This window comes from Mirounga angustirostris, unplaced genomic scaffold (genome assembly GCF_029215605.1).
Source record: "Mirounga angustirostris isolate CCGP_5_RB_7025 unplaced genomic scaffold, mMirAng1.0.hap1 SCAF_2, whole genome shotgun sequence".
NCBI classification, from domain to species: Eukaryota; Metazoa; Chordata; class Mammalia; order Carnivora; family Phocidae; genus Mirounga; species Mirounga angustirostris.
The window spans coordinates 128944120-129182008 of NW_026991710.1; the positions used below are offsets into that span (position 1 = coordinate 128944120).

A 237889-nucleotide genomic window follows, 5' to 3' on the forward strand; every position below is an offset into this window, starting at 1 on the left:
GCGCCCCCAAAGTTTTATTTTTAATTGAAGTATAGGTGACATCTAATATTATATTAATAAATAAATACAAAATTAAAAAACAATGATTTACCATTTTTCCCTTATCAGATTAGCAAATATTTTAAAGTAACACTGTTGGTGAAGGTGCATATCTCAATTTCATACATTGCTAATGGGAATGTAAATTGGTATAACCTTTCAAGAAAGTAATTGTGCAATGTCTTACTCTCTTGAGAGCCCTAGAAATGTTAATACACCTTGACTTGATAATTCCACTTACAGGAGTCTATCTTGAAAATATAGAGATGTAGACAAAGATTTGTGTTTAGCAGTTTCATTGAAGTTTTACTTATAATAATTGGAAGTTTAGAAATAATCTAAATGTGAACACTCTGGAAACTGGTATAAATGATATATAAGTTAATGGCATATTCTTACTTGTTTAAAAATGTGTTTTCTAATAATTTTACTGATATAAAATGAATATCATAGATATTTTTTATCTTATTTTTTAATTTTTTAAAAAATATTTTATTTTTAAGTAATCACCACACCCAATGTTGGGGCTCAAAACTACAATCTCAAAATCAAGGGTCACATGCTCTACTGACTGAACCAGCCAGGCACCCTTGCAGGATATGTTTTTTATAAACAGGTTCCAGGGGCATGTGGGTGGCTCAGTTGTTTGGGCATCTGCCTTTAGCTCAGGTCGTGATCCTTGGGGTCTGGGATTGAGCCCTGCATGGGGCTCCTTGCTCAGCGGGGAGCCTGTTTCTCCTTCTTCCTCTGCCTGCCACTCCCCCTGTTTGTGCTTTCTCTCTCGCTGTCAAATAAATACATAAAATCTTAAAAAAAAAAAAAGGTTTCAAATTATATATATAGTAAAAATATGCACAAGAAAAAAAAAGACAATAGATGGTAATGTCATTTACTAATTCTATTCATATTCATATACATATTCAAATATGTACTAAGCATACTGTATGTCTTGCAATTTATTTATCTGTAGGTAATAGATCTATAGATAGATTTTTGTTTTATTCTTTTTTTTAAGATTTTATTTATTTATTTGAGAGAGAGCACGAGTAGGGGGGAGGGGTAGAAGGAGAGGGAGAAGCAGACTCCCCGCTGAGCAGGGAGCCTGTCAGGGGACTCGATCCCAGGACCCTGAGATCATGACCTGAGCCGAAGGCAGATGCTTAACTGATTGGGAGCCCCCCAGGCACCCCTGTTTTATTCTCCATACTTTTCTGGGTTTTCCAAAATTTCTAGAGCATTGCTTTTTATGTGAAATATGCATTTTAATAAATCCATTTCATCTCTTAGGGCCCAAGCCCACCCTTCCATAAAGTTCTGGTTACTGTAGTAGAAAAGTGATCCCTCACTTTTCTGTGACTTTCAAATCCCTTTTATCACATATGGTCTTGAATTAGAGCCATATGTACATGTGACTTTCTTTGCAACTAGTGTGAGAGCTCCTGGGAAACAGGGATCAGGCTTAGAGGTCCCAAGTTTGTAAGCAAAGCCTAGCTCTCCCTCCCCACCTTTTCCATAAAGCCTCTCCTGCTATTTGAAAAAGTGGGTGAGTTCTTCCCGTGAACCCTCAAAACAGTTTTATATGCCTCTTTAATTGTACTTTGGGTTATAGTTAATTATAATTGTTTTGCCCCCTCTACTCATCATCCAACTCCTTATTACAGGAAATGAACCTGTTCCTTTTTATGCCCAGAGAGGGGCCTTGCATTAAAGTGTGTGCTCAGTAAACATCGGTTGGATTTATGACTGAATGAACCCAGGCCCTTTCCAGCTATTTCAAACAGGTGCCTTTCAGTTAGCCTCGAGTCTGAAGAGTTTAAGGTTGCTGTACAGGTCCAGGGACAAGGGGTCGGGGGTGCGGGCGGGATAAGAGAGCCTACAAAAACTAAGCAGACCCAAAGCACTGAGCAGTGCCAGTCACGAAGCCTCATCCACCAGAAAAATCTGCCAGGAAATGGGTCCACCTTGACTCATGATGCCCCAAATAATAGTCTTTGCTCCTCTCTGGGTCCTGAGAACTTTCTCTGGGAAGCTTTACCTTTTTTCACCATTTCAAACTCCTAGAGATTAATTCCCAAAAGAATTCCATTCTTCCAGGCATAAATTGAACACCGTAGATTTGTCCTGCACCCAAATTTAGGCCCTAATCCTCCAAACATGCCATTAAGAGAAGAGTTTAAAACCAGATTTTATAAACGTTTTAGAATACAAAAATAAGGAAGTAAGTCTCAAGATTTGGTTCAATTTGACACGTTGTGCTCCAAGTTTTTGCAAAGCCTTGTCCTGGGCACTGTGGATGGTGTAAAGATTAAATAGGACATTGATCTCATTCATAAGATCCCACATGGTGATGGTGGTGTAACAGAGGGAAGGGAGGGGTGGAGTGGGAGAGGTCTGGAGAGAAGGAGAACATTGCACATGATTTCCAAGGTTCTGAGTCAGGACTGGATAGAGGTGGGAATAGTTGGGAGGCCTGCTGGTAGCTATAATTATGTTGGTGGTGGCCATTGATACTTTGGGTCTGTGCCCCGGAAATGTAAGATGTGGATGGGTGGGATTCAGATAGAATAAGAAAAGCTCTGGGGCTCCTGGAAGGCAGAGTCGGTTGAGCATCTGACTCTTGGTTTCAGCTCAGGTCATGATCTTAGAGTCATGAGATGGAGCCCCGCATCGTGCTCAGCTCTCAGTGTGGAGTCTGTTTGATATTCTCTCTCCCTCTCCCTCTGACCCTCTGCCCCCTCCATAAATAAATACATCTTTAAAAAACAAAAGAATAAGAAAAGCTCTAGGGGAAAAAAAAAACCAAATTCTAAGGCAATATTGGATAGAAAATGTGAAATGAGACATTGTTATAGAAAATAAAATAGTAAAGGATTGTATTTAATACAACTCAGTGCATCTGCCAGTGTTCTTAGCTACTGACAACAGAAACTACTCTAGTTAGTTTGACCATAAAATGAATTTATTAAAAAATATAAGGACACTACCAAGAAAGTGAAAGGACGACCTACAGAATAAGAGAAAATATTTTCAAATCATATATCTGAAAAGGGATTTGTATCCAGAATATAAAAGTTCAGTAATAAAAGGTAAATTTTAAAAGACAACTAAAAATGGGGAAAGAGGGGCGCCTGGGTGGCTCAGTTGGTTAAGCGTCTGCCTTCAGCTCAGGTCATGATCCCAGGGTCCTGGGATCGAGTCCCGCATCGGGCTCCCTGCTCAGCAGGGAAGTATGCTTCTCTCTCTCCCTCTGCCTGCCGCTCTGCCTACTTGTGCTCTCTCTGTCAAATAAATAAATAAAATATTTTTTTAAAAAATGGGGAAAGAATGATGGTTGCACAACATTGTGAATGTACTTCATGTCACTGAACTGCACACATAAAAATGGTTAAAATGGTAAATTCTGGGTTATGTATATTTAACTACAATTTTAAAAATTATTTTTTTTAAATGTGCAAAAGATTTCTGGGGCACCTGGGAGACTCAGTCAGTTGAGGATCCGACTCCTGATTTCAACTCAGGTCATGATCTCAGGGTCCTGCGATCAATCTCCGGTGTCGGGCTCCCTGCTCAAAGGGGAGTCTGCTTCTCTCTCTCTCCCTTCCTCCCTTTCTGCTCCTCCCCACTCATGCACACGCACATGCGCTCTCTCTCTCTAAAATAAATAAATCTTTTTTTTTTTTTAAGATTTTATTCATTTGAGACACAGATACTGAGAGAGAGCATGCGCAGGGGGAGAGGGAGAGGGAGAAGCAGACTCCCCGCTGAGCCAAGAACCCTACATAGGGCTTGATCCCAGGACCTGGAGATCATGACCTGACCCAAAGGTCTTATCGCTTAACCATCTGAGCCACTCTGGCACCCTTAAATAAATCTTTAAAATAAAATAGAATGTGCAAAAGATTTCAATGGACATTTCTTCAAAGAAGATACGCAAATGGCCGATAAGCACATGAAAAGATACTCAACATTAGTAGTCATGGGGGAAATGCCAATCTAAACCACAATCAATACCACTTCACACCCACTAGGAAATCGGAACCCTCATACATTGCTAGTGGTAATGTGAAATGATGTAACTGATTTGGAAAATAGTCTGGCAGTTCCTCAAAATTTTAAGCACAGAATTATCCTATGACCCAGCAACTCTACTCTTAGGTATATCCAAGAGAAATGAAAATACATGTGCGAACAAAAAATTGTACTCATATGTTCATAGCAGCCTTATTCACACTAGCTAAAGAGTGGAAACAATCCACATGTCCATCAACTGATGAATGGGTAAACAAAATGTGATCTACTCATACAATGGAATATTATTTGCCAATAAAAAGGAATGAAGTACTGGAACGTGTTGCAGTATGGATAATCCTTGGAGAAAATTTGCTAAGTGAAAGAAGCAAAACACAAGAGGCCACAAATTATAAGATTCCATGTATATAAAATATCCAGAATAAGCAAATCCTTAGAGATAGAAAGTGGATTAGTGGTCACCAGGGGCTGAGAGGATGAGGGAATGGGGAGTGACCACTATTGTGTATGAGATTTCTTTCTGGGATGATGATAATGTTCTGGAATTAGATAGTGGTGATGGTTGCACAGCTTTGTGAATATACTAAAAACCACTGAATTGTACACTTAAATAGATGAATTTTATAGTATGTGAATTTTATCTAAATAAAACTGTTCTATTCAAAAAGAAGTATATTGGGGCGCCTGGGTGGCTCAGTCGGTTAAGGGTCTGCATTTGGCTCAGGTCATGATCCCAGAGTCCTGGGATTGAGCCCCATGTCGGTTCCCTACTCAGTGGGAAGCCTGCTTCTCTTCCTCTGCTCATGCTGTCTCCTGCTATCTCTCTCTCTCAAATAAATAAATAAAAACTTTAAAAAAAATAAATGAAAAAGAAGAATATTAAGTGGCTCAGAGAATCTCCAAGAAATCTAGAGAATCAAGCTCGGAGGCTACTCAGCTGAGAGTAATGCCTAAATTATATACCAGATGGTTCCAGAATGAGCCCTAGTTCTGCTCCTCTGAACATGGCCACCACAGACCCTCTGTTGGATCTTCACCCCTGTTGCGCCCTTAGGGTCCATATCTCTCTGCCAGGTTCTACCATTAGACAGAAAATGGCTTCTCTGGGGTCTGTCTTCTCCTATTGCCTTCATCCCATCGGAAGTCTAATGTCTATCCATCCGACTGCCAGAGTTCACATCACAGTTTCAAGCCCTACCTCCAAGGGAGGATGAGAAAGCAGGTTGTGGTGTGGGAGGCGAGACTCAAACAAATGTCCGCTACCCCACACTTCTCTCAATGGGTTTGCCTGGACAATGGTTTTAAAGTCACAAAATGTTGGAATTAAGTGGGCCCTTTGAAGTTCATCTACTAGTCTGCCCATTTGGTCCAATGACTGCAACTATCCAAAGGCAATGGGCAAATTCTAGCTTTATCTTTCCTGGCTTTTTAAGCGTTTGGCAATGTTAATCACTCTTTTTAAAAACATGTGTCTTCCCTGTGTGTGGGTCACCCCTTATGTACCTTTCTAATCGGTTTTCTCTCAGTTTCCGTCCAGAGCTGCTCTCTTTGCCCACTTAAAGCTGATGTTTCTCCTCATCGACATGTTCAATCCTGCTCCGAATAACTCAGTCCAAATTGTGTGAATGTCGTGGGTTAAATTGTGTTCCCCTGAAATTCGTAGGTTGAAGTCCTAATCATCACTACCTCAGAACGTTACCTTATATGGAAACAAGGTAATTTCCAGATAGGAAATAAAAATAAGGACAGATGTAATTAGTTCAAATGAGATCACACTGGAGTAGGGTAGGCCCCTAATCCAATATGACTGGTGTCCTGACAGAAAGGGGAAATGTGGACACCCTCACTCAGGGAGAGTACCATGTGAAGATTGCAGTTATGATGCCACAAACCAAGAGACTACCAGAAGTGAGGAAGGAGTCCTGGAACAGATCCTTGCCTGGCACTGTCGGAGGGAGCATGGTCCTGCTGACACCCTGGTCTTGGATATCTGGCCTCCAGAAGCGTGAGGGAATATATTTCTTTTTTTTTTTTTTTTTTAAAGATTTTATTTATTTATTTGACACAGAGAGAGCGAGCACAAGTAGGCAGAGCAGCAGGCAGAGGGAGAGGGAGAAGCAGGCTCCCCACTGAGCAGGAAGCCTGATGCGGGGCTCTATCCCAGGACCCCGGGGATCACGACCTGAGCCGAAGGCAGACGTCCAACTGACTAAGCCACCAAGGTTCCCCGAGGGAGTACATTTCCGTTCTTGAAGTCACTCAGTTTGTGGCACTCTGTTATGGCAGCCTAGCAAACGAAGTGAATTATTTTCTGCTCCTGTATTTACCATGTATGTAAAGGTGGGCAAATCTCTAATTTGCATTGCTAGCCCATAACACCCAAACTGCCTTACAGACCCATGGGGCTGTCCTGCCTGCTGGGATATTTGCATTTGGATATCCTTCAAAAGCCATACACTCAACTTGTCTAAACGCAACTCACCCTTTCTCTGGTCCTACTTGCTCTCCCTTCATTTCTCTGTCTTGGCAGATAGTACTCTCCATCCACCCCAGTGTACATGTGTGTCAGAACCTGGGTGAAAGCTTCCAGCTCCACTCCCCTCCTTGTTCCCAGGCACGACATCCTACAGGTTTCGCCTCTCTCACATCTTCAGAGTCTTTCCCATCCGTCCCCACCCACCTCCACCCCCTTCCTAGGCTGTCTTCCTTCCATATGCCTTCTTCAGTGATCTGTCTGAAACACAAGGGTTCCCACAGCTTCCAAAAGCCCAATCCCAGAACTTAGCAGATGAGACCTTCGTGGTCTGACTCCATAACCACATCTCTCACCTCTGTTCCTCTCACCTGTTTTCTGCAGCTGTACAGAAGTTCAGATATTCCCCCCTGCCTCTCTCTCTCCATTCTGCCTGATGCCTGCTCAGTCTTCAAAACTCAAATGCAGGGCGCCTGGGTGGCTCAGTTGGTTAAGCGACTGCCTTCGGCTCAGGTCATGATCCTGGAGTCCCTGGATCGAGTCCCGCATCGGGCTCCCTGCTCCGCAGGGAGTCTGCTTCTCCCTCTCCCACTCCCCCTGCTTGTGTTCCCTCTCTCACTGTGTCTTTCTCTGTCAAATAAATAAATAAAATCTTTAAAAAAAAAACAAAACTCAAATGCAGCCTCCTGTGGGAAGCCTTCCTTGATTTCCAGCATGATTGAAAACCTGCTTCTATGTTCCCTTAACCCTCTGGGCATACACTCTATCATAGCAATTTCTCCAGGCGCTGAAATTGTTGGTCTCCTCCTCTCACCCCCCCTCCCCCATATAAGGCGCTTTGGAGTAGAGACTGCAGGCTTTTTCCAATTTTCTATTCTCAGCCTAGTGCCTGGCACATGGGAGGCACTCATAAATGTTTCTAAGGAAGCAAGGAAGTCAGGGGTGAGGAGTGGGGGAAGACTTCCTACCCCAACCTATTTTACAGAATAAACAATAAGTCCCCAAGAGGCAGTAATTTCTCATCATTTTCAGGGCTGATTGTGTCGTAGTTGACTCATTGTCAGAACTGACTGAAGTAAACACCGAGATTTTTTCCTGTCTCCCATTCAGGAATCATGATTGCTTTCAGTAGCATAAACTGTCCTGTAATGGACGCTGGCCCTTTTCAGTTCTCTCAGCCTCATCAAACTAAAGTCATTTCCCCCCGGAGGGTCAGAATTTGCATTTGTGTTCACAGGACCGGCAGGGAGGACGCGCTTGCCGGACTAGACCTACCAACCGAGCCCACCCCCCTTCTCGGCCCCCCTGGGCTGCGATTGGCCCTTCCCCGGAGGCTGGGCGCAAGAGCCTTTAGTCATCGCCCTGGGAAATCTTTCTGGAACTGGGCACCAACTTGCGTGTTGTTTTCCGGCTCTTTGTGCGGGGATTAGCGGCCGTGCGCGCTTTGGGAATGCTGCGAGGGCCGGGCAACACGTAATCCAGGATTTGCCTCTGCCTCGCGGCTTATGGAAAACAGATGTCTCTCCGCTCTGCGCCTCGGCACGGGATGGAAATGACCAACCAGAGAGCCTTTTGGAGCCGGGGACACCGAGCTAAGGGCCTCCAGAACCCAGCGGGGAGGCAGCCTTCCGCCCCCTCGTCCGTTTCTGCCACTTCAGCCCAGCTCTCGGACCACCGCAGGCGGTGAAGCCGCTCCAGCTCCAGACACGGCTCCGGGAGGAGCGGGCGCGGACGGGCGCGGACGGGCGCGCCTGCCGAGGTCGCCTGCCGCCGCCAGGGCCGCGCGCGCGCCCGCCCCGGCCCTCGGTGCGGGGGGGGCCGCCATCCGACCGGAGGCGGAGCCGCCGCCCGCCGCCTCCCGCCAGCGCGCCGGTTCGCCGAGCGAGTCGCCCGCGGGCAGTAAGTCAGCGCCGGGGCTGGGGCGGCGCGGCCCGGGGCACCTGGAGCCTTCCGCTCCGGGCCGGGTCCGGGCGGACTGCGGCGTGGGCAGCCTGCCGCGAATCCGCTTCCGGATCCTGCCAGCGGTGCCGCGATGCCAGGCTGGAGCCGGCGCCGGTGGCGACGCTGTCAGCCCGGGCTGCGGAAGTGCTAAGGCTTCTCGCGGCGTCGCACTCAGGCCCGGGCTGGCCGAGGTCCCCCCACCCCTCCTTCCGCGGGGGACCGGGCCCCTCTGCCCGGCCTGCAGTATATGTGCACAGCTTCGGAAGTAAAACGGTGAACGTCATTTTGCACCGAGGGCGGGGAGAATGGATATTCTGCGATCTTAAAAGCAGTTGCTTTGATGATTTTTAAAAAGATGGGTTTCCTCTCCCTCTCTCTCTTAAATTTCGGTCGTTTGGAAAAACGAACTACTCAAATAGATTTCCTTCCTGTTGGCTTCCACGCAGCTCAAGTTCATGCTACAGTTCTAGTTTATTAGAGGAGGGAGATGTGGATTTTTGAGGGTTTGCAGAGCTCTTTTTGATGGATATGATTTATTTTGAAAATGCATGCCCCGTGTTGAAAACCCCATGTTGCTGACAAATTGGGGTGGGGAGAAAGGTTTGTCGCATGAAACGCCTGTCAGATCCAAAGCATTCTAGGAACCCCAAATTTGTTCCCACCTGTAATCCAACCCCATAGAGCAACTGGTAGCATTTTTACCCCTCCACTTCCCCCAGGAAATCACCAGCCTTAAATTATGAAACAGAGACAGCTTTAGATTCAAATGCTTTTTACATAGCCTAAAGTCCTTAGAGTTCCAGACATCCAAAGATTAGGTTAGCCCTTAGGGAAAGAGGCGTTGTTGTTCTTGTGGCCTATGCAATGCTTTTTTCACTAGACAATTTTTGACCTATAAAAATGGAGATTAAATTTTTCATCAGTATTTTTAGAATGTGGTTATGGGACTGACCCACGATAACTTGAATTTCCAGGTTCCTTTACCAGGGGCGGGGAGGAAGGACTGTGCCCGGGTCACTACCTCCTGGACCTACTTGACCTCTAGTTTCAGATTTCCACTTGATTTCATCCTTGGCAGTTGTAGTACCTGCCCTTCAGCTGAAAGAGACAAAAGAGCAGGAAAGATTCAGAACACTTTGACTATCACAACCTCCACCAATGAGGCAAAGAATTTGAATTCTTTATGACGCACATTAGGTTTCCTTCCTCTGCAAATTCAGGTACATTTAGCAATCAAGGATCAATTTAAAACAACAAAAATTCTCTGCCTTCCTCCTCCCTTAAGGTAGATAGGGATTTGGCTGAGTTGGACAAGGCTACATACATTAATGAAATGTCTTCACGGTGAGATAATTCAGTCATATTCTGGACTAGGTAGAGGGTTAACGCCACACCTCCTCACTCACCCTCGTATGTGCACACTCTTTTCCCTGTGCTCTAGCTTGTCTTTCTACCCTTTTCTACACTATCCCTCTTAGGTACATACATGACTCTATTTTGGATCGTGGACTCTAGGATATCATTACCTTTCAGTGTCAAGGTTTGTTTAGATGACAGTGTTCCTTATCCGTATTCTCAGATTTCCCCAAATCCTGCCTTTATTTTCCTGGAAAATTCTATGTCTATTAAATCCTCCATTGGAAGTTCCACCATATCGTTCAAAAGTAAACATGGCATCTACATCTTGAATTGTTTTTCTTGCATTATCATTTTAATGCTGTCTTCCATGGTTTCCTCATTGCCTGGTCAGCTTGTTATTTCTGCTTCGTATTGGAACACAAGTGGAAGGAACTTCTCCTAAGACACAGAATATGAATGGGGTAGGGAGTCTTCCTGAGAATTAACAGCATAGACTCTGACCTTTTCTTTGGTCTGCCCTTGGGTTGAATTCTGTCCTTTGAATTTCTGTTCACCGACTACACTAGAAAGAGCTGGATATTTACCTCCGGGCTCAGGAGTGATCTGTTTATTTGGCCTTTTCAGAGCAGCTGTAATTCACTACTCTCCAAGTGCTGCTTGGTGAGAATCTGCCTGTTCAGGGGAAATAAACCAATCGGGTAATACAGTAATGCCCAAGGAATCTTTGAAAATGCTATCCTGAAATCCTGGGGTGATAACATTATCAGAATTTTCTCCTCTCGCCACTCCACTAAAAATGATACTGCTCGCTTCACCCCAAATCTATCTTGGGTTATAAATTCCCTGAAGACAATTTTTAGCTTAATTTGTTCAGTCCCTAAAAGTTTATGTCGGCAGGTACTGGCAAGATGCTTTTGATGCTGCAGCTAATGATGCGGGTAGGAACAATGACTGCTTTCTTTTGGGTTTCATGAGGTTATACTCCTGGATGTCTGTTTGAGAAGCCTCTCTGAGACTGTTACCTTAAAGGCCTTGAGTCAAGGGGCGCTGGGGTGGCTCAGTTGCTGAAGTGTCGGACTCTTGTTTCAGGTCAGGCCATGATCTCAGGGACCTAAGATCAAGCTCCGCTCTCAGCATGGATTCTGCTTGAGATTCTCTCTCTCCCTCTGCCTTCACTCATGCTCTCTCAAAATAAATAAATAAAATCTTAAAAAAAAAAAAAAAGCCTTGAGTCAAGGCTGAGGTACTATCATACTCTGTTATCAACATTATTTTTTGTGCCCTTGTATATTAGAACTTGAGACTGACCTGCTAGTTGGAAAGTCTAAATAAGCTCCTGCAAGTCTGTGAGTTTAGTTCATTATTTTCTCTGGAAGGGAATAGTAGGTCTTTGATATGGATATAATTTGGTCTTAGCGTTAGAAGAACTGGCAAGTGCAACCTCTGAGATAAGCAAGTAGAGGGGAAAGGAAGGGGAGGAAATCTCCCCTAGACTTCCCCCTCCTCAAACCTCTCAATCCAGAAACCTAAAGTACAAAGAGATTGATGCCTGAAGGCTAAAACCCACACAAAGCTGCCAAACTACCCACCAAAACAGCATGGACCACTGTGTGAGAGCCACTCACTTTTATGTGTTTTTTGAGAATTTAGTGGAAATTGAACCTCAGAAACTGAGCTTTTGTAGGCAAATATTTTGTCATACGAATGCTGGTTCTTTCCTGTGTAAAACTATCATTTTTGCATATCCTGCCTGTGAATCTCATCTTAATCCTTGAACAGAAATATCCCCTCCCTAGAATTTTCACTACATCCTTCTTTTTCTGAACATATTGGATGTCTGGATGCAATTTATGTAGGCAGAAGGGCTGGCCAGGAAGATTAGGATGCGTCCTTGAGGCAAACAAAAACACTGTGTCTGTCAGCATCTTTATTAACTTAGGACAGTTTAGAAGTGCTCAAATAGAAGCTGTGGATACAGGTTTGCTTCTGCCTTAACTGCAGGAAAACGAAGGAACCTAAGAAGTGCAGACTTCTGGAACCAGAGCAGTTTGTAGAAATATGCTGGAGGCAGTTGGAATTCTGAAAGGTGATTAGCCTTTTAAATCACTGTCTCCTTATTGTTAATGATTTCCAAGTTTCAGAATGGCTGCTGTTTGAGGGATGTCTTGTTTAGTTTAAATATAGTCACTGATTTAAACCAAAATATCAAGAGAGGCAAAGTCTTGCTGACTGGCTTATCTCCTGTTAGGGAAAGGACTAGCACTTTAGGCCTCTCATTACAGACCCTCAGGCATGATTTTGAAGACCAGGAAGTAAACCAACTGGAAAATCTTTTCGATTAAGACTCCTGAAAAGAGAGATCTGACATGAGACCAAAAATGTGAAGGACTAGACCCATTTTTGTTTCAGATTATTCTGTCCAATCAGGTAGAAGAAAGGAAAGATGTTTTCAAGCCCAGTCTGTCAGCTAACAGGATTATTGGACACATACTATGTTTCAAGTCTCCTGCTTTATGATCTGAAAGGTACAACCGAGTAAAAGGCGAACATCTGCCTTGGAAGCAATATCAAGCCTCGGTGGTAACTTCAGACATTAGTGTGCATCCTCCTCCCACTTGTGCACTGAGTTCCTCCCCTGGGAAAGCAGGTCCAAGCCTGTGGGAGGACCCTCTTCTATAGTTCAGCTACAACCACTTCCTGACGGAATCATCACGGCCATTGATGTGAGATTTGCTTCCGTTGGCAGAGAAAGTTGTGTTCTTGCCTCTTTCAACACAACCTATGTGAAGTGACACTTGCTACATAATCCCAAGAGCCCTATTCGATGCATGCCTCTGTTCCCAGAATGTTTCTTCCCTCTCCACCAAGCAGTTCAGCAGGGACCAGGCTAGCACCCAAATGACCCACGATGGGGGAATCCCTGGAGGGTAAATGATAGATATCCTTGAACCTCGCCTAAGAACATGAGATCAGGTCTCTTTAATCATGAAAATAACCTCTCAGACTAAACAAAGACAGAACTGTCTCTTTTGCTAACCACATGTGATTTATTTAAATTAGTGTTACACATTCAGTAATGGTGTCAGAGCTAGATTATAAAACTGCCTAAAAGAATGAGTTTTCGGGGCTCCTGGGTGGCTCAGTTGGTTAAGCGGCTGCCCTGGGCTCAGGTCATGATCCCAGGGTCCTGGGATCTAGCCCCGCATCGGGCGCCCTGCTCGGCGGAAAGCCTGCTTCTCCCTCTCCCTCTGTCTGCCTCTCTGCCTATTTATGCTCTCTCTATATCTCTGTTAAATAAATAAATAAAAATCTTTAAAAAAAAAAAAAAAGAATGAGTTTTCTGGGCCTTTGCATAGGGATAGAACAAGGCATTAGCCACATTGAATGGGATTTGCATCCTGTTAGCTTACCTGTGCGTCCTTGACTACCGGACACAATGGGGGTGTGCACGTCTATCTTTGTAGCCGGGCAGTCTGTCGTACAGCAGATGATTCTGCTGGGAATTAAAATAGTGAACTAGAAGCATGAGGAGTGGGGAGGAGGGGGAGAAAAGAGGTAGGAACTTGAGGATACTCAAAAGAAGAGGCGCTTGGGGTCAGTCTGATACCGCCCCCCCCACTTTTTTGCTGTACTTTTCATCTCCATAACTTAATTATTTTACAACTGGAAGTCTTTTTGTAATTCAAAATCAGTGGTACAGTTGGCCTAAGCCACAGCACAGACGACCTCGGTGCATAGTAATCTCTTTAGTGTTGGCGAGTGAATGGTCTCCGTGCAGCATTGGACCAGCCGGCTCCCCTTGATCGTTCAGCCTATGTTCACTTCACTTACTCCGTGCATTGGATCCTGTTAGGAAAGGCAAAATAATGGCCATTTTAGTCAAAGGAGGAGATTAGAAAAGTGAAGTTCTTATGAAATGTTAGCTTTTCTTGGCTACCCCCTTATTTAGCGTGGTCAATCAGAGGTCACCCCAAGGAAAGTGGATAAAAAGGTATTCAAATGGGCTGGATGTTTGTGTCTTGATTGCTGCAGAAAACAAATGCTGTTTTCTGCAGCAATCAAAATAGGGGCCTTTTGTTTCTAAATCTCAGCCAATAATGAAGCCGCTGATCAAAACTAAATTTAGTAGTATGTGGTCTCCAGATTCCTGGTACCTTTAAAAAGAATTCTTTACAAAGCTCTTTCCATTTTAGAGAAACAATGAATGCTTCATCAGTCTGATGGGCCACACACTCTACAACAAATGAGCCTTAAATAGGAAATCCTCTCTTTTGCCCCACCCAGGTCACACGGAAGCCACACAGTCATGTTGCATGATGGGGTGATGTGACAGCTGCCATTTGCTTAGAGGAAGGATGAGCAGAGGCTAATTGCACTCCTGTAGCTATTTTTCCCTATTTTTGGCTATTAAGTAGCAATTACCCTTGGAGTGTCCTTCATCCCTTTCCTCCTCAAACCTCTCAATCCAGAAACCTAAAGTACAAAGAGATTGATGCCTGAAGGCTAAAACCCACACAAAGCTGCCAAACTACCCACCAAAACAGCATGAAAAAATTTAGAAGCCTGGAAAGGGAAGAGGTGGGAGTGAAGGGTGTGGGGGCCCTGTGCAAAGTGCCCCTTTTCCTTGTGACATTTACTCCAATATCTTCACTTCAGCTACAGATCCCACAGAAGAACGTATGTTTTATTCATTTTTAACACAATTTCATTGAGAGAAAAAAAAAAACAGGTTTCTCAGGGATTTCCTCGACAAGGATTTTACTTGTGCTCCATGTACATTGTTTTGCTTCAACAAAGATCTGAATTTTTAATAAGCATCTATCACAGACCAAATTCATCCTACTTTCTAAAAAGCCTTTACATATCAGGAGCGGGAAATGTTTAAGAATTTGCTTTGAATAGTTAAAGCAGTTTCTGTCCTAGGAGGAAGGCAGATTTATTGAGTTACGAAATTCTTAATTCCATCTGCATGGGAGCTGGTTTTAATTTGTAATGCAGTACAAAATATTCTTGGCATGTTTGGGGCTTATTTCACACAGGATGCTCCATGCTAGAACTAAATCTAGATAGAACTACATTTCTTTTCCTAGCTTTTTTTTTTTCCTAAGCCATTTTCTCTTCACCAAGTCCCTTGGATAAATGCACTTACCAAAGTGCTGCCAGATCTGTCTATGACTAGGATGGTCTTCAATCTTCATTATTCAGCCATTCTGCCAGTATCTGTTGATGGGTGGTCAGGGGGCACAGGAGGAGTTCACCAGCAGACCAGAGGGAGGGAGTCATTCCAGGTGGAGACATTCAGACCTCCAGCTTGTGTCCTAGATCTATTTTCTTTTTTTAATATTTTATTTATTTATTTGAGAGAGTGAGAGAGAGAGAGAGAGAGCGAGCACATGAGGGGGGGTGGGGAGGGGGGAGGGGCAGAGGGAGAAGCAGACTCCCCGCTGAGCAAGGAGCCCAATGTCGGGATCCTGAGATCATGACCTGAGCCAAGGGCAGATGCCCAACTGACTGAGCCACACAGGGGCGCCAACCGCTCCCCCCCCCCCCCCCCCGCCTACTTTCCAGTTCCTAGAGATCCAGGGCTCAGCTTTCTGGATTTTACACATAATCTCTGCTGTAATACTTACGTTTTTACTATGCATGCTGTATTTGGTGTCTGCAACCTAAGAATGATCACTTGATTCACTTGAAATCATTGACCTGTGTATAAAGTTCGTAGGACAAATACCAAAGGTGAAGTAAAAGAAAAAGTTGCTGGAACCCCTTTAAAGTAGAAACATTTAAATTTTTTTTTAAAGATTATTTATTTATTTATTTGACAGAGAGAGAGACACAGTGAGAGAGGGAACACAAGCAGGGGGAGTGGGAGAGGGAGAAGCAGGCTTTCCGCGGGAACAGGGAGCCCGATGCGGGGCTGGATCCCAGGATCCTGGGATCATGACCTGAGCCAAAGGCAGATGCTTAACGACTGAGCTACCCAGGCACCCCGAAACATTTAAATTTAACAACAACAACAACAACAAGTCTAAATTCATATGGCTGGTTTTGTAAGGAAGGTTTGGGGGTTTTATTTTTATCTTTATTCTTCTGACAAGATTTTATTTAAATTCAAGATAGTTAACATATAGTGTAGTATTCGTTTCAGGAGTAGAATTTAGTGATTCATCACTTCCATTTCACACCGAGTACTCATCACAAGTGCCCTCCTTAATGTACATCACTCACTTAGCCCATCCTCCACCCACCTCCTCTCCAGCAACCCTCAGTTTGTTCTCTATAGTCTCTTATGATTTGCCTCCCTCTCTGTTTGTTGTTTGTTTGTTTATTATGTTCAGTTAGCCACTGTATAGTACATAATTAGTCCTTGATGCAGTGTTCAACCATTCATTAGTTATGTATACACCCAGTGCTAATCACAGCATGTGCCCTCCTCAATACCTATCACCCTGTTACCCCTCCCCTTACCCCCCTTCCCTTTGAAACCCCAGATTGTTTCTCGGGGTCCATAGTCTCTCATGGTTCATCTCCCTCTCTGATTTCTCCCCCTTTGGATTTCCCTCCCTTCACTATGGTCCTCCATGCTATTGCTTATGTTCCACATATGAGTGAAACCATATGATAATTGTCTTTCTCAGTTTGACTTACTTCACTTAGCATAATCCCCTCCAGTTCCATCCATGCCAATGCAAATGGTGGGTATTCATCGTTTCTGATGGCTGAATAATATTCCATCGTGTATATGTAGGTTTGGGGGTTTTAGGATGTGAATACTAACCAAATACTTGGAGTCTGTATGCTACTAAATCTCATCCTCATTGGAAATTGGAGTAACGGTTTGGCTCCTCCCTGTTTCAATATGCTCATGGAATGAACCATATTGGAATTCTAAATTGACAGAGATTGACTTGCTGTTTGTATTGCAGGCAGATGTAGCAATTCTTGGTTAACTTTCAGTCTTAAAACCGGTAGAATACAATGGCAAAAGCAAAACAAAACATTAAACTCTTGAATTAGGCATAATGTATTGTCTTGTGGATTTATTGCACCAGAGCTGATTATGACAGGGCCTGTCTTTTATTTCTCCCAAAAGTCTGGGACACTGCATGCCTTAGGTAAACTGAGGTGACTGTATGCTATCTATCTTTTATTTATGAAGATAACCCCGCTGACCCACCAGGATGTGCTCTGCAGCTTTCTCCATCCTTCTGCTCACTCTGTATTAGTCAGGAAAATTATTGGTCCCTGTAGCATGAATCTAGAAGAAGAACCAGCTCGCTTGGCTCACGTGCATGATTTCATCAGCATAGCAACTAACTAGCTGTGCTAAATTGGCACTGAGATGATAATAATGATTTAATCTCATATTTGAGCACATCTTTACCTTTTTAAAAGATTTTTTATTGTTATGTTAATCACCATACATTACATCATTAGTTTTTGACGTAGTGTTCCATGATTCATTGTTTGTGCATAACACCCAGTGCTCCATGCAGAACGTGCCCTCTTTAATACCCATCACCAGGCTAACCCATCCTCCCAACCCCCTCCCCTCTAGAACCCTCAGTTTGTTATTCAGAGTCCATTGTCTCTCATGGTTCGTCTCTCCCTCCGATTTCCCCATCATTCTTCCCATCCTGCTATCTTCTTCTTCTTTTTTTTTTTCTTAACATATATTGCATTATTTGTTTCAGAGGTACAGATCTGTGATTCAACAGTCTTGCACAATTCACAGCACTCACCATAGCACATACCCTCCCCAGTGTCTATCACCCAGTCACCCCATCCCTCCCACCCCACCCCCCACTCCAGCAACCCTCAGTTTGTTTCCTGAGATTAAGAATTCCTCATATCAGTGAGGTCATATGATAATTGTTTTTCTCTGATTGACTTATTTCGCTAAGCATAATACCCTCCAGTTCCTTCCATGTTGTTGCAAATGGAAAGATTTCATTCCTTTTGATGGCTGCATAATATTCCATTGTATATATATACCACATCTTCTTTATCCATTCATCTGTTGATGGACACCTTGGCTCTTTCCACAGTTTGGCGATTGTGGACATTGCTGCTATAAACATCAGGGTGCACGTACCCCTTCGGATACCTACATTTGTATCTTTGGGGTAAATACCCAGTAGTGCAATGGCTGGATCGTATGGTTGCTCTATTTTCAACTTTTTGAGGAACGTCCATACTGTTTTCCAGAGTGGTTGCACCAGCTTGCATTCCCACCAACAGTGTAGGAGGGTTCCCCTTTCTCCGTATCCCCGCCAACATCTGTCATTTCCGGACTTGTTAATTTTAGCTATTCTGACTGGTGTGAGGTGGTACCTCACTGAGGTTTTGATTTGGATTTCCCTGATGCCGAGTGATGTTGAGCACTTTTTCATGTGTCCGTTGGCCATTTGGATGTCTTCTTTGGAAAAATGTCTGTTCCTGTCTTCTGCCCATGTCTTCTGCCCATTTCTTGATTGGATTCTTTGTTCTTTGGGTGTTTAGTCTGATAAGTTCTTTATAGATTTTGGATACTAGCCCTTTATCTGATATGTCATTTGCAAATCTCTTCTCCCATTCTGTCGGTTGTCTTTTGGTTTTGTTGACTGTTTCCTTTGCTGTGCAAAAGCTTTTTATCTTGATGAAGTCCTAATAGTTCATTTTTGCCCTTGCTTCCCTTGCCTTTGGCGATGTTTCTAGGAAGAAGTTGCTGTGGCTGAGGTCGAAGAGGTTGCTGCCTGTGTTCTCCTCAAGGATTTTGATGGATTCCTGTCTCACATTGAGGTCATTCATCCATTTTGAGTCTATTTTTGTGTGTGGGTAAGGAAATAGTCCAGTTTCATTCTTCTGCATGTGGCTGTCCAATTTTCCCAACACCATTTGTTGAAGAGACTGTCTTTCTTCCATTGGACATTCTTTCCTGCTTTGTCAAAGATGAGTTGACCATAGAGTTGAGGGTCCATTTCTGGGCTCTCTATTCTGTTCCATTGATCTACGTGTCTGTTTTTGTACCATACTGTCTTGATGATGACAGCTTTGTAATTGAGCTTGAAGTCCGGAATTGTGATGCCACCAGCTTTGCTTTTCTTTTTCAACATTCCTCTGGCTATTCGGGGTCTTTTCTGGTTCCATACAAATTTTAGGATTATTTGTTCCATTTCTTTGAAAAAAGTGGATGGTATTTTGATGGGGGTTGCATTGAATGTGCAGATTGCTCTAGGTAGCATTGACATCTTCACAATATTTGTTCTTCCAATCCATGAGCATGGAACGTTTTTCCATTTCTTTGTGTCTTCCTCAATTTCTTTCATGAGTATCCTATAGTTTTCTGAGTACAGATTCTTTGCCTCTTTGGTTAGATTTATTCCTAGGTATCTTATGGTTTTGGGTGCAATTATAAATGGGATCGACTCCTCAATTTCTCTTTCTTCTGTCTTGTTGTTGGTGTATAGGAATGCCACTGATTTCTGTGCATTGATTTTATATCCTGCCACTTGACTGAATTCCTGTATGAGTTCTAGCAGTTTTGGGGTAGAGTCTTTTGGGTTTTCCACATAAAGTATCATATCATCTGCAAAGTGTGAGAGTTTGACTTCTTTGCCAATTTGGATGCCTTCTTTTTCTTTTTGTTGTCTGATTGCTGTGGCTAGGACTTCTAATACTATGTTGAATAGCAGTGGTGATAGTGGACATCCCTGCCGTGTTCCTGACCTTAGGGGGGAAGCTCTCAGTTTTTCCCCATTGAGAATGATATTCGCTGTAGGTTTTTCATAGATGGCTTTTATGATATTGAGGTATGTACCCTCTATCCCTATACTCTGAAGAGTTTTGATCAAGAAAGAATGCTGTACTTTGTCAAATGCTTTTTCTGCATCTATTGAGAGGATCATATGATTCTTGTTCTTTCTTTTGTTAATGTATTGTATCACGTTGATTGATTTGCGGATGTTGAACCAACCTTGCAGCCCAGGGATAAATCCCACTTGGTCGTGGTGAATAATCCTTTTAATGTACTGTTGGATCCTATTGGCTAGTATTTTGGTGAGAATTTTTGCATCCATGTTCATCAGGGATATTGGTCTGTAATTCTCCTTTTTGATGGGGTCTTTGTCTGGTTTTGGGATCAAGGTAATGGTGGCCTCATAAAATGACTTTGGAAGTTTTCCTTCCATTTTTATTTTTTGGAACAGTTTCAGAAGAATAGGTATTAATTCTTCTTGAAATGTTTGATAGAATTCCCCTGGGAAGCCATCTGGCCCTGGGCTTTTGTTTTTTGGGAGATTTTTGATGACTGCTTCCATTTCCTTAGTGGTTATAGGTCTATTCAGGTTTTCTATTTCTTCCTGGTTCAGTTTTGGTAGTTGATACATCTCTAGGAACGCATCCATTTCTGTCAGGTTATCTAATTTGCTGGCATAGAGTTGCTCATAATATGTTCTTATAATTGTTTGTATTTCTTTGGTGTTGTTTGTGATCTCTCCTCTTTTATTCATGATTTTGTTGGTTTGGGTCATTTCTCTTTTCTTTTTGATAAGTGTGGCCAGGGGTTTATCAATCTTTTTAATTCTTTCAAAGAACCATCTCCTAGTTTCTTTGATCTGTTCTTTTGGTTTCTATTTCATTGATTTCTGCTCTGATCTTTATTATTTCTCTTCTCCTGCTGCGTTTAGGTTTTATTTGCTGTTCTTTCTCCAGCTCCTTTAGGTGTAGGGTTAGGTTGTGTGCTTGAGACCTTTCCTGTTTCTTGAGAAAGGCTTGTATTGCTATATACTTTCCTCTTAGGACTGCCTTTGCTGCATCCCAAAGATTTTGAACAGTTGTGTTTTCATTTTCATTGGTTTCCATGAATTTTTTAAATTCTTCTTTAATTTCCTGGTTGACCCATTCACTCTTTAGTAGGATGCTCTTTAGCCTCCATGTATTTGAGTTCTTTCCAACTTTCCTCTTGTGATTGAGTTCTAGTTTCAAAGCATTGTGGTCTGAAAATAGGCAGGGAATGATCCCAATCTTTTGGTACCAGTTGAGACCTGATTTATGACCTAGGATGTGATCAATTCTGGAGAATGTTCCATGGGCACTAGAGAAGAATGTGTATTCTGTTGCTTTGGAATGGAATGTTCTGAATATGTCTGTGAAGTCCATTTGGTCCAGTGTGTCATTTAGAGTCTTTATTTCTTGTTGATATTTTGCTTAGATGATCTGTCCATTTCAGTGAGGGGGGTGTTAAAGTCCCCCATTATTATTGTATTGTTGTCAATGTTTTTCTTTGCTTTTGTTATTAATTGGCTTATATAACTGGCTTCTCCCATGTTAGGGGCATAGATATTTAGAATTGTTAGATCTTCTTGTTGGATAGACCCTTTAAGTAGGATATAGTGTCCTTCCTCATCTCTTATTACAGTCTTTGGTTTAAAATCTAATTTGTCTGATATAAGGATTGCCACCCCAGCTTTCTTTTGGTGTCCATTAGCATGGTAAATGGTTTTCCACCCCCTCACTTTCAATCTAGGGGTGTCTTTGGGTCTAAAATGAGTCTCTTGCAGACAACATATTGATGGGTCTTGTTTTTTAGTCCAATCTGATAGCCTGTTTTTTGATTGGGGCATTTAGCCCATTTACATTCAGGGTAACTATTGAAAGATATGAATTTAGTGCCGTTGTATTGCCTGTAAGGTGACTGTTACTGTATATTGTCTGTGTTCCTTTCTGGCCTATGTTACTTTTAGGCTCTCTCTTTGCTTAGAGGACCCCTTTCAATATTTCTTGTAGGGCTGGTTTCATGTTTGCAAATTCCTTTAGTTTTTGTTTGTCCTGGAAGCTTTTTATCTCTCCTTCTATTTTCAATGACAGCCTAGCTGGATATAGTATTCTTGGCTGCATATTTTTCTCATTTAGTGCTCTGAATATATCGTGCCAGTCCTTTCTGGCCTGCCAGGTCTCTGTGGATAGGTCTGTTGCCAGTCTAATGTTTCTACCATTGTAGGTTACAGATCTCTTGTCCTGAGCTGCTTTCAGGATTTTCTCTTTGTCTCTGAGACTCGTAAGTTTTACTATTAGATGTCGGGGTGGTGACCTATTTTTATTGATTTTGAGAGGGGTTCTCTGTGCTTCCTGGATTTTGATTCCTGTTTCCTTCCCCAAATTAGGGAAGTTCTCTACTATAATTTGCTCCAATATACCTTCTGCCCCTCTCTCTTTCTTCTTCTTCTGGAATCCCACTTATTCTAATGTTGTTTCGTCTTATGGTATCGCTAATCTCTCGAATTCTGCCCTTGTGATCCAGTAGTTGTTTATCTCTTTTTCTCAGCTTCTTTATTCTCCATCATTTGGTCTTCTATATCACTGATTCTCTCTTCTGCCTCATTTATCCTAGCAGTTAGCGCCCCCATTTTTTATTGCACCTCATTAATAGCCTTTTTGATTTCGACTTGGTTAGATTTTAGTTCTTTTATTTCTCCAGAAAGGGATTTTCTAGTATCTTCCATGCTTTTTTCAAGCCCAGCTAGTATCTTTAAAGTGATGATTCTGAACTCTAGATTCGACATCGTACTAATGTCTGTATTGAGTAGGTCCCTGGCAGTCAGTCCTACCTCTTGTTCTTTTTGTTGAGGTGATTTTTTTCCATTGTCATTCTGTCCAGAGGAGAATAGATTAATGAGAGAACAAAATGCTAACAGGGTAACAACGTCCTGAGAAAACTAAACAAATCAGAAAAGACCTGAAGCTGGGGGAAAAGAAAGGGAAAGAAAGAAAAAAGAAAAGAAAAGAAAAAAAAGAAAATGAAAAAGATAAAAACAAACAAAAACAGAACAAAACCAAAAAAACCAGATTATGATCAAATATGATCAGGCTGGTGCATAGATCAGTGCCACACACTAGATTTTGGGTGTATTTTGGTCTGTTAGAAGAAAGTGCCTCCCAAAATTTTAAAGAAAGAAAAACTTATATACATACAAAAATAAGGGTTGATATGATGAAGGGATGGAATATGACTGTAAAGATGAAAATTATAAAAAAATTTATAAAAGGAATTGATAAGAAGTTGTTTGAAAAAAGAAAGAAGAGGATTTAAAAAAAGAAAAAGGGAGAGAATGTGATCAGGCAGGAGAGTAGAACAAAACCATACACTAGAGATTTAAGGTTTATTTTGATCTGTTAGAAGAAACTATCTCAAAATTTTAAAGAGAGAACAACTTATATATATGTGCCAAAAATAAGGGTAACTACTATGAAGGGATAGAATATGACTCTAAAAATTAAAAATAAAAATGTTTTTTAAAAACGGGATTGATAAGATGTTGGTTGAAAAAGGGAAAAAGTGGGCATCACGTTGCCTGATTTCAAGCTATATTACAAAGCAGTGATCACCAAGACAGCATGGTACTGGCACAAAAACAGACATACAGACCAATGGAACAGAATAGAGAACCCAGATATGGACCCTCAACTCTATGGTCAAATAACCTTTGACAATGCAGGAAAAAACATGCAATGGAAAAAAGACAGTCTCTTCAATAAATGGTGCTGGGACAATTGGACAGCCACATGCAGAAGAATGAAACTCAACCATTCTCTAACACCATACACAAAGATAAACTCAAAGTGGATGAAAGACCTCAATGTGAGACAGGAATCCATCCAAATCCTAGAGGAGAACATAGGCAGTAACCTCTTTGACATCAACCACAGCAACTTCTTTCAGGATACATCTCCAAAAGCTAGCGAAACAAAAGCAAAAATGAACTTTTGGGACTTCATCAAGATAAAAAGCTTCTGCACAGCAAAGGAAACAGTCAACAAAACAAAGAGGCAACCAACAGAATGGGAGAAGATATTTGCAAATGACACTACAGATAAAGGGCTGGTATCCAAAATCTATAAAGAACTTCTCAAACTCAACACCCAAAAAACAAATAATCAAGTCAAAAAGTGGGCAGAAGAGATGAACAGACACTTCTCTGAAGAAGACATAGAAATGGCTAACAGACACATGAAAAAATGTCCATCATCATTAGCCATCAGGGAAATCCAAATCAAAACCACACTGAGATACCACCTTACACCAGTTAGAATGGCAAAAATGGACAGGGCAAGAAACAACAAATGTTGGAGAGGTTGTGGAGAAAGGGGAACCCTCTTACACTGTTGGTGGGAATGCAAGTTGGTAGAGCCACTTTGGAAAACAGTGTGGAGGTTCCTCAAAAATTTAAAAATAGAGCTACCCTATGACCCAGCAATTGCACTACTGGGTATTTACCCCAAAGACACAGATGTAGTGAAAAGAAGGGCCATATGCACCCCAACATTCATAGCAGCAATGTCCGCAATAGCCAAACTGTGGAAAGAGCCGAGATGCCCTTCAACAGATGAATGGATAAAGAAGATGTGGTCCATATATACAATGGAATATTACTCAGCCATCAGAAAAGATGAATACCCAACTTTTACATCAACATGGATGGGACTGGAGGAGATTATGCTAAGTGAAATAAGTCAAGCAGAGAAAGTCAATTATCATATGGTTTCACTTATTTGTGGAACATAAGGAATAACATGGAGGACATTAGGAGAAGGAAGGGAAAAATGGGCGGGGGGAATTGGAGGGAGAGATGAACCATGAGAGACTATGGACCTGAGAAACAAACAGGGTTTTAGAGGGGAGGGGGAAGGGGGGATTGGTTAGCCCGGTGATGGGTATTAAGGAGGGCACATACTGCATGGAGCACTGGGTGTTATACGAAAACAATGGATCGTGGATCACTACATCAAAAACTAATGATGTATGGTATGGTGACTAACATAACATAATAAAATTTTAAAAAAGAAAAGAAAAAGGGAAAAAGAAAAATTCCAAAAAAAAAAGTTAAAAAAAATTAATTTTGAAAGACTAAAGAATCATGGGGAAAAAGCCATGAATTCTATGTGCTGTATTCCCCTAGCGCTGGAGTTCTGCCGTTCTCACTGATCACTAAACTTGGTCTTGGCTGGTTGTTCTTGCTGACCTTCTGGGGGAGGGGCCTGTTGCCATGGTTCCCAAATGTCTTTGCCGGAGTTGGAATTGCCCCGCCCTTGCCTGCTCAGGGCTAAGTAATGTGCTCGGGTTTGCTCTCAGGAGCTTTTGTTCCCTGCAAGCTTTCCTATGGCTTTGGAGGCCGAGAGTGAAAATGGCGGCCTCCCAATCTCCGCCCCGGAGGAGCCGAGAACTCGGGCCCGCTCCTCAGTGAGCCCCCAGAGAAAAGCTGTCAGTCACTCCCGCCTCCCCGGTCTCCGGCCGCACTCCGTGCTCACCCGGCCTGCGACCGCGTGCCTCTATCTCTGGCACCCGACCCGGGTGGAGTCTCCAAACCCAGCAGATCCCTGCGGTGCGCTCCCGCGCGGCTCCTCCCACGGGAGGAAGGTGAGTCTCCCCGGATCTGCCGCTTGTTGGGTCCCTGCTGGAGGAGCAGGGGCCCGACTGTGCCGCGGATCACGGTTTATGGCCACCCCGAGCTGAGAGCCCACGCCTGGGCTCCGCCTCTGCAGCCGGCTTCCCTGCTCCGTTGCCTGGGAGCTCTGCCACACTCAGGCACCCCCGGTCTTTCTGTGACCCCGAGGGTCCTGAGACCACACTGTCCCGGAGGGTTCCACCCCCCGCTTAGCCGCCAGAGTGACGTCCCTGGGCGGAGCAGACTTTTAAAAGTTCCGATTTTGTGCTCCGCGGCTCTATCACTTGCCAGAAGTGGCCAATAGAGGCCCCTCCCCTGCTATCTATCCTCCTGAATATCGCCTCGGATTCACTTCTCCGCCCGTCCTACCTTCCAGAAAGCGGTCGCTTTTCTGATGAGAGAGTTGTTGCTATTCCTTTCTTCGATCTCCTGTTGAGTTTGTAGGTGTTCAGAATGGTTTGATCTCTGTCCAGCTGAACTCCTGAGAGGAGACGAAATCCAGGTCTCCTACTCCTCCGCCATCTTTCACATCTTTACCTTTTAACAATCACTGTCACATAAATTATTCCATCTTACCTTTACAACGACTCTGAGAGATAACATTTTAGAGATGAGGAAACCAAGACTCTAAGAAGTCCAGTGACTTTTCCAGTAAAGGAGGAGTTAGGACTCACATCTACGATGTCTGTCTCACTGAACCAAAATGTGCAGTAAAACTTGATTGGATGACATATGATAAAATGACACAAAAAGCTCTAGAGGAAAGGATGTTTTATCAAGGAAGCAAATCTAGGATGGTGTCTGGAAAAATGGTTTTCAGTAGAGAATAGCCACTTAAAATTTAACTCTAAACCTGAGAATACACAAGAAACCATTAGGGAGCTATGTAAACAAGACACAACCAAGTGTCAATTTATATGATATAGATGAGAAGCACAATGACGATTCAGAGAAGAGAGAGAAAAACATAGGCCGAGAAAGCAGGGATAGTATAACTGAGGAAGAGAGATGAAAGAGCTTAAAGAATGTCAAGATTGAGATGGAAGAGAGAAGCGGGTAGGGCATGCTAGGCTGGGAACATCCCAAGCAAGGGTAGAGAGCCATAGTCCAGGTGGAGATTAACAGGGAGACACCTTTGATTGGAGGAGGGACTGACCAGTAAGTCTAGGTAGGGAAGTCTTGGGAATTAAGGTTGAACAGAGGGGATGGGGCCACACCAAAGAGGATCTGTAGTGCCAGACAGTGAAATGTGAACTGATATTTGGGTGCCGTAGTGTGTGGGCGGGGTTGGTTCTTTCTGAGGGCTGTGAGGGAGAATCTGTTGTGCCTCTCTCCTGACTTCTGGTGGCCTCATCATTCCCTGGCTTGGAGGGGGTATTCTGCTTGTGTCTTCCTTGTATGTATGTCTCTGTGTCCAGTGCCCCCCTTTTACAAGGACACCAGTAATACTGCATTAGGACCCCCCCTAGTGACCTCATTTTAACTTGATTACCTTTGGGGAGACCCATTTCCAAATAAAATCACATTCTCAGATATGGAGGGCTTCAACATAAATTTTTCAGGGGGACAAATCCAGCCCATAACAGGAGCCTTTAAAGAGTATTGAGCTGCAGAGTAAGGGGGAGAAAGGTTGTTTCAGTAAAGATGCACTATCAACAGAATGCAGAACACGCTGCGGGGAAGGAAGGGAGCCCTGGGCTGGGAGTGGAGGATGGAGAGAAGGTAGGTAAAATCTGCAGACATTTTAAAGGAAGAGTTGAAAAGATTTAGGTAGTTGCAATGCTAATACATTATAAGTCAAGAACGCGACAGTTTCCAGAGCACTCTACCTCCTTTGGTCTTGATGACACAGAAGGCTGAGTGGTGTCTCTGGGGTTTCTGGTCTGGGAGAAGGGCTGGTAGGGAGGTCATCGGCACCGTTAAGGGTAGCTGGCAAAGGGAGGAGGTGAGTGGGGACAGAGCTGAGTGCAGATGTCCACGGGCGTCACTGGTGATCTGAACCATGGGTCCTCTCTCCGAGTCGTAGATCTGGGGAGTCGAACACGTTCCAGCGGTCCTTTGGGCCTTGGGAGTGGGGAGATCTCTGAGGGAGAGAATTTAGAGAAAGAGAAAGCAGTAGGCTTGGTATTGGGGCACATTCCCAGAGTTAGTGGATTACTAGTGAGCCAAAGCCGCATTTAAAGAGGCAGAGGAGAAACTGCCAAGGTCTCTACCTCCAAAGCTGAAAAGAAAGACCGTTTTGTGGGGAAGTTTCAGCGCTGGGAGCCACAGGAAGGTGGGAGGAGAACAGGAAGAGACCTGGCTGGGGACCAACTGTGGGGAAGTCTTTGGGTTTATCTACTATGGGCAGCGGAAGGAGAAAGTGTCAGGGAGAGGAAGGGAGGCAGAGGCCGGCCTTCCCAGGGTGGCAGGATCAAGGAAAGGGTCAGGGGGCTTTTATTTTGCAGCCGTGTTTCTGAGATGCAGTTTATGTAGAGTAGCATCACCCCTCCTAGTGTTCAATTCTGGGAGCTTTGACAATGCCCACTGCTGGGGAGCCAGCACCACTCTCAAGACAGAGAACAGTTACGTCACCCCCATCATTCCTTCAGGCCGAGGGGCTTTTCTAGAGGGTACTCGTGTGCGTTTGAAGCCAGAGGGGAGGGGAGCCCTGCTAAAGGAGAAAGCGATGGTGCTAAAGAGGGAAGAAAGGGTTAACTGGGGGAGTGAGGCCCCGGAGGTGGCCAGGAGCCAGATGGGCCACTCAGAAGGCGTTAATTCTAGCGAAAAGGAACATTTCCCCTCTTCCTGTGAAGTGGCAGGAAGGACGAATGTGTACATTCAGGGTCTATGATACATTTGGGGGGTGAATTCCTTGAGTCCTGCCAACAAAACCGTTTCCCACTGAGCAAGATGTTAAATGTCATATTCCATCACTTCTGCCTTGGCGGTATTATTTCCTATTGCAGTGACTGTCCGCAGGAATTAATCAAAATGAAGGGCAGGCCCATGGCTGCTTTTCTGTGGGCTGTGTGCCCAAATCCTGCTGCCGTGTAATACTGTAGCAATTGTCGGACCAACCCTTCAAAATTCTCCAAAGTTAAGGGCATCTGCAGCTTTTCCCGTTCCGTACAGTGGAAAACCCTGGCAGCCAAAATGGCTTCAATCCCCATAAATGCGTGTGCCAGCCATAAATGACTCACTGCTGAAGAGCTAGCTTCCAAGGACGTGTCCTCCGGGCATGATTTGTTGGAAGAGATTCACTTCTCATCTTGTTCTGCCTTTAACTTAAAAATCACCCTGCAGTGAATTTCCCTTCTAACATCTGTGATGTCACGTACATTGCCTCATCTCGGCTGTCCCACTGCCATCACCCGAGTCAGGGGTGGGAGTCTCCAACTGTGGGTTTCAAGGGTGCGTTGGGAATCATATTGTGGGCTGTAACCAGCCTACTTCAAAAGTGAAGTAGAACAAGAAACAGCAGAGGGCTCAGTGGGATCTCATGCAACTTATGTTTCAGGGAAGTATGTATATCTGTACCGAACGGCAACATAAAATATGTCCCTACTGTGGATCACAGGCGCAAACATTTGGCAAGTTAAGGTGTAGAAGTGTGTGGATCCTCTACCAATACTGTGGCCCTAGGCAGGTTACTGAACGTCCTTGTGGCTAACTAACTAGATCCATAGTCTGTAAAATGGGGATAATAACAGTATCTATCTCATATGGTTGTTGAAAGGATTAAAGAGAAAATGCATGAAAAGCATTATGGACTGCGCCTGGTTAGTGGTCAATGCTTATTATTTCGATCTCTTTTCCTGCCCAGATTTCCAGCTCAAATCTTTGTTTCCTACCTAGACCTTTCTTCTGAGCCTAGAATTGTGAACCTAGCAGCCTATTTGACGTCTCCACATGATGGTCCCACGGTCATTTCCAACTCAACATATCCAAACTTGAACACAACTCATCCCCACCTTCTCTCTCCAATCCTCACCACCCCCCTTCTCTGTCCTGCCTCCAAGCATGCAGACCCCTCTGCTGCTTCTCCTGAATTCACTTTTCTGTGTGTGTGTGTGGGGGTGTCACCATTCACCCCCCACCTAGGCTGCCTGAGCATCATCTTACTAATGCTTCTAGAAAGAGAATTCTAAGCCTGGGTCACCATCATCAGACACTAGATTCCTGTCTCACATTGAAAGAATGTCCAATGGAAAAAAGACAGTCTCTTCACTAGATTAATGAAATTCTGCCCCCAGTTTTCCTGTTCATCACACCTCAGCTGGAGTGTGTCTGTCCCTTCTAATCTGTCACGTCTCTAAGTCTTCAGGGGCTCTCATAGCTTTCAGGTCAAAGTTCATACCTTCAGCCTACAAAGCAAGGCCCATCGTGGCCTGGCCTCTGCCCACCTCTCCACCCTCATCTCTTGCCCCCAGCCTTGTAGTGCACACTCTCGTGATCCCAAACAGCCTGTGGTTGGTCTCCCCCCTGCCGACACACACACCATCAGGCTTCCTCTGCCTAGAATGCTTGTTCCACCTTTCCTTGTATGGCTAACTCTTAACTTGGCCTTTGCGGCTCAAGACTGATGTTCAAGTCAGAGAGACTTAGGTTTGAATCCCCTAATCAATAGTTAATAGCCATGTGATTCTGAGAAGTGAATTTCTAAAGCAGTTGAAGTCAGTGTGTGGGTCTGTGAAGTGGGAATCACAGTGCCTAGCTCATAGAGCTGTGAGACTTAAATGAACGATCATGTGTAAAGAACAGTGTCTGGCACATACTTCATAAGTACTTAATAAGTAAATGGTTGACTGTTATTTTCTTTATAATAATTATTTTTCATTTTCTAAAAAAAGGCTCAGCTCACTTCCTCCTGGGCCAGAGCTTCTGGCAGACCTGAATGCGTCAGGCTGCTCAAGAGCTGAATTGTTTCTCCTGACTGACTCTCCTTCCCACTCTTCTCCCCTTGACCAACACCTACCTGTCCCTCAAGATTCAACCCAAGGCTCACCTCCTTGGGGACTCTTCATAACCCCTGGGGCTCCCAGGGTTGTCTTACCCCGACCACAGCTCTTGGCTGCCTGAGCAGTGATACACCCTTTCCCCCTGGATTCCAAGTCTCCTGAGGGTCCCACGCCTTGTTCATTGCCGCATACCAAGCTCCCTCAGTGCATGCAGGGGCCTGACATACAGTACCTGTGAATAAATGTTTCATTGATGAATGAACGAGCAAACTCTTGTAATTGCTTCCTGCCTGGTGCCCCTGCTTTCTCTCTTTCAAGAAACTCATCCTGTTCATTGCGACCAAGGTTGTTCTCTGAAAGTAGAGTTCTGTTGCTCACCTGTGCTTCTCAAATTTTGCTCTGTCAGTGCACTCTACTAACATTGGCAGTTAGGGCCACCTACAAGATGGCTTCTATTTAGTGTTCCGGCCTCTTCTTCTATTTCCCCCGTATCTTGTATCTTACGCAAAACTAGGCTGTTTTCACTCCCTTTGTGCCTACCCACGCTGGCTCTTTCTGCGTGGAAACACCTTAACATCTTTTTTTTTTTTTAAGATTTTATTTACTTATTTGACAGAGTGAGACAGTGAGAGAGGGAACACAAGCAGAGGGAGTGGGAGAGGGAGAAGCAGGCCTCCCGCCGAGCAGGGAGCCCGATGCGGGGCTCGATCCCAGGACCCTGGGATCATGACCTGAGCCGAAGGCAGACGCTTAATGACTGAGCCACCCAGGTGCCCCGAAACACCTAACATCTTAACTGCCTACTGTTCACCCGCTCATCTTCACCTGTCACAGTCCCACGACCTTGGAAACCCTCTCAAATGCTGCCACACAACAATTCCAGAACCTTTGCTGATCCATTTTCTCTCTTTTTAAAAGATTTTATTTTTAAGTAATCTCTACACCCAACATGGGGCTCAAACTTACAACCCTGAGATCAAGAGTCGCGTGCTCTACCAACTGAGCCAGACGGCCCTTGATCAATTTGCTAAATAAAAAAAAGTAGGTTTCCTCAATCCTCCTTTGCACCCTATGCAGCCTGCCATGGAATTCCCTCCTAAAGATGGCCCTTTATCTACCAACTTATTTACATACTTATTACATACTTGTTTTTGTTTTTTTTTAAGATTTTATTTATTTATTTGACAGAGAGAGACACAGCGAGAGAGGGAACACAAGCAGGGGGAGTGGGAGAGGGAGAAGCAGGCTTCCCGCGGAGCAGGGAGCCCGATGCGGGGCTCAATCCCAGGACCCTGGGATCATGACCTGAGCCGAAGGCAGACGCTTAACGACTGAGCCACCCAGGCGCCCCTACATACTTGTTTTTGATGGCAAATTCTTTGACTCTGAGGATTGTGTCTTAAATGTCTTTGTAAACCTAACAGCATCTAGAATATTATGTTACTTATTGCTTCTCATAAGTGTTTGAGGAAATGAGCAGAATGGAAAATCAGTTAAATCTGGTTCTCCTTTCTGCTTGCTGATTTAACTTTTAGGGGCTAAGGTAGGAGAAATTAAGGTTTAACTCTTGATTTTTGACTCTTAAATATATTTCTTAACTATACATTGACATTATGTTATAACTGCATTGTAGTAGTTATTCAATAGGCATCTTTAACAGATTGAAGATTAATTAGTAGTTTGTTTTCTTTTTTTTTTTTTTTAAGATTTTATTCATTTATTTGAGAGAGAGCGCAAGAGAGAGCGTGAGGGTGGGGGTGCAGTGGCAGACGGAGAGGGAGAACCATCTTCCTGCTGAGTGCAGAGCCTGACTCAGGGCTCAATCCCAGGACCCTGCGATAATGACCAGAGCCGAAGGTAGATGCTCAACCAACTGAGCCAACCAGGCCCCCCAGTAGAGTTTGTTTTCTTTTAGAACTAATATACCTTCAAGTTTGGTGTTTATGGTTCTTACTTAGTGTGCATACTACTAAAACAAAATAGTTAAGAGTCAAAGTATATGAAGTGTGGAGATGTAAATACACAAACACATCACTGGGTGGAGGGTGTGTGTGTGTATATATATATTTCCTACATTATCAAGCAAAAAACCTGGAGGATGGGGACAGTCTATGTATGGTCTCACAAATATTGAAGCCTAATTTTATCTCTTCTTCAAAGAATAGAAGGTCCATTGATAATCTGCTCTCCAACTCTGTCCCCTTGTGACCTACAACTTCCCCAGCTATGTGTGACAGCTGATGTGCCATGCTGGCAAGTGGCAGTGGGAATGACCTCGAGAGCTGGTCCTGTGTCCAGGTGGACCAAAGCTCAGTTTCTTTTGTCCACATGAAATTGATCCTCCTTCCTGCAAGCAAAAGGACCCAGGCAGGGTCCTTCTCATGTCTTTGTCCTTTCACTCCTCTCTCCATGTAACCCTGAGTAAAGGTGAGCTTTTGGGTGGTGGCAGTCATAGCTTTCCTGCATCTGAGTCTACTCTCCAAGCAACTCTTGGAAACAAATCAACAAACCAAATTAACACATACTTTTTAAGGAAAGTGTGCCAATTTCCAGTTGTTTACAAGCTTTGATGGGGACTAACTTTCAAAATTAATAAGGCATGAGGCGTGGTATAACACATTTCACAATTTGTACCCAAGCAGATTTCATGGAGATAAAGGTAATGAATTGGCCGTTGTGAAATATCACATCTGCCCTTACTGGAGGCAGGAACGATATGTGGAATATATTGGTGATAACCAAAAAGTAATTTCTATGTCTTTTTGCTCTTGATCCTGAGAGACCACAAAATCAGAATAATGAAAGATCATTTATTTGGGCATCTAAACACCAGAAGCATCCAGGGGTGCCTGGGTGGCTCAGTCAGTTAAGCATCCAACTCGGTTTTGGCTCAGGTCATGGGATCGAACCCCACGTTGGGCCCCCCACTCAGCACGGACTCTCTTTGTCTCCCTTTCTCTCTGCCCCTCCCCCTACTCTCTCTCTCTCTCAAATAAATAAATAAATCTTTAAAAAAAAAAATAAACACCAGAAGCATCCAGTGTAATTATTTTTAAAGGATTTTTCACCCCATTTTTAAAAATCATGCCAGTGTAATAATTGTAGAACATTTACTCTAAGGAACAGTATGAGTGGTAATGCTGTGGTCACAGCTGCAAATGACTGGTTGCAACAGCACGATCCACTGAATACAGGGTAAACTAGATCTCAGCGGACCACTCCGCCAACATCATGGCAGGCTTACTATTAATGCCAAGTTGGGTCGTTCTTGGTCATTTACACATTTTGGTAGGTATAAGCTATGCTAAGACATTGAGTTTCAATTACACATAGAACATGTTACTTGCTAAAGCACCATTTTCAGTCACTGTACTGTTCTATTTTTTTTTAAGATTTAATTATTTATTTGAGAGAGAGAGAGACAGAGATAGTGAGAAAGAACGTAAGCAGGGAGAAGCAGGCTCCCTGCAGAGCAGGGCTCAATCCCAGGACCCTGAGATCATGACCTGAGCTGAAGGCAGATGCTTAACTGACTGAGCCACCCCGGCGTCCCCACTGTGCTGTTTTAGAGTTAAGACAACTAAGCTCCAGAAACCTATTAACCCAAAACAGTTTTGGATAAATACTCCTCTCTTGTTTCTAATAAGGTTGTTCTTCAATCTCTGTTTTATTCAAAGCAATAACTCCTATCTTGCAAAATTGTCTTGAGAACAAAATGGGGTATTTAACACAGAATCTGGTATATAGTACATACTAAATAAATGTGAGTTCCCTTCCTCTTCATATACCTTGAACCAAACTGTGTATAGGGAAAAAGTAATATTCATAGAATAAATGGCTGATATTTATGGAGCACTTACTTATATGTAGACCCTGCTATATCCAGAGATAAAAAGTCAGGTAAGGTGTAGGCCAAGAGCTCATTCTCTCGTACGAGAGGCAGACATTTAAACCAGTAATTACTGCAGAGAGTGACAAGTTCAACAATAGAAGCATTGATGATAACTCAAAGGAGGGATGAATACCTTGCCTGAGTAAAAGGACTATCAGGAGAGTTTTAAAATAGAAGTGATACATCAACTGAATCTCTAGCAAAAGTAGAAAGGTCTGGATTCCAGGCAGAGGGAAAACATGTATAAAGGCACAAAGGTTTAAAAAACAGAGGAAGGAGAGTGACTCAGGACTCTCTGGAGGCCTAGAATGAGTGCATTTTAAATTCTTTAAGGAAGACTTGTTGAAGGACAAACCTGGAGCCAACAAGTGTTAGCAATCCCAGCTCCAGCTCTATGTGTTGGAGCTGCTGGGCTTAAGTATCCCACGGTTGGTGATGGAGTCTCAGTGTATCCAGGGATCGAAAGGGGTTTGTATGCTCTAGTCATGGCATGGAGGCCCAGAAGATGGGCTCACAGAGGCAGAAGAGGGCCTCTTGTACAAAACCCTAAAGGCTCCTTATAATGGACCGAATGTTTGATCCCCCTCCCGAAGTTATATGTTGAAACCCTAAGCCCAATATGATGATATTCAGAGATGAGGTTTTGGGGAGATAAGTAGGGTTTGATGAAGCCATAAGGGTGGGGCCCTCATGATAGGATTAGTGCTCAGTCTCTAGTTAAAAAATAACTGGCTTTGATAGAATTGTGTTGGTGATTTTATCATAAAGATAGCTCTCTTTTTCTTTTGCTTTTCTGTTATTCTCTGTTCCTTTCTGATGAAGGGAAAAAAGTTATCTCCTTATTTGTGATTATCAAAGAATGCAATCGCCATAAAACTCCTTTGAATTCCCTTGAGTGCAAAACCACTTTGGGCCAAGTGAGCATTCACATTATTATTGCATGAAAGTGGAAGGAAGGAATGTCATAAAGAAGTAGGCTGCACCTCATCTTTTCTCTTCTTTTCCCTTTACCTGCCTCTTTTCTCTTCACCTTCCTCTTTTCAAAAAACATGACTTTTTATCAGGGAATATCTCCCTTGTACATCTTGGACTTAATTAGAAGCAAAATTTTAGAGCAGCATAAAATGTCTATGCACGGTAGCATCTGAACTTTCCACAGTGGTAGGTAGAATCATTAAAAGCCAAGTATCATGCCCCTAATTCCTTATTTGGCTTATGTGCAAAAGATTATTACTGCCAAACTATACATTAGGATCGCTAGACTATTTTGGAAAATGTTTTCCTTTAATACTACTGCAAATACTTCAGGCCAAGCAATAAAAATGAGATCCCACATCTTATTTGATAGTGTTTTCTTTCCAGTATGCTTTTAGACTTCCCATTTGAAGGAAGAGGTTTTACATTGTAATTTGAACTACTCCTTCAAAACTATATACTTGTATAAGCAGTAAGTATGTTTCTCTTACTTAAAAAAAAAAAGAATATCAAGTAACTTTTAATAATTAGATTACCTTTACCCACCGTGTAAGGACTTAGTCTAGAAATAGTGTCCTATCTTGTGTGGCTTCTATCATCCGTGGGAGGCTCCCACCCAGGCTGCTAGGACTCTACATATTGTTAAGAGCTCACTGATTCAGAAATCATGAAAAAGTAAGAGTGAATTACAGAATATCTAAACAGCTCTTTATTTTTCTTACTCCCAGTGTTTACGCTAACCCAGTAACCATGTGAATGTGTTATGAAGCATATCTTAGTGACTGGATAAAAACATTTTCAGTAAGTAGTGTTGAAAATCTTTTCCTGTAGAGTCCATCTAACACTTAGGCAGGTTATGCTGTCCTGATAATCTTGCTTACCTGGCAACCTAAAGAGGTAAACAGGCAAGCTCAAATGACCAGAAATTGAGTTAATTTGGGAACAGCAGAGGAATTGCAGTTAGGGAAACACAGGCTGTAGCAAGCTCCAGGCCAGTCTGTTGAGGGTTTGGGGTGGGCTGTATTTCTGGGCAAGGAGTGCAAAGGGGGAGAAGTCCAGCCAGAGTCCAAGCAGTAAGTTCATTGGCTTGAGGATGGGGAGAGACTCTTGGCAGATGTGCATTGGTCAGGAGATAGGACTTGGTCTTCTGTAAGGCAGGCATTAACCAAAAATCAGTTGCTCAGTTCTTAAGTTCTGCTCTTCTGAGGGCGCATGTGTGAGATTCTCCATCTCATATCATCCGGTTCCATTTTAGATTGAAATCCTCTCACACACCATTTTCCTAATGGAGTCCCTCTACACATATAGCTCACAGGTACCTTTTGCTGAGGTTCAGTCGTAACAAGTAGTGTGGAAGGTGTGTCTCATGAGGACCTGGCCAGCGAGACTGTGTTCTCCAGAGGAGTGTGGGTCGCACAGCCCGGGCTCATGTCCGGGCAGGCTTGACACTCAATCATTCTTGAGCACACACCCTCGGAAACCATGTGCCAAGACTGTGTGGAGCTGCGTCATCACTGGGCTGTGACCCTGTCCCTGTGGAGTTTATAGGTTGGTGGGGAAGCAGCTCTAACCAAGCAAGCAAATTGATACGTCATTACAAATTGTGAAAATTGTCAGGAAGGATCCAAATACGGTGGAGATCTAAGTAACAAAGGCGGGCACTTGGGATAGGAGGGACAGGGAAGGCCTCAGAGAGGAGGCAGCCTTTGGGCAGAGAGCTAAGGGCACAGGGGCAGGCTTGTAGCAGGACCTCCAGGCTGCGGTGGAGTGGGAGGCCAAAGTACCCTGAAAGCAGGTGCCTTTCTCATGAAGACTCAGTGATTTTGCCATTTACCAACAAGAGGCAGCCTCTCTTTTTGGGCGTAAGATCTCAGAATTTGCACTTAAGGTAACGGGTCGACTGATTCTTAAAAAGCCAGAAACAGTGGAGGGAGAATGATGGGGGGAAAAAGCAGGATCCAGAGGCCACAGGAAGTCTGGATGAAGGTCCCAGAATGCTGCTAGGAAAGCCCTATTAGAACAAATAGAAAACCAGAAATAAAACCTGGTTTTATAATGAATAAGCTTTATAGGCAAGTCTAAATTAAGGCTGGGTTCTACCATTTCCATTTCTGGGGACAAACAAACATGTGTTAATAGCTTTTTAAAAATAGAATGGAAATTCTACCGAGTCCCATCGGGCAACAGGGAAGAGAAGGGCCCGAAGGTGCTGGCCATCTGATGCCAACAAGGCAGGTCTTTTGAGTAACTCCTTGTGCTTTTATCACTTCACCCTACTCTCAAATTTGATTAGACTGAAGGGCTTCACACGCAGTCCGTACAATTGCTTACTGACTTCCAGTCTTCTGTGTTTATTTTGGGGTCAGATTTTTATTGTCAAGGTCATTCTGAAGACCTGCAGCTTCTCGACTAGGCAAAGTTGGTAAACAGCCTTGGTCTATTATGTCTTGTATCTTTTTTTTTTTCTTTTTTTCTTTCTTTCTATTCCCTGGAGTCTGCCTTCTCTGTGAATCCCCCTCTAACAGGATGTCGTGGTTTATTTTTTCCCTGCCCTTTGCCATGTGGAGGGCCAGAGTCTTAACCTTTTGGTCCTCTCAGGCTTTGTGGTGGGTTCCTGTCTCTCTGCTATCTTGGGAACCCCTGCCATTTGACTGTGGTGCTTGCGTATTTATACACTCAAAACCATTAACTCTTTAAAGAGACCAGCTGTGCTGTGAGGGTTCTTTGTTATTCCTCAATATAGTTTTCTCTTTTCATCTAGCAAGACATGTGCTTGTATTTCCAGTCGTTTCTGCTGAACCGTCCTCCAGAACCAATGTAGTCATAACGAACCCCACGCAGCCTGCAAAGACCGCCAGCTCCCCAGGCCCGCCTGTGAGGACAGGATATGGCCACAGAGGTCCAGGTGTTCTGAAGAGATACATGGTGGGGGCTGGAGAAGGGGAAGACAGCTAAGTGAGAGGTGAGCATGTTGGCAGGACCCCTAGGACCAGGCCTGATTCTTCGGAGAAAGTATCTTGTGGCTTTAAAACCATGAGACTGTATCATCTCTATGGTTCTTTGCAACTTTAAATACCTCAGATTGTATGAAAGGATGAGAGTCTTGCGCCTTCCTGCTTCCAGTCACTGCTGGAGAGGCTCTGCCTGAGCAAGAAGGGAAGTGGATCTGGAGCCCGTCAAAGGGGCTGGGGTAGTGAACTGAGTATCCCATGGGATTAGAAAGTGATGGAGTTTGTGCTCTTGATTCCGGTTGTTGGTCTGGGACTGAAGATCCGTGTGACAGCAAGGTGGCTCATATCCCTCTGGAGAGTACGCCTACACCACGTGCTTGGGTCAAGATGAAAGACAGTACCAGGTTCTTTGAACTTAGGCTTGTGCTTCTTGATGGGTAGGGAAGGAACATTGGGTGCCATTGGGTATATCCTGGCCAAGGTCCCTTGCCAGATCCCAGCTACTCACTTTTTCCTTTCTCCAAAAGTCCTGCTTTCTTTCTACATCAGATAGCAGTTAAAGCAAAGAGGCAGTTCTGTAGGGAGCCAGCCAATGATCTCTGACTCGAGCTATATATACATCTGTGCTTGGGCTATGTTCTTCCCAGAGGAGAATTCCCACCGAGTTAGAGGGCATTATTAGGACACCTGACCTTGTGGACTGCTCAACACTTCAATCAGGTTGGATTACCAGATTCGTTATCTGGTAATGATAGCAAAACATGGATAACACATAGTTTTTTTAAAGATATACAAGAGTAGATTTGATTTTTGGAATAGCTTTATAAGACAGCCTTTGCATTTCCCTTGAGTGAAGGGAAATAAGTTTAAGTATTAATTGCAATGTGTCTGGAATACGGCCTTTTGATAGCATTAGAGAAAGGATTTCTGGCCCATGAAGAATTTGATATGAACTAGAGAGTAAAAATCTTCCTGACTTGCCATGGGAAGTAAAGCAAAATGTCCTATTTCCATTCACAGATAGTTAGAAGGTAGGAGAAGAGACAAGGAAAGAAGGAATTAGGAATTACATGGTATTGGTATTATTTGCTATGGAGTTGACTGTCTTGCAACTCAGTCACTTGCAATCTGATTTCCACAGCGGTGGGACTTGGCCTCTTTTCTGGCAGTTTCTTCCTGCCCTCCTAAAATTTCCCCAGCCTTTGCTTACTATACCTTGTGTCTTCTCTCCTACTCCGTGTGTAAAACTTAGGGTTGTTGTGACCTTCCATGATGTTTCTTACACCTGGATTTCTCGGTGCACAGCACTGAGAAGTGAGGTACACGGTTCTTAACACCTGTGGGAAACAGCTCACCTCCATCCACAGAACATAGGGGGATCGTGCATCAAAGGAAATGAATATCTTTTCCATTTCTTGTGCACAAATAAATCATAGATATTATAGGTATTGGTTACTTAATTGTCTTTGTTTATGCACAAATAAATTATAGTTATTATTTTTCTTTTATGAGATTTCTTTTATGAGATAACGAACTTGTTAAAGTTCGTTGGGCTGTGTCTTAATATTCAAACTCTGAATTAGGGTATTATGGACCCATTCCCTTTGAAGCAAAATCCATAAAAGGCAGTGCCAGCCACTTCATTAGGTTTGATCAGGGTGGACAAACTGGCCTGCATCTCAAATCTGCCCCATTGACTGTTTTTTTTTTTTTTAAGATTTTATTTATTTATTTGACAGAGAGAGACACAGCAAGAGAGGGAACACAAGCAGGGGGAGTGGGAAAGGGAGAAGCAGGCCCCCCGCAGAGCAGGGAGCCAGATGCGGGGCTCCATCCCAGGACCCCGGGGTCATGACCTGAGCGGAAGGCAGACGCTTAATGACTGAGCCACCCAGGCGCCCCTATTTATTTATTTTTAAGTAGGTTCCAGGCCCAGCATGGAGCCCAGTGTGGGGCTAGAGCACATGACCCTGAGATCAAGACCTGAGCTGAGATCAGGAGTCAGATGCTGAACCGACTGAGCCACCCAGGCGCCCCAATTTCTACATTTTTAAATGCTTGGGGGGGGAAATTAAAAGGGAAATAATATTCTATGACGTGAAATTTATATAAAATTTATATGTTTTTATAAATGCAGTTTTATTGGAACACAGCTACATTCCTTTATACATTGTCTGTGGCTGCCTTCACACAACAATATTGTTGAGTGGTCACGGATGCTGTTTGGCCCACAAAATCTAAAATGGAAATTGGGCCATTTACAGAGAAAGTTTGCTGACCACTGGGCTTCAGTAATTAGAACAAAAATAGTTGACCTTTTCGAGCTAGGCACTGTGCTAAGCAGCTTCCAGGCGTTGTCTTATTTAATCCTCATAATGACCCTCTTACTGCCATTTTACAGATGAGGAAAAGGAGAGTCAAAAGGTTGTGTAATTTTCCCCAAATCACACTGCTGGTCAGTGTCAGAGCTGGGATTTTTTTACCCACATTTGTCTGATTTCAGAGTGCAAATATCACCCACCACAGAACACCATACCAGTTGGGAGCAACACCCATGAGCATCCTTGGCAGGTTTGAGGTGGAGGCCACAGATAAAAATTGTTTATTTGAGATCAAAATTTTTTTTTGTTAATTTATTATTTGAGGTTTATGTTTATGTCTCTCTCATGAGTGTGCATAAGTTCCTTGAAGATAGTGACCTAATGCCATTGCAGTGCCCACCTCATAGTGGAAGCTAAATTAAAAGTTCGCTGAACAGAGTAAGTGGGCAGGGAGTAGAGCGAGGGCAGGAGAAATAGAGAAGAAGAGAGACAGGAAGGGGAAAAACATTATCAAGGAAGAGTCGGGGTGCCCCCATCATTGGCCCCCCTGGCCATGGATGGCTACATTTGGCACGAAGGCTCACCACAAAGCAGGACTCAAGGCTTCATTAGGACACCGTGGGCCTGGTAGGCCCAACTTGACCCCTGTGCGTGCCCCCTCTGCCATGGCCTACCTGCTCCTGCTCCCCTTGCCTCTGGTGGTACTGTAGCTTCCCGGCATCTAGGGCAGACACATTGCCAAGCCACGGGGTAGAGAGCTAGGCAAGTCGGTATTTGCATTAGAACATGTCCATCAGTGGAGGACGTGAAAGCAAGGCCTCCCATTCTCATGTCCAGAGATGATGACTGTCATCAGAGGGGAAAGCTTTGGCTCTGGAAAGGTACCATAAGGAATCATTTCTTGTCTTATCTTTCCAAGGAGGCTGCCGACTCTAAAGGCAAGAAGCTGGCCAGTGAGGGAGGACTCACTTCCACTGGCAGATGAACAGCACAAAGTAGCAGGCCTTGTATCTCATAAGAACAGGGGGCAGGTCCTGGAGCTGGCCTGGGATTCGGAGTTAGGGTGAGGACTCACCAAGAGCAACAAAGTAGCGCTCCAGCCTCTTACTCAACTGTGTCAAGCCAGCACTAAGTGGGTGAGAAGGCCAAGGGAGGCTGTGTCCAGCTGGGGGTGATAACTGAGTTTAGATGTATCTTTTCTGATTTTACATGACTCTGCCCACTCTCATTGATTGATTTCTTTTATTTGGCAGAAGAAAAGAAGTAATGGGGAGTAGTGCATTAACTAGTCCATTCATTCATCCCCCAAAAATAAATGCTTACTGAACCCCTACATGAGCCAGGTTCTGGGAATACAAGAGTAAATCATTAGGCATTTCTAAAAGAATCCAGAAATCTCATAGTGGCAATACTCCCAGTGCTGCTACGATAGTAATGCATGTATTGACTGCTTACTATACACCAGGCACTATGGTAGGTTCTCTCCATAGACTAAACCATTTAATGATCACAATTACACTGTGAAGTGGGTTATTGTTCCCATTACATGGATGAGGAAGTTGAGGCCCAGTGAGGTTAATTTACTTACTCAGAGTCATAAGTGGCAGAGCCAGGATTCAAAGCCACCCTGTCACTAGGGCCCATCGTCTACACTGCACCACACAGCTTCGGATTATAGCACTTGAGACTGCTGTGTGTTGAGCACAGTGCAAAGACCCTTGGATACTATACTGTTTAACCATCAGGACAGCCTCATGAGATAATATTTCACAAATGAGCTTACAGAGGCAAGGAGCAACCTGCAGATAGAGCAAGTACAGATGTGTCTCCAGAGTCTGTGCCTCAATTACGGTAACATGGTAGTTTGATTCTAATGTTGGGGTATGTGACCAGCGTGGCATGGAGCCACATACGCTGCTTAGGAAAACACTCTCCCTGATTCCATGTATGGGGGAGGCAGCCTTCGGCCTGTGATGTCAAGTCCCTCTATCCTCATATTACCTTTGTCCCCCAAGGTGCCCAGACTCCTACTTTAGGATCCCGGTTAAAGCACTGAGCTCTAGAACTCGTCGTAAATGCGGGCACGTTGAGGGGGGAAAGTCCCACCTGAACTCCGTAGCACCCAGGTCACGTTAGCGCAGTAGGGCGGGAAGGCAGGAGAGCCGCAGTCCCAGGAGATGGGAAAGGGCCACTGTTGGGGCACCCACACTGCAAGGGGCGGTCCCCACAGCTCACAGCTGTTATGGCTGTCCCCGCAGGCTTGACTCCCTTCTCTCCCCCCGGCTTTCCCATCGCCAGCACTTGAATCAGTTACTTTACAGAGTGGTCCTGTTCCCCGGTGGTTAGAAAAGGAAACCTACAGAGAAGGGGAAAAAAGAGAGCTTCATCGTACAAGCAGAGCTGCGGACACCTGGGTGGGGAAGGCCGCCGCTGCTCGTCGGCGGGGGCGGGGCTCGGCGCCCTGGGGGAGGAGCCTGTTGCCGTGGAAACCACCGCGGGCGGCGCCTAGCCCGGCGGTGAATGCTCTCGGGGCTCCGCGGGGCCTGGGAAGCCCGGGCCGGCCGAGATTGGCCCTTGCCTGGGGCTATTACCTTAGACTAGAGTCCTGGCCGTGACATTATCCGGTCGAAAGATATGAACATGTCTCTGCACTATCTGCTGGCTTGCAAATAATCCATTTTATGGGGGCAGAGAGGAAGCAGTGTGGGGACAGGGGAGGCAGTACCTAGCAAGGCATGAGTAGCGGCGCGCCCACGTCGGCCACCGGCGGGCTCCCCTCGCCGGTCCTCAGGGTTCGGTCCCGCCCGGCTCAGCCAGCGGCGGACGTCGGCGGTCTAGAATCCCCGACTCTAGCTCAGTCCCAACCTGCTAGTCCGAGCCCCTACCCTGATTAATTAAACATGGTAAACCACCCAAGCACGTAGGAACTTGGCACCGCCTTGCATTTAATTGTCAGAATGAAAAGCGTGATCATGAAACTCCGCGGAAGGGAAAAACACCGCTTGATACTGATGTGCTCATCAGCGTGGACATTAATGTAATTAGGAGTCCAGTGAAGACTAGGAGGTTATCTTCCAGGCAAACTCAGGACAGATAGAGTCAACTTTGAGTTACACAGGCCAGACAATGGCAGAACAAGAGTGTTTTGTTTGCTTGCTTTTGCTTTTTATTTTTGCTTTGTCAGAGCAAGACAAAGAACAAGAAGGCGGAGGGTGGCGCCGGGAAGTTTGATATATCGATGGATGGCAGAGCCTTGTGTTTTGCTTCAGGCTCCTCTGTAAAGGACATCTTCAGGCTGAGAAGGGGCTTGGGAAGATCAATGGGAAGGAACTCAGACTGGGTAGACCAGCAGCACAGCTGTGGTTGTGGGATCCAGCTGTGAATCAGACTCACAAGGCACAGTTTTAATCTAATTTTATGGTTAGGAAACATTGGCATAAAATACAGACCAGGAGATATGGCACCTTTTTCCTATTGGAGACCCAGCAGCTTTCTTTGCCCCCTTATCCACTTAGGGTATGTACCAGGGATGAGAGCCAAGGTCTGTGGGGGTCATACTCCCTTTCCCCCACCAATCTTTTTTTTTTTTTTTAAAGATTTTATTTATTTATTTGACAGAGAGAGAGACAGTGAGAGAGGGAACACAAGCAGGGGGAGTGGGAGAGGGAGAAGCAGGCTTCCCGCCAAGCAGGGAGCCCGATGCGGGGCTCGATCCCAGGACCCTGGGATCATGACCTGAGCTGAAGGCAGACGCTTAACGACTGAGCCACCCAGGCGCCCTCCCCCCACCAATCTTTTATGTCATCCGAGTTATGTAGCCACCTCACAGTCCTACTGGTGCACCCCACAAATGAAGTACACATAACATTCCCCATTTATCTTTACTATTCTCAAGGGAACACTGCTGTGGGAAAACCAGGTTATTCTCAGGCAGGCCTGCATCAGCCCAGGCCTCATGTTAACCTTTCACCCATGGTAGGTATTGTGGGTTGAATTATGTCCCTCAGAAAGATAGGCTGAAGTCCCAAACACTGTACCTGTGAATGTGACCTTACTGGGAAATAGGGTCTTTGCAGAGGCAATCAAGTTACAATGAAGTCGTACTTCATGTGAGTGGGTCCTAATCCAATAAGACATGGTCCTTTAAGAAGAAAAAAGAGAGACACTGGGAGGGAAGCACCATGCAAAGACACAGAGACACACAGGGAGAAGGCAGACATGTAACAATGGCGGTAGAGACTGGAGTGGTGCCCCTACAAGCCAAGGAATGCCTGGGACTACCAGAAGCTGGAAGAGACAAGGAAGGATCTTCCCCTAGAGTCTTTGGGGGGAGCTTGACCCTGCCAAACTCCAGTTCACATTTACTACACAATTGCTACTCCACCTTGGCCTGGTCATGTAACCTTTCTTTCTTTTCATTTATTTTTTCTTTCTTTTTTTTTTGAGGTGGGGGGCGCTGTGTGTGGTGTGGAAGGGGTAGAGGGAGAGAGAGAATATTTTTTTTTAAAGGTTTTGTTTATTTATTTGACAGAGAGAGAGAGAGATCACAAGCAGGGGGAAGGGCAAAGGGAGAGGGAGAAGCAGGCTCTCGGCCGAGCAGGGAGCCTGATGCGGGGCTCGATCCCAGGACCCCAGGATCATGACCTGAGCCGAAGGCAGACGCTTAACCGACTGAGCCACCCAGGTGCCCTGGGAGAGAGAGAATCTTAAGCAGGCTCCACACCCAGCATGGAGCCCCAACTGACAACCCTGAGATCATGACCTGAGCCAAAATCGAGAGTAGGTTGTTTAACCGACGGAGCCAACCAGGTGCCCCATGTAACCTTTCTGAATCTCAGTTTCCACTATAATAATAATAATGCCTCCTCTGTTTCTAGAATAGCAGATCAAAGAGAAAATGTATTATGAAGGTGCTTTCTAAATTATAAACCACCAATCAGGGATGCCTGGGTGGTTCAGTCAGTTGAGCACCCAACTCTTAATTTCAGCTCAGGTCATGATCTCGGGGTCCTGGGATCAGGCCCCGCGTCAGGCCGTGCCTAGCAGGGAGTCTGCTTGTGGATTCTCTCTCCCTCTTCCTCTCCCTCTGCCCCGTCCCCTGCTCACACTCTCTGTCTCTCTCTAGAATAAATAAATCTTTAAAAAAAATAAAAATAAATTATAAACCACCAAATATGAAGAATTGCCTCTCACTAATGCTCCAACTATTTTCCAATTCTGAGATGAACATTTACCTTTATATTATATTATGTTACTCGTTTGTTTCTAGAAGGACTTTTGTCATTCTATATCTACTTATTGGGCACCTACTATGTGATGTGCACTGCACTGGGGGCTGAGGAGTTAGAGGTAAAATATGAAGCCATCAATAATTTTCAGCAAAGAATGCTATGGAGCACATAAGACTGACACCCAATCTAGACTGGAGGCAGGAGTGTTTGGAATTGGAGAAGGAGTCAGGGAATTTTTCTTAAAGTGAATGGTGTCTTTGCTGAGTTCTGAAGAATTCAATGGCATTAAACAGGGGAAGGAGTCAGGAAAGGATAAGAACACTCCCAGCAGAACAAATGGAGTGTGAGCCTAGAGTTTAGTGTTTCTTAAAGGGATAGCTATGGGTAATTTGAGGACACAAATGTACTTGTATGAGACTCTCCCATGTACTGGAAGATGTTTGGCATCCCTGCCCCCCAGTTACTAAATGTTGGGAGTACCGGCCCACTCCTCAAGCACACAATCAATATGACAGCCAAAAATGCCCCTTCACATTTCCAAATGCATACCCCACCACTTCATGGAGGGCACAGGGGACGTATCATTTCCTGGTTGAGAGCCACTGCTAAAAAATGCATGGTGGCATGTCTTGGAACTGGAGTATGACTGGGGAGGACAGAGGTGGAGAAAAATGAAGAAGGCAGAGGCCAGATCATAAATTACCTTGTATGCCATCCTGAGGAGTTTACTTTCTAGAAAAAATTTCCTTGATCGGGGTGGATAGCCTGTATATAAAGGGCTTTGGGTTGAGCCTGGCCCATAAGACATGGTCAGTACATTTCGGATCTCTGTCTCCCAGGATCTTGTCAATCCCAATTTAGTTAACACATGTTCTGTTCTTTTCATATTCACTCTCTGTATACTTCCGGAGTGTACATCACAGTCAAAGTGACTGATGACAGTTAACTCGCTAATGTCTGTTCAACCGGAGGGAAACAGTGGGGAGGGGCAAGACAGCTCCAAGAAGTCAGTGACGTGTGCGGCAGCCTCCATCCCAAGGATCTGGGGCACGTCTCTGCTCTTGCAGCCTTACAGTCTAGCTGTGTGAGGCCTCAATTAAGCAAGCTCCAACTCAGACAGAACCTGAGCCGTGGGATCCCAACAGCCACTACCACCAGCATCCACCTTTGCCAGGGCGTGCCAAGGAGAAAACGCTGTGGCCTGCTAGCGCATCCCGGGGTAACCCAAGGCCCAGGTTATAAACAGTTGTATTCCTCTGCCAAGACGGGCACCAAAAACGAGGCTGCGTTTTCCTATAATAAACAATGTTATGTTTGTTAGGTTGCAGACTGAGCCCTCCAAACCCATTTACCCATACAGCAGTGAAGCCATAGTGATGAAGAGATTTGGAACCCACTGTCCTATATAATGCTTTTTCCAAGAAAGAGATACTCCCAATTCCAGGTGAAAGATCAGAAACACATATGACCCCCGTTTATTCTACCTTCACCGAAGGCTCTAGCCACCCTGAACTACTGCTCTCAATTCCTGTGAGCCATCTCTTGCCTCCAAGCATTTGCCGGTGCTGTGCTCTATGCCTGAAATGTACCCCACACCTCCCTGCTGAGCGTGTCCCTGCTCTGGGCTCCCAGAACCTCCACTTCTTCTTCCCGTCAAAGCACTTACCACTCCATGTAGCAATTGCCTACTTACTAACCAGTCTTCCACACCAGATTTCAACCTTCCTGAGGGCTGAGATCCTCAATGCCTGCTCAGTGCCTGGCACTCACTGGACATTCAATAAGTATTCATTGCAATGAATGATCGAAGGAGTACGTGAACCTTCTGTGAATACAAGCCCAGCAACAAGACCAAGGATTTCTCCCACTTTCTCACCATCTTCTGAGAACAGACACTCGCTCCAGTTGTGTGCCCCAGAGTGTGGGTTAAGTGGAGGAAGAGAAGGAGAGAGGCCAGGACGATGTTCTGGGGGGGAGGTCCGCATTCAGTGAATTTGGCTTCAGAAAGGACCAGCAACAGCACAAGTGGGATGAAGAGGGACCCCCATCATACAGGTCAGGCTCCTTTGTGATGGACTGTCTTAGGAAGAGGACATGGCAAAATGGAGTGGGGGTAGCCTGCTTGTAGTTTGAGGAGTCAGTGCTAATTAAATTGTAAACTTTTACAACAGTACATATGTCCACCCAACACCTGTATGGGAATGTTTATAGCAGCATTATTCATAATCGCCAAAAAGTGGAAACAACCCAAGTGACCATCAGCTGATAGATGGATAAACAAAACATGCTATATCCATACAATGGAATATTTTTCAACCATAAAAAGGAACGAAATACTGATACATGCTACCATACGGATGAACATTGAAAACATTATGCTAAGCGAAAAAGGCCAGACACCTAAGACCACGTATTATATGATTCCATTCATGTCCAGAATCTATAGAGGGGACTACAGAGACAGAGTAGATTAGTGGTTGCTTAAGACTGTGGGGGTGGGAAGGTAGGGGTGATAGCTAAGGGCACAGAGTTCCTTTTTGAGATGTTGAAAATGTTCTAAAACTGGCTGTGGTGATGGTTGCCTGCATCTGTGAATATACTAAAAGCCATTGATTTATACAGCTTAAATGGGTGAATTGTATGGCATGTGAATTATATCTCAGTGACATTGTTAAAAAACAAAACAAAACTGTTCTTTAAGATTTATTTATTTGAGAGAAAGAGAATGCGCGTGCGCGCACACACGAGTGGGGGGAGGGGCAGAGGGAAAGAATCTCAAGCAGACTCCCCACTGAGCGGGGAGCCTGATATCGGGCTCCAGCCCACAACTCTGAGATCATGACCTGAACCAAAATCAAGAGTCAGACTCTTAACTGACTGAGCCACCCAGGTGCCCCACAAAACAAAATTTCTAAAACAGGATGTTAACCTGGGCTTTTGAGAACTGGGTACCACCTGAAATAGCAAAATTGGCGTGTCCTGGGTCTGTTGATTTCACTGGATTCTTTATGACCCACTCCCCCAAAGGTAATCATAACTACTCTGCGGAGCTGAGTGCCCCATCATAGGGCTCAATGCAATGCCTGACTGCATGGAAAGAATGTGATGAATATTAATGTAATCAAATAGGAGAATTAACAATTTTATTATTATTATTTTTTAAAGATTTTATTTATTTGAGAGAGCACAAGCAGGGGGAGGGGCAGAGGGAGAGGGAGAAGCAGACTCCCTGCTGAGCAGGGAGCCCTACACGAGGCTCTATCCAGGACCTGGGTTCATGACCTAAGCCCAACGCAGATGCTTAACCGACTGAGCCACCCAGGTGCCCCAACAATTTTATTATTAAATAAAATGTTTAGTGTCCACTTTTAAACTAGTAACTAACCAACGTATAGAATAGGATATGGTTCCCTGCCTCCATTGCTGTAGACAAGGGAACGATTGTTAAGTTCCATTCTGATATGTAAGCTTTGTAAATTCTAAAGTATTATTTGTAATATGAGGATCCAGTTGTTTTTATATGGCTACTTTATCATTTTTATGTTATTAAAACCTTTTAAAAATAAGTTCAGTCACCTGCTAGGAAATCAAGTTATGTATGTATGCAAGGTTTGTCAAGTTTCTCAACCCTTAACTGAAAAACTTTCCCATCATCAGAAAAACAACGGGTTCTGTTCACCCCCCGAAGTAAATGAAAGAACTGCATGATTTTTGTCAAATGATTAGAACCACAAAAAGCAGAGGAATGTCATTTGCATTATTCGACTTTGAGGAACTCTATTTTATAGACCCATTTCTGGGTATATACCAAGAGGGGGAAAGATAGTAGATGCTTAACTGGGCTGTTGGGCATTTCTATAAATTCACATTTGTGTTTCAAGCCACTTAAAGCCTAAAGGAAACAGGTATCTTTTTCCTAACTTAGGGAAGTAAGCGTGTGTTCGCACACACTCACCCAAATGACACCTCTGAATTTGAACTGAGGTATCATATACTTCGCTTTCCTTCTAGAAGCCCTTCTCGCCGCATGCCCCTTTTGCTTATCAGCACAGCCTCTTTGATTTGCAGCTCGGCGCCTGGCCTTGCTGCGTGGCGCCAGCAGACGTGAGCCGGTGCCTCTCCCGGGGGTTAATCGTGCAGCCACATTCTCGGTGATGGACCTCGGCGGCCCAGCAGGAGAGCGTGGAAACAGCTGACTGCTGACTCAGAGCGGAAAGCAAGCCACCCGCGAATCTCGTTGCAGCTCGCTGCTGCATCCCTATCCCACAATCCCTTGCTTGGTTTGCTGCAGTCTTTTCAACAGACGCTGAGTGAGAAAAAGATGTCCTGTAAGATAAAGATTGATTGGTTTGGATACCGAAAGGGGTCTCCCACTTGTTAATGACCCAGAAACATTCCTGCCGACTTTCCTGAGCCTTCTCTCTTTTCCTCCATTTTTCTTCTCCTCTGTTCTGTGCATGAACTGGCACATCACTACATAGAGCAGAAGATATGCTGGGCTTCTGATGATGGCTGCACTGCATGGTAGGGAATTTTAACCAGTCTCTTTGCATGGTGCTTCCAAACTTGGGAGGTTAGCAGAATGTGCATTGTTCTTTTGGATTGCCGCGGAGCTGCAGCGACAGGCTTGGGAGGATTTAATTCTTTGCCTCGTTGATTAGTCTGTCTGCAGAAATGGGTAGGTCCTAAATGTTCTGATTGCTGAATATTATGCCAGGTGGATAACTGATTTCTCCTGCTCTCTCTATTCTGGTGGGGTTTTTTTTTTGTTTGTTTGTTTCTTCTTCTTCTTCTTCTTTTCTTTTTCTTGATTTCTTTTTCTTTTTTTCCGCCCCTCTCTCTCGGTGATGCTGCATGCTCTGTAACTATCAGATAGAGGGAGACCCACTCTTTGCTTAAACAAAGGCACCAAATTAAGAATAGGGAGAAAGTCATGCAAGATTTTCTTCTCAAGTTCCTAATGTGATCTGACTAGATTTTTGTTTTTACTTGTCTTCCATTTTAATGTGTATTCGGTTTATTTTAAATAGAAGATCCCCACCCCCACCCCCAGCATTTCTTCGTTGGGTGGGAAGATGGGGATGAAATATTTAAGTTGCAGGATTCCTTCCTCCATACCCCAGGGTGGAGGAGAATGTGCAATTCGACCCTTCCCCCACCCGGTCCTCCGTTGGAGAACCCTGGGGTTGAGCACCACGGTTCCCAGTTACCATTGGAAACCCATTCATTCATAATGCATGACTCGACCCTCTGAATTCTGAATGCCATTGATGATCAGCAAATATGCAGATGATTTGTTTTTGTTTTTTGACATTTTCCCTTGCCTCTGAAGTAGACTCAAATCTGGGTGGAGTTCATGGTAGCTTTACACAGAAGAAAAAAAAATCCTTGGGTTGGACCTTAGGTTTGCTTCCTGAAACAGTGGATACGATTTTTCTGACAGCTTTCTCTACTAGTGTGCCCCACCCTGTCATTATTCCTTATTTTGGGAGGCTAGGAAAGCAAGTAGAAAGGCTATTTATTTTAAGCTAAATACTGAATGTTAATAAGTGGATTTCTGAACCAAAAGGTAAAATGATATTTCTGTCTTAAGATAGATTCAATGTCATTGCTTTAAGGAGCAGACCTAGATTCAGAATGAAGCATTTTAAAAATTACTAGTTTGTTTCTTTGGCTTAGATCGAACTACTGCCGTTTTATTCCTGGTGAATAAATTGTTAGAGGTTTTGTTTATTTATTTATTTTTTTAGATTAGAATATGGAGAGGCATTGTTTGTCCAGATTCTTAAAATGATTTCTTAAGTATTAGGATTCAGTTCTGCTTAGTGTGAACCTCTTTTCTGGTGCCTTTCAGTATTTTCGGGCAGATGCTTGGGCAGCACCGTTCCTAACCCGCTGTACTGTTAAATAATGCACGCCCCTCCCGAGCAAGCACACAACGAGAAGTTTCATGCGTGCTGTGGTATGAGAAAGCAGCTTTTTGTTACAGAGACCTGAGTAGTGGCCTTTCCTAAACCTCTAAGTATTTCTTCCCAGCTTTCTCCTAGAAAGACCCAAGTGATTTGCATTGGAAAGGTTACAATAGGACTGAATGTTCTCTGATAGAATGTGCCTGTTTCAAGAAGTACGGATGCATGATATATGTTCCATATATTTTAAAAATGGAGGATAAAATCTATACGTATTTTTCACCATACTTAATATTATAATCCTGAGATGACTTATTTTTTTTTTACTTATATGATAAAAGCTTAGTGGATTTCGTTGCTTGTGAAATAAGTAAAAATATTCATTCTTTGTCTTACTAAGAATTGAAAATGTCCTTCATTTGGATATCTGGAGGCATTAATTTCTCCAAACTTACGACTTTCTCTTATCTATCTTTAAGTCGAAGAAATTATAAATATGTAGCAATTTAAAAAATTTTGACCTAGGTTTAATTTTTAAGACTCCCTTGTGCTTCTTTTCCTTATCTCTCGATTAAAACTAAGACTTTAATGAAACATTTGTATGTATTATTGAAGAGAAATACTTTCAAACTTTAAAAAATTTGCTGCCAAATTATTTACTCTCATAGTTTTTTGTCTTCAAAAAATGTGACTGAATTACTTCTAATTGTGGCATAATTATAATTTGCACACACCTGTGATTACTTTTTTTTTAAATGTCTGATGCCATCTGTGCCCTTTATCACTTATGTAAGGGTTTTAGTGTCAGAATAGAATTTGTTCTATAATGGGGTTGGCTAGTAGAGTTCTCTGGATATTATTATTGCTCAGGTTACCTGAAATTAACAGATCAGGTTTCCTCCTCGAATTTGGAGGTTTAGATTAAACCAGATACTGAGGAAAAAACGAGCCCAGTGTAATTATTCAAACTGCACCGTGGAAGGAACCTTCATTACTGCTATCTGCATGCTATTTTTTCTACCCTCTTTTACTTTACCCTCGTCTGCCTTGATGTTCTCAATCACCTCCATTCCTCCATGAAGTGCTTTTTATTCTTCTTGAAAACATATTAAGGTAAACATTTATTCTAATCAACAACAGAATTAAATAATGCACTTCCTATCCACCGGGGGCAAAAAGGGGTTTGCTGTTGTGTGGGCGTATGCCTTGTGAGGTTCTGAAGTAGAATAAATTTCTCTTCCCCCTTCTTGCTAACCTCACCCAACTCCCAGAGCTTAGGGCTTTGGCTGTTCTCTGCCTCTTCTGTGGTCCCAGAATATGTAGCCTCCTTGTAGTCCCAAAGGAGAGCAAAGGAGGAGACTTGGCAAGATGATGGATGTGGGGGAGAGGAGACCCCACCATGTTGACTGTCCCAGGGCACTGTAAGATGAAAGTCAATTAGCCTGACCACTTAACACTCCATCACACAGACCCAGCCTTCTGCAACTTAGAAAACCCAAAGCCGATCTTAAGAACTGACTTAATTCTGTTGTAAAATGTGAGGACTTTTATGAAGAAGGCAATGGCAAACAGTTATCTATACTAAGAGGTAGAGGAAATAGGTATAAATCTCCTAAAGACAAGTTGGGGGCTTGGCATAAATCAGCCTCCATATGGTAAAACCCAGCAACCTAGGGAAGCTGTCATACATCCGACCCTGGAAATAAGAGGAACCCTTGGAAAGCTTGGGCACATCCTTGCCTGAAGACAGAAATTAAAGTGGATGGCCTCCTGAATATACACCCACTCACCCACAAACACACACGTTCATGCCCATACTGTCAGAAAAGATATTGCATCTGGCCTTCTAATTTACAAAATGGCCCATTTGGGATAGAGGCTTGATTTAACTAGAAATAGGTCACCCTGTTTTAATTTCGCTGAAGATTGTCCTCTTTTCTTTCTTCTAGTCAAGTCCTCTGTAACAATGCAAATTCAGTTGCAGGTGAATAATAATATGCTCATAAATTTTCAAAACTAAAAAAACCGTGTGTCTTTAATCATGTTTTCACCTGTGCCTTGAGCTCTAGGTACCACCTGTCCTGGCGGGTAAAAGATAGTACATTGTGTTACAGACAATCCTAATGGTTTGAGATTTGCTTTCTATAAATCTACCAGAAGATTTTTAACTTCTTGGGAAGCTGATTTTCGCATGCCTGCACCACTGTCATTGGTCCAAGAACAGCAAAAATGCAACATTGCTAATAAATAAAGCCAGCTCAGTGGCAATGAAGAGAAGCAGTAACCCAAGAATGCCATAAAACTAAATAGAAATGGAATCTAATGCCTTTATGATGGTATATAATCAATATGCTGCCTCCTACCCACATATCACATGTTAAAATTTTATTTTCTAAAGGAATCTTGACCCGTTTCCCAACTGTGTTTCCTAGCCCAGCCAACAAGTTGTCAGCAACTCTCTCCCCTTCTCAAGAATAGGGCTTTCAGTTTGTCGTTGGTCTTCCACCCTCCCTTCCTGCTCTTCCGCACTCTGGTGTCAACAATAAAACGTTGGGATCATTTTCTGATCTAAATAGTATAATCTGGGATGGGAATTGTGGTTTCAACCCTAGAATTTTGGACACAGGCATTTTCCTTTTGTTTCCTCTCCTCCTCTCAAGTTTTGCTTTTCCAGTTGGTTGTAGTTTTCACCAAGTTCTAGGAGATGTGAGGATGTGAGCCAGGAAAAATACCAGTGATGACGCGAAGCAAGAAATGCTGGGATGGGGTTTTTCTATGCCCCAGGATTCTGTTCCATGCTCATTGCATTGTTGTTACCCTCAAAAGCTGTTGAGTTGGCATACCCCCACTAATGAGGAATTTGTATGTCAACCTTCTTAGACTTTGTATTTCTGCAAGATGTGTCCTCAGTGGTTCTCAATTCCTTTTCTGCACTTTTGAGTGTGTTAAAGTATATCCCTGAATATTTACCCTCTGGCTGATAGCTTATCTTGCTAGAGATTAGACGATCATGCGGGAAGGCAGGTAATGTCTGATGTCAAATGAAAACATTCACATGACTGGTGAATGCTCTTTATTGTGTGAGTCAACCCATGCCACTCTTTTTGTGCTCTTTATTGTGTGAGTCAACCCATGCCACTCTTTTTTTTTTTTTAAAGATTTTATTTATTTATTTGACAGAGAGACACAGCGAGAGAGGGAACACCAGCAGGGGGAGGGGGAGAGGGAGAAGCAGGCTTCCCGCCGAGCAGGGAGCCCAATGTGGGGCTCAATCCCAGGACCCTGAGATCATGACCTGAGCTGAAGGCAGTCGCTTAACCAACTGAGCCACCCAGGCGCCCCCCATGCCACTCTTTTCTGCTACCGGGACTGAGTCCATTCCCATGTGATACTTGTTCAGTTCCTTCAAAGAAAGAATGAGTGTCTATCATGTACCAGGCGCAGTTCTAGGTGCTGGGACTCCTGCAGTGAGCAGTCAGACAAAAATCCCTGCCTTCATGAATCTTAACATCCTGGAGAGGTGGGGAGGAGACAATGTGCCAGAGAAACGCATTACGTACTATATTGCAAAGTGATCGGTGCTCTAGAGAGGCATAGAGCAAGGACGGGAGATGGCAAGTGCTAGGGGATGGCAGGGGGTGAGGGGGCAAGTGTCAATTTTGAACAGAATGGTCCAGTTGAGAAGTTGCTATTGAGAGGAGGCCTCAACCCCTCTGTAAGCAGTATTGCTGTTGGTTTTCCCCTGACAAGGAAACTCAGCGAGTCTCCCCACATAGTGAGAGCTCTCAGAGCTGGTTAATATCAATAGCACACTAATGTGGGCTATTTCTGTAGTTTAAAAATGGTTCCACTTGCCTTCCCTTCCCTGTCATTTCCTTTCTATTGGCCTTTTGTCAATACACGCCGTGCTAGTTCCTACATCCAGAAGGATTCAGTTTCCTTCAGAGATGAAGTCCACCCCTGGCATGTTTGTGGGTGCTCCTCTCTAGAAATTGATTTTGTGGACCTCCAGGAGAAAGAGTAGTTCTGTATTCTGATCTTTCTTATTATCACGTGCTTATTTCTGCTGGCCTGGTGAGTAAGAAGGATCTCTGACACTTCAGAAACCAAGATGGGGAAAGGAGAACAGCCAAGAATCTAGATAAGTATTTATCGCTTTTCTCATCAAAACGACCAGAAACTGGTAGTGCCCAAACACTTTGATGAAAGGTTGTCATACATTTTATGTGTATTCCTTTCGGCATATTCAGACTGATGGAAAGTTTCCCACGGTGCTTATTAGCACATTCTGTGCCTCCATTTTCCTCAGCACATTATCCCTTTAGGAGTAGTCAAATTGTCTTTCTATTTGGGGTATCCAGTTATATTCAGGGAATGATCATTACCCTGGCAGAGTCTCAGTTTGGGGATCTTTGGGGGTTGGAAAGCTTTTGTATTGATTCTGAGAGTCCTGCAAATCCAGATGTCTTCAACAAGTCACTTGTGACAGATCTGTAATATTGTCATGATTTTAAATCAGTGTTCATGAGTAAACTTAATTTACCATATAAATTAACAATACTAATGAAGACTTACTCTCACTCACTATGATAATTATCATAAAATTAGGATGAAAATTAGAATGAAATGTTTTTATTTCACTGTTGAGAATAAAAATGTCACCTCAGGAAATTTCATTTAGCCAACGTATATCATTTTATTAAAACAAATGTTTTTTTTTCCCTTGCCCAAACCCTAAAATTCTGAGATTAAAAAAAGACTAAAATCAATTTTAGTTTGATAGCAATATGAAACTTTTCAAAAGCTATTCAAATTAAAATTATTTTTAACTGGTTTTAACTGAAAAGTTCAATATGTTGTTTGTTTTTTTTTTAAATATGGAACACTTGCTGAATTTGTGCATCATCCCTGTTCAGGGGCCAAGCCAATCTTCTGTATCATTCCAATTTTAGTGCTACCGAAGTGAGCACCCCATAATTTTTATCACACACACACACCCTACTGGAAAGTGTTAAACTTGTTTAAGGTTAGGTATCAGATAAGGCAGAAGACTTGAAATCTGAGCTTTCTGATTCACTGGTTTTACCCGATGACCTTGGGCAAGTCATTTAAACCCTCTGCTTTGGTTTCCTTATCTTAAAGAGAGACAAATCCATTCCTTCCCTATTCTGATGTCATAGGGACGTGGTTAAAGAAAAGCAGATGATGTGCCAACATTCTGAGCTCCTGAGAGATGAGCCACATTTAATCCAATCAATGAATATCATTCCTTATGCTAGTTCTTTAGGGAGACATTCTATGAAAGAGTTAGCAGATAATGCAGGCTAATTAGATATGTCACACAGTGTTTTAATTAATGCAGAGAGTTCTATTTGAATGTGACACTTTTGTGTAACAGGTGCTTTCACAAGGTTCTGTTTATTCATCATGCTCTTTAATGATCTTATCTAGAAACATAGAGTTGGAAAATGGGTGTGTCATGTATGTAGCTATACTCAAATACATATAAATAGTAGAGTTTTCTTAATAAAAGTTGACATGCTTTTAAAAATATTTGGTGATTTGGTGGGGAGAAAGAACAACTATCATTCAGTTTGAAAAGAGTTTCTATTAAAAAGTGTAGAATTGTTGATTCTGTAAATATGTATTTCCCAGCTTCAAACACAAGTCCCAGACCCAGTTAAAATGTTATACATAAACCAAGCTTGCGTCGTACATACATACAGCCTTCTTAAAACACAAGGTGTGTTTTAAGGGAGTGTTTTTTAAGGGAGTTAAGGTGTGTTTTAAGGGAGGTGTGGTGGTTTAAGGAGTGAACAGGCTATGGGTTTGTGTTCTCGCAAACTTCTTAACTGAGCCTCGGTTTTCAAAAAGCTGTGGAATGAGAATAATATTACTTCCTGCCTAGGGTCATATTGAAAATTAACTGCTGGGTTTTTCTGTTTGTTTGTTTTTTGTGGTTTTTGGTTGTTTTGTTTTGGTTTTGTTTTTTGCAAAAGAGTGTTTCTGTTGGGAATTGAGGAGGCCATAGACACCTTATCAAGTATTTAGAAAATTAGGAAGTGAACTTTAGCTTTACCGTAACCTTGGTTTACTTCTTTGGGATAGAAGCCAGATGTTCCAAGGTGGTAAATGAAGCTGTGTTTTATGTTGTAACTTTTCCCTCCCTTAGAGGCTCTCCACTTTTTTCTCTGTTGCCCTCTTCTAATTCTCTTTTTCTGGCATGATCCCTCACATATTGAAACCTTCTCTGAATTAATTTCACCAGGTGCCTCAGATGCCCACACATGAATACCAACAGACATTTCTTAAAATAATAGGAATCATCTGCCTTTTGTCCCCCTGCTCCACAGCAAAAACATCTTAGCCAGGAATCTATATACCTTTAATTCTAAAGAAAACACTTGAGCCACATGCAAAGATTTTAATAGAAAATTCTAATTATTCCATCCTGGCATGTTAACTGTATGTAGGGGTGGGAAAACTTTTCCTCTACACACATAAATTCTAGCACTGAAGCCCGTGAATTAAACTGACAAAAGACAGATTATCAGGAGAAAAGAGTGTACACATTTAATTGGTAGTTTATTTTTCCAAAATAGTATATATACTGTATTCTATTGATGTTTATTAATTTAATATTTTTAATTTTACATGCCTGGGGGTTTCACAGAAAGGAAGTGAAAACCCAAAGAGGCAGTTCGACCTGGGAGCTTACATACTATTTTAACAAAGGATGACAAATTGTGGAGAAGTGGCTAGACAAAGGAAAAGGAGATTTAGGAGCAGTAAGTTGTGGAAAGTGACCAGGAAATGTATGGTACATAAGGGTTGCTTAGTAAGGTGTGTTATGCAGACTCCTCTCCCATGCTATCTCTGGTGATGATTAAGATTCTCTTCTCTTTGGTATGGGAGAACGAGGCACCTTTATAAATGAAGATTTCCTTTACATATGGGAAGTCTATGCTCTGCTTTTAGGCAGATGGGAGAGGCAGAGTGCCCACACCCCTCTCCCCCGCCTGCCAACCCCTCCCGCCACCCCCCATCATGTCTGCACCATGTCTGCTGATTCTCAATTGCCTTCAGCTCAAAATAATCCTTATGTCAAGATGGCATATTTTGGAGTGAAATTTTGATCCCCTTCAAGTACAATAGTTGGGAAAACATATTTTATCTTAATGACACTATTCTATTTAATATAGACCATATATATTTTTTAAGATTTTATTTATTTATTTGACAGAGAGAGACACAGTGAGAGAGGGAACACAAGCAGGGGGAGTGGGAGAGGGAGAAACTGGCTTCCCGCTGAGCAGGGAGCCTGATGTGAGGCTCCATCCAGGACCCTGGGATCATGACCTGAGCCGAAGGCGTAACTGACTGAGCCACCCAGGCACCCCTAATATAGACAATATTTTAATAAGACTGTAGGCATATAGTCAAATATAGTCGTGAATGAAGGAATGAGCAGGCAGAGCTGTATAAGTATTTATCCCCTCAGCTGCCACTGCTTTGAAACCCGGCAAACGTGCCTCTTTAGACAACACACTTCTTCTAATTTGTTTTGTTTGCATGGCGAACATGTGACCATTATATTGATTTACAAAATCAACAGGCATCTCACTGCATTCCCTTGCCAGCAGTGAGGGTTGGTTATGGTCATTTCGAGGTCATCGGCATGGACTTCTACCTGTATTTACAGCACCACGCCTATAGCGAATGAACCAGTGATTGATTTGCACTTACCAGTTATTATGTGTCTTTCTTGTCTGACAGCAGCCGCGTGCAGGGTCAAACACAGCCGGCCTCCCATGTCAGTGGTCTAGGATGGCCAGTGAAGCCACCAACATCCCAAGTCCTGTGGTGCGCCAGATTGACAAGCAGTTTCTGATCTGCAGTATATGCCTGGAACGGTACAAGAATCCCAAGGTTCTCCCCTGTCTGCACACTTTCTGCGAGAGGTAAGCCTCCTTTGTGCCCAGATAAGAGAGGTTCACAGTGATCTCTTACAACCTACCAAAGGGTTCTTTCCAGAATTCTTCTTTACCTAAGGGAGACAATGAATCTTTTGCGCTTATGATAGACATCAAGAAACATAATCATGAGTTACCAATAATTTACTCTATTTTAAATAATTATAAGTGAGAGAAAGCAATCCAGTAGCTATTGATTCATTTCCATGGGACATGGAGCACTAAATATTTTAAGATTAAAATTTTTAGGGCGCCTAGGTGGCTCAGTTGGTTAAGCGACTGCCTTCTGCTCAGGTCACGATCCCACGGTCCTGGGATCGAGCCCAGCATCGGGCCCCCTGCTCAGCAGGGAGTCTGCTTCTCCCTCTCCCTCTGCCTGCCGCTCTCCTTGCTTGTGATCTCTCTCTGTCAAATAAATAAATAAAATCTTAAAAAAAAAAAGATTTAAACATTTAAAATTTTCCCTTTGTTCTTTGTCAAACAATTTTTGCCGACCACAGTTCCCTCATAGAGGATCTTTGGTGAGGGCCAATTAAAAATCTATTATTTCCGGGCGCCTGGGTGGCTCAGTTGGTTAAGCGACTGCCTTCGGCTCAGGTCACGATCCTGGAGTCCCTGGATCCAGTCCCGCATCGGGCTCCCTGCTCGGCGGGGAGTCTGCTTCTCCCTCTGACCTTCCCCCTTCTCATGTGCTCTCTCTCATTCTCTCTCTCTCAAATAAATAAATAAAATCTTAAAAAAAAAAATCTATTATTTCCTCCCAAAGAACACATCAGTAAAATACCTGTGTATTGAGGAGTTAGTTAAAGGGAGAGCTTCCTTTCAAGGATACTTCAGAAGATACATACTAACGAACATAGGATGTTTCAGATGAAGAAAAACCTGTGTGTATGAAATAATTATAAGTTACCTGAATGTGCAATTCGCTATGAATGAAAACACATTTCTTTATCCTTCTTGGATAGTTTTTTTCCATTGAGTTAATCAGTTATCAAAATACATCTTTACTTGGGGACCCCTACCTTGTCATGTACCATCAATAAAGTATACTGTACCCAGCCAAAAAAAAATACATCTTTATCTTCTTATTTAACTTAGCACAAAAAAACAATTAAGCATATAAAGTTTGTTAGTAATTTGTTTATCTGAGGTCCAATTTAAATATTTCCCTAGTAAGGCTGTATTTTTTTTTCTTAAAAATAAATATGATAATTATGTTCTATAGCATCTTGTTGAATACATGGTCTATTATTATTAAATAGACATAATTAAAACGCTTTAATTCTTGTTATAGAATAGGACATTGGTATTTCCAATGGCTTCAAATCAATGCTAATTACATTTGCCATCAATTTCGTAGACATTTGTTAAAGTTGATTTGCTTTGGAAGATCTCAGTTGGAACAGAATAACTACATGGTGGTGAAGGATAGAGGGAGAAGGTGGATTTGTTACTGGTCATTGTGGGTTTTTTGTCTGTTTGCTCTTTAGGGGGTTATTTTGGGGTGTGTGTGTGTAGAGTTTTGTTTGTTTTAGTGGTGGTATATAGGGCACTAGCACTTTCTGCTTTATTCATTTTATACTTTGATGTGAGTACTGTGTAATTCATATTCCAAAATGACTAAATGGAGAGTGATTTTTTTCCTCCCCACTTAATGGATGTAGCCACAACATGCACACCAGCTAAGTGTCCCTCTGTCCCTGGGCACACATGGTGAGATCATTATTTGATGGACAGCAGTCGGCCTCTTTCTCTACAGCGCTGAGAGGCACTTGGTTGGAGGGGGTGGAGCTGCCCATCCCCCTATGCTCAGTGCCCAGCCAGGCACTTGTTTGGTTCCCATTTACTCACTCTGACAGATAAGAAGCAACATTTCTGGGCTGTCCTGGGTCTGCCTCCAGCCCTCTCGGTTGGGTCTAGCCCCATCCACTTCTGTTCCTCCATCTAATGGCCGGTGGTGGAGATTTTCGAGCTCCTATCACAGCAAGTCCCAATGGAATGCATGGAAGGAGTTTTGAGAAGGTCACTCTGGCTACAATATGGGGAAAGGTTAGAGGATTTGAGGGTGGGTGACAGTGTATAGAGCTACTCCAGAAACCCAGGAAAGGATGGTGTAAATCAGATGACAAGAGCTGGAAACGTTGGAAGGTATTTAGGCATTTCCAGCCTTGGGTGATGGGTTGGATGTGGAGAACGAAGGACTGTAAGGAAATTGCTGTTTCCAGCATGGCTCCCAGTACCTGCTTTGCCTAGATGAATGGATGGAGGTGCTGCTCGTTGAGAGGGGAAGAGGACCCAGTTTGGGGGAAGAACATAGCCTTGGGTTTGGCCATGGTGAGTTTTAGGACCCATGAGACATCTAAGAGGAGATGCCAAGAAAGCTGTTGGTGTAGAGATCAGGGGCTCAGAGGAGACATCTGTGGAAGAAATAGAAGTGTGGGAGTGTTGTGCTCATGGCCATGCACGTGGATAAGATTTCCCTGGGAGAGAAGGGTGCCAACAACTGAGCCTGTATGGCTCAGTAGAAAAGGTAGAGCAGACAGGAGAACCAAGTGAGTGTGCTGTCACAAACAAGGGAAGATAAAGTTTCAAAAGAGGACGGCTCGGAGGCAGTGGTCAAGTTTGATGAGTGCTGCTGAGAAGGATAGGAGTGAAAAATGTCTGTTGTCTGGATGTAGATGCCCTCCGTGACCTTAGCAAAAGCTGTTCCATTTCTGGTATTGACTCAGCGCTAGCTACTTCTGTGACATAGGAAAGTCAATTAACCTCCTTGATGTCAGTTCCCTTCTGTACATACTAAGGGGAGTGAGGCTGGATCAGAGGTTCTCGAATTCCGCTTGGTGAAGCAACAGGGGAACATTACACAGAGTAGTTATGTAGAGCGAAGGTTCTGGTGCCCAGTTGCCTGGGTTTGAATTCCTGCTCTGCCCTTGTCCACTCAAGTTCTGAAAACAAGCGACTTCGCTTCCCTCTGCCTGTGTTCCTTCATGTGTCTAAAATACCTTCTTCCCGCGGCTATTGCAAGTACTTTGAATCTAGCAAGCAGCATATACACAAGTCATGATTAGCAATGCATTTTGCTGATTAATTAATTCATTTAATTAATTGCCGGTTGAGGAGAGGCAAGAAGAGATCATGTTGATGTGACTCTGGGTGTCCTATCCCTGCTTCAAACACAATATTTTCACCGGGATATGTTTTTAACATCTGAGATCTGCTTATGCTTTTGTATGTAAAGAACATTTCAACACCAACAGAAGAAAACTTTGACCCATTTCTCCCCATTGTAAAGGTCCACAAATCTGTGAACACGACACTGGATATTCTAGACCAATGCTTCGAAACCTTTAATGTGCATATAAACTCCCCGGGGACCTGATTCAAGCAGGCCCGGAGTAGGGACCTAGGATTCTGCACTTCTTCCAAGCTCCCTGGAGAGGCCGATGCTGCTCAAGCGTGGCAAGTCTCCATGGAACGCCACCAGAGTCAATGACGTTATTCTTTTCCTTGAGCATAATCACTTGCCTAATCAGTTGACAGCACCTAATCAGTTGTGAGTACACCTTACCTCTTGGTTTCAGAAATCTTATTTTCCTAGGAGAGGAGACTCCAGAGGGAGTTTCTGCAAAGGAGCCCAGACAGGTGCAGAGAACATGTGTGCTACCTGTGGAAGGAGGTGGTCCTGCTCTCGCTCGTGAGCCCCCTGTGCTGACAGTCCCCCTGCTTCTGCTTCCGCGACAGGTGTCTGCAGAACTACATTCCCGCCCACAGTCTCACCCTCTCCTGCCCCGTGTGCCGCCAGACCTCCATCCTGCCCGAGAAGGGGGTGGCCGCGCTCCAGAACAACTTCTTCATCACGAACCTGATGGACGTGCTGCAGCGAACGCCGGGCAGCAACGTTGAGGAGTCCTCCATCCTGGAGACGGTCACCGCTGTGGCTGCCGGAAAGCCACTCTCTTGCCCAAACCACGATGGGAATGTAAGTGAGCGAATCGCAGACAGGGCCTGGCTTTGATCTGGGTGGGCTTCGGGCAGTCAAGAGGTTATGCACTAACACAGAACTCCACCTGGAAAATGAGCAATTAAAAGATATTTTTAGCAGCGCTCAAGACTATTTTGCCTGCTTACTTGCTCCAATCAAATTCATGTAAATAAGGAAATCAATCTTCATTGGGTCTAATAGCACCTATTATTAGTTTCCCCAGGAGAGCAAACCCATAACTATTTGCAAAGTGGGTATTCTTTGACCCACATAAACATCTGTAGAGTAAATTACAGATAAAGATTCAATAATAGATAAATTCTGCAAATTGAGAATGATGATTAAAATGTTAATTAATTAGAGTTCTTTGTTTTTCTTCTGAGGGAAATTTTTCGTATGCTCCATTAGGCCCTAATCCTTCATAATAAATAGAATTTAAAGATGTGTGAATCCTTGATAATAGGTTATAGATGATGAATTTCAAAATTTTCCTGCTACTAGCAAGCATAATAGCTATTAGAAACCTAGGAGGACCTGTGTGTACGTACCATCAAATAACTGATTTACAATAGCTCTGAAGAGGCAGCATTGCCTAAGAGGTCTGGCTTTGGATTCAGACTGCCTGATTCAAATCCTGCTCTTCAACTTCTTCCCTGTGTCAGCTCTGCCAGGTTTATTCAACTCTCTGTGTCTCACTTCCTCATCTGCAAAAAACAAGGAATAATTGTATTTACTACATGGGATTACTTGGAGAATTAAGTGTTTAAGTCATATAAAGCATTATAGTAAGCTCTTGATAAATGTTAGCTACTAAAATTATTTCTTATCAATGACTTTATTCATTCTTTTCTTTATAATGGCCACTTCAAAGGTATTAGAAACTGCTTATAATATAAGGCCCAGGTATAATAAAACCACTATCAAGCAAGCTATCAATTATTATCGTTAGAGCAGAACAATAATTATTTGCCATAACTATTACTTATTTACCTCATTTCATACCACTCTTTCTGCCCACTACACTGCGGCCTCACTGGCCTAGAGCTGGCCAAGTGGTTTCCCACCTTGGGGCTTGACTGTTCTCTAAGCCTTCTGCCTCGAATTCTCCATGTTCCCTCTCTATGTGGCTGGCTCACTCTCATCCTTCATGTTTTAGCTCAGATTTCTTCTACACAGAGCGGTATCCAAGGCAGACCACCTCTGACACCCAGTTGCTGGCCATTACATCCCTTTCTTGATCTCCTTCATGCCATTCACTGGGCTCTGCTTGCCTTCATCTGTGTATTTGTCGGCCAAGTGATCTTCTGGCTTTACTTTTAGAAAGTGAACTCCAGAAGGGCAGGGACCATGTTCACCATTATATTCCTAGCACTAAGCACAGTATCTTATACATGGAAATGTACAAATAAACAGAGGCTATTTATTCTGAGCTTGCTATAACAAAGAGTCAGCCACCATCACTTATGTTTTGGCAGAGACTCAAAGGCAGGCAGAGGAATGGGAAAGCTCTACAGTAGACAAAAGAGAAGGCTTTAGGGATGCTCTGATTGGACGCTGTTGGCATGGGGAAACAGGGGGCAGGCTAACTAGAAGTGGGGCATCCTATGTGACTGGTTAGGGGTACATATATGGCTTTCTCTGGTTGATATTAAGTGGAAATGGGGACAAAAATTAGAGAAGCTATCAGTAATCAATTCCTAGCCATTTGGGGCCAATTGTCATAGATGTTATTGTTTGGCTTTTTGGATTATTCGGAGAGATAGTAGTCAGACTTCCTACAAGTAGGAAGTAGTAGGCTAGCTTCCTGGCTAGTTTATTGTAGATAAAGGAGTTGCTTTCCTGGACAGGTCATGGGTCAGAGTTCTATTTTTTATATATGATCTGGCCTTTGTCCATTTGTGAATTCAGTCTCTTACAAGTCAGTCAGTAGATATTTGTTGAATGAGTGGGCCAGACACCATGCTTGACTTTGTACACACCACTCTGCAAAGTAGGTATTAGTTACCTTCATTTTATTTATTTGTCTATTTATTTATTCATTTTTAGTTACCTTCATTTTATAGATGAAGAAACTGAAGTTTGAACAGTTTAAGTCCCAAAGCTGATTGACACATCATAAAACCTAGACCAGGAAGCAATAAAATCCTGAGCTTTTGGGTAGCCAAAATAAGAGAGACATTGTGGATTACATATCTTTTGTTATTTAATTGATACCACACCAGGCTGTCAATAACCATGGTTTTCTATGTACTGTTCTCCAAGGGAGAATTAGCATGTAAGTTTTGTAAAAGGAACGTTAAAGGGTGCCTTCAATTAGTTTGAGTATTCTTCTTATGACCATCTCTCACACTGGCTCTTGCTGAGGCTGTCTCCTCCTAGAGCTCACATTCTAAATACTAGTCTGTGAGGGCATTTCTACCAGGTACAAGAGTTGTCCTGAAGCTAGTCCAGGCATGGAGCTCTCTGGAAATCTGATTTGATAGAGGAGTAAAGGTTTAGGAACATTAGGAGATCCACTGTAGACACTGGTCTAAATTTGGAATGCAGAGAGCAATGGCGTAGAATGAGAAATATTGACAACTGTAAAGATAACATCAATAAGTAAAGGTAAGAGTGTCATGAATTCAGGACACAGCTTGTATGTAGCTTAGTGCAGTGAGGGCACGGAGATGGGCACTTGGGGTGGGAGCATAGGTGAGCTGAAGGATACTGGGAGGAGCATGGAAAGATAATTGGGGAGAGAATGTGAAAGCTATGAATATCATGGAGAAAATGTTCGACCTAAATTTCATATGCAGTAGGGAAACATGAAAACTTTTAAGGAGGAGATGGGTATTTTCCCGGCCTTATTGAGTAGCAGAGATGGAAGGCTGCAAAATCAAATTTGAGTTTATTGAGTTGTCTAAATAAGAGATGCTAAGGGGTGGGAGAATGGCATCAATCGACCTGAAGAAGAGAGGATGAATTTCAGAGAAGAGAGTACTCTTTCACTTGAGAATGTGCATCCTACAAATAAAAAGGCGTATGCTAAAATCTGTTCAACTAAGCTATTAAGGTTGTGAGAATTTGAGCCATTAAAATTGGTCATACACTAGGTCACAAAAAGCCATCATTATTTTTTCCCTTTGTGTAGACCAAGTTCCTATACCACAATGCACTAAAGTTGCATTAATAACATACATTATAGAAAAACCCCAGACCTTTATTAAAAGCTCATAATTATTTGATCAAAAAATTTACAAAATTAGACTATTTACAACATACTGAAAGTGAAAACCTTATCTATTAAATGCATAGAGGAAAGTCAAATCTGTACTCAGAAAATTTTATAGGTTTATTTTCCTTTATTTAAAAAGAGTTCAATTAAAAAAGTTAGGGAGACCAAAGTAAATATATGGAACCCAAGAGCAAGAAAATAATAAACTTAGTTTGAAAATAATAAAACAATTGAGTTAATAAATCTAAGAGCTGATTTTTTTAAATTAATGAAATAATCTGACATCTGATAAAACAACAAAAGGGAAATGTAAATATATTAAATTAGGACTAATAAAGAGACCAATACAGGTAAAAGGAATTTTTTAAAAAATTTATTTATTTATTTGAGAGAGAGAGATAGTACGTGAGCAGGGGGAGGGGCAAAGGGAAAGGGAGAGAATCCTCAAGCAGACTCCCCACTGAGCATGGAACCTGATTCGGAACTCAATCTCAGGACCCTGAGATCATGACCTGAATGGAGACCAATAGTCAGGGCTTAAACAACTGAGCCATCCAGGCGCACGCACCTAAAAGGAATATTTTTAAATGAGTAAGTCAATACTATGTGCTAAAGGCTAATATACTGAAAGTCTGAATGAAATGGATGAATATCTAGGAAACTGAAAATGATCAAGAAAACCTGAGTAGACTGATAATTTTGAAGGAAACTGGTAAAACTTAATTTGAAACTGAATTCCTTCAAACCTGTGTAAAACAAATATGATCCGTAGGATGTATATTCTACATCATAAGAAAAAACAGAAAGCTCCCCAATTCACTCAAGATATACTCATATCCCTAATACCAAAATCTAGTGAAGACAAAAAAAAAACTATTCATCAGTTTATGAAAGTAACTGTAAAATTCTTTTAAAAAAAAGATTTTATTTATTTATTTGAGAGAGAGAGAGAACATGAACAGGATGAGGGGCAGAGGGAGAGGGACAAGCAGAGTCCCTGCTGAGTGGGGAGCCCGACCTTGGGCTTGACCCCATGACCCTGAGATCATGACCTGAGCCACCCAGGTGCCCCAAAAGTAACCGTAAAATTCTTAATTAAAATGCCCCAGCAAATTCTTACTATGTAAGAGTTAAGAATTAAAGAAAATTATGAACATCACAAAAGAAAATGGGCGAAAAACTCAGAAAAGTCACAGAGGATATAAAATGGCTAATTATAGTATGAGAAAAAATGTCAAACTTCACAAATAATCACATCTTTCCAAATTAGCTACAGGTTTTTAAAGATAATAGGTAGTGCTGATGAGAATATGGGGAGATATTTTTGTATGCTGTGGGCGGGAGCATAAATTGCTCTGCAGAAAGTTTATGTCTATTTGTCAAACTGTAATGAATGTTTTACACAACTTCCTATCCTTTAATTCAGTAATTCCACTAATAGAAATATTTCTAAGGAAATAGCTGGAGAAGAGAATGAAGATAGAAGCATGTTAATTGAAAATTTTTCGTGATAGTAAAATTGGAAATAATTTGAATGTGCAGTATTAGGGAAATGGTTAAATTATGGTTAAGTACATATAACTGATTATTGGGTAGCCATTGAAACTGATGTTTGGTAACAAGTGACATTTATGCCAATATGTGAGTATGCTTGTGTGTTTATATAGACTTTTGTGGTTTTTTTAATATTATTATTATTTTTTATTCTTATGTTAATCCCCATACATTACATCATTACTTTTAGATGAAGTGTTCCATGATTCATTGTTTGTGCATAACACCCAGTGCTCCATGCAGAATGTGTAGACTTTTGTTTTTAATTAGTAAAACCACCCTGTATATGCAGTATAGAAAGAAGGATATTCTGTGCCGCCTGGGGGACAAACAGAATTCCTAAAGATGTATTTCCTGAGCAGTAGAGACCTCAGCAATAGAGAACGTTGGATGCAACAAGCTGCTAAGCAGAATCTCTCTTAGAAATGCTGATTCCAGTAAAGTTAAAGAATCCTTTAGGTTAAAATTTTGCCTTGTCTCTTTCCCAAACGCATCACATCAAATCCACTAAAAATGAAATCTATCTGGAGTTTGAACCTCCTTGAGGTAGATGAGGCTATTTAAAGCATGTTTTGAGTGCTTTCTCTATGCTGGGTCATTATGATTCTTTGGAATCATAAAATTTATAAACCAGCAAGAGGCCTTGGAAATTAACAGCGTGTGTCTTGAATCATTCTATTGTTTCATCGTAGATTGTAGTTCACTGCTGCTGCTTTGAAACAGGGGTCCTCATTGCATATTCAAGTCAAATACATGCAATATTGCAGATAAATTGCTGCAGTTAATTGCCACGGGTAAATCTTTAAAAACAATTCAAGCGTCGGAAGGTTAATAAAATCAGGTAATTAACAATAAAGCAGGATGTTGTCCTCATACACTGCCTGGTGCTGATTAGCACATGTGGATGAAAGCCTGTCATTTAAGTGCTATGACACTCTGTCTTCTAATTAAACTGCCATGGCTGCATTGTCCAAATACAAAGAAAAATGGGAATAATGGTCAGTGATTTAGGAGGTTCTTTGCACGTAAAGCAGACATTTGAGCTCATGCTCGCAGTCCCGGGAACACAAATGATCATTAAACCCTGTTATGGCTTGCTTAGGTACCTTACTAATGAGGATGTTAAGAGGTGCAAAGGAGAGAGCCTCATTAAGAATGCCCTACCACTAACAAGTCCCCACTTCCACAAGCCTCAGCTACAAGGCCCTGACCACCCTTTCTAGTACATTGGTAATGCAAACTTCTTGCCTTGTCATCTTCACAAATGGTGACTACCTGCCAACAAAAATAAGCTAGTCCTGGCCTCTGGCCCATCCGTCCCTGGGAGAACCAACATCATCTCACTCAAGATGGATGAGCTCAGCTGAGTCTCACACTTCACACAATTAACTCTCAGCTTGAGTCAAAGCTGCCAGAACCTGAGCACAACCATTTGAGAATGACTGGTTGTTCACATTTCAGAATGATTTTGGGGCCTTTCTTTCCAAGAAACACTTAGGAGACCAAACCAGGGACAATTACCCAGGTATGCTGCCATCTCTTCAAAGATGCATTTTTTTAAATTAAGGGAAAATTCATATAACATAAAATTAAACATTTTAACCATTTAAAAATATACAATTCAGGCCAACTCTTGATTTTGGCTCAGGTCATGATCTCAGGGTCCTGAGATAGAGCCCCAGGTCCATCTGGGCATGGAGCCTGCTTAAGTTCTCTCTCTCCCTCTGCCTCTTCACCACCTCCTGCTCATGCTTTCTCTCCCTCGCTAAAAAAATAATAATTTAAAAAAAGTAAAAGTATATAATTCAGTGGTTTTTAGTATATTCAAGAGGTTGTGCAAATATCACCACTAATTCCAGAACTTTTTCATCATGCCACTCCCCATTCTCTCTTTACCCCTAACTCCTGGCAACCACCAGTCTGCATTCCGTCTCTATAGATTTGTCCATTATAGACATTTGATATAAATCAATCATAAATTATGTGCCCTTTGAATCTGGCTTCTTTCACTTAGCATAATGTTTCAAAGTTCATCTATATTGTAGCATATAGAACTTCATGCCTTTTTTATGGATAAATAATATTTCATCGTCTGGATATACCACAATTTGTTTGTCCATTCACCAGTTGGTGGATATTTGGGTTGTTTCCACTTTGGGGCTATTATGAATAATGCTATGAACATTTGTGTACAAGTTTTTGTGTGGATGTATGTTTTCAGTTCTCTTGGGTATATACCTAGGTGTGGAATTCCTGGGTCCCATGATAATTCTGTACTTAACTTTTGAGGAGCCACTAAATTGTTTTCACAGTGACGTCACCATTTTACATTCCCACCAGCAAAGTATGAGAGTTCTGATTTTTCCACATTTTCACCAACACTTGTTATTATCTGACTTTTTGAGTCTAGCCATCCCCATTTGGTGTGGAGTATCTCCTTGTGGTTTTGATTTGGATTTCCTTAGTGACTAATAATGTTGAGCATATTTTTTTGTGCAAATTGGCCATTTGTATGGTTTCTTTGGAGAAATGTCTATCCAAATCCTTTGCCAATTTTTGAATTGGGTTCTTGAGTTGTAGGGATTCTTTATATGTTCTGGATACTTCATCCTTATCAGATATATAGCAAGCAAATATTTTTTCCTATTCCTTTCACTCTCTCTCTCTCTCTTTTTTTAAAGCTTTTATTTTTAAGCAATCTCTAACCCAACGTGGGGCTCAAACTCACAAGTCCGAGATGGAGAGTCACATGCTGTACTGACTGAGCCAGCCAGGTGTCCCTCTTTTCATTTTCTTAATGGTGAAGTGATAGTGACCTTGATGCACAAGATTTTATTTTGATGAAGTACAATTTTTCAATTTTTTGTTGTTACTTGTGCTGTTGGTGTCATATCTAGGAAACCATTGCCAAATCAAAAGTCGTAAAGATTTACTCCTATTTTTTTTTTCTAGGAGTTTTATAGTTTTAGCTTATATATTTAGGCCATTAATCTATTTTGAGATAATTTTTTTATATAGAGCAAAGTAAGGGTTCCACTTCATTCTTTTACATGAGGATATCCAGTTGTCTTGGCATCATTTGTTGAGAAGACTATTTTTTTTCTCCATTATGTGGTCTTGGCACAAGAATCTAGTTGACCATAGACATACGGTTTTATTTCTGGACTCACAATTCTATTCCATTGTTTTATATGTCTATCCTTATGTCAGTAAAATCATATTTTGATTACTCTAGCTTGGTACTAAATTTTGAAACTGGGAAGTCTGTATCTTCCAATTTTTTTCCCCCCAAGATTGTTTTGTCTGTTCAGGGTCCCATGTAATTCCATCTGAATTTTAGGAACAGCTTGTTCACATCTGTGAAAAAGGATGCTTGAATTTTGATAGATACTTCACTAAATCAATAGATCAATTTTAGGAATGTTGTCCTCTTAACAATATTAAGTCTTCCAATTTATGAGCAGGGACTATCTTTCCATTAATTTCCATTATTTGGGTATCCTTTAATTTCTTTCAACAATGTTTTGTAGTTTTCAGTGTACAAGTCTTACACCTTCTTGGTTAAATTTATTCTTAAGTATTTTCTACTCTTTTTGATGTTAGTATAAATAGAATTATTTTCCTGATTTCACTTTTGGATTGTTCGTTGCAAAGGGTATAGAAATACAACTCATTTTTGTTTGTTGATCTTGTATCCTACAGCTTTGCTGAATTCATGTGTTAGTCCTAATAGTTGTGTGTGTGTGTGGGGGGGGGGTTATTCTTTAGGGCTTTCTATATATAAGATCGTATCATCTCTGAATAGAGAAATTCTTACTTCTTTCTTTCCAAAGTGTATGCATTTTATTGCTTTTTTCTTGCCTAAATGCCCTGGCTAGAACTTTTAGTACATTTCTGAATAGAAATGGCAAGGGTGGACATCCTTGTCTTGTTCCTTATCTTAGGGGCCACCATAAGGTATGATGTTAGTTGTAGGATTTTGTAGAAACCTCTTATCAAGTTGAGGAAGTATTCTTCTATTTCTAGTTTGATAAGTGTTTTTATCGTGAGATGGTATTGGGTATTGTCAAATGTTTTTTTCTGCATCAATTGAGATGACCATGTGGGATCCCCCCACACACACTTTATTCTATTAGTGTGATATATTACATATACTGATTTTTGTATGTGAACCACCTTTGCAGTCCTGGGATAAACTCCACTTGTCCATACTGTATAATCCTTTTAATATGCAGCTTGATTCAGTTTACTAGTATTTTATTAAGGATTTTTGCCTCTATATTCATAAGAGATATGAACTTTTCTTTTCTTTTGATGGCTTTGGCTTTGGTGTTGGGGGTTGCTGGCCTAATAGAATAAGTTAGGATATGTTCCCTCATCTTCTATTTTTGAAGAGTTTGGAAGGATTGGTGTTAATTCTTCTTTAAATGTTTGGTTGGAGGGGCGCCTGGGTGGCTCAGTCGTTAAGTGTCTGCCTTCGGCTCAGGTCATGATCCCAGGGTCCTGGGATGGAGCCCCATGTCGGGCTCCCTGCTCAGTGGGGAGCCTGCTTCTCCCTCTCCCGCTCCCCCTGCTTGTGTTCCCTCTCTCGCTGTGTCTCTCTCTGTCAAATACATAAATAAAATCTTAAAAAAAAAAAATGTTTGGTAGAATTCATCAGTGAAGCCATCTGGTCCTGAACTTTTCTTTGTTGGAAGTTTTTTGAACACTGTCTATTCAGATTTTCTATTTCTTCTTTGGGTCAGTTTTGGTAGTTTGTGTGTTTCTAAGAATTTGTCCAATTTATCTATGTTATTCAATTCATTGGTATACAACTGTCCCTAGTATCCTGTTTGTCAATGTTGTTGACCTTTACAAAGAACCAACTTGTGGTTTCATTGATTCTCTCTACTGTGTTTCTATTTTCTATTTTATTTATCTCCACTTTCATCTTTATTATTTTCTTTTTTCTTCTTGCTTTGGTTTTAATTTGTTCTTCTTTTTCTAGTTCTTTAAGGTTGAAACTTAAGACTATTGATTTGAGATCTTTCTTCTTTTTAAAGTAGGCATTTATAGCTAAAATTCTGCTCTGACTGCTATCTCTGATAAGTTTTGGTATATTGGGTTTTCATTTTTACTCTTCTCAAAGTATATTCTAATTTCCCTTGTGATTTCTTCTTTGACTCATTGTTCAAGAGTAAGTTATTTAATTTTCCAGATTTCCTTCTGTTACAGATTTCTAATTTAATTCCCTTGTGGCCAGAGAAGATACTTGTATGACTTTAATCTTTTTAAATTTATCAAGACTTTTGTGACCCAATATATGGTCTATTCTGGAGAACTTTCCAAGTGTACTTGACAAAAATGTGTATTCTGTTATTGAATAGAGTGTTCTATATCTGTCTGTTAGGCCTAGTTGGCTTATAGTGTTCAAATTCTGTATTTCTTTATTGATCTTCCATCTAAGTGTTCTATCATTAATGAAAGTGTGGTATTGAAATCTCCAGCTATTGTTGAACTGTTCATTTCTCCCTTCAGTTCTGTCAGTTTTTGCTTCATATATTTTGGGGCTCTGATGTTGGGTACATATTTGCTTGTAATTGTTATATCTTCTTGATGAATTTATCATCTACTCACTATATAATGTCCTTCTTTATCTGTTGTAACAACTTTTGTCTTAAAGTCTATTTTGTCTGATATTAGAATACCCACTCCAGTTCTTTCTTTCTGTTTTTTTGTTTTGTTTTGTTTTGTTTTTAGGGGGGCAGGGAGGGGCAGAAGGAGAGGGAGAGAGAGAGAATCCTAAGCCGGCTCCACACCTAGCACAGAACCCACTGACCTGGGACTCCATCTCATAGCCCTGAGATCATGACCTGAGCTGAGATCCAGAGTCCAATGCTTAACAGACCGAGTCACCCAGGCACCCCATTCCCGTTCTCCTTTGATTACTATTTGCATGGAATACTTTTTTCACCCTTTTAATTTCAATCTATTTGTGTCTTCGACTCTAAAATGAGACTCTTATAGACAGCATACAATTCATTCAAAGAACAGTTTTTGAATACTTACTTTGTGCAAGTAATTACTTAGGCTCTGGGTAAGAGAGTTCCTATCTCAGGAACTTAAAATCTTATAAATATTTCATAAAATGGGGTATAAATAAAAGGGCTTTGGTGAGAGCATTCACTTTGTGAAAATCCACCAATCTTTAGTAAGACTTATGCCTTTTTCTGTATGTGTGTTATACTTCAAGAAAAAGTTCCCTCCAGGAAGTACTTTGGGAATTCAAAATTGGAAGAAGTTATTTTCAGCTGAGAGAATAGGGGAATGCCGTCACCGGGAAACTGACTTTCAGCCTTTATGTTATATTGTTACTGAGAGTTCATCATAATCAGGATAAGGTGGCTTTATTTTCATGTAAGCAGATGATATCATCATCTTCATCATCATCATCATCATCATCATATCATCATTGCTGCTTCATCATGCCAGTACCAAGCACCATCTGTTTCTTCGTGCATATTAACCTACTGCATTCTCAAAGCAGGTTACTATTATCATCTTATTTTGACAGAGGAAAACTTGAGACACAGTGAAGTTACCTAAGTGGTAGTGCCAGAATACAAATTGCTCAGTACAGCTTATCTCTTATAGAAAGAGTATCAGTTCTCAAAGTGTGGTCCAGGAACCCTTATGGGTCCCAAGACCCTTTGTGGGGAGGGCAGTCCATAGATCAAAACTATATTTGTAATAATACGAAGACATTATATGCCTTTTTCACTCTCATTCTCTCAAGAGTGTACAGTGCAATTTTCCAGAGACAATATGATCTGTGCTATCACAACAGATTGAATGCAGAAGCAGATATGAGAATCCAGCTGCCTTCTAGTAAGCCAGACACTGAAGAAAATTTTAGAAATGGAAAATAATGCCATTCTTCTCACAGCATTTTTTTGTTTTGCAAAATAGTTATCTTTCGTGAATTGTATTATTCATGTTAACATTTAATGGGCTTATTCTTGCTTTTAATACATTAATATTTAAATTTTTGTTTCAATTTTTCATATAAGTATCTATAGATACAATTTACATACATAAAAGCACCTTGGAATCCTCAGGAATTTATAAGGGGTGGAAAGTGTCCTAAGACCAAAAAGTTTGAGCACCACAGCCCCACACTCTTCTGCTCTAGGGCAGTAGCCACAGAAGAGCTGGTTTTGTGACGACAGCAGCAGCTTTGGAGTCTGACCCACCTCTGTCTGAGACCTGGCACAGAACAGTTTATCCCTTCCTTTTCTTATGTGACACTGGACATACTGCCTACATCCTGGGAAAGCCATGAGAATTCCATGAGAGAATGCCTACTAAAGGTCTAGTGCATAAAATCACTCGATCAGTGGCATTGAACCTGGCATTGTTTTGTGTTACCCGCAGGTGATGGACTTTTACTGCCAGTCTTGCGAGACCGCCATGTGTCGGGAGTGCACTGAGGGGGAGCATGCGGAACACCCCACAGTCCCCCTCAAGGATGTGGTGGAGCAACACAAGGCCTCGCTCCAAGTCCAGCTGGACGCCGTCAACAAAAGGTGCACACACCTCCCCCAGACTCCCAACTGGCTGTGCGTGAGGCTTGGCCTCCGGATCTCTTGCCTCAGTGGGATAATAGGTTCACACTACCTAAATAAATTCTCCTTTGATGGTGTGTCTGTAGTCATAAACTAGTGAGTGATAAGGGTCATCCCTTGCTCCTTGGTAAAATTCCAACCCCCTTATGTTATGAGTGATGGCATTTTTGTTTTAGTACCTTTGAATGATTAAATGAATAAAATACATTCGAGGAAAATGCTCTTGGGAGATCTCTGAAATTCGTGCCTGAAACCAGGCTCTCTGAGGAGCTATTCTTAGCTGCTCTTCTGACACATACAGGACCATTGTGTTCACCATCACTGACTTGTCTCTGTTTGAGCCCAGCAAAATGGTGCCCACCAGTGATTGCTCAATTTTCCTTATGTCTCCCTGCTTCCAGCCTTTCTCTTTGGCATGGAAATGAGGGGACAGAGTAGCTGTGTGATACATGAGAAAGACCAAAGAGAGGAAATAAATAACCAGCTGAAAATAAATCGTCACCAATAGTTGTAGTGAGAAAAGTGTGGTTATGCTATAATAATTAAAGGAACTTGGAAGCTTGCAAAACGTTCCCAGGAAACTCAGAGTCTGGATAAGTTTTTCATATGATTAGGCGAAAAGATACAGCTATATATTTAGAACAGTGGTTCTCAGTTGTGGGCAATAATACCCCCGGGAGACATTTGGCATTGCCTGGAGAGAGTTTGGTGTCATGATTGTGTGGGGGGGTGCTGTTGGCATCTGGCAGAAGACAGGATGCTGTTAAACATCCTACAACACACAGGATAGTCCCCTGCAACAAAGCAGCACGTGACCTCCAATATTATAGTGTCAAGTTCGAGAAGGCTTGCTTCAGAGTGAGGAGAAGCCATGGTGTTCAGAGAGCCTCAAGGTTTTGTACCAACAATTATTAAAATTAGATGATTGATTAGATGAAGTAGACGTGGACCCTCAAAATCTCTTCTCTCAAAGGCAGTAATTATGTCATGTTTTATTCATTCTGTTCTTTGGTTATTACCTTTTTGAAGATGATGAAAGGCAAAGAAAATGTTTTTTTGACAAAACATAGTGTTTAGACAGATGTTTCACTATTTCTGGGTTGATGTTAAATAATGATCTTTAACGACTGTCCTGCAGGCTCCCAGAAATAGATTCTGCCCTTCAGTTCATCTCAGAAATCATTCATCAGTTAACCAACCAAAAGGCCAGTATTGTGGATGACATCCATTCCACCTTTGATGAACTCCAGAAGACTCTAAACGTGCGCAAAAGTGTGCTGCTTATGGAACTGGAAGTCAATTATGGCCTCAAACATAAAGTAAGATTCCAGCCATTCTCATAAATACCCTGTAAGAGACATGGTATCCTGGGCACTTCACTGCTCTAGCTTACTGTGTTCTAATACCCACAAAGGGGACTCAGATGGGTCCTTAAGTGTCACTGTTGCATAGTAAGCAGTAGTTTTCTAACACTTTATTTATTTGAGAGAGAGAGAGAGAACAAGCAGAACAGGGTGGGGAGGGGCAGAGGGAGAGAGAGAAGCAGGCTCTGTGTTGAGCAGGGAGCCCAATGCAGGACTTGATCCCAGGACCCCAGGATCATGACCTGAGCTGAAGGCCGACTCTTAACCGACTGAGCTACCCGGGCGCCCCAAGAGTAGTTCTCATTTAATGGCCCATCCAGCTATTTTTTTTCCTTCCTCTTTTCAGCGAAGTTCTATGATTCTGTAACCATAAGGACCAATTAATAATTTGACATAAGGCCAAATTGAATATAAAGTAATGTTTTCAGGACTTAGGGTTAAACTGGATTATTTTCCTTCCTTAATTATAATGTCTAATAGTCTCTTAATTGCTCTCTCATCCACACCAACCTGTTAGTCAACTTCAAAGAGAACCCTGACGGCAGCCTTTAACATGTCCAATCACAAAACCAGGGACCAAAAGCTTCTGCTATTTGGGTGTGGAGAGTTTTCATTTGCCTGGTTTCTGTTCCTTTACTTGGCAACAGGGGAATTTGGGACGTTATGGAGAGAATACTGAATAATGAGTATTTCAGATGCCGGGCATAGCAATTTGTTTTCCAGGCTGTTGGTGGTGACGTTTCTGCTCGCCCCATCAAAAACACCTGACCCAACAAATATGCGTGTGGGAGAGTGTGGGAGAGGCGGAAGGGAAGGAGGAGGTACCGGGAGTGCAATTCAGAAGCATGCCTTAGAAGCGGGTTCGCTGGGCCAAATAAATACCACCTGCGGAGAGCCACCGGCGTGGACAGGTGCAGGACCCGGTTGTGGCCCGCGGAGGGCATGCCCCCGCGCGCCGCCGCGCAACGTCCAATGCGCTGAGCTCGTGCGCCGCTGCAGGTGCTCAGCCGACCTCCCCCCCGCCCCCCCGCAGGTCCTTCAGTCGCAGCTGGATACTCTGCTCGAGGGGCAGGAGAGTATAAAGAGCTGCAGCAACTTCACGGCGCAGGCCCTTAACCATGGCACGGAGACGGAGGTGCTGCTGGTGAAGAAGCAGATGAGCGAGAAGCTGAACGAACTGGCCGACCAGGATTTCCCGCTGCACCCGCGTGAAAACGATCAGCTGGATTTTATCGTGGAGACCGAAGGGCTCAAGAAGTCCATCCACAACCTCGGGACGATTTTAACCACCAACGCCGTCGCCTCCGAGACGGTGGCCACGGGCGAGGGGCTGCGGCAGACCATCATCGGGCAGCCCATGTCCGTTACCATAACGACCAAGGACAAAGACGGCGAGCTGTGCAAGACCGGCAACGCCTACATCACCGCCGAGCTGAGCACGCCCGACGGCAGCGTGGCGGACGGAGAAATCCTCGACAACAAAAACGGCACCTATGAGTTTTTGTACACTGTCCAGAAGGAAGGGGACTTTACCCTCTCTCTGCGACTCTATGACCAGCACATCCGAGGCAGCCCGTTCAAGCTGAAAGTGATCCGGTCGGCCGACGTGTCTCCCACCACCGAGGGCGTGAAGAGGCGCGTGAAATCCCCGGGAAGCGGCCATGTAAAGCAGAAAGCGGTGAAGAGACCCGCCAGCATGTACAGCACTGGGAAACGAAAAGAGAATCCCATCGAAGACGATTTGATCTTTCGAGTGGGTAAGCAGAAAGCGCCGCCGCGCCGGACTGTCTGAGCGTTGCTTTGGTGAAGGGGCAACGGGGAAAGGGCTGTTGCAGATGGGAACCTCGCGGGTCGGGACTTGTACCCTGAAGGTGTTGGGAGACACTGGTGTGTTTAATTAGGTGAGTTTATGCAGTCTCCTCCGGAGGTTTTAGGATTTATTTCCCCCTTTTCCGCCCTCCTTCTCCCTCCCTCCTCATCCTTCTTCCTCTTCTTCCCGCTTCCACTCCCTCCTTTCCCCTTCTCGCGTTAGCCTTTCTCCCTCTGTCCTCCTCCTTCCCCCCCAAGTCCTCCCCACCGCGTCCCCTTCCCCTCCCCAGTTCTCCAGTTTCCCCCTCTCTGTCCTCCTCTCCCTCGCCCCCAGCCCTCCCCCCCTTCCCCTTCTTTCTTCTCCTTCCTTCCCCCATTCTCCTCCTGCTCTGCTCTCTCCTCCTCTCCCCCTCCTCCTTTGTAACGCAAGTGCTGCATAGTCATTGTAGAAAAATAGAAACCGAAAACAAGCAAAAAGAGAAATAGAAAAAATCACAGCCCTCACAATCCGGAAATTTTAAAGGACATGTTGGCCATCTCACCGCCCCCCACCGCCCCACCTCCCGCCGTGGGGATGTCTTTAAGCGTAACTCAAGGCAGAGCGATCGCTGTATCAGATCACTCCATTGTTTCTCTGAAATCTGTCAGCTCCAGCTTGCACTGTGGGCGGAGGGGCTGATGCCTCCCTGTCATTGCTTCTGCACTGTGAGGGCTGGGGCTGGGGGACACCGAGCAGTGCAAGTCGTGGTCACTTCCAGGTGTGTGTAGCTGGAGAGCAGCCCCAAAGAGGGGAGGGTGGGTGGAAATCCGGAGAATGGAATGGGGTTGGGGCGGAAACAAGACGCGGAGCCAATAGATTGGAGAATGCAAGTCTCAAATTCCCTTGTCTGCTTTATTACCTCTGATTTTTTTTTTAACTGTTTATTCTCTCAGTCGAAAGCAAACTAAATGTAAATATCAAAGGACTTTGTCATTCTTAAGAAAAAAGCCTGCATTTTAGTTAATGTTTCCAGAAGTAGCTTTAGCCTGCTTATCTTTCTGCCTCTTCTTAAGTCCTGTGTTGCAGCATCTCTGAAAGGGCCCTGCACGGAGTCTGGGGTTCAAATAGATTGGGGAGACCTTAGCCTCAGTGAAGGAAACAGACTTTTTTTTTTTAAGATTTTTTATTTATTTATTTGACAGAGAGACACAGCGAGACAGAGAGCACAGGCAGGGGGAGTGGGAGAAGGAGAAGCAGGCTTCCCGAGGAGCAGGGAGCCGGATGCGGGGCTCGATCCCAGGACCCTGGGATCATGACCTGAGCCGAAGGCAGACGCCTAACGACTGAGCCACCCAAGTGCCCCGACTTTTTTTTTTTTTTTTTTTAACCCCAGAACCTTTAGAATCTGCCAGTGTGCACTGTAAGTCTCCAAGGCAGGAGAGGGATAACAGGCAGCACTTCCACAAAGCTTTCCTGAGCCGAGAACTTTTTCCGTGGCACATCTTGGGAGACTGAGGCTCCTTGGAACCCTCTTGGGCAGCAGCTGCACTGTGTTACTACTTCAGGCTGCATCTTGTAAAGGCCATGATAGGATATGTACCTTGTGCGTTCACAGTCCGGAGGCCCTCCTGCGTTCACTGGCCAAATGTGCCGGGTTGTGCAGAAGCTGTAGATGCGCCTGCCGAAGCAGAATGGAGGAGCTGGGCGGGGGCAGGAGTGGCAGCCTCCCAGGTCTGCCGCTCCGGTTCTGCCACTTAACTTGAACTTCAGGCAGGTCTTTCAGCTTCTCTGAGCTCCAGTTTCCATGCCTATAAAATGAGAATACAAAAATATCTGCCTCTCAGAGCTGTTGTGAGTCTCAAGCTTAACGGCTGGTGTGTTGGAGGAGCTAAATAAAGGAGAACTATTGGTTTTGCACATGCAATGAAGGTCCTTAGATTTTCCCTACTACCTTTTCTTCTAAAAATTTTTTACCTTCCTGCTCCCCACTGATCTCCTCCTGCATTGAGAACAAGCTCAGTGGGTCTCCTGCTCAACCCTTTCCCTCCACCTGCTCCCCCCACCTCCCGCCCCAGCCAGGTAATCCCAGTCTGCTTCTAGGCAGTGTGCCAAGTGGAGAAAGGCAAAGATCTGGGTCTGAATTCTGATTCTCCTTAACAGCTGGGCAACTAGCTTACCTTTTCTGAACCCAGTGCTCAATTACTGGTAGCTGTTATTTTCCTATTGTTATTGATTTTAATCTCCATCATCACCACCTGTGATTCTCACCTGACATACCTCTTAGGGTGTTTTCCGCCCCCAGTAGCGATTTTGAATCCCCAGCTCCCACCAGAGAAGGGGGTGTACTCTTCTTCCCTCCTACCCGTTGAGAATTCACTGGTGATTTGCTGGCACTGGTGGAAAGGTGTTTAAATGTTTAAACCTCTATAAAGAGCTTAGAAGAGTGCCTGGCATATGACACTGTGTCTGAGTTTATTCATGAAGTAAAGATGCTGTCTTAATCTGCTAGGGCTGCTGTAACAAAATACCATAGACTGGGTGGCTTAAACAAAGGACATTTATTTTCTCACAGTTCTGGAGGCTGAAAGTCCAAGATCAAGGTGGTGCCAGATTTGGTTTCCTATGAGGCCTCTCTCCTGGTCTTCTAGATGGTGGTCTTCTTGCTGCTTCGTCCTTATATGGTTGTCCCTCGGTGCATGCATAACCCCTGGTGTTTTTTTTCTCTTCTTGTAAGAAGAGATTAGGGCCTCACCCTAATGGCCTTATTTTAGCTTAATCACTTCTTTTAAGACCTTCTCTCCAAATGCAGTTAGGTACATTATGAGGTGCTGGAGGTTGGGACTTTTGGGGGTTCAGCCCATAACAGAAGCTAAGCACCTCAGGTACGTAGGGGCAGAAAGGAAGGCAGGTCGTTCAGGCCTATTTCTCGTTAACTTTATGTTTTAACCCAGAGCTAGCCAAAAGACACCACTCGCTATGCAATAATTTGGCTCAGAAAGCATTTCTAGAGCACCTAGTACCTGAGATGGGAATGTAGAGATGAAAGAAATGAGATATCCTCCCTCAAGGAGGTTACAGTTTGGGTGACAGATGGATGACCGCCTGACTCTAATGGGCTGCCTAAATGGGGTGTCTCTCCATCAGATGCGCAGGCGGTGAAAGAATTCACCTGGGGCAGAACCAAGGTGATCAAAGTTTATCGAATACACCACAAGGGAGTGGTGGGCGGGACAGCGGAGGAGAGACTGAGGCAGTGGGTGGGGGGTTGTTTTTAAAGAGGAAAGCTGAGGAGGTATAGGGATGTAGGAACTCTTCCCATTTAGGGAACGGTGCCGAGCTGTAAGTCGCCCATTGGTCAGTTAGGGCCTATGGCTATTTTGAGGTGGGGCATCTGAGGGGCCTGTCTGTAGTCAGCCAGGTGCTCACCATGGCCCTTTCTGCCTTCCATCGCTCAAATCTGTGTGCCTCAAAGCAGCTTCTACGTTTAATACCATGGGTTAGGGGATGGGAAGCTGTAGAAATGAGAAAGAATTTAAAGCAGGACATGAACGAGGAGGACTATCCGGGTTGACAGGTGTAAGCAGCATTCCAGGTTGAAGGACTGATGCAAGGCAGAAAGGCCAGGTGAAGAGGAGTGAACATGAGTGAGGTTTGCAAGCAACACATCCTATGAGAAGATGCAGGGAGAGAAGGTCAGATGAATGGAGGGTGGGGAAGGCTCTGGCTGGAGATGAGCCTGGACAAATCAGTGTCAGAGCCCACTGCTCCCTGAACGCCCTCTGGGCTTCCACACCAGGCACCTGATCTCTGGATTCTTTCCCCAGTTTTATCTTTCCCCCAAGTTCCACCTTCTCCTTTGGAGTCCACTGTGATTATTACTATTTATGCATGGGCCTTATTTCCCAATAAGATTACAAATTGCTTGAGGTCAAAGATGATGTCCTTAATCATTTATAGTCCCCAACAGTACCCCAAAGAATACTTGGCATAAATACTTTGTTCATTTGAGTAGGATCCAGTTGTGACCTAGTGCATGATTTAACTTTCCTCTCACCACTGTCAGGCCCCAGTGTTGAGGTCCAAGGACACAGAGACCAGACAACAGGAACTAAGCTCAAGGCCAGTGAGTCACAGGTATACCCATGCCTGGAACTGTGCTAGGGCAGTGTCAGGCAAGCAGTGCTGGCCTTCTAAGAACGTGTCTTCTCGAGGTCTGTACTATAGGCTACAGCAGGTAGAGTTTATATTAATAATTAGAAGAGTTCAACTTTTATTTTACAGTTACAACTTTATTTTTTATTTTTTACTTTTTAAGATTTTATTCATTTATTTGTCAGAGAGAGAGAGAGAGCGCGCACAAGCAGAGGGAGTGGCAGGCAGACATAGGAAACAGACTCCCTGCTGAGCAAGGAGCCCAACGCAGGACTCGATCCCAGGGCCCTGGGATCATGACCTCAACTGAAGGCAGATGCTTGACCAACTGAGCCACCCAGGTGTCCCTATACCTTTGTTTTAGATCTTTAAGTTTCTCTGTACAATTCGGCTTTTAGGTGCATAATAATAGAACATGCACAGTTTGGGGCACCTGTGTGGCTCAGTCGGTTAAGCATACAGCGTATGACTCTTGACTTTGGCTCAGGTCAAGATCTCAGGGTCAAGGGATGGAGCCCTGCTTTGGGCTCCACACTCAGCTGGGAGTCTGCCTCTCTCCCTCTCCCTCTGCCCTTCCCTCCACTCATGCTCTCTCTCTTTTTCTCTCTCTCTCTTTCTCAAATAAATCTTTAAAAAATAAGATAAAGTACATCTTTAAAATGTTATTTAAAAAAAACATGCACAGGGGCGCCTGGGTGGCTCAGTCGGTTAAGCAGCTGCCTTCGGCTCAGGTCATGATCCCAGAATCCTAGGATCGAGCCCCGCGTCGGGCTCCTTGCTCAGTGGAGAGCCTGCTTCTCCCTCTCCCTCTGCCTGCCTCTCTGCCTACTTGTGCTCTCTCTCTCTGTCAAATAAATAAATAAAATCTTAAAAAAAAAAAAAAAACATGCACAATTTGAGCAGTCCCTTTGAGCGTGTGTTGAAGCCTGCCGCATGTAATCCAAAATTCAGTGAAATTCAGCTACACACCTGGCAGGGTAACCATGGTTCTGCTGTTCCTCAACTGGTCTCATACATACTGAGCGTCTCAAGGCACTGAATTTGTGCTTAAAGATACGTAGTTTTCGTAATACATGTACGAGGGTTCATTCAACAACCATAAATAACGTGTTGATTCTGTGTATTCATGAAAGTGAATCCTCACTTTCTGGGTGACATAACATAGGGATTTTTCAGGGCTAAATTTGACTCCCATTTTCACCTTCCTACCAGTTATCCAGCCCCCAAGTTAGATGGAACTCTGCTGTTGAGCCCTTACTATGTGCCAGATACTTGGCTAGGTCATAGTATAAAGAAGGATGAGATTCTGACTCTGACTTAAAGGAGGCGACCATCCAAAGGAGACAGACGTGTACCAAATGTACCTTCAGTTTGAATCAAGACACAGAAGTTGGGTGGCGGGGAGTCATGGAAGGTTCCCAGAGATAGCCTCTAAACCTAAGCTGGCTTTGAAAGAGAGTGTCGGATGGAAGGGAAGAAAGGGTGTTTTAGATGAAGGGAGAGCAGGTACAAAGGCATGAAGGTGAGAAACTGAGTGGTTCAAGGAACCGTAAATGATGCCATCATCTTGGAGCGACAAATGAAATAGAAGCGAGGAAAGGTTACGTTTCCTTGATAAGGAGCTTGGACTTTGTTCTCTGTGTTTCCCAGTCTCTGGGGAGGGCCAGGGATCTGCATTCTGTAAGCCTCAGCCATGCTTATGCTCACGGAAGTTTGAGACCCATAGGTGTGTGGGTGATGGGGGTGGTGGGGAGGCCCCGAACCGCGTGATGTAGTGTGGTGGCTTACTAAGTAAGCTGTTTATTTCCAGAGAGCCTGGAGGCATTCTAGGGCATCTACTCTGAAGTCTCTCCCAGGAAGCAATAGTCCGCATGAGCTAATACAAGGGCCAGGATTCAGAGCGTTGCAATGCAGTGGAGAGGAAATGGCAGATTTATAAATGCTCAGGAAGGAGAGGGCAGGGCTTCGTGACCAAACTGAATTCTCGCTGTTTGACTCCCGTGTTGTAGGGACATGAGCCGGTAGAGTGAGTGGTGTGAGTGGTTAGGACTGTGCACTCTGAAGCTGGACCACCCTGGGTCCTGGCCCCAGCACTGCTACTTTCTCATCTGTGCGGTCCTGGCTAAGTTTCTTCTCTCCGTGCCTCAGTTTCCTCCATAAAATGGGCAGGAGAAGAACCTGCCTCCTAGGAGGTTGTGATGATTAAGTGAATTAATATCCTAAAGAGCTTAGAATAATGCCTGGTACTGAATGATGCGCAGTCCACTTTAGAGAGGCAAAGGAGGTAATACTAATTCGCATTTTATTCACAGTGGTGCTATAGAAGTAAGAAAGAGTTAACCTAAGTAGTGGAGAACTGAAAAGGCGGACTGCCTCATTTAAATCCCAGCCCACTGTTTATTAGCTGTATGATTTAGGGGGGAATTATTTAACTTTCTGTGCCTCAGTTCCTTTATCTGTAAAATGGGGATGGTATTAACGTGTACTTGATCTGGTGGGGATTAAAATAATATATGTAAGATGTATTCAAAGGGTACAGGCCCATAGTAAGGACTCAGTAAATGTTGGCTCTTGTTACTATCCTTATCAACCTCAGGGGCAGGGGGGTATATTTCAGTTTTGATCAACCAGGCTGAGGTGGACCATAGGCAGTTTAGAGTGTAGGTTTGGAGCTCAGCAAAGAAGTCAGGGCTAGAGATCCATTTGGGAGTGACAAGTATAGAAAAGTTACTTTAAATCATGAGCTTCAGTGTGGTTCAGGTAGGAAAGGATGGGGAACGGAAGCAGAAGGAAGGACTAAGCATTCTCTGAGCCAGGCTTTGTGCAGTCCATTTCTATATGGCATCTGACTTAAAATCCTTGGGAGGGATAATACACTTCCAGTTCCTAATGCCCCCACAGCGCAGTATACCTACCACAACATAATACGTGGCACATGCCGGCGTGCACACCACCTCCTAACTGTGCTCCGTGACTTCACGTTAGTAAGCTGGAAATCAGCCATGAGGGGAGCATTTACACTACAGAAGCGGGCGAGGGCTACAAATCAGAGCTCCTCCCACAGCTCCCGCCCCTCAAGAGCCAAATTACCAGGACATATAATTATCCCTACCCCTGAAGGAATGGGGGCTCCGAGAGCTAGGGCAGGACCTGAGCCCTCTGTGCTCTGATGCCCCTGCCTTTCTAGTTGCACAATGATTCCTCTTCGTCTTAAATGTCTTTTAACTACTGTGGTTTCCCAAAGTTGAGATATTTGCTACCTCCCACACCTGAAAACTTAATTATATGCCCACTGTGAATGAGTTATTGTGTTAACTCTGATGCTGTGCTGGAAAACCATCCTGAATGAGTTTAGGGAGGTAGCTTAGAGCATCTGTTGATGAAACACGGGGATTATTTTTCCCTGCACTGTTAGAGTTTGCTGACTAGAAGCCATGAGCTGGTTTTGTCAGCTACTAAAGAAAGTCCTTAAACAAAGGGGAAGCCAGAAGATGTGGGAGGGAGTGAAAGAATCACAGTTGAATTGTTTCAAATTATATAATTCATACACCATACCTTAATGTGTCGGTGAGAAGAACTGAATGAAACACTCCTTTGTACTCTAGAGCAGTGTGCTTTCTTATAATGTAAAAGGGATGTATAAAATCACTTAGCAGAAGTTCAGAGGCTTTATAGGAAGATAGGATGTTTTATGCTTCTTCTCTCCTGCCTCACCTCTGCAAACCACCACCTTCCCACCCTAAAATCTCTGAGGAGAGAGATCATGCTAACGTGGCATCCCAGGTTCTTAGAGGAACCCTGGCACACCCCTTTGAGAGTCTCATCCTCAGGAACTCTTCGTGCACTTCAGTGGGGAAAGATGTCACTTATATTTCCTGAGTGCTAGGCACCGTGCGGGGTTATGGGGTGCAACAGCAAGCAGGACAGATGTTGCCTCTGCCCTCGGAGAACTCACCGTTTAGTGAGAGGTAAACAGTTAAAATGCCATGTGCTAAGGGATGGAGTTCCTAAGGGTTTTAGAGCGGAAGCGGGAGCCATGTGAGCCCAAAGGTAATTATCTTCACCTCAGAAACCTGGTATTTTAAAGTCTAATTAGAAAGAAGCTGGGTGCCTGGGGGGGCTCAGTTGGTTAAGCGACTAACTCTTGGCTTCGGCTCAGGTTATGATCTCAGGGTCCTGAGATCAAGCCCTGCGTAGGATTCTGCGCTCAGCAGGGAGTCTGCTTAAGATTCTCCCTTTCCCTCTGACCCTCCCCACCCCACTTGCTCTCTCTGTCTCTCTGTCACTCTCTGTCTAAAATAAATAAATCTTGAAAAAAAAGAAAAAAAAAAAAGCAAGCAGGGGAGACGCCTGACTGGCTCAGTCAGTAAAGCATATGTTCTTTTTTTTTTTTTTTTTTTAAGATTTTATTTATTTATTTATTTGACAGAGAGAGCACAAGTAGGCAGAGTGGTAGACAGAGGGAGAAGGAGAAGCAGGCTCCCCGCCGAGCAGGGAGCCCGATGCAGGGCTCAATCCCAGGACCCTGGGATCATGACCCGAGCCGAAGGCAGACGCTTAAGGACTGAGCCACCCAGGCACCCAAGCATATAAGTCTTGATCTTGGGGTCATGAGTTCGAGCCCCATGTTGTGTGTAGAGATTCTTTAAAATTAAAAAAAGAATGGGTGTGTTAGAAAAAATATTATGTAAAAGAGCAGGAGAACTGGGTTTTATTCTTTTCTCTATCTTTACTACTTTTGTGATGTGTCTAGCTTCATTTTCTCATCTATGAAATGGAACAGTAATATTTATCCTGCTAACTCATGGGGTTGTTACAGGGAGGGCATGAGGGAATATATTATGAAAATGCTGTAAATATTACTGAACATTTCATTTTTCCATGATGGAATGTGGGGTGTAATTTACTCAGTCATTAATAATTCATCCGGGCACTCACTCATTCGACAAACGTTTGTTAAGCACCTACTTGTTTGAAGATCCTTTGTTAGACCCAATTTTTTGCTTGATTTCATCCTCTTGCATTATCCCATTCAAAGTATCTAGATTTGTTTAGCATTAATTCTCCTATTAAGTTGTAGGGGAGGAATCTGCAGTTCTTGATCCCCTATTTCAGCCCAGGGGCTTACCTTCCGTGACCTTCCTGGGGGCATGGGTGGAGGTAGCCAGGAGGAGCATGGATGAGAAGCTGTTGGCTTAAATATTCATTTTATGCTTCATCGGCTAGTTTAACATCTGGGAAAAACCAGTTTAATTATCTTCTGGAATTGTTGCCGAATTGTTTATAATTACTTTTAAGACTGGTGTTACTCATTTTACTATCCAAAACATAACCACCAAATGAAATCTTGTACATCAAAGTAGTCAGGAAAAGATTTTATAGGTACTATGTATGTTTGTGTTACATTTATATTCATTACGAAAGAACTAGTTTTCATTATATAGTAGAATACTTTGGAGGGGAGACTTTTCTGTAGTCTAAATAGAATATACTACAAATCTTAAAGAGTAAAGCATGATCCCAAATTATTTCTAACTTCTGGAATTTATTTTATTTTGGTCCCAAGATACTTTATAAACACCTGGATTGTGGGCATTTCAGCATAATGATAATATGCTATAAGATCTGTGTTATTACTCACCATCAAGATTTTGGTAGTTTAACTGCTAGTGAAGATAGCATTAGCTGTCTCTCAGGAATATACTGGTAGTTTCGTTTGGTCTTCAGAAATAACACTGTGATCCTGCTGTGCTTAAAAACTGAAATAGATTAAAAAAAAATGATGACCAATAATTTCTGACAAGTTGAAAGATACTCTTAAGAATTAGAAGGTATTATCTGTCATGCCAACCCAGCTATTTGAATACTAAGCCATGTGGCTTAAAGAAAAAGATTTTTAAAAACAAATATAAAATTAGGGCGCCTGGGTGGCTCAGTTGGTTAAGTGACTGCCTTCGGCTCAGGTCATGATCCTGGAGTCCCTGGATCGAGTCCCGCATCGGGCTCCCTGCTCGGCAGGGAGCCTGCTTCTGCCTCTGACCCTCCCCCCTCTCATGTGCTCTCTCTTTCTCATTCTCTCTGTCTCAAATAAATAAATAAAATCTTTAAAAAATATATATATATAAAATTAAAAAACAGCAGTGCCTGCTCCATCTAGCTCTTTCAAAAAGATATAGTCAAGGGGTGTCTGGGTGGCTTAGTTGGTTAAGTGTCTGCCTTTGGCTCAGGTCATGATCTCAGGGTCCTGGGATGGAGCCCCAAGTTGGGCTCCCTGCTTCTCCCTCTCCCTCTGCCCCTTCTCTTTGCTCGGGCTTTCTCTCTCTCTCAAATAATTAAATAAAATCTTTATATATACATATATATATATATATATATATATATATATATATATATGCATACACGCACACAAACTGGACTAATAGATGTTCTTCCAACCCTGTGATTTTATTTATATGTGGGGCAACAGACTCAAGCTCTAGTTAACTTGAGACTGAGAGTAAGAGCTGGGCCAACACATGGCTCTGGAGCTTAGTAGAAGCTGTACAATCTCTTTCCAACAGTGTGGTCTTTGGCAACAAGGTTCCATTGCTCTTGTGACCCAGTATTGGTAGGCAATGAGCATCTCCATTCATTTCACACTGGGCATAGAGTCTTCCTTCTCCTTGTTCCAAATGGTATTGACACGGAGCCCAAAGAAATGTCTTCTCAAGTTTCACCTACACTCAGAAATGTGTGTTCATTTCTGCAAAGAAAAAGTGTTAGTATTTTTTGTTCATGTACGTTCTCTCCTTCAACATTTTCCGAAGGAAAATTAAATCTTTTTGACTAAGGCACCCCTTAGCTTCTACTAAAGCTCTATTCTCCCCATAATTTTTCCTTTCCTTTCAAACATCAACCTGCTGCCTGCAGAGCCTTCTCTGAGTAGAATAGGCTTTGTCTTGAGCAGGCTAGACAAATGGTTAGATAAAAGAGGGCAGCAGGCTGGTTTCTGGCCCTGCCTGGACCAGCAGGACAGCACCAGGGTCCATCTACCCTGTTCAGGTCTTTCTTACTCCGCTCCCCATTTTCAGTATTTCTTTCCCCTTCCTGTGTGTCCTCCAAGCCTGGGGTGCACTTCCAATTTTATATAAAGAAGGACCTAGAACAGCCTGGGGTTTCTTTATAGAGCCACTTCTTTTGTTTATGTTCCCATCTCAGTTGTAGGACCTTGCTTTGTTATTATGTTTCTTTACTTGGTCTTAGTTCCTCCTCTGGCTCATAACTTCCATGTTTTTATCAAATGTTCCTAAAAAATTAAGTTTTACTCTTGAGAAACTGCAGTTCTTGATCCTTGAAACTGCAGGCCTTGCCCCCACTACCTTTTAAAAAGTATGTATACGGGACATCTGGGTGGCTCAGTCGGTTAAGCATCTGCCTTCGGCTCAGGTCATGATCTCAGGGTCCTGGGAAGAGTCCCGCATCAGGCTCCCTGCTTAGCAGGAAGCCTGCTTCTCCCTCTGCCTGCCACTCACCCTGCTTGTGCATGAGCTCTCTCTCTTTCTCTCAGACAAATAAATAAATAAAATCTTTTTAAAAATTATGTATAAATTGAGCATTTTATTTTTTAATAAAGAGCACAAACAGGGAAGAGAGGGAGAGGGAGAAGCGGACTCCCTGCTGAGCAGGGAGCCCGACTCAGGGCTCGATCCCAGGACCCTGGGATCATGACCTGAGCTGAAGGCAGACGCTTAACCGACTGAGCCACCCAGGCGCCCCTAAACTGAGCATTTTAGAAGAATAGTTTCTTTTCCTGGTCCTTCAGTTTTTGCTGTACCTGTTAACCAGACGCTATTCAGACATCAGCGGGAATGCCCCAAAGCTAGTACCATGTTGGCACATACCTCCCTCAAGAGTTAAACACCCCTTCCCCCTGCCACCAACAGATACAACACGTCATTTTAAGAGAGCATTAGCTGATATGAACATGCTTACTATAGGGATTCTATGCAGATCAAGTATAAAAGATCATCTCTTCTGATATATTTGAAATAAAATAGAACCCTTTCTTCCACAAGGTGGAAGATGTTCTTTTGAGAATCTGGATCTCAAATTTTCTTTTGTGTTAGTAAGAGTAGATGAGATATAGAGGTGGTGAGTAAACTTGAATGGAGTCCAGGATGTCGGTAAAACAACTAACTGCCGTGTGGGTTGGGTTGAAGCCAGTAACCAAAGGGTTAACGGGACTAATCCAAGCTGCAGACTTGCATAGCTGCAACTTTTTACCCAGACCTTGTTTGTTTGCCTTTAAATTTCCTTGCCTCTCCTCCTTCGGGGAGGCAGATTTGACGCTTGTCCTCCCTGTCCCCTCCTGGGGCTGCCTCTAGAATAAGCCCTTTCCTTGCAGCATACTCCATGTCTCGAAGTGACTGTCTTAGCTCTGCATTAGGCAGATGAACTTGGGTTCGGTTGCATGGTGAGAACCAGGTGATCCAAGTAAGATGTTTCTGCCCAGTAGTTCTGCTGTCAAGTTTATTCCAAGTTGAACTCCATTGCCAGTTTCACTTCCTAAACCCACAAATCAGTTTCAGAAGAGTCTGACCTTTTTTTTTTTTATTTGAGAGAGTGAGAGAGAGCATGAGAGGGAGGAGGGTCAGAGGGAGAAGCAGACTCCCCGCTGAGTAGGGAGCCCGATGTGGGACTCGATGCCGGGACTCCGGGATCATGACCTGAGCCGAAGTCAGTCACTTAACCGACTGAGCCACCCAGGTGCCCAGAGTCTGACCTTTTGTGAGCAGTGCGTAAGCCCGTGTCTGGCACTGGCCACCATCAGTGTGCCATCGTCTGGGGCGCCTACAGCACCGCATTCACGTCTGAAACCAAAAGATCAGCTTGCCCTTTGGAGTAAGGATAAAAAAATGAAAGGAGAGGATGAAATGAAATGATAAAAGTGCCCAAAAAACTGAGACATAGCTTTCTCTCTCTAATTGTGAAAATTTAAACCTCCTTCCTGGTCATTTCTGAGCAAAGTTCAGTCTGTTTCCATCCCTTAATATTTACATGGTCCTATTGAAATAAGTTACAAACACTTGTTCTGAAACAAAGGAGACATCTGTGAACCCATAGACGCCTTGGCTTTTTTTTTTTCCTCCTGCCTCATCTCTCATTAAAAAGCCTAGTATGGGGGCGCCTGGGTGGCTCAGTTGGTTAAGCGTCTGCCTTCGGCTCAGGTCATGATCCCAGGGTCCTGGGACCGAGCCCCGCATCGGCCTCCCTGCTCAGCGGCGAGTCTGCTTCTCCCTCTCCCACTCCCCCTGCTTGTGTTCCCTCTCTCTCTGTCTCTCTCTGTCAAATAAATAAAATCTTTAAAAAAAAAAAAGCCTAGTATGGATGAGAATATTATTGGATTAATTAATTTTCCTTGGCCTTTTGTATTTATCTAATCCAGAAGGTGCTCTGTCAGGATATCTTCTATGTTTTCAAGAAGAATATACCATGTATGAGATAGTGAGTCTTTGAAAATAATGCATAAGTAAATCAGTACATGAAAATCAGCCTGCTAGATGAATGGATAAAGAAGATGTGGTATATATATACAATGGAACATTATGCAGCCATCAAAAGGAATGAGATCTTGCCATTTGCAACGATGTGGATGGAACTGGAGGGTATTATGCTGAGTGAAATAAGTCAAACAGAGAAAGACATGTATCATATGACCTCACTGATATGAGGAATTCTTAATTGCAGGAAACAAACTGAGGGTTGCTGGAGTGGGGGGTGGGGTGGGAGGGATGGGGTGACTGGGTGATAGACACTGGGGAGGGTATGTGCTCTGGTAAGCGCTGTGAATTGTGCAAGACTGTTGAATCTCAGATCTGTACCTCTGAAACAAATAATGCAATATATGTTAAGAAAAAAAAAAAGAAGAAGGTAGCGGGAGGGGAAGAATGAAGCGGGGGAAATCGGAGGGGTAGACGAATCATGAGAGACGATGGACTCTGAAAAACAAACTGAGGGTTCTAGAGGGGAGGGGGGTGGGAGGATGGGTTAGCCTGGTGGTGGGTATTGAGGAGGGCACATTCTGCATGGAGCACTGGGTGTTATGCACAAACAATGAATCATGGAACACTTCATCTAAAACTAATGATGTAATGTATGGGGATTAACATAAGAATAAAAAAAATTAAAAAGAACTACAGGACTCCAAAAAAAAAAAAAAAAAGAAAGAAAAGAAAATCAGCCTGCTAGCTTTATAACATCTGAGGCCCTGTGGTTTGTTAAATGTACTGAAAGCTTCTTCTTAGAAGCTTCTTCAAGTCAGGTTTCTTCTAAGAGCTGCTGAGGGAGAGGGTGGGATTTCAGCAAAACTAAAATAAGGCCCTCTCCTGTTGTATATCCTCGATTGTAGTATTAGGGTTTTTATTGATTCTTTGTGAAATCTAAATGTATTTTAATATGATTATTAACGTAATATTAAAATAATATGCAGTTCAGCTTAAGACAAGATTGCATTTGCCAAAAAAAAGTGATTTTTACAAAAACTTCATTGGCCTGGAAGAGAAGTTTAGGAGCCTATGGATCAGGTCATGGTGGGAAATGTTCTCTTTTTTTAAGTATAATTTAAAAAAACATTCTCAGGTTACCTGTGGAAGCTTGACTAATTCTCTTGAAGAAACTGAGAGATCTAATTCTCTATTGCTTAATTTCTGTGGTTTTATAATTTGTTTGCAGGTACCAAAGGAAGAAATAAAGGAGAATTTACAAATCTTCAAGGGGTAGCTGCGTCTACAAGCGGAAAGATACTAATTGCAGATAGCAACAACCAATGTGTACAGGTATGGCCCCTAATTATATACCTTTCTATGCATATCTTCCTACTTAAGATCCATGGTACAAGGACAGAAAGGGAAGCTTACAATGTGTATAGGCTTTTCTTCCAATGGGGTTTGCATGTTCTGACCTGTAGTACATATGACGCATGTTCTTGACTGTTTCTTCCTCACTAATTTCTGTGCTGGTTCACATTCCAAGGAATGTCATTTGTTTTGCAGATATTTTCCAATGATGGCCAGTTCAAAAGTCGGTTTGGCATTCGAGGGCGCTCTCCCGGGCAGCTGCAGCGGCCCACCGGAGTAGCTGTGCATCCCAGTGGGGACATAATCATTGCGGACTACGATAATAAATGGGTTAGCATTTTCTCTTCTGATGGCAAATTTAAGGTAAGATTAAGCTACCAATTGGCTGCTAAACAGTAGAGAGAAGAAATAGGAAATATAAGATGAACTTCGGCAAGTTTTCATGTACAAAGACATGTTGACATTGTTACATCTAACTTTTATGGAGAGGAACAGTGATATTGTCATAGATCTTATGTATAGGAAATAGCGGCTTCATTTTATAAAGCAATTAGGTTGCTCCATCGCTTTCTTTTTACATATTATCAGATTTACCTAAATTCAATGAAGAACAACCGTTAGAAAAGGGTATTGAAGAGGCAACTGATACCTCCCAAATTAACCTACGATTGTCATGCATGAAGTGCCTTCTACTTTCTCAGGCCCTGTGATAGATGATGATATGGGAGAAACAGAATTGTAAGACATGGTTTCTATCTTTGAAAAACACACAAGCCCCTTGAGGAAAAATGACACCAGAATGACACAAAACAGTTTGTGTCAGCCTCGAGTCAGTCATACATTGTTCCGTGCAATCTGAAAACCTAGTGTTAAAATGTGTAAATAGGAATTGGGAGGATAAGAAAATGGCAACTGGCAGCACAGAGAAAAGGTGAGTTGAGTTGCCCTTTGGGGGATCCCATTATTTGACATATTTGCTGTTGTCCCCAGCATCCTCTGTTTCTTCAGCAAGTTGCTGAAGAGTAGAGAGCCCTCTGGTGTTACCAGAAATCTCTCTTCTAAGGTGTCATCAAAGAATATTATCGTGCAGCCTGTTTTCTGCATTTGTTCACAAGAAGATTATGAGACACTTTGTCAAAGGTGTCTTTGAAGGCCGTAAGCACTGTGCCTTCTGTCCAGCCTGCTCGAGGCTTCTCTTTCAGGTGACAACATGAACTTCTACTCAGACAGATCAACCCTTGGGAATCCCAAGTCCGCAACTTACTAACTACTGTTATAAGTTCCTTGAGCCTCGGTAGTCTCCTATGTCAAATTTGGATTTTAAAAAATCTATTTTATAGGATTTGGGTAAGGATTACAGGAGATTTATTTCTGGATTTTATATGTGCCTTATATGAAATAGGCATCTCAGAAATGTTCTTTTCCACTGCTTCCAGTAACCCTGTCCAAAAAATGAAGTCTGTTTGATCACCTGTGATTTGGACTTCATAACACGCCAGCACCTGGTCAGAACTTCCTTTTCCAAATGTTCAGAGATGAGGCTCTTCATAAGTTTTTTGGAAGATTACACAAAGTTCACTTAGTAGTCTCTTATTGGAGGAATTTATGTTTTACTTTTTAAAGTATTTGGATCACTATAGTCACTCCCTCATTTTTATTAAAACAAGTTACTTCCATAATTATTAACCCTCAGATGAGAGCCTCTGTTTTGTGTGGGGCAGCATCTTTTCAATCTAGGAGAATAAAAAGCTGTTTTAAATTCCACCGTATTACACACAACTCTTCAGTTGCCCTTGAGTTTTTTTGTTCCACTAGAGATTTGATGACTCCATAGGATGGCCATGTACATAGAAAGGTCTCTTGCCTTTCTAGATTTCTAGCTTCCTCCCCTTCTTTTGTGTTTTCGTAGTTGTATTTGTAGTAAGACATACCCAAATACAACTTTAACATGAACAGAAGGAAAACTTTTCAGTGACCTCTTGAAAATATCCATCTAATTTGGAGATAACCCATTTCCTCTTGTTACATACTCTAGCTAAAACATGACCTGTCTTTAACTTTATAAACGAATGGTAAAATAAGTATAAAAGCAGGAGTTCTTTTTTATATCTAATATACTGAAATATTTTATATCTAATGTATTAAAACATTTTGAAACTGGAGTTTTATATCTAGGAGAGAAGGGCTTCCTGAATTATGCATTTTTCATTCAGTGGTTCAATATTCCGTATGTAATAGATGCTCTTCTTGGAAGATGCAGATCCTCATGGTTGGAATACTATTGGTAATAATTGGAATAAACAAGGACACTCATGCCCTCTAGAGGACTGGGGTGATGGATATGGTATAGTTTCAGCATACCCTTTTGTTCTCAATAGGCATTGAGCAGGAGGTAAAAGGATAGCAAGTAAAAATGTTTTAATACTCTAATGGGAGCTCATCCAACTGACCATATGCATGACCATTTACTGAGAGATACTTATTTTCTTTTCAGTGGGATTCAGTAAAATTAAACATGTGCTCAGAAAGACAAACCTTTAACACAAAGGTGGATTCTTTGTATTTGTTCCTAGTTAATTCTAGAGATATAACAGCTTATTCCCTTTTCTTTCTTTTACTCACCAAATTCTTAGCCCTTATTTTCATTCCTCTCTGCTTCTGATTTTTTCCTTGACATCTTTTCTGTTGACTTATATCTTCCAGCCTATCTAGGAACCTTTTGTGACCCCAGAACAGATACAGAGGCCCCAGGCCACCATATTCTAAAATATCTCATCCCTTCCTTCTTCAATTTAAGGATCTACTTGTTGAGTTAAATACTTTTAGTTAAGTGTTCCAAAGCCAGGGTCTAAAATATCTCTGCTCACTATTCTGTTTAAGACAAGGGACACATTGTCAGGCCAAATGCAGTAACTCTTAATTTCACGTGGTAAAATCTAGTGCAGCTACACTGGGAGTGATGAAGGGAAGTGGAAGGAAAAGAGGTTTGTGCTCAACATTTAAGGTTTTCTGTTTTGTTTTGTTTTTTTTAAGACCTGCTCTAGCTCTTACTACAAGATGGAATGGCAACAATCTTTTATTTTCTGTTCTTGTTCTACATAATTATCATCTGCTTTATATTATATGGCTGAGTCATTCTACAGTACAACTAGTGTTCATAATGTTAGGTAGTAGTAATATTTTTGCTGTAATAATCAGAGTGTCCTCTCTTCTTTTTGATCTCTACTGACATATCTTCCATTATAACATGAAAGAAAGTATACAGTTTCTTTATAAGCCATTACGCTATAGCCTCTTTGACCTCTGGGCTAGATTACAAAGTCAGAATCAAATTTATACAACAGATTCCCTTGCAAGAATCTCCTTGTTTCCTTCCTAAGTAAATGTGTCTCTTTGTACTAAAGACATCAAATCTGAATATCATCTATAAAATTACAAGGATAAAAGATCACACAGGGTCTGAACCCCCACTATGAAAAAGTCCCTATCCCTCTCTCCATACTCCTGCACACACCTGCATGTCTCTGTTAGGAAAGATACTCCTGAGGGGCAGGTATGACAGCAACTGAATGGATGGAGAGAAGGAGATTGTGTGCCATTTGCAGTGCTTGCTATGCTATCCTTCAGAATCTGCATGACCAGGGAGGTAAATACAATAGCTGCCATTTTACAGATGAGAAAACTGAGGTTCCAACTGGCAAAAGAGTCAATTTTGCTCTGAAATTTTGATCCTGGGTTTGAATGAATTGTAGTATCATAAAAGGAACTAGGAAATCGGGAGGTGCTATTTTGGGTTTTCTTCTTCTTTTTCTTTTTTAAATGGTGGAAATGAAGAGATGAATTTGGTTTAACACTGGTTGAGTTTAAGGTAATAACTTATAAAATTGACCAGGACTAAAGATATAGATTTGAGACTCTTACACACAGAGGTGAAAGTTGATGTTATTGCATAGATGAGATCTTAGAAGAAGTGCAGAGAATTGCACTGTCCAATTTGGTAGCCACTAGTCACAGTGGATACTGAGTTCTTGAAATGGGACTGGTCTGAATTGAGATGTGCTATGCATGTGAAATACACACTGGATGTTAAAGACTTAGTAAAAAATGTAAAATATTTCATCAATAATTTTAATATTAATTACATGCTGAAATGATAACTTTTAGATATGTTAGGTCAAATACAATATATGATTAACATAATTTTCCTTTTTTTTCTTTGTTTTTTCGATGTTGGTTACTAGAAAAATCTTAATTACATACATGGCTCATGTTATAGTTCTATCAGGCAGCGCTAATATAGAGAGAAAATAAGAGGACTAAAACAGAACCTATGGAAACATAAATTTTGGGGGATTAAAACTTTTAATTTAAAAAGTAATACATCCAAACAGGTTTTTTAAATAACTCCACAGATGAGCACAAAATGAAAAGAGTTTTTCCTGCCACCAGTAATATCACTGGCTTCTTACTTTCTCTTCCAGGGATATGTATACAGATATAAACACATTTAATTCAGGTGGGCCCAGACTATGCCCACTGTTCAGTACCTTGCTTTGTTTAATAATAGATTTGAGAAGGCATTTATAAAAACACATAGAGAGCTATTCCACCCTCTAGGCCTCGGTGCCTGGGAGAGCGGGGGCTCTTGCCTCCTCCCTCACTTAACCAGGCACTCTGCCTGGCAGCTCCCTCACCTTGGGGGCTCCTTCTCCTTCCTTGTCTATAGTGACCCATCGCATTAAGTTTTTGTTCTCTTTGGCTTCTGACATCGCCTATTTGAATTCTCCCAAATCTACCAAATCAAACACTCAGTACCAGGCACTTTAAAAAGGACCCAGGGACTGTATTTGTCTCTGTAATGTGACTGAGACATCCTCCAGGGTAGGAGCTGGTCTTACTTGTCTTTGTCTACTCAGTGCCTAGAATCATCAGCCACAGATTTGGTGCTCCACTAGTGTTTGTAGCATTAGTAAATAAATGGGTGAATGAGTAAAGTACTTCTTTATAATGGAGCTATAAAAGTAAAGATAAGTGACATGCATCTCCTAGCAAGCAGGCATTTATATAGTCCACTCAGAAAAATGAATAAGATATGGTATGCATTTGACAGAAATCGAATGCTTTTCTCCCATCTTAAAATACTGAAACCTGGAACTATTCAATCATCATGATTACCCTAAATAATGCTAGACTTTTCAAATCAGTATATTCAGCAAATATTTGTTGAGTACCTGTTGGGCACCAAGAAGTACGCTAGGCTCTGAGTACACAATAGTGGATAAAACAGACATGATTCCTGCCTTCATGGAACTTAACACTGGTGAAGTCCAATGGCAGATGCTTGGTGATTTTGCTATTATGATCCACAATAATGACAATGATCGCTTCCCTTTAACGACTGCTTAATGTGGGCTATATTCTACACTAAACACTTTATTGACATTGTTTTACTTAGTATGTATTTCCAAAAATGCCATTGGAAGTTACTGAAGTCTTTCCTCTTTTTTACATTTTGTAATATACAAGGAATCCGAAGCTTGAGGAAATCAAATGCGTTTGTGCTATTCTAGGTGTGTCTAAAGCAAGCGACAGGTGTAGAACTCTCCCTCCTCCTGATCCTGTGATCTTTTGCTAGCTCACATTGCATCTTTACAAGGGAACTGTGACCTCACTTAAGGGAATTCAAGAACATTTTTGGTGGTGATCCTCTTAAATAAAAGTAAGGATTTCACATAACTCTTAGTAGCAGTTAACGGATGTGACAAAAACCGAAGATTGTGGTGACCTGTGAGTAGTTGTGCACCCCTGTTTGAACATTCAGGTACGTGTGTACCAAAACAAGTGTCTTGTCTTCATGTTCTGTAGTGTTTTAAGCCTCATTCTCTGTACTTGTTTCTAACAGACAAAAATTGGATCAGGAAAGTTGATGGGGCCCAAAGGAGTCTCGGTGGACCGCAACGGGCACATCATTGTGGTGGACAACAAAGCATGCTGCGTGTTTATCTTCCAGCCAAATGGGAAGATAGTCACCAGGTTTGGTAGCCGAGGAAATGGGGACAGGCAGTTTGCAGGTACACTTGATGGTAATATGTAAACCCCCTTTTTTATGCTTCTTCTGCTCACGTTTGCATGATGTTGGAGCATGTGGAAGATGCCTCAATCCCCAGTGTGTTTGCTGGCTTTGGGAAAGATACTGGGGATGAAATCTAAGCAAAAGCATGGTGGGATGCTTCTCAGTGACTCCCCCCACAGTAAGTCGAACTGCAATCCATGCGTGGTTTTCGTTGACAGCACTGTACAACTCAGAAGTCTAATCTTTGAATATTAATGTTAAGTAAAACAAATTTTAAGATAAAATATTTTTAAAATTAAAAATGGTTGAGGAGCAGTGGAGTACCTCCTAGTTCTCCCTAGCTGTAGCTTTGTCTAAAGAGCTTCTGAATGGGAATTTTCTTTCACCTTCCTAGGTGATGATAAGAGAGCAGGACTTTAGAATATTCAGGAAGGGCAGTTCTGTTACCTCTCTTTTTGGTGTACGCCCTTTGCAAGCACAAGCTTCTTAGTTTTTCACATCTGCAAGAAAGAGGCTGAAAGCCGTTTATTACATTTTCTTTTTGAAAGGATGCTTCTGGCATTTGACAACAATTTGCATCATCTTTTTTTGTGCCTTGTCTGTGGTGCTGCCAGCTTCTGAATGTCACCCCAAATTACCGAGGATGGGTTTCTGCTCTACTTTTTAAAAAATGTTACATATTGGAGTCTTTTTCCTAGGACTGAGAATCACCACATCTTTCCTCAGGGGGATGTGAGGGTCCTGAAAGGATTAAGGTGTCCTCAGGGAAGCTGGCAGGTGTGACTTTCAGATGGTGGCGTGGAGAATGAATTTGGATGCTTACCGCTCATTCCACTTCATCAGGGCTGCTGGCCCTCTCAGCTTGCTCTAAAGGAAGCCAGATAGACAGTCCCAAGAGTAGAAGGATAGAGCACCCAGGTGATCTCGAGCCAGAGTTCTGGCTGAATGATCTTTCAAGAACAGAGCCTGTCATTCTTTGTTCTTTCTTAAATATCAAATAGGTCAAATTTTGTCACTGCCGTGTTGCTGTAATCATTTTTATTGGACCAGTCGTCACATGTTTTTTTCACCTTTATTGCAGGTCCCCATTTTGCAGCTGTAAATAGCAATAATGAGATTATTGTTACGGATTTCCATAATCATTCTGTCAAGGTACTATCAACACATCAATTATTGTTATCTTTTAACTGCTTTTATTGGGAAATCAGTCTGAGAGAAAATAATATAATACTGACGTATATGCACAGGAACTAAAGGAATTAACCTCAAAGAGTAGCCTTTGCTGCTCCCTGAGATGCAGGTTTGAATTTGGACACACAGACTTTGAAGAGTCAGAAAATTGAACAGAATAGGATGGTTGATGAGTTTCTTAATTTGAAACGGGCGTAAATGGAGATGACTTAAAAATGAAATTTGAAAAAGCAGTTGCTTGAACTTAGGCAGAACTTTCTGAAGCTTCATAATTGTGGCTATTCAATAAACTAAAACAAGATCACTTTTTCAATTATCTGCATCATCAAACAAAATTTCAAACAAAATTAGATATTAGAACTCTGCTACAACCACAGATTTTGCGGGGGGATAGCCCTAGTATACATTCCTACAGCTGTTTCATACTTCTTAGAATGTCCTCACACACTGCGTGTTCCCTGGAATACAATGCCCATTTCCCTCCCTGGAACAGTGCGGTACATCTTTCTTACTAGTTGTGGGTTGGAGGGGAGAAAGATTTGACTTTTATTGTGAGCCAACCAGGATATATAAAAATGAATCAAAACAAATTTCTCATTTTACTGAAATGAGGAAATGTTTCGTAACATTCTAGACCACGATTCTCAAAGTGTGGTGGATGCCAGCTGGCCACGGGCCCTGCACTGGCAGACATTTTTGTTTTGGGAGTTATATGTTTATTTTATTTTTTTTTTTTTTAAGATTTTTATTTATTTATTGAGAGAGGGAGTGATAGAGAGAGAGCATGAGAGGGGGAGAGTCAGAGGGAGAAGCAGACTCCCCGCCGAGCAGGGAGCCCGATGTGGGACTCGATCCCGGGACTCCAGTATCGTGACCTGAGCTGAAGGCAGTCGCTTAAACAACTGAGCCACCCAGGCGCCCCAAGGAGTTATATGTTTATTTTTAGGGTTACCTTCTGTTTACATCAAGTGGTACTGGTTTGTACTTAGAGAAGTGATACAAAGTTTTCCTTGTAAGTAAATTAAATTTTTTAAAGTGAGACTTTTTTTTTTTTATTTTATTTATTGCTTTTATTTGTCAGAGAGAACGAGAGAGAGCACAAGCAGGGGGGAGGAGCAGAGGGAAAAGCAGGCATCCCACTGAGCAGGGAGCCCAGTGCGGGACTTGATCCCAGGACCCTGGGATCGTGACCTGAGCTGAAGGCAGACGCTTAACGACTGAGCCCCCCAGGCACCCCTAAAGTGAGGTATTTTTAAAGGAAGGATAAGAAGGAAACAGCATAGGTGGTATACACCAGTGACTGAAGTTTGCACTTAGAGACAAGCACTGGGCAACCAAAGTGAAAAATAGTTTGTTCTGGCTGATAACTGGAATAGCTCCGTAGGGATAGGATTTCAACAACTAAAGGTACTCTCTCTGTAGAGTCCTTCACTGCTTCATTTCCCCAGTTTGCCCCCCGAAGGCATCTTTAATCTGGGTAACTGGAAAGGTTTTGAGCTTTTTTTCATGGGTACCTAGTCCCTGTGCAAAGACTAGAGCGGTGTGGGCTGTGGTGATGGGGCAGGAGGAGGAGAAGGACGCCCACCATTGCTTACTTCTCAGGCTGCTTCCTGAGTTGCTGCCATAGTGATAGAGCTCTGTCCCCACTCCTCCCACCACCCTCAGTGTGTCTCCCTCCACAGGACCTGTCCTGGTAAAAGGAAGAGGACTGTGGGGAGAGTAGTGGCGGGGAGGAGGGAAACATCCAAAGAGGCAGGAGGGACTGGGTTCTAGACTGTCCTCCCTGGGGGTTGTAACAGTCTTGTGTGAGGAGAGTAACTAGAGAGGAATAACAGGCTGTTATCACACTTCTAGCCTTCACTCCCTTTATAGAGGAATCATTTAATTTGAGGGCATTTAACCAGAAGATAACCCGGGTAGATCAGCAAAGGCCGGCAAACCCCTGGCATAGATGGCAGCCCACCCCCACCAGGAGACAGTCCTATTAATCAAGTTGCTCTTTTCTACTAAGCCCAACTGTGGCCTCAGAGCCTTCCCGTCCCAGTGCTCCAGGCAACCTCTATGAATCAACTGGCATTGGTATGTGGGAGGACTCCTATTTACCAGCCCTGGCTGACAATGTAGAAGGAAATAAAACCTATGTAAGTAATCAAAATGCAAGGCAGATAGCAATAAACTATTTTTTTTAAATAGGTACATATAAAGTTCTATAAGTATCCAGAAGAAAACAAAGAGCAGATTTCTGTGACTATTAGGGAAAACTTCCAAGGGGAGGTGGTATTTGAGGTGAGAGGAATTTTGAAATCAGGAAAGGATTATCAAAGTTACAAAAAACTTGCTGTAAAAACTTGTTATAAAAATCAAAGCTGTAAAAACGATTTTGGCTCATGTATCTGCCTCTTAAAATGTTTTCATCTGAATAATTTATAAGCCATTAAATGATGTTTTAGGTGGGAAAAATAGAAACTATGAGGAAATTTATAATTACTAAGATTCTGAAAACTCTTCCAAAAAATACAGTACAGTAGAGGTAGATTATTTTAGCAATTTAAATTCAGTTTTCCTCTTACATAAGAAAACAAGTCTATTTTGTTTTTTCTCTTTGATAGCTGTTGCCATATAGCTTTGATGGAATAGTTGGGCTTTTGTTTCCCATATAACACTTGGCAGTTAGCAGTGGTTCTGGATTCCAGTCACTTCTCTTTTGGTCAATGTGCCTATAGGTCAGGGCTAACAAATGGTCCAGTTCCTTAGCTACCTTCAGCATGCATTCTCTTTTCATTGCAAAACAAGTAAGACTAAATTTGGCATTATCAGTCATTCTAAAATAGAGCAGAAGCATTTGAGCCATTTGGATCATGCCAAGGAAAACATACTTACTGAGAGAGATCAGTGCAAACAAACAAAAAGATTATTGGTCAGACTTAATAAGGGAAAGACCAGAGAATAATAGATTGTGTCTTCACCAGCAAGCACACACGCTCATTGGTCTTTAAAACAAGGATGTTTTGTGTGAAAGGAGATAAAAGGAGTCAGGAAAGATTTTTAAACCATAACATCTTAGCAAAGCTGGTTCTTGTCTCATCCTTTCCAAAGAACCAAAGAGGTTGCTTGCTTACTTTGCAAGTTACATAATTAATTCAAGAAGCAATCATGATTCTTTTTCTTCATCTTAAAGGAAGTTTAGCCTTTAGAGATGGAAGTGTCTCGCTTCACTTCCCCAATGTACATAACTAAAAGAAAGAGTCATTTTTATCTTTCATGATCACAGACTTGGCAATAGGACAATGTGTAAAAGGTCCTGAGATCATTTTCCAATTAGATCTGCACTCGGGTAGAGTGAACTCTCCCTCAGTTCCATATTGTAGGAACCCTTATTCTCATGGTGCTTTGCGTGTAATACTTTTTGATTTGTTAATGAGTATTTTTACACATGTAGGCTAGATGATAATGGAAACTTAGAATAATATCCTGGAGATATTTCACAACCATTAAGTATTGTCTGAGTCAAGATAAAATCATGCTTACTATAGTCTTATATTTAAACCCATATTAAAAATTTAATTCTCTCCAAATCAATACTCTGTATTTGATACATATAGAGTAACACTCCCTTAATAAAAATAATTAACCACAACAACCCATTGTTTTTCCGTATCAGATATTAGAGAATTGACTGAAGAGTTCTGTTTAGCTCACCACGTCTGTCAGCCCCCCTCCCCTCAGTACGTGCCATCCACCAAAGCCTTATGGTCATATAAACTCTCTATTTTAACTAAATATATATTTTGAAAAAAAAATATAAAAGCCCTTCTCTTATTCCTCACCTGTGCCATTACAAACACACACACGCGCGTGCACACGCACACTTTCCCCTGATGTACGTGTGAAGTCTAGCCTGCTTTTTCCCGTGTTGACTTTGCAAAATGGTAATAAATTCTGAGCATGTGGTGTAACAAGAAGCTCCTAGGTCCTGATCCAACTTTGATCATCCATCCTGTTAGAAATACGATGCCTGTCCTTGAGATTTAGCTATTTATTTAAAGGCAGGAAGAATAATATTGTTGAAAATTATAGCTCCACTTTCTCATCCTACCCTATATTTGTATATATTTTATAATTTATAACGAAAGTATTTTTCACATAAGTATTCAATACCCAGATATAAGCTAGAAATAAGAAGTGATTTAACACAATAAATCAAATTTATATAAGCAGATTGGGGAACCATAAGTGATATGGGGGTCTACTTTGTAGATTTTTTTTCTTTTTTTAGAATGTCTTAAATCATAGGTCTTGTTATAAAATCCTGCTCCAATACATATTTTTTAAAACTCATAATGTTGGCTCAATTGTTTTCAATTTAAAATAAAACCATTTAAAAATATCTCATACAGGTGTTTAATCAGGAGGGAGAATTCATGTTGAAGTTTGGCTCAAATGGAGAAGGAAATGGGCAGTTTAACGCTCCAACAGGTGTAGCAGTGGATTCAAATGGAAACATCATTGTAGCAGACTGGGGAAACAGCAGGATCCAGGTAACTGAAAATGCTAATGTGTTTGTTTAGAGTGATCGTTATTTGTTGAAAGTGAAGAATTGGCTGTCTCCCAACTGGAATATTTTCCATTCTTCATTGGTTAGGTTCTTCATAGCCACAGGTAATCTCACCAGAAGTGCTGAACTAAGAAAGGTGGAGTTAGAAAAAACATCAGCAGGCTACCCGAGTGAAACCCTCTGAAGCTGGGAATTTTTAACATGAATCCCATGGACCCCGCAAAGTGTGTGTGGATAGAACTCAAGAGGTCCATTGAACAAAATATTATATTATTATTTCTACTAGCTTCTAACTGAAAACTATCATTTTTTTAAATGATGAATATAGGCAACAATCACAGTACTTTTAGTAATGCCTGTAACTTTGTCACCAAGAGGAATCACAGAAATTTCTATATTATAGTTGCAGAGGTCTTGAATTATCATTTATGCTCATCACTCTTCAAAAATAGTCAATATTAGACCCATCACTATTTCTTGTTACTTTAAAAGGCGAAAGATTTATGCGATCTGAAGAGAAACCAGAGTATTATTTCTTGTTACTTTAATGTTTTGGTTAAAAAAGTACACATATTACTATGTTGCAATTTTATAAAATTTTGATAACTATATTTTAATATAATTTTTACCTTTATAACCCCATGTATTTTGTTTTATGCATTTAAAAACATTATTCTGCTGAATAACCTGAATCAAAGGGGAAGTCTCAAAAAAAATTTTTTTAAATATATTGGACTGAATAAAAATGCAAATACAGCATATCAAAGTTTGTGGAGTGCAGCTAAGATAATCCTGAGAGGGAGATTTTTTCCCCCAGCTTTACTGAGATATAATTGACATACAATATTATGTAAGTTTAGGATATACAACGTGTTGATTTGATAAAATTATATATTGCAAAATGATTACCACCATAGCTTTAGCTAACACCTCCATCACCATCACATTGTTAGCATCTCTTTTTTGTGGTGACAACATATAGATCTACCCCTTAGCAACTTTCAAGGTACCTAAGACAGTTTTATTAACTATAATCACCACACTATGCATCAGCTCCCCAGAACTTAATCAATTTCTAACTGGAAGTCTATACCCTTTGATCAACTTCTCCCCATTTCCCCCACTCCTCAGCCCTAGTAATCACCATTCTACATGAGAGGGAAATTAATAGCACTAAATGCTTACATTAGAAAGTCAAAAATCAATATTCTGAGCTCCTTCATCAAGAAGCTGGAAAGAGAGGGGCAAAACAAACTGAAAGCAAGCAGAGGGAAGGACATAGTGAAGATAGGATCAGAAATCAATGAAATGCAAGGCAAACAATAGAGAAAATTAATGAAACAAAGTCAGTTCATTGAAAAGATCAATAAAATTGACAAACCTCTAGCAAGATTGATAAAGGAAGGGACACAGAACACCAATATCATTACAGACTCTGCAGGCATATGGAAATTCGGTGAACAATTCTACATGCATAAATTTGACAATTTAGATGAAATGGACCAATTCCTTGAAAAGTAGAAATTCCACAACTCATCCATATAAAATAAGTAATTTGAATACCCCAAAAACTATTAAGGAAATTTAGTTCCTAATTTTAAAACCTCCCAGACTCAGGTGGTTTCACTGGAGTATTCTACTAAACCAGGTGAAAGGTATATAGGATTTCTCTATACTATCTTTGCAACTTCCTATGTCCTGTGAATCTATAATTATTTCAAAATTAAAAGTTAACAAAAATGGGGCACCTGGGTGGCTCAGTCAGTTGAGCATCTGCCTTTGGCTCAGGTCATGATCCTGGAGTCCCGGGATCGAGCCCTGCATCAGGTTCCCTGCTCAGTGGGGAGTCTGCTTGTCCCTCTGACCCTACCCCCTCTCGTTCTCTCCTCCCTCTCTCTCAAATAAATAAATAAAATCTTTTAAAAAAAATAAATAAATAGAAGTTAACAAAAACAAATTAAATAATAATGAATTTAAATATGTTTTCGTGGTTTAGGAATAATGGTATCATGAATGGCATTTGGCATTTTAGTTGGGTATAAAAAATAATAAAAGCGGTTACCTTCTAGAAAAGAAATATTAAAACACTATTTTGAGAAGAGGTTTGTAGTCTTTGCCAGACATAAAAAAGTATGATTTTTTTTGTCTAAATTAAGAACAAAGATTTTGAATCCTCAGGCTAAAGTAAAACTATTCTTTTCTCCCATTTCTCTATGTAAACACCTGCATGAATCTAAACATACATCTGAAGACAGGGCTATTTATCCTTGCTGATGTGGCCTTGTGCAGAGCTCCTAGGACCTCAGAATGCACTGGTTAAATCTAGCAGCATCCAGATGTCTTTGTGAAGATAGCAGTAGTCAACAGTTTGAATCTGATATAGGTATTTACCTCCCAGAAAAAGGATTGAGGGGCATCTGGCTGGCTCTGTCACTAGAGCATGCGACTCTTGATCTCAGGGTTGTGAGTTCGAGCCCCACATTAGGTGTAGAGATTACTTAAAAAAAAAAAAAGAAGAAGAAAGATTGAGGCTATAAATATAACTCTAAATGCTTTTATTTCTCTATTATATTTATCTTGCTTAATTATGCCAGCAGACCTCTACATTTGAAAGAGGCATTCTCTGTGTGATGGAAAGCCAGAAGCCAGACAGGGAACTAAGTTCACAAAGCAGTCTGTATAAGACCACAGATGCTAAGCTGTTTGGATTGTGGCCCTCATAAGCACCTGCCTCATCACAACTGCCTTTTAAAACACGTGTGGGCCTAACAGAGTGGTCAAAAGAAACCAGCCTGGGCCTTAGGAAGAAGTGTTCCTTTGATTTCATCACAGCAGAAGCTTACAGACCAAAAGAAGACTACTTCATATCCAAATGTACATGGGGCACCTGGGTGACTCAGTCACTTAAGCCTTTGACTCTTGATTTTGGCTCAAGTCATGATCTCAGGGTTGTGAGATCGAGCCCCCCATGGAGCTCTGCTCTGGGCATGGAGCCTGCTTAAGATTCTGTCTCTCCCTTTCCCCCGCAAAACAAAACAAAACAAAACAAATGTACATGTGGGATGTCCTGCTGGCTCCGTTGTTAGAGCATGTAACTCTTGATCTTGGGGTTGTGAGTTCAAGCTCCATGTTGGGTGTAGAGATTACTTAAAAATAAAATCTTTAAAAAAAAAAAAACCCAACTTTAAATAAAAACCCAACTTAAAAATAAAATCTTTAAAAAAAAACACAACTTCATCAAAATAAAAAGCTTTTGCACAGCAAAGGAAACAGTCAACAAAACCAAAAGACAACCGACAGAATGGGAGGAGATATTTGCAAATGACATATCAGATAAAGGGCTAGTATCCAAAATCTATAAAGAACTTAAACTCAACACCCAAAGAACAAATGACCCAATCAAGAAATGGGCAGAAAACATGAACAGACATTTTTCCAAAGAAGACATCCAAATGGCCAACAGACACATGAAAATGTGTTCAACATCACTCGGCATCAGGGAAATCCAAATCAAAGCCACAATGAGATACCACCTCACACCAATCAGAATGGCTAAAATTAACAAGTCAGGAAACAACAGATGTTGTCGAGGATGAGGAGAAAGGGGTACCCTCCTACGCTTTTGGTGGGAAGGCAATCTAGTGCAGCCACTCTGGAAAACAGTATGGAGGTTCCTCAAAAAGTTGAAAGTAGAGCTACCCTATGATCCAGCAATTGCACTACTGGGTATACAGATACAAATGTAGTGATCCAAAGGGGCACGTGCACCCCGATGTTTATAGCAGCCATGTCCACAGTAGCCAAACTATGGAAAGAGCCTAGATGTCCATCAACAAATGAATGGATAAAGAAGATGTGGTATACATATATATAATGCAATATTATGCAGCCATCAAAAAATGAAATCTTGCCATTTGCAATGACGTGGATGGAACTAGAGGGTATTATGCTGAGTGAAAAAAGTCAATCAGAGAAAGACAATTATCATATGATCTCACTGATATGAGGAATTTGAGAAACAAGACAGAGGATCATAGGGGAAGGGAGGGAAAAATGAAACAAGACAAAACCGGAGGGGGAGACAAACCATCAGAGACTCTTAATCTCAGGAAACAAACTGAGGGTTGCTGGAGTGGAGGGGGGGTGGGAGGGATGAGGTGGCTGGGTGATGGACATTGGGGAGGGTATATGCTATGGTGAGCGCTGTGAATTGTGTAAGACTGATGAATCACAGACCTGTACCCCTGAAACAAATAATACATTATATGTTAATTTAAAAAAGAAAAAATAAATAAAACAAAAACGAACCCCACAAATGAACATAGTAAACCACTGACTTCTTATTAATTCCTTCTGTTCTGAAAAAAAAAAAAAAAAAAAAGATCTTTATCTTCTCATTGTATACTACGACTGGCAACCATACCTCTGTGGTCTAGTTGCTGATTTTTCCATTATGATTGGAAATAAAAGAAGGATGTGAGGCTGGAAGCGGGGGGAAGTGAAGGCTGAGACTAAGAAACAAGGGTCATTCATTTTCAGGCACCATCGAGGGCTATTCCCCTCAAACTGACCACTGTAAGAATGTAAGTGAAATCTGTTGGCCAATGTCATGCTCCTTGTCAGTGACTCTGGGGAATAGAGAATGAGAGGAGAAAAAGCAAGGTTAAGTAGAGGGAAGGCCTGGATATGTGATAGACCTAAACAAACTTGTGGGCTTACGTGCATGCTTTTTCTAAAGATTTATTTATTTTAGAGAGTGAGGGAGGGGCAGAGGGAGAGAGAGTCTTAAGCAGACCCTGTGCTGTGCGCGGAGCCCCACACGGGGCTTGATCTCACGACCTTGAGATCACCACCTGAGCCGAAACCAACAGTTAGATGCCTAACCGACTGCCCCCCCACCACACACACACTGGGTGCTCCTTACACACATGCTTTTATATTGAAAATATTAGCATCAAGGGTTTTCTAACTCCTATTTCATCCTATTACTGTAAGTTTTCCTATAACACTCTGACTTTATATTTTTTACAGGTTTTTGACGGAAGTGGGTCATTTTTGTCCTACATTAACACATCTGCTGACCCACTCTACGGCCCCCAAGGCCTGGCGCTAACTTCAGATGGCCATGTTGTGGTTGCAGACTCTGGAAACCACTGTTTCAAGGTCTATCGGTACTTACAGTAATGGCAGGCAGCTGGACAGCCCCTTACAAAGGTCTTGCACTATAAACTGGAATGGATTTCTCGACGCGGGACCAGATTACACTAGACTTTTCATGCTAGAAGGAATCATTGGTGAACTTTCCAAGGTTATTTCTGAATGTAACTATTTCCTTAAAACCTGCATATCTGATTTCTGTAATTCACCTTTTAGGGTTTAAAGAAAAGAAATCCCTTCTACTGAATCTATGGAAACTGCAAAGTTTTACACCTGTGAACTATGGCTTATCGGACAAGGGTTTATGTAGTTGAACTGATTTTGCAAATCAAACAAACACTAAAAAAAAACACAACAAACTAGAATATTTCAAGGTGTTCGTTAATCCTGTGAATGGTAGCTTTTGTGCAGAGCTTCCAAAAACAAAACAAAAACAAAATCTGTTGTAGTTGTATACTTTATTTAACTTCGGTTACAAGACCCGGGGGAACTTCTAACCTCACTTTTACAGTAGGTATTACTCATGTGACATTTTTTGGTTATTGATAACTACATACACATTAGGAAAAAATAAGACTGTCTTGCAAAACCCTCCCAGCTATGATTAGGCAGGCCTCTTGAGTTTAGCACTTAAAAACCACTGAAAATTTCCCATCCTTTCTGGGTTAGATCCAAGATCCTTTTTGTGTGTTCTTTTCACCTTTTCTCTCCTGCTCACCTTGTATCAAAAAACAAAGTCCATTTTCAGGGAAACCTGAAATTCCCAATGCTTTGAAAAGCATATTACAATAGCAAATGCTACCTTTTGGTAAACAAACAGCCCCCTCAACTCCAGACTAATGCACTAGAATGTAATCAAGAAAAAGTTAGCCACGTTTTATGTGCCAATGTTCTCACGTGTCTCTCCTCTTCCACTTCCTGAAAGCGAAAGCTTTACCTCCTGCAAAATGTCAGCACATGTAGTAGGACACCAGTATCCTAGGACAGAGAGCCATAAGTTGCCCTTTGGAGGACTGATGGTGTCAACCAAAGGCATGTGATTGATTAATGGTTTCCCCTTAGAAAGCAAGTGTTACCAAAGTCGTGTTATCTCGAGAGCATTACAGGTAAGGGCATGTTATGGTTATTTATCATTGTCTAATGAATAGTAGAGGCATTAAAGGACTATGTATACATGATTAGGGTAAGGTAGAATGTATCACACACACACACACACATATATATATATATATAGCTGAATCTTTGGTGTATTGAAATAGGCAGCACTCTGAAAGACAGAAGCATCGTCCAGCACATTCCTTTACTGCACAGTTTAAAGCCGTCCTCATAGAGTAAGCCCTAAAACAGGTTTAATTTTCACCATTTTCCAGTAATGATGATATCGGCTGACTTTTATAGTCAGAAAATGGCCTTCTGTGCTTTCAAAAACAAAACAAAAACAGGTCGAAAGAAAAACGTTGAACTTGAGTTACATTTAATTTAAGTATACATGCGTTTGGAGAAATGTGAAGAATAATTTAGTCAATTGTTAATCTGTCATTGATACTGTAAAATAAGATGTGGTCTGTTTCCACTGTTTAATTTTCTACTCAGTTCTACCAAATAGGATGTCATGTTTGGCATTTTTGATAATGACTTTGGGATCTTTTTCACTGAAAGCACCTTAGAACTGTACTATAAGAAAACATTTCCCGTACGTCTAATGATATGTGATGTTTATTGCTTACTAATTTATAATTTAGTCGTTCTCTTATATAGGACTTTTTTAAATTGAGAAGGAAAATCTAGCTATTTCCAGTTGTCTGTCAAATTTATTATGCCCAAATCAACCTCTGAAAGAAAATTTTTCAGGAAGATTTACATTTAAGTTTACCTTTCTTCTTTTTTTTTTTTTTTTAGTTAGGTAGAGCTTTCAAAATATTTGAGACTATGACAGAGTTATAAAATTCAATGACATTTTTAGAATGTTAAACTAAGATACTGTTTCCTAACATCAGCAAACCAAGTCTTTGAATGTAAACATTTGTATTTAATGAGCGCTTCCTAGGTGCCAGGCACTATTCCCGGGACTGGGGAAACAGCAATGGATCAAACAGACAGAAATCCCGGCCTGCTTGGAGCTTACACTCTAGGGAGGAATTTCATTTTGCCATTTAATAACATTTTGCATTCAAGATAAGCTAGACTCTTGATAGCTCCTAGACTATTTAGAAGAAAACTTTTTAAATTGGTTAAATTAATTTTAGTTTATTTTCACAAGTAAAAATGGCTTCCTATTTAGATTCTGTTCACAGGCTGTTGGTCTTAAGACTAGTTTACTTAAGAGAGTTTTTTTGCACAACATTGAAATTGTATTTGTGAATTTAGAAGTTAACCAGCCATCATACCATAACAGGCTGGATAGCTCAATAATAGGTTGCATACAAGGCTAATTTTTTTTTTTTATCTGTCAATATTGGCACAAACTGGAATGGAAGAATAGATACTTTGATTCAGACCTGTTCCACTATCTGTTACTAAAACACATGCTATGGGCACTCCAAGAAACACTGTATTTTCCCCAAAAAATATGTAATCATGTATGTTAAAGCATAGATCACATTTCACATTTGGATACTTAGGAGCATTTACTGTATTTCTTAGGAAGTGTATTTGAGCGGGGGGAAAGTGCTGCTGATAAGATACGAGTAGACAAGATTTTAATGAAATTTTGGCAACATTCTATGGGAAATGGTTCCTGGTAAACTGAGAAGGATATTAAAATAAGTGACTTTTTTTCCCGGGGCTATCATTATTGTTTGACTTTTCTTTGTCAAGTGTACAGAACCTGGCATACATTCATGATAAGTAGCACTGAAAAACTACCCATTCAAATGTCCCCTGGGCACTTAATGGCAACAGATTGCCAGTTCTAATGTAAAGGTCAGTGACAATGCATTCCTGCCGGATACAGACCTCCGCTGCCGGACTCTGGGGGACGTAGTCACTTGACCGTCCAGAAACACATGAATAAAAAGCTGTATGACTGTTCACCATTGTTTTAAAGGTACTTAGTATCTCGATCAAACTTTAGTCTCCAGTAACTAAACAAGTCCCCAGGTTTCCTTATTTTCATTTACGCTTTGACTAGATTTGAGACAAAGAAATACTACAGGTCATGCAACTAGAAGGCACTTGCTTCCACTACTAAATATACAGGGTATGTCCTCACTTGGAGTTAACTGGAATAGCAGCACGGTAGCAAGTGTCTCCGGATCCTTCCCACTGGAGGATTCACATAAATGCTTTGGTAATACCTTCTGAGTGAATTAGAGGAAATAGCAAATGAACGTTAGGTACTGTGCAGATTACTTCAAATGGGAAAAACCTTTTTGTACATTTGGACTCTATAGTATCCTCCCTGTTCATCAGCTTCTGAAGAGGGAGGAGTATTTTTAGTTTAATAATTTAAAAAAAGACCTTTCCAGGTAGGAAAAAATTGAAGCTATTTGCTGCAAACTTCATCTAATTTTGCTTCAAGTCGAAAGTCGTGATACTGTTGCATTCTGTCAATGTTGCAGGGTTTTAAACTTTACAATTATTTTAATATTTTTGATAACTAGGAATCTAGTATTGCCATAAAGGAAACTAAGTGCCCATTAAAGATTTGTTTGGTATAAATAAATGATTTTTTTGTTTTGTTTTAAATGACAGTAAGCTACAAATCATGATGTTAATCTTAAAACTTTCTGAAGATGAACTGTGTGGCAGTGATTGTGTTGTCTGTCTGTGGAGAATGTATGAACGCTATTCATATTCTAAAATAGATTAATAAATCGGCTATGTTGTCCCAATGAATGTACAGCACGTCCATTAACTTTCGAAAGCAACACAGCCTTAAACTCAATGCTTTTGCTTTATGACATGGGAATGTTCTGTCATCAACAGAGTGTATTCTTGTAAAGGAATTCTTTATATCATTCTCAATTCTATTGCCTTTCAATCCTATGTATGAGTATTAAGGGTTTTTGCTTCCTTTTTTTTCTTTTTAAAGTTTGTACATTCCATCTCTCTAGGTCTGTTCCATACGTTATGTGTATAGAACACTAAGTCTTGCGCTCTCTGACGTTGATACTGATATATTCTCATTTGTTCTTTTACGAATCGAAATGCTGACTGCCTATTTAAAGAAAAGAATGAACGCTGTGCATCAAAGTGTTTGTATGTTCGTAGCTACATATGTACCACAGTATTTTGGATGCTTTAGTCTACAATAAAACTTTAAATTAATTCTGTCTTGAAACATAGGAGAAACAAGATTCATGTGTATATCTTTACCATGCACAAAATATCAGATCATTATAATAAAGCTTGTTTTCTCCATTTCCAGGGTGAATGTTTATTTATATTTTACATAGTTTTCTTTTTTAGTAAAGGGAAATGAAGAAATTTTCTAGAATATGTGGCAGATATCAATACCTCAACCAAACTGTTTAGTTAAATTAGTAAAATTTTTGTCATTTATGATACCAATAATCTGGTTAGCATTTAGGATGTATCTTAGATAGGAATTTGGAAAACCATGACAGGTATGCCTAGCACATATATTTAGAAGGTCAAATAGACCAAAATCACTATGCTTCAAGAATCACAAGGGGGACCTTCTAGAAATTATGGCAGTCACATTTCAAGGGGGTGAAGAACTAGAAAGGGACTGCCCCATAACTACTGTCTATAGGGTCCACAATTTAATGAAAATTAATTATAAGAAACATTCTTATATTACATCAAGCTGATGGCCAAGCATTTCAAGCAGTACTCACAACATCTAAAGAATATGTCGGACAGTCCTCTGGAGGTTCTTCTGTTGCAAAGGAACCTGATGCTGGATGCACAAACCATGGGCTATCACTACATCCTATCCTTTCAAAGAAGTTAGTTTCCATCTTTCTTAAGTCGAAAAAGATTTAAATTGGTCTCTATTCATAATGTCAAAGTTGTCATCTTAATGCCACTTACACACAAGCCAGCATGTTCCCTATGAGACTTGAAGATAGATATAGCTCTCAATCTTGAGTGGTGTGTGGATTTGATACTTTTGTTCTATAAAGGACCCTTGTCCTTCTTCACTGATTGTAAACAAATCATAGCCTCACATATATGCATACAGCTTTTTTTTCCTGATGTATTTATACGCTTTTTGATTTTTCATTAAGTCTGTGATTTATATTTTGCTGTGATGGAATGAATACTAAAATTTATCTTTTGAGTATCCTTTGTGAACAATGGAGGATCCAACAAAAATCTCTTGTTTTGTTTTTTCAAGGATTAAAAAAAAATCTATAATAGATTATAAGTCTAGAAGAGGTGAGTAAGTCAGTCTTGGAAGGAGAGATGTAACAGAAATGAGAACAAGGCCAAACGGGACACTGCCAACTAGTAACTGTGAATATTAGTATTCTTGAATCCTGCTTCTATTCTTCATTTATTTTTTCTTTTAACCAAGCAGGCACCATTGCCATCTTGGGCTCTTTGGAAGTTTTCAGAAGCAGAGAGTGTGGCATTCCTGACATAAGCCAGTTGCCCCACATTTAAGCATTATCTCAAATTGTCCTTTGAGGACTCACTTCACATAAAGCCAGATGCACCCCTTTCCAGAGCAGACAAGTTCAATTAAAGCTGCGTTTTATTTGCCTAAGCAAAGAGGCAGGAAGGGTAGATGACATTCTATCCTCTACCCAACCCTACTGTCTTTTGTTGTCATTGCTGTTGTCATTGGCCCTGCAGATTCTTTGCCTACAAGGAGGGATGTGTACTTCTCAGATGCTGCAAATATTTATTTACCATTCTTAAAAACCCATATACTACATCTGTCTGCTCCATAATATTGCAAAACTTGGAGTGTCTCAAGATCTCAAGAGATAAACTGAGGCATATTAAGAATTTTAAGAGTTTGAGCAAAATCAGTTCTAATCAGGAGGTGCCAAATCAGAAGTGGATAGGAGTGCTCTGCCAACAGGAGCCAGGGGAATGACTTACAAAGAGAAAGTACAGAACCAAAGAAATTCTTTGATGGTGGCTGTTGTTGTTGCTCATTGGTTGTCTTTAGCATTTTGATTTCCTAACCTTGAGGTATTTATAGGCTTATATTGTGGTTTGCCCATGTAGGCTGCTGCAGCATTAGGCCACACAATAGAGTCGAATGGCTTCCTTGTTTAATTTAACACATCTGAATGGTGTATAACTTCAAAATTCCACTGGTGAGAATAATAAATGAGAAAGCACTGCTCAATACAAACAATTAAGATTTTACTAAAGTAAATATCCTTTGATTTTTCATCTGAAAACCATATCTAGTTATCCCTATGTCAACGAAGAGATAGTGTTCTTAAATACCTGGTATATTTATTTAATACACATTTACTGAGTGTTTACCATATGTTGGGCACTGTGCTAGGTCTTGGTGATATGGAAATGGTTGGCTTAACCTCTGCCACAGAAAGGAGTCTGATATTACAGGGAAGCTGCCCAAGAAAACAGTTCTAAAATGAATGTGGGGTGCTATAAAACTGCAGAATTCATCCCACAGAAGGGACCCTCTCTGCTCTGCGGTGGGAGTGGGGAAACACAGAAAAAGATTCCTGAAGGCTACATCGGAACTGTCTAAAGGGGGTAAGAGTAAGCCAAGTGAAGAAGGGCCGCTCCTGATGGAGGGACAGGTATGGCAGTCTGAAAGCCGACTAAGATAAGCGTTCCTACAAATGTTACCTTTATGATTTTTGTCAAATCTAGATATCACCAGGGCCATTACTTAATATTTTTCTTAAATATCACTTTCATTTTTTCTGACAGGCCTATTTCATCCATATCTAGAGCAATGCATGAGAAATCTAGAGTATAATGTGTTGCTTATGCTTTTTCTAGTACATATTAAAACGTATTAAATGGCTACCCATTTACTATCTTACTATTAAAATCATCTGATGTACAATCATATCGTACTGTCATGCACTCTCAGGAAAACTAAATTAATGGAACTCTGCGCAATCAATATATCCCTTCTTCGCTTCCGTTTCTTAAGCAATAGGAGATACAAATTCCCACTTGAGATGCCTCTCTTTATGCTTTCAGTAAAACTAGTATACTTTAAATTGGTTCAAAATCACGTACAATAATTTTCAAAATAATTGCCAAGTCTGAGTTAGTTCTGTAGCACCTTTAGGCTAAGGGGCCCGAGCTTTAGACCCGAATCCCCATCTACTGTCAGGTCCCGAGGTAGCCGACAGATTTCATTTGAAATTCATTCTCTTGTTTATGTAAAAAACAACAAACAAACAAGCCTAAGAGAAAACCAAACATACAAAGGGATTTTCAAAAACTGGGAGAGCAGTGCAGAGAGGCTGCAGAGAAGAGCGGTAAAATTAGGAGAGAGAAGAAGTCCGCTCCAGACGGGGCGCATCCCGATGGATGGAGGGTAGCGCTTCCTTCCCCAGGGTCAGACCGCCTCTATTTTCTAAGGCCAACTTAGGCCGCTTTCCGCAGCGCGGAGAAAACGCGCACTAAAGTGAGGGCTCAAGACTTTCCAAAAAAAAGAGAAAAAAGGAGTCACACTGGACCCCAGGGAGAAGAGGTGCGCGCAACGCAGGGACCCGACGCGCCGACCCCCGGCCCTCCCGGCTCCCCCGGCGGGCCCCCGCCCTCCCGGGCCGGCCGCTCGGCACAGCCGCCAGGGGTCGCCGCGCGCCGTCGGGGCGGAGGTCGGCCTCCCTCCCCCCGCCGCCCTCCCACCGCGTCCTCGTCGCTGCTCCGCCCCGCGGCGCTGTCGGCGCCAAAATCGAACCCGCCCGGGCCCGCCCCGCCCCTCGCCTCGCGCGCAGGCCCGGCCGCCGGAAGACCCGCCGCCCGCGTCATGGTAAGAGCGGAGGCCACGCTCCCGGGTCCCGCGCCTCCCCAGTGTCGGGGCCCCCCGGCCTTGTGGGGCCCCGACGGGCTTCGGGGGCTTGGCTCCCCTGGCGGGGCCGCCCGGTGGACGCGGCCGGATCCCAGAGGCTGGGGCGCGCGCCGCCCCGGGCCCGCGACCCCGACGCCCCTGGGCCTCCGCGCGCCGTCCGCGGAGCACACCCGAGAAGCGTTCGCGGACGTGCCCCGAGTGTCTCACAAACTCAGCGACCAGTCCGAGCACGAGTCGCCTCAGAACCAGAGCCCCAGGCCCCCGGGATTCGGCCGCCAAAGCTGCAGCCTCTTGGGAAGTACCGGGAAGGGTGTGAGCGAGGCGGGCCGACGCCGTGGATGTCAGTGGCTCTTGTTTTTTGACAAATGGGGGGTGCCGCGTATTGTAGTTTGTAGAGCACGTTTCCGAATGGCTCACGATTTCAGAAGTTACCTAGCGGGTAACTTTGAAAATCCGCTGCTTTTTTACTAAAGGGCGGGAATGGATGCCGTTTTGCGCTTCGGACTGCTAGTTGGTAGGGAGTTGGTTCCCTTATTAGCGAAGCCCCGAGATCGCTTTCCTTGCTTGTCGTGATAGGTTAAGTCCTGGCGAGATTCCAGGTCGACCTTTTTATCTTGGTGAATTTAATGTCTTCCACCTCGTCGAATCATTTTCATAAACCTTCAGTTTCGTGCCATTTTTTCTGCTTCTGTTGGCGGAGAATCAGCGTCTAATTAGAGTGGTCTAAGGTTTTAATACCTTAATTTAGTTAAGTGGCCGTTATTTTGCTGGGCAAGGATCTAGGTTGTACGGTATTTATTTGAAGATACTTGTCCAGATGTAATTACAACTGATAACGGCTGCTTTGTGGTTAAACTAACGACGCAGCCACCTGGGCCTAAAATGGTCTCAGACACAACAGGACCACACTTACATCTGTTACCAGTGCTGCGTGATTGCATGTTTCTCGTAGTTACTGGCCTAGTACAACTGAGAACTATGAGCACAAATGCATTAACTTTATCCTTTTACCTAATCTCTCTTTACATGTGAATCACCTTCTAATACTCAGTGGTAATACGCTGTTAACCATTTTCAGATGCTTACCTCCGATAATGAAGAAACATGAGATAAATTAGAATAAAACTTTGAGATACATCCGGTTTTTTTATTGTATGCTCAAGAAGTATAGTGTTATGTTGACCAAAGACAAAGCTTTGTTCTCTTTCCTGGTTATGAATTAATAGCTGTTTGTTTTGATTTGGTTAGGCTTCGTGAATAAACAGTTATTCTAAATCCAGGCGTATTTCTGGAATTGGAGAACTGCAGTGTACTCTGCCACTTTTGAGGGCAACAGATATCATCTATTTTTAATTTTTCAAGGTTTTATTGTAATTGGTAAACAGGGTTGATTTTAGGAATTCTGTAACTCCTAATTGGAGAAGGTTCCTTAGATGTATGGTTTTTTTAAGTGGTTTAAAATAGAGGTTTCTCCCACTCTTTGAAAGTAGTGTTCCTATGAAGCCTTTCATAATCTGAGGTGGCATAAGGTGAAGAAGCAATTATTAATTTTTTTTTTAAGATTTTATTTATTTATTTGAGAGAGAATGAGAGAGAGAGAGCATGAGGGGGGGAGGGTCAGAGGGAGAAGCAGACTCCCTGCCGAGCAGGGAGCCCGATGCGGAACTCGATCCCGGGACTCCAGGATCACGACCTGAGCCGAAGGCAGTCGCTCAACCAACTGAGCCACCCAGGCGCCCAGCAATTATTAATTTATATGGAAAAAAAATTTTGAGCATTCCTAGACCCAAAAAAATAACTTCTTAGGCTTAAAAATATATATATATATTTTTTTTTTTTTTCTGTCAGGCTTTTCATGATACCTTAGGACACATCTTGCTAACAGATGCACAGAATAAATTGAGGTACTGCACAGTTCAAAGCCGTGGTGGCTTATGCTTGAGATGCTGAATGTAGTTCCCAGGGAAGGAGCGTGGCGGAGCCATTCCTAAAACAAATGCTGAACACTATTTGCGCTTTTTGCCTTTTTTCATACAAGTGAAAATGCTCTTAAGATTTCTTTTGATTAGTGAAAACAGGTACTAATGTAGGTCTTCTGAAAAGTGGGGATAGCTGTATGTTGGTCAGCCGGGAAGCTTTGTTGTTCTCAGGTCAAGTCTTGAGTCCCCTTACTTACTAATTTGAATGCATCTTTAACTTACATTGTCAGCAGATTTTCTTTAATGTTAAGTATTAAATGAGACCTTGTTGATTTTTTTGGAGAAATTTCTAAATATGAATTAGCATGGCATCCTTTTACATTAGTTATTTTAATTCTGGCCATGATACTGTCCTGTGGTTAATTATAAAAACTATTTCTAGTCATAAAAGAGGCTAATGAATAAATTAACCTGAAAACAAAGTAAATGGATGTTACAGCTCATCCATATTTCTTGAGTGACTTTCATAGCTACTGAACTGAGTGATAGGAGCTTTCCTAAAACTGTGTGCCTCCTGGACACTAGACTCTCCTCATTGTTTGCTTCTGGGTGGCAGATTCTTGTGGGACCCATGAGTCTCTCCAGGGAGCTTTTTAATAATACCAAAACATTAGGAGCCTTTCCTAAAGCTTTGGATCTGTTTTCCACTGATGCAGCCACAGACTAAAGTTCTAAAGGGATCCTCACTACCCCACAGTGCCCCTGACCCACCTCTAGATTCTGGGGTGTGAAGAGCAGTGTTCTCAATCCTGGGGCCAGTTAAAGCACCTGGAGAGGCTTTTAAAAACATGCAGGCCCAGGCCTGGTCTCAGAGATTCTCATTCAATTCATATGGCATGTGCCTTGGCATCAGTATTTTTTAAAAGCTCTTGAGATGATTCTAATGGCAGTTTGAAACCCACAGGACTAGAGAAATGAGCCAAAAGAGCCTCCTTAACTGGGTGTCAATTTCAGGCTTGGTTTATTCTGATACTGCTGAGGCCTGTGCGAAAGGAGGCTAATTAAAGCAGTATTGAATGCTGTTTCTCCACTCTGGGTTTGGTGAAATAGATCTATATGTTTTCTTGGAGCTTGCCTGCCTGAGATTTCTGTGATTTATCTCTCCAAGAAAGGCAATAAATAGTTATCACGGAAGTCTTTATTATTAATTTACCCTGTGTTGTATTTATGGTAGTGCGGTGGGTGTTGTGGGATTTGGGAGTCTTGAACAGTCTCAGATTTTAGGGTTAGGGCTTTAGATAAATGGCCTTGAGGTCAAGGGCTGGCCTTTGTGTCTGCTCTAATCTAGTACTAAGCTTTAGGAAGGCAAGGGCGGTGCATGTTCTGAAGAAGTTTTCAATTGGCTGAGAAAGACAAGTGTACCAATTGATTTGATTAAGGTGTGTTCTGGGAACACATGGGATGACACTCAGATTGTTCTGTGAGCTCACGGAAGCTCTTACAGAATGCTTAAACTAAGTCTTGGGAGACTTTTTGGAGTTTTGAATAGGCAAGAGGAGCAGGTGTTTTAGATGAAACAGTTTTTTAAAGACACAGATGGGAAAGAGCATGCGGGGAGCGGAGAATTACAAGTACAGGTCTTCTTTGGGACACCTGTGTGGCTCAGTCGGTTAAATGTCTGACTTCAGCTCAGGTCATGATCCTGGGGTCCTGGTAACGAGTCCTGCATCGGGCTTCCTGCTCAGCGGGAAGCCTGCTTCTTCCTCTGCCTGCCGCTTCCCCTGCTTGTGCTGTCTCCCTCCCTCTCTCTCTCTCTCTCTCTGGCGAATAGTACATAAAATCTATCAAAAAAAAAAAAAAAGTACAGATCTACCTCAACTTACAGTGGAGTTGCACAGTGATAAGCCCATTGTAAGCTGAAAATATCAGTTAAATCAAAAATGCATTTAATACACCTAACTTATGGAACATCATAGCTTACTTTAACCATGCTCAGAACACTTAGACATCAGCTTCTGGCTGGGCCAAAGCATCTTGAGACAAAGCCTGTTTTATAATAAAGTATTGAATATCTCATGTAACTTGTTGAAACTGTACTGAAGGTGAAAAAATGGTTGTGTGGGTACAGAATGGTTGTACGTGTTGTGTACCTCATGGTCCCGTGGCTGCTCAGCATCATGAGAGTATTGTACCACCTATCACCAACCGGGAAAAGATTCAAATTCAAAATTCGAAGTATGGTTTCTACTGAATGTGTATTGCTTTCACACCATCATAAAGTTGAAAAAGTTAAACGATGGCAAGTCAGGGACTGTCTAGTTTTTGTATTACAGCTCAAGTTGCTTAACTGTCCCTGTTACGGTAAAATTTGAGGTGGAGAGTGGTATCTGTGAGAGGTAGATTGGGGTCAGGTGATAAAGGGCCTTGTATATCACTGTAGAGTGATTGGATACTTCTGGAATGGTTCAGAGCCACTGAAGGCTTTTAAGCAAGGGAGAAGCATGGTTAGATTTGCTTCTCGGCAGGGTGGAATGTGCACTTAGAGGCTGAGACAAAGTGTGGCCAGAGGGCTTGCCTACCGGTGTGTTGCAGGAGACAACACGTAATGAAGGCCTGAACTGAGGTCGGGGTTGTAGGGATGGAGCAGACAGGGTGGATTTGAGAAATAGTTAAGCACTAAAATTGGCAGAACTTGGTGATTGGTCTGATGTGGAGTAAGAGGGGTGAACCTGGGATGACCGCCAGGCCTCTGGCTTGGCTAATAAGGGTATCTAACTGAGCTCAAGATCTAGAACAGCAGGTTTGGGGAGTAGATGTGGGAGAAGAAGAGTTCAGTTTAAACCCTCTGAGTTTGAAGTCTGTCCAGCAGACAGGTAGATACTTGAGATGGAAGCTCAGGAGCATACTTCAGAGGCTGATGTAAAGATTTCAGCATAAGTGTTAGTTAAAACGGTAAAGGCAGAAGAGATCGAAGAAAAGGTGTGAGGAGATGAGGGGATCAATAGAGAACCCTGGGGGAACTGCAGTGTTTGAGAGCGGACAGACGAAAAAGAGAAATACCCACTTTATGCCTTCTTATTTTACCCATACAACTCATCAAGGAACACCTAATAATTTTATTGCCGAGAAAATGAGTTAGTGGGTTTGTAGGTTGTGTAAGTAGAATAAAGACTCGTGTACCCTGCTTTGTATTCAGAATGGCAATTTCAAATCCTTTTCCCCATCTATTGTAGACTTTTCATTTTCTGATGGAGTATTTGGTTAGACAGGCTCAGTCTTTGTGTTTTATGTCTACTTTTTTAGGTGGTGTAAAGTGTTTCAAATTCTTGCTAAACAGTTTATGTTGCCTCATAATCTGATGTGATTTTTGAGAAAGATGCAGATCATTTAAACATTAGTGTGGAATTCTCTATTAGAGATGATAGTTCTCTCTTGTTCTTTTCTGTGAATCTTCACTTGAGGGAATTTGGCTTTAAAAAAAATTTTTGTATTTCACCTTTATGTATATATTCTAAATACAATATATAGTAAAATTCATTATCAACAGATTTTAGTTACATGTTAATTATCTTAATTTTAAATTGGCTGAACTGTAATTATAGAATAATAGTAACCTGCAGTAGGCTTCCACTTTCTACTTGAATAGGTTTTTCCATCCTCCAGCCTACCCTCCACAATGCTACTAAATGTCATCTTACTAAAATGTAACTCTAATCTTGTCACTCTCCTGCTTTACACATTGCTCAGTAGCTTCGCCTTGTCTAGAATAACGGACATGCCCTTGGGCTGGACAGTCAGCCTCCCATGATCTGGCCCAAGACAACCTTTCTCACCTTACCTGCCATTCCCTCTCCATGTACCACACAGCAGTCATCCCTTGAGTGCTTGTCTTTCTGGAGCATTCCATGTACTTCCGTAACATCGTGCCTGTGTGTGGTCTGCCCGGGACACCTTCTCACCATTTCTCAACTTGACAAAATCCTTTTTGTCTCTAGCCTTCCTACATAGCCCTCAACCTTCCCCAGGATGGAATTCATTTTGTCCTTGGTAGCAATTTGTGCAATGACCTCTTCATTGTTTATTAGTTATGTCTATTTTTTCTGTGAGGTTGTAAGTCTTTTGAAGATAAATACAGTGACTTATCATTGGATCATTTGATAAATACTGAATTTCTATAAACTGCCAGGCTCTATCTCAACCACAGTTCTTATTACTACACTGGCAGCACCAATCACAAGACTTGGCATGTAGCAGTTAAAACTGAGTCTTTAGAGTTATCAAACCCATTGGCAGACAAGACCATAACATTTCAGATAATGTTTCAGACCAAGTTGTTTTAAAATACAGTGTCTTGGGGCACCCGGGTGGCTCAGTTGGTGAAGCGTCTGCCTTTGGCTCAGGTCATGATCCCGGGGTCCTGGGATCGAGCCCCGCATCAGGCTCTCTGTTCAGTGGGGAGCCTGCTTTTCCCTCTCCCTCTGCCTGCTGCTCTGCCTATCTGTGCTCTCTCTATGTCTCTGTCAAATAAATTAATAAATAAAATCTTTAAAAATAGATAAAATGCAGTCTTTTTTTTTAATGCAGTGTTTACTTTTTTCTTTTGTGCTTTAGTCAAAGAAAAAAGGACTGAGTGCAGAGGAGAAGAGAGCCCGCATGATGGAAATATTTTTTGAGACGGTGAGTTGTTTTCTATAAGATTTTTAGTATTTTATGTAATTTTCTCCTTAAGTGTATGTCATTCAGTGTTTAATTGTACCTTTTTCATTAGATATCAATGCTGATCAATTACCTGAAGAATGGATAAAATTCTGCATTTTTTTATTTCTCTGAAGCTATGGAGTAAGAAAGAACCCTACCCCAATGTTCACTTCTGTCCAGAATGATCTTTCTGAAGCATATATTTGTGTCCCCTTTCTGCCTGGAAATGATAATATTGACATCTACTGATTGCTTCCTAGGTGCCAATCATTGTTCTGACCACTTAGTGTAGGTTATCTGATTTCATCCTTTTTAATTCTGAGATCAGTACTGTTATGATCCTCATTCTACAGATGAGGACATCTGAGGTACAGCCTAAGATACCACCCTGGATCTCAAAAAATAAAAGTGGTAGTACTAGGATTCAAATCCCGGGAGGACCATCTGATTTTAGAGGCAGTGCTAAATGCTGCCTCTTTACGTTGATAAATCTGTCTGTAGTGTAACACATACATCATGGTGCATAGGCCACTGTAATTTATTCCAGATATTTGTACCTTCCACTAACCCGAAATATGTTTGAAGTTTCAGGTCCTAAGTGGCAGAGCCAGGATTCAAACCCAGGCACCTGGCTCTAGAGGCTGTTTCCTTTACTATTTTGCTATACATAGCTTTTTTTTTTTTTTGCTTCCAGGTTCAAGTCTAAATCTTAGGCCTACAAAAAACACTTCAACTTCCTGTGTCTTAGCTTAATACTTGATAGGACCTTCAAAGTCTAGTCTGGCCCCAACCTACTGACTACTTTCATTATATACAGGTGTGAAGAAGTTGGGAGAAAATGGCAAAGTAGAATATGAAATTAATAAGATAAGAATACTTGACATTTTCATTTCGATAATGCAGATTTTCAGCAAAACATTCTGGGGACCTTTGTTTTAAAAACAGCCCTCTGAGTGTAATCTTACTAATGTTACCTGCCTGCATTGACTTACCAAAAGTCACTGGCAATTCAGAACAGAGTATCACATCAATAATGATGATTAGGAAGAGGCGCCTGGGTAGCTCAGTCAGTTATATGTCTCTGACTCTTGATTTCGGCCCAGGTCATCATCTCAGGGTTGTGAGATCGAGCCCAGCATTGGGCTCTGCACTCAGCTCAGAGTCTGCTTTATATTCTCTCCCTTTGCCCCTCCCCCTGCTCACACACTCTCTCTCTCAAATAAATAAAATCTTTTAAAAAAAGAATGATGATTAGAAAGATAAATTGATGAAGTTTCCACGTGAAGATTATGACTATTCTACTGAGTTTGAATATTTTTCCTATGGTCTCAGCAAGAAAAATAGATTTAATTCTTACTAGGCAGTGGAAAGCTGGGGAGAGTGATGGGGGAAATTATTTTGTCCTTTACGATATTGTTAATTTTCTCAAGTATCAAAATTGGCTGTTTCAGATTGAAAATTTTTCAACCCTGCTATCAATTAATGATACTGATGAGTATTATTAGCAGCTTCCAGAAGTTCAGTGGTCATTGAGTTTTTACATAAAGCTAAAAATTGATTATATTGATTGCTTTCAGTTCATATATTCCTATACATTCGTGTGTGTGTGTGTGTTTGAAGTTGCTAATGTAATAGAAAAACTTAATAGCATGGGAGCAATATAGCTAAATGAGAGAGCACTTGCACCTGAAATCTGTTTTACTGAATAGCTTTGTTACCTTAAGTACCTGACCTACGTCTCAGTTTCCTTGTCTATTAAAGAGGATGGTAATACTTGTACCCAGTTGACAGTGTTGGTATGCGGGTTAAATGAGATAATCCATGTAAATCATTACAATGTCCAGGTCATAAGTACCTAATTAAAAGTTGTCTAGCTTTATAACTATGTGCCTTCCATGGTATCTTACACATGGTTTTATTTATTTATATATAAGTTTTATAAATTATAAAAATATGTATGTTTATATATATATATGTATATATATAAAGAGCTAGAGCCCATTATGTTTCTCTCTCCTTTATTACCTCTCTTTAATACTGTGGAGAATTAATATTTCCTTAAGACCATTTTCTCTGGACCACATTTTAGTTCTGAGGCTAGTACTTTGCAAGCCTACTTATCTACACAGCAACCCCACCGGGGCAGCCAGTATGTCTGGAGCTCTTCCTTGATGACCACATATAGGCAGATGTCTCAGTGAGTTCATATTCTTTTTTCAGGACATCTAAAATGTTTGCAAATAGATTTGATTAACTGATTTTTAAAAATGCATTAGAGGTCTAAAGGCAGTAATTTATTGCATGTTTTCTGAGACCCTAAAGTATTATCTTTATTTACAGATGTGCAAAAATTGATTTCACACTCTAAGACCGAAGACAGTATTTTCCTTAATTTACTAAATCTTAAGTATATTGAGATGAAGTTACTTCTTCCACTATTTTATTATGAAAGATGAAAGAGTTTTACAGTTAATACCTATATGCCCAACACCTAGATTCTACCATTAACATTTTACTCTACTGGGCGCCTGGGTGGCTCAGTTGTTTAAGCGACTGCCTTCGGCTCAGGTTGTGATCCCAGAGTCCCGGGATCGAGCCCCACATCGGGCTCCCTGCTCAGCAGGGAGTCTGCTTCTCCCTCTGACTCTCCCCTGTCTCATGATCTCTCTCTATCATTCTCTCTCTCAATAAATAAATTTTAAAAAAATCTTAAAAATAAAAATTTTACTTTGTCATATATATATTCATCTTTCCACTCCTTTATTCATTTATATGTTCATTTTTGCGAGGGGAGGGAATTCACTTTAGAGGAGTTCTTTATACATGCTGGGTACCAGTCTTTTGTCAGGTATGTTTCGTGAATATTGTCTTCTGGTCAGTATTTATCTTCATTTTCTTAACAGTGACCTTGTATGAGCAGAAGTTTTAAATTTTTATGAAGTCTAATTTCCATCCTATTGAAGTTACCTTTTCAAGTTTATTTTAGAAGAAATAGATCCTAGATTTCCATTAAAACAATCAATAATTCTGTTATAATTACTGAATGCTTGAGTCTTTTCAAATATTTCACTTTTGTTATCTAAGCTCTTTTCACCACTTCAGTGAAGGCTTAGTACAAGAATAAAGGAGTGTTCAGGATGCCTGGGTGGCTCAGTCGGTTAAGCGTCTGCCTTCAGCTCAGGTCATGATCCTGGAGTCCTGGGATCGAGTCCTGCATTGGGCTCCCTGCTCAGCAGGGAGCCTGCTTCTCCCTCTACCGCTCCCTCTGCTTATGTTCCCTCTCTCGCTGTGTCTCTCTCTGTCAAATAAATAAATAAAAATCTTAAAAAAAAAAAAAAATAAAGGAGTGTTCTACATAGATTTTTTTTTCCAACTACAAGCAAGATTAAATATTTTACATGTTTATCTTCCCATAATGTTTTTTTTTTTTAAGATTTTGTTTATTAGAGAGAGCGCACAAGCAGGGGGAGTGGCAGGCAGAGAGAGAGAGAGAGAGACACACACACACACACACACACACACGCAGGGTCCCCACCAAGCAAGCAGCCCAATGCGGCCTCAATCCCAGGACCCTGGGATCATGACCTGAGCCGACTGAGCCACCCAGGCGCCCCTCTTCCCATGTTTTGCTTTTGCATGTGGTGGACACGCCACCTGTATAGGTGAATCATTGATAGGCAGCCATGAATTGTATAATTTTCCTATTGTTTAGGTATAGCTCTTCCATGAAACCTTAAATGGAAACAAATCTTGACAGTTGTCTGTTTTGCTTTTAGTTAGAACTGCTAAATCCGTGGCATATGATATATGCTAAGCAAATCACTGTTTTCTTAAAGTGTCAGAGGAGATGATTATCTCATGTTAAAGAATTCATCATAAGTAATTTTTATACTTCACTGGAAAGATGTTCTTTACATTCTGCTCTCCAGTTACTTTAAAGAGTTGTATGTTATGCAAAATCTGTCCCTTCTAAATTCTGTTGAAGGTATCAAACAAGATAATTGCAGTTTCTTCTAACTCTAAAATGCTTGATTCTGTTGCACTGTTCATTACCAGACACAGCTTTTATAGTGCAATGTTTTATTAATATAGTTATGGTAAATATAAATATAAAGTAGAAGATAAATACTTTTTTTCATCTCTTTCTTTAAACAGAAAGATGTGTTCCAACTAAAAGACATGGAGAAGATTGCTCCCAAAGAGAAAGGCATTAGTGAGTATCAAAGATGTGCTGAGATATTTTGGGAAATATTGGTCATCTTCTCTGCAATAGTCTTTCACTTTATGAAAACATAAATTTCTAGAGATGAAGAATGTTTGTAAGAGTACTTCCATGATGTCTTTGGACCATGACCATGATTCTTATGTATGGAGTATCTTCTTTAAAATGGAGTATGCATGCATACTTAAACCTACACACACAAGCACGCACACATCCATACACAAATATACACATTTATTTATAGGTATAATTACTTCAAAAGAAGTAAAAACTGTTCATGTATGTTCTGATATTTGTTAGATGTGACTTTGTATTTTTACATGGTATATTAGTTTTCTATGGCTGTTTAACAAATTACCCCAACTTGGTGGCTTAACACAATAGAATTTATTCTCTCATAGTTCTGGAGGCCAGAAGTCTAAAATCAAGGTGTTGGCAGAGTTGGTTCCTTCTGGAGATTCTGAAGGGGAATCTATTTGATGCTTCTCTCCTAACTTCTGGTGACTGCTAGCAGTGCATGGCTTAATAGACACATCATTCTAATCTCTGCCTCTGTTTTCACATAGACTTCCCCTTTGTTTTCTCCCATTCTGTCTCTTATAAGGACATATGTCATTGGATTTGGGACCCACCCTAAATGTAGGATGATTTCATTCTATCATCCTTAATTGTACCCTTTTTCCAAATAAGGTCACATTCACAGGTTTTGGGAGTTAATCTTTCGAAGGGTCACCACTACATATGATATATTCATTTTTTTAAACCTTATTTTCCTTGTATAAGCTATACATGTTTATTTTGACAGATTTGAAAATTATAAAGTATATAATCAAAATAAAATTTGTTCGTGAGCCTTCTTTTCTGGGATCACCTCTGTTAACATTTTGGTATATTTTGATGTCTTATTCTTAGGTTCTGTCTGTCTGTGTATGCATATATCTGTCTTTTTTTTCTTTTTTTTTCCAGAGGGAACCACGCTGCATGTGCAGTTTTGTGTTCGTGTATTTTTTCATATAACATTAGATCATCTACATCTCCCTATGTCATTTGTTTTTTTTTTAAAAATGATTTACAACATCTGCATCTCCTAATGTTTCATTCTTGACCACCTACTGTACCATAATTTGTTTAGCCTATTACTATTATTGAACATTCAGATTGTTCCCAAATTTTGCTGCTGAAATCGATGTGTAACATGCTATCTACACATTTTTTTCTAAAAAAACTGATTTTTTAGAGCTGTTTTAGGTTCACAGCAAAACTGAGAGGAAGGTACAGAGATGTCCCATATGCTTCCTGCTCCTCCCCACATGCATAGCTTCTCTGGTTGTCAACATCACTCACCAGTGGTACCTTTGTTACAGTTGACACATTGTAATCACCCAAAGTCCATGGTTTACATTGGGATTCACCCTTGCTGTCATACATTCTGTGAGTTTGGATAAGTGTATAATGACACAGATCCATCATTATGGTATCATGCAGAGTATTTTTACTGCCCTAAAAACCCTCTGTGCTCCATCTATTCCTCCCTTTCTCTCCTCACCCATAAATTTTTTTTCCACATCTCCTACTGCTTCATTAGGAAAAGTTCCTAGAAATAGAATAGAAAATAGAGACTTGGGGTGCCTGGGTAGCTCCGTCGGTTAAGCATCTGACTCTTGATCTCCACTCAGGTCTTTATCTCAGGGTCATGAGTTCAAATCCCACACTTGAAATAAAAAGAAAAGAAAGTAGGGTCTTTTGTAGTTTTAGGCATTTAATATGTTCTCTCAAAGTGCCTTCAGGAAAGGTTATACCAAGTTATATTCACATTCATTTCTCAGAACTGTGTTTTCATTTTTAGAATCCTTGACATTTCATTTCACTTTGTACTTCTTTACAAGTGAGGTTGAATGGTTTGCACCTTTGGTGTTGATTTTTTTTTTAATTTATTAAATCTTTAGTTTTTATTTTTGTTTTTTAAGATTTTTATTTATTTATTTGACAGAGAGAGACACAGCGAGAGAAGGAACACAAGCAGGGGGAGTGGGAGAGGGAGAAGCAGGCTTCCCGCTGAGCAGGGAGCCCGATGCGGGGCTCGATCCCAGGACCCTGGGACCACTTCCTGAGCCGAAGGCAGACGCTTAACGACTGAGCCACCCAGGCGCCCCAGATCTTTAGTTTTCTAATAGATTTTGTTACATTTGGGGATCTGCTGTAGGAAAAATTGAAGTGGACGTTAAAATATGGATAAGTTCTCGGTAGAGTTTTACTTAATAGTAAGAATTGTTCATGAATTTCAAACATTTATGAAATATGACTTTACATTTTTATATGCTATTTTTTAAAGCTTTTTTCTGATTTTTTGTGGTCTTACTCCTAACCATAACATTCAGTTCACAAGTTTTTTTTTTCTCTTTTAGTTTTCTTAGCGAAAAAGGCAATACACATTCATTTTTGGAAAAAACTTAGAAAAATGAACAAAAAAGAAGGAAATAAAAATTGCCTCTTACCCACAGCTCAAAAATAACCACTGTCTAATTAGTGCCTATTGTCTTTTAACTTTATTTTTTTTATAATTCTACATAATACATTTTGAATGCATGTATATCCATGCCATTAAATACTTTATAACATAAGTTTAATGATTACATAGTATCCCATCCCAATAAAGTACTTTTAAAAGTCCAGTTATTGGACTGGTTTCCGATTTTTTGCTGTTGAAAACAGTGCTTTGACAAGCATCCCTGTGCGTGTCCATCATTATTTTCTTTGGCTGAATTTATAACAATGGAATTTCTACATAAAAGGCATGCATAGATATATATTGCCAGATTTTCTTCCCATCTTGAGAGAACCCATTACCCTGAACATTTTACTATATTTTTTAGGTATTTTTGGTTTGGTAGTCAAGAACTCATATCTCATTGCTTTATTTGGCATTTCTTCAATTATTAGTGGGGTTGAACATTTTTGTTTATTAACTGTGTATATTTTGTAGCTGTCCATTGATGTACTTTTGTTTTTCTGTTGATGTGTCTGTCTTTTTTGTAGTTGTTATTTTTAAAAGCTCTTTGTTAATTTATTAACCCTTGATCTGTAATATTTGTTCCAAGTGTTATCTTCAGTTTTTAGCCTTTTAATTGTATTTATGATGTGTCTTAATAGAGAGTCTTTAAAATTGATCTCTTTTAGCTGCTATGTCAGTGAAAGAAGTCCTTCAAAGCTTAGTTGATGATGGTATGGTTGACTGTGAGAGGATTGGAACATCGAATTATTACTGGGCTTTTCCAAGTAAAGCTCTTCATGCAAGGAAACGCAAGTTGGAGGTTCTGGAATCTCAGGTAAGCCAACACAGTTAAAAATTGCAGATGTGCTTTGTAAGAAAGAAATTTATTTTACTTAATCTTCTTTTCATTTAATGGCTTCCATTAAATTTTTAACATGTATTATTTGACTCAAGATCTAAGGATAATCAAGATCTCTTTCTCCTAAACAATACAAGGAGCTTAGAATGTTCTAACTTTCATCCTCCCACATGCCATGATATTATTTTATAGTATTTTAGTTCCTTTTAGGGTTACAGAATGGTTGGGAAGGTACAGAGTTCCCAAATACAATTGATTCTTTAACACCATGGGTTTGAACTGCATGAGTCCACTTCTACATGGATTTTTTCCAATACATGTAATACTGTAAATTTATCTTCTCTTATGTTCTCTTAACATTTTCTTTTCCCTAGCTTGCTTTGTTGTAAGGATACAGTATATAATACATATAGCATACAAAATATGTGTTAAACAACTGTTTATGTGATTGGTAGGGCTTCTGGCCAGCAGTGGGCTATTAGCAGTTAAGTTTGGAGGGAGTCAAAAGTTATATGTGGATTTTTGACTGCATGAGGGTCACCCCTAACCTCTGCATTTTTCCATGGTCAACTGAAGAGTTCTCCACTATCCAAAAGTGGAGCATTCCTGTGAAACCTTTTTTTTTTTAAAGATTTTATTTATTTATTGGACACAGAGAGACATAGCGAGAGCAGGAACACAAGCAGGGGGAGTGGGAGAGGGAGAAGCAGGCTTCCCGCAGAGCAGGGAGCCTGATGTGGGACTCGATCCCAGGACCCTGAGATCATGACCTGAGCCGAAGGCAGACGCTTAAGGACTGAGCCACTCAGGCGCCCCCTGTGAAACCTTTTGTAAGCTAAAATGGCATAGAATGAAAAAGCAATTACCATTAATCTATATGGAAAAAATTGAGTGTTTCTGAACCCCATAAGTAGCCTCTCTTAGGCTTTTCTGATACCTGTAGGACACATCTTGCTAACAGATGCACAAAATAAATCAAGATAAAGCACAGATGCTCATTGATATAGTTCCGAGGTGTGGAGTTTGATGCTGAGATGCTGAGTGTAGTTCCCGGGGAAGGAGCTTGGTGGTGCCGCTCTCCCTGATGTTGGTACATGCTACCTCTATACTGGTTTGCTACAAAATGAACGCTGAAACACTATTTTTGCTTTTTATCTTTTTTTGTAAAAGCAAAAAGACTCTTCAGATTTCTTTTAGTTAGCAAAAATAGGTACTAATATAGGTCTTTCATAAAAGTAAAATGGCATATCATGAACTTTTGAAAAGTGACTTACATTTTGTGTTTAGTGTGGTACATTTGTTACAAATGATGAGCCAATATTGATACCTTGTCGTTAAATAAAGTCCATAGTTTACATTAGGGTTCACATTTTGTATGTTATGTGAATTTTGACAAATGCATAAATGTCATGTATCCACAATTACAGGATCATACAGAATAGTTTCACTGCCCTAAAAATCTCCTGTGCTCCAGTTATTCGTCCATCCTTCCCTCTCCCTTAATCCCTAGCAACCCTTGGTGTTTTTTACTATTCTATAGGTTTGCCTTTTCTGGAATGTCATATTGTTGGAATCATGCAGTCTGTAGCCTTTTCAGATTGGCTCTAATACACATTTAGGTTTCCTCCATGTCTTTTGGTGGCTTGGTAGCTCATTTCTTTTTATTGCTGAACAGTATTCCATTGCACAGATGTGCTGCAGTTTGTTTATTCATTCAGCTATTAAAGAAAATCTTGGTTGCTTCCAAGAACGTGTATTTAGTCTGTATTACAAGATTCCACTACATTTTAATTTTATTTTTTTATTCTTTTATACAACTGAGGGGGTGAATTAGGTGGAATTTACAGTGTAGGCAAGAAGTGGAACTTTAGGGAAATGGGCTATGGACTTGTTTTGGGGTGAGGCAAGGAAGAATCCTGATTCTCTAGAAGATAACAGGAATAGGAAATGTTAATCAGGAATAGTAAAGGAGATGAATTTTTTTCTGTTTGGAGATAATATGAGATTACATTTCTTCACAGGAAAATTCTGAAACACCACTTTTTTAAAATGTCGCTCCTGGGTTTAAGAAGGTCAAAGTTTGTAGGCAGCCCTCAGTCTGTCTGTGTTTTTAATTATAAGCAACAAAAACTAACTCTGGCTGAGTTTAACAGAAAAGGAATTTATTAGAAGATACAGGATGGACTTATAGAATCACTGGGAAGGCTAGAAACCCAGTTCTAAAAGTAGGCAGGAACTGAGGGAAGGTGCACAGCCAGACCACAGCCAAAGTCACGCCGTGAAACTTGTGTGGTGAGGATTCTGCTGCCCCAGGGCCATGCCATGACCTCTGCACCTAGCTCTATTGACAGTGCTGCTGACCAGTGGAAGATGATTCCACTGGTGCTCCTGACCCTGGCTAAAGAAGCGGATGTTGTTGCTGCCCCCCTCCCTCCCCCCAAAAAACCCTCAAAAAATGAAAAACTTCTGTCCTAGCTACCAATCACAGTTTTGGGAAGTACATATGACTGGCCAAGCCTGGGTTACATGCCCACACTCTAGTTGCCAGGGGAACTGGGGAAATAAATAATTGGGGTTTCTAGTTTCTATGATGGGAGGTAACTCCCTCCTGTTGGCACCAGCAATTCCCTGAAATAGGAAGGGGGTTTGAATGCTGAGTAGCACTCTCTCTCCTACCAGGTTAGATATTTACAAAATAAATCGAGAGAAAAAAACTGGAAAATAGCACAGGACTTGGAGTCAGAATAATAACAACAAAATTACTGAATACCTACTGTCCTCTGTATGCCAGACACTATTCTAGGCACTTGTAATCCATTAGTGGACAAAGAATGGAAGCAGGGAAACAGGTAGGTTAAGTTATTGGAGTAATCCAGCTGTGAGGTAATTGTGGTTTGGACCTAGTGGTAGCAGCCTACCTACCCCTCCTTAGCTGTAGGCAACCAGTAAGCTTCTTTTCTTTCTTTCTAAGATTTTATTTATTTTTTGAGAGAGAGCACACGTGCATGTGAGCTGGGGGAAGGGTAAAGGGAGAGGGAGAGAAAGACTTTCAAGCAGACTGCCAGTGGAGCCCAACTCGGGGCTTGATCTCAGGACCCTGAGATCATGACCTGAGCCAAATTCAAGAGCCAGACGTTCAACTGACTGAGCCAACCAGGTGCCCCTCAGTAAGCTACTTTCTGTTTCTTGTGAATTTCCTTGTTCTGGACGTTTTATATGAATGGAATCACATAATGTGTATCTTTCATGACCGGCTTCTTTCATTTAGTGTAATGTTTTCAAGGTTTGTCTATGTTGTAGTATGTATCAGTATGCCATTCCTTTTTATGGCCAAATAATATTCCATTGTATGAATATACCACATTTTATTTATCCGTTCATCAGTTGATGGCCATTTGGGTTGTTTCCACCTTTTGACTATTATATGCAATGTTGCTGTAAACTTCATGTATGAGTTTTTGTGTGGACATATGTTTTCATTTCTCTTGGGAATTGATGGGTCATATGATAACATGAATAATTGTTTGAAGAACTTCCGGACTTCTTTCTAATTTGGCTGCACCATTTCACATTCTTACCAGCAGTGCGTGAAGCTTCCAATTTCACCGCATCCTCACTGAAACTTATCATTACCTGACTTTTTTGACTCTAGCCATCCTAGTGGTTGTGAAGTGGCATCTCATTATGGTTTTGCTTTCCATTTCCCTGATGACTAATGATGTTGTGCATCTTTTCATGTGTTTACTGGCTATTTGTGATCTTCCTTGGAGAAATGTCCATTCAGATCCTTTTACCCCTTTTTTTATCTTTTAAACATCATGCTGCATTTTTTTTCCCCTCCTAGGAAACAACATGCATATTCATCACTCAGCAACTTTTTTAAAAAGTTAATCATGAAATTAGAAACTTTATACAGGGTAATTTACTTTTAGGCCTTACTGCATTTTTCTGTCTTCATGGTTTTTGTTCTTTTATCCTCTAAGAATTCCCTTGCCCTTCTTTTCTACCTAGCCAAATTCTAAACATCTCTTTTCTCAGAAACCATCTCAAGCTCCCATAGCTTACAGTGTTTGGGCCTTCTCTAAACCTATAATATTTTTGGTTTTACCATAATATAATGTATTGCTTTGGCACATACTGCTGGTTTGCTATGTAATGAACATTGCCCCTTTCTTCTTTACTAACAAAACACTTTGTTGAGGCAGCAGTGTGTCTTATGGAAAAAATACTCATCTTCCCACACTCCCTTGCAACTAAGAGTGGCAATGGAAAACAATTCTGATGAGTGAGATGTAAATGGAAGACTAGCTTTGAGGTTTGTAGGAAAGTGTTTACTTTCCTCAAAAAGGCAAAACCCTTTCCCCTTCTTTTCCATGATGTAGACATGAGTTTATATTGTAACCCTACAATAACAAGCATTAGGATGAAGACCTGTTCCTTAAGAATGTCAGAGCCTGAATAAAAAGGGCTTGGATCTCTGGTGGCATTTTGAGATGCTGCGCTAGCCTTGGACTGCCTAACCTCTGGGCTGTTTAATCCAGTTTTAGTCAAAAATTCTGTTATTTTAGCTGCAGGTATTCTAAATGGATACAATTGCTTTGAAGATTTCTTTTGCATAAATGTAACTTAGATTTTTATTAGTCTATCTCTTTGTAACAAACTGTTTACTCCAAAACTTTGGGGCTTAAAGAAACAAATATTGATATTTCACAGTTTCTGTGGATTCAGGCATGGCTAGTTAGGTACCTCTGGCTCAAAGTCTCACATAAGGTTGTAATCAAACAGTCGGCTGGGGTGGCATTCTCATCAGAAGGCTCATCTGGGAGAGGACTTACTTCCAAACTCAATCATATGGTTATTGGATTTAGTCCCCTGAAGGCTGTTGGACTGAGGGCCTTGACTCCTTGATAGTTTTTAGACAGAGGCCTCCTTCATTCCTTTTATCAAGGGCTTCTCCATAGGATGGCTCACAGTATGGCAGCTGCCTTCCCACAGAGCAAACATGAGGGAAGTCCAAGATAGAAGCTACTGGGTTTGTTGGCAACTTAATCTTGGAAGTGACATCTCTTTACATCTGCTACATTCTGTTTTAATGAAACAAGTCATTAAACACAGCCCACACATAAGCAGAGATTACAAATGTGCATAAATACCAAGGGGCAGGGATCATTGTGGCCATCTTAGAGAATACATGCCACAGATTTTAAATTTTGTTTAACTTCTCAGACGTATAAGTCTTAGCCTCTTGATTAGTTTTTAATAGCTTTATTGAGGAATAATTGACATACAAAAACTGCTCACATTTAAAGTTTAAAAATTGATAAGTTTTGGCATATGTATGTATCCATGAAACCATCACCACAGTCAAGATAATGAGCATATCCTTCATCCCTAAAAGTTTCTTCATTCCCCTTTTTAGTCTTTCTCTCCTGCCCTTCCTTTCCCTGCACTGTTTCCCCTGCCCCCATTCTCAGGCAAGCACTGATTTGCTTTCTGTCACTATTCATTGGTTTGTATTTCCTAGAATTTTAAATAAATGGAATCATACAGTATGTACTCTTTCGTCCTGGCTTTTTTTACTCAGCATAATTATCTTAAGATGTATCCATGTTGCGGGATGCCTGGGTGGCTCAGTTGGTTAAGCGACTGCCTTCAGCTCAGGTCATGATCCTGGAGCCCCTGGATTGAGTCCCGCATCGGGCTCCTTGCTCGGCAAGGAGTCTGCTTCTCCCTCTGACCCTCCCAACCCTCCCCCCTCTCATGTGCTCTCTCTCTCAAATAAATAAATAAAATCTTTAAAAAAAAAAAAAAGTATCCATGTTGCTGTATTATTCATTCATTTTTATTGCTTAGTGATATTCCATTGTATGGAGATATGACAGTGTTTATCTGTTGATAGACGTTTGGGTTTTTTGTTCTAATTTTGGGCTATTAGAAATAAAGCTGCTATAAATATTTGTGTACAAGTCTTTTTAGGGATGTATGTTTTTATTTATGTTGGGTAAATACCTAGGAGTGAAAAGGCTGGATCATATGGTAGGTGTATATTGAACTGTTTTCTGAAATGCTCTGTCATTTTACATTCCTACCAGTAATGTATGAGAGCTCCCAGTCGCTCCACATCCTTGTCAATACCTGGTATGATACCCATTCTAATAAGAATATAGTGATATCTCATTGTGGCTTTTCTCCATTTCCCCAATGACTAATAATGTTGAGCATATTTGCACATGTTTATTTGTCATCCATATGTCCTCTTTGATAAAGTGTCGATACAGATCTCTTACCTTTAAAAAAATTTTTTTGTCTTTTTTTTTTTTTTTAGAGAGAGAGAGCGCACGTGTGAGCTGGGGTGGGGAGGGGCTGAGGGAGAGGGAGAATCTTAAGCAGGCTCCATTCTCAGTGTGGAGCCCAATGCAGGGCTCAGTCTTATGACCTTGAGATCATGACCTGAGCTGAAATCAAGAGTCAAATGCTTAACCGACTGAGCCACCCAGGTGCCCCTTTTTTTGTTGTTGTTGTTTTTTTTTTTAAACTTGGGTTGTTTTTATTATTGCATTTAGACAATTCTTTATATAGTCTAGAGGCAAATCCTTTATTAAATAAATGTTCTCTGAACTTTTTTCTACCAGTCTTTGGCTGTCTTTTCATCTTCTTGACTATTTTCTGAAGAGCAGAAGTTTTTAATTTTGTTGAAGTCCAATTTATCAATTTGTTTCTTCATGGTTAGTGTTTTTGGTAGTGTATCTTACCTTCTTCCGGGTAATTATTTGTGCCTGAAATTGGGCATAACAGGGGCTGATTAAACATTTCTTGATTGATTTCTTGAGCCAGAGAAACTCTTTACCTTTCAGGGAAAAAAAGGCCAAATGTACATTTTTTATTTCTTAGCCTCTGGATTTAGCATATTTACTTAAGTGGAGAAGCTTGGCAAATCTTAATAGAAGTAAGGAAGAGATCTAATTAGAATCTCTAGTACAGTGAATCTATTTTTAAAAAGTGAACTTAATATCACTGTTTGCTCTGAATGCTTGAGGAATAGGATGTTCTAATTAGTTACGTCAATATACTCCTCTCCCTATAGGTCTGAGAGTTGGCATCAAATGTATTTGTGACACACCCCTCTCTCCACTCTCCCATTTACAAGCTGTAGGCCAAAGATTAATCTCACACACCTGCTCAGAAATCAGGTCAAGTCAGAGGTGAACACCTAGGCAGTAGTCCTATGCCTTCTGTTCTAAGCACTCTAGAAGTAAATGAAAAACATAATTTTGATATGTTACTTGTAGAAGGTTGATAGTCCTTGACATTTGCTATATATAGTTGTTTAAAACAAAACAAAACAAAACTCAGTGCCTTTTCACTGACCTAAACCTGCTTTAGTCTTTCACTAAAATTTGACATGGCATGTCAGTATCAGACTGTGCCCCCATGGTTCTGAAGATCACTTATTTTAAAGAAGCAATGTGGCTTAATGGAAAAAGTAGTTCGAAGTGAGACATGGATTGAAATCACAGCCTTACTTCTTACTAGTTGTAGGATCTTCTGAAAAATTTCTTAAACTCTTTAAAGCCTCAGTTTCCCAGTTTGTAAAACAGAGATTATACTTGAAAGGGTTGTGATAAAGATTAAGTGATATGTGTAAAGTGCCCGGTGTACTAGGTACTCTGTATATGGTAGCCAAAAGTTCAGCTAAGTTAGTATGCACCCAGGAGTACACTGTAAGTTTATTTGTTCAGTCAGAACAAATATTTGAGGGTCTATTACGTGCAAAACATTTTACCAGATACTGGAGGTAATTTGTAAAAGTAGAAGTCAAGATTCATGCTTTATAAGAACATCTAACCTGTGCTAAAGATAATATATATGCACATGAAAGAGTGAAAATAAGAGTGAAAAGAGAAAATAAGAAAAATGTAATAGAGTGGTGATTAAAAGTGCTGCAAGAGAAGTTGGGATTTATATAAATATAGAAAGTACTCAGTGTTGCAGTGAATCAGATTCCAAATTCAAGGTTGCACTGAAGGATTATTTGGCATATTGCCAAAGTGAAGGGTTAGCTTCCTTTGAGTTTCTTGTTAATTACTTCCAGATTAGAGAGAGAGTGGAGGAACTCTAAATTTCCTTCCTTCATTTGTCTGTTTCTTTCTTTTTCATCATTCTGTTCTACTTTGTTTCTGCCAGTGATTCCAATTCTATATAGGAATGTATCGTCTCTTGAAAATGGACATCTTGTAGTAGATCTGAAAATTAAATCAAGAAACACATTTTTTTTTCCCCTCCCTTGCCTTTAGGTTGTAGGTATTGATCATCCTTATAGACAGTCTAAAAGCCTCATGGTTATAATTTATGTTTCTCTTTAATATTTTCTAAGATGGCAGGTAAGCCATCAACTATGTGTGGGTCGCATTAACTGCTTTGACAGATATCACTATATGTCTGCTCTGTGCATGCACTGTGCTAACTTCTTTAGGCAATATAAAAATACTAGCATACTGTACTTGGTAAGGCATGATAAATACCATAAATAATTAACTTTTTATGGAAAGACATAGTTAATTAGCTTTTTAGTTTATGTAAGATTAGTGCCAAATACTATCTGTTCTATGGGTCCTAATTGTTATATGAGTTTAGAGGAGGGAAGATTTTTATAAATCCACATACTTCAGGGAGACTTCTTAGAAATGATTATTTCGAGCTGCAAGTTGAGTAGATTTATTTTATTTTATTTTATTTTATTTTATTTTATTTTATTTTATTTATTTGACAGAGAGAGAGCACAAGTAGGCAGAGTGGCAGGCAGAGGGAGAGGGAGAAGCAGGCTCCCCGCTGAGCAGGGAGCCGGACATGGGGCTCGATCCCAGGACCCTAGGATAATGACCCAAGCCTAAGGCAGCCGCTTAACTGACCAAGCCACCCAGGTGCCCCACAAGTTGAGTAGATTTAGATGGATGGAGGAGATTCTCAAGGGGGGACAGAAGGGAGCCACTGATGCTGATGTTGGAAATGGCAGCCAAAATTCACTGAGCACTTCTCCAGGTAGAGTTTTAAGAGTTTGTCTTAATCCATTGAGGCTGCTATAACAAAATACCACAGACTGGGTAGCTTATAAACAACAGAAACTTGTTTCTCACCATTCTGAAAGCTGGTCAGGTAGGACACTCTTCTGGGTCACAGGCTTCTTGTTATATCCTCACCTGGTTTAATTGCTTAGGCATCTCTCTGGAGCCTCTTTATGTGACACTAATCCCATTCTTGAGGGCTCCACCTTCATGACATCAGTACCTCCCAAAGCCTTACCTACCTAAGGTTATCAACATTACCTTTGGGGGTTAGGGTTTCAACATGTGAACTATGGGGGGAACAAAAACATTCATACCATAGCAGAGCTTTTGCATGCTTCATAGCATTTGACTCTTACAACTGCATAAGGTAGGCATTAACTCTACCTACGTGAGAAGACTGAGGCACCAAGAGGGTAAATAACTTGCCCACAGTGATAGTACTAGTAAATGGTAAAGCAAGATTTGAATCCAGGCATTCTGACCCCACATTCCTTGCACATAACCACAGGTAAACAAAACTTTAAAGCAAATTATGTTCAGTGGACAGTTGGTGACCAGTTTGGAAAGAAGATGTAAGTTTTTGTTGTATAGTAATGGGAAAATAAGGTTGGAAATTGGATTGAGGCCCATATTATGGGGTATCTTAGTGGTTGGGTGGATTTTATTATGTACAACAAGCAGGGAAAGTTGATTTTCCTGCCAGAATATTTTTATTTATTTTGCTGATCTAATTGCTTTTAAAAATTAGATTATAAGCTTAGAAAATAATGTTGTTACATCATGGTATTAAGCAAAAAACTCCCCCCCCCGCCCCGTATAGGTGAGTAAGACATTATTAATGTTGCTGAGAATAATGTAATGTGTAGTAATTTATTTCTGCATGATTGAAATAAATATTTGGATTGGGTTAGAAGAAATAGTTGTTAAACTAGTCTCTCTAAATAGCTGTGACATAGATGCATTCCTGAACCTTTTCACATAAATTACTAACTTTCTTGGGCAAGAAAAGCTCACGTGGAGCTGAGAATGGTGGTGCATGTTTAAGTCTGCTAGTGCTTCTGAAATAGATTCAAATATATTATGCTGTTTGGATGGTAGTAGAAGCAGCCCTTTTGGTTCCACAGAAAGTAGAAATAACCAGATCTTTTTCTCCTAAGTCTTTGTTGTGAATTTGTTGTCAATTTTTGTGTAGTTTAAAAATTAATTCCATTGTGGGAACTCCCCAGTGAAATGGCACTTCTCTGTATCCTGAAGAATGTATACAACTTTTTAAAGGTCAAGAGATGATTTTTTCTTCTTGATAACTGTTTCAGGAGTTTTGGCTAAAACTTGCTGATTTTTCCCACTGCGATAATGATTTTAGTCAGTGTGTCTGTGTAGGTGTATGTGTGAAAGAGTGAAAGAGAAAGTGTATATATGTCCGTGTGTGTGTGTCTGTGGTCTGTTTTTTGTGAAGAAAAGCAAGACAAAAATGCATTAGGATAAGCTATTCTTTCCATCATCTTCTGATTCTCCTTTTCTTTGTTTCAAATAGCTGGACCTTAAAAATGAAGGAACAATCTCAACCTCAAGGGAATGATTTCCTTCATTTTACCTTAGCTTATATTGATGGGTGTAGGATGGTGTCATCTAATGTATACGTGACTAGATAAGAGCAATAAAATTATTGTGTTTGACATGCTAGTCATAGAGTCACCTGGCAGTATTGGAAATAACTGACCACTGCTGATTTGAAATGCACATTTTTTAGTCTTTTCCCAAAAGGAATACCATTTCCTTTTTTTTTTTTTTAAGATTTATTTATTTGACAGAGAGCAGGAGAGAGAAAGAGAAAGCACAAGCAGGGGGAGCAGCAGAGGGAGAGGGAGAAGCAGGCTCCCCACTGAGCAGGGAGCCCGATGCCGGACTCAATCCCAGGACCCCGGGATCATGACCTGAGCCGAAGGCAGGTGCTTAACCGACTGAGCCACCCAGGCACCCCAGGAATACCATTTCCAATATGCTTTTATTTTTGTATTCACATCCCTGTCTATCCTTCCAGGACTCCCTGTTCTGAGTTGGGTATTTCTTTTCTTTCCTGCCAGAGCACCCTGAGTGTAACTCCAGTCCACCACCCTGTGCTGCAGCTGTTAGGTGACTCAACCCTATCACGTAGGCAGCCTGGATCCTCAGGACTGGGCACAGTTCTTGGCAAATGACAGGTATTTGACAAGTGAATGAGAATTAAAGGAAACAAAGGGTATGAAGTTAGTTCTAATGAAACCATCTACTGATTCAGAGAATTTCATTAGTGCTGCAGCAAGTCTATGTAGCAGTTTTTAACTGATGTTTTAAAATTTAATTAAGGGGTCAAAATTATGGAAATCACACCTTTTTTAAAAAAATTATTTTGCTCTCCTAAGGTCTTCCATAGTTCTTTATCTAAGTTCTGATTTGCAACCCATTTATTACTAGTGGAAGGTAGTCTAGGGGGCACATTTTCTAGGACTAGGCTTGTGTTAAGCATTGCATTTTGAAATCCACGCTAAGCTGGATTTCAGACACAGTGTATTGATTTGGGAGACACTAATAGATTCTCTTATGATTTAAAGATTTATTTTTTTAAACTAGTTTTTAGAAATGAGTATATAGAATTATTTATTGCCAAAACCGAGTGAATAAAGAGTAGGTCCACTAATGGGCCAAGTGGACAACTTTGAAATGTTTTTAAATAAAAATAAGCATTATTTCTATTGAAACTCATTCAGTTCAGTAAATGTTTAGCAAATGCTTGCTGTGGCAGGCATTGGAACTGATGAGAGGGACATAATGATAAATTAGGTAGTTCCTGTCCCCAGGACCTCACAGTCTAGTGAGGAGACACACACGTCCACAGATCATTGCAGGGTGGTGTGATATGTGTTATACTGAAGAAGATGGTAGTACAAAAGGGGGTGAAAGTTAATTCTGTTGAGGATAGCCTTTGCAGTTAAGGAAGGAGACATTTAAGTTGGTTCTGAAAAGAATCATGGGAGCTCATAAGGGTCTTGAGGGTGAAGGGCATAGTGGGTAACAGAGATGTTAAGGCAGTGGCTTAAGAGAGGAGACTCCAGAAACAGATTCTTTAGAGTCAAATCCAACTTCTTCCATTTACTAGAAATCTCTTTTGCCTCTCTTTTCTCATATGCAAAATGTTCCTAATGTAGAAATGTGCTTTTTTTTTTTAATGTAAACTCTACGCCCAGCATGGGGCTTGAACTCATGACCTGAGATCAAGAGTCGAATGCTCTACAGATTCAGCCAGCCAGGTGCCCCAATATATAGTAATGCTTTAGCTTTTGTAATTTTATGCAAAGAAAGACCAGGTGTGTATAGAACTATCTAATGTGTGATAGGATCTTTTTTTTTTGAAGTTGTTTTTTTTTTTTTTTTTTTAAAGTAATCTCTACACCCAACGTGGTGCTCGAATTTACAACCCTGGGATTAAGATTTGCATGATCTAGTGACTGAGCCAGTCAGGCACTTCACGTATGAGGTGTTGTTCTGTACTCTTGTCCTGTACTGCTCCATTTTGAGTAAGGGATGAATGAACTATAGCTGGATTGGTAGGCAGATGCTGATAATAAAGGACTCTTTCTCACTTGAAGGATTTTGAGTAGGGAAATGAGATAATCAGAACCTTATTTTATTTTAAAGATTTTATTTATTTATTAGAGAAAGAGAGCATGAGCTGGGGGGAGGGGCCAAGGGAGAGAGACAAGCAGACCCCCTGCTGAACAGGGAGCCCCTGACTCTGACTCCGGGCTTGATCTCAGGACCCTGAAATGACCTGCGCTGAAGGCAGCTGCTTTACTGGCTGAACTATCCAGGCGCCCCTCAGAGCCTTATTTTAGAAAGATGGTTCTGTTGGCAGTACAGAGGATAAGTAGGAATGTCCACTGCAAAATTGTTCAGCTAAGAAATGATGAAGTCCTGAAATAAGACACTGGCTCTAGGGTTGAGGAAAATAGACAGACTGGGGAGAAGTTTAAGAGTGAGTCTGTAGTCATGAGCAGTGTACACTTTGAGTCCATAAAGTTCAGATTTTTTAAAAAGAGTAATTTGTATCTAAATATAGATTTCCCCTTTGTTGCTTGTCTTTGTGTGTGGGTGAAAGCATGCTGTCTGTCTATATTCTCTGAAAGTCAGGTTCAGGTAGCATAAGTGATGACAATGATAATGTTTTTGAGTGAAAATATATACAAGATCCTTACATAGCCAATATAAATGCTCAGGTTACAAACTCACATGGGCAAAAATTAAACCTAATTTCAAATTTGAGCCTAGTCCGCCTGGTAGTAAAAAACGAAGTCACCTGAGGGATTTTTCAGTAAACTCAATGAACTGAGATAAATTCAGCCAGTTTGGATTCTTCCCTCCCCAGTGGCCCACTTTCTCTTTGGGGTGAACATCTGTATTCTGGCTTACATAGGAATGGTTTGGGAAGAAGCGTCTGGTCCTTAGCATTTATCCAGGCTGGCATCACCTGAAATACCAGTGTTCCTTAGTCTCCGCTTTGCAGCTGTATCTCCTACTCGGGTTAGTACACCCTTGCTTTTTCTTGAACATGGGCACCCTCACTCCCAGCGAGGTCTCCCAGACCACTCTGGATCTGTAAGAATGAGATGGAGCAGCTCCAGGCCCACCATGCTCCAGATAACACAGGCAAGAGTGCTTCTTCGCACCTCCTGTGCCCTGATGGTGTGGACAACAGCGGTAGGTAGGGCAGAGTTATCAGAAATCCTCACCAGCGTCTAACTTTTGCTTGCTTCCCAGACTCTCTTCCTCCTCTCCTACTTTTCGTTGGTCATTTGGGAGGACAGAGCAGGACTGGTCCTGGCCGGTCTTAGAGTTTTCTGACTTACACCTCGACTTTGAATTCTGAAAATACAAAAAGAAACAAAAAAAAAATCTCATGGTTCCCCTTTGCTATTATTGAAGTTTTTTCATGCTCCATTAGAGCATTTATCACACTTGTCATATTTATACATCTCTCTCATATTAAGTATGTGGCTCAAACTGAGACTTTTTTTTTTTTAAATCTTCAACTTCTCTCCTCCAAACCTAACACGAAGCCTGATAGAAAGTAGGCATTAAACCATTTGAACAAATGAAGGAACACATCATACAACTGATCAGCTTCTAAACCATGTTCTTACTAGCTTTAAAGTTTTCTAGGATGTTTGATAAAGATTACTTTTGTCTGCAAGTAATTGAATATCTGACTAAAAGTGGCTTAAATGGAAGTTTATTTTTCTCACATACGGTCCGGAGGTGGGTGTCTCTTAATCTTCATCAGTGATGTGGTGGTATCAGAGTCGGCATCGTTGGGATCCTCTTGGCCTTTCCATCATGGTCAGGAGATGACTGCCCCAGTTCCTTTTGTCATAGCTGACGAATGGTATGGAAGAGGGGAAAGGGAAGTTGCTGGAATGGCTGTCTCTCTTAGCGGGAAAACAAAAGCTTTCCCAGAAGCTCTCCTGTAGACTTTTACTTAATTTTTATAGGTTGAAGTAGTGTCACACTGCTGCGTCTCGCTCTAGAGGAAACTGGGAGTGGAACTGGGTAAGGGAGGAAGGAGGTTGGAGGTGGACTAGATGAGTCAGTAAGCCAAGAAAAGGGTCGGCGGCAGGCATACTAATATAAATAGGACATTATTTTATGGGAGTATAAAGTTCTATAACTGTAGCATAATTGATCAGATAGTAGTGTTTAATGATAATGTAGTCCATTCTCTATGAATACCTGAGTTATACCGAAAGCACTCTGCTTTACCTTTGATTTTTTTTCCCCCCTTTAGGTTGCAGTAGTGATGCTGGGCTGTAGTGTTATAATCAACAAATGATATTCATGTTTTGATTTTTCCTTAAAATATGGAAATACTTGACCATTTTCTTGTTGTATAATCTTTTTTGCTAGTTTTGCTTACAAATACATTTTCACTGGTGTATGTTTATACTTCTATAAATATTGTCTGCTTGAGATTTTTCCTTTTTTTTTTTTTAAGATTTTATTTATTTCTCAGAGAGAGAGAGAGCGAGAGCACAAGCAGGGGGAGTGGCAGGCAGAGGGAGAGGGAGAAGCAGGCTCCCCGCTGAGCAGGGAGCCCGATGCGGGGCTCGATCCCAGGACCCTGGGATCATGACCTGAGCCAAAGGCAGTCACTTAACCGACTGAGCCACCCAGGCATCCGACATTTTTCCACTTTTTTAAATGCCAGAGGTTCTTATTTATTTCAGTAATTTTTTATTTTAATATGTTGTTTCAAAAGATTAATCTTAGCTAAGTGTATGCTATATAGCTCAAAATATAGTTTGTTTTTGAGGATACCTCATTTGAAATTGTTCTGGATATTTTTTATTAGTATTTAAAATGTTGACAGATTTAACATATGATACCCAAAGGGACAGGATTCTCTTTGGAAAGCATCGATTTTGATGTCCAGGTGACTTGGATTCAGCTAGCAATATTGCCATTTACTACCTAGTCAAAATTACCTACTCTCTCTGGATTTCCATTTCTTATTCCATAAAATGGCACTAGTAAAACCTCCAGTGAGATCATGTATGTACTATATCCCCTACAGGGCCTGGCTTGCCCTCTTGACAGCAGAGAGTACAGGGAGACTGGCTCATTGCATTTGTAGTGTGTTGCTTTTGTCATTGTTTTTAAACACATGAAGGCAGAAAAATGACAAAGGAAGGTAATAAAAATTGTTTTGGGGTGATATTAACTTGCATTAATATTATCAAGTTATGTTCAGTTCGTTAAAATGTTAGTTTTGTAGAAGTCGGTGCAACTTTCTATCAGTAAAATTTATATTTATCTCTCTCTTGTAAAGCCTTCTCCTCCCTCTTTGTTAATGAGGAAAGAAGAGTAATTCCATTGTTTTCCTGTAGTAAGCCAGAAGATCGTCACCTAATGGCATAATCACCTTATAAACTTCAATAATGTTCCAAAATGGACTTCTTTTAGGAAGTAAAATCCTGAGAAGTAATATATCAAAATCAAGCTGGTTTTACTCATTGGAAGTTCTGTCTTTATTGTATTAATCATATTCTCTTCATAAGATGTTCAATAAGGAATAAAGTCCAGCCAGAGAAATTTTAATAATTCCATTCTTGATTTATCATTTTTAGTATCTCTTCCAGGTAAGAAGAGACTTTGATTTTTGTGGAATTCAGTTTCTTTAAGCTCACATTATGTCAACAAGGTAAATAGTTGGCAACTTTTTATTTCTGCTCTTTAATAAGCTAAATTACAAAGCTACTGAACATTTGTAATTCTTAAATAAAATTCAGTCTTTCAGGAGTTTTGATATTGCATTCTACTTGATGGAGAAGATTGAGAGCATCAGGTCTTAGCTTCCCCAACTTTCACACATGGAGATGTTCATTTATTGTTCATGTCTCACATCCCTTCTTTCTTCACCAAGGCCATCTGTGCTCGAGCATACCTATAGCAAGTCTGTATGTTCTCCATTGGCTTCCTCCTTACCAGCTTTCTCTTCCTGTGCTGGACTTTTCCAATATCTGGATATGAAATATCCTCAGATATGGTGCTGAAAAATCTTCACCGCCCCTTCCAGCAGACTCACTTTCTCTCTGTCACTGTGATTCATCTGTTCACTCATCCAAGGAGTATTTATTGAGCTTCTGCTCTGGGCCAGGCACTGTTTTGGGTGCTTGGGACATGTGTCGGTGAGCAAAACAGACAAAGATTCCTGCCTTTGTGGAGCTCACTTTCTCGTAGAGGGAGACAGACATCAAACAATAAACATAATTACGATGCAGACTGTGTATTGTATGAATAGGTGGTGGGTATATGAAAAAAAATGAAAAGTAGTACTAGAGTTGGGGGGCAGGAGGCAGATTTAAAATCAGTGGTCAGACCTTGTTGAGAAAGCAAAATTGGAAGGAGAGGGAGTTAACTTGTGAATATTTTGGGGAGGAACAGAGAGAGACCTATCTGGACAGAGAAAACAGCCAGGGCAAAGGCCTTAAGAACACAGTAAATTTACAAAACAGAGGCCATTGTGACTAGAATAGAATGACTGAAATGGACTAGTAGGAACTTAGGTCAGAGAGCTAAAGGGGGACGATGGCCAGACCGTGGAAGGCCGTCCACCCTGTTGCACATCTTTTACCCTAAGTGAAATGGGGAGCCATTCAGTCCTTCAGCAAGTTTTGGTGCTCTTGCTCTGTACTGTGACACCATGCTAACCATGTCCTTGCGGATTCGTATTTCAGTCCAGAAACTAGACTGTAAATAAACTGCATGTTAACATGTTCAGCAAAAGAGAAATGAGCAGGAACTCTTCCACGATGGCGGACAGGGAGCAAACTCTTTTTTATTTATTTATTTATTTATTTTTAAAGATTTTATTATTTGACAGAGAGAGACACAGCGAGAGAGGGAACACAAGCAGGGGGAGTGCGAGAGGGAGAAGCAGGCTTCCCGCTGAGCAGGGATCCCAGGGCGGGGCTCGATCCCAGGACCCTGGGATCATGACCTGAGCCGAAGGCAGATGCTTAACCGACTGAGCCACCCAGGCGCCCGGGAGCAAACTCTTAATTTATTAGGCCTGCTGCCTCAGTTTTTACTCCTGGATTTCACTGCTTCTGGTGCCTATAAATGCTTTCAGGGCCTTTCTGCTGGCTTGCTCTCTCTTCATAACCTCTTCCTTCTACCACTTCTGATGAGGTTGGCTGCTTTGTGGAGCTCCTTACTCCTGATAAGTAAAATTATTCTGGCCATTCCACAGTAATCCCCCCTTGTCAGCAGTCTTGCTCTCCACGGTGTCCAAGCCTCATTTTTGAAGAACTATCATTTAAGACTCCATTCATGGGACTTTAGCCTAGGTAGTCTCTGTCTTAAGATATATGTTTTCTGTGCAGTTTTTTGAAATAGGGAAAAATAACTCAAATTCAGGCAACTACCTTGACAAACTAGGGATCCCTAGGCTGGTCCCCGGCGTACTCTCCTCAGTCCCTCTCCCTTCTTGCTCCGCGCATTCTTCTTGGGAAATCTCATCTACTCCTGTGACTTCCATTGCCACCCACATACCTGTGATTCCTCAGTTTTTGTCTCCTGCCTATACCTCTGCACTGAGCTCCACACTTGTGTGTTCAGCTACCAGCTAGACCTCTCTCCTTGAATGGCTGACAGGCAAATCACAGTCGTACGTTCACAGCTCAGTTCATTACCCAAACCTGCTTCTGTGTCTTCTAGACTCTGGAACTACTGTCTACTTAGTCACCCAAACCAAGTAGTTATCGGAGGGGTTTTTTTCTTCCTTTCCTTTACATCCAGCTCATGCTAAGCCTCAGTTGATTCTACACACTGATACCTCTCAAATGTCCCCCTTTGTCTCCAGCCCTACTGCCACCGTTTTGGCTTAGGTTCTCATTATCTCTGGCCCAGAATTTTGAATTATTGTCTTCACCAGTCTCCCTGTCTCCAGTCTTCACTTTCTCCTATCTGCTATAGTAGTTATCTTTAATGTCCTTTGGATGTTTTCCCACTCTTGAATAATAAAGTCCAGATTCCTCAGCCTGGCTTTAAGGCTCTCTCTAATCTAGCTCCTGCCACTGGCCAATCTAATAATCTGCTGTTACCCCTTCGCTAGCCCTACAGACAAGTTATACTGAGTTGTGTACAGCTTCCTAAGTGCTACTCATGTTATATCTTTGTGTTTTTACATGCTGTGCCTGGCTGGCTCTTTTTACCAGTGCAGCTAACAAACTCCAACTTGCCCATTAGCCAGAGACATATATCCATTAAGACCCACCTCAAGAATCTTTCCTGAGTTTTTATCCCCTCCTCCTCAACAGTTTAGAACTTCTTTGTGCTTTGACCATCTCATATATATTTCTTTTATAGAGCGAAGTCTTTATGTGCCTTACTTCCACAGCAGACGTTCTTTGAGGGCAGAGATATCTTAATCATGTTTTTTCCCCGGCATGGAATGCAATTACTGAGACATGTAGAGACATAATAAATGTTGCTGAGTGAAAGCATAAATCAATACAGCTCTGTTTAGTTTCAGTCCCAACTATTGTGTTCTTGGTCTAGGAGCCTTCCTCCATGGCCTGTAGGTTTTCTTTGTCTTCCAGTCTACAACATATAGCAGTAAAGATGATTTCCACTAAGTAGTCATGATTATAGTAATCTCATGGGGTGGGGGGAGGAATTCAGCCTTGGAAATATCATATATATGAATGATTAAGCATGAATTTTAAACTCCATTTTTTACCACCACTTCACCTGGATTATAGTTTGCTGGACACTAGCTCAGCATTACCCAAAGTAATTCTGTGGAATGGATATATAATAGGTGTTAGTTACAGGGAAAGTTCTATAATCAAAAGTATTGGGGGATCCTGGATTAATAAAGATAAACTAGTTTGAGTTCTCAGATCCTATAATATGCTGGTATATACATTGTGAATCTTACTTGACCCATTTTCTTTCTTTCTTTTTTTTTTTTTTTTTTTTTTTTAAGATTATTATTTGAGAGAGAGAGAGCACGAGCAGGGAGAGAGGCAGAGGGAGAGGGACAAGCAGACTCCCCACCAAGCGGGGAGCCTGACAAGGGGCTCAATTCCAGGACCCTCACATCACAATCTGAGCCGAAGTCACGCTTAACTGACTGAGCCACCCAGGTGCCCCTTACTTGACCCATTTTCATGAGGGATTAATGTTCCATGGAACACACTTTGGGAAATGCTGCCCAACATTATGGTTTTTTTATAAACATGAATCAGGATATTTTCAGCCACAAATAACCGAAAAGTAGATCCAAATTGGGTTAAATAAAAGGAGTTCTCATATAAGAAGTTTGGAGGTGGGCTTTGTCAGGACTGGTTAATCTAACCACAGATTGATGACTGGCTTCTCTGCCATTTTTTTGCTTTCCCTTTCTGGACGCAGTAGCTACTACAGCTTCTATGTCATGGAAGACATAGATTTTTGTTGTACAATTTGTTGTACAATTTGTTTTGTTGTACAATTGCTTCTTGTACATCTCTTTTTTTTCCAGGAAGAAAATCCCAGAATGCCCCCCTTTCCCAGCTAGGCTTTTCTTTATGTCTCATCGGCCAGCTTTGAGTTACATGCTCACGCTGGAAGGGTAAGCCATCATAATTCATCCTCTGCGACTGGGAGAGGACCCACTTCTCTCTGAGCACACTACTACTCCAATCTGAACAAAGCTGGAGTTCTGTGTACAAAGAAAGGCTGTAGAGAGGCCACTAACAGAGCCTGCAAAATTATATCTATGTGCACTTAGAAGTCATGTCTTTTACATTGAATGTTCTTATTCTCCCCGTTGTCTCAGATAATCAAGAATAAATATACGTTTGATGAGATTGAGTGACCAAAAAATTGGGAGCGTGTGAGGATATAAACTAAGTATTTTTGTTGGTGAAGAATTTAAACTAATAATTACAATGGGTAATATTAGAGCTGTGAAACTTGCGTGACTTTATGCTCAGAATTCAGAGATTTTTTTTTTTTAATATTTTATTTATTTATTTGACAGAGAGAGACACAGCGAGAGAGGGAACACAAGCAGGGGGAGCGGGAGAGGGAGAAGCAGGCTTCCCGCCGAGCAGGGAGCCCGATGTGGGGCTCGATCCCAGGACCCTGAGATCATGACCTGAGCAGATGGCAGACGCTTAACGACTGAGCCACCCAGGCGCCCCCAGAATTCAGAGATTTTTGATAGGACTTACAGTTTCACAGATTTCTCTTTTATACTTGTTTGCATATTATTTTCTTTTGTAGTAGGTAGCTTTAGACTAGGTTTTTTAAACTTTCCTTCAGGAATTATTTTCCTTTGCTATTGGGGCCAGAAGCCTGACTCTAGAGCTGTAGAATTCCCTGTACTCTTCTGTGCTTCATGTGAATTACAGGTTTGTGACCTCCATTGTTCACTCATAACTGTCTTCTCCCTAAATCAGCCAACCTGGAAGAGATTTACTCCACAAAAAAACTGAGCCTACAGTTTTGATGTCATGCCACCGTGTGGTGGCAGTGTCAAGATATAAGAATATATATATTAATTTCTTGAGATAGCCCTGATTTCAATTAGTTTGGCCTGTCTTACCCTCAAAAAACATCAACATTTTATACATTTTAATGTTTCAATATTTATAATGTCTGTGGCTGTTTTATGTATTTAGAAGTTTCACAAAAATAGCCCTATTAGTTGGCTGTTTTTTGTTTGTTTAAAGTATGGTTCTTGACCAAAGGGTATGGTTCAAACTTCTAGGCCTGTATTGCAACAGATTCAAACATAGGGCTTTGTTCAGGCTCCCTAGTATTTATATTTATTTGTAACTGTAAATTTCCTACACTACAACTCTTTGAAAAATAGGTTTAGATTAGATGCAAAACAACCTCAATTTTAAATTTTGTTAATTATTACCTTTTATTTTTTTAAAGATTTTATTTATTTATTTATTTGAGAGAGAGAGCGTGCGCAAAAGCAGGGGGTGGGGGGTCAGTGGGAGAGAATCTCAAGCAGACTCCACACCGAGCACAGAATCTGACATGGGGCTCGATCCAAGGACCCTGAGATCATGATCTGAGCTGAAACCAAGAATTGGACACTCAACCGACTGAGCCACCCAGGCGCCCCTAATTATTATATTTTTAAAAGCCATATCTCTCCTTTCAATAATTTCTAACACTTAAACTTGCTGCAAATCTTAGTTTGGTTGACTATTCACGACTCTTGAGTTAGTTTACCATCTGAATGTGTTGGGTTGCTCTCTCTACTCTGCTAAAGCTAATTTGGCTATGGAAGAGAAGGGTTTAGGTTGCCTTTTTAATCCTTCGAAATCCAAGTTCTTGTGAATCTTTCCACTATAAGAGGCAGAAATAGAAAAAGAAGAGTGGGCTTTATTTTCTTAAAAAGATAAAAACCTTTATGAGCAGGTCCTCTAATCACTGACTTTCTCAACACTGTTGTCTCTTTATGACTTGTTCTTTGGCTTTGTAAATTTAATGTGGAGTTTATTATAACATGACCTAAATAGAAATTTAAAGCTTTGAAGTCTATTTAAATTAAATAGAACTTTGAGCTTAAACTCTTGAACTGATGTTTCTCAGCAAGTAATATGTTGTATTTTAGATTGGTGGCTTCTAATGAAACTAAATTACTTAAAGAAACTAAGTAAGTTATTGGATCAAAACATTCTAAATAGCATTTCAGCAATATTTTTATTAACAGTTTTAATAGTGGAAATCTTAATTCTTACAAGTATTCAGAAATGGTTAGAGTAAAATGTGGGCATATTATTTCCCAGTGCTCTTGAAAAGCAGTAAGAAAATAACCAATTCCTTATGTAAAAATAATTTTGCTGATTTTACCATCTATGTAGATCTATTAGTTGATTCTGTCAATTATTATATAAAAGTATGGAATTGGCCAGCAGTCCTGGAGTATGTTAGGTATGAGTGTGCCCATGGGCTACATGTGAGCCAAAGTCAAAAGTGAGAGACCAAGAGGCCACTGGAGCTATGTTCAATAATGTCCAGAGAGCACTGGAACCTAGCATAAGGTCTGTGTGGAATGAACCTCTGAAAAAGCAGACTGGAAGGGAGTGAGGGGCAGGCAGGAGAAGGGAGATGGTGAGTGGTGGACTGTTGTGTAGCCCTCAGAGGAATAGAATATATCTTCTGCATCGTGGGGATTATAGATAGGGGGACGCGACAGGGAAGCCTACAAAGAACCCAGGAGTGTAGCCATGCAAGGGTTTGGCTTTAACATCTGTCAGGCCCAGAGAGCACTGAGGCATCTTAGCAACAGTACCTAGTCTATGCTATTTTCTATCCCCTTTACCTATTTTCTCTCCCCTTCTCCAGGCCTTGGTAGAGGTGGGGGACTGCAGAAACTGCAGTCAGTGGACTGGAGAGAGAACAGAAATTCTAGTCTGGGAAAGAAAAGAGGACATTGTGCTTTTTCTAGCAAAAGATCAACTGGCAGCCAGCTGTGGCTGAAAAGGGAAATCTTACCTTTAAATCAAGATTGAAAGTATTGATTATTTTGTTAGACCTTGTAATTTCTGAATCAAGGCTTTGCTTGACAACTTAAAATAATTGTAGATATTAAGAGTCATCAGGGAAGTCATGGACTCCCACCTCTTCATCCAGTGGCAGAGAAGTACTTCCCTCATTGAACTGTTTTTAAAATGGCAGTTGGGGGCAGAAATTAAGTTGCTTTTATGATTTTACCCCATGAGTACAGTGCAAAATATGTATAGGTTATTTTTTAATACAAAAATATTAATAATGCAAATCTCATCTTTATACCTAATTCTAAGTCTCCCCTTGATTACAAAAAAAAATTCACCCACTAAAGAAACAAGTATGTCATTCCAGATAATTTTAGGCTTGCCCTTCCGAGTGGATTTTGGGTTTCCTTCTCAAGCAGATGAGTTTCTTAATAGAGATTCCCTATCTAGGAGATATTATTTTCTTTTCTTTTTTTAAAAATTTTTTTATTAACATATTATTTGTTTCAGGGGTACAGGTCTGTGATTCATCAGTCTTACACAATTCACAGTGCTCACCAGAGCACATACCCTCCCCAATGTCCATCACCCAGCCACCCCATCCCTCCCACCCCTTTCCACTCCAGCAACCCTCAGTTTGTTTCCTGAGATTAAGAGTCTCTGATGGTTTGTCTCCCTCTCCGGTTTAATCTTGTTTCATTTTTCCCTCCCTTCCCCTATGATCCTGTTTTGTTTCTGAAATTCCTCATATCAGTGAGATCATATGATAATTGTCTTTCTCTGATTAACTTATTTCGCTTAGCATAATACCTTCTAGTTCTATCCACGTCATTGCAAATGGCAAGATTTTGGTTTTTTTGGATGGCTGCATAATATTCCATCGTATGTATGTATGTGTGTGTATACACACACACACACACCCCACATCTTTATCCATTCATCTGTTGATGGACATCTAGGCTCTTTCCATAGTATGGCTATTGTGGACATTGCTGCTATAAACACTGGGGTGCACGTGCCCCTTCGGATCACTACATTTGTATCTTTGGGGTAAATATCCAGTAGTGCAATTGCTGGATCATAGGCTAGCTCTACTTTCAACTTTTTGAGGAACATCCATACTGTTTTCCAAAGTGGCTACACCAGCTTGCATTCCCACCAACAGTGTAGGAGGGTTCTCCTTCCTCCACATCCTCACCAACATCTGTCGTTTTCTAGGAGATATTCTTGCCCACGGTGCTGATAGACGTAGTAATTCCCATTTTCACTATTCACTGGGGTCCTCTTAAAAGGAAGAGTGGATGTTGGTAGACAGTAACCTCTGCTGCATAGCCCTCATCTCTGAGTTTGTCATATTAGAACCCAGTTCTCATGTCGGAAGAGTCTAATCCTCCATAACTTTGTATCTGACTTGCTTCACTTTGTCAGTTGGATTTTGCATGTCTTTGGCTTTCAAAATATCTGAGTGACTTTTAGTTGGATTCTAACTATAGTCACAACTTCTAAGTAGTTTCACTACACTATAAGGCTTCTTTCTGTTGGACTTTCTTTATCTTCCATGTCTCTTAACTACTTTTTAATTTTTTTATCACTTCCTAGAAATCAAAAATAGTTCGTTTTCAGATAGTTCAATTTCAAATAGTTCATTTCCAAATTGTCTTGCTTTTTCCTTCTTATAATTTCTTTAGTTTTCCATTTCTCCTTTTATTACTTAATCTTACTGAACATACATACTCCTGACATTTGTAATTGAAAGAATGCTTATTTCCTGTTTGTTGTGTACTGCTCTGACTCTGATAGTTCATTTCTTCACATTGTAATTTTGATTGTTGTGATCTCATCTTCAGCAGGTATATTATGTATGAGAGTTTGAGTTTTGGGGTTCTCAAGTATGCACTTACTGAGTGGCTTCACTTTCCCTTTGTGTTGCTTTCTTAATGTGATCCTCACTGTTAGTTCCTGTGTCCATTATTTAAGATTTCTGGTGTACTTTTCTCATTTCCAGGTTCTTAGTGTGCTGCACAGGTTGGGTTGCTGGAAATGTGATCTCCCTGTTAAATGGAGTATTAATTTGCTAGCTTCACAGAGTGTTATTTTTTTAATGAGCACTATCTTATTGCTTAAGGAGAAACAGTTCAAAAATATTCAACAGTCAGTGCTCACTACATGCCTTGAGTTATTTGTTACTATAATTAGTGAAAAGGTTCAAGCCAATATTATTATAACTGTGTATATAGCGGGCACTTCATAAAAGCTTATTGAATGAAGAACCTTCCTGGCTTATGTTACTTTATTCTGCCCACTCTTGTTCCTTGAGACTTAGTTCTATAACCCAATATAGAGGAATAAGAATGTTTTAAATCTGATATCTTCCAGAATAATTCACAGCATTCATTGCTAGCCAGCAGTAAATGAAACAGACTATTATTAAAGCTTTACCTGTTATAATAGTTAAAATGTTTACCATGGTAATGGCAGAAAACCCAAATTTATTTGGCATAAATGATAAGGGTGGAATTGACTTAATGAGTCATTTAAATTTTTTCAAAAGTAGAGCATACTTCAGGCATCATTTAATCAAGATTGTGACTCTGTTTCTCTGCATTTATCTTGGCTTTGACTTTTGTGTGATACCCATGTCCTGAAGTTGGCTTTCTAGAGTGTTGTGAGATGGCTGCCAGCAGTGATTTGGGCTGTTTGCTTCCTTGTAGCCTTGGAGTTTAGAATCCGGAGGGCAGGAGAGACTTGTTTCCCATAACCATTAAAAAAAAGACTGACTTCATTCTGATTCAGTAACACTTGAAATCAACTACTGTGGCAAAGAACATTCCATACAGTGATAGACTTAGGCAAGAGGTCATTGGCTGTCCCTCAGTAGCACCCAAAATTATATTAAACCCTAACAAGAAATGGGCAAGACATACATGAAGAAAACTACAAAACTCTACTGAAGGACATGAAAGAGCTCTTTAAAAAATGGAGCAATATATTCACGAATGAGGAAACTATAAAAATGTCAATTTATGTCTATATAGCTAATGTGGTAACTAAAATCCCATTGGATTATTATGGATGATTCTCAAGTTCATGTGGTAGAGAAATTGTAAGAAGGATCAAGAAAGTATTAAAGAACAGTGAGGTGGGATTCTACCTTTTAGATATCAAAGCAAATATATTGCTATAGTAATGAAATCTGCTACTTGTGTAAGGGTAGACAAACATAAGTAGAGCAATAAAAAGCCATAAACAGGCTTATGTATACTTGTTTACTTTATGACAAAGATTCTATACATCTTTATCAGTTCAGTAGAGAAAGGACAGACTGTTGAATGAATTATAGGGATAATTGGATATCCATTGAAATGAATTGAATTTAGGGCCCTACCTCACATCATTTCCAAAATAAACCAGAGGCCTTTTACAAAGTGAAAGATCAAAAGAATACTCTACAGATAATAGAAGGAAATTATTTGTACAATATTAGTTTGAGAGGCTTTTCGATGCAAGACACACTATCTGGAAGCCAAAAGATAGCTGATTTGCCTAAAAAAATGAAAACTTGTACATTGAAAGACAACATTAAAAGTCAAACATATATAACCAAATGATTACCATCTATCACATAGTTCCTAAAAATATTTAAGAAAAGGGTAAAGTGGGGTGCCTGGGTGGCTCAGTCAGTTAAGCGTCTGTCTTTGGCTCAGGTCATGATCCCAGGGTCCTGGGATTGAGCCCCGTATTGGGCTCCCTGCTCAGTAGGGAGCCTGCCTCTTCCTCTGCCCACCCTCCCCCTGCTTATGTTCTCTCTCTCTCTCTCCCTCTGTCAAATAAATAAATAAAATCTTTCAAAAAAAAAGAGGGGTAAATAATGCAATAAAGTAATGGTCAAAGGGTATTAAGTCATTGAAAAAATACATATGATCAGTAGATAGATGAAAAGATGCTAAATCTTGATAATCAAAGACATGCAAATTAAAACAGTAATGGAATGTCATTTTCAGCCATCAGATTATCAATCTTTTAAACTAACAGTAACCACTATGGGGAAACCTGCAGGGAGTAAGCCTGTTATATTCTATCAGTGAAGGTCAAAGACTAAAGTCAAAGTTAAACATTTACTTCACACATGTTATAAAAGTAAAATAGCTATAGATAACAAATGTTGAAGAAACTGAAACCTTGTGCATTGCTGGTGGGAATGTAAAATGGTGAAGCTATTGTGGAAAACAGCCTAGTAGTTCCTCAAAAAGTTAAACATGGAGTGACCATATGATCCAGCAATACCACTTTGAAGTATATGCCCAAAAGAATTGAAAGCAAGGAAGGGACTCAGATACTTGTACACCAGTGTCCATAGCAGCATTATTCTCAATAGCTAAAATGTGGAAAGAACCCAAAGATCCATCAACAGATGAATAGGTAAACAAAATGCAATATATACATAGAATGAAATATTTGTTATTCAGCCTTAAAAAGGAATGAAATTCTGACATGCTACAACATGGATGAACCTTGAATACATTTTGCTAAGTGAAATAAGACAGACAAAAAAGGACAAATACTGTGTGATTCCACTTAAATGAGGTACTTAGAATGGGCAAATTCATAGAGACAGAAGGTAAAGTAGAGGTTACAAGGGGCTGCATGGAGAGGAGAATGGGGAGTTATTCTTTAATGGGTGTAAAGTTTCTGTTTGGGGTGATGAAAAATTCTGGACATGGGTAATGGTGATGGTTGCTCAACATTGTGAATTTACTTCTACCACTGAATTATATACTTAAAATGGTTAAGATGTTTAAATTTGGGGGCACCTGGGTGGCTCAGTCGTTAAGCATCTGCCTTCGGCTCAGGTCATGATCCCAGGGTCCTGGGATCAAGCCCCACATCGGGCTCCCTGCTCTGCGGGAAGCCTGCTTCTTCCTCTCCCACTCCCCTTGCTTGTGTTCCCTCTCTTGCTGTGTCTCTCTCTGTCAAATAAATAAATAAAATCTTTTAAAAAAAAAAAAAGATGTTTAAATTTTATGTGTATTTTCCACAATAAAAAGTGCCAAAAAAAGTTATATGTTTATGTCTTGAGCCAGCAATTTTGCTTATACTATACATTACAGAAAGTCTTGTACACGTGCTCGGAGATCTATGTCAAATGACAGGAGTGTTGGAGGCTTGCTGTAATGAAAAATAGGACATTAATAAAATAGCTATTGATAATAGCATAATAAACTAATAGTATGTAGACAGTAGAAAAAGAATGAGCACATCACCAAATGCTGGTGAGGATGTGGGGCAATAGGAATTCTCATTCATTGCTCTTGGGAATGCAAAATGGTACAGCCACTTTGGAGGAGAGTTTGGCAGCTTCTTATAAAACTAATCAGACTCTTATGATCCAGCAATTGCACTCTTTGAGATTAACCCAAATGAGTGGAAAACGTACATACATGTCAATGCTTATAGTATCTTTATTCATAATTGCCTAAATTTGAAAGCGACCAGGGTGTCATTCAGTATGTAAATGCATAAATACGCTATGGTACATTCAGACAATCACTCAGTGATTAAAAGAAATGAAGTATCAAGCCATGAAAAGACATGGAGGAGCCTAAATGCATATTACTAAATGAAAGAAGCCTATCTAAAAAGATTACATAATGTGTGAATCCAACTACATGACATTCTGGAAAGACAAAACTATATAGACATTAAAAGGATCACTGGTTGCCAGAGGTTGGCAGGAGGCAGGGATAAATAGGCAGAGCACAGAAGATGTGAAGGATAGTGAAAATACTCTGTATGATACCATACTGATGAATACATATCATTATGCATTTGTCACAACCGTAGAATGTACAACACAAAGAGTGAGTCTTAATGTAAACAATGGACTTTGGGTGATAATGATGTGTCAATGAAGGTTCAATGGACCACTCTGGGGGAGGTTAAAAATGGGGGGTTTCATTTGAAAATGAAACTGGTTCTTGTGTCTGTGGGGCGGTTTCCAAGTAACCCCCTGTGCCTTCCATCCAATTTTGCTATGAACCTAAAAGTGCTCTGAAAAAATCTATTAAAAAAAATTAGGAGCACCCGGGTGGCTCAGTTGGTTAAGCATCTGACTCTTGATTTTGGCTCAGGTCATGATCTCAGGGTCATGGGATTGAGCCCTGCGTGGGGGTCTGTGCTCAAACTCAAGAAGTTTGCTTGAGAATCTCTCTCTCCCTCCCTCTGCCCCTCCCCCCGCTTGTGTGCACGTGCTCGCTCTCTAAAATAAAAAAAAAAAAATGAAGTAGGGATGCCTGGGTGGCTCATTCAGCTAAGCATCTGACTTTGGCAGGGGTCATGATCTCGGGGGGTCCTGGGATGGAGCCCCGCTTTGGGCTCCGCGCTCAGCGGGGTTTCTGCTTGTTCCTCTGTCCCTCCCCGCTCATGTGTGTGCTCTTTTTCTCAAATGAATAAATAAAATCTTTAAAAAAAATTAAGTAGACCTATGTATATATGTTGACATGGAAATTTCACTAAAAACAGCAAGTTACAGAACATAACAAAATATAAACCTATATGTGTTTGAAATATTCTTTATATTGACCTATATCTGAAAATAAAGCAAAGGAATGGGACAAGAAGGATGCCCACTAGACTTTACAGGGGTCACCTGTGGAGAGGGGATTCTGGGGATGGTGCAGAAGTGGGGAGCAAAAAGTCACTTTGTTTAAATGCTTCTGCATTGTTTGAGTCTTTTAAAATAAAAATCATTTCTTGAGAATACATTCAAATATTGCTTATAATGGGAAAATAATTTTCTAAATAATGGTGGCCTATGCTTATTATATAGAAAGTTTAATAGTATGTTCCACAATACAGAGGTAATCATTTTTAAAATTTTGTGCATTTTCTTGCATTTTTTTGTCATAAACTCTCAAATGTATTGACAGTTTTGTTTCCAGCTTTTAAAAAACTCTATTCTGTATTTCATAGTGTCATTAAAAATTCTTCCAAAACATTTCCTTTGGCTACATAATTGTGGCACACTTATACCATGAAATATTGATTTAGCATTTCTCTATTGTTAAGGCAATTACATGGCTCCCATCTTTATATATAAATGTCTTTACACTGTTCAGTTTCCTTTATTACTGATGCCTAAATGAAATATCACCTTAAGTGAATTTTAAAGTTGTAGGTACCCTAACAAGATTTTTTAAATATATAAAATATTAAAGTAAATGATACTGCTCTTTTTTTTTTTTTTAAGGAGCAACGAGACATAGAACCTATTTTTCCCCAACATACTGTATTTGAATTTTGATAAAGCAGTAGACTCATCTGGTTTTTCTTGCTGTTACCTCTTTTCCGCATTCCCTGTTGCCTGACATTCTTTCCCATCTATGAAAACTTCTATATTCCTTCCCTAATGCTTTGAAATCTTTTTATTTCTTAAAAGGAGCAAATGAGAATTCCAATGTAGCCAGCTTGAATCAGTCTTTCTGTTCTTCTTATGAATAGGCAGTTCCTCCAGGCAGTGAATTAGCTCTTTAGAAAACATTGGCATTATGTTTCTCAACCCTGAGTGTCTGTATAGGTGGTCTGGAATGCATTAAAGAGAGGCATTGTGTCATATCCTCAAATCTAAGATGAAATCCTCTTCTTACTAATTATGAGTTGTTTTTGTTGTTGGTATTGTTTGTTCTGAATCACTGGGTTTTACAAAATTTTTTTAGTGAAAGTTGGAAATGGATTTGGTATAGTATATAGTTGGCTCTTGTCTTACTTATGGAAATGTATATAGAGTGTTCTTCAAAGGAATTTTATGATGAATACCTTTCTGGAATATAGAGTATCACTCATTTTTCTATTTTTGTAAATGCCGACTTTTGTATTTCTTTTAGTGACAGAATTATTAAGATTTTGTTTTGTTTTCTTTCTAGTTCAGCCTACAATACTTAGCAGTAATTCATTTTTGCTGATGAACTAGATAATATTCTCCCATATATTAATATCTTGTGTATTGTAGTTGGGTTGTTATTTTAACAAAACAGGTTTTTGTTAAGATCAGTAGTTCTCAAAAATGTGGTGCCCCCAAACCAGAAGCATCAGCATCACCCACCACCTGGGAGCATGTTAAAATGCAGATTATTAGGTTCTACTTCAGACCTCCTATTCAGAAACTGGGAAGTTGTAACCCAGCAACCTGTGTCTTAATAAGCCCTTCGGGTGATTCTCATATATGCTAAAGTTTGAGGACTGGTTTAGGTAATATCTATATGGTGGCTAAAAATACCAGCTCTTATCACTTGAAAGCCTGGGTTTGGTTTAATTCCAGGGTATGTGTTAAGAACTATAGCAATATTGCTTCTAAGAGATATGTAGATGAAAAGCTGTTAGTAAGGGCTGCCTTACAAGAGTTGGTTTCATTGTTTCCGGTAGTTGAGATTTTAAGAACAGGGTACCAAGAATCCTTCACCATGGAGCTGAACCAAGTTGCTTCAGTACTTAGGATAGATAGCAGAAGCTTCTTATTTGATCACATCATTTAAGTTGTGCCTTCCTCCATTACCAACATACTTAAAATGACAAATCATGAAATCACTTTTTTTTTTTTTTAAGATTTTATTTATTTATATGACAGAGACAGCGAGAACAGGAACACAAGCAGGGGGAGTGGGAGAGAGAGAAGCAGGCCTCCCGCTGAGCAGGGAGCCCAATGTGGGACTCGATCCCAGGATCCTGGGATCATGACCTGAACCGAAGGCAGATGCTTAATGACTGAGCCACCCAGGCGCCCCATGAAATCACTTTTAAAGTAGATATTATTTTCAAAGTTAAGGAATTCCTGAATTAGCTCTCTTTCAAATGCTTTTAAGTTATAAATAACTACAAACAGACATACAGTACCTGGAAGACACTTCATTAATGTAATTAAGATATATATCCGTTATTTATTGGCTTATTTTTGTACAATTATTAACTATTTGGATAACATCTACTTATCTGGTTATTTTAAGAACATTTTTAATGGCAATATCTTATGCTAATAGGTATGTGTATTTTTTCACTGGAAGATTATCTATTCCTGAATTTAAATGTCACATGCATTTATTAATTATTTCAGGTGAGTCCTGCAGGGTGGAATATTAACTTTTTAAACATGGTGTTATTTTATAAATGGAAACCCTTGTTTTAAAGAACCAGATCTCCTTGTTAAATTTAGGACTTTAAAGCTTTATTTTGGCTCCTAAATGTATAGCAGATTTTTTTTTTTCTTAGGAAGATAATTACTCTCAGAAGAGGTATAACTGGTTTGGTGGTGGTGTCTTCTTGGCATCACAGATGGATCTTGTTCATGCTATGGATTAGAATCAGTGACTAGATGAACCATTACAGGAAAGCTGACAATGTTTCCTTTATGCATACTGAGAAATGGAAGATTTCCTAAAGCCAGGGTAAAGCTACTAAGTTTTTGAAGATTCCGTTTGTGATTTTTAATCTATGACACATAATAAGCATTATTTACCCTCTACATATAAGTAGGTCATATTGTAAAAGGTCAGCTTCTTATAATCAGCTTAAAGAAATCATTCATCCAATTATTAATTATTTTCTAAATGTTTGTAACTCAAGAGTGAGGGAGGAGTAAAATATATTTTAAGGAGACTCTTACCCAATCATATGAGTCTGAAATTTCTAACTAGCAAAAGATGTGGTAGAGAATTTAATATTGGGAATATTTATTTAGTCATGGACCAGGTGCGATTAATAAAAATGAGAAGACGGGGAAGCGATGTTTTGAAATTAACCAGTCCTTTTTGGGGTGGGCTCAGCCACATGCTAACGGATATTCTATATTTATGGTCTCTTTATGCTGGTATTATTTGATCCATTTCCACATACAACTTACTACTTTCTAAGCTTAGTATAATACTTGAACTGATCACTTTTAAAGTATGTAAAACATGCATAAAATCAGCAACAGCTCATAGATTTTTTTTCTTCTTTAAGAATTTAGTATATCAAGTATGTAATTCCTCATAACGTACCTGATTTAAGAATAATAAGTGATGCATTCATTTTTGACTCTATGTTAGTGAAACAGGCCATAATACTACAAGTCTGTAAGAAACAGTCCAGGGTGTTTTCAAAAGACTTTAGGCAGAAGTGAAATGAAATTTGAAGGAAGAATTTATGTAAAACATTTGTTTTGAATTTTCAAATTCAATTTCTAACTAAATAATATACCTCAAGTTACTTGGCATGGAATTGGGGGACCTGATAAATAAAGATTGCAGAAAAGATTGAAAACATATTGTTCACTTTTCTGACTGGATAAGAGGAAATATTTTTGAACCTTTTTTTTTTTTTTTTTTCATTCTGCCCTCATGATTCATGGTACTTGGTTTTCTTCAAATTAGAGAAGTTAGTTCCCATTGTAGTCTTTGACTTGTTTGTTACACTGACCTGGGGCTAAAAACAAACTCATTTTGACTTCTTGACTCATAAACTTCATGTTAAGCAAGTTTGTCCTAGAAAGCCATTTTATTTGTTTTAATTTTCTAGTTATCTGAGGGAAACCAAAAGCACACAAATCTACAGAAAAGCATTGAGAAAGCTAAAATTGGCCGACATGAAACGGTAAGTTTGTAGATTCTTTAATAATGTCAATTGTAAATAGAAGAGTAAGAACTTAGAGCTTCCTGTGAGGAGTGTACCATTCCTACCAGAAGAGAGGTGAGTACAGCAAAGGACATGAACATTGGACCTGGTAGGATTCACCAATTGTAAATCTAGGTTTATTTTTTATTATTGTATTATATTGTATATGGCAGCATGGCATAGAAGCACAAACCCTGCAGCCAGAGAGCCTGGGTTTGAAACTCTCCTAAATTCTCTGTTCTCAGTTATCCCAGTTGTAAAAATAGGGGATAAAATCTACCTCATTAGGTTATTGTATGGATTAAACTAGCTAATATTTGCAAAGCACTCAGAAGAGTACCTGGTACAAGGTAAGCCCTTTATAAATGTTTATGTAAAATTTTAAGAGTCATGTTTTTTTAAGTCTTGGCACAGAACAAATTGAAAACTATCAATATATTATCCTTGAGGCTTTGTAATATTTCTAAATTATTTAAATGATTACTGACTTATTTTATTTTAAAAAGTATTATGAAGTATTATATTAGGGGTTTTTAAAAATCACTTTCTAGTTTCATCATTATCTTAAGTATGGATTTATGACGTGAAAGAATATTAAATATCTACATGCACCACCAAGCATTCCATCTAGGCCTCTATTTGTACCACTTAATTGTGAAAGAGACTCAAAAATAGTCACATTGTAGAAAAGGATACACCACAGGCTTACAGTGGCTCTTCAAAATTATTTCACATACCTTCTTTTATGTGAATACTTAGCAGTCACAGAGAAGAATTGGAGAATGGTAATTTTTGAAGAATATTTAAGGGAATGTAAGATCTGGGCATAATCTGAAGCTGTTATATTTCTTTAATTGACAGTAGCAATTACCATTTCTTTATTTGATCCTTTTTTTCTTCCTTAATGTTGGCAATAAATTGTAGGTGCACCTTCAACTAATATTCATGCCCAAAAGTTGTCTGCTGAGTGTTACCCAGTCCCCTGGATCCATTGCACCTGGGAAAAATCCTTGTGGGTGCTGCAGATCTCAGAGGAGTATAGTAGTTTAGAAAGGCTCCTGAGAAAGATGAACTCTTGTGTTCATCCTAAGCACACAAATCAGGATTTTTCAGAAACACCTAGCCCCCATTTACTTGGCATTATTCATGGTGATGGTGTTGCTGCTGAAGACGATGAAGAAGAAGAAATAGCTAACATACATAATCCGCTCTCTATGAGCCAGGCAAATACTATCCCAGAGCATTTTATATTCATTGAATCCTGCCAACAGTGCAAGGAGGTAGCCACTATTACTATCTCCATTTTTAATTCGAGTAACTAAAGGCACAAAAAATTAACGTGGCAAAGATCTAGTAACAGTCTGAGATGTCTCCCAGTTCAGGGTGTCTGGAGAGTTATCATTGCCTTCACACAGATTCTTCACCATTTTGCTGCTTTTCTTTTTTCATTGTGGAGCATGTATAATTTGGCTGTGGATGGCAAATAATAACAATCTTATATTATCATTATTTTTAAATCTCTTCTGAGTTGTGCTAATACAGTATACACTGTAATCATGTGTGGTGGCTATTTACATTTAAATTAAAGTAAATGCAATTAAATTCGGTTTTTCAGTAACAATAGCCTTTTATCATATACTCAGTAGGTCCATGTGGCTAATGTTTCCTGCATTGGAGAACACAGATCTAGAATGTTTCTATCATTGTAGAGTTCTGTTGGACTATGCTGCTTCAGACCATGCTGCTCTGCATATGCATTCCCTTGTACAAATGCTAGTAAAGGAGCCTTTCTTCACTTTGGAACAAAAGAGAACAGTTAAAGGCAAAAGTCAAAAAATACAAGCACCAAAATATAAGCTAGCAAGGAACCTTAAGTAGGTCCCATCAAGGCAACTTAAACTCTACTTGGCTTTGCCTCAGGCTTATCCTATGAATCTGTACCATAACCGTTCACACATACGAATTGAAAACTATGGCACTGTGACTTCTACCTGTTAGTGAGAACTATGGCTAGAAATTTCAAATGGTGTTTGTTGGATCCTTTTGTTTTAAAAGCTTTATTCTGGTTTACCTTTAAAGGAAAGTGATAGGAGGCCACTAGCAAGAATTTGTTATTTCTGATATCTTTAAATATTTTTAAAGGCTAATCATCCTTAAAGGTTGAAAAATTACCTATCACACTTTTAAGGAAAATTGTATAATGATGATGTTGCCATAAAATATTATATATATTGACACAATCTTATGAAACTACCTAAGAGGCAGTATCTTTTCCTAACATTTGATAATCATCTAATAGATGATTTGATAATCATCTATTTATGAGCAATCCAGTCTACATATTAATTCCCATTCAACTAGTCAAAATATATGAAAGATGCTTGAGATTTCAGAGAAAATGAGAGTTGAGTTTGTTCTTATACTGTGAATATAGGTATGTGTATATATAATACTGTCCAAAAGCCTAGTGCACATTAGTTATGAGAAATAAAATGAAAACATTTACAAAATATATAACCTTACAACATGTGGTATTTTTCTTGTCTTAATTCTACATAAAACTATTTTGAATGCAGGAAGAGCGAACCATGCTAGCAAAAGAACTTTCTTCACTTCGAGACCAAAGGGAACAGCTAAAGGCAGAAGTAGAAAAGTACAAAGAATGTGACCCACAAGTTGTGGAAGAAATACGTAAGTTCATATCACACTTGGAAGGCTTTTTAATTTTTTTTTTTTAATTTTTAGAGGGAGGGGGAGAGAGAGAGTGAGGGGAGGAGCAGAGAGAGAGAATCTCAAGCAGGCTCCATGTCCAGTGTGGAGCCAGTCACGGGGCTCAGTCTCACAACCCTGAGATCATGACCTGAGTCAAAACCAAGAGTCGAATGCCAAACTGAGCCACCCAGGTGCTCCCCCCACCTTTTTTTTTTTTAATTTAAAAAAACTTTTTTTCTTGAGAGAGAGAGAATGCATGTGAGGGGAGGAGCAAAGAGAGAGAATCTCAAGGAGACTCAGACCTTGAAAGTTTTTAACTTTGTCAATGAAAGAGACTTTATACCTCTAGTTACCTGGGAACCATTCTTCATGTATATGAGAAAATCAAGCCATTAATAGTATTAATATTACATTAATATTTCCTTTAAAGAGTCTTAAAGCATTGAATAGTGATAACTTTGAAATTATAAGCATTTTAAGAAGAAGGAAGGTAGATAAGGTAGAAGGATAAAGACAGAAAATATAAGTTTACAGAAACTGAGGAGTCAGAGGAGTTAAGTTGCCCCAAGTACATTGACTCGAGAACGAAACCCACCATTATCTTCTAGGAAAGATAATACCAAAAATATGATTTTTCAAGTTACAGAAAATCAGTCTGTGCATTGACTTGCTTTTTGAATATACCAGTAATGTTTTCTCCTACTTTAAAACTAATCTCCAAAGCTTTATTTTGAATAATTTTTATATATTTATGTAAAGAAGGAAATCTGAATATTTAAGGAAGTGAAAGAGTATATTATAAGGACACTGCATGTAATTGCTTAGGAAAATATGTATAACTTTCATCCCATTTTTCTGTCTTAGCCTGTCTTCTCATTTAGGGAACTTTACCTAGTGAAGCGTTTCTAAAAAAAAAAAACAAAAAAAAACTGATAGTATGTGATTGAAGGCTTTGAGAGAAATCGAAAATATTTGGTACTTTAAAATTAGCTTGAGAATAATTTAACTACAATTAAATTGTCCCTGATCGTAGTCTTTGCAATTAAAAAATATTTAAGCAGTTCAGTTGGTGCAATCTAAAGTTAAACTTAATTTTGGAGACAGGTCGCCGCTTTGCACATCTGCAGGAGGCATTAATCACGTACGTGTAGTCCACAGTCTAGATGATGGTGTCTATTGGCCCTGGTTCTGCCGATTACCCAGGGCGATTTTCAAAAAGAGGTGGGGACAGAATAGCCTCTCTTCCCCTGAGCCAGTCATTTTCTGTAAATCAAGTACTTAGAGAGACATGTTCGCTCTTTCATGCTGCCCACAGATTAATTCATTTATCATCATCCTGCAGAATAAAGTGCTAGCCGAATCTGCTACAAAATGAACCACTTTAATCAGTCTTGAAGTTTTAACTAATATCAAATGACCCTCCTTGAACGCGAGCACCTCAAAGCAACAAGAGACATGGTAGGAGGTTACTATGAGAAGGCTAGGCCTGCTCATGAATCGTCTTTAAAAGGAAATGCATGCTGCTTGTTAAAGAAGACATCAAATGTGTCATGAAAGAAACTTTGAGAACAGTTTTCTTCCCCAGATTTAATACCTTCAGGTAATTTAGTTTTAGGATCAGCGTGGCTGTGCCCTCTAGCTGTTCATCATAAAAATTCTGTTTTCGCAGTTATCAAATCTGGTCCTTCATATATTACTCTTATTTGGTTCTGCCTTCCTTCATAATTTCAGTTTTGTGTGTTAGGGGACTTTTTCCTTGATGATACCAATTCTTTGCTTACCCAATTTCATTCTCTTTTCTTTCAAGGACCTACAACTCCTAGCCATACCCAATCAAGTCTTCTCCTTTTCTACTTTGTTGTCCCCATTATTTTGCCATTGCTCTTTCCCTGGAGACATGACCCTGACTGAGATCACCTCTACTTGTGACCTCCTATTTTTACAATCCTTTTCATAATTTTGATTACTTCTGTCCACTCAGGAATCACTAAAACTTATTTAGTCTTACAAAACCACTCTGACCTATACTGATGGTGATCCTAAGCCCATGGATCATCTTGAGGTGCAGAAAATCCACAAGGGTAGAGAATTGTGCCAGAATAGTTCATGAAGAGGGGAAACTTATTTCAGGCATGTAATTTCAGATGTTGCTATTCTTGTATCTCTGAATCAAGCAGCAATTTTGGCAATTTCCTCACCTCTTAGAAAGGTGATGAAACTTGATGGAAGAAATTTCAGGGTATATAAGTGATGATGAATTCTCTGGAGGGTAGCATAACATAGTTGAGGAGGAAGTTCCAACTGTAACTTATACTGGTTGCCTGACCTCTGTTCTCAATCTTAACTTTTATGGTTGGTAATTTATTTTTCAACCTAAGGAAAACATGTCAATGTGTATGAGTATTATGCAGGCTATGAGGTCTAAGTCAATGAGAAGAAAATGTTTTCTGGATAACAGTGAGTTAAGAAACTTTATCATTCTTTATCAACATCAGACCTAGGTTATCTTTTTGTATTTAATTATGTAGTCACATAAGATCTGTGTTTGGATCCTGTAAAATTTTATAATGATGAATTCATTACATGTGTATTCATTTTTGACATTTTTACATTGTGCATTTCTGATCTTTATAGGGGAATGAGAGAATAAGGGTCCTTCCTTCCTGGCTTTGTATTATTTTTATTTCACTCCATTAAAAATATTATCTATTTTAATAAAATACATTAATTATAGAGAATTACAACTTATTTAATGGACAGCAGTTATGTAGGATAATTCCGTTATTCCCTAAATATATTTTAGATGTGAAGGTAGGATGTTTTTTTCTGTGGAAAGCTACCAAACTATAATCAGAAGAAAAAAAATCGTATTAAAGCCTGTACACCTGTAAAAAGAATTTTAGACTAACTTCAGTTCATACTTTTATAGAGAAATGTCCAATTCCTCTGTTTTAAAATTCAAAACAGCTAACAAACTTTTATTCAAATGTGACAGTTCTACTTCCAGGCAAGATAGAGTAGTAACAGACGGGATTTATTCTGCCACCTGAAAACACACAAAATATATGAAATAGGTTTTTAAGTTACGTGATATCAGACAATAAAGGACAGTGATTCTTAGAGAAAGAAAATAGACAAAGTAAGTCTTAAAATTGTGTCGGCTTATTTTATTGCATTTCCAGGCTGTGGCACAAGGAAGGAGAACCTAGTCAGAGCCCTGCAAATGGAACTGAGAATCAGGGAGACCAGTGTGGCTAGAGTTCACAGGACAGCATACTAGAGAGGAAAAGTTATACAGAAAGAGATCCCTGGGTATCTACAGAGGGTTCACCTCAAGTATTCGGTGAATGCAGGTGAAGTAACTACCAAAAGCTGGGGAAAGAACAATTTCAGAGAATTAGAGGGAAGAAGTACCCGGCACTCACACAGGACCAAGAATAAGGCCTGTTCTCACCAGGCCGATTGGAAGAATGTATAATTCACAAGGCATTAGGTGGAGCGCTCAAGAACACCTTGCCTCACTTGGCAAGCACTAATTAGCCATAGACTGAGCTTTGTTTTCCATCCATCTAACAAACCATAACAGCCAAGTCTTGAAAACATCAAACTATTGCAAAGTAACTTAAATGCATCTCAGAACAAAGCTAAAGAATATTTCTAGAAATACAAACATACTCAGCACCCAACAAAATAAAATTCATAATGTCTAGCATATAATGAAAGATAACCAGGCATGCAAAGAAGTAGGAAAAGATGTTCCTTAGTGAAAACAATAATCCTTCAGTCAAAACTGACCCATAACTGACACAGATAGTAGAATTAGAAGACAATAACATTAAAAGCTATTACGAATGTATCATATAGGGGCACCTAGGTGGCTGAGTCAGTTGGGCATCTGACTGTTGGTTTTGGCTCAGGTTGTGATCTCATGGGTTGTGAGATGGAGCCCTGCATCAGGGCTCTGTGCTCAGTGGGGAGTCTGCTTGGGGATTCTCTCCCTCTGACCTTCCCCCACTCCCTGCTTGCATTCTCTCTCTCTCTAAAATAGATGAGTAAGTCTTTTTTAAAAAGTGTATGTTCGGGCGCCTGGGTGGCTCAGTTGGTTAAACGACTGCCTTCGGCTCAGGTCATGATCCTGGAGTCCTGGGATCGAGTCCCGCATCGGGCTCCCTGCTGGGCGGGGAGTCTGCTTTTCCCTCTGACCCTCCTCCCTCTCATGCTCTCTGTCTCTCATTCTCTCTCTCAAATAAATAAATAAAATCTTTAAAAAAAAAATTTTTTTTTTTAAAAGTGTATGTTCAAAAAGTTAAGTAGAAACATGGAAGATACAAAAAAAAGATTCATGTTAAACTTCTGGAGTTGAACACTACAGTGTCTGAAATGAAAAATACACTGGACTGAATTAATAGCAGATTAAACTGCAGGAAAAAGGATTAGTGTATTTGAAGACATAGCAGTAGAAACTATCCAAAATGAAACTGGAGAGGAAAAATAAATTTTTTAAATGAGTATAGCATCCATGACATGTAGGACAACTTCAAATGACCTAATATATTTGTAATCAAAGTCCCAAAAGGAGTGTATGCTTGGGGTGGGGTATGTGTGTGTGAGTGGGTGTGTGTGTGTACATGTGTCCAGGCCTGAAAAATGTTTGAAGAAATAACTGTCAGAAGAAATGAAGGCTATTTTTTTTTCAAATTTGATGTAAATTATAAACCCACAGATTCAAGAAATTTAAACATTTAAGTAGTAAATGGCAGTGATCTCCTTATTACTAAAACTAGAGAATTTTTTTTAGATTTTAACCTCTATTCTCCCACATGAGATTATTTCCTTTTCCCAAAGAGATTGTTGTTTTTAAAACATGCGTTTTGATAATGAGGGGTTTCATAGGATTTTGGCTATCATGTTATTGCAGAACAGATTATACTGGATTAAAGGATTATGAGTTTCACAAATTGATTTTAATAAGATTTGGTTCTTAATAGTGTGGCTGTAGCACCCATGTTACAACAATCAGACTAATTTCTAAGTCTGTCATGGTTTATTTTGTAACAGTTCCTCTGATAAGAGCTGCAACCTTTATATTCATGTAGACATAGCTATGTATAATCTTTTACTTATTTCTCAATAATTCTTGCAGGAAATATTTATATTTCATCATGCTGGATGACTTATTGACATCTACATCAAATAAGTTTTAGCAAGATTGGTTGCAAATATCTAAGAAATGAGAAGTCAAAGCAATAATGTATAAAAAATAAAATTTAATTTTAGCTACTCTGACCATTACTTAAGTGAGAACAGATAAAATAAGTTGTAGTAAAAATTGAATTCCTACAAAAATACTTGAAAGTAAATCTTAGAAGTACTTAAGAAATTTTCTTAGAAATGCTAGGATGACAGTGAAAATGATGGAGTAAGGACCTTTGAAAATGTATCCTTCATGAAAGCTGCCAAAAATTGTCACAACTTTTCCAGAATTCTAGAAACTAACCAGTGATTTACCTATTCAAGAAAAAATGGCTGAATCTCAGCAAGAATAATAAGCTTTATGGTGTTTTAGTTTGTCCTATTCTCATCCCCTACTCTCTAGCTCAGCAGTAATCTTGAAAAACAACAGCCATGCGTTCCTGGTATCAGAGGGAGTAAAATGGAGCTGGAGCTCTTTAAGACCCTCGTTTCCCCCAAATTGTCACTATTTGACATCTTTGGTGGTTTTCTGAAAGCCACGAATAGGAAGGATTGTCCTTATTTGATCTGGCTTGTAGTATGCCTGGTAAGCAAACTAGAGACTTTAGTAGCCACACATAACAAAGAATACAGACTTTACAGAATTAGTTCAGAGAAATCACTAAACAAACAATAGCAACAAGTACCAAAAACAACAACCCTGGGAAGGGGGGGAAGTATGTGATTTCCAGAGTCGCCACATCATATTACTTAAAATGTCCAACTTTCAACAAAAAAATTGCAAGATATACAAAGAAAGTATGGTTCATGCACATGATGTTGGACTTGCTAGGCCCAGAATTTCAGTCAGGTATTTTAAATATGTTAAAAGAGCTAAAGAAAAACATGTCTAAAGAACTGAAGGAAAGCCTGAGAATGAAAACTCACCAAGTAGAAAGTATCGGCAAAGATACGGAAATTATTAAAAAGGAACCAAATGAAATGCTGGAGTTGAAAACCATAACTGAAACGAAAATTTCACTCGGGATTAACAGCCAATTTGAGCAGGCAAAAGAAAGAATTGGTGACTTGGAGATAGTTCAACAGAGATAATTCAATCTGAGGAACAGAAAGAAAAAAGAATGAAGAAATACCAACAGAGTCTCAAGAGACCTGTGGCACAGCATCAAGAGTGCCAACATATACATAAAGGAAGTCCCCAGAAGGAGAGGGGAGAGAATGGGACCAAAAGAATATTAAAAAAAGAAGAAAGCTGAACCCTTTTCAAATTTGATGAAAAACAATCTATACATAGAAAAAACTTAACAAACTCCAATTTAGGACAACCTCAAAAAGATCCACATATAGACTCATCATAATCAACTTGTCGAAAGATAAACAGAGACTCTAGAAAGCAACAAGAAGGAGGTGACTCATCATACACAGGGAATTTTCAATCAGATTAACAATTTGTTTTTTATTAGAAGCCATAGAAGCCAAAGACATTGGGATGATGTATTCAAAGTGAAGGGGGGAAAATAACTGTCCACCAAGAATTCTGTATCCAGAAATATTTTCCTTAAAAAAGGAAGGACAAAGTAAGATATTCCCAGGTAAACAACAGAGTTTGTCACTAGCAGACCTGCCCTAAAAAAATATGGGAGTCTTTCTCATTGAAGTGAAAGGACACTAGACAGTAACATGAAAAAATAAAGCACACTGGTGAAGGCTGCTTCATAGGTAAATATAAAAGACAGTATATATGTATTTTTGTTTGTATCTCCTTGTGGTTCTCCTATTTTATTTAAAATACAGCTGCATAAAGCAATAATGATAAGCTATTTTGTTGGGCACACAATATATAAAATAATTTGTGACAGTAACAGCATGTTTGTCTCATTAGACAAAGAAAAAATTTTGACAAAATCCAATACCCTTTCATGATACAAATACTCAACAAACTAGGAAAAGAAGTGAACTTCCTCAATTTATAAAAGGGCATCTATAATAAATCTACAGCTTACATCATATTGAATGGTAAAAGGCTATATGCTTTCCTCAAGGATGACCTCCCTTACCACTTCTATTCAACATTGTACTGGAAGTTCAAGCCAGGGCAATTAGGCAAAAAAGAGAAAAGACATCCACATTAAGTATTAAGTGAGGTCAGCAGGTTGTAGGATACAAAAATCAATATACAAAAATAACATGTATCTTATATGTTAACAGTGAACAATCTGAAAATGAGATTAAGAAAAGTATTTACAAATGAAGGAAATACTTAAGAATAAAATTAGTCAAGGAAGTGCAAAACTTATACTGAAAACTACAAACATTGAATGAAACTAAAGACCTCTATGAACAGACATTCTGTATTTATAGAAAGGCTTAATATTGTTAAGATGGAAATACTCCTCAAATTGATCTACAGATTCAATGTAAAACCTATCAAACTTCTAACTGCTTTTTGGTAGGAATTGGTAAGTTGATCCTAAAATTCATATGAAAATGCAAAGGACCCAGAATAGCCAAAAGAATCTTGAAAGAGGGATGCCTGGGTGGTGCAGTCAGTTAAGCGACCAACACTTGGTTTTGGCTCAGGTCGTGATCTCAGGGTTGTGAGATTGATCCCTGTGTTGGGCTCTGTGCTCAGCTCCAAGTCTGCTTAAGTTTCACTCTCCCTCTCCTTCTGCACCCCTCCCCCTCAGCGTGCATGTGCATACGCTCTCTCTCTCTTTCTCTCTCAAATATATAAATAAATCTTTAAAAAGAAATCTTGAAAGAAAACAGTAAAGTTGGAAGACTCAAATTTTCCAATTTCAAAACTGCCTACAAAGCTACAATAATCAAGACAGTGTGGTGCTAGTATAAGAATAGACATGCAGGGGCACCTGGCTAGCTCAGTCAGAAGAGCACATGACTCTTGATCTTGGGGTCATGAGTTCAAGCCCCACATTGGGTATAGAGATTACTTAAAAAAAAAAAAAGAATAGACATGCTGGTTAAAGAAATAGAAGTGAAAGTCCAGAAGTAAAACCAATTGATTTTTAAGACCAATGGTGCCAAGACTGTTTAATTAGGAGAAAATAGTGTTCTCAACTAATGGTGCTGGGTATAACTGGTTATCACATGCAAATGAATCCAACTGGACTCCCATCTCAGACCATATACAAAAACTAACTCAGATCAAAGAACTAAATATAAGAAACTATAAAATTCTTAGAAGAAAATATAAGTATATATCTCTGTATCCTTGGATTAGGCAGCAGTTTCTTGGATAGGACACCAAAAGCTCAAACAAACAAACAGAAAAAACAGATCAATATGACTTCATTAAAATTAACAAATTTTGTGTATCAAGGTACCTTACCAAGAAAGTGAAAAGAAAACCCACAGGAGAAAATATTTGTAAATCCTGTATCTGACAAGTGTCCAATATCCAAAATGTATATATTTTTAAAAATTACAACTGAACAATTTTTGAAAACCCAATTTAAACATGGGCAAAGTATTAGTTTTTCCAAGGAAAATATGCAAATGGTCAATAAGCATAGGAAAAGATGCTCAACATCATTAGTTATTAGGGAAATGCAAATCAAAACCAAAATGAGATACTACTTCACAATGCATAGGATGGCTATAATAAAAAGAATGGAAAATAATTGTTGGTGAGGAGGTGGAAAAATTGGAACTCTTAGTTTGCTGGTGGTATTGTTAAAATGATATAGCCCCTTTGGAAGACAATTTATGTCTTCCCCAAAATGTTATGCATAGAGTTACAATATGAGCCAGCAACTCCACTCCTAGGTATATATCCAAGAGAATTAAAAAAAATGTTCACACAAAAATTATTAAATTATTCATATTAGCAATAAACAACCCAAATGTCCATCAACTGTTGAATGACTAAACAAAATGTCGTATATCCATATGATGGAATACTATTTGACCATTAAAAGGAATGAAGTATTGATACCTGCTACAACATGGATGAACCTTGAAAACATGATGCTAAGTGAAAGAAGCTAGACACATATTGTATCAATTCATTTATATGAAATGTCCAGAATAGGGAAATTCATTGAAATGGAAAGTAGATTAATGGTCTCCAGGGGCTGGGGGAAAAGGGAATGTGGAGTACTACTCATGGGTATGGGATTTTCTTTTGGGTGATGAGAATGTTCTGGAATTAGGTAGTGGTGATGGTTTTACAACCCTGTTCTAAAATCTTCTGAATTATACACTTTAATATGGTGAATTCTGTAGTATATAAATTATCTTTCAATAAATAAATGCCATCATAATAAATAGTATTTACGCTCAGTTGATCATGGCACTGTTAATGTGCTATGTAGATTAACTTGAAAGACATAGATATAGATACATTTAATAGCAAGATGTATAATATAAATTTTTTTAAGGTCAGGTTTGCTATAATCTATATACTCAAATTCTTATCGTTAAACTTAAATTATTGTATCCTCTTGATTTTGTAAATTATTTGAGAAACACATCTCACACTTATCTTTAAAGGAACAAGTACAGTAATAATGGACATTTAGGAAAGGGAAATTGTTTACATTGACTATTCATGACTAATATAATTGAAACCAAAATTTCTTTGGGAAGTTGAACAGGATTGTTGGATACAATATGTCACTATTTGAGCTTTTTACGTAAACTATTTGTATAACCTTTTGTTCATGTAAAAAATGAGTCTATAAATAGATGAATATGATTATTTATATATATATTTTTTTCAGGTCAAGCAAATAAAGTAGCCAAAGAAGCTGCTAACAGATGGACTGGTATGTATTATAATGGTACTGCTAAGCTATAGTTAAGCTTTTTCCACACTTACTATGATATGAAATGCAGAAGCTATTTTGCCTAGTTTTGTTCAAGAAAAGACCTTTCCAGAAATGTATGGGTTGTTTTTTTTTAAGATTTTGTTTATTTTTAGAGCATGCACACGTGAGAGCAGGGGGAGGGGCAAAGGGAGAGGGAGAGAGAGAGAGAATCTTGAGCAGACTCTGCACTGAGCGCTGAGCCTGACGTGGGGCTCAATCCCATGACGCTTGGGATCATGACCTTAGCCGAAACTGAGTCATATGTTTAACTGACTGAGCCATTCAGGCATCCCTGTATTAAGTTTTTATTAAATCATTACATTAAATCATTTCAGTTACTTAAGTTTATTTTTTTTTAAATCTTACTATGAGTCATTTTGTATGTAAATTACAACATATTTTTATAAAACCAATGACTGCTTGCAGTTTAATTTTTGTGTAATTTTTCCTAGGTAAATCACTTGGGCTAATCACTTAACCTTCATGATATTAGTGCAAGATAAAACTTTAAGAATTTCATGAATCCTAAAGATTTGTCTTCTTGCTCATAATAATAATAGCTAACATTTGTTGAGGGCTGGACTATAAGCCAGGCATTGCAAAGAGTATCTGTGGTGCATTCTCATTTTATCTCTGCAACAATCTTGTGAGGCAAATAGGATTATCATCCCTAATTTTAGAGATGAAACTGAGGCCATCAGGAGCCCATGGTGACACAGGGGCTAGGCAGTGAACAGGATTTAGAACCCAGCTTTTCTGATCCCAGAGTCCGAGCTCTTACCACTACATGATATTGTCTTCTCTGTGTACCTGCTTTCATATAAATGCCTCAGTAATCCATTTGCCAATGGATACACCCTCTGGTCTACACCAGAGATGTTCTAAGAAATGAGAATTAATAAGGCATTTTCCCCTGTGTCTTAAAGTGTAGAAGAAAGTTATTAAAATAATGATTGTTGTCAATTGTATACAGGTATGATTAGTATTGTTAAAACCTATCTACAAATTACACTGATGTTTTTCTAGTATTCTAAAGTAATGGTAACTGAACTTTTACCGTCCTGGTAAGAGTCTATAATACCTTCACATGTACTACTACTCATCATTCTGTTTCTCTGGGAGAGTATAGTTAAGATCGTATTGACGCAGAAATGCAGAAAATTTAAAGTGATGCCTTGAGTCAAAGGTGATTAGTCATTGGATGTACAAAGGTTTGAGCCAGGTTTCCTGACTCCATGTCCAGGCTTCTGTATGTCACAAAACGTTTAAGAATCATGTTTCCTTGTCTATCTTAGAATTAAGTAGATTGATAAAATCATTGTAATTGGCCTTTGGTTCCTATAAAATTGCAACCTTGTTCATTACAAAGTAATACATTTCATAAATAATGTAATGCTTTAATGATAAGAACAGAAGAGGGTAAAAACAGCAAGTTAACATTAAAGAAAAGAGAAGAATGAGATGTGTGTCCAATAAGTATAAATAAATAATAAATACAGTGATACCAATTTAAATTTGAGAAATACAAAATTTTGAATGAGCAAAAAAGACAAGTGGTCTCGTAGGTTAAAAATAAGAAAGTGATTTCCCCCAATAGTTCTCAGCAAAGCAGCTCAGCAAGCAGTAGGAACAAGCAGCCTGTGTATATGGTAGGAAGAAGTTGACTTTGAAAGGAATCCGGATTGTGTTCTTTAGCTGCTGTATCACTTATTGAACTTCTCTGAACCTGCTTCCTCTGTGTAGATTATATCTACCTTATGTTTTGGGAGAATTAAATAAAACAATTTGTAAGCCCTTTCACACAATGTTAGATACATAGATAAACAAATACTCCCCTTTCCCATTCTTCTCTTTAAAAAATCCTTTCATGTTTTGCACTTGATCGTAAACGTCCAGTTATGATGAAAAAAAGGAACATTTTGAACTTCTTTTTCCCCTTATGTTATTAGTTGAGAAAGAACCTGAAACTTTTAAAATCATATAGGAAAGAAGATATTTTTAGCACAGCAGAAACAGCTGTTAGGAATTGTGTAAGACTGATGAATCACAGACCTGTACCCTTGAAACAAATAATACATTATATGTTAATAAAAAATAATAATACTTTGTAATAAAAAAAGTAAAAAAAAAAAAAAAGGAACCATATTTCCATTTGAAGTTACAACTTGCTCCTTCCAACATAAAAGTGTTATGAAAATCATGGAGTTAAAACAAATTACACCTCAGAAAACCAACCTGTCTTCAAAACAAAAAGAAAACGTCCATAATATTTGTAACTAAAGATTGTTACCTACTTATTAGTTAAGGGTTTGCTTTCCTTTTACCTAAAAAGGTCCTTAAAATGTGTGTAGAATGGAAAATACTTACTGTTCAGTAATTCAGTATTTCAGTTTTATAAAATGAGAGATTACCTTAGGGTATAACTATAACTAGAAATATCACATCTAAATGATTTATGTATGACATTAAATACACCTTAGATGTGATTTAACAACTTATATAAAACCTTGCTTAATAGTTAAGATAGTGGAGTTTTTATGACTTTGTGTGAGAGGCATCTCAATGAGTGGGGAGGGGGATAGATGCTGTGAGGTCCTAAACACTGACTCATGTTTATGATATTGCCCATCCTATTTCTGCATATATCCTGAGGATGCCACCATGGAAATGAACAGAAATCCTGCTAGTCTTAAGGCTGTTTCTTTAAAGGAAAAAACAAACAAACACTATTTCTTATCCATTTATAAAAATTTCCACGTAATAGGAACATTTTATTTGACGGGGAATGAATTATCAAGATTTCAGGTAACATTGTCTTGAAGGCAAAATGTGGTATATCCATACAATGGAATATTATTTGACCATAAAGAGGAATGAAGTACTGATACCTGCTACAACATGGATGAACCTTGAAAACATGATGCTAAGTGAAAGAAGCTAGACACATATTGTATCAATTCATTTATATGAAATGTCCAGAATAGGGAAATTCATTGAGATGGAAAGTAGATTAATGGTCTCCAGGGGCTGGGGGAAAAGGGAATGTGGAGTACTACTCATGGGTATGGGATTTTTTTCTCTCCTGGTCCAGGTTTGAAGTCCATTCCTTCAAGCTTCCTTCATCGTTACATCTGTTCTCTCATTTCCCGGCAAGCTTTCTGTGCTCTTGGAGCCTGTTCTGGAAGCTGTACACATAATACTTGATCTTTTCTCTTTAACATAAATAACACTTTGGAATTATTTAGTAATAAGTTGATTTTTCTCTCTCTTGTGTCAGCTTGAAGGCCTAGGCTCTCTACCTAATAGAGTACCTGTAATACACTTTATACCTGTCTTACACCGTTCATGAATGATTTCTCTGTAGTGTGTGATTCTGTTCGTTAGCATTTTATCCGCAGTAGAACTTTCAAAATTGGGAGTCGCTGTTCTCAAACCCTGCCCCTGCTTTATCAATTAAGTTTATCTAACACTGTAAATTCTTTATTGGTCATTTCAACTATATTCACAGCATCTTCACCAGAAGTAGATTCCATCTCAAGAAATCACTTTCTTTGCTCATCCATGAGAAGCAACTCCTCATCCCTTCAAATTTTACCATGAGATTGTAGCATTTCGGTCCCATTCAGGCTCCACCTCGAGTTGTAGTTCTCTCGCTATTCCCATCACATCTGCAGTTACTTGCTCCACTGAAGTCTTGAACTCCTCACAGTCATCCTTGAGAGTTGGAACCAACTTCTACCAAACTTGTTAATGTTGATATTCAGACATCTTCCCATAAATTGTGAATGTTCCTAATGGCATCTGGAATGGTGAATCCTTTCCAGAAAGTTTTTAATTTACTTTGCTCACATTCATCAGAGGAATCACTTACTATCTATGGCAACTATAGCTTTATGAAGTGTATTTCTTAAATAAGATTTGAAAGTCAAGGGCGCCTGGGTGGCTCAGTTGGTTGAGCGTCTGCCTTCGGCTCAGGTCATGATCCTGGAGTCCCTGGATCGAGTCCCGCATCGGGCTCCCTACTCGGCGGGGAGTCTTCTTCTCCCTCTGACCCTCCCCCCTCTCATGTGCTCTCTCTCATTCTCTCTCTCAAATAAATAAATAAAATATTAAAAAAAAAAAAAAAGATTTGAAAGTCAAAAGTACTCCTTGATCCATGGGCCACAGAATGGATGTTGTGTTAGAGCACAGGCAGAGTAGATTTAACAGAGTCCTTAAGGGCTCTAGGATTTTCAGCATGGTAAATGAGCATTGGTTTCAAGTGAAAGTCACCAGGGGCATTAGCCCCTAACAAGAAAGTCAGCCTGTTCTTTGAAGCCAGGCACTGACTTCTCTCTGGCTATGAAAGTCCTAGATGATATCATCTTCCAGTAGAAAGCTGTTTCATCTACATTAAAAATCTATTGTTCAGTGTAGCCACCTTCATGAATGATCTTAGCTGGATCTTCAGGAGAACTTGCTGCAGCTTCTCCATCAGCACTTGCTGCTTCATCCTGCACTTTGATGTTAGGGAGATGGCTTCTTAAACCTCATGAACCGGCTTCTGCTGGCTTCCAACTCTTTTTTCTGCAGCTTCTCCAAGTCTCACCGCTCAGCCTTCACAGTACTGAGGAGACTTAGGGCCTTGCACTGCATTAGGCTTTGGCTTAAGGGAATGTTGTGGCTGGTTTGATCTTTTATCCAGACCACTCCACTTTCTCTATATCAGCAATGAGGCTGTTTCACTTTCTTACCATTTATGTGTTTACTGGAGTAGTGCTTGTAATTTCTCTCATGAACTCTTTGCAATCACGACTTGAGTGTCTGGCACAAGGGGCCTAGTTTTCAGCCTGTTTTGGCTTTCTCCCCAAGCTTAATCATTTCTAGCTATTGATTTAAAGTGAGGGATGTGCAACCCTTTCTTTCACTTGAACACTTAGAGGCCGTTGTAGGGTTTATTCATTGGCCTAATACTATAGTTGTTGTGTCTCAGGAAATAGGGAGGCCTGAGGAGAGGTACAGAGGCGGGGGAACCGCCAGTTGGTGGGACAGACACACAAAACATTATTAAGTATGCTATCTTATATAGGTGCAGTTTGTGGTGTCCCAAAACAATGACAATAATAATATCAAAGATCACTGCTCACAGATCACCAGAACAAATATAATAATATTAACAAAAGAGTTTCAAATATGTGAAAATTGCCAAAGTGTGACATAATATATGAAGTGAGCAAATGTCATTAGAAAATGGTGCCAATAGACTTCCTCAACACATGGTTGCCACAGACCTTCAATATGTAAAAACTGTACTATCTTTGAAGTACAATAAAGCGAAGTACAATAAATGAAATTAGATACTTGGATTGCTTTTATTTTTTTCTTTTATTACATTGGAATAAAGATTTAGCTGTAAATCTTTGTACACAATTTATTTTGTTTCCTTGGGATAAATTCCTATAAGTAGATATAACACTTCTTCAGTGGTAAAATGCATTTTAAATACCCCCCTAGAGGACACAAAGGATACATCTACTAGTGTTAAGATAGGAGAACTATCTTCTATTCTCTTCCCTTCTCCCTCGCACTGGCCTGATTATCTGGAAACCATTATTATCTGTGGGGAAAGGAAAAAGGTCTGGAGAGAATGTGTACCCTTTGGGAACAGGAGCAATTGTAATTCCTGAGGTAAGAGTCCTGGCCTCTCCTGTGGAAATGTGGAAGAAACACCATTGTTAGCCTTTCCCTGTTTTTGGATTATTCTTAAGTCAGGTATTTTTTAGTGGCAACTAATTTGCTGAATTTTTAAATATGTGATCTGGTTGCTTAAAATACTAATTAAAGTATTTTCTTTCTTTGGAAATGAATTGCCATTACTTTTGAAAATAAAGCACACTTCTTATGTTGATACTTCTGAAAGTAATAGAAGTAACAAAAAATATAATTATATTTGACATGTTTTCTGATTATATTTTCAATTCTTAAAAATATTTCTCAATTTTCTTTATAGATAATATATTTGCAATAAAATCTTGGGCCAAAAGAAAATTTGGGTTCGAAGAAAATAAAATTGATAAAAACTTTGGAATTCCAGAAGACTTTGACTACATAGACTAAAATGTTCAATGTTGGTAAAGGATCTGTGTACCTGTGAATATGTAATTTTTCAATTTATTATCCAACTAAGTGTACTGAATTGCCATTTACCTGTAATTGTGTTTATCATTTTATTAATTTTAAATAAAGTATAAAGTGGAGATGGTTTTCACTTTTTTTGATCTATCAAAAGCAGGATTATGACTATATTCCCAAGTGGTCATCAAAGTAGGAAAGTGCAAATAAAATCATCCACTTAGGTTTACAAATAATTTTTTAGAGATCAAAGACATCATGACATGACAACATTTTTTAGTTTCACTCAAATATTAAATATTGAGAACTAAGGGTACCTTTGAAGTTTCTATTACAGACATACACCCACACATTAACACTTGGAACTAACCTTTAAAACTTTAATGGTTGCTCTACTATTTTTTATTATTTAGTGGAAAATGTATGTGATTGATTCTTAGTATACTGCATCATATTTGTGAATTTCCTATAGAAAAAAATAAGTTTAGAGTTAGGTAGTAATTCCTGAGTCATGAAAACTTTCTTTTGACTTTTTGATGCCCTTTTACTGTAAACAAGCACATGGCCCTTTGTCCTGATTTATGTACTTTTTAAGATATAGTGGCATTAATATGGCACATATCACCAGCTAGAGTTCAGGGATTTTTTTTTCAACTACCTAAAAAAGAGTAAATTAAAAATAATTTGTTTTGTGTATATGCCTTTTTTTCCAATTCAGCTTGGGTGTTTATAGCGTATTGTAGGCACTCCAAGAAAAGCTTAAAGAAAAAAAACAAAACTAATGTGTGTAATGCCCTTTACACACATGCCTTAATTTTTTCTCATACTAAATTTGATGTTCTTTTAAGTAACTTGAATGAGATACTCCATATGTCTGAAAAGACCCAAACAGCATCCAAACCATTTGTTAGTGAATCTGGCCTTTGTATTGCATGGAATTGCTCTGGGCCTTCTTAATTACTTCCTGGAGGCTGGGGGGAGCAAATTGGTCCATCTTTGTTCTTTGTTCTCAAGACTACTTTATGTTGCCTTAGGGCAACAGCTCTTTTCACAGGAGAAAGTATTTGATATAAGAGACAGAGGGCAAAAAATAAAAATAACCAGTCATAAGCCTTTCCCAAAAACACCAATTGTGGGAATTCCAAAATTTGTTTGCTGTTTATTAGGAAATGTACCTCTTTGTTTAAAGAAAGAGTATGTATGTTCCAAAAGGAAGCCATTTCTAATGATCCCTAAAAGATTTTGGGCAACTTTATAAAAATTGAAGTATAATTAACATACAATATTATATTAGTTTCAGGTGTACAGTGTAACAATTGGGACATTTGTATACTTTGCAAAATGATCATAGTCTAGTTACCATCTGTTACTAAAGTTATAAAAAATTTTTCTTGTGATCTAAACTTTTAAGATTTACTCTTAGCAACTTTCAAATTTGCAATATAATATTGACTATAGTCACCAAGCTGTACATTCCATACATCTCCATGACTTATTTATTTATATAACTTTGTACCCCTTGCACATTTCACCTACCCCCACACCCTCCCCTCTGGCAACCACCAACATACTCTCTGTATCTATGAGTTTTGTTTGGTTTTGTTCTGTTTGCTTATTTTTTTAGACTCCACATACGAGATACCATGTATTTGTCTTTCTGACTTATTTCACTTAGCATAATACCATCTAGGTCCATCTATATTGTTGCAAATGGCAAGATTTCATTCTTTTTTATGGCTGAGTAGTATTCTGTTGTACCACATCTTTATCCATTCATCCACTGATGGACACCTAGGTTGTTTCCATATCTTCACTATTATAAATAATGCTGCACTGAACATAGGGCTGCATATATCTTTTCCAGAAGTAGAATTTTGGATTTTAGTTCTATTTTTAACTTTTTTAGAGAACCTCCATACTCTTTTCCATAGTGGCCATAGAAATTTACATTTCTACTAACAGTACTTGAGGATTCATTTTCTCCACATTCTCACCAACACTTGTGATTTCTTGTTTTTTTTTTTTTTTTTTTTTAAGATTTTATTTATTTGACATAGACACAGCAAGAGAGGGAACACAAGCAGGGGGAGTGGGAGAGGGAGAAGCAGGCTCCCCGCAGAGCAGGGAGCCTGATGTGGGACTCGATCCCAGGACCCTGGGATCACGACCCGAGCCGAAGGCAGTCACTTAACCCACTGAGCCACCCAGGCGCCCTATTTCTTGTTCTTTTGATAATAGCAATCTGACAGGCGTGAGGTGATATCTCATTGTGGTTAGTGATGTTGAGTATCTATCTGTTCATGTGTCTGTTGGCCATCGGAATGTCTTCTTTGGAAAAATGTATATTCAGATCCTCTGTCCATTTTCTAATTGGATTATTTTTATTTGTTACTGAGCTATATGAGTTCTTTATATTTTGGATATTAACCCCTATTGGATATGTGATTTGCAAATACCTTCTCCCATTCATTAGGTTGCCTTTTAATTTTGTTGACTTTTTTTTTTCCCTGTATAGAAGCTTTTTAGTTTGATGTAGTTCCATTTGTTTATTTTTATTTTTGTTGCCATTGCCTTTGGAGTCTGATCCAAACAAAATATCACCAAGAGCAGTGTCACAGAGTTCACTGCCTATGTTTTTTTGTAGGGTTTTATGGTTTCTGGTCTTACATTCAAGTCTTTAGTCCACTTTGAGTTAATTTGTGTGTATGGTGTAAGATAGTGATCCAGTTTCATTCTTTGCATGTGGCTATCCTGTTTTCCCATCACCATTTATTAAAGAGCCTGCCCTTACCCCCATTGTATATTCTTGCCTCCTTTGTCATAAACTGATTGATCATATATACTTCGGTTTATTTCTGGGCTCTCTATCTATTCCATTGATCTATGTGTCTGTTTTTATGCCAATACCATACTGTTTTGATTAATTTGGTTTGAAATTAGGAAATGTGATACCTTCAATTTTGTTCTTTCTCAGGATTGCTTTGCCTATTTGGGATTTTTCTGTTTGTTGTTAATTTATAAAGATGTAAAATATTCTTGTATATTAACTTTGTACCCTTTAGCTTTACTGAATTTATTATAGTAGTTTTTTTGGTGGAGTGTTTAGGGCTTTCTATATATAAAATCATGTCCACAAATAGTGATAGTTTTACTTCTTCCTTTTTAAATTCGGGTGCCTTTTATTTCTTTTTCCTGCTTTATTGGTCTGGTTAGGACTCCAATACTGTGTTGAATAAAAGTGGTGAGAGTGGGCATCCTTGTCTTGCTCTTTATCTTAAGGGAAAAGCTTTCAGCTTTTTTGCTGTTGAGTATGATGTTAGCTATGGGCTTGTCACATATGGCCTTTATTATGATACGTCATGTTCTGTTTATATCCACTTTGTCAAGAGTTTGTATCATAAATCGATGTTGAATTTTGTCAAATGCCTTTTTTACATCTGTCGAAATGATCGTATGATTTTTATCCTTAATTTTGTTAATGGTGTATCACACTGATTGATTTGCAAATGTTGAACCATCCTTCCATCCCTGGAATAAATCCCACTTGATCATAGTATATGACCTTTTTAATGTGTTGTTGAATTCAGTTTGCTAATATTTTGTTGAGGATTTTTATATCTAGGTTCATTAGGGCTATTGGCCCATAATTTCTGTGTTTGTGTGTGTGTGTGTGTGTGTGTGATGTCCTCTGGTTTTGTTTTTAGGGTAATGCTGGTTTCATAAAATGAATTTAGGAGCATTCCCTTCTCTTCAGTTTTTTGGAAGAGTTGAGAAGGGTAGGGTAAGTATCAAACCTTTGGTAGAATTCACTGGTGAAGATGTCTTAGTCCTAGGCTTTTGTTCATTGGGAGTTTTTTATTACTGATGCTATGTTCTTACTAGTAATCAGTCTATTCAGATTTTTTATTTCTTCCTGATTCCATCTTTGAAGATTGTATATTTCTAGGAATTTATCCGTGTCTTCTAAGTTGTCCAGTTTGTTGGTATATAATTATTCATAACAGTCTCTTATGATCTTTTGTATTTCTGTGGCATCAGTAGTAAGTTCTCTTTTATTTCTGATTTTTTGAGCCCTCTCTTATTTTTTCTTAAGATTTTATTTTTAGGAGACGCCTGAGTGGCTCAGTCGGTTAAGCGGCTGCCTTCAGCTCAGGTCATGATCCCAGGGTCCTGGGATCGAGTCCCACATCGGGCTCCTTGCTCGGCGGGGAGCCTGCTTCTCCCTCTGCCTGCCTCTCCCCCTGCTTGTGTTCTGTCTCGCTCTCTCTCTGACAAATAAATAAATAAAATCTTTAAAAAAAAAAAAAAAAAAAAAAAGATTTTATTTTTAAGTAATCTCTACACCCAGTGTGGGGCTCGAACTTACAACTTCAAGATCAAGAGTCACATGCTCTATCGACTGAGCCAGCCAGATGCCCCAGCCCTCTCTTATTTCTTGATGAGTCTGGCTAAGGGTTTATCAATTTTATCTTTTCAAAGAACCAGCTCTTAGTTTTACTGATCTTTTCTCTTGTCTTTTCTAGTCTCTATTTCATTGATATTTGCTCTGATCTATATTATTTCCTTCGGGGCACCTGGGTGGCTCAGTTGGTTAAGCGACTGCCTTCGGCTCAGGTCATGATCCCGGAGTCCCGGGATCGAGTCCCGCATCGGGCTCCCTGCTCGGCGGGGAGTCTGCTTCTCCCTCTGACCCTCCTCCCTCTCATGCTCTCTGTCTCTATATTATTTCCTTCTACTAACTTTGGGCTTTATTTTTCTAGTTCCTTTAGTTGTAAAGTTAGATACTTATTTGCGAATGTTCTTGTTTCTGGAGGTAGGCCTGTATGGCTATAACCTTCCCTGTTAGAGTTGCTTTTGCTGCATCCCGTAGAGTTTAGTATGTTGTATTTCCATTTTCATTTGTCTCCATGTATTTTTTTTATTTCTTCTTTATTTCTTTGTTGTCCTATTGGTTGTTAAGTAGCATGTTTAATCTCCATATATTTGTGATTTTTCCAGTTTTCTTCTTGTAATTGATTTCTAGATTTAAACCATTATGGTCAGAAAAGATGCTTGAATGATTTCAATCTTTTTAAACTTATTGAGACTTGTTTTGTGGCCTAGCATACGATCTATCCTGATGAATGCTCTATGGCATTTGAGAAAAATGTGTATTCTGCTGCTTGGCAACTTTTTTTTTTTTAAGTCCATTTTATGGGGCTAACATAAGAATGATTGAGATGTGGTCTGTACATGAGCCAACCAGAGGTTGTGCTACCCTCCCAAGCCAGTAATGTGCCTTTTTTTTTTTTTTTTTTAAGATTTTATTTATTTGAAAGAGAGAGCACAAGCGGGGGCAAGGCACAGGGTAGAGGGAGGGAGTCTCAAGCAGACCATGCTGAGTGCAGAGCCAGACTCAGGTCTCGATCCCACGACCATGAGATCACAACTCGAGCCAAAACTCTGGATGTTTAAACAATTGTGCCACCCAGGCATCCCCAGTAATGTGGTTATTTTTGTTTCTGGGTTATTTATTTATTTTATTACTATTATTATTTATAAATAAAAATTACAATATAAATATAAATAAGTATTATTTATTATCATTATTAGTAGTAGTATGTTCAGTTAGCCAACATATAGTGATATGGTTTTAAATGTTTAAACTGACTGGGAGGTGAGATGGGGCTTGATTTATTTATTTATTTATTTATTTTTTAAAAAGATTTTATTTATTTATTTGACAGAGAGAGACACAGCGAGAGAGGGAATACAAGCAGGGGGAGTGGGAGAGGGAGAAGTAGACTCCCCGCTGAGCAGGGAGCCCGATGTGGGGCTCGATCCCAGGACCCTGGGATCATGACCTGAGCCGAAGGCAGACGCTTAATGACTGAACCACCCAGGCGCCCCTCAAGTCAGTGTTTTACTTGGTAAACATGTCTGAGACCATGCATCCCTGGCTGCTAAGCACCATGGCGGACAGGGCTAGAAAGGTAACAGCTTTATTTTGAGCAGGGGGCAAAGATAAGGCAGCACTTTACAGCTACATTGTAACTAGATCCTGCATGGGGCTTGATTTATATTATTTGCCTATTTGTGTGGTGTAAATATTCCCAGTATAGTCAATTTCAGATTACCAATGTGATGACACTGCAGAGTTAGGAAAATATGCTCAATAGCACATCATTCTGTAGTATTTCTACCATACAGATATAATAGATGCAAATAATGTCGAGAATACAGAGAAGGGTATGTAAAATAATTAGGGAGTGATGAGTTTTTAACTTCAATATCATTTTTAATACATAATGGTTCATCATAGTTTATGTAATTTAATCTTTAGTGATGGCTGTGTTTAACAGGTGGTTCACTGTTACTTAACACTTGGCTTGCCCACCCTAGCACATCATTGTTCTTAATCTTTAAGAGCTGCTTTTAAGTTTGCTCTTCCCTGAAATTAGAAATAGTGATAAAGAAGCATAGGGGCATTGGTCCAGCCAAGCTCTAGGAAATCCTTAGTCCCGGGTTGGTTTTGTTATTGATGTGAAGACTGAGTACAACTGGGGTAGAACTAGAGTCAAATTACTAGTGATCCATGACCAAATTTGATTTGGTAAATAATGCTATAATTGATACTCCCAATATCTTTCCAAATGAATTGTGAAGTTTAAAAGGTATTTGAGAGCTGATATCCATCTAATCAATCTTCTTCACATGTAGTTATTTTTTTTAAATCTCACTATCCTATTCTTAAAGAATCCTAGGAAAGAGATTTTATAGTCTCCTAATTTTCAGTTGTTCGTGGCCAGATCATATCACTGATGTCCCTTCTGAGGATGGTCCAGGACCGATGCAATCTGTAAGGATGAATTGGATATGACTTTTCCTCTGATGTTTGCCACATCATTAGCTTAATGGGATTATAAAGTTCTTGGCCTGTCTCAGAAATAGATGCTATTATCCAACTTCATCAAACATGCTTCTCTTTAAGGGATTAAAAAAGGAAATGAGTACAGCTGCCAGCCAAGAAACAAGAAACCACCCTTATAATTCTTGAACACAAAGTCTAAATTGTAAACCTGATAAAACTGGGTTTTTTTGAGAACATGATTGGAATAAAATAGGAAACATTTTTCAGCCAATATGGCATCATTTTAAGAGCAGTTAAAATGTGACAGATGGTAGGAATGTATCTTAAAATCATGCATAAACTTTTCAGGATATGCTTTCTGAATATTTTCCATATACCAGGAGAAAAATGTGTACTACATTATGAAATGTCCCACAGCAGTGAGTTTAAATATACTTATCCCAGCTTAATTAAAAAATACATATTTGTGAGAGAAGTCAGATAACATGGCTGCCTTTAGAAGTATTTGTTGAATCTCAAACTAATGATTTCTATTAACCAAGGTAGGCAAGCTACAACCCCTAGAGCCAGATCCAAGACCTGATTTTTACAGCTCTTGAGCTAAGGATGTCCTTTTACATTTTTTTAATGATGTAAAAATGGACAGGAATATGCAACAGAGGGTGTTTATGGCCTGCAAATCCTAAAATTATTTACTCTCTGACCCTTTACAGAAAAATTTGATCCAAAAGATCAAAAACTGGCAGCCTATGGGCTACATATGACCTGCAGAGTATGTTTTATTTTGCATAAACTGTATTTTATTTTTTAATTAATATTACTTGCCAACATATTCACATGGAAAATGTCACATGCAAATTGAGATTTTTCAGCTTCTTTTGGAAACTGGATGATTTAGTAACCCTAAATCCTCATTCCACATGGCAGCAAATCAACTAGAGGTAGTAGGACTGACTCAGTGGTAATGAGTTCTTTTCTTGGAGGGATGCCAAGCTTTCTTCTGTTTTTTTTTTTTTTAAGATTTTTTTTATTTATTAGAGAACGCACACACGAACAGGGGCGGGGGCAGAGGGCGAGGGAGAGAATCTTAAGCAGACTCCCCACTGAGTGAGGAACCCAAGTCGGGGCTAGATCCAGGACCCTGAGATCATGACCTGAGTGAGCTGAAATCAAGAGTCAGATGCTTAATTGACTGAGCCATTCAGGCGCCCCACAGCTTTCTTCTTTAAGTTACAGTTTTATTTCAGGTTGACAAGCTGACCTGAGATCAAACTTTAGTTTCAACTTTTCAAATTGCAGAACAAAAAATCCTGGTGCTATTTAAAAAAAATTTTTGTATTAAATTTATAAATTAACATAGGGAGATTTGATATCTTCATAATGATGAAGCATCCTATTCAAGAAGCAAGAACAAGTGATATCTTTCCACTTGCTCAAGCATACCTTTGTGTTTTTCTAATGATTGCATAGGTTTTTTTCACATAGATATTTCACATTTCTTAAGTGTATTCTTTTTTTCCCCCAGTTTCAGTTTTTTAGGTTTTTTTTTAATTGGAATATAGTTGACATACAATGTTATATTAGTTTCAGGTGTACAACATAGTAATTTGACAGTTCTATACATTACTCAGTGCTCACTATGGTAAGCATAGTCGTCATCTGTCACCATGCAACATTATTACAATATTATTGACTATATTCCCCGTGATGTACTTTTCATCTCCATGACTTACTTATTTTATAACTGGAATTTTGTACCTCTTACTCCCTTTCACTGACTTTGTCCATCCCCCCTACCCACCTCCACTCTGGCAACGAGTTTATTGTCTGTATTTAGGAGCCTATTTTTTGTTTGTCCATTTGTTTTGTTTTTGAAATTCCACATACAAGTGAAATCATATGGTTTTTGCCTTTTTTCAAACTTATTTCACTAGGAATAATACCCTCTAGGGGGGTGGGGGGATGGGTTAGCCTGGTGGTGGGTATAAAAGAGGGCACGTATTGAATGGAGCACTGGGTGTTCACGCAAACAATGAATCATGGAACACTACATCAAAAACTAATGATGTAGTATATGGTGATTAACATAATAAAATTAAATTAAAAAAACAAAAAATATACTGAATTTGGTAAGCAAGTAAGTGTATATTAATATATTGAAATTAGCATAACAATAATCAAAAAGAAGAAAATTTAAAGACATAATTCTAATACCCAGATATAATCATTGCAGTATCTTTTATGTCTTTTTACTGTTGGTGAATGTGTATCTCAAAAACAATTTTATAATTTTAAATTATAATTTAAACTAAAATTAATTATAATTATAAATATATAATTTAATTTAAGTGATAATTATAAAGTGAATCATAATTTGCTTCCTGCATGAATAGTGTATCAGGAACATCTGGAACAACTTTCCATGTCAGTAAATGTGCATCTTCAGTACACTGCTCTCAACCATTTTTTTACTCCAACACAATTGAGGGATTAAACACTTTTTTTTTTAAGATTTTTTATTTATTTATTTGACAGAGAGAGAGACAGCGAGAGCAGGAACACAAGCAGGGAGAGTGGGAGAGGGAGAAGCAGGCTTCCCGCGGAGCAGGGAGCCCAACGCGGGACTCGATCCCAGGACCCTGGGATCATGACCTGAGCCGAAGGCAGACGCTTAACGACTGAGCCACCCAGGTGCCCTAAACACAGTCTTGATAGTGATATTCAGTGTCAACTTTTTTTTTAAGGGGTGAAGAAATAGGATGCAGAGGTGGGAACAAAGATGGTCAGTTATGTAAAAAAAAAAATCATGTGGCAAATACTAATCTGCTACATCACTTTTAATGATTGTATAAGTTACAATGTTTTAAAAACAAAAACACAAAAAAGAAGAATACCCTCTAGGTCTATCCATGTTATTGCAAATGGCAAGATTTCATTCTTTTTTATGGTTGAGTAATATTTCATGGTGTATATATACATCTTTATGCATTCATCCATCAGTGGACACTTGGGTTGCTTCCATATTTTGGCTATTGTAAATAATGCTGCAGTAAACAGGACTGCATATAACTTTTCAGATTAGTGTTTCATTTTTTTTGGGTAAATACCCAGTAATGGAATTCCTGGCTCATATGATATTTCTATTTTTTTTTTTAGAGTTTTATTTATTTAAGTAATCTCTATACCCAACATGGAGCTTGAACTCACAACCCTGAGATCACGAGTTGCATGTTCTTTAAAAAAAAAAAAGAGCCTCATGCTCTTCTTACTAAGCCAGCCAGGTGCCCCTGATATTTTTATTTTTAAATTTTGAGGAAGCTCCGTACTGTTTTCCACAGTGGCTGCACCAATCTACATTCCTATCAACAGTGCACAAAGAGGTCCCTTTTCTCCACATCCTTGCCAACATTTTTTTATTTCTTGTCTTTTTGATACTAGCCCTTTTGATTGGTGTGAGGTGATATTTAATTGTGGTTTTGGTTTGCATTTCCTCTGATGATTAGTGATATTGAGCATCTTTTCATGTGTCTGCTGGCCATCAGTATATCCTTTTTAGAAAAATGTTCAGGTCCTCTGCCCATTATTTAATTGGAGTATTTGGGTTTTTTTGGTATTGAGTCATATAAGTTCTTTACACATTTGGATATTGACCCTTTATCAGATATATCATTTGCAAATATCTTCTCCCATTCAGTAGCTTGCTTTTTTGTTTTGATGATGGTTTCCTTTTCTATGCTACAGCTTTGTGTTTTGGTGTATTCCCAATAATTTATTTTTGCTTTTATTTCTCCTGCTTGAGGATACATAGCCATAAATATGTTGCTAAGGCTAATATTCAAGAGATTACTGCCTATGTTTTCTTTTAGGAGTTTTATGGTTTCAGGTCTCACATTTAGGCCTTTAATCCATTTTGGTTTATTTTTGTGTATGCTATAAGAAAGTGGTTCAGTTTCATTCCTTTGCTGGTAGCTGTCCATTTTTCCCTATACCACTTACTAAAGAGACTATCTTTTCCCAGTTGTCTAGTCTTGCCTCCTTTGTCATAAATTAATGGACTATACAAGCATGGGTTTATTTCTGATTTTCCTGTCTTGTTCCATTTATCTATGTGTTTATATTTTTGTGCCAGTACCTTACTATTTTGATTACCATAGCTTTGTGGTGTATCTTGAAATCTGAGATTACGATACTTCCAGCTTTATTCTTTCTCAAGATCACTTTAACTAGTTAAGGTCTCTTGTGGTTCCATACAGATTTTAGGATTATTTATTCTAGTTCTGTGAAAAATGCTGTTGGTATTTTGATAGGGATTGCACTGCATCTGAAGATTGCTTTGGGTGGTATGGATATTTTAACAATATTAGTTCTCCCAATCTATGAGCACAGTATATTTTTCCATTTGTTTGTATCACCTTCAACTTCTTTCATCAGTGTTTTATAGTTTTCAGAGTATACGTCTTTCACCTCCTTGGTTAAATTTATTCCTAGATATTCTGTTCTTTTTGGTATAATTGTAAATGGGATTGTTTTCTTAATTTCTTTTTCTGCTACTTCATTATTAGTTCATAGAAATGCAACAGATTTCTGTGTATTTTGTATCTTGCAATTTTACTGAATTCATTTATTCTAAAAGTTTTTTGGTGTTTTCTATATATAGTGTCATGTCATCTGCAAATAGTGGCAGTTGTGCTTCATCTTTGGATGCCTTTTATTTATTTCTCTTGCAGCTAGGACTTCTAGAACTGTGTTGAAAAAATTGGTGACAGTGAACATCCTCGTCTTATTCCTGATTTTAGAGGAAAAGCTTTTGTTTTTTTCACCATTGAGTGTGATGTTAGCTGTGGGTTTTTCCTACATGGCCTTTATTCTATTGAGATATGTTCCTTTTTTTTAAGATTTTATTTATTTATATGACAGACAGCGAGAGAGGGAATACAAGCAGGGGGAATGGGAGAGGGAGAAGCGGGCTTCCCCCTGAGCATGGGAGCCTGATGCGGGAAGGTCCCAGGACCCCGGGATCATGACCTGAGCTGAAGGCAGATGCTTAAGGACTGAGCCACCCAGGTGCCCAGCAAGATATGTTCCTTCTAAAACCACTTTGTTGGGAGTTTTTATCATGAATGGATGTTTTATTTTGTCAAATGCTTTTTCTGCATCTGTTGAGATGGTCATATGGTTTTTATCCTTTCTCTTGTTAATGTGAGGTATCACATTGATTGATTTGCGAATGTTGAACCACCCTTGCATCCCAGGAGTAAATTCCACCTGATCTTGGTGATTGATAGTTTTAATTTGGTTTGCTAATTAGCTAATTGCTGATATTTTGTTCAGGATTTTTGCATGTGTTCATCAGGAATATTGTCCTGCAGTTTTGGTTTGATTTGGTTTGGTTTGGTTTTGGTTTTGTATTGCCTTTGGTTTTGCTATCAAGGTAATTCTGGCCTTGTAGAATGAATTTGGAAGGGTTGCTTCCTCTTCTATTTTTTGGAATAGTTTGAGAAGAGTAGGTATTAACTCTTATTTAAATGTTTGGTAGAACTCACCTGTGAAACCATCTGGTCCGGGACTTTTGTTTGTTGGGAGTTTTTGATTACCGGTTCACTTTCTTTACGAGTAATTGGTCTGTTCAAATTTTCTATTTCTTCTTGATTCATTTCTGGACGATTGTACGTTTCTAGGAATTTATCCATTTCTTCTAGGTTGTCCAATTTATTGGCATATAATTTTTCATAATATTATCTTATAATTCTTGGTGTCAGTTGTTATATCTCCACCTTCATTTCTGGTTATGTTTGAGTCCTCTCTCTTTTTTTCTTGATGAGTCTGGCTAAAGGCTTATCCATTTTGTTTATGTTTTTAAAGAACCAGCTCTTAGTTTCATTGATTCTTTTTTTTAGTTTAAGTTTCATGTATTTCTGCTCCAATCTTTATTATTTCCTTTATTCTACTAATTTTGGACTTTGTTCTTTTTCTAGTTCCTTTAGGTGTAAGGTTAGATTTCTCCAGATATTTCCTATTTCTTGAGGTAGGTCTGTAGCACTATAAACTTCCCTTTTAGAACTGCTTTAGTTGTGTTTCAAAGATTTTGTATTGTGTTTTTGTTTGCATTCGTCTCCATGTATTTTTTGTCTCTTTGATTTCTTTGTTGACCCATTGGTTATCTTGTCTGTAGTGTTGTTTAGCCTCCACGTGTTTGTGGTTTTTTTCTAGTTTTTTTTTTGTAATTGATTTTTAGTTCCATACAGTTGTGGTCAGAAAAGATGCTTGATATAATTTCAGTCTTCTTAAATTTATTGAGACTTGTTTTATGGCCTAAGATGTGATCTCTCCTGGAGAATGTTTCCTGTGCATTTGGAAGAAAATGTGTATTCTGCTGTTTTAGGGTGGAATGTTCTGTATATATTTGTTAGGTTCATGTGGTCTTACCTGTCATTCAAAGCCATTGTTTCCTTGTTGATTTTCTATCTGGATAATCTATCCATTGATATAAGTTGGATGTTAAAGTCACCTACTATTATTGTAATGCTGTCAATTTCTCCCTTTATGTCTGTTAATATTTAAAGTCTGTTTTGTCTGATAAAAGTACTTCTACCCTCGCTCTTTGTTTTTGGGTTTTTTGTTTTGTTTTGTTTTGTTTTTGCCTTCCTTTGCAGGGAATATCTTTTTCCATCCTTTCACTTTCAGTCTGTATGTATATTTAGATCTGAAATGAGTCTCTTGTAGGAAGCATATATGAGGGTCTTGTTTTTTTATCCATTTAGTCACCCTGTGTCTTTTGATTAGAACATTTAGTCCATTCATATTTAAATAATAGGTGTGTACTCTGCCATTTTCGTCATTGTTTTCTGGTTGTTGTAGTTTTTCTCTGTCCTTTCTTCTCTTGCTCTTTCCCTTGTGGTGTGATGGCTTTCTTCAATGTAATGCTTAGTTTCCTCTCTCTTTATTTTGTGAGTATGTATTACAGGTTTTTGATTTGTAATTACCATTAGGTTCATAGATAACATCCTATATGTATAGTAGTCTATATTAAGTTGATGGTCACTTAAGTTCAGATACATTCTAAAAGCACTAAATTTTTACTCCCGCCTATGTGTTTTATGTATATGATGTCATAGTTCACATATTTTTATTTTGTGTATCCCTTGACTAATTTTTGTAGATATAATTTATTTTTCTACTTTTGTACTTTAACCTCCATACTGGCTTTAGAAGTAATTAATCTAGTACTTTTACTGTATATTTGCTTTTAACTATAAAATTTTTTCTTTTCATAATTTTCTTCTAGTTATGGTCTTTTCACTTAAAGAATTCCCTTTAGGGCGCCTGGGTGGCTCAGTTGCGACTGCCTTCGGCTCAGGTCATGATCCTGGAGTCCCGGGATCGAGTCCCGCATCGGGCTCCCTGCTCAGCAGGGAGTCTGCTTCTCCCTCTGACCCTCCCCCTTCTCATGCTCTCTCTCTCTATCTTATTCTCTCTCTCAAATAAATAAACAAAATCTTTAAAAAAAAAAATTCCCTTTAACATTTTTTTAAAAGATTTATTTATTTATTTTGAGAGAGAGCACGCAAGAAAGCAGGGGTGGGGGGCAAAGGGAAAGGATCTCAAGCAGACTCCCTATTGAGCACTGAACTCAGCTTGGAGCTTGATCCCATGACCCTGAGCACACGACCTGAGCTTAAATCAAGAGTTGGACACTTAACTGACTGAGCCACCAGGGCGTCCCCCCTTTAATTTAGTTTCTTATAAGGCTCATTTAGTGGTGATGAACTCCTTTAACTTTTGTTTGTCTGTAAGACTATCTCTCTTTCAATTCTGTATGATAACCTTGCTAGGTAGAATATACTTGGTTGTAGATTTTTTTCCTTTTGGCAGTTTGAATATATCATGCCACTCCCTTCTGGCCTGAAATTTTTGCTGAAAAATCAGTTGATAGCCTTATGGGATTTCCTTTGTATGTAACTGTTTTCTTTTTTCTTGCTGCTTTTAGGATACTCTCTTTATCATTACTTTTTGCCATTTTAATTATTACATGTCTTGTGTCCTTGAATTCAACTTGTTAGGTGCTCTCTGTGCTTCCTAGACCTAGATGTCTGTTGCCTTCCCCAGATTAGGGGAGTTTTCAGCTATTATTTCTTCAACTACATTTTCTGCCCCCTCCTCTCTCTCTTCTCCTTTTCCCTATCATGCAAATGTTATTATGCTTGATCATGTTGCAGAATTCCCTTAACGTATTCTCATTTTTTATTATTCTTTTTTCTTTTTGCTCTTTAGCTTGACTGCTTTCTAATACCCTGTCTTCCAGATCACTGATCTATTCTGCATCCTCTAATCTGCTGTTGATTCCCTCTAGTATATTTTTCATTTCAGTTATTGTATTCTTCAGCTCTTAGTAGTTTTCAAAAATATTTCCTTTCTCTTTGTTGAAGTTCTTAAGTATGCTCTTAAGTATTTTATCCTCTTTGTTGTCATTGTAAATGGAGTCTTCTCTTCCATCTTATGTTCTAACTGGTTATTATGTATCCAAAGGCTATTGGTTTTGCATATCACAGTTGGTCCTTAAACAACACAGGAGTTAGGGATGCCAACCCCCACACAGTCAAAAATCCACATATAATTTTGGACTCCACAAAAACTTAACTACTAATAGCCTCCTCTTGCCTAGAAAACTTACCGATAACACCAACAGTTGATTAACACATTTTATATGCCATACGTATTATATATGGCATCCTTACAATAAAGTAAGCTGGAGAAAAGGAAATGTCACTAAGAATATCATAAAGAAGTGAAAACACATTTACAGTACTGTACTGTATTTGTTGAAAAACATCCACATATAAGGGGACCTGCGCAGTTCAAACCTGTGTTGTCAAGGGTCAGCTGTAATTTTACATCCTGCTATCTTGCTTCTTTTTTTGAATTTGTTTATAATTAATTCTCTGAAGTTTACCAGGTATCCTATCATTATCATCTTCAAATAGACATAGTTTTGATTCTTCTTTTCTAATTCTTATGCTTGTACTTCTTTTATCTAATTACGATGGCTAATACCATTCATAAAACTGTGGTGGAGACAGAGGACATCTTTTTTTTGTTGTTTCTGACCTTAGTAAGAATGCCAGTTGTATTTCTGCATTAATTAAAATGCTGGCTTTTTATAATTTTTATAGTATATAATTTATAATGTTAAGTATTCGTCTAGTCCTATTTTCTCAAATACTTGTATAAGGAAAGGTTGTTGAATTTGTCAAAGGCTTTTTCCCCATCTATGGAGATAAGTATATGATGTTTCTCTTTAAGATCATTGATAAGGCAAATGATATTAATACATTTTTTTCCCAAAGATTTTATTTATTTATTTGCGAGAGAGAGAATGAGAGACAGAGAGCATGAGAGGGAGGAGGGTCAGAGGGAGAAGCAGACTCCCCGCCGAGCAGGGAGCCCGATGCGGGACTCGATCCAGGGACTCCAGGATCATGACCTGAGCCGAAGGCAGTCGCTTAACCAACTGAGCCACCCAGGCACCCCGATATTAATACATTTTTTAATGCTCAACCATCCTGGCATAAAACCTACTTGGTTATGGTGAATTCTTTTCTTTTCTTTTCTTTTCTTTTTTTTTTAAAGATTTTATTTATTTGACAGAGAGAGAACACAAGCAGGGGGAGTGGGAGAGGGAGAAGCAAGCTTCCTGCGGAGCAAGAAGCCCGATGCGGGGCTGGATCCCATGACCCTGGGACCATGCCGAAGGCAGACGCTGAACGACTGAGCCACCCAGGCACCCCTTCTTTTCTTTTTTTTTAAGATTTTATTTATTTATTTGACAGAGAAAGACACAGTGAGAGAGGGAACACAAGCAGGGGGAGTGGGAGAGAGAGAAGCAGGCTTCCTGCGGAGCAGGGAGCCCGATGCGGGGCTCGATCCCAGGACCCTGGGATCATGACCTGAGCCGAAGGCAGACGCTTAACGACTGAGCCACCCAGGCGCCCCGAATTATTTTCTTAATGTGATGTTAAAATCTATTTGCTAACATTTTATTTAGAATTTTTGTATTAGTATTTATGTGATACTGATCTATAATTTTTTCTTTATGTGCTATCTTTACAGATTTGGATATCAATGTTTACTTCTTTAAAAAGATGTGGATGTTTTCTTTCATTCTGTTTGCTCTGAAACAATTTGTGTTTGTAATATTGGGACTCTGGTCTTGAAAGATAGTTAATTATAATTTTTTTAAAAGATTTATTTATTTATTTTAGAGAGAGTGTGCACGTGAGTGGGTAGAGGGGCAGAGAGAGATTTTCAAGGAGATTCTGTGTGGAGCCTGACGCAGGACTCCATCCCACAACCCATGAGATCATGACCTGAGCCAAAACCAAGAGTCAGACGCTCAACCAACTGAACCACCCAGGTGCCCCTAGTCAATTATAATTTTAAACAAGCAAAAACAAAAATTAGATCATTCTGTACATAGGGATCAGCAGTATTTTGTTTTTCATTTAAAATGTTGTGAAGTTTGTTTTCAAAAAGTTTGTTTTACTTGCCGTGTAGTATTTATTAAGATATACTGAAATTGACAGACATTTGGTCTGTTTTCATTTTCATGCTATTTCCAACAATATTTTAAAAAAACATTTCCAAGAATATCTATTTGCACATTTGTGGGAGTTTTGAGGATGAATTCCTTGACCAAAAAATAAATAAATAAACAGATAAAATTAAAAAAGAAAGAAAAGAAAAAAGTCCCTATTCATGAGGAACTGATCCTCTAAAAAGAATGAAAAATATAAGACAGAGCTGAATTTTATAGAAAAGAAGAGGAAGGGTAATGGCTTTGAGGACTTTTTAAACTGCTTTTTCCATGGGTTTTTAGAAAGGAACTCTACGTAATTTTTTATTAAATGGATCTGTATAAAATGAGCTGGAATCTATTATGAAAAACAGATTTGTAAAAAATACCACCTTTTAGCTGGAACCTATTAATAAAAAGAAAATTTGTAATTATTGTTCACATGTCTTTAGGTTAAAGATTGGCTTTCAGAAGGTAAAGCCTAAATGTTTTCTAAACAACATCTCTAAAATATAACTTACCAATTTGGAGACTGGATTTGCTGCAGAAAGGGTGAGTTATTTTGCAAGTCTGAACTTGGAAGGCATCGTGTTTCTCATAACATTTTGAAAAGTCACTATGGGAACTTTTTACACATTTAAATTGAACAGATGTGTAATTTTTTTCTGTCCAGTTGTGGTTGTTACCATGTTTAAGTAAATGTGCTTCTTGCTTACATGGGTTTCCTGTGTTATGTGAGCTCTGGGGAGCCACACCTGACTGAGTTTAACTTGCTTAGCAATTTCCATCCGAACCGATTTGGTTTGATTCTTAGGTCAACTGGAACAAATATTTTGCCTTTAAGTCCCCTAATAAAATCAGTTTGTTATGGGATTGAAATGGCCTGTTTGTTGGTTTGCTTATTTGTTTGTGTTTAACAGGTAAAAATGTACTTTCTAACAATTCCCTTAGTGGATCCAGAAAGATAACTTCTTTTTTGGAACAGTGTCAGCATTTGGCAATAGCACAGCTTCAGGGAATAAAGTACCAGGATATCAAAATTATTTTGCATAACCATAACTGAAAGTGTCTAAGAGGTTGCTTAACTTTTCTCACGTATGAACAGAATAGAAGCAGTGACAGCCACGTTATATTGCAGTGTTGTAATAAGATCATTTTAAAAGGAAGGCAGTAAAGTTGGAACCAAATATATTTGGAAGGGTTGGACGACCCTCTCTGTACTAGACAAAAGCTCCTGGAGAGCGTGTTGATTTTTCATTTCTATAGGCCCAGAGCACCTCACACAGAATTCAACACAAAAGACTTGCAACTTCATCATCTCCTGCCCCAAACAGATGCTGAGCATTGCTTATCAATGCTTTGACTTGAAGTTATAATTGGCCTTTATTCTGGAAGGTAGCTCTTACTTTCAGTCAGCTCTTCCTCTCAGCCCCTACAACTGTTTCAGACATTTGCCACCCCAACTTCTCCGCTCGACCTCACTTTCCTTCGTTTTCTTTGTTAAAAAAAAAGCAAAAGCCAGGGCACCTGGGTGGCTCAGTCATTAAGCATCTGCCTTTGGCTCAGGTCATGGTCCTGGGGTCCTGGGATTGAGCCCCGCATCGGGCTCCCTGCTCCGCGGGAAGCCTGCTTCTCCCTCTCCCACTCCCCCTGCTTGTGTTCCCTCTCTCTCTCTGTGTCTCTCTCTGTCAAATAAATAAATAAAATCTTTAAAAAAAAAAAAACTTTTAAATTTGAGCCCTTCAGGCATACTTTCAGCTCTCGGACCATCTTATGTCCTGTTATTTTCACACCCGAACTTCCTGTGTAGACCATCCTCTCTGCTGTTGCCCATGATCTAGCCTCTTCCTGGTGGTTCAGAGACTTTGCTTCATTTTTCCTCTTCACCTCCTCCCCGAATCTCTTCCCTCTTTTTACCCATGGCCTGATCTTTCCGGACTCATCTCCAGGGTTTCATCAAACTGTATTACTGGAGAGAATCAAATACCATTCCTTCTCCTTATATTCTGATGCTCTAGGATTTAGCTTAAGTTGTTCAAGGCATTTCTTGAACATATTATTCACATTCGTTCAACATACCTTTTCTCCACCCATTAAATCATTTGAATATTTATTTTAAGAACTCTTATTTGCCGGGCATTATATTAGATGATGGTATAAAGATAAATGAGTTCTATAGTCTGTTTGCCTCAGAGAATTCTAATTGAGTGAGGTAAACACATAAACAGGCAATTATAAAGCTATGAAGAAAGCCAAGGAGAGGAGCGTACATGGTGTTAAGGTAACACTGAAAAGGAGCATCCACCTCACCAACCTAAACCCACACTTACTGGATTTAGATCCATAGGTACAAAGTTGACTCTGAGTCCACCTCTAGATATCACTGTCCCTATTCTGGATCCCAATTATTGATATTTGTTTGATAAATCCACACCGGGAAATAGCATTATATTTTAATAAGTAAACATAATCATTTTAAATAATAAGAATATATTTATGTAAATATACGTAATTGCTTCTCAAAATTTATAGGTCATATGCTACCTTTTAACATAGTCATATATATATATATATTTGCTTGTATATGCACAAAAATATCTGAAAGAATTCACAGGAAACTTGTGGTTAATTCTGTGAGAGGTAGAGATTTTTCTCTGTTCCTTTTTATAAATTTGAACCATATATTACTTGTTCAAAAAGTTAAATTATAACAGAGAAATCCTAAAAGTCTCCACACTGTCTGGCCTCGACTTTTCCAGTCTTATATTTCACTTAGTAACAGAAAGCAAATCTAGCTAGTTCTGTCTCAATCATTAGTATGCAAACTTTGCTCAGTTGAGCCCCTCATCAGGTATGCCCTCTATCTAAACCCATTTCTCCAAGGTCCAGCCCAAGTCCAGCATCCTTCATGAGCCTTCTGAGACTGCCAGCTCCCGGCCACCTCTCATAAGGCTCCATGTAACGAGTTAAGGTATGTCAGTTCTTGGGGCACTGGTCTTCTATTGCTCTGTGAAGTTAACTAAATGTTCATGTTTGGATGTCTAGCTGTATCCACTAGGTTTCCAGCACACACCTCCTTACATCATCCACATAGAAAACATTTCATATTTTTTGAACCCATTAATTCAGTCCATTCCTTGGGGGGGCAGTTACTGCTTTAATTAAACTGTTAAATGGAACACTAAACAATAAGCTGTTGGAAGTGTTCCCTAAATCCTTGGATAATGGAATAGTGGATTTGGAGTTAGACAAGCTTGGGTTCAAGTGCTGGCTTCAACTGGATGAATTTAGGAAGTTATTTAATGTCCCTAAGCCTTCGTGCCCTCTTTCTTTCTTTTTTTTTTTTTTTTTAATTTATTTGAGACAGAGAGAACGAGAGACAGAGAGCATGAGAGGGAGGAGGGTCAGAGGGAGAAGCAGACTCCCTGCCGAGCAGGGAGCCCTATGCGGGACTCGATGAGGGACTCGATCCCGGGACTCCAGGATCATGACCTGAGCCGAAGGCAGTCGCTTAACCAACTGAGCCACCCAGGCGCCCCCGTGCCCTCTTTCTTAAATGCAGTTAAAACAACTGGCCTCCCAGATGTTGAGTCTGGAGAATTATGTGAAATAATGTAGACACAGAAATTAACACTGTGCTAAATAGAAGGTAGTTATGTCATTCTGAGTATGTAGGAAGTTCTTGCTAAGAGACAATAAAACACCCCTCAATGCAAATATAATGACAGAGGTCACTGTCACAGGTACACCATCTTCCAGTGCCTGGGCCCCACCAGACCTCACTCTCTCCTTGGAGTCCTTGCTGTTGCTGCTGGCAAAGCCTGTTTTCCCTCCCCCGTTTCACACCACCACAAACTCTCAACCAGCCTCTACAGTCAGGGCATTCTCCCCTCCTTCCAGGACAAGGGAAGGTGAGTTACGGGAAATCCCAAGTAGGAAAACAGGAAACATTTTCTTATAAAAAAGCATTGTTACACATAGTGGTTAGGGTCTTCAGTAAAATTACTTACGGGCAAATGGGCTTCTTTGGCCATATCTGGAAATCTAAACCACCCCATCTAAAATTGTTTCTATGGGAAACTATGTTCCACGTGCCTGACAACTGACTTAGAAATGAGCTATTGGAATGCAACTTGTTTGGGGACTGTCTGTAGGTCAACATTCATAACTCCTTGTCAATGAAAAAGGAAATGACATTTATTCTGCTGTTACTGAAACACACAGCACATGTGTTTCTATGACTGTTTCTCGAGAACACCAAGTATCTAACATTATTTTAAATAGCAGCCACATAAACCCATCAGATTGAATTGATATTCTGGGTCTTCATTATATTTAAGTTACTAACTCCAGGAACTCAAATGTGCTTGTTAGGTATCTCTTAGACATTCTTAGAATTTAATATTTTTAAGGAAGGCAGAGAGAGCCTTTCCTTTTGCAGCGCTCCCCTTGTGGTTATATAAGCTCTGTTCTGAAGCAAGGCCTCCCTCCCCTTTCTCTCCGGGGAGGCTTCTCTGCCCATGTATGGTAACTGTTCCACAGCAGTTCACGGGACTCAAGTGAGCAAGTCGAACCCTTATTAGGATCCAAGCTTAAAAGTTAAACAGCCCAGGGACTAAGATTAACAATCTCCTGTGTGTAGAACCTGGTAGATACTGTATGGAGCAACTAAACTGACTTTGGGATAAAGTTGTTCAGGGAAGAAGAGGCATGAATATAACTGATCTATATGAGGTTGCTATTCTAACAAAAACCCAATTTCCTGCCCTGTTTTAAATTCCTCCTGTCCTAAGTCCCAAGAAAGCATTTTTCTAACTCTCTTACATTTCCATTTTGTCTAATTACCCCAAGGAACATCAGGTGTGTCTTTTCTTGCCTTTTCTACTTTCTTGCATCTTCATGTATATGTACAGAAGCAACTTTCATGTACTCTTTGCTATGTCCGGGGACATCTCGAAAGTCCTCATAGAAAAACAGATGATTAACCGGGGGCGAGTCTTAAAGATAAGGTATTCTGGAGCAGGGCAGATGAATACAAGAAAGGCCAGAGATTCTGTGAGGTGATGGTTATTATTACATAATAGTATGTCTATTACAAAATACAGAAAGACAGTCATTTTAAAGGATGAGATAAATAGAAGTTCTAAGATTTTCTTCCCAGAGCCCATCAGCCCATCCTGTGCACTCTGTAGATGCAGGACCCATTTGGGAGAATCTGGCGTGGTGTGTGGAGGGACAGCAAGACTGGGAGAGGGGAGACGGGTATGTTTACTGTGATAATCCAGGTAAGAAGTGGGTGGGAGCTTGGGTGAAGGCAAGGAAGGCAAGACATGGACAGATTTTAAACATATTTTACAGGTTGAATAGAGAAGACTTGATGTTTGGTTGGATGGCACGGAGGAGGGGGTCGGGGTGAGGAAGAAGACAATGTTAAAGGCACCTCCCAGTTTCTGGTTTGAGTGACACTTAAATGAGAGCGTCAATTTACCCTTTAAATGTAGCCAAGTGAAAAACTCTGACATTTAAGTTTTGGAGGGAAAAAAAGGAAGAACTCTTATGGTCATTGTAGCTGTGTGTGTGTGTGTGTGTGTGTTGTTTATTTTTGTGACAGGGATTACCTCTAGCCCTCACGTTTTCTGTTCTCATCTTCTCTTTCTCTAAGGGTAGGAAATTCCAATAGAAAGCCAAGGCTTCTAAGACCCAACTTTTCTGTTGCTTCCTCTCTCAGGTACTAAATATCTTCTGGGTTATAAAAGTTACAGGAATACTTTTATTACTTGCAATTTTGTTTGTAATATGTATATTAAAATCATATCTAAAATACATATAAATTTTTTAAAAACATTTTATTTATTTGAGAGAGAGAGCATGGAGGGGGGGTGGCAGAGGGAGAGGGAGAAGCAGACTCCCCGCTGAGCAGGGAGCCCCACTCAGGGCTCCATCCCAGGACCCCGGGATCATTACCTGAGCTGAGGGCAAACACTTAACAGATTGAGCCACCCAGGCACCCCTAAAATACATATACATAATAAATAAATTATAACTTTTTCCCACTGATCCATTTTATGACCCTCTTCTTAGTACATTTTCTGAACCACTTGAGTCTATTTCTCAGCATACAGTACACTGAAAGTAATGCTATTCACAGGTTTCTACAAAAATAAAAAAGTTGAAAGAGTTATGGTTATTCCATACGTAGGTGGCAGGCATCTTTTGCACATCTCCGGAGCTCTGGCTGGGAATCCCCTCATTAAGAGAGCCCTTGGGCTCAGTACTTCTCTGTAGGCAAATGTCAGCTGCAGCTACTGTTAAAAAATTCCTTTCAATGGCACAGCCACTTACAGCGATTCTGAGGATCCAGAAAGATAATGGACTTAGAGTGTTACATAAACTCCAAGTTCATATAGGAATGTACGTTACTGTCTTTAAGACAAAATCATTTTTAAATGCTCCTGGGGTAGCAACTTATATAGAAATTGAATCAGTCACTCAGTGAAATGTGAGAAGCTGTCAGACCCACAGTCCTGTTCCATAATTAAAAGTCTGCTTGAATGATTTTGAGTTCGGAATGAAATTAAGTGATTTGGAGTTTGGAACATAGAGAAGCAGGATGTTTCTCCTAGATGCGTACTGAGCAAAAACGTTTTTTTTTAATGCCCTGTTAGATGCTTGTAATTACTTTTACTTCACTCTCTTAGTTAGAAAAATTAGTAAGCAAGACACAGATTTGAGCCTGTTTAGTGATGCTCAAGTCTAAGGGGAAATATTATCTATAAACTTAGAAATGTCTTGCTAATTTTCTCCCCAAGAGAGAATTTGCATAACTCTTGAACTAATTTTAGAGACATGCAGCTTTATGCTCTACAGGTACAAAGACTTGACAACTACTTTGGGGAGACGGGTTTTCTTTAATCAGTCAAATATCTAAAACTCATTTGTAACTATCACAAATCGTGTTCAAAAACTGCCGCTGAAAATGGGACCTGAAGTTAGAGTTGGGGTCTTCTTTATCTTTGCAGACTGGTGACTGGTGCTCGCCATTTCAGTGGCAGCCCTGGAAAGCAGAAATCCTGGCTTTTGTTCAAAGGCCTGAGCCCCAGAGAGGGTTGTGGATTCCTGCTTGTAGGTAGACTGTTGGTCTAAAGGCAAGGGGGAGCGGCGATGAGTGGACAGAGTCAAAATGTCTTGGCCAAAAACACGACGGGAAGATTTCCTTGCTATTAGAAAGAAATTCCTCCAGGCTGGGTGGAAGAGGAAAGAGAGGGAAAGTCGGGGGTCCTAAGAATGCAAAGGACCCTTGCACTGCTTCTTAGCTGCACCGCTAAGAAGAAGGCAAGTTCCAGAGGGATATGGCCCTGAAGTATGTAGGTGGGCAAGAATTCCTGCATCCCAAATATGGCCCTGAAGCTGCCAAGAGCCCTTGGACCTGAGTGGACCTCTTTGCAGCAGGTGACATCTATGAACAGAAGATCAGAGGCACAAGCCCTTGATACCATGTAAGACCCCAGGGCTGTGGCATAATCTTGGGAAACAGGGAGAGGGCCTCAAAAGGGGCTGAGGTTCAATCTCTCATCCAGCAGGATGGGGCCTTAAAATGGGAAACAAATTGATACAGGAAGTAAAGTACATTGAGCTGTATTTCTTACAAGAAGGAGTTCGTGGACGGAGATATAGGATCATTACAAAGGGCCAACTTCTTTTTTGTATAAAGTGCAGAAATGCACTTCAGTTTAGCATGTCCAGGCAATTGTATTGATTCCAGAATAGTAGGGACATGAATGAGTGAAGCAGTCTAAAAAGGAACGATATGGAAAGGATTCTCAGTGCCAAGTCAGATCATTTAAACAGGGTCAGCTGACACAGGACTTAGACATTTATATAGGTTTAGAATTTCTGACAGGTAGCAAAGGGCCTGATGACGCTTGAGGTTTCAGAGGTGGCTTACCCACTAAAAACTCTGACATTTCTATTTTCCCAGAAGACACCATTGAGGTGAAATGGGACGTGTGGCTCTGAGAAACAGTGGGAGGTAAAGCTTTCCCTATGAAATTTCTCTTTGACTAGCCAGAGAGCAGCAGATAATTCCACAAGCACAGGGGGGTTATCTTCCCTCCCAGTGCAGATGTCTGGCGGGAGCTAGCAGATGGAAGCACCCAGAAGGTAGACCTGACTCCCTTAGCCAATGTCTGTGCTGGAAAAAGCACCAGGAAGAGCCAGCCGGGCTTGCAAGTATGAACGGTGTTATTGAAAGCAGAGTGTCGCATTTGTGGTATAGGAATGGCCTGGCAGTACTTTGGGGGAAATGGACTCAAGATGTGAAGACGGAGAGGGTAACAGTAGCAGGGAGGTAGGGACAAGCCCAGAAGAGCTGTCAGGGGAGAAATGAAAGGGAAATGACAGGAAAGGGAGAGAGGGAGAGGAAAAAGCACCACTGCTTGGGGATTTCTGATGGGACGGGAAGTGAAAACTATAGAAATAGAAAGAGGAACCTGGGGACCAGAGAGCTCTATTTCCCAGCGCGCTCCCTGACTCCTCTCCCTGCAAAGAAGCAACCATATTAGGGGAAAGGTAGACAGGAAATGTCCCTTTGCCCCCTAGCCCCTGCTTCTGTGGCTGGATAGAATACCAGCTCAGTAATAGGGTACTGCCTAGGCTGGAATGAGGGATGTTCCCAGAGTGCAATGTGGCCTGTTTGCATTCAAAGAAGAATGAAGTTCCCATCCAACTTTAATGCTAACGCTTAAAAAAGAAGAAAAAAAGATTACAAACTGTCACTTTTTATGTGGTGTTCATGAGGGACGGACAAGGGTAGGAAAGTAGGAGGAAAGCAATATCTTCCAAGACGTTATTTTATCAGGTGTTCACTCAATGCTTGCTCCAGGCTAATTGTAAAAATAAATCGTGCACCTCTACCTGTGGCAGGCAGCTTGCAAACTGCAGGTGCGCTTCCGGACGTCACTGTCGAGTTCCCCGTTGTGATTCAAAAGATATTTACTGTGAGCTAAACCAACTTCATGAATCTCCCACCATGTTCTGGGAACTAGACGTAGATTGCACCATGTTGAGACATCTAGAAAAGAGCCAGCGTACAGAACTGTCATTAAAACAATTTAATGTTTAAGGGCACCTGGGTGGCTCGGATGGTTAAGCGTCTGCCTTCGGCTCAGGTCATGATCTCAGGGTCCTGGGATCGAGTCCCGCATCGGGTTCCCTGCTCAGTGCAGAGCCTGCTCTCTGCCCTCTGCCACCCCCTCTGCTTGTGCTCTTCTATTTCTCTGTCAAATAAATAAATAAAATCTTTAAAAAAAAACAATTTAATGTTTAAAATCGTGGTGAAAGATACATAACATCACATCACTTTATCATGTGAGCCATTTTGAAGGGTACAGCCTAGCCTGTGGCAGTGAGTATACTCGCATGGTCATGCAAGCCTCACCACCACCCATTTCCAGAACTTTTTTTTCATCTTCCCAAACCAAGACCCCGTACATTAGGTATTAAACAATAACTCCCATGCCTTCTCCGGTAGCCTGTGGGAACCACACCCTTTGGCTGTGTCCATGAATCAGCTATTCGAGGTGCCACATGAAAGTAGAATCAATAGTGTCCTTTTGTGACTGGCGTATTCAATATAGTACAATATTCATTCTTGTTGTAGCATGTGTCAGAATTTCCTTCCTTTATAAACCTGAATGGACCTACACTTTTTAAGAGGGAGGCATGATACAAAGGATCTCCTTTTCCTAAAAGAAAAAAAAAAATGTTCATATCCATATCACTTTTCAAAACCTGCCACAGCTGTGACTAAGATTTTTTTAGTATTTTTTTTAAAGATTTTATCTATTTATCAGAGAGAGGGAGGGAGAGAGGACACAAGCAGGGGGAGAGGCAGGCTCCCCGCTGAACAAGGAGCCCGACGCAGGGCTCAATCCCAGGACCCTGGGACCATGACCTGAGCCGAAGGCAGATGCTTAACCAACTGAGCCACCCAGGCATCCTGATTTTTTAAAAGTATTTATTGGTTTGCAAAAGGAGACTGGAGCTAGATTTCAAGGTAGGATTGGTTAAGTTCCTCTTAGTTTCTGGAATGGGTTCTTTTTAATCTCACAGACAAGAGACCAAATCCAGACTTTTTTTTTCCCATTAGTAGATGAAACTGAGCACTCAGCTAGTCTTCAGTCCCTCTGAATGTTGCTTCCCGCCTACCTCTCCTTGGCCTTCCATCCCCATAATGGTTTTCTGGGTAGAATATATGGGGGTAAAAATAGGAAGAGGCATGCCTCTGCCCTTTTGATTAGAATTCCTTATACAGGAATACCATACTTGGATCCAAATTTTGGACCCTTTTATGCTAAGTGTTGAGCGGGGTTCCAGTCTTTAGATAAAATGGATTAAAGAAATTAATAACTTTCTCCTTTCAGCTCTAACCTTAATTTCAAAAGTCTATGCCTTTTACTGAAATAAGATTCTCCTTTTCAGCTCTAAAATTGCCATAGGGGTGACTTTTGACCTTATTCCCCCAAAGCAAAACATCTTTTTTCTTTAATTCACTGCAGGGTGTCTGCATAATGGCTGATGGGAGGGCATGATCAGTCTCACCTTGCATTTTGAAATGACCAGCTGGCCTGAAAATGATCTCCAAAACAGCTCAGGCTCTGAAATTTCTGTTGTTAAACACAGTACCTAGGCAGCACCAGGAATGATCAACTCATTGGCCCATCTAGCCATGCCCAGAGTGGGAGCCTAAGAAAATATGAACATTTATTAAAGCCAATGCACAGATATGATTCCCATGAAAATAGTGCAAGAGAACTATCAGAAGGAAATGGTAGATGCTATAGTTTTTAGGCCTTTAAAAAGTTTTATTAAAGATTTTTAGATGTAGGGACGCCTGCGTGGCTCAGTAGTTTAAGCAGCCGACTCTTGATCTCAGCTCAGGTCTTAATCTCAGGGTCATGAGTGCAAGCCCCATGCTGGGCTCTATGCTGGGCATGGAGCCTACTCAAAAAAAAAAAAAAAGATTTTTAGATATATTTTCTTTTAAGATAATCCTTTCATGTTTCTTAGAAGTCATTATGAGTTGCTTTAATCTAAATTTATTTTCCATAAGATTGAAACTAGTGAAGACGTCTATTTTCAGGCAGAACAATCAAGTCTGTTTCTTTTACCTCTTCAGGATCGCCAAGGAAAGGAACGGGATGGCTCCCTGTAGTTTCATTCCACAAGTTAGTTGTCCACTGATGCTTCCATGAATAAAGCTGGAAGGAAGATCTCACTTTGGGAGTAGAGCAAAGAGGACCTGGAAGGAGAAAAAACGGGAATGAAGAAGCCCCAAGAATTCCTATGCCTGGACTCCGTTCTTTGGGACATTTTTGCCTGATGTAAAGAAACATTGTCCCACCCAACCAACTTTACTGATGTGCTACTCCCCAGCCTTAACTGGAATTCCATATAGAAGCAGCCAAGAAGGCACTGACCATCCATTACATCCTATGGCTCTGCATCTGGATTCAAGTCCAAGGTCTGTCTTCTTACAGCATCCGTTTCTCCTTTTTAAGAATTCTTTACTTTTGCAGGAAAACTAAAGATATTACCTGAGTCTTAGAAAAGCAGGCAAGTGAGTATATTTAGGGGCTGTGACATTCGAATTTTCCTAAAAGTGCTATTATTTAGCAATTGGAAATGTGTTAACTCCAGCTTTCTTCCACGGATTTTGTGGGGGTGGTTTTGACCATTTTTAGATGTACAGTTCGGTGGCATTAAGGACACTTTATGGTTATTTTAAAAGTTTTCCACTGCTCTCCAAGCAGAGGCTCCTACTTTTTGTATAAGCCGCATCTTACGGATAGGATAGTACTTAGAAACCCTTCATTTCTCAACTTCACTTTAACAAAATTATGAGTAGTTTATCATGCCTTTTAAAAATAGAGATTCTAAAATGGAGTGGCTCAAAGAGTATGTCTTTTTCTTACTGGTCTATTGCTCTTCTGACCTTTTATCCAACTAAAGATAGCACTCGGGTTGATCTTAAACTTGTTCTCCCTCAAGCTAAGTAATTTCAATTTGTCTATTAATAGGTATCATTGCCCACACTTTAGTCATGGTGGTTCTCATAGTGTTTCTTCTCTGAACCCTATCCAAGGTTATTTATATCACTTAAGTTTTGAAATCTAGAAGTAATATCTATAAACTCAACTTAAAATAAAACCAAACAAAACTCACTGAGGGTTTACCAGAATAGGTTTCTGGATTGGGGTCACTAGTGCGAGAAGGAGTTACTGTTCTAAAAGGGCTGTTGAGTTTCACCCTTTCTCTTCCTGTTATTGCTCATTCTCAGCCCCTCTGTCCCTCTGCCACCTCAGATCCAGTCTTACCTGAAAACTCCATCCTGACTGAAAAAAACCCTTCTTTCCTTAATTCCTCACGGTTGAAAGAGTATGGCAGTAAGGGTACAAAAAATGGGAGTGTTAAACTACATTTTCCAGAGTGACAGGATTGAAACTATCCTGAGCTGTTTTCACGTCTCATGTCAGGTGATCGATTTGCTTTTTTGTTCAGAAAATGTTGGCCTTGTTGAACACTGCATCTGAAACTAATGATGTACTATATGTTGGTTAATTGAATTCAAATTAAAAAAAAAAAAACAACACGAAAGTATTGGCCAGACTATGACTGACATCTTAATGGAGGAAAAGTCACCCAAGCAAGAGCAAGGTTGGTGTTAAGATCATCTTGGTGTTTACTGGTGCTTATGCCCCTTCCCAGCATAGTGCCATGAATGTGGGTCTTTAGGGGAGAGTTGTTGGCTGAATAAATGAATGAAGGCTAGGTAGGTTTGAGAGAAGGTGACATTCTAGCCCCTAGTAAGCCAAGTAACCCAGAAGTGGAAGCAGGGGCAGGTAGGGTAAGTCAGAGGGAAAGTAACGTTTGATCTAAGGTGAGGATGTGGGCCAAGTGAAGAAAATGAAAGCCTGAGTGAGTTTGAATCTGACCATGTCATCCAGGCTGTGACAACCCCAAGTGTTTTACAAATGGCTTGGAAAGAAGGTATGTCATCATAATCCTGGAGAGAAATCAATGAAGTAATTAATTAATTAAAAGGAAGGTGAGAGAAAGCAAGCAAGCTAGCTCTTTTCCCTGTTCTCACCTGCATTTTTGCATGCTTGTCACCCCTCATGGGCATGATCCTGATTGTTCAGTGTCTTCCTAATACACTATACATGGGTATAGCCATACCCAGAAGAAGGCCGTGTCCTTAAAAGTACACTTTGTCCTAAAATTACTCCTTTTTAAAATGCACTTTATGTAAAGTTTCCAGTTTCTCAGAGTTGGCAGACCTTCAGATTATCCTGTCATATGCATATTGAAGCCATGGTCACCAAGTACTTAGGAGGCAATACATGCTTCAAGTTACTTGGTTAACATGCTGTACTCCAAGTCCAAGTGGCCGATAGGCTTCCTCCCCCAAGGGAACATTTGCGTTTCAAAAGAGGGTCTCATTAACTAAGTGAAACTAACTGATGGAATGATTTCGTACCTTTCTGTGCCAATTCTGGGCAACCTCCTTCTCTCCCCATCATCAGGCTGGAAATAGAGGAACTGGCAACTTGGTCTCCTAGTTATGTTCCTGTTGTCAGCCACGGGAAGCCGAGGCATCTTCTGTGGGGGGAAAAGTCATAATAAAACCATGTTTAGAAAGTTGACTAGAGAAGTGATGTTTATTGTAGATTTGTATGAGGGCTCCAGGAGGTGATCTCTGCTGTGGCTGTTCCTGGTGCTCATAGCCATTTACACCAAGTTAAGTGGAGAAACAAAGGTAGACTCTAAGCTCAGTACTCCTGAGGAGGGCCACCTGGTTTGGAAACATGTACCGAGTACATAAGATGCATCAGGTACTAGGGACATAAAGACCGGTAAGATTGAGAAAAGGGTGCTCAAGTCTACTTGAGGGAAACATCGACCAGGGGGTGACCAACTCTACCTGGGGGAATATAGATGAGAAGTTCAGTGACTCTACCTGAGGGAGCTGGAAGAAGGCTTCATCAAGGAAGAGAAACAGCCTCACAGCATTTATCATCCTGTGTGATTATAAAATCTACCATTTATCCATCTGGCTTCACCACTCTGCTACTCCTTGAGGGCAGGGCTGGCCTGTTACAAATATAAGGGTAATTTCACGCACTACTTGGCATAGCAGGATCATTGCTATAATTACTTTTGAAAGAATAAATTGATCAATGTAGAAGAAATGGAGAAATGCAAAAGATAGAAAAGGGTTGGGTATTACATGTGGAGAGAGAAGAGCAGAGCAAAAACGTGGGATTGGGAAATTCAGTGGGATTTTCAGGAAACACCAACCGTTCATTTCTGGAGCTTGGGGTGATTTGGGGAGAGGAATTGAAGAAGGAATGCCAGAAGTGCAGCCAAGAATCAGAGTGTGGAGGGCCTTGTAGGATTTGGACTTTATTCTGTAGGCAATAGGAACCCACTCAACATTTTCCAGCAGGGAAATAATTAGATCAAATCTGTTGTTTTAGAGGAATCACCGGCAAGCAACATCAGGATGAACTGGTGGAAAGGGAAGTTAGATGTAGCAACCATCAGCCCTCCTGTCAGTGGGGAGGGTAGCGACAGCCATTGAAGAGAACATTCCAAGTAGCACTGTTAACTGTGGAGAGAGATGAAAGAGGTGAATTCCAACATCAAACTTCTAGTTTGGTGTGAGCATTGTGCAAGAAACCAAGACAGGTAATATCAGACAAGAAGCAGGTAGGAGGAAAGAGAGATTACTAACCCCACTTGGAATATTTGGAGTCTAAGGAGCCAACACATTTCCAGGGAGAGTTACTGTGTATGCAGTCAGTAATATGAAACCTGGAAGAGAAGCGGGGGCTAGAGATGGAGTTTGGGGTGTGGTCACTGGAGCCATTTGATGGGATGAGAAACCCAGAGCGATGCACGGAGAGAGAAGAGAAACAATGAAGCCCAGGGGGAATTGAGATATTCTTCCCCCCTTTTTAAAGTTCAGTGCCTTTCTCCCTGTTATAAACATATCCGAAAACCAACAACAGGCCCAAGTCAATGGAAATGACACTGGATTTTTTTTTTTTTTTTTTTTAGAAGCTCTCTAATTTCTGGCACTGGAAGAGGTGAGCTGGCCTTTTTAGAGGCAGGACTACTTCCCTGGGAGTTGACTGCTGTGTAGTTTTAGGTAATGCAAGCACTTTCGTGGAGTCAGCTCATTCAGGAGTTGACCGACAGCCCTTGAGATGTCTGCACACGAAAGCCGGGTGTAGGAGCCAGCCCAGCACGGAGGGGAAAGCTTGAGTCAGAGTGGCTGAACAATGGAGCCTTCAAAATGCCTCTTATTGTTAACTGGCTTGAGATGTCTGCAGGTTCTGTGATGGTGGGCTGTCTAAGCAACTTCTGGTAGTGACCAAAGGAGGCGACCACAGGCAACACAGGCCTGGAACATGACAGTGATAAAATCTGTGGTAATTCAGGCCACGTAGCTATTTTTGCCCGAGTTCTTGGTGAAGGAGATGAGTAAGAGAATTAGAAGTTGGAGATTATATAGAGAACAGATGGGGGGTGCCAGAGGCAGGGGGTGGGGAGTGGGTGAGATGGGTGAAGGGGCTGGAAAGGTACAAACTTGCAGTTATAAGAGGACTTAGTCGTGGAGATATAACGTACCACGTGGTGAGTATAGTTAACATGCTGCATTATATATTTGAAAGTTGCTGAGAAAGTAGATCTTTTTTTTTTTTAAGATTTATTTATTTATTTGAGAGAGCGAGAATGAGAGAGAGAGAGAGTACATGAGGGGGGGAGGGTTAGAGGGAGAAGCAGGCTCCCCGCTGAGCAGGGAGCCCGATGCGGGGCTCAATCCAGGGACTCCAAGATCATGACCCGAGCCGAAGGCAGTCGCTCAACCAACTGAGCCACCCAGGTGCCCGAGAAAGTAGATCTTAAGAGTTCTCATCATGAGAAAAAAAAATCTATGACTAAGTGTGATGATGCATATTAACTACACTTACTGTGGTGATCATTTCACAATATCTACCCAAGTCATTATGTCATCCACCTGAAACTAAAATGTCATATGTCGATGATATCTCAATAAAACTGGAAGTAAAGGGGCACCTGGCTGGCTCAGTGGGTAGAGCATGTGGCTCTTGATCTCAGGGTCATGGGTTCGACCCCCCCGTTGGCTGTAGTGATCACTTAAGGAAATTTTTTAAAAACTGGAAAAAAAGAAGCTGAAGAATGTAAGAACTTAAGGAAAAGTAGTTACTGGGGGATTAAACTCAACAGTGATCCCGTGAATAATATCATTTGATTAAAATAAGTCATGATGGGGCACCTGGGTGGCTCAGTGGGTTAAGCGTCTGCCTTCGGCTCAGGTCATGATCCCGGGGTCCTGGGATCGAGCCCCGCATCGGGGTCCCTGCTCAGCGGGGAGCCTACTTCTTCCTCCCACTCTGCCTGCCGTCCCCACTGCTTGTGCTCTCTCTCTCAACTAACTAACTAACTAAATAAAAAAAGTCATTACAGATAGCACATTAAAGACGATATAGCAGAAGTACTTGGCTAGGAATATGGTCAGGTTAGGTTTTCTGGAGAATGTGGAACTGGAACTGGCCCGTTAGTGACAGGCAGGATTCAAATGGGCAGAAGCGGGGCCGGGGTGGTGGTGGGTTATCACAGGCAGGAAGAATGTGGGAACACAAAAGAACAAGCTTGTGTGTACACTGGAATGGTAATTGGGAGACACCGTGGCTCTTTTGACTTTTTCTTTTTCGTTTTTTTGGCTAGGTATATAGTAAGGAGTAGCAGCAAGAACAGGGAGCCAGAAGACCAAAGGATGGAGATTTTCAGTGATTTCAAGTGAACTAGAAGGGATATATGTAGAAAGTACTGCAAGAAAAGACAGCAGGGTGGTCTGCCTCTCTATGAGGGATAAATAGCAGGTTTTCAGGAGACTATCCTAGCAAGGGCCTTCCAGGTGTTTCCTAGTAATTACCTAAAAAGGTTTACTGACTGCCATGATTGTATTCTACTACTAAGCAATAATATTAACAATATCTGTTAGTATTTCAGTGCCTCTGTTTGCCTGTCACCATTCGAAACTAATAAATGAATTATCTCATTTAATCTTCCCTACAACACAATGATAATAAGCATTATTATTATCCCCGTTTTATGGATGAAGACACTGAGGCACAAAGAGGTTAAAATCTTACCCGAAGTCATGCAGAGTGGAAGAACCAGGATGAAACCCAGACTTCAGAGTCCTACTGCCTCTGAGAGTACCTGAGGGGTGTTCAATAATGTCTTTAGACTCTGAATAAATCCCCTTAGTGTGAAGCTGGTATGACAGCTGTGAAAAGGTCAGCAGGACAGCTATGCCTGTCGTCACTTTCCCCTTCTCTGGGTCTGCGTTTTCTGAGAAATGTAACCTCTGGGAGTGGGACTAACATTTCCTCCATTGGAAATAAATGAGAGAAAAAGACCCTCCTCTTTTCGTTACCCTTGTCCCCTCTCAACATTATGATAATATAGTTTTTACTGCCTGGAGATATGAATCTACAGAATTCACTAAGAACTCCAGTGCTTTCCCTTGAATCCCAAGCAATTCTGCTCCTTGTGTCTTTCTCACCACCTTGCATGTGGGGCACACATTACATGTGGTGTTAGAGTTGTTCATTTTTTTCCGGTATCTGTCACCCGTACGTCCCGGGCAGCCTTCCTGATGACTGGTTTACTTTGCATATTTGTTTATTCAGTTTTTCCTGTTTGGAGTGAGGTATTTCTGGGAAAAAGCTATTGGATGACCTATTTTTCTGTTCATTTCAGAATTGCTGAGTGTCTACAAATGTACCACATGATATATGATGAGCTCTGTCCTCCTTACTGTCTTCTTACCCCAAGGGAGTCCTGAAAACCCTTTCTAGACAGTAATCCAGCAATACACACTGCCTTTACCCAAACAATCTCACTTTCATGGGAAACCATAGTCTTGTGGAGATGAGGATTTCACACCATGTATCTCCTTTATACTGGCCTGAAGGTCAATATCCACCTTACCTTGACGTCGAGGGGTGATGAGGCTGACTCAAATGTGCCAATATATTTACGTGTGGTTGATGGCCTCTCTTCCTTTTCTTTTAATTGAGGTATAATTGACATTTAACATTATCTTACTTTCAGGTGTACAACATAATGATTCAATACTTGCATACATTATGGAATGATCACCATGGTAAGCCTAATTACCACCATTACCATACACAGTTACAAATTTTTTTTTCCTTGTGATGAAGATTTTTAAGATTTATTCTCTTAGCAACTTTCAAAGATGCAATACAGTATTATTAACCATAGTCTTCTTGCTGTATACTACATCCCCGTGGCTTACTAATTTTATAACTGGAAGTTTATATTTCTTGACCCCCTTCACCCATTTTGTGCTCTCCCCCAGCCCCTGGCAACCAATAGTCTGTTCAATCTATGAGCTGGGTTTTGTTTTCTTTTGTTTTTTAGAATCCAGGTATAAGGGAGATCATACATCTTTCCTTGTCTGACTTATTTCACTTAGCATAATGCCCTTGAGGTCCATCCATGTTGTCACAAATGGCAAGATTTCATTCTTTTTTATGGCTGAATATAACTCCTGTGTGTGTGTGTGTGTGTGCATATCACATCTTCTTTATCCATTCATCCATCAGTGAACGCTTAGGGGGCACCTGGGTGGCTCGGTCAGTTAAGCATCTGCCTTAAGCTCGGGTCATGATCTCAGGGTCCTGGGATCCAGCCCCACATCTGGCTCCCTGCTCAGCAGGAAGCCTGCTTCTCCCTCTCCCTCTGCCCCTCCCCCCTGCTCTCTCTCTCAAAAATAAATAAATAAAATCTTTAAAAAAATAAAATAAAATCTCTTTAAAAAGATGAACACTTAGGTTGTTTCTGTATCTTGGCTATTGTAAATAGTGCTGCTATGAACATGGGGGTGCAGATATCTTTTTGAATTAGTGTTTTCATTTTCTTTTCTTTTTTTTTAATGTTTTATTTATTTATTCATGAGAGTCAGAGAGAGAGAGAGAGAGGCAGAGGGAGAAGCAGGCTCCCCACCCAGCAGGGAGTCTGATGTGGGACTCGATCCCAGGACCCTGGGATCATGACCTGAGCCGAAGGCAGACACTCAACCATCTGAGTCACCCAGGCGCCCCGGTGTTTTCATTTTCTTGAGATAAATACCCAGAAGTGGAATTACTGGATCAATTGGTAATTCTACTTTTAATTTTTTGAGGAACCTCCATACTGTTTTCCATAGTGGCTGCACCAGTTTGCATTCCCACCAACAGTGCACAAGGGTTCCTTTCTCTCTGTGTTCTTGCTGACACTTGTTTTATTTCTTGTCTTTTTGATAATAGCCATGCTGACAGGTGTGAGGTGTTATCTCATTGTGGTTTTTGATTTGCATTGCCCTGATGTGAGTACTCTTGCTCCTAGCTGAGATAATAGGTCCTGGGTCTGATCTTTCACAAAGTGAGGACGGGTTCTAAATCTTGCCCAGTGTCATACCCAGATAACTGTGGTGTATTCCTGCACTTTAGAAGAGGATGCTGTTAATAGTGGAAGGTAAACAGACTATTACCTGACCAGGTAGAGCGGCGGTATTGGATACCGGTAGGAGTGGGGGCTCTTTCTGGGTTCAAATTTCAGCCCTCCACTCACTAACCGTCTGATTTAACTAACTAAATCTCAGTTTCTCTATCTGCAAATGGTAGCTAGTACTAGTAGTATTTACCTTGTAGCACCATTGCTATGTTTAAATAAAATCAAATGCTTAGCACAGTGCCTGGCAAATAATAAGAGCTCAGTAAATATTTTTTTTTTAAAAAAGGAAAAATATAGATTTGTGGGTAAGCTGGCTATTTCATTTTATTGCCATCTTGGTGATGACAACTCTACTTTTCTGGTTGCTCAGGCCAAAAAGTTTGGAGTCATTCTTGGCTCCTTTTTTCCTCTTTATATTCCATATCCAATCTCTGTTGGGAAATCTTATTAACTCTACTTTTAAAACCTATCTGGAATCTGACTACTCCTCAGCCCACACTTGCCAATGCCCAGTCCAAGTTACCATCATTTATAGACCAGATTATTACCACATTAGCCTCCAAAGTGGTTTGTTTCATCCTTACCCTCAGACAGTCTATTCTCAACACAGCCACAAAGGAATCCCCCCGAAATGTATGTCAGATCAGGTCAGTGTGCTTAAAACCCTTCACGACTCTCCGTCTTTCTGGAAGGACAAGTATACTTCGCAGCATTGACGGTGGCCTGTGAGGCCCTGGCTAATCTGCCCGACACACCCACTCTGCTCTTCGCTCTTGGATCTCTTGCATACTCTCCCTCTCCAGCCACGCTGGTCTCTTGCACGCATACTCCTGCCACAGGGTCTCGGCTGTTCTCTGCCTGGAATGCTGTGCTCCTTGATGGCTGCAAGGTTGACTCCTGCTCAAATCGTTGTCTATTTAATGAAGCCCACCTTGAGCTCCCTACTTAAAATCATGTCTCGCATTCCCACCATCCCAGCCCCTCCTCGAGTCAAGCAGGAGAAATTTCCTGAGCCCTGCTACCACTGGTTCTTAACTACTCTCATCTTACAGTCAATTAGAGGAGACCTCCTTCCTTCCAGAGAGTTCCAACATTCTGGCTTTGGACTCAGGTCAATGAATCCAAGTGCTTATAGTCAGTGGCTTTTACAGCAAAATGCTGACCATGATATCTGTTGTACTGGAATAAGTAGAAATAAACATAGGAGAACATTTTTCAAGAGGGACTTTTTTTTTTTAAAGATTTTATTTATTTATTTGAGAGAGAGAGAATGAGAGACAGAGAGCATGAGAGGGAGGAGGGTCAGAGGGAGAAGCAGACTCCCTGCCGAGCAGGGAGCCCGATGCGGGACTCGATCCCGGGACTCCAGGATCATGACCTGAGCCGAAGGCAGTCGCTTAACCAACTGAGCCACCCAGGCACCCTCAAGAGGGACTTTTAATATGTAGACATCCGTCCTGATATTTTGAGGAGGATCCACTTTTATTGTTATAGAATTCAAATCTAGTTTTATTCCCATTGTTCATAGTTTGGCTTTTCAGGAAATGAAAACACTTATTATACTTAAATAGATTTGAATCATTCTTTCTTATTATAATCTTACGCATTGTCTCTCCCAAGGAGACATAATTTCATCTTTTAAAAAGTATAAAAGGTTAAATTTCCTTTATTTTGATAATGTACACTCCTACTTCAAACATTATTGTTTTCATTCCCTCAAGGTTTTAAAGTAGCAAGATCAAACATATAAACTTGGAAATGTGCAGGAAAATCTTTTATCTCAGAGAAGGAAGGACCAATAAGAGAATGACTCTCTGGATTTGAGACGTAGGGACACCTTCAGCAGGTACCACCAGCCCAGTGCCTCTACTGTGTTGTTGAAGACCCACAGACCCGGGGAGGGGAAGGGGCTTGCCTGAGCTCACTCTGCTGGTTGACCATAAACCGATCCTGGAGGCCAGGCCTCTTGAAGCCTAGCGGAGTTAAGTCTTCATTATCCCATACTAACTCGAAAATGATTTGGACTAATTATGCAGCCCGCCAGATTTTTTTTTTTTTTTTTTTTGTTAGCACTCGCTCATCCATGTGGGGCACACCAGGCCAGGCCGCCATCACGCCAGCACCCTTCCGTACGTGATGAGATCGGATTCGAACATAGGCAGAATCCTCTTCTATAAAGTTTGAGTACTTGCTCTGGCAATTTCACCCTCCGGCATGAACGCACTTGTCACAAAGTATTAATTGGCTGTTCCTACGTGTGCATCTGTGGTTATTTCTTAGGATCTAATGAGGAAGGGCTGGGTCGAAGCAGAGTGGGATGGGCTAATGTTCATGAGTGAAGAGACAATAGAGACCTGGTCAGGTGAAATTATTGGAATGGCAGTTATCACCATGGTAACCAAGTTGGGGCTCTTCAGACACTTTGGGGCTAAGGACTTCTGAGGAGATCAACCAACTTTCCTGCTTCTCCCCAGGATGTTCCCAAAGCCAGATTGCTGGTGACACTTACTCTCTCTTCTCCCGGCTGCTACTCTGCAGTCCTCAACAGTCGCAAAAATAAAGACAAGTTTTTAGCCATGTTTGTTCATGACACTTATTGTGAATTGTTCTCTGCGCTTATTTCGAATAAGGAATAAATCAGTAGGAACTCAGGTCGCCAATACGGGATAGCACAGAACTGAAGCTATATTTATTCCTGACATGGCCCCGTGCACTGGGAGCCCATTTCTGGAGTAATTGCAGAGATTTGCAATTGTTTATATAGCATTTGAAATCCTAGCCTTCTACTCCCATGAGACCATCATAGTCAGACTGTTTATGTCTCTCATCAGTTGAACGAGGTCACTTTATTATCTTAAATGTGAGCTCCCCTCCATCTTGCCCTATTTCCCGTTAACCAACCTTTACCAAGAGATTAGAAGTGACATCGAGGAGACTGGGGATCCTCAAGATAAAGTCTGTTGTCACTAAGGTACAGAGATTTTGTAGGCTGTTCTCCGTTTTCAGAAAAACACCCAAACATATTCTAAGAATCAAAAATGTTTAGCAAACTTTGTTTACACCGAATTAAAGGAGAAAGCATGGCGTATTCCTATTTCACGATTCCCTGTCCCAGGGGCTTAGATATTTGGAATGCAGACTGTGCCCTGTTGGCAGGGATTTGGAATCAATTTACAGTGTGTGAGATGATAACACATGTTCTGGATCAGTGGCAGGGGAATGTTTGGAGCTGTAATTCTGTCTCCCTATTAGCAGGAAGCCTTGCTAAACTCACAGCTGGAGAAATGCCTAAAAAGAATTAGGCTCTTTGTGTGCATGTGTGTGTGTATGTGTGTGTTTATAAAGGCAACACAAAACCCAGCCCCAGGGATAAATGCTAAATTAAGGCCATCAAAAATGAAATGGTACTTTCATCACACGGATAAACTGCTATCTAGTCCAGATGACTACCTTTCTCAGCCAGAAGTGTATAAAGTGTATACCTTTATACATCTGGGCTTAATGATACAGGAGATGTTTAACAACAGTGGAGAAAGAAAACCACCCTGGACCCAGTAGTCACAAGAAGAAAATCAAATGGAAAGTGTTCATTTTAATAAGGCATGAAGGGAGATATACAGTATTCAACGGGCAGGAGTTGAAACCTGATCTCCCTGAGGCTTGAGGTAGAAGCTGACTCTTGGCCCGGGTGAACCAAACATTATGAAGACATGTAAGTGCGTGTAAGTGCAAGCATTCAGCTAGCAGAATTCAGCAGGCTTCATGAAGCCAAATGCTAAGATTAGGCAAGAAACATCAAATGGTGTTCTTTGAAAAGATGTAGGTAATTTGCTCATAGAGATCAGCAGAAAGAACAATTTATGTAATGTAACCCTACTTTCGTAGTTTTCTTAAAGTCGATAGTGTTCTGTACCTTTTTATTGCCCCACTACGTTTACCCTACTTACATAGGCACATCGCTTCTCTTGCAATTATCCTGAATGAATGAATGAATGAATGAATGAATGAATGAATGAATGAGTGGTCATTTGATTTAAAATATTAAGGCCACAAAAATCTGTGAGCCAGTCATGGCCGATTTGGTGTTTTTAGACTATTTCACTAATTCACAACAGGATCCATTTAATTAGGGCTGGCTTATACATTACTAAAAATCTGAAAAAAGCCAACATAGTTAAATGGCCAAGATAAAAATCATAGCTTCAAATAGAAAAAAAGATTATGATTTTACCAACTCTTCTTCAAAATTAGAACTCTAAGAATTTATAAAATCATCTATTGATTTAGAGTTATAGTTAAAGAACACACTGGCTCATTTTGCAATACTTTTTGTTTTTCTGTTTTGCTTTGTTTGTTTTTTAGAGTGAAGCCCTGGTCTCCAAGGCTTTATAGTATTTATAAAGCATTTCTCAGTAGTATTTCAAAGCACTTCTATACACATTATTTCACCGAATCCTCTCGACCAGTTACCTTTTTGTTCTAAGATAACATCTGGGCTTCTTCAGAGGTGATCTGAAGTATTTGGTCTTAATACTTGAGCAACATTTTCCTGGAGTCTTGTCTTCATTACATCAACTTCCTCTGACAACCTGAAAGACTGTCTTAGCCATTTCCTGCCCAGAACCCTGTTCCTTTTGAGCCACTGGACTGTGTACCAGCTTCCTGCTTTAGGGATGTCTTTAGTTACCTGCTCACTCAAAGAGAGAGGAAAATCCAGTCGCTGATTCCCCTTCCCTTTTCCCCAGCACCAACTGCCCCAAAGATCTGCGCTATGCTCTTCCAGTAAGTGTCCTGTTAAACCATGTACAAGTTTTCTACTCAAAATTGAAAATTTAAAATCATTCAGTAGAAAAAGGCATAAACTAATTGTTTATGACCATGGCTTCCCATGGGCTCTTGGTCTGTGTTTAAACTGACACAGCCCATCCTTGATCCTGGCACTTCTATCCCTTCCAAGTGGAGCTGGGTCTACCTGACACTTTCATGAGCCCCGCATTCTGCCCAAGTGCAACACGATCCTCTACCCCATCCCAATCTCATTGCCTAGAAATCCCTTCTTTTCCAACCTTATGTTTGTGTGCTTTTTTCTCTTTACAGTATTTAAAAAGCCTATCTATAGATATAACTATCATAGTTATTATCTTTGCCATTTCCATGTTTGTGGATTTGGACTGTATCCAGTTTGGAGCTGTTAAATAACATTGCCGTAAATATCTCGCAAAATATATTTTATTTAAAATTATTTTCTCAAAATAAATTTCAAGAACATTAGTGTGTCAAAGGTTATGGTCATTTGTATGGCCATAGTCTGTATTCAGCTTGTCTTTAGGAAAAAGTACCAACTCATCCGATCCCTAGCACTGTAATGGTTGGCCTTTGAATCTTTCCCAAACTGGGTTTTATAAGGATTTGGGTTTTTTTGTTGTTATTGTTGTTAATTTAATCATTATAAAATGGTACTGCAGAGTTATCTTAATTTGCACTTCTAAGTGAGGCTGATCTACCAATATAAAATTTCAGGACTGAGATAACTTTTAATATACAGCAAAAACAATTTCCAAGGGGAGTGGAATTGGTCAGTCCTTCAAATCTATTGGGTGTTTGAGGTGTTTGGGTGGCTTAGTCGGTTAAGCATCTGCCTTCAGCTCAGGTCATGATCCCGGGGTCCTGGGATGGAACCTCGTGTCAGGCTCCTTGTTCAGCAGGGAGTCTGCTTCTCCCTCTCCCTTTGCCTCTCCCCCCACTCATGCTCCCTCTCTCTCTCTCTCACTCAAATAATAAAATCCTTAAAAAAAAATCTAGGGGCGCCTGGGTGGCTCAGTCGTTAAGTGTCTGCCTTCGGCTCAGGTCGTGGTCCCAGGGTCTTGGGATCTAGCCCTGCATCGGGCTCCCTGCTCGGCGGGAGGCCTGCTTCTCCCTCTCCCGTTCCCCCTGCTTGTGTTCCCTCTCTCACTGTGTCTCTCTCTGTCAAATACATAAATAAAATCTTAAAAAAAAAAAAATCTATTGGGTATTTGCCTGCATGTTGGCAGGGGCGAAACTCTTGATTGCTCTTTAGCCAAATAGTTATAGTCTAGATACTTCTTTCCTCACACACAGATGATTGCCAAAGTCTCTTAACCAATTCAGTAACCTCCAGCTCTCCAAGTTATTTACCCACAACTTCCAGTTTTATGTGCTGCTTACAGAGGACATAGGGGAGGGGGACGAGGGCACATAGCCAGCTAGGACTGGAACTTCCGTCTCCCGAGTCCCGGACACTGCCCTTTCTCCTACATCTTGCACCTCTCGCTCCTTTCTGGGCCTCCAGATATCTCCAAGAGCTGCTGGCTGAAGTCGCAGGCTCTCTGTACAGCTTTCTGGCGGTGGTGGGGCAGCTACTGCTTGAGGTTCACACCCCCGCTGTTCGTGATTCTGCCCCTTTGCCTCCTGCTGGCCCCAGTGCTCGGGCTTGCTAGCTGCACTTCAGTTTGGGATGTTCCTGCTGTTACCTCCAAGCTATTGTTGGCGGCTGACTTGCCTCAGGTTGTGCTCCATGCCTTCTGTTTGCCCCCGCCTGCTTCCCCTTCCCGAGCCATAGGACCTGCTGCCCTGTGTGGCTGCCATGACCAGCCAGGGTCCTGGGAGGCTTGTGAGTCGCTTGGAACTGACTCCCTCCGCTGGTGGAGGCCCTCCCTGATCAGGGGCCTGCAGCTTCTTTCCCAAGGGAGGTGTTTAGGGGGCCTCCATTCAGCACGATGCAGTCAGATGTCATGTTTTGTGCTCTGTACGAGTATATTTTTCAATGATCCAGCAGGCGTTCCTCTCAAGTCCTTTAGGGTATACTTTGTTCTCTTCTTCAAACACACCCACCCCCCCACACACACGCGCACACACACACACGCACGCACACTGAATGTAGTCTGTGACGCAGCAAAACGCCATGGTTACTAGCCCCCAGGTGCACACTCTGGAACCAGACAGCCTGGGTTTGAATTCTGGCTCCACCACCCAGCTCTGTGACCTTGGGAAGTTACTTAATCTCTGCCTAGGTCAGTGTTTGCACCTATTATTATTGTTTCTTGAAAAGGGAGGGAGAGCATACAAGAGTAAACAGATCAGAACTTACCCCAGATGTTCCTTTTTCAATTGGTGGTCAGCTTTACTTTGCAGTTGGGGGGAAAGTAAGGAAGCACTATATTGGCTCCGGAGCCTGGAATTTAACTACGTGTTTAAAAGGAAGAACTCAAATGGGGGCATTTTCACAATATGAGGGCTTTAATTTCACATCGGCCTGGCATTCAAGGTAACGTGGTAGAAGCCTTCTAGGGGCCATCACTGGCCCTGAAATACTACTGTTGAGGTTCTATCTAGTTATGGAAATTGGTAGATGGGATTAGTCTGGGGAGCTTATCTCTTGAGTGGCCATACCAACTCTTGGGTTTTACCTTCTTCGGGCTCTCCTTTTGGTTCTCTTAATCCAGGAAATAGGAGCAGGAACAAAACAACATTGTGTAGCATTTACTGGGTGCCAGGCACTCTTCTACAGACTCATCTCTCTGCCACAGCGTGTGAGGTAGATGATTATCATCTCCAGTTTACAAATGAGAAACTAAGGCACAGAGAGGTTAAGTAACTTGCCCAAGACCCCATAGATAGGACCCTAGATTCTACCAATGCTACGCTTTGCTACGTGGCCCTAGACTGGCAATCCAGGTGTGCACCTAAGGAAAGAGTAGATCTCCCCTTACTACTTCTCCATAACATCTGGCTCCCTGCTGCTGACCTGGCAGCTTTTTATTTGAACTGTAAGTGCCAAACGTAACATGACTGCAGTCTGAAAGCATGCAAGGTCAGGAAGCTGTGAAGTTGCTTTACTACTGAATGGGTTTTGAAGTAGTAAGAAATGATGACCAAAAAAGTTCCAGCTTCTTGCTTCCAAGCTATCAGGTCTGGACAGAAAATCATATAATGATAGACAGGGAAAGGACCTTAAAGATCATATTGTTTTATGGCTTCATTTTATGGGTAAGAAAACAGGTGCAGGGAGGTGAAGTGCTTTGTTCAAGGTCATGGAGCATATTTTCTAAAATTGCAGTTAGATTGTTTAGGTGGGTGAGTCGGATAAGTATTGCTGAAATACTACTGTTGAGGTTCTATCTAGTTATGGAAATTGGTAGATGGGATTAGTCTGGGGAGCTTCTATAGCCAACATGGGCTCATATAACTGAATTCATCTACCAAGGTTACCTCACCTAAATAGACCCATTTCCTCTACTGGGAATGCCGTTGTTTCTGGAACTATGACACATTCAAAGACTAGAAATTGGTTATTCAGCATTGACATCTTCCTAACAATTTGTTAGATTTTTGGTGCCATGCAGGCCTTTATTTTCAGTGTTTCCAATTTCAGTGTATTCTACGTACATTTCTAATGATCACCAATAGTACAAAAGGGATCATAACTACCCCTCCAATCACCTGAAGGTATAAAGGTGGTATTGCCCTAGGGGCCAAGAGCATGGATTCCAGAGACAGACTTCCTGGGCTTAAATTTTAGCTCTGCACCTTACTGGTTTGTGACCTTGGGCCATTATACCTTAACCTATCTGTGCCTCCTAGGGTTGTTGGAAGGGTTAAATGACTTAATATATGCAAAGCACTTAGGATAGGGCTTGGCACATCATAAGCACTATATAAGGGCTATCTATTATTACTTCTAGAAAAGGAAGTTGAGTTACAAGGAATCACTTTGGACCATGAAATGGAGCTGAGAAAGTACTTACTATTTCTCCTTCCCAGACCAAGGCTATGCCTGGTTTTATAGCTTAAGTGGGAACATAAAAAATATTTTTCCAAAATCATCCATCAAGAAATTGACTCAATTTACAGAACTGTGATTCCTGCCAACCTTCTGAAATCTACTTCTACATCTTTTTTAAAACAAGGAAGAAAAAAAGCCAGCAAAGAAGAGAAAAATAAATCCTACTCATTGGTCTGCATTTTGACTTCCCAAGTAGATCTTAGTAAGTATAAACAAATAAGTTAATGCAGCTGTTATTTTAGAAGTTTATACACATAACTTTCCCAAATAGAGTAGAAGCAAGTATGTATAAAAGTCAGATGGATAAGAACTGTATCTCCAAAAGTGTGGAGACTCAAAAGAAAAATGACCGGTTTTACTGGATTTCATATTGATCTTAATTTATCACCTGGAGGGTGTATAGGTGGAGTATGTTTTGTAGCTATATGTAGCAATAGTAATTTATTCTTAAGGACTATAGTTGCGCCTTTGTAGATTGTTCTAACCTTCCTACAAGCATCCTAAAATAAGAAGTAGAATTAAAACAAGAAAAAAATGGAAGTTTCCAAGTGAGTTCTTGCTTCTTCACTTTTAGAGACAGTATGGTACAATGGAATTAGAGTCCAATTTTAAGTCTGGATTGACAATTTACTCTTCTCAATCTCAGTGTCTAACATGTAAAATGGTGACAAGATTAATCCTGTTGTGTTTTCACATAAGACATGCGAGTAAAATCGGGGTCTGGTGATTGCTAGTTCTCCCTTCTTCTTAGACATAAGCAATAATATTTTGATTAGAAAATGGTCCCCCCTCTGGGAGGACACAGCACAAGCATGTCGTTTGGCCATTGGTCAGTGCCTTTGTGGCATCAGAAGGCGGCTCTTCTTACTCCAGGCATCTTGGAGCCAGAGCCCGGCTTGGTGAATCAGAGAGCTGAGGTCAGGCCCTACTCCTTAGGCTCTTCATACACAGCTGTGCTCAGCAGCCCTATGTAAATGATGAGAAGGAGCCAGATGTGCGACAGTCAGACAAAGTGCTTCCCATGTGGAGGAAACAGCAAGTGTGAAGGCCCTGAGAAGGGGGTCAAGCCTGGTGGGCTTAGGGAACACAAAGGTCCCTGGGCTGAAGAACAGTTACCAAAAGGAAGACTGGTAGATGATGAGGTCAGAAAGGTGAGGAGGAGCCAGATCTCACTTCCCTGCAGGACAGGGATCGGAGTTGGGATTTTATTCTAATTTTATAGGAAACCACTGGAGGGTTTGTACATAATCTGAATTCTGTTTTGTGTATGTGTGTGTGTGTGAGAGAGAGAGAGAGAGAGGGAGAGTGTTCCTCTATTTGCTAAAGGGAATGCTGCTCAGTGAATTCTGCTTTAAAAAGATAATTTTGGCTGTTGTACAACCAGATATAAGGGGCAAGAGCAGAAGCAGAAAGACCAGTAGAAGGCAACTGTTGGAGTCTATGTGAGGGATGAGGCACTCTTACATCAGGGGGGTGGTTGAGAAAGGCTAAGTATGGGGAATATTCTGGAGGTGAACCCCACAGGACTTGTTGTTAGATTAAAAGGGTATAAAGGAAAGAAGTATTAAAGATGACCCCTTGGCTTTTGGCTTGAGCAACTGGGTAGGTGGTAACTGTAGTGGACTAGAAGTTAGGAAGACGGGGGATGTGCAGGTCTGGTTAGGTAGAAGCAAGAGTTTGGGACATGTTAGGTTTGAGACGCTTATTAGACCTTCAGGTGGAGATGGAAATAGGCAGTTGGAAATATGAGTGTGGACTTTGGGTTAAGGCTAAAATTATAACTTGGGACTCATTAGCTGATAGATATGATTTAAAGACTTGGGACTGGATGAGTTTATCCAGAAAGAGAAAGTATAAAGAGCATCAGGACCAAGCCGTAGAGTACTCTTATTTTTAGAGGTTGAGCATAGAAGGAAGGGGCTGCCAAGCCGCCTGAGGAGGGATAGATGGGCATTCAGAGCTGTATGTCACACAAGTCACAAGGGCCATTCCCAATGACCTAACATGACGTACCTGGTGATGACACTGTCCTTTGGAGAACGAGCCGGTTTGCTAAGTGATAAGCATCATTTCTCTGGAGGCATCAAATTTTTTTTTTTAACTTTTGTTGCTTTTATTTATTTTGCTGATTTAACTGATATAAAATAATGCATCGTATTTTAATGCACATAAAATAAACCACCTGCTGTTTTGCTATTTTTCCCTTGTTATATGAGCATTCTGTTAGTATCTTTGCAACTGGTTATTGTTAATGATGATGGCTTGCTTTCATTTTGGTTTTGGCTGACTTTTCCTTTTTTTCACTTGGGATTGTTTTTAGCTGTAAGTAACAGAAAACTTGACTACAGTAAGAAGGGGTTACTTCTGCTTACCCAAACAAGTTATCTAAAAGCAGATGATCTAACAATTCTGTAATTGCAGCAAGGCTCCAGACTGCTGCCTTTCCAATCCATTATCCTCAATGTGTAGCTTTCTTCCTCAGGCTTACCTGATGGCGGCAAACCTCTGGGCATCACATCTATATACAAGCAGGAAGAAGGACACAGAGTAAAAGACCTGTCCTAGCTGAGCTTATTCCTTTTCATCATGAAGACAAGAGCTTTCTCTGAAGCCATGCCTGTAGAGGTCTGTTTATATCTCACTGACCAGAAATAAGCCAAACAGCCATGCCAAATTACAAGGGAGACGGGGAAGATGACAACTTTTTGGTTTTTGTTACATTTTGTTTTGCTTACTTTTTTGTTTTTCACTCATGTATCATTCATTTAATCATATTTAAGCCTTTAGTGTAATCACATTTAAGGCATCCTGTATAAATCACATTCTAAGCTACCTTTAAAAATTTTGTCTTTAGGGTGCCTGGGTGGCTCAGTTGTTAAGCGTCTGCCTTCGGCTCAGGTCATGATCCCAGGGTCCTGGGATTGAGCCCCACGTCGGGCTCCCTGCTCTGCAGGAAGCCTGCTTCTCCCTCTCTCACTCCCCCTGCTTGTGTTCCTGCTCTCGCTGCGTCTCTCTCTGTCAAATAAATAAAATCTTTATTTTGTCTTTAATTTCTTAAAAATGTATTATTTATTTATTCATTCATTCATTCATTTGGGCGGGGAGAGAGAGTATGAGCAGGGGGAGGGGCAGAGGAACAAGCAGACTCCCCACTGAGCAGGGAACCTGATGTGGGGCTTGATCCCAGGACCCCGGGATCATGACCCGAGCCAAAGGCAGACACTTAACCAATTGAGCCACCCAAGTGCCCCCAAAATTTATTTTTTAATTAAAAACTTTTAATATTTTAAACTTTAATTTATGCACAAAATTTATATTTTTCATTGTACAGCCTTACGAGTTTGGAAAACAAATCAGAGAGAAAAATGACTATTTTTTATGAAGATTTTATTTATTTGACAGAGAGAGACACAGCGAGAGAGGGAACACAATCACGGAGAGCGGGAGAGGGAGAAGCAGGCCTCCCGCCGAGCAGGGAGCCAGATGTGGGGCTCCATCCCAGGACCCTGGGATCATGACCTGAGCCGAAGGCAGACGCTTAACGACTGAGCCGCCCAGGCATCCTGAAAGATGACTATTTTTAACTGTGAATACTGATGCTTCATGTTTCATAATGGAAAAGGACCATTGCTTAACACAACAGAGTCATTTGAGAAAGGCAAGAACCCTTATTAATGCACCTAATCAAGGCTTCCTGAGATGAGATGAAATGGAATAAAGTTAGCAAACGATGGGTCCCCTTAGGTCAAGGGGACAATTTGCCTCTTAAGAGTACCTGATCGTAACCACTAGGTTTCTGCCTTCCTCAAGAACCATCCCTTCTGAGCATTTCCTTCTAGGGAAGGTGAGGCTAGGATCCCAGCCTCATCCCAGGATCCCAGCAAGGATGGTGGTGGTTGTTTGATGAAACACTTGGTTTTGTTGTCATGATTGGGGTGAAGCCCAAAATGGATGGATAGCAAATAGCTGTTACATGCACATTTTCATTAAGCATTCCCATTTCCAGCATGTCTGAGTGATCAGATCAGGTAATTCAAGTAATTGAGTATCGGTATCAAATTTACCATATTAAGGAAAGGTCTGGCGTGTCCCTACAATGTGAATGCACTATAATATCATTACTAGCATTTATTGAGCACCTGTACTAGACGCTTACCATATAGTATCTCATTCGATCTTCACAACCACCACGTGACCTGGTGTGTTGAATCTTCTCTGGACTAGAGACAGATGGACTTGACACTTCACTGTCCATTTTATGTAGAATGTGTTGAGATGTAACTCACATTTATAGACTTGCTTCGTTTTCATCTATACTCATTAAGAATAAAAAGCAGGGTGAAGTAAGTCAAAAGCATGGTCAACATCTTATATATTTTAAAATAAGTGTAGTTTAGTCAATCTTAGGTGTGTGTGTTTTAAGTTTGTTTTTTTTTTAAAGATTTTTATTTGAGAGAGAGAGAGCGCATGCACGGAAGGAGGAACAGAGGGAGAGAATCTTTAAGTAGACTCTACACTGAGCGCTGAGTCCAATGTGGGGCTTGACTGAGCCACCCAGGTGTCCGTTTTTTCTTTTTTTAAAATATTTTTATTTATTTATTTTGGGAGAGAGAGAAGTTTATTTATTTAATTTTATAGTAATCTCTACACCCAGTGTGGGCTCCAACTCAGAACCCCAAGATCAAGAGTCGTCTGCTCTTCCAACTGAACCAGCCAGACACCCCTAGATGTGTGTTTTTTTAAAAAATTTAACTTATGTGGATCTAAGTTAAAATTGATTAACTCTAGTAAGGTATCTCCTTAGTGCCTCTTCCATGCTTTAGTTTTGTGTATATAATTTGCATATTGTTAATTCATGTTTACAATAATTTTTTTTTCAATTAACATTATCTCTACGTACTTCTCCACAACTTTGCCACTACAACTTGCATATTTCTCAGCCTGTCTGGGCTTCAGTTTCTCCTTCTATAAAATTAGGCAGTTGGGCTATTATTTAATAGCCAAAATTTTTCCAGCCCTAATATTCTGTGACAATTGCATATTTATTACCTAAAGGCAAATAATGGAATAAATGACAAAGGAGTCTTCTTTGGAGAACAAGTTTACTTCAAAACATGGATGCTACTTAATGGGCCATAACTTTCCTGTTGTTCATGAGTCAGCATGAAAACTACCTCCAGGGGAGGCTAAGTAGGTCAGATTTATCTAAGAAGACAGCTGTGTAATCCCGTATCCCTCTCCAACCCCATGGTACTGCAGATACATGCTGCTGGCTTTTTGAACAACAGTCAAATAACATTACCCACTTTGGAAAGTCCACAAGACCACGACCTGAAAATCAAGCTGGCCCTTAAAAAATTTCAGGAGGAGAACAAAATAGAGCTCTTTTTACATATGGTCCCCAGCAATTTTCCTCTTTTAAGGCACTTTCATGGATTCTGTGATACCAGCTAGTGTGGGCAAGACTTTTAGTAAAAAAAGGTAAAATAGTTTAAAAATAAGAAAAAAAATTAGTAAAAAAGTTTCATACGGTGACTTTTTATTAAGCCTGTTTCATAAAACCTGTTAGGTCATCAAAGTTTGCTTGTTTTCCTTTCTAAGTCGTAAGAGGACTTAAAAATACATATTGTAAATAAATAGGCCAATGAGAGAACTTTCATTTAAGAACAAACTTTGAAGGTGCAGTTACTACTGTCTACCCGGGCTATGCAAATATTTTTTTTGTCAGAAGAGGATCCCTTAACACAGTGGGAGAACCTTCAGAGCTCAAGGGGCAAATACAAACCTAGAGAAGTGAAACGAAGAAAAAAAGGGACACATTAGAATGGGACTGAAGATCCTTGCCATGGAAAGGAAGATGCCGGCAGGGAACACAGGGAAAAGGCAGGGAACAGAGTGAATACTGGAGGTGTTGAAGTTGGATAATGCAAAGTGACTTTTTCCTTGGGAGAGTGAGGATCCATGATTGATTTAGTCCTTCTTTGGCATCTGTCCTGCTATTTGACCACTGCTTTCAGTGGTCTAGACTGTAAGGCACCAGAAACAAATAAGAGGATCAATGTAAGCAGACAGGTGTGCCCCAGTTACTTCCCGGCTTTCTTCTACACTGCCCATATTCTCTGAATTTCATACAAACTGCTCTGGAAGCAGCAAACTAGTTAAAAAAATCTTATGCCTGACAATACTTCCAGGCTTTGCAAAGCGATTCCTGAATAAACCTTTGTGATATCGCTGGCAAAGGCATGATCTTAAACTTAAAAGAGATCTCAGGCATTAGACGTACTTTTTGGTTATAGGCATCAAATAGTGGGGCTAGAAAATCCATTCTCAAGTATCATGTACATTATCCACTTAATGTTAGAAACAGGCAACTGACCACGTCCTCGACCTCAACCATGTTTCAGAAGAGGCT

General features: G+C 40.4%; 2 protein-coding genes, 1 non-coding gene and 1 pseudogene across 9 annotated transcripts; 2 read left to right on the top strand and 2 right to left on the bottom strand.

Moving 5' to 3' along the window:
* Positions 1–8139: 8139 nt before the first annotated feature.
* On the top strand, positions 8140–115285 carry TRIM2 (tripartite motif containing 2). Of its 2 annotated transcripts, none has more exons than XM_054508704.2 (12): positions 8140–8440; positions 59259–59443; positions 63197–63434; positions 75622–75773; positions 76951–77131; positions 78210–78933; positions 93828–93931; positions 94148–94315; positions 99855–100023; positions 101107–101177; positions 105614–105754; positions 110803–115285. In XM_054508704.2, the coding sequence occupies exons 2-12, from the start codon at positions 59310–59312 to the stop codon at positions 110953–110955; spliced, it is 2235 nt and encodes a 744-aa protein (XP_054364679.1). In that variant the 5' UTR covers positions 8140–8440; positions 59259–59309; the 3' UTR covers positions 110956–115285. The 2 variants fall into 2 exon arrangements, with proteins under 2 accessions (XP_054364679.1, XP_064441255.1); XM_064585185.1 differs by having other exon boundaries at positions 8331–8440; positions 59262–59443.
* Positions 56354–56450, bottom strand: LOC123849137 (U6 spliceosomal RNA; annotated as a pseudogene).
* Positions 115286–118730: 3445 nt separating the features above from the next.
* Positions 118731–234527, top strand: MND1 (meiotic nuclear divisions 1). Of its 6 annotated transcripts, XR_010409590.1 has the most exons (9): positions 118731–118819; positions 125389–125454; positions 129631–129688; positions 132875–133023; positions 166697–166771; positions 169369–169483; positions 179440–179484; positions 214234–214578; positions 233960–234527. XR_010409590.1 is itself a non-coding variant. In XM_064585186.1 (8 exons), the coding sequence occupies exons 1-8, from the start codon at positions 118817–118819 to the stop codon at positions 195136–195138; spliced, it is 627 nt and encodes a 208-aa protein (XP_064441256.1). In that variant the 5' UTR covers positions 118731–118816; the 3' UTR covers positions 195139–195178. The 6 variants fall into 6 exon arrangements, 5 of the variants coding, with proteins under 5 accessions (XP_064441256.1, XP_045736229.1, XP_064441258.1 ...); XM_064585186.1 differs by lacking the exons at positions 214234–214578; positions 233960–234527 and adding an exon at positions 195023–195178; XM_045880273.3 differs by lacking the exons at positions 214234–214578; positions 233960–234527 and adding an exon at positions 185516–185762.
* Positions 191553–191683, bottom strand: LOC123849162 (small nucleolar RNA SNORA63). The gene has a single exon (XR_006791988.1). It is a non-coding gene; the product is annotated as a small nucleolar RNA SNORA63 (small nucleolar RNA).
* Positions 234528–237889: the final 3362 nt, after the last annotated feature.

Excerpts from the sequence above, each read along its gene's own strand:
- MND1 (XM_064585186.1), top strand. Across the intron at positions 133,024-166,696 it reads TGGAGGTTCTGGAATCTCAG|TTATCTGAGGGAAACCAAAA; the intron begins GTAAGCCAACAC and ends TTAATTTTCTAG. Across the intron at positions 179,485-195,022 it reads AGCTGCTAACAGATGGACTG|AGAGAGAGACAGCGAGAGCA; the intron begins GTATGTATTATA and ends TTTATTTGACAG.
- TRIM2 (XM_054508704.2), top strand. The coding sequence starts at position 59,310 with ATGGCCAGTGAAGCCACCAACATCCCAAGTCCTGTGGTGCGCCAGATT. Across the intron at positions 78,934-93,827 it reads CGATTTGATCTTTCGAGTGG|GTACCAAAGGAAGAAATAAA; the intron begins GTAAGCAGAAAG and ends ATTTGTTTGCAG. Across the intron at positions 94,316-99,854 it reads CTTCTGATGGCAAATTTAAG|ACAAAAATTGGATCAGGAAA; the intron begins GTAAGATTAAGC and ends TGTTTCTAACAG.